The sequence below is a fragment of the Megascapheus bottae genome, chromosome 24 (genome assembly GCF_031878675.1).
Source record: "Megascapheus bottae isolate mThoBot1 chromosome 24, mThoBot2.hap1, whole genome shotgun sequence".
NCBI classification, from domain to species: domain Eukaryota; kingdom Metazoa; phylum Chordata; class Mammalia; order Rodentia; family Geomyidae; genus Megascapheus; species Megascapheus bottae.
The window spans coordinates 2013552-2280276 of NC_143532.1; the positions used below are offsets into that span (position 1 = coordinate 2013552).

Genomic DNA, 266725 nt, shown 5'->3' on the forward strand with positions numbered 1-266725 from the left:
TCCCAAGGTCAGCCTCATTTGTGAGCCCTGGAACAAGGCTCCTGTCAGTAAACGGGGCTCTGGCACTCTGTGCAGCTCTGCAGGGCCTGGCACAGGCACTCAGTCCCCCAGAGCAGCCACCCCTGCTGTTCCCTAGCTCTTGTTTGAACCCTCCCCCCACAACCGGGCTCTGTAGCCCAGTTTTTGAGCTCCATGAAGGCTTAGGGGTGTTGGCTGCAAGCTTGGGAGCTGATCTAGTTAACTTGAGTGAAGAATGACCCCCAGGGGTGAAAGAGACTGCAGTGTGACTGGGGGGGGGCAGGGGGAATGGACAGCCCTCAGGGTCACCTCTGGTCAAACTGAGTTCTTGTGCCCAACTCCCATTGAAGCTCTAAATCTGACTGATAGCTCTGCCAAGACTGCTTGGTGCCTCTAGAGAGAACGGGGGTGTTGTTTGCAAAGGGGCTCCAGCCACTGTTAACTCCAGGACACCTGGAGGACACCAGGTCCAGCCCGCAGAGGTGTGTGCGCGTGCGCGTGTGCGTGTGTGTTGTGTTGTGTAGGTGGGGTATTCACTGAGTATCTGTGGGCCCTGTGTGGGTTGATCTGGAGCAGACATGGCAGAGGGTTAACCCTGGGGAGTCTTTGCCTCCAGGTGGGCCCTGTGCCTCTGCAGTTCCCAGGGCAGAACTGGACTCAGGGCAGCTTCGTGTTGCTTTTCTCTCGTGATAATGGAGTAGATATGACAAAATCCACCTTACTAACTAAGTAAAGAGCGCTGAGCACATCCACGCGGTGCAGCCACCACGTGCTCTCAGGAAGGACGTGGAGCTGCCCTGTCCCCTCTTCAGTGTGCCTCTGCCTGCTCACTTCTGGGAGCATTGTCAGCTTGTGTCTTTGGGTCAGGACACTTTGACAACGAAGGACCTGGAAGTTGCCCCAGACCCGCCTTCCTCCAGCTCCAGACAACCCCAACCCAATCTTCGGCAGGGTCTCTGATGGGGGTGCCAGCTGGAGGATACACCCCATCTTCCACTCCCCTCGCAGCAGGAGAAAAAGGCCCTGAAGAGTGGAGGGCCCCAGGGGCTGGGGCTTTTAAAAGGCTGCCTTTCGGGCTTGCCTAGCCCTGCTGAGAGCTGGGCACCAGGAAGGAAGCTCATACATTTTTCACTGCCGGCCCTCTGCCCAGCCAGGCCTGGGTGTGACCCAGCACGGCCTGCAGACACTGAGAACCCATCGCTGGACACGTGGCTAAGACAGACCCAGGCTGGCAGCCAAGACATGCCTGGTGATTGCTCTTCGCTGTCCCCTGGCTGTCCTCGGGGGGCCTTCGGCAGTTCAGCCCCCAGAGGCGGAGGAGAGACGCAAAACTCCTTCCTGCCTCTTCTGGGCCCCATGCTCTGCCTGCGTCTCTCCACGTGGCCATCTCCCTAGCGCCACTTGGCCCAGACCTGTCTCAGGTCTCCCCAGGACACACTCACTGGATGTGGAGCCCCGCAAATCCGGCGAGAGCTGGTGATGAGATCTGTAGCTAATTGTGTCTGCAGAGCCCTTACCTCTGAGTCTAGACACCTTCCTTGCCGTGGGGCCCTGGTCAGCCCGCCACGTCCCGCCTTCCCCGAGCCCCTCCTGTCTGCGGCAGACTAGGTCTGCGGTGTGCAGGGGCTGGCTCTGCCATCCGAGGAGAGCAGGGCATGGGGTGCACAGCCGTCTCAGGTCCTCTCCTGGGCCGGGCCATGGTGGGCGGGATCCTGAGCATCTCTGGAGCCTATTCCTCGTGTCCTGGGTCACCTCGAGTCAGACACTGGGCAGAGCACACCCCCCCCCAGCCCAGCCACGCCAGGCAGGCCCAGATGCCACCCTAACATGGCGCCCGCTGAGGCGTCAGCTGTCCATTGCCGGGAGGATAGACTGGGTGGCTTGAGCCTCTGCACTGCCCCCACTCCACAGCAGTGACCCAGCGGCTGTGGGCACCTTGATGTGGGCTCTGCTGACAGGACAGCTGGCAGAGGAGGCAGGAGGGGACGCCTGCGTCATGGCCTCCTTTCTCTACTTCTCCCAGTCCCCTTCCTAGTCGTGCATCCCTGACGCAAGCCGGAGCTTTTCCCTTAATTAAAAAGAGATTTAAAATAACCACAGCCAAGGCTGGGCTGCCTGGAAAAGGTAAAAATGACCAGAGCTGCTCATCCCCCTGTCATAACAATGTCACACTTTCTTTGTCATTGGAATTATAAAAAAAAAAAAGAAAGGGAGGGAGAAAGAGAGAGAGAGAGAGAGAGAGAGGAAGAAAGAGGTTAAATGCATGTGGAACACTTGGAGGCATTTGATTTTTTTTTTTTTAAAGATTTACTCTGTCATCTGTGAGATTAGTGCCAGCTCCAGCCCCAATGTTCATGTTCCTTGTGTTCCTGCCTCAGGGCCTTTGCATATGCTCTGGCTTCCCCAGTGCCCCCCACCCCACAGTCTCTCAGGCTATCACTTTCACCTCTCAAGCCTGCTTCTCGCTGACCCTGGCTCTGCCTCCAGGAAGGCTGGCTCTGTGTCCAGTGCTGTGTGACTGGGGCAGGCCTCTGACCTTCCTGCGCCTGTCTCGAGACCCAGCTCATGGCCTCTGCAGGCCAGGGACTCCCCGCCCCTCATGGTGAAGCTGGAGTGGGGGCGCGGTGGGTCAGGGCCCTGCACAGAAGCCTCTGTGGAGACTATTGTGCTCTCAGCTGTGCTCTGGACCAGGAACGTGCCTGGTACCCAGGCCAGGCTCGGGGCAGAGCAGGGGGACAGCCCAGCGCCATACTCCAGTGGCTGCCCTCCCCTACCTGGCCTACTGCCGTCCTGGCACCTGGCACCTGAGAATGCCCACCTGGTGGGCAGGTGAGGAGGAAGGCAGAGGAGGAAGCAGGCGCCCGGCCCTGGTGTGCTGTAGAGCAAAGTGCTGGCGCCCAAGGACCAGCAGAGGGCGCCCGTGGGCCATGGGCGGCCAGGGCCGGGCCTGTCCAGGCAGGGGCCCCGGGGCCTGTGGCCTCTGCAGCCTGGACGAGGCTCCTTCTGACAGGTGCCTGGGTGTCCAGGGGAGAGCTGCCCCTGCCAACTGGCTCCCCTCAGCCACCCTCCCTCCTGCTTTATGCCACGTGTCATTCCCAACACTGGCCCAGGGGTCTGGTTGGGCAGCCAGGGAAACTGAGGCCCGAGTGAAGTCCCTGTAGCTCAGGGCTCCCAGCCTGGCTATCTGAGCCATCTGGGAGCCTCCAGGGATAGCCTCCCCACACGGGCTCCAGCCTGAGTGAGCCTGGGACCCACGTCCATCCGGGTGCCTGGAGTCCCGGCCGAGCCCTTCCCCTCAAGAGACAGACAGGCCCGTTAGTGAACTTGGAAGTTCTGTCTGGGCAGGATTGGCCTTCCCGGAGCTGGGCATCGACAAATGCCAGCGCCTCACCTGGGCGGCGAGAGCCGGAGACCCAGGCCGGGGCAGAAGGGCCGAGGGCAGTGCGCTCTGCTCAGGAGCACCCCGAGGATTGGTGTGTGTGGGAGCACATGGGTGGCAAAGCCAAGATGAGTGGGAAATGCAGGACAGAAGGCCCCTCCCCTTCCCCTCCCCCCTCCCCTCCCCCCACGCGCCTTGGCTCCGTGTCCTCGTGCTGCAGGAGGGGAGGGAGGTGGCCAGGAGGTCTGTGTGCACACGTGTGCACGTGTGTGTGAGTGAGAGCACAGGTGCGATCTTGCACACGTGAGCGTGTGCGTGTGCGTGTGCGCGCACGTGGCTCGGGTGTGCTCATGCGCGTGCCTGCTGCCTCCACAGGCTTTAAGATGTGTGTCAACACCAGCGGCAGCCATGACGAAGCCCCCGTCCTAAGTGGCAAGAACCTGGCGGTGCCCCACATCATCGTGACGCCGCCCACGCCCACGAGCAGTGTGGTGCTGAGCCGGGACTCGAGGTGGGCAGGTGAGTCTGGGCTGCTGCTCGGGCACAGCTCCAGGTGCCCTGTGCCCTGCCTGCCCCGGGCCCAGCACCCGCTAAGCTGCTCAGAGCTCCGGGGACCGCGTGGGGCCCAGCAGGCTGCGTCTGGTCAGTGCCCTGGCCCGCCGGGCCTGTCTCTGCCAGCCACGGGCATGATGGCAAGGTAGACAGGGCTCCAGCTTGTTGTCTACCGCTTGGCTGGCCGGGGGAGTGCTCCACTGAGGCACAGAGGGGCGCACTGAGCTGCCCTCGGTGACATCCTGCAAGCCCCAGGGACGCGGGTCCCGTGGGCACGGAGCTGGGCCTGGGCTGACTTCCACGTTACAGAGGGGGTAAACTGAGACCTCTCCAAAGGGGGTGGGGGGACCCTCCTGGCCATGTGCATCACCAGGGCCCCTCTCAGCTTCCAGTGACACTCCTGCCCAGATGTTAGGGAGGAGGGATGCCGGCCTGAGGGGAAGCCCTGGGTCGCGGGCGGAGGCCCGGTGTGCCCACCACTGTCTCTCTCCTAGTCTGGCTGGATGAGACGAAGCCTGGCCCAGACGACGGGGAGATGGACCCTGAGGCCTGAGGACTTGGCTCCGGCCAGGACCTACCCGGTGGCTCCCTTGGCGCTGGCGTTGGCATGGCTGCCCAGGCAGCTGGACAGGGACCGCATTCTGGCCCTGGACAAGACAGGTAGCGAGAGGAGGCGACCCGCTGCAGCCCGGCGCGCTGTTGAGTGGACTGGGCCTTCAGCACCTCTGTGCTCGCTGACGTGACCCGGTGGAGGGGAGGGGACCTGTCTGCAGCCATTGTGACCACGGCGGGGCTAACCTGCCCCAGGCCACGGCATGCAGGCCACGCACACCGGCCACGGCACAGGCTCGCTCGAGGACTGGCTCCGTTTTTTACACGTTTTACAGATACTGCAACATTCCCGATGTGATTTATAATTTCCTTTTTGCATTATAAGTAAAGGTTCTCCTTACAGCTGCTTCCCCTGACTCTTGGGGTGGGAGAGGTTGAGCCTGTGAGGGGGCGGTGTGGAAGTCACTGCACTGGAGGTAGAAGCCACACCAGGGGTGGGGCCGCCATACACTGGGGGTGGGGCTGCTACACACACGCTGCACTGGGGTCACTGCCCACAGGAGCCAGTCTGGCCCTCGGTGGCAGCTCTTAGATGCAGGTGTCATTGTGGCTGAGGACACAGGCCTTGTTCTAGTCCAGCTGGGTTCCTCCAGGCAGGGTGCTGGCCGGGGCTGGCAATGACACTATTTCTGGCACCTGTCCCTGAGGACTGATGTGTGACCCACGCACGTGTGTCTGGTCATTTTCTGTGACCTCTCCCAAGTGTCTCCCTGCTGTCCCCAGAAGCAGGGCCTGAGGCAAGAGTGTGGCAGGGACAGTGCTGAGAAGCTAATTCCGGGTACCTGGGGGGCCTGGCCTTACCATGGGGCATCCGGAAGAGCGACAGCTGAGCTCCCGGGTGCCCTGCAGAACAGAGCAGATAGATCCCTAATGCCACCCAGAGCCGTGGCACCACCCCCAACCCTGACACCACCCTGAGCTCATGGCCTAGAGCAGCTCACAGGAGGGGAAGCATGGCCCCTCTGCCCCAGGGTGGAGGCAGCGCTCAGCCTCTCTGGACACTTCACGCCCAGCTTCCTGCTTCCGTGCTCACTCACCTCCTGTGGGTGCCAGTGCAATGGAGCAAACCCCGCGTCTATAACGATTTACCTGCACTGCTTGCAGTCCCTGATGTTGGACAGGGCCAAAGGGAGCTGGCTCACCCCTGCTGCAGAAGACTCGCTGGGAGACCTGGGCGACCTCACTCGGGACCAGAAGATGGAGCTCCAAGGCGGCACCCCACCCACCCTGGGCTCTGGGTGTCTGTGCACGGATCAGCCGTGGCACGGCGTGGGCTCCTCCAGTAGTTCTGTGCTGACTGCAGCCATCTCGCCTCCGGCCACCGCTCCACTCACACACACTCCTGCCCGAGCTGGCTTCACACCTCCATGTGGAGATCTCAGCCTCCTGACGAGCTGGATCACAGGTGTGAGCCACCACACCGGCTCCCGCTTCTCGACCTAGCTTCTCAGACTGTCACACCCTCTTGCAAGCCAGACCTGGCCCTGGCCCTCCTCTGTCCAGGGGGTGATGGCACTGAGGGTTAGAGCTGGGTCCATAGGCTGAGGGCCCTCACCTCTGCGGGCAGTGTCCAGTCCTCTGTGTCCTCTGCCACGTGCTGTGGCTGGGGGCTGACAGTGCCCGGCTGTGTGCTGACAGGACTGCAGGAGGGCCCACCAGGGCTGCACACTGAGGCAGCTGGGAATGGCTGCTCAGGTCCAGCAGCTGCTCCTGTCTCCTGAAGACAGTCCCTGGACCCCAGGTGGTTATATCAGCCCTGCACTTCTATTTGTGCTGGTCCTGGGGCTTGAACTCAGTGTTAAGCACTGCCCCTTGCCTTTCTCCCCCCACCCCCAAAGCTCATCTTCACAGCCAGCTTTTATTTTTTAGTGGCTCACAGGAGATGAGTCTCACTGAAGCCAAGTGCTGGTGGCTCGCACCTGTAACCCTAGCTACTCAGGAGGCTGAGATTTGAAGATTGCAGTTTGAAACCAGCCTGGGCGGGAAAGTCTGTGAGACTCATATCTCTAACCACCAGAAAACCAGAAGTGGAGCTGTTGCTCAAAATGGTAGAGTCTGGCTGAAGAGCTCAGGGACAGTGCCCAGGCCCCAAGTTTAAGCCCCACAACTGACATTTTTTATTTTTATTTTTTTTTGGCCTGTCCTGGGGCTTGGACTGAGGGCCTGAGCACTGTCCTTGGACTTTCTCAAGATTAGAGCTCTACCACTTGAGCCACAGCACCATTTCTGGCTTTTTCTACGTATGTGGTACTGAGGAATTGAACTTGAGGCTTCGTGCATGCTAGGCAAGCACTCTACCACTAGGCCAAACCCCGGGTCTACCTCCTGGCTCTTATTAAGGCTTCTTTGAACACATCCTCAGGGATTGATTAGCCATGCCTATGGTTTGTTTCTCATTTGTTTTGAATGCCAACGCTGAGCACACTGATTAAAACAAGAAGTTGTGACTATGTGAATGGCTCCCACCAAGGCATTCTGGGGTGCACAGAGGCCCGGGTAATGAGCACTGGGGAGGAGAGAGGAGGACAGCTCTGCCACTGACGCCCTAGTGTGTCAAGGGTGGCTGTCAGGGCCCCAGGGACCAGGGAACATTCTGGTCTGGCCTCCTGGGATTTCTGGCGCTTTCCTGCTGGAGGGAGGGGGAGTGTGGAAGCAGATGGGAATGTGATTTTATAATGACAGCAGCAGATGGCAAAAAGACACAAGGGTGTATTCACACCATGCAGGGGCCCGGGAGAGGGCGGCTGCATGAGGGCTGCTACAACGTACCCCACCCCCCCAAGCCAAGAGGCGTGCCAGCTGCAGGGAGGACCGCAGGGGTGGGGCGCACGCTGCCAGGTCGGGAGAGCCACAGGTGGGTGAGGAGAGCTTCCCCTGCGTCAGGCAGGGTGCACACAGGGTCTGCTGTTCCCAGCACTGTCCTCACCACTGCCGCCTCTGCGTGCCTCCTGCTGTTGCTGCCAGGTATGAATCTGACTCTGCACCCCCTGGGATGTCCCCAGAGGGCTGACACACACCTGAGCTAGATGCAAAGGGAGACCAAGCAGGCAGGCAGGCAGGAACTCTGGCCATTTCACTTCCAGTCTTTTGTGATGAGGTGGGCTCTCTAGTGACAGGCTTGGCTAGACATACACACTTAGAGCTTGTGCTACTTTGCTTAAAGCGCACTGTTTTGTGACTGATTTAATTTGGTAGATTGCAATCCTGTGCCTGAGATGATGGACGCAGAGCATTTCTTTTTCTTTTACTTTTTTTTTTTTTGCCAGTCCTGGGCTTGAGCGCAGGGCCTGAGCACTGTCCTTGGACTTTCTCAAGGCTAGAGCTCTACCACCTGAGCCTCAGCACCACTTCCGGCTTTTTTCTATGTATGTGGTACCGAGGAATCAAACCCGGGTCTTCGTGCATGCTAGGCAAGCACTCTACCACTAGGCCAAACTCCTGGCCCGATGCAGAGCATTTCTATGGGCTCTGCTCCTCCAGACCAATTTGGGACATGTAGATGAATAGGATCGGGGAAATCCATTGGTTTCAGGACTGGAAAACCCTAAATGTGAGAATCTGGCCTGGGAGTTGGGCCTAGTGGTAAAGTGCTTGCCTAGCATGCATGAAGACCCGGGTTCAAGTCCTCAGTACCACATACAGAGAAAAAGCCAGAAGTGGTGCTGTGGCTCAACTGGGAGAGCTTTAGCCTTGAGAAAGTCCAAGGACAGTGGTGACCCACCAACCCCTGCAGAGAGCAGGTTCTGGAAAGTAGCTCACAAGGGCAGCTCTGAGAGGGGATGGGGCCCTGGTCTGTCTGCCTTGGTTTCCACCATGGTTCCCAGCGAAGTTCAGCAGGGAAGGCAAGCTGCCTGGGAAGACCTGCCAGGGCTGGGATGACAGGCGTGAGCCACAGCCCGGACCGCTGAAGTCCACGACACCTGTGGCGTTCCCCTCTACCCGTCAACCTGGGCACTGCCCTGGTGCCAAGGGTAAGAGCCAGGACTCACCACGGCATCCATATCCTGAAGGCCACACTTCCTACCAGCTCCAGCCAGAGCCAAGTGACAGTCCTCTGGGCTCCCCAGGGCCCCTGGGCCATGGGACCTGCCCTGGCCTGGATGACCTGGACCCTCTCGGCAGTGCTGGTGGAGCATTCATTCTACTGTGTAGCTCTGGGGTCAGAGTGAAAGTAGGAAGTTTTAGGGAGAAACATCCCAGAGGTGGAGTGGGTCGTGAGGTTTGAACTCAGGACCTCTGAGTTATCCTTGAGCTTTTTTGCTCAAGGCTAGCGCTCTACCACTTTGGGCCACAGCCTAACACGCAGTTGTCTGGTGGTTAATTGGAGACAAGAGTCTTACAAACTTTCCAGAGCTGGGTTCCAATCCTGATCCTCAGAGCTCAGTCACCTGAATAACTAGGATAATATGCGTGAATGCCCAAGTAGTCACTGTTTTAAATTATCTAATTTTCCTGGGATGAGATCTCAGCTGGTGTCAAGCTTGAGATCTCATTACAATGGCTTCTCACTTCCTAAAGAAACCCAGGTTCCATAAACCGTGAAAGGAAGCCGAGGTCCTGGTCTGGCATGGTCTCACGGCACCCCAGCAGTGCTGCGGCTCTGCCCTCTAGTGGACGGAGCCAGGAGTTGCACAGAGAAGCAATCCGGACACGATTTAAAAAACAAAAACCTTTACATACATATTTTTAGATCCAGAAGTCCCAGATTCTTTTGAGTTTCTGAAGAAATTGAAAATGCACTTGAGCCACAGGGCCCCTTCCAGCTCCTTTTGTGTATGTGGTACTGAGGAATTGAACCAAGGGCCTCATGCTTATTAGGCAAGCATTCTGCCAGGAAGCCACTATTTCCAGCCCAGGGTGAATGGATCCTTAACAAATGGGCACGGTGGAATCCTATTCAGCCCTTACAAAGCAGGAAGTCCTGTCCTGTGAAACACTGCAGACACAGTGCCATAAGCTGGGCATAGGAAGACAAACCCTGCATGGTCTCACTGGTAGGAGGGAAGGCACACATGGATCGAAAACACAAAAGCTGTTTGTGTATGTCCACATGTGGCACCCCTCAAGCATCTGAACGAAGCCTGACATGATTTGAATGGGCAGCCTGGCTTTGGGGAAGTTGGGGACAAGCGAGTTCCGGAGCAGTGGACAGGCCCTCACTCCCCCTGCCAGCACCCCAGCTCCATTTTTCTGGTCCCCGTCTTGTTTGAGAGGCTTGTGTGAGAAGGGGCATCCTCTGGCTGCTCAAGGCTGGGGAGTCACTTCCTACGGTTCTCAGGTGCCGCCTGCCTCTCCCGTCAGACCCTTGTAGCCAGAGCTTCGAGTAGAAGGCTAAATAGAAACAGGACCTCAAGTGGCAGAGCACCTGCCCAGCAAGATTGAGAGCCTGAATTCAAACCCAAGCACTAACCTCCAAAATAATAAACCCTCCAGATTTTAAGGAGGAGTAATTCAGTATAACGTTCATCCTCCAGAGCTGTACAGTTCCGCATGTTGAGTGAGTTTCCAGTAGCACAGCCATCGCTGCAGTCAAAGCCTGAACGTTCCCATCATTCGGTGAAAATGACTGACTAGTCTCTCTCCCTTCTCCTCCTGTCTCTAGGCAACCACCAAGTCTTGTCTGTACAGACTTGCCAACTCAGAACTTGCACCCAAACAGACTCATACAATGTGTGGGCTCTGTAGGTGCATGTCTGTGCCAGTGCTGGGCTTGAACTCAGGGCCCGGACATGCTGTCTCTGAACTTCTTCACTCAAGCAGGGCTGGTTCTCCTCCCCCAGCCCCTGCCATGGTTGAGTCACAGCTGAGTCACAGCTCAGCCTAACTCGAGATGAGTCTCTCCGACGTTCCTTCCCCAGATGGCCTGGAATGGCAATCCTCACGTCTCTGCCTCCTGAGTAGGCCGAGATGGCGGTGTCATTCTCCGATCTCAGCTTCCCGAGCAGCTGGGATGGCAGGCGTGAGCCACCCGTGCCGGCGACAGGCTCCTGTGGCTCCGGGCGGCACCCTCCTCCTCTCAGTGTGCTTCCTGGTGCACGTTGGGCCGTGGCTGCCTTTCGGGCGTTTTGAGCCCCTCTGCCTGGACACTGGGACAGAGCCTCGTGTGGTGTGAAGGGAGCGCCGGCGGGGGACGCGGCAGCCGTGGCGCGTCCCCGATCGGGACCCTGGGCGGCGGTGCTCCGTCCAGACCGCGGCGACCGCACTGCAGCCGTGTCCCGGGCGGCGCCTCTGCTCTCCACAGGCCTTGCCGACTCCAGCACAGGTACTGCCAGTCAGGAACCCGTTCCCACCCATCAGACACGCAGACGAGCCGGCAGTGGGCGCAGATTCGACCTCGGCGGGGTCGGGCGGCCGGCGGCGTCGGCTCGGCCCAGCTCGGGGCGCGGAAGGGCCCCGGCGCCGCGCCTCCGCTGGCCCGCCCGGCCTCGGCGCCGGCTGCTCCGCGCGTCCTCGCGAGCCCGGGGTCGGTGGTCGGGGTTCGTGGGGGAGGAGCCACGCAGGCCCACGTGACGGAGCGGGGCGGAAGTCTGGGAAAGAGGCGGGAACCAGACCGCGGGATGGGCGGGGCCGGCGTGCCCTCGCTCTCAGGCTGACCAATCCGAAGACAGGTGACAAGCGCGGCGTCCGCCTCCCGCTCCCAGCAGAGAGCGCTGTGTTCTGATAGGCTGCACGCAGCGGTCTTCCGGCCGGGGGCGGGCCCTACCCGTGGCGGGAAAGCGGCGTCCGTGGCGACGTGTCCTGAGAGACTGAGTTCCCCGCCGGCCTTAGAGGCCGCCATGGACGCGGCCGACGTGGAGTTCCTGGCCGAGAAAGAGTTGGTTACCATCATCCCTAATTTCAGTTTGGACAAGATCTACCTCATTGGGGTGAGGGCGTCAGGCATTCCGGGCGGCGGGCGGGGCGCGGGGTCCGGGCGGCGGGTGGGGCCGGACCGGCGGGCAGGGCCGGGGTCCGGGCGGCGGGCGGGGCGTGGGGTCCGGGCGGCGGGCGGGGCGCGGGGTCCGGGCGGCGGGCGGGGCCGGGGTCCGGGCGGCGGGCGGGGCGCGGGGTCCGGGCGGCGGGCGGGGCCGGGGTCCGGGCGGCGGGTGGGGCCGGACCGGCGGGCAGGGCCGGGGTCCGGGCGGCGGGCGGGGCGTGGGGTCCGGGCGGCGGGCGGGGCGCGGGGTCCGGGCGGCGGGCGGGGCCGGGGTCCGGGCGGCGGGCGGGGCCGGGGTCCGGGCGGCGGGTGGGGCCGGACCGGCGGGCAGGGCCGGGGTCCGGGCGGCGGGCGGGGCGTGGGGTCCGGGCGGCGGGCGGGGCGCGGGGTCCGGGCGGCGGGCGGGGCCGGGGTCCGGGCGGCGGGCGGGGCGCGGGGTCCGGGCGGCGGGCGGGGCCGGGGTCCGGGCGGCGGGTGGGGCCGGACCGGCGGGCAGGGCCGGGGTCCGGGCGGCGGGCGGGGCGTGGGGTCCGGGCGGCGGGCGGGGCGCGGGGTCCGGGCGGCGGGCGGGGCCGGGGTCCGGGCGGCGGGCGGGGCCGGGGTCCGGGCGGCGGGTGGGGCCGGACCGGCGGGCAGGGCCGGGGTCCGGGCGGCGGGCGGGGCGTGGGGTCCGGGCGGCAGGCGGGGCGCGGGGTCCGGGCGGCGGGCGGGGCGTGGGGTCCGGGCGGGGCGCGGGGTCGGTCCGGGAGTTGAGTGACGCCCGGCGCCTTCGCAGGGGGACCTGGGGCCGTTTAACCCCGGCCTTCCCGTGGACGTACCGCTGTGGCTGGCCGTCAGCCTGAAGCAGAGGCAGAAGTGCCGCGTGCTGCCTCCCTCCTGGATGGACGAGGGTGAGTGCGCAGCCCCGGCCGCCGGGGCACCTGAGCCACGCCCCAGCCCCTTCCTCTCAGGTTTTTAACGGTTCTTTTCCCTTGCCAGACCACACCTGGATCCTTCTGTATTTAACTTCTTGCCCATGCTCGGCCTTTTCCGTTCAAATGGGGTCTCCGGAGGATAGCTTTGCTCTGGCTGGCCTGGAACTGAGATCCTCCAGCTTCTCAAACATAGGTGCCCAGGCAGGAAACCTGGGTAAAATGGGGCAGAGAACGTTTTCTTTGCCAGAATTGGCCTCAGATTGTTGTGATTCATCATCTCACCCCCACCCGAATACAGCAAAGATGGCAAAAGCTTACCTGTCTTCCCCAGAGCGTTTCAAGAAGGCATGGGATCATCTAGTCAATGTGAAATTACTCCATAGGGGCCTTTTTTCTTTAATGCATTTGCTAGTTGATAAAATAAGTGAAATTGAGAGGTTTAAAAAAAGGCTTGCCTATAGTGATGGTAAAATTGTCTTCACCGCTTCATTTCAGAGCAGCTGGAGAAGCTGAGGGATCATGAACGAAAGGAGGAAATGTTTACCCCTGTGCCCAGCCCGTACTACATGGAGCTCACCAAACTCCTGTTGAATCAGTGAGTGATTTGCAGGGTCCAGGATACTGGATTCCAGTCCTCTACTCCTGCCCTCCCTTCCTTAGCCCTCGCTCTCCATGATCCTAAGGAGGAACCCCATCTCTACATACACACGGCTGCTGGGCTCCTTGTCTGCCTCTTTGCCTGCATTTTCCAGCCCCTAGCTCCATTTTTCCTTTGTGTTACTCTTGCCTCCACAGTAAGCCCCTTGGTTCTTTCACCCACTTTGGAATGCACTGGGTCCCCACCACGGGCCTCCGATGCATGTCCCTAGAATGGATGGGTGAGAGCCCAGTGATGTGCGTGTATGAGCAATTCCTCCAGGGAGTTGTTTGGAATTTAGATTGCACAATGCCAGGCTTCTGAAGCAATCTGACCATCTTTTGACAGATAAGTTCAAGAGCAGAAGCAAAATTGGGACTATTGTTTAGAGGAACTGAAATAGTCAGGGAACTAAATAGCATGGCTGAAATTAAGGGGGATCTTTTCTTTTTCCTTTGTCACTTGTAGGGCTTAAACTCTGGGCCTGGGTGCTGTCCCTCAGCTCTTTGGCTCAAGGCTACTGCCCTACCCTTTGAACAACGGCACCACTTCTGCTTTTCTAGTGGTTAATTGGAGATAGGAGTCTCACCAACTTCCATGCCCAGGCTGGCTTTGAATCATGATTCTAAGATCTCAGCCTCCTGAGTAGCTAGGATTATAGGCATGAGCCACTATGCCTGGCTTTTATTTTGGCTGGGCTCAGGCACTGTTCTTGTGTTTTTGTTTTTGTTTTTTTTTCTCAAGGCTCTAGAACTTGAGCCACAGCACCACTTCCTGCTTTTTCTACGTATGTGGTACCAAGGAATTGAGCCCTGGTCTTTGTGCATGCTAGGCAAGCACTCTATCACTAGGGATCTTTAAGCATGTCACACGGACTTGCCTTGTGTTGCTAGGAGGCTGCAGCTCAGTTCTTCCTTCGATCAAACATGACAACCAGCAAGGTGCCTGGTGTAGGTCTGGAACTCAGCAGAAAGGAAACTGGTTAAGCTGCAGGACATGCATGCACTCTGGTTATCAGAGCCATAAGGCCTGGTGCTACCAGGGCAGGATCTTGGGGTATGAGAGGGTTGTGAAGGGGGAGGAGCTATGAAAGGTGAAGATGAGGGAGGGGTTTGTGCTTGAGGAAGCACGGTTGAGTGTGCAGAGATTAGGCAGGTATGAGGGGCAAAGGCTGGGTTGGGAAAAAGCCTGGAGGCACAGCCTTTCCATTTTTAGGGCTTGAAGTTCCAGGGTTTTAGTGTGGGTACACTTCTTACCAAAAACTTTGTTCTGTAATTCACTTGGGCTACAGGACCCAATTTCACCTTTGTTGTAGTTCAGTTGACAAGGACCTGGTCCTTTGTGGTTTAATCGGTTTAGAGCACAAGATGTCAGTGTTTGGGCTTGTAGTGCTGTTCACTATATACGTTGCCGTGGATGTGCTTCCTGTCTTCAGCTGCTGGTAGTGTGTGGGGTGAATGAGCACCTTTGGCGGCTGTGCTGAGTGAAGGAGCGCTCATTCTGGTACTTTGCCTTCTTCAAAAAGCTGATTTAGAACCCATTTCATAAAAGAGGGCTGCACTGAATCAACATGCACACTGTTTCAGCTCACCTGTGCTCGCCTGCTTCTGTGTGTCTTTGTTTTAGCTGCATAGCGCAACAGTCCCTCCCTCAGACATGCCAGACACAGGGTGTAGTGTGGCCTGCTAGGTTTCTGTCTCGGTGGTCGTGAACCTGGACTTCTGTAGAGAGGCAACAAGTGCTGCACACAGCAGAAGGCACAGCCTCTGAGCTAGCCTGCATGGAAGCTCCGTAGCAGCCAGCACTCTTCTCTGAGACGTCTGATGAAGCCATTGCCTGCTTCCTCACCCTCCTGGGTGCGTGTTAAGTCCTGTGCCTCAGCTGGCACTTGGTATGGATCAATGCCAAAGGCCTTGGTACAGGCTTATCTGCTCAAGACCCAAATCTGAAGATAAAACATTCTTTGCATCTGGAATAGTTCAGATGTTACATCTGAATTCAGTCAGCAGTTTCAGAGATGATGTTTCTGCCCAGTGTTGTTTCATGTATTCACAGTATTTCACCCCTCCTTTAGTGCTTCAGACAACATCCCCAAAGCAGATGCCATCCGGACCCTCGTCAAGGATCTGTGGGACACGCGCATGGCCAAGCTCCGGGTTTCTGCTGACAGCTTTGTGCAGCAGCAGGAGGCTCATGCCAAGGTAGGTGCATGCCAGCACGGGCATAGCTAGCCCTTCTGCTGCTGCTCACCTGGTGCCGCTGGGCTCTGCCTGTCAGTTTTGATGACTGCAGAGTGTCACACAGCATCCTGTCTGCTCAGGCTGTTACAAACAGAAGTTTCTAGCTGTGCTTTTAAGACAACTCATTGGGCTGGGTACCTACCTACCAGTGGCTCATACCTATAATCCTTGCTACTGAGCAGGCTGAGATCTGATGATAGGATTCAAAGACACAGCATCTGCCTTGTTCCCTTGGGCCTCAGCTGTGTATTCTGTCTGCTATGTCTACAAACAAATCTTGAGACTTATACCTCCCATTAGCCAACCACAAGTTGGATGTAGGAATGGCTCAAGTGGTTCAGTGCCAGCTGTGAGCAAAGAAAGCTGAGCAAGACCACAAGGCCCTAAGTTCAAGCTCCCAATGCTGAAACAAGAACACTACCAAAATAAATAAAAAGATCCCTATTTACTGCATAAGGTCCGTCCCCAGCTGCTTAGCCCACCAAGAACTTACAAGTAGGATGTAACGTGGCTTCCTTGGTCTGCCTTTTCTTTTAGCTGGACAACCTGACCCTGCTGGAGATCAACACGAGCGGGGCCTTCCTCACACAAGCGCTCAACCGCATGTACAAGCTCCGCACAAACCTGCAGCTTCCCGAGAGTGCCCAGTCTCAGGACTTCTAGAAGCCTGGCACCTGCTGGCAGACTGCTGGATGATATACAAGTGCTCTGGACATGGGAGAGGTACCTGGCGCTTCTGGAGTTCTGGAGACTTCTTTTTGTGATGCTAGAGAGCCAGTAGAAATAGCTCTGAATGTGGGAAGAGCATGTAATGGTACAAGGAATGGGTTTTTAATATTGGTTTGTGATTAGTCCTCCAGCTCAGCTCCTGAGTGCTCAGTTCCTAGGTCATTTTGGGGTTCAGGGTTAAGGTCTCCTGGGTGTCATACACACTGAGTTCAGGAGCAAATGCAGCAGGAGTGATGAGCCCCAGAGCCCTTGTCCAGCCTTCTCAGTCTTCATTTGGATGTGCAGGCTGCTTACATAGGATGGCTGGTGGAGCCGCAGGTGACGGCCTGATTCCTGCTTATCTAATAAAAAACTGGCTTATTTGATTGTGTTGTCTGTGACCTGCATAACTCCCAAGGAAAAGGAGTGAGCCTTGTAGTCGGGCTGACCCCAAAACTAAACTGACAGGCGGGGGTCCTGTGCTAGAAGGTGTCAGCCAGGTTCACTCATCTAAAAAGAAGCACTTAAGTGCCGAGCAAGGCCGAAGGCAGCGCCAGGAAGGGTGGGGCTCACAACACTGTTCTTGATATATTCAGTGAAAATGGTTTCTTCCTAAAAAAATTACTTTTGTTATTCCCTGTAGCAGTTTTTAAGGTTGTTTGGTCCCTTAGTCTCAGAGAGGAAGTGGCTGTCTAGTGCCATCCAGAAGATCGTTGGGTTCTGTAACCGGCCTGCTTTTGACTTGGTCCCATGTGTCCAAAGCTGCGTGGAGTCCTGGGAGCAGCTGAGGCTGCCTTTGGGTCACTGGACTTGAGTTCTGTTACCCCGGTCTGCCAAGGTGCTGGTCATTTCCACACCTGAGGGCCAGAAGTTACGGTGCTGTTCAGAGCTGACTTCACATGCTGGGACTCGCCTTTCCGTCTCCACCTTCCCATGAAGCCTCCTCTTAGGGTGAGCCGTCAACCATGGAGCCAGGGCGTCTGCCTGTGTGGCTCAGAGCTCACCTCTAGTACCTGGGCCAGCTGAGTGCCTTCACGTTTGAACTTTTTTGGGGGCATTGGGGTGTGCTCATCATGATATAAAAAAATGTTTCCTCTTAACATGATTTAGGACGATTTTATTTTTTGGATGTTGTCAGAAATTACAGCAATATATTCATAAATACCTAATTACTACATTCAACAAATATTACAATACAGTTAAACAAGTACACTTAGAACAGGTTTCATTTCACAGCATCTAAACTGCCCCCGTGACCGAGGCACCGTTCTCCCTCCTGCCATCTCAGTGCTGAGCACGGGGATGTGAGCACACCACCAGTGGATGGCTTCCTCAGATCAAGGCAGAGGCTAGGAGTGTCATAAAGCACGGGGTCAAAGGCTGGGGACAGGCTACGGCAGGGAGTGAAGTCAAAGCTTGGTTACTTGAGTATAGCTTGCTGCTGAGCGCCTGCGGCTACGGCTACAGCGTGCGCTGGAAAGAGAAGCTGGCTGTGCTGGCTGGCTCCCTTGGTGCTGGGTACCTGCATTTCTATGCTGTCTGGCTCAGAGGGGAAGGGGGCTGTCAGCTTTTAAACTCAGCTCATTGGTTTGAGATTTGGCAGTATTGTAAGCACTTGAGGAAAATACCATTCTGCTACAAACAAGAGCTCCCATGCTTTAGGTTTTTTATTTTCTGGTGAAGATATAGGCTCCTTTCAATAATCTGAATTTTCTTGGGGGTGCAATCCATTATACTGTAATGCCAGTAAAGCTTTATCTCTTTACAGCTAGAATATAGACTGAAATGTTGCAAATCCTGTTTTGGTCACGTGTGAGACAATGGTAAGAAGCATGGAATTTTACCATGTTTAAAACAAAGTGAACAGGAACAGCTGGTTTTAAAGATGATGGAGCTTTGTCACAAGTTGTGACTTCCCTGTCAGAGGACAGGTGGGAGCTCTCTTCCAGGTGGTGTGGGAAGATATGTAGCTGAGAAGGACCAGAAATACTGACACACTTGCACTATCGGTTCTAGAACAAATTTGATGCTCTGCTAAACTTCATCTTTTGAGTTCAACTGGAGGAAGCAGAGCAAAGCTTCAGAGATTGCATGATTGGATTTTGTCCTTCTTTGTTAACAAAACTTAGATGTTCTGTGTTCTTACAGAATCACCGGAAAATAAATGTTTCCAGATTATAAGGGGAATTTGGGGCAGGAAAGCCATTGCTAGGTATTGTGTCTGGCGTTTGCCTGTGCAAGACACCTTACCTTAGTTTCCGCATGCTGCCTCACTGGTCTGTGCTTGCGCTGTCTTACTTCTTGAGCACAAGAGCACTTGGATATCAACAGACTAGGGAGAATGGCAGGGAAAGGGATGGGTGATGGAGGGGTTGCAGTACTCACTGCCCCTGACTCAGCCTCCCCCACCCCAAATAACACCCCCATAAGGACACTTCTCTCAGATGCAGAGAGGGGCTGGGCCTTTCCTTCCACTGGGTTATGAGGTTGATTGACTTTTCCCTTTGCTTTAGTCAGAGCCACCAGGTATCTGACATGTGACTTAAACCTTCACTCTTTAAGTAGCAAGCAGGCCGTAAGTAGACACGTTGAGTGGCATTTTGCCCGAGTGTGGCTCTCAGTCTCTGCAGGGGCAGAGGCCTAGCATACAGTCTTACTTTTTCTAGGCCTCCCAGGTGGAGGGAGGTGCTTGCTGTCTGCCGGCAATACTGGCGGCACTTTTCTGTCTGAGTTTGCTAATAAGTGGAAGGTTTTTGGCAGACATACAAAGCGAACTGTGTGGGGGCAGATAAGCAACACCATGCCAGCTGTCAGCAAGCTGCTCTGCCCAGCAGGGCTGGGACTCGGGGCAGTGCCCCCGAGAACAGCAGCTACTAAGTGCAGCTGTTGGTGGCCGACTAAGGTTGGCATGGGCCCCTCCCCACCCCCAGGCCAGCAAATGGTTCCAGTGGGAGGTGCTGTTCTGATCTGGATCCAGCACTGCAGTGCTGTGCAAGGCTGTGCCAGTGCAGACTGATGGCGGGATCAGCCCGCTTTCCATGCCACCACATGCCTGGCACCTCAGCGGCTTCTCAGTTCCCATCCTGTACCTGCTCTCAGCCACGTTAGGGTTCTACAGCAGAGAAAATGCTCACACACTGCTGAATGGGTCTTTGAGCTGGGTATGTACATGGCTGCTAACCTGCCCCCTCGTGCCACAGCTATGAGCTGTCTGCATGGTCTAGTGTGGAATAACAAATGGCTTTCTGCACTAGGTAGGTCCTGGTGTGGTTCAAAGTAAAAATGAAGTGATCGCATAGGTGCCAGTGGTAAGCTTTTTTTACTTTGCTTCTCCTTTTAATTTTTAAAAACACTTCAATATTTTAATGTCCTGACCAGCAGCAGTACAAACACTAAAAGCAAGGGTTTCCTCCCCCCAAAAAAACAAAAACAAACCCCAAAAAAGGAAAAACAAAAATTCCCCCAAACCACATATTAAAAATGGCAGGCTTTTTATAACAATAATTAAAGTAATAAAAACATACAAAACTTTTTTTTTAATATATATACACAGTACAAGGCTGAAGCACCTTTGACTTTTCTCTCAAAATTTATATGAAACCACCACCCACTCCAGTAACAATTTAGCAGGTGTGGACATCTGTCTACATAGAGCTCTGTACATTCTCCCCCACGAGTTGACAAAAGGTACCTTTACTTTGTGGATTTATCTTCAGGTGAGAGCATTTCCAGAGACTGCTCTGTGCGCCCCTAGGGCCCGTGGCTTTGAAGACAAATAGCTTTTGTTTGTAGGAAAGTGAAGCAAGGCCTTCCCAGCCCATCACCCAGCCTGCTCCGCAGCTGGGGCGAGCCTCCCCTGGTCAGCCCTGTGGCCGAGGAGGCCAACAGGGTACGAGCCCCTCCCATGCACTGGGGGTGATGCATGATGTGTGGTTTTAGTGTTGGGAATGGAGCCTTCATTGTCAGATTAGAACAACAAAAAGACCTAGTGGGGGAAGAAGGAATAAAACTGCGGTGAGAAAAGGAAAACTCTAGGCTTTCTACATTGGTTGCCCACGGGTGAACAAAGGCGATCTGACCGCACTGAGGTTCAAGGTGAATTCATTCGTTTGTTTTTCTGGAGCCTGGAATCCTTTGCTTCATGCATGGCACATTCTCGTTTTTTTAAGCTTCAAACCTCCCAGTGAAAAATATTAAATATTCAAGGTAATAAAATAGATAATATTTCTATACTATAGGTTCAGCCTGTGCAAGGGAAACGGTCACCTGGGGTACCCCTTAAAGTAGCCCCTTGGCCAATGCATTGCAGGCAAGGCAAGGCACTTGCGTAAGTGGTCCAGTTCTGCCTGGAGGCGCTCCCTTTCTGACACTGTCTTCTGCTTCTGACTCCTCAGCTCCTGGGGAAGAGAGGGAGAGTCACGTCAAGGCCACCTCTGCACCTGTGCCCAGACTTGAACACATGGTGTGGTGCCTGAATGGCTGCAGGTTGCACTGGGAATAATGCTGGGAAGGGGTATTGTCAAACCATGCCCTCTGAGCACTGATGTGGGCCCCAAAAGGGGATGCCATGGCACCTCCATCTTCCAGGATCTGGATTGGGCAAGTTCAAGGTCACAAAGAATACACGGACGTTTCCCAAATTTACACAGTTTTTGGTCTTTTTTTTTTTTTTTTTTTTTTTCAAACCAGTCCTGGGCTTGTACTCAGGGCCTGAGCACTGTCCTTGGGCTTTCTCAAGGCTAGAGCTCTACCACTTGAGCCACAGCACCACGTTTGGCTTTTTCTTATGTATGTGGTACTGAGGAATTGAACCCGGGTCTTCATGCATGCTAGGTAAGCACTCCACCACTAGGCCAAACTCCCAAACCCAGTTTTGATCTTTTAGTAAGATTCCCCCATAAACATGCCTGTGGGAGGACCTGAACCCCATGTGTCAACCTGACTCACCGCCACGCTGTGGGAGAGCTGCTCTGCAGTTAGACTGAGGCTGTAGTGCTGGGCCTCCAGCCGCCGGCACTGGGTCTGTAACACCTGCCGCTCCAGGTTTTGTTCTGGAAAGACAAGATGTGGTCATGTCATGGTCTTTTTTTTTTTTTTTTTTTTTTTTTGTGGGTCATGGGGCTTTAACTCTGCCTGGGTCTTGTCCCTGAGCTCTTCAGCTCAAGGCTACTGTCCTACCCTTGAGCCAAGCCCCACTTCCTGTTTTCTTGAGGTTAATTAGGGATAGGAGTGTCAGGTTCTTTTGTGCCCGAGCTGGCTTTGAACCTTGATCTTCAGATCTCAGCCTCCTGAGTAGCTAGGATGACAGGCGTGAGCCACCGCGCACCTGGCATGGGCCACATGTCTTAACCCAATAGTGCCTTGCTCTCTAGTGTAGCCTGCAAAAGGCAGCACAGTCCTGTGGCCAGGTTCCCTGCACTTTGAGTTAGAACAGTAGTGTGTGTACACCGGCAAATGCCTGCTTGCTGGTCCTGGGGCTTAAACTTGGGGCCCTACATGTAATTCCAGAGCTTTCTTGCTCATCGCTGTCACTATTATTTGAGCCATAACTCCACTTTCAGGTTTTTTGATAGTTCACTGAAGTTAAAAGGCTCAGGTGGTTCCCCTCCCTCGGCTGGCTTTGAACCTCAACGCTCAGATCTCAGTTCCTGAGTAACCAGGATTACAGATGAGCCATTGGCTTATACATAAACCCAACCCAATGTGATGCCCAAGGACCTAAAGTTAAAGGCAGTGTAATTAGGAAGGCAAAGGAGGAATCGATGATGTCCCTCACATAATCTGCTTTACCAAAACATACCAGACCTAGTTTTGATGGGAGAGGGACTTCTAACCTTCAAAGACAGGTTTGTCTTTAGGAATATGATAGCAAAACAAATTCAAACCACATGGAGAAAAAAAACAAAAACTGATTCCCAGGAAGCTTCATTTTCAACAAATGCTGCTAAGTTTCAAAGAGTGCCACAAGTGCCTCTTAATTCCACTTTGAGGTCCCAGGAGAATTCCTAGCAGGATGTTTTCTAAAATGCTTGGGAGAAAGCTAGGAGCCAAGAACAGCTGAGCAGTAGCCCAGAACAAGTCAGGGCAAGCTAGAAGTATCCCAGTGACTGGGGCATGGGATTCCCAACAAGGCTGCACAACCCCGGAGGTGGATGCCTTCTGCTCCACTACAGTTTAAAATAAGCCAGGCATGTGCTGGAGGCTTGAAACCCTAGCTATTCAGGAGGCTGAATTCTGGGAGACTCTCTATCTCCATGTAACCATAACTACCAAAAAGCCAGAAATGGAGCTGCCATACTGCCTGCCCAGGAACAAAATCTCAGTCCCAAGTTCAAGACCTAGGACCGGCACGCACACAGACACACAGCATGTAAGGGTGCCTGCAGACAGTACATCCACACCCGAGGGAATGACCAAACCAGACATACAATTGCGGCTGACTTGAGGAAGGTGAGTTTTCACTAGTATTGCCCAGGCTGGCTTTGAGCCCCAACTGTCCCGATCTCCCAGGTGGCTGGGATCACACGTGGGATCCAGTTTTTAGAGTGCGGTAGAATATTACCGTCACACAGTGCAGGAGGCGGTCTGAGATGTGAGCTACCGTGGTCTTGCCAGCTCTTGTCAGAGTGTACACCCAGCACCACCCTATGTAGTGCCGCTGGCTGGCGGGCAGATGGTGGGAAAGGGCTGATGCCCACTGCTTTCCCCAGGGGCTCATGTGGGCATCCTTGGGGAGTGTTAGTGCCAAGCTTGTGATCCAGTGTGGGACCCAAGTGCCTGCGACTTCTCCACGAGAGCCCAAGCTGTGCTCTTGGAACATAATGCCCTGCCTTAGGCTGCAAGTGGCAAGTGTGGCTCAAAGCCTTAGGCAGGGGCTGGTCTCAGGCAGAGTACCAGAAGTGCAGTCCAGAGCAGATGAGCCGAGAGTGGCTGTAGCACACAGGCCAGCCCATGCAGTTTCTGGGTGGATCACATCCCCAAATGTGGTGGCAGAAGAGGCCTTTGAGCCTCCAGAGGTGGCCAGTATAGAAGGCCCCAATTGGGCTGTCCAAGTGGGAGCAGGTATCCACAGCTGGCGGGGGTGTGTGTGCTGGGGGGAGTACTTGACGTAGGTGAAATGAAGAGTGCGGTGTGGTGAGGGCGGCTTGGTGTGGGTGGAGTCAGCCTTGCCCAGGCCCCTGGCCCTCGCGGGACCCGGGTCCTGCCAGGACTGCTTCTGTCTCCCCTCTCCCCGGTACCTTCTATGTGTTCCTGGTAAGCTTCGAAAATGGCCTCAATCCCTTGCCACTTGCGCCTGGGGGTTTCCTCGTCCTCCTCCTCCTCGCTGTCCTCCTCGCCCTCGTCCTCATCCTCTGACTCCCGGTCTGTCTCCTGCAGGAGGGGGCCGAGGCCGCCCACTGCAGGCTCCTGTTGCCCGTTGTGTGGGGCCAGGGGGAGGCGGCTGGAGGACTGCAGCTCGGGAATGTTGTAGTGGACCGATGCGTCGACTTTGTGGTTCTGTTCTGCAGACAACACAGCCACACTCCCTGGGGAAAGGATGGGGGTGTCAGAGGCATGGGGTACCTCCAGTGGAGCCAGGGCCACAGGACCACAGGCCTCCAGGCTGGCCCAAAACTCTTGGGTCATTCCAGCACAGGCAGGCCCCCGTTCCTGTGTGGTGATGTGCAGTCTCAGCCCAGCTCCTTGGAGCTTGCCTTTCTTCATGGGTCTTGTGTGTGCCCCTCCACACGCAAGTCCTCTGGGCTAAAGGACACAGAAATGTTTGTCCCCGTCCTAGCAGGGAGCACAGCTGTGACCTTTACAAATGGAGCGCACCATCTGGTGGCACAGGGCTGGTGGCAGCCACCTCAAGGGTAGGGGTGGCGGGACACACACACCCAGGGGGGACTGTGTCACCCAACTGGCATGGAAGGATGCATCTGAGGCCCTAAGGAAGGCTGAAATGAAGCAGGGCCACACGGGAATGCCTGTGTGAGGCACCAGCTCACTAGGGCCCAGGCTTGTGGCAACGGAAGAGGAGGCCATGCGCATGCCATGTCTCAGACCCTTCTAGACATGCTTTCCTTCTTGTTGGACGCGGGTCTTGAACTCAGGGCCTGGGTGCTGTCCCTGAGCTCTTTTGCTAAGGGCTAGTCCTCTACCACTTTAAGCTAAAGCCCTGCTTCCAGTTTCTAGAGGTTAACTGGGAGTCTCAGGGCCTTTCCTGCCCAGGCTGGCTTTGGACTGTGATCTGCATATCTCAGTCTCTTGAGTAGCCAGGATTATAGCACGAGCTGCTAGTTCCCAAATGCTTTTTTTTTTGGGGGGGGGGGGAGTCCCGTGGGGCTTGAACTCTGGGCTTTTCAGCTCAAGGCTACCGCTCTACCACTCTGAGCGACAGCATCACTCCCGGTTTTCTGGTGGTCCACTGGAGGTGAGTCTCACAGGCTGTCCTGCCCAGGCTGGCTCAGAACTGTGATCCTCGGATCTCACCTCCTGCTGAGTAGCTAGGATGTCAGGTGTGAGCCACGGCACCTGAGGCTTGAACTCTGGGCGTGGGTATTGTCCCTGAGCTTAGTGCTTCACCACTTTAGCCAGAGCACCACCTATGGCCTTTTCTATGTATGGGGTAAGGAGGAATTGAACCCTGGGCCTTGTGCATGCTAGGCAAGCATTCTACCAGTAGGCCCCACTCCTGGCCCCACAACTGACACACTTCTGACCTCAGCGGCTTCTGCCACTGTGGTTGTGGTGGGTCCCATGCACTGGGGACACAAAGGGGCCCTTTCAGGGGACCAGAGACCTCCAGTTTGGTGGTGGTGGGGGGGGGGCACAGCTTTTCTGAGCTCAGATGGCACCACCTGCTCATGTCCTGGAAATGCCACTCCCACACAGGCTCACTAGGGGCGTGGGAGACAGGGAATAGTGCCTAGCAAGTACAGGGCTGAGTCCAAACCCTACTCCTGCTAGAGGTGAACGAATGCAGTGCCCTTGTAGGGAGGGGAGGCAGGGGAGCCCGTGGCCACGCCCAGCGTGCTGGGCAGGTGCTGCAGGACCTGGAGCAGCCCCCGTGGGATGGTGGCTCCATACCTTTGTGCTTCTGCAGGGCCTTCTGCGTGGACTGCAGCACCGACTCGTGGAACTGGTGTGCAAACTCCTCAGCCAGGAAGGGCTCCCAGGGCTTGCTCTTCCCGTTGAGGCTGTGGGACAAGGGCACTGGGGCGGCCTTGGGCGCCGTGCCCCGGATGCAGTGGAGCATGCTCAGGCTCTTCTTGCCACGGGGTGCTTCACTCAGCCTGGCCTTCTCACCCCCAGGGGGCCCTGGCTCCTGGGGCTGGGGCTGCTCCCGCCTCCCCGTCTCCATGCCCTTCGTGACCTCTGACAAGCTGGTAGCAACGCTGACGGGCTTGTCCGTTTCCGGAGAGGCTGGCCGTGTGGCTGGTTCTGTGTGGGAGAGAGGGCGGGAGAGAGAAAGAAACTTAGGGGCTGTGGTCAGCAGGTGGATGTCTACATGTGGACCCTGAGCTCTGAAAGCATACGGTTAACGGACTTAGGAGCAGAGAACCAGGCTCGGGGAGACTGAACTCAGCACTGCGTGTGCGTCTGTCCCTGCCTCAAGTCCATCCGTGACTGTACCCAAGGCCATGGGAGAAGACAGAGTGCGGAAGAAGCAGTCACTGCGGAATGGTGAGAAGCCGAGTGGCAAGGCAGAGCATCAAGGCCTCCCTGTGTCCTTGGCAGGCAGAGGCGGCATCAGACCGAAGACAGAAAGGTGTGAGAGCAGGTGCCGAGCTGAGGAAGAGCCCGAGAGAGAGGCCTAGGAAGGCATGGCAGAGGGCGGAGGAGGATGGATAGATGGACGAGGCCCTGTCCACTGGCCTCCTGCCTTCTAGTGCCTGGTGTCCTGAGGCCTCCCATAGCCTGCAGCAGCAGCAGTAGCAGTGGCGGCGGCGGTGGTGGTGGTGGCGGCGGCGGCAGCCGCACAGGAAGGCAGATGGGAGGGTGGACTGGAGTGTCATCTCCACAGGCCAAGTCTACAGCGGCGACCGTGGGCGGCACTGGTGCCCCTGCAGCCCGCGTGGTAGTGTTGGGTGGGGTGTCCTTCCCTTACCACTGGGGGAGATGGCAGCGCTGTCCTCTGGAGAGCTTGTCGCCGAGTCTGCCGCCGCCGCCGCTGACAGTGCCCTCTGCTTCATGGCACGAAGCATTTCAACAAGTCTCTCTTTGTCTGTGAGAAAAGCAGCCTTGAGTTAACGCCGTGCTTGGTGACTTGGTGCCGGGAGCGGGCGGGGAGGACCCGGGTCCTCGGCTTTGCTGCAGCGCCGCGGTGCCTGGCCCCGGCACAGTGCTGTGAGTGGTGGTGCCTGCCCTCTCTGGAGGCGACTTCTCAGGTGGGGTGTTCTTATCCCCACGACTGCCAGACCCCTGTGTCCTGCAGAGGACACAGGCCCAGCCCGCTGTGACTGCGGCTTCCATGGCACTCTAGCCCCAGTGGAGGACTTCCTTCACTTCCACCAGGCGATGTGATGCCGTGCCAACAGCTGGCCCAGTTCCAGGGTTCGCCTCCACCCTTTGGAGGGGACATCGGGGCCCCGCTGGTTTTGCAGACAGAAACCAAGCTGCATTCCCAGCACACAGACCCACTTAGGCAGAGGCCAGGCATTCTCCAGCCGGGAAGCCACGCTGGAGGCCACAGAAGTCCCAGGAGCCACAGCCACGCTTCCTTCGGCACTCAGGGCTCTCCACAGACCCATCTGGAAGCGTGTTTGCAGACAGGCAGTGCACCCCAGGCCTCCCTGGCAGAGCAGAGCCCCAAGGCCGTGGCAGCCTTCCAGACACACAGCCGAGGCAGGCGGCCCCTCCCTGGCGCCTGGCGCCGCCCCTGGAGGGGAGCACACAGGGCAGGCAGACGGCGCCGGCGCACACGCAGGCTCCACGGCCACCGTGTGCGCGCTGAGGCCTCAGCCTTACCTCTCCGCTTCTCCGCGCTGACGTGGGTCAGGTTGAGGGTGGTCAGGAACCGCCTCTTCTCCTCAAAGTTGGGGCTGCTGTTCATCTGGTCGGGGCTGTAGCGGGTGGACAGGGCCAGCCTGGGCGACGGCGTCCGCCGCTTCCGCTGGGCGCCGGGGGGCGGGGGGCTGCTCTCCCGCAGCATGCGCCGCCGCTTCCTGCGCTTCTGGGCCACCAGCTCCTCTTTCTGCTGTCGGGTGGTCAAGCCAAAAAGTTGCAAAAACTCTAGCTTCTGGATTGGGAGAGAAGACAAATCAGCCAAAACCACTGGCCGTGGCACGTGCGCACTGTCCCCAGGCCCGTCGGGGGTCTCGGATGCCGTGTCACGGTAGGCGGGGGGCAGGGGTACCTCGGAGGACGTGTCCAGTTTGAGGGGCGGCTGCTCAGCCACCCCACGGAGGTGGGCCCTGACCTCTTCCTCGTCGCTCTCGTCGTAGGAGTCGCCGAGGTCATAGTAGTACCCTAAAGGCCGGAATGGGCAGATGTCACCGGGGCCCCAGGCTCTGCTCTGCTCACCCCCTGCACACCCCTGTTCCTGCCAGGAGCCCAGTGTCCTTGGCTGTTGGTGTGTCATGCGCCACCCCCTGGGCACAGAACAGGATAGTCCCTCCCTGCACGCCCTTAGGCTTTGCAATGTAAGCAGAGGAGCCCTGCATAAATCTAGACAGACCAGCAGCAGCCTGGGAAGACTGCCTGTACCGCAGCTTTAGGTAAGGGCTGCGCTCAGAGCCTGGCTCGGCAGTGCACACCTGCAATCCCAGCACCCAACAGGCTGAGACAACAGGACTTGAGTTGGCCAGGCTAGGCTACATAGAGACTCGACTGCAGAAGAAATTACAGAAAGGAGCCAAGTCCACCAGCCAAGTCTGAGTTTCCAGGAGAAATGAAATTTGCACAGAGCTGAAGACACAGCCAGAGCCTTGTAGCCTGCTCCCCCAGACCCTGTGCTAGCTCAAATGCCTCCTGCAGGATCCACAGGATCCAGGATCCTCTGGGCAGTGCCAGCTGCCAGGCCAGGTCTCCCTATCAGTGCTCCCTATCTGGAGCACTTCCTCTACAGACAGCGTGACTCGCCTTCAGGGCACTGTGCACCTCGGCTTCCAACAGGCCTGGGTTCTGCCCCCTGCAGAGGTACCAGTGGTCTGTGAACCTGCTGCCTGGAGCCCACGGAAGCCCTGCAGTGCAGGCAGCTGCCCGAGGGGTCCCTTGTCCCCAGGGGATTGAGGTGGGATTCTCCCCACTCCACACAGACCTTTCTCCTGGGCCTCCCGCCGCCTGCGCTCTTCAAGGTCCAGCTTGCTGACCAGCCTCCGGCGCTGCTGCAGAAGCTCGTCGTAGATGTAGGAGGGATCAGGGCCTCGGGGGGTGGAGGGGCAGTAAGGGGACCCAGGCTTTAAGGGCCCACTGAGCTCCCCAAAGGAGGCCGCCTGGGGGAGGGAGGGCCGCTGCTGGCCCAGAATGGTCTGCGTGGACTTGTCAAGTTCGGCCAGGAAGGGCCCGGGCCCATGTGGGAAGGCTGGAGGCTCCAGGCTGGCCGCCTCCCTCACGGGTGGCTCGCGCTTCCGGGGCTCCTCGGCCTTCTCCGGGCAGTAGACCCGCTCCACCTTCACCAGCGGCACCGCAGCCTGGCGGCTGGGCTCAAATGCAGCCGGGTGGCTGTGCAGGCTGTGGCTCTCGGCCCGCCGTGTCTCCAGGCTGCTGTCCATCAGGGACACGGGGTTCCAGAGGGCGGTGGACACGGTGTGGTGCTGGGGCTTAGGGGAGATGAGAGGCGGAGGCCCTCCAAAGTGCTGCGGGAGGTCTCGGCTGCCGGACTCCTGGCGGTTTGGTCCTGGCCTGGACAGAGTTCAGACGGATTTGTCAGTCAGAGGAGCGGGCCGGCGCCGGGCTGCACCATTTCTGCCTATTTCTAGAAAGTCCCAGCTGCCTCTTTCTGCCGGAGGAGCGGATCTGCCAAGCACTGGGCAGGTAAGAGACAGGCCAGCCCGCGCTCCCCTCCACTTCCCGAGGCTAACCCCACGGGCCCCGCCCCAGGGGGCCTCCCTGCACACACTTTTCCTCCCGCTATGAGAAATGTTTCCACAACGCATCTGAAACTTGAGCCAAGTACAAAAGGCTATTGTGCTTTCTCAACGCTTATCTTTTTGTTATAATGTGGGATTTTGCTGCCCACAGGCCCAGGGCAAGGTCTGCAGAAAGGGCGCAGGCAGGGGCCAGGCTGGCCCACCTCAGCCAGGCAGCCTATGCCGCACCCATCTTGGCCGACTCTGGCTCGCGGCCAGGGCCAGCCCGGAGCAGTGAGGTACAACAAGAGAGCGACCCGCGCCGTGGCACCCTCAGGCGGAATGAATACGCCACACACTGGGGCCAAGCATTAAACAGTTTTCAAGCCGGAGCTCAAGGACTCTGTAAGCCGAGGGGGGCGGGGGGCTTCCAGGAAGCTGCCTGAAGGATGGAAGCACAAGCAGTGCTGGGCACAAGCCTGCCTCCCTCCCTGGTCTGTGGTCAAACGGTCCTGCAGTGAGTGCTGCCCCATCACAGCCAGCAAGCTGGGTGGACCCTCACCGGCTCTGCTCACCGGGAAGCGGGAGGAGGAATGGCAGGTGCTACCATCTGCCCCAGACACCCAGGCTGAGTGTTTCTGGCAGCAGTGAGAGCCGTGAGGTGCGTGGGGATCGTCAAGCCCCTTTCCTCCATGCACGGCGGAAGCCATGCCCCGGGACCAGCTCACAAGGCCAGAGCGGCAGGCAGGCAGGCAGGGTATCGGCAACCAACAGACGACCCAGGACTAGAAATGGATGTCACCTTTGCAAGCCTTGCATTTTCTTAAAGACATAATTGCTTTCTTAACTCTCCCATTCTGCTAAGTGCAGCGGGAAGTGGGCCCAGGATGGGGTAGACAGCAAGGCCCCGCCCTCGAGGTCTCAGCAGAAGGCCAGGGGCTCGGCCCAGCACACGGGGGTGCAGGGCCGCACGGACTCTGTGTATGGAGCGCCCCCTCCCCACACAGGCGCGGGCGAGGTCTTGGGCTGCACCCGGGGCCCACCTGGTGCTGTCGGGCCTGGGTTCCACCTCGGCGGCCACGGGAGGACGGCCCATGTCCAGGTGCTGCTCCAGCACCTGCTGCCGGAATTCAGACACCTGGGACTGCCGGTCCTCCTTCTCCTGGCGCAGGCGTCGCTGCCGGGCCAGCCACTTCTCTTCCTCATTGGTGCGCTGGAGCAGCAGGGCCGTGGCTGCACTGCTGCCCGGCAAGGAGAAGAGGCCGTGGTTGGAGATGAGGCTGGGCACAGCGTGGTGAGAGGCGGGCACCGGGTGCAAGGGCTGTTGCAGGGGCTTCGGGACCTGCAGGCCCGCGTCCTTCAGCTTCTCTGTGGGGAGAAAGGCCGTCACGGACCGCGCCCCGCGGAAGCGCCCCAGAGCCCAGGATCCATCCCCCCTACCCCTCCCCTGCCAGGGCCTCCCATGAGCTGTGCACATGTGTGTGCTTCCCACAGCCCCTGCGGCTCCACGCCAGCCAGCAGCTGGCACGCTACACCCAGGCAGGGCATCACCCCGCTGGCAGAGGCCAGGTACCTGCTCGGGTCGGGGTCAGCTGCTCCGCGGGTTTGACGCGCTCCTCGGGAGCATGGCTGCTGCGGAGACCGTGCAGCTCGGCCACGGGCAGGAAGGCTGCGGGTTCCAGCGTCTTGGCAGCCAGCAGTTCCTTCTCTCGGGCCCGCTGCTCCCGCTGGCGCTCCAGCTCCCGCTCCTTCTCCCGCTCCAACTCCTTCTCCCGTTCCCGCTCCTTCTCTCGTTCACGCTCCCGCTCCCGCTCACGTTCCCTTTCCTTTTCCCGCTCCCGGTCAGCCTCCCGTTCCCGTTCTCTCTCCCTCCGCAGCTCCTCATCCATCTGCAGCCTGTGAAGCAAGCAGAGAGGGCTCAGGAGACAACAGCAGCCATGCTATGTGCACCGCCGCTTTCCTCTCACACACTCCTGCCCCCAAACCCTTCCGCCTGCCACGCTGAGCCCTGCTCAGGGGCTCGACGCATGCCCCAGCTAAGCTAGGAGGTAGGTGGAGAAACTGAGGCAGGTGGCTAAGGAGCCTGCACTACTGCCATGAAACCACAGGGCCGTGCGCGCACAGAGAACGAGGGCTCTCCAACCCAACCCTGGGTCCTGGACAAAGTTTACCTCTCAGCACTGAGTCCCGACATGCGTTCTGGGTGCAGCGCTGCCAGAGACGAGTGGGCAAGCTCGGGTGGGTATCGGACCCCAGAGAGGTGCAGGTGCATGGCTGACGGGTGCAGTGGAGGCAGGGAGCCGGGGGTGGGGATGGGGTAGAAGGGGGACCGCAAGGCTGACAGGCAGTAAGAGTCGTCCATCCTGTGGGAGAGAGGCTTGGCTGGACACCAGCTCTCACCGGAACGTCTCCACTGAAGGCTGAGAGTCCGTCACGTCCGCACCCAGACAGGCCGCCCACCCGAGTATACTCTGTGGCCAGCATCCACTGCCAGAGGCCACCCGTGCTGCCAGGACACTGCCCATCCCGCTTCACGTGCCAGCAGCGGCCCAGGAATCGGTGCCCAGGTCAGGCAACGAGGGACTCTCCCCACCACCACAGGGGATGGGTGTGGCTGGCTGGGGGAGCGTGGGCGTCTCACCTGAAGGCTGGGTGGGGGAAGGGGTGTGGGGCCAGGTAGCTGGAGTGGTAGTAGGCCGCGGCCGTGGCAGGGTCCAGGCCGAGGGGGGGCAGGGAGGCCATGCGCAGGTCCTCGGCAGTGTGGTAGGGCCGGAAGCTCCGTAGGTAGTCCTCGGTCACCGTGCTGGGGGGCACCACATGGTGCACGGGCCGCTGGAGGCTGCAGGCCAGGACAGAGGCCCGCTGAGCAGAGGCCTGGCCTACAGCGCCCCACGGCGGCCCACCCCGCCCCAGACACGGGCCTCGCCTCTGGCTCATGAGGCACCACTGGTGACCCACAACACAGGCGGCCAGCAGGCACAGGCGGGCCACTCTGCCCTGGCTGGCTGTAGACCAGGCCCGGTGGCCTGGGGGACTGGGGTCGGCACCCTTCCTGCCCGGCTGAGCACTTACTTGAGAGGGGGGAAGCGGGAGTCCTGCACGACAGCGCTGGGGGACAGGCCGAAGGGGTAGGGCGTGCTGAGCAGATGAGCGGGGATGGCTGGGCCCCCGGCCTTCTCCTGGGGCAATGGGGGCTCCACAAGGCGCTCCCGGCCACCGCCGCCCCCCCGCGAGCCGGCGTCCTGTGGGAGACAGGCGCAGGGTGAGGTCCCCCATGACCGCTGCCTGTCACGGCCACAGCCCCACGCAGGCTGAGGTTCAGCGTGCGTTCTAGAAACATCCTTCCCATAGCTGTCACCCAGTGTGTGTGGGGAAGGCTGGGGAAGGCCTGGGTGCCAAGGAGCAGCCTATGGGGCTCCTTCTGCCCCGCCCTAGAGGGACCCTGACCCTAGGGAGGCCCCGGGACCTGCCAGGAGAGGCAGCCGCCGGACAGGACCCACTCGGGGACACAGTCACGCTCTCTGGGTCTGGGGATCAGCAGGACCAGGAGAGCTCCCTGGAGGCACGAAGAGAGGTGACAGCCCTGCCTGCACAGTCACCAGGGTCCAGCCCAGAGACCCCGCCTGCCACCGAGAATCCTACCGACAAGGTGGAGTGGCATCATGTCCAGATCCTTGCACGGAGACAGCGGGGTGGCAGGAGCCTGGCTCCAACCCCTGGGCAGGGCTCCTGGGAGCCCACGCGGGGCCGGAGGGCCCGGCCTCCTGGGCACGGCTGAAGCCTGAGCTGGCTGTGACACCCCTCACTGTGGCGCCCGGCGTGGACAGCGCCCTCCACGGCCATCTTTACCTGCAGGAGTTCACTTCTCCCGCTCCCGTCTCCCCACTCTCCCCCAGCAGCCGGCAGTGACTAATGGAAGCAGACAGGCCTCTGATTGGAATTTTTAATGAGCGGCAGCATCTGTTCCCTCCCTGCGCTCAGCTGGGCTCTGCGCTCAGCAGGGTCCTTGTAGGTTCATGACCTCCGGCCTGCCTCCCCAGAAGGGGGGTTCTGCCAGCATCTCAGGGGCGAGAGGCACGTCGCCCCCCCCCAGGCCTCAGGGGACCTGGGGTCTCCGCTGGCGTCAGTGGGAGGGTGGCAGGGTGGCCCTCCGCTCAGCCTCCAGGCAGCCCGGCCAGTTCTGGAGTTCCGTAACTGCCCTGCGACCAGTTCCCTCCTCTTCTGACCGTAGCAGCCGCTCCAGCAGAGAGGAAGGGGTGGCTGTTGTGCCACCCTGCCAGCATGCCCCTCGGAGGTCTGGCTGGGGCAGGCTAAACCAACGCTCTCAAACTGCTGAGCCCGGGGGAGCCCCCTGTCCCCCAGAGAGGAGCCAGGGTCTCGGATGGCACCCTGCCCTTCCCGGAACCCAGGAGGATGGCCTGGGAGGCACCCCCTCCCCTTACCCGGGACAAAGAAGCCCTGCTGGAAGGCAGCATAAGGCAGGCGCCACCTTCCAGGCCTGGCTGAAGACAAGGAAGGAGGGAGGCTGGGAGAGCGGCCAGAGAGCAGGGCGGGGCAAGCCCCCCTCCCCTCCAGCCAGACTCTCCCAGCCTTGGCTTTCATCCGGCTGGAGGCTGGCCAAGCTAGCACCAGGCCCCGAGGAACTAGGTCAGCTGAGCTGGGGTGCCCTGTGGGGGAGGGACGTGGGGGGTGCGTACACCCCAACCTCAAACATGGGGCAAGAGGCTGGGTGGCTACCTGGAGGTGGCCCTCACAGTGGTGGCTGGGGCTGTGGTGGCCCCGGCAGATAGGAGCGCCAGGCAGATGGGCGCACCGTGAGTTGTTGCTGAGCAGGCTGCAGACAGACGCAGCTGCAGCCAGAAAGGCTGGGGGGGGTGAGGGGGGAGAGAGGGGGCCGTCATTCTCTGGTGATTAGAGGCCACCACACTCAGACAGGCAGGACACGCCCTGTTAGCTTCTCATTTCAACTCCTCTACAGCCCCACTGCGTGGGAGCTGTGACCCCAGAGGGGCCTCAGGGAGTCCCTGGTGGCTCAGGCCCCTCCCCTCGCCGCCTGTCCGCCCTCTCACAGAGGATTAAACTCTGAGCCTCCGTGCCCAGCTGAGGTGTGAGCACGGCCAGGCTGGGCCCCACGGGTGCCAGGGGCTCATTAACTGCCAGGGTCTCGGTGCACTGCAGGCGGGAAGCAAGGCCTCTTCCCTGTTTTTCTAAGTGTTTCTCAGGCAGTAGGGACCCCAGGGGAATAGGGACAGGTGCCAGGCATGTCACATGGCAGGACAAGGGCGGGGGTGGGGGCTGAGACAGAAGAGCCAGCCTGGCCCCGGTCAGCTGCCCTCAGGGACCCCTGGTAAGGGGGCCACTCTCATTAACGCCCCCACCCCCCAGACCCGGTCTGACTCATTCTACACTGCACCCTGGGGACCTGAAGCCAAGACAGACTTCTGGGGGTGGTGGGGGGGGGTCTTCTGCAGGCACCAGCCACAGGACCAGACAGCTGCCCCCCCCCCACCTCCGAGGCGGAAGACCAACCTGTCCATCTGACTGGGCAAGGGAGAGCAGCAGGGGCTTGGGGGAGCTGCTACCGCCCCTCCCCTCCCTGGGCCCCTCCCCTCTCCCCATCTTTGTGGTTTAATTAGTGGTTCCAAGTACTGCTGCCCCTCTGGGAACTGGCCAGAAAGCACCAGGGGAAAAACTGCAGCTGGTGATGAGCCCTAATTAGAAAGGCCCTGCAGGCCTGAGCAGCAGGTGTGGGGATCCTGACCCCGGGCAGGGCAGGCACGGTGGGGGAGTCCTCGGTGGGCTCACCTGGCGAGCGTCACTCCTCCACACGCCGTTCACGGTCTTGGTGGGGGCGATGGTCACCACGGGGGGCGTGCTGGGGACGCTGTGGCCGCCCGGCGGGACGATGATGGGGCCCATGGGCCCTCGCTTGGGCGTGCTGGCCGGGGAGCTGTGGTTGGTGGCCGGGGAGGACACGGGGGAGGACTCGCTGCTCAGTGAAGACCCTGCAGGAAAAGACCAGAGGCCTGGCTTAGCGGGAGCCAGGAGCGCCACCAACACCCACAGAGGCCCTGGCCACGTTCTGAGCTCTCGGCACTTCGCGGGGCCAGCCGCCCCATGTGGCTCCCTGCCCATGGGGGGTGTGGGGTGTGCACGCCCCGGGCTGGGCCACATGGGGGACACGGGGGACTTTGTCCCAGGGGCCCATCATGAAGCACCGGCTGCCCGATGCAGTGTGCCTGGCACACAGACCCCCAGCGCTGGCGGGAGAGCGGCGGGCTGTCCCAGGAAGAGGCTCCTTGCCGGGGGGGGGGGGGGGGGGGGCCAGGGAGGTCCAGAAGGGATGGTCCCAACCACGGGTCAGGAGAGCCTCAGCCGCCTGCCCAGGAGTGGAGGCCCATCTCCCAACTGTACTTCTGGAACATTCTCATCCCTGCAGCCCCCCGCCCCCCCAGTCATCCTCCACAGCAAGAGAGCAGCGAAGCCTCAGGGTGTGGTCAGGACAGGACAGGGCCTCCATCCCAGCAAGGCTCCCCAGAAAGGAGGAGGTGAGGCACCGCAGGCCCCACTAAACCCCCTCACCCGCCCCCGCCTGTCATGCATCTCCACAGCAAGGCTGCCCTGGCCGCTTCCTCTTCCTCGGGGTTCCCTGGGCCCCCAACGGCCTCCACTCAGATCTGCCCCTCACCCCTGCAGGCCCTGCAGCCCAGGGCCAGCCAAGCCCTAGTCCACACCTGCTGTAGGGCCAACACGGATGGAGCCCGTGTCCCAAGCTGGCAGCGCGGGCTGAGGCCCCAAGGGGACGTGGCTCTGCTGCCAAGAGGAGAGTGCCACTGACCTTCCTTGCCAGAGGGGGAGAGCCAGGGAGGGGACTACGAGGGCGCAGCAGGCTGGCTCAGCCAGGGACTGACCACAAGGCTCTGGCTGGCCACCAGCCACTCAGGCAAGCCCGAAGGAAGAGAACGTGGGCCTTGAGCCAGGGGAATCTCGGCCCCCTGTGCCCCCCAGTGCCAGGGCGGCGCCCTTGTGCAGCGCTCGCCTGTGCAGAGACAGAAGACCTCCCAGGGTCCACACCTTGACCACCAGTGGCGGAGGACCCAGCCCACATGACTGAGGTCGGCGTGCCCATGGCAGGGCCCCATCCCGCCTCACGTCATCACCCTGAGCGAGCTAATGGGCCTGGCAATCTCCTGTCCCCTCGTCTGAGCGGGCGGGTGGAGGGGAGGCCTTGTGTGAGGGGTTCTCGTCGGGGGTGGACGGAGGGAGGCCAGCAGCAATTAGCAGCCCGATCTCGGGGAGGCGGGAGGCGGCTCTCCACCAGCTCGGGCAGCGCCATCGATCCTTCCCAACGCACTGCCAATTAGCGAGGCCGGCACTGCTCCTGGACCTCCACCCTCACCGCGCTGCGATGGCTGTAATTAGCTGGCGGAATCCAGCCAGGAGTCAGCGACACGGGACTGCGGATGACAGAAGTGGTGGACGTGCCTGGGACCTCTGCTGTCCAACCTCACAGATGAGGGCCGAGTCCCCATGCGTCACCAAGGGCTCAGACCCCAAAGTCAACTCCAGACAACTCAGCTGGCCAGCAGCCGCTAGGCACAGGGCTGTGGGCGCTGGCTGGGTGGCCAAGCGTGGAGGGCAGGCCAGGGACCAGGTGGCTGAGGTGCGCAGCAGGCCCCACCACGGCCGCCCCACACCCCCCGTGACTGAGCCGCCAGCATAGTGCCAACTTCAAAGCGCACCCTGACAGCAGGCCCTGGCTGTGGGTGTGGCCGCGACCCCCGCCTGTGCTGGTGAACCCCCACCAGGTACAGGGCGATGGGATGCGTTGGGGAAACCCTCTGGAATACCACAGGCCCGGGCACGGCGGGCATAGCACGCCATGCTCAGCTCGGTGTGGCGTCTGCCTCACCTGCAGGTTTGGGAGAGCCCGCCAAACACGGAGCCAAGGAGCCACCATATGCTGCTTTGAGACAGAGACTCCCCTCTGCAGGGCACCCCACTGGCACCTTGGCTGAAAGAGGGGATGCTGGGGCTCTATGCCACGGTGCCTGTCATTAAGCCCAAGTCAACAGGGGAAGGGCGTTTGGGGACAGATTTTCTATGGCTGATTATTTGCCAACGTCCCTGGCAGAATGCCAGTCCTTAGCAGAACTGGGCTGGGAGAGTGCCAGCCAGGACAGCCTCGGGGAGAGGCTCCAGGGGTGGGGTCAGGGGCAGGGAGGAAGGAGAGATGGCAGTGGTGGGGAGGCCACGGCAGGCAGCGACAGCCACAGGCTCTTGTGAAAGCCACGCTGTGCCCCTCACCTGCCTATTCTGTCCTTGCTAGTCCCCTTCCCATCCTGCTCTGCAGTAGGGGGTGCTGGGTCCCCCTCGGGCCTTGCTGGTTTTCCCAGCCCCCCCACACATGGGGGAGCCTGGAGTGAACTGGCTCCCCCTCCCCCAGGCCTTGTGGTCTTCTCAGCCCCTGCTCCACCCCTGTTCCGCACATGGGGGAGACTGGGTAAGTTGCTGCCCCCCACCACCACCTTGCTGGCCCCCAGCTGTGGCCGCCCACGTCCACCTGGCCCCCGAGGCCCCAGCCTGGCAAGACAGAGAACATCTTACCACACCCACACCTGTGCAGCAAGACAGATGGGGCTCCAGACACCCGGAGACGCCTCCACGCCCTGCCAGCCGCTGACTGACGCCAGGCGGGCGTGCCCGGAGGCCTGCATCGGGCAGATTTCTAAGGCCAGGCCCATTCCACAGCAGACCGGCTTACAGGAGGGGCCGGATGTTGCTTCCAGGTGGCTCCAAAGACCCCACAGCAAGTCATCAGACTGACCCTCCATTCCAGGTCACCAGACGGAATGATGGCAAGTGGGCTCAGGCCCCATGGCCACACAACAGGGCAGTCACAGCCTCAGGCAAGCACGGGGGGCCAGGTCTGGACCATCTACCTCTGTGCTGTGTTCTGGGACACAGGGCCAGCCTGGATGTCACAGGACGCCAAGGCCACACAGGCCTGGGCACTGCAGCCCTGTGGGAGACAGCAGTGTCCCACAGCCTGGGCCCTGCATCTCACACATGGAGGGGAGGGGGAGAGGGGAGACAAGGCTGTAGCTCCAGGAAGTATTCCCAGAGCCCTCATGGGCTCCCTCAGTCTCTCCTTCAGTCACTCAACAAGCACACAAGGCAGGCCCAGGGCCCTTGAGGGGGTCAGGAAACTGAGGGGTAGAGCCCAGCTGTGGGGGGCGGGGGTGGACGTAGGGACGTAATGCAGTGGGGGGAGGCAGGGTTCCTAGGCTGAGGCTTCAGATGTGGGGTGGGTTGCAGGGAAGACAGGAGGGGTGCCCGTGTGCATTGCTGGGGGGCTGGGGTCTCTCTGCATATGCGGGCCAAGTCCTGGGTGCCTGCACTCAGCTCTTGATTTTTGGGGAGTCCCCTGGGGGGATGGGGGTCCTCACTCCTCCTCTGCCTTTCTTGTGGGGTATTACACAGGAGGTGGCAGGCAGACGGCTTTGTCTGCATTGAAATTCTCAAGTGTAGCCTTGGCAGCCGGTGAGGGAGCAGCGAGAAGGCTGGGCACACACAGGAGGGGCGCCCAGGGGCAGGACAGGGCTGGAGAGGGGGACTGGGGAAGGTAGGCACACATGTCCTGGGGGCTCTGCAAGCTGCCCTCTGTGCCAGCTGGATGCTGTGACTGCCACGGAGTCACAGCTCCAAGGCTGGGGCCAGCAGGACGCGGACAAGGGGAGCGCGGGGCGCTGGGTGGGACAGGCTGAGGACTTCCTGCTGCTCAGGGCCTGGTGTGGATGAGTGGAGGCTCGGGAGTGCCCAGTGCCAGGGGACCGAGCCTCAGTGCGGGGTCACAGGGCCAGGAGGAGACTCGAATGTGCAGCTGGACGCACGGCGGTGGCCGAGTGTGCGTGACATGGGCTGGGAGGGAGTCCAGCCACACCACGGCCCATGTAGACCCCCTGCTCGGTCAGCCACACTGGGGAGAGGCCAGGCTCCTGCCCACGGCCCGAGTGGCGTGAGAACTTGCTCACTGCACAGACCATGGAGGCAGGATGCTAGAACATGCGGCCCCCAGGAAGTGGCCAATGGCTGCCCTGGGGATGGACGCAGGACACGACGTGCTGGCCGCTGCTGGTTGAGGGGACCGGGCTCCTCGGGAGGGAGGCCACAGTGCTCTGAAATTCTGAAGCAGAGCTGGCTGCACACTTGGTGCTAAACAAATCACGGGGCCATGAGCACTTTTGCAGGGTGACTTCTGTGGCGTGTGAGACACAGCTCAGATTTTAAAAGAAGTCTGGCCCTCCCGGCACTGCCGGACCCACATAGGTTCACCCCACGGGTCACTGGCTTGCGGGTGAGGCAGGGTGGGGTCCCGGGGCCCGCCATGGGCTTCTGGAAGCTACAGCCCACGCCCCAGAAGGCAGGTATGGCAGCCAACCAACAGACACTGGCTCATGCCCTACCCACGTGTCACTAGTGGGAGGGGTGCAGTGGCTAAGGGCGGGGGCCCCCATTGGAATGGTGTTGGGACGCCCTGAGCGGCTGCAGGGGCGTGTGGACACCTCCCCGAGGAGTGGCCTGGTCCAGCTCAGGGCGGATGTAGGGGTGACAAGGAGGTCTGGAGCCAGCAGGAAAGGCTGTGGCCGAGAGGATGGGTGAGGAGGGTGCAGACTTGCTGTGGACGCCCACACTGGGGTCAGCAGGCCCGCTTTCCATCTCAACAGCAGAGGCAGTCCAGGCCTTGTTGGCACCAGAGTCTTGGGGTCCCCACACTACTCCACGGGGTGAGAATCAAGCCCTACACCCTGGTCAAGCTGGAGGACAAGTTCCTCCAATGCAGCACTGCCCACCTTCTGTCCTCCCTACTCTGCTACCAAGCCCCTGGGCACGCGAGAGGCAGCCGCACGGCCAGTCCTCCGCTGTCAGCACACAGGGCCCGGCCAAGGAAGAGAGGCCTTCAGCACGGGCCACCCGCTGGCCCATCATCCAGGGGACAGCCTGACTACGGTGCCGAGGACAGCAGAGGACGCCCAGCCCTCGACCCACGCTGGCTGGGACGAGCCACCGCAGACTTTGGCTGCCATCTCTGCCCACATGCAGAGCCTGCAGAGCCACCTCCCACCCCACCACCAAGGCCCACGCTGGACCCCCTGCCCCGTCTAGCATCTACCACAGGGAGTGAGGCGCCCAGGGCGGCCGCATGCACCGCTGGACCCCGCCCAGTGCTAGCGCGTGGAGAAGGGAATGCATAGGGGCTGTGGGGCCTGGAGTCTCTGGGGCAGTATGCCAATGGCTAGGGGTGCCACGGCACTGTGGACTCCGAGAGGACCCCCAAAGCTAGGGCCAGGGGCCCAGAGAGCCTCACTACACACACAGCATTCCCTGAACCTCCCACAGGACCAGCACCCCCAAACCACACACAGAGACAGGACCAACACCTCTGGACCACAGGGCATGTTGCTGGCAGGGTGGCATGAGGGAACTGCCTGGGTGCTCAGGGCTACAGCGGAGGGAGAGCCAGGCTAATTGTCCCCGGGGAGAGATATTGGAGCCCAGCACCCCCAGAACCATCTCCAGCTCCCATGGCCAACGAGCTTGCCTCTGGGCACTGCACAGCCACGGGGTGTCCGGGCGGAGGAGGGGGACAAAGAGCAAAGCAGAGTGCAGACAAGCAGGGGACCTGCAGCCTGGCCCCGGCTGGGATGCACCGGTGGGCGTGTCCACACATGCATGCGTTGCAGGTCACGCGGCCACATCTGTGGAGGGACCAGGCCGGAGGGGACGCCATGGCGCCGGGCAGCGCCTCTTACCTCTGGGCTCCTCCGCCTGTTTGGCGAGCTTGCGCAGAGCGGCGGCAAAGCTGGAGGACGGCGTGGCCTGGGCCGACAGCGCACTGCTGGTGGCCGGGCTGCCGCTGGGCACCAGGGCGCCATTGAGTGGAGAGGGAGTGAGGGGGCTGACGGTAGCGGTGGTCCTGGTGGCCGTGGATAGCATCCCTAGAGAAGGGGACTTGGGCTCATGGCTCATGCCTGAAACAGGAAAAGAAGAACCAAGTCACCCAGAGAGCGGAGCGCCCGAGAGCTGCGGCAGCATGCGGGGGCCTCGAGCGGAGCAGACAGAGCCAGCGCTGTGCAGAGCAGACCCGCACCCCAGAGGCTCCCGGGCCCCACACCCAAGGGTGCCGGTGGAGACTGAGACGGACCCCGTGTTCAGCAGACCACAGCTGTCTGGGCGGAGAGAAGGCAAGAAGCACGGGGGCAGGTGAGCTTCGCGCCGCCAGCTACCTGTGGCTCAACACCTAAGAGGCTGGCACTCGGGCTGACCATTACCAAAAGGGAAAACCAAGGTCCACGGAGCCATCAGTGCCGATCAGGAGGTCTCCTGGCCAGCTGAGGCCCAACACTGAACCCCAATGCCTGGAGTCCACTCAGCACGGAGCCCTCACTGACCACCCCGAGACCCGGACGGCAGCCCACCTCACAAGCACTGAAGGTCCAGGGATGGCTGTCCCCGAGAGGCCAGGAGGACGGGGGACCTCTGGGCAAGTGGTTGCGAGAGAAGAAGGGAGCCCAGGACACAAAGGCCACCTCCACCCAGGGGACAGCTCAGGTGGCCTGCAAGAGGCCTTGGAGGTCACAGAGCCACCACCTCCACGAACAGCGCCTCCCCCTGGTCCCAGCAAGGCTGATGGAGGCACAGATGGGGAATTCCTGGCCAGGGGACATCCCCGCTGAGCAGTCAGCAGCCAGGCCTGTGACATTCCTACCACCCACCACAGCATGGCCCAGCCCAAGGTCTACGGCTGAAACACAACCAGCTCCTGTGGCTCCAAAACACGTTCTCTGGCTGGCAGAGTGGCTTAGTGCCAAAGGGCTTTCCGGGCATGCATGAGCTCAACGGTACCACATCAACAAAAGTAAATTAAAAAAACAGCACGGTCACAAGCTCCCAAGAGGCACAGACAGATGTGGAGGGAGGGGGAGAAGGCCGGGCTGTCATGGGGGGCACTCGGCCACCATGCCAGGAGGAGGCTCAAACAGCCTGCAGCTGCCTCCTGCACCGGCTCACCTAAAACAGCCCGACAAAGCCTCCCTCAGGCCTCTGCCAGAGGCTGAGATAGAGCCCCCTGCACGGTCATCCAGCTCAGGACACGTGACTACAGTGCCAGCTGCCTGGGACAGAGCCCCAGACTACAGAGAACCCCTGCCATTACCACGTCTCCATGGCTGTCCCTCCGACTTTCTGGGGCCACAGGCTGAGCCACCCTGCCCCTTCTGAGAAGGGGGTCCTGGACCCACTTCACGGATGGGAATGGGCAGGCTCGGGCCTGGGCCCGTGCAGACGCAGCCTGTGCTGTCACACCTCTGACACCTGACACCTGCAGTCCACCCATGCAGTGCCACCAATGAGGATACGGACTGTCACAGCCCCTGGCAACCTGTCCCGGCCCCGAGGGACAAGGAGCAGATGACAAATCCCCACCCGTGGCCAGGCCCTTGCATAGTGTACTGGGGTGGACCGGGAGGGGCAGCAGAGGACCACGGCCCGCAGCAGGCTAGATATCATGGCTGACTGAGGAGCCAGGAGTGCCTTGTCCCAAGAGGGGACAATCCCCCACGATTCCCTAACTGGTTTAGAAAAAGAAGATGGTGAATGGACAGCACTGCGCTGGGCACTGCGCGGGAAGGCAGAGGCTGTGGGTACCCATCAGACCTCATCCAAGAGACAGCCGCTTCCAGGTGACTCCGACTCCCCCTCAGCACCTCCACCCCTGGGGGCCCCACAGCCAGCACCCCTGCCAGGGTCTGTGTGCTCAAGGGCCTGGCAAGCTGCTCTGCTGATGTCAGGTCACCTAAAATAGAAATCCAAACCAGCGACTTCATTAAGGGGAGACTAAAATTAGCACGGCTCCTCAGATGTGCATCAGGCAGACGGGGGAGGGGCTGGACAGCCAGGGACACGGGACAGAGGAGTCCGGCCTCACCCCAACACCTTCCATGAGGGCTGTGGCCTGCTATCTCCAGAGAAGACGGGAGACCCCCCACACACACACACAGGTGCTGTCCCAAGAGGCTGGGGTAGGTCAGTGTCACAGCTGGCATGGCAGCGGGATGGGGAGGGAGGCCCTGGGAGGGCCGGGGTGGCCGTGCCCCTGGGTGCCCCTGGCCCTCATTAGAGAGGTATTTATTAACTGCAGAGGCCAGGCCGCGGGTTGAATGCGCCTCTGCTCACTGGGCTCTGTGAACTCATTACCCTAACAGCCTGGGAGAAGCTGAGCGGCTGGAAGGCCTGTGATGGATGGGGCAGGAGGCTCCAGCCCAGCGCAGCTCCTGCGGGGCTCAGCAGAGGTCAGCCAGGCTGTTTCCATCACATGCCCCACTAAGGACCAGGGTCCCCCCCCTCAGCTTCTGCTTCCAGAGCCCAGGGACGAGCCCTGGGCTATCCCCAGGGCAGGAAAAAGGCTGCCCACAAAGTGGCCCAATGCCCACGTCACACACAGCCAAGTCAGGACCTTCTGGGTGGGCCGGCAGGCCTGGCCTGGCCTCCTGACAACTCTTGAGTACGAAGTCTCCAGCAAATCCCCCCCCCCCCGCCCCAGCCCCAGTACAACTGGAACCTAGCCAGTGCACATTGTCCAGATCCCATCTCCATCTCCACCCTGCAGCGTGAGCTGGGGGGCTCTGCTCCTCACCCCTCCTCCACAGTGAAGCAGGGCGGTATCAGCTGGCATTATCCAGCCCTCTCCCCCCATCCCATAATTACCGCTCCCTTTCATGCACCAGGCCTCAGGCCTGCTCCCTCCCTGCGCTGTAATTACAAGCTAATAGCTGAGATCAATTTTCTGCTAGGTCCCAGTTCAAGTACCAATTTGCCCCTCCCAGCAGCCCCTCCCCCTTGAGGCTGCACCCAGAGGGCTCTGCTCTCAGGCCAGGGCACACAGTCTGGACCTAGACTCTAATCACCCCCTCCCAATCATTTTTCAGGTCTGCAGAAGGAAATGTTTACAAACAAGTCAAGGCTACTCCCTGCTCGGGCTCGGTGTCAGCCCCACCCCGTCAGCCCCACCCCCTCCAGCCTCAATACCCCAAAGGGCAATGCTTTCTGCCACACTAACAAGGCTGAGGTCACCCTGCTGCAGGACTGGGTAGCAGCGGCAGCACGGGGCCACGTGATCCCCGAGCTTGAGCGGCTCCAGAATAAATTCATTATTATGTTTGCCGCGGGCCTGTGCTGAGCTCACCCGCAAAGCAGATTTTCCAGGGCGGAGGGCGGAGGGGCGGAGCCTCCCGGCTGGGTAAGTGGAGAGACCTGACACCTCCAGCTGCTCCAGGGCCCGCAGGGCCCCGGGCTCTACTTCCCAGGTGATGCCCTGGGGAGCCAGCAGGGGGAGCCAAGCCCGGCACTGGGGTCAGAGCTCTGGCAGGCAGGGAGCACGTGGCCCCTGGGCTCCTGACCTGGAACCAGAAGAGCCACCAGTGGCAGGCAGGTGGGCAGCAACCTTGGCCATTCTGGGGGTGTCTCCCTGGGAGGGTGCTGCAGCCCCTACTGGAAACGGAGAAGACCAGGCAACAGCAAGGACAGAAAGCAGGGGCCTCCCAACCACACGGGCCCCGCCAGCTCCCAAGCCCACCCGTGGGGCTGTGGGCCCCCACGCAGGCCCCAGGTGTGCTGTCTCCTGCCTGAGGCCAGGCCTTCACGGCTCCCATGGCTCTTGCCAGGAATCCTAGCTGCTTGAGCGGCTGAGATCTGACAGCAAGGGTCGACACCAGCTCAGGCAGACAAATCTGAGACCTCTATCTTCAACTGACCGCCTCGAGTAGGCAAAGCGAGGGAGTGCCAGGCCCTGAGTTCAAGCCCAGTTCTGGGGGGCGGGGGAGTCTGAGCCTTGCAACAAAGACGAGGCACACCACACAGGCAGAGCAGTACAGGCCAGCTAGGCAGGATGTCACAAAGTAGGTCAGAAAGATAGCAGCCACGCTGGACTTGGGCCAGTGCCTGGGGTCAGCTGACACACCCTCCGGGGAGTCACCTCTGGCTGAGGTTCAAGGCCACGGGTGGGAGCCCCTGAGGTTCCTGGGTGGAAGTGAGGGACCGAAGTCAGGCAACAGATGGCAGCAACATTTGACGTAATTATTCTAAGCGGCTGCCGTGCATGAAGAAGCCTGGCGAGGGCAGATGACAGCTACAGGGCATGGAGTGGTGGCTGGTGGGCTGAGGCTGAGAGCTGCCCACAGCCAGATAAAAGTGGAGCAGAAAAGGCTGAGTCCAGGTCAGGGCTGGACTCAAGGGTCCAGGACTGTGACTAAGGGAGCTGGTCCAGCACCACCTTGGCAGAGGGTAAACAGGAGGTGGCACTTAGCTGACCTGTGCCACCAGGCGACCCCTTCACGCTCCTCACAGCAGACCCCACAAAACCCTAAGTCAACAGGCGCCCGAGATGGGCTATCAGCACCAAGCTGGGCGGGGGTGGGGGGGCCTTGCTGTCCACTGCTCCCACGGTGGTCTCACCCAGGCCGCCTCCTGGCACTGGGGTCTGGTGTTCTCTTGCTGCCCATCTGTCCCCACTGGAACAGAGCCACCCCCCTGCCCAGTCCCAGATGCTCACCAAGACGGAGCCTGGAGGGGACCGTGACAGGATACAGAAGGAGGCATGGGGGGAGACAAAGAGGGATAAGGAGCCTTGAAAACGTCTAGATGGGGCAAGGCCTGGCCGGGCCCTCTAGTGGGGGGGGAGTGGCACAGCAACGTGAGTAGAAGCCTTCTTGTTCAGAAGGAACGTGGCGGCCGGCCAGCCTTATGGAGGCTCCAGGGGGACCAGAGGATGGCGGGGCAGGCCCAGGAAGGACCAGGAAAACAAGGGACAACACTGCCATGAGTGAGTGAGGTGGAGGGGGGCCCTTCGGCAGCCGCCAGAGACAGCATGCCAGCCAGGCCACCTGCTGGCCTCACCCGGGCACAAAGGGCCCTTTCAGTGGGTGCTGCTGCCCTCCTGCAGATGTTCCAGGGACAGGCTCTAGGACAAGGCCATGGAGGCCACGGGGGTCAAATCCTGGCCCTTTCATCAGATGAGAGAGGGACGAAGGACACTATGAGGTCTCAGTCCCCGGGGCTCCATGGAGCTGGCGTGGCACTGTCCTGCCCAGACTGGACAGGGCTGAGGCCACAGGTCCTGGCCTCCCGAGCTCCAGGAAGCTGCTATAGAAGCAGAGCTGCAACAAAGAACACAGGCCTTAAGGGCCTTGGTCAGACAGGGAGGGAGGGACAAGGAGCCTTGAAGGGCCAGCATCCTCAGCCGCCAGCTTCAGGCACTGGGGACTTGAAGGACTGGCCAGGACTGCCCTCCAACAGAGAGGCTGTGGCTCAGTGGAGATGGTGACCCCGCGAGCTGAGGACAGCGTGAGGTGCTGGGAGGCTGTGACCAGGTGGCCTTGTCACATCTCCTCCCTGAGTCTTGGCTCCCCAATTGTATGGAGGGGTAGAAAAGACTTGGCAGAAGGCCAGGCCCGGGCTGTGGGCGGCCAGCACTGGGGACCTGTGGATGCCTGGCCCAAGAAGCAAAGCCACAGGCAGTGTTTTAAACCTGGAAGTTTTCAAGTCACAACCATTTTCTATTCCTCCCAAGGTTTCAGAAGCCACAAAACACTGACCAAGCCTATCAGTCCCTCAGCGGGTCCCGCAGTCTCCAGGCAGCTCCAGGGTCCTTGCCACCCCAGTCCCTGCCTTGACGCAGCATGCTAGAGCCACGCGGCATAACCAGCAAGAGGGGGGCACGTGAGGAAGGCCAGGAGGGCCTGGATATGCTGCCCAAAAGGCGGGTCAGGCCTTGATCAGAGCCCGCTGGCTGCAGCCAGGACACACCCCAAATTATACAGTAGACCTCAGCAGTCACAAAAACATCCCTGCTTCTCAGTTCCCGAGTGGCAGCCAGGCCCTCTCTCTAGAAACCCAGGGTGGAACTTTCTCGTTTCCTGAGCTCACGGGCCATGAGTAAAGCTCCTGGGGTCTGAGGGTGGGGACGGGGAGACACCACACACCCGCGTGACGGACCCCGGGAGCAGCCGCTGGCTCCACAGCTCCTGAGGTGGTGTGGACTCCCTCCCTCACAGCGCGTCGGGTGCTCAGCTGGGTTTCTAAGGATAGAAGGACTCACACTGGCCGATCGCACACGGGTGGGAGCGGCTCAGCCCATAGCAGGAACTCCAGGCAGCCAGGCTGCTTCCCAGGCCTCAGCAGGGACAAGAGCCACGGCCGACGGGAAGGGCCAGCTTCTCCCGTGGCTGGATGGACACCGGGCCGGGCAGTCATGTGATCGAGGTGCTGACCGCAGGCTGCAGCCACAGCCTGGCAGAGGAAGCTCCAGGCAGCGCTGCCCCGGGCAAAGATCCAGCTCAAGGTCTCACATTTAATTTCCAGACTGTTCATGGCTTTCAGAAACCCAGGGCCAGCCATGCAACCACCAAGAACCTGAGGATTAGAAGGAAGGTGTGATCCCGGCGGTTCCAGCTGCGGACCTGGAGATAGACTCTGATCACGCAGCAGGAGTAGCACGAGGCACCCAGGGTCAGGTGGTGGTGCAGGAAGGGCTGGCAGTCAGGGGAGGGAGAGGCCTGGGGCCTGCATGTCCGTCTCCTCCCATTTCCCCAGCAAACTCAGCCCAGCATCCCCCCTCCCACACCCCACCAAGTGCAGCACATACGAAGTCCCCAATGAAGTCCCCACTGTCTGGGTGGCACAGACAACCTTCCCCATGAGACGACTGCCAAGAAGGCCATCTCTGCAAAGCACCCACTCACCTGGACATTGACACTGTGCCACGCTGGAAACATGGAAGAAGTGCCACCCACAAGGGTCACAAAAAGCACTCACAGATAAATGCCGGTGGCAACTGAGAAATCCCTGCCTCCCTAAGAATCCCAGCTACTCAGGAGACTGGGGACTGAGAATCAGAGTTCAAAGCCAGTCTGGGCAAGATAACACATGAGACTCTCACTTCCAACGAACCCCTAAAAGGCCAGAAGTAGAGCTGTGGCCGAAGTGGTAGCGCATCAGCTTTAAGTGACAGCATGAGGAAGAGTGCCCGGCATCTGATTTCAAGGCCCAATGTTAGTGCACACAAAGAAGTCAACGTTCAAAAGAAGCCCAGTGGAAACAGAGCCCTCTTCCCACTCCAAGCAGGGCACTGTCCTGAGCTACAAAGGCTCCAGTGGGACAGAACCAAGAGCCTGGTCTATCCCACAGGCCTGTTCCTTCCAGGCTACTGTTCCACAAGTCTCTCCCTGGCTGGTCAGGCCATCGGAGGAGGACCCGTGAGCATGAAAGAAGGCCCAGCTGGGTCTACCCACACAGATGCCTAACGGATGACCACAGAGGCCACCAGAGGCCACGGTAGGCCTTACCAGGGAGACTCCTGTTGAGCCCCTCTCTAGACCTGTGTGGGTGGCATCTGGGAAGACCTCTGCCCCACCATGGTGGTGCCAGGTCAGGCCCAGCACCCAGCCCTTCGGTCCTGGAAGAGGAAAGCCTGAGGAGAAGTCCACTGAGACCCTGGCCTGCCCCCACTGTATGGTGACGTCCTCAAGCCTCACACATGGATTTTCCCCCAGGACGGCTTCACCTGTCCAACAGCAATACGGCTCCAACCAAGCTCCCTGATCAATACCTTTTACGGCTGCCTGCAGCCACAGACGCACGGCTTCAGCACCAGGACTGGGGGAGGGGCAGGCCGCTAAAGCTCATCCCCACTGAGACCCCCAAAAGCAGTCCACAGCCCTCAAGGGAGCCTTGGGGTCTGGACCCTGGGAGCCCCAGGGGAGGCGTGTGGCAGGTGACCCCTGGCGGTAAGGAGGCAGCACAGCCCGCAGGCAGTGTGGCCAGGAATGGGGAACCCCAGATCAAACACCACAGGGCGGAGCCTTGGCTTTGCCTTGAAATTCTTACCGGGCCTGCCAGGAGCTGTGTGAGGACAGGCACCCCCACTCACGCCTGAGGTCCCAGCTACTCAGGATACTGAAACCCGACGCACACGGTTTGAAGCCAGCCCAGGCAGGCACATCCAGGAGATTTCTACGTTCACTTAACCAGAGCAGAGTGAGACGCGGAGCTGTGGCTTAAATGGCAAAGCACAACACCCAGGCCCCGGGTTCAAGCACCCGCATTAGAACAAATCAAAAACCGCAGCCAGCCACGAAGACCACACGCGGGGGCTGAGAGGACAGTCCTGACGGTGACCAGTGGCCAGGCAAGGGCGTTCCTCACAGCCCAGTCCACCACTCAGAGGGCTTGACGCGGCCCCCAGCCCCCACCAGGCAGTCCACAAGCCTTGCCACACAGCCTGCCAGGCACAGTCTGCAGAACTACAGTGCTTGCAGCACACCTGGGCTGAAGTCCCCAGGACGGGGCTGCATCCGTGTCTTACTTCCCCCTCCAATCTGGAAACAACTCCTGGGCCATCTCCCCCACCTTGAGAAGTCGTCTCGGGCCAGGTCCCCAGAGGAAGACACTGCTGAGGGTGGGCCCTAGCCACACCCTGCATCTTGGTGGGGGAGAGGCAGGGCAGATGCCCACCTCCCAGGCCCTCTCACCCAGGAACCTGGACTTCACCAGTCAGAGGCAAGGCCTGGCAGCCCCCCCGCCCTTCTACACTGCCCTCTCCAGCTAGAGTCCCTCCCTGGAAAAACTGGAAGAGAGCAAGGGAAGGGTGACACTGCCAAAAAGAAATGCACTCGTTGCTGGACTTATGTAACTGTAAATCCCCTGTATATCACCTTTATACTAATACAGAAAATCCCAAAAAAAAATCCCCCCCTCTCCAGAAATGCTCAGGCCCAGCTCGCTCTCACCGGCAGTTAGGACAAACCCTGAGGCCTCCTTCAGCTCTGGCTCCTGGCCTCAACCCCCTACCATCAGGCTGGCAATCCTTTCCCCTATCCCTGGAGGTGAGTCCTGTGGTGGGCCTGGAGACAAGAGGTACCAAGAAGGGGAGCACTCCAGGTGAGGGGCGACCCACGGGAGGCCAGGACCTGGCCAGACACAGAGGACAGACTGTAGCTGCGTGCATCGGAGCAGGCTGGAGGGGAGACGAGCTGCAGAAGCGGGGCTGAAAGGCCCCTCAGCATGCATACTGGCAGACATGCAAAGGGCTGCTTTTGGACGCCCTCGTGTTTTATCTGTCTGTGCACCGCCCAGCAGCGAGCGCGCGGCTGGGTTCAGAGGAGGCGCTCAATAAATTCTCATTGACAGGAACACTCAGAAACGTCACCTCCCAGGCTGTGGCCTGGGCCAGGGAGGAAGGCCGGGGGGGGGGGGGGGGGGGGAAGAAGTGGAGCCAACAGCACGAGGCCCAGCCACGGAGATCTGAGACTCCATGGGGGAAGAAAATTAAAGAAAGACGGCAGGGCTGCGGCCCAGGCATCAGGCTGAAATGTCACCTGAAACACGGTTCTCTGCAGGTTAAACACAGCTCTCCGTGTGGGGGGGGGGAGGGAGGCGGGGAGGGAAGCAGGCAGGCGGGGAGGGAGGAGGAGGCCTCACAGAGCCCTGTGGCTTTGGAGGACGCTGCTGTTGCCACAACACAGGTAATTAACATGCTACCCCAAGAGGGCTCCCATCCAGCCTGGCAGGCTTTGGACTTTGAGTAACCCAGACTGGGAATTCCAAGGCTTCCATGGGGCCAAGAAAAACCGGCCTTGCTAGCTGACTTCACAAGCCCCTACGGGTTCCTGGGGGCAAGAAAAAAAAATGGTGGCAGCCAGGTCTTGCTCACCTGTGCTGTCCTAGAAGAGACTGGGCACCACCCTCCACAAGCCTGATCCCCGGCCAGGCTGGAGGGGCAGGCCCAGCGTGGGTGGGCGGTGGTGGTGGTCTCCTCCGGGGTAGCCAGGGCCGGGTCGGCCACTGCTGTGGCAACCTTGCTGTCCTCTCCCTGGACAGAGCCCAGCCAGAGGCACAGCTTCAGCTCCCAAACCACAAAGGCCTCAGGGTCTGCGGCCCTGAACTTCCTCCAAAGACAGGGAAGCTGCTCCTCGCCAGGGGCCTGCCAGAAGGGGCAGCTGTGCCAAGGCCGGGAGGCTTCCAAAGGGGCCAGCCCTTGTGCCAGAGTTCTCCTGAGCGTGGGTCTGGCCCCACCCGGGCAGTGAACCCCACCTAGGAACTTCTGAATTGCCCCAGGCTGGGACCACAAACCCAAAGACGGTAGCTTAATTGGGCTGAGAAAGGTCTGGTTGTCAGCAACTTCAACACACTGCCAGAAGAGGTCTGCAAACCCCTCTCGGCTGACAAGCTGGGATCCCCAACAGGCCAGGGCCTGCGCTGCGGGGGCCGGGCTGCCCTCTGCCTTCCCTGGTTCACAGCCTGGCCCCGGGGACCCAACCTTGCCTGGAGCCCAGGCAGGCTTCCCACCTCCTTCCCAAGGCTGACCCGGCTGCCCCGGGCTCCAGAGGAAAAAAAAAAAAGTCCAAGTGTCAAATCCAGGGCCTCTCCAGCTGCCCTCCCGGCCCCGCTCCCCCGGCCGGGCGGCAGGAAGCCCGGGGCCACTCCGCCCCTGGGGGAGGTGGGATGTCACCTCCCACGAGCGCCGGAAGCGCCGAGACCCCACGTCCAGGGCTCCCCAGACCCCTCCCCTGTGGCCGGGCTGAGTCAGGCGCAGCGCCTGGGGCTGCAGCCCGGGGTGGAGGCGGCAGGGAGAACACGGTGAGCAACGCTGGGCGCCCAGAGCTTAGGGGACGGGGCGCGCGGGGCCGGCTCACCTGGAGACCCCTCCGGGAGCCCCGGCCCCTTTACGGAGAGACCCCCTGCTTACGTGGTGGGCTTGCTGTTTGTGTCCACCCTCCACCCCCCCGTGTGCGGCCCGGCGGGGGAGCGGGGCCGGGTGCGTGCCGAGCGCACTTGGAGACAAAAGGCTGGCTCCGCGCAGCCCGGCGGACCCCACTCGAGTCGCGTCGCCCGGCCGGGGGGCGGCAGGTGCTGCCCGGCCCGGCCCGCGTGGCTCCGGCCGGGGGGGCGGGGGGCGCACGGGCCCGGCGCGGCGGGGGGAGCCGCGGCGCCCCGACCCCCGCCGGCTCGCCGGCTCCCGCCCCGCCCCCGCGGGGGATTTAATTAGCGGCCGGGGAGGGAGGCGGCGGGCGGCGAGGTGTCTCGGGCGCGGCGACATAATTGAATCGGCTCCACTCGGGCGGGCCACTCACCGCCGGCAGCGCGGCCGCCGGCCGGGAGGGAGCAGGGGGGCGGGGAGGCGCATCCAGGCGGAGCAGGAAGGGCCGGGGCCGCGCGGGCGGGGGGCGGCGGATGTGCCCTCGCCACCACCGCCAGCCGGGCAGCCATCTTCCACCGGAGGGGAGGCGGCCGGCCCGGGCGCGCCCTTCCCCGGGACGCCGGCGCGGGGGTCAGAGGCCCGAGAGGCAGCGACCGGCCCCGCCCGCCCGCGGCCTTCCACCGCGCTGGCGGGGGGAGCCCCGAGCAGCGAGATCCCTCGGCACCCGCGCCCCCTCCCGCCGCAAAGTTTGCCCAGCGCCCGGCGCCCCGCCGAGCCCAGGCCGAGCCCCGCGGGCGGGGGAGGGCGGCCCTGGTCGCCTGCCAGCCCTCCCGGCTCTTATCGCCGCGCGCACTCCGGGGGAAGTTGCCCGGGAGCCGTTGGCGGCCGCCCCCGCGGAACCCGCCAACTTGGAGGGGTGGGGACGGGGGGGGGGGGGGCGCGGACCCCGGGCACCGGCCCCGCGACGCGCTCACCTTTCATGCCGGGGCCCCGCTGCTCCGCCTCGCCTGCCACATGCTGAAGCCACCGTCGCCCAGTGTTTGTCTAAACTGCTTATCTCACCCGGGGCTGCGCGGCGGCGGCTCGGGCCGCTGGGGAGGTGGAGCTTCCGGGGCCCCGGCCAAGAAACACCTGCTGCTGTCGCCGCCGCGAGGACACACCCAGGCGCAACGCCGCCCACTCCGGGCCACTGGCTGGCTCCCGGCCCCTGACCTCCGCCAGCGGGAGGTGTCGGGTTTCAGCCGCAAACACCGGCGGGCGCACGCACGGACAGGCGCCGCGGCGCGGCCACGCGCCCTCCCCGGCGGCGGCGGAGCGCCGGGACCCGGCCGCGCGGAGGGGCCGCGGAGGCCAGCGGCCCCCAGACCCCCAGAACAGGGGCGGGGGCCCGCCCAGCGCCCGGGAGACCCTCCCCGACCTTCTCCGGCGCCGAGGACCGGGCCTGGCGCCAAGCCGCCCGCCGGAGAGCGGAGGGACGAGCCGGAGGCCTTGGGGTCCCTCCTTCCCGACTGCCACCCCGCCTGCCCTTGTCATCTCCACGCCAGAGGGCTGGACGCGGAGCTCCGGGCCGCCACGCCTCCGCCCCAAGTGGTCGAGCGCCCCCACCGATCGGTAGAACTTTCGGGCCGGCCCCGCGGGGAGGGGCCCGGGGCCCGGGCGCTCCGCGGCCGCAGCGCCAGGGGGTCATTAAGTAGCTGGGGCTGCGGTCAGAGGCGAGGCCGCCGTCGCCACCGCCTCCAGAAACTGGCACGGCCCGCCGCGCCGCCTCCTCGTTCCTGGCACCCTCCGCACCCTACCTCACCCAGGCACCGGGCTGGGATGACTCAGGGAGCGTCCTGGAATTCCTGGGCACCCACAGGCGGCGCTGACCCGGGCTGCGGGCCCCCGCCCCGCCCCCGGGACTCCCGGAAGCGCGGGGTCAAGGGGCAGGGCAGGCCCAGGGGCGGCCAAGCTCCCGGGGGCGCCTCCGGCCCGGGCTGCACTGCCGGTGCCGAGGCTGCCCGGGGGTGCGGGTGCGCGGCCGGCCCCCCCCCCTCCCTGTCCCTCCCCGGCCGGGGTGGCGGCGGGAGCGAGCGCCCATCTGTCCCCGATGACGCGGGCGGCCCGGCGCGCTCGGGGCCCGCGTCGGCGGGGAGGGGGGGCGCGGCTGCACCCCGCAGGCGTGGCAGCCCCCAGGGTCGTGCCCCGCGCCTGCCGCGTCCCGCGGCTCCCCTCCCCGCCCGCGGCGGAGGTGCCCGGGTTTTCCACTTCAGTGACTGTGGGTGACCACGGACAGGGACCACCTGGCTTTTTAAGGGCGGGCTGCAGCCTCCCCCGGGGCCCGGGCAGTCTTCAGCCGGTGCCAGGCGGCACTGGCACAGGGCTCAAGGTCGCGTGGGGGGCAGGCGAGCCTGCTGGCACCTGGGTCTGTCCCCAGCCCAGCCCCACCGGGAGCGCACGGCCAGGGAGCTCAGGTGGCCGCCGCAGGAGGGCAGCAGCAGGCCGGCTGCGTGGGTCCCGGCCACCAGAGGGGCTGCCAGGGGACCCCCACCCCCAGGAGGTGAGGCCAGGGAGCCAGGCCTCCGGGCTCAAGGAGGTCACGGCTCAGGTCCCTGACTAGAGGCTGGCAGTGAAGCTCCCAGCCCTCAGCACTAACGTGAAGGCTGCCCTCCCTCCCGCTCCCCCTCCTCCCTCTGCACGACAGCTGTGCCCCACCCCCACACAGCCACCAGCCTGCCAGGGCGCAGAGTTCCCTCCCCGCACCTCCGATCCTGCATTCCCATTCGCCTGGAAGCCTAGCCGGGAAACAGCAAGGCCAAGCCTGGCAGGGGGCACCGGCCCCAGGACATTGAACCACAGCTTCCTCCAAGAGTCCGGCTGCCTCTTCACTGAACTCCCAGCAGCTTGCATCGCCCCCCCCCCACCTCCTGCCAAGCTACCGCTGGGCCTCCTAGAGCAGAAAGCCAGCCTGCTCAAAGCAGGGGAATCCCAGCAAACTCTAGCCCCTTCCCCCAAAGCCAGGGGACTAGGAAACCAACAATGGGCTAGGAAAGCCTCCCGCCAGGTGAAATGGAGCCCCAGCTCAAGACCTGCAGAGTGGAGTCCAGGGGATTACCCCAGCCTCGAACCCGGCGGGTGGAAGGCTATCTATCCACTGACCAAACATTTGAGCCCAGAGGCTGTTTCTCAAGATCCCTTGAAGAAATAAAACGGAAAACTCCACACCGTGCCCTCCAGGAGTGGCTAGAAAGGCCGGGGGACCCCACCCCAGCCAGACACCCAAGGCTGTTAAGAGTGTGGGAAAGTGGGGCCATGGGAGGCGGTGAAGGAACAGTGAGATGACCTGTCTGCCACCCGAGCCAGGTGGGGTGCCCAGAGATACTGGCCCCACCTGCAACGGCCACAAGCCACCCTGGCTTGTGGCCTAGGTAGGTCCTGGACACAAAGCACCAGCATCCATTACTCTCTCCTAGAAGGATCAGCTGGAGGAGGGCGGAAGAAAACCCAGCAGGTGCCACCACCCGGCCAGCTGCTCCCAGCACGCCTCTCTCTCCACACCTGGCACCCCGCCGGCACCTGGGGAAGGCCGAGGACGTAACAGCGACCAGGACCTCAGCAGGCGACAGGGAGAGATCCCCTCCATTTACCCTGCACCTAACACGTGTGGGGCTGTCAGCTCCCGCTCGCAGCAGCGGCCTGCACAGCAGGCAGAGACCTCCATTACCCAACAAGTCAGGAGACCTGACAAGGTTAATTAACTCGCCGCAGGCTCAGAAATTCGAACACAAGCCTGCTCCCGACCTCTTGGCTGCATTTCTTGGACACCACCTGCCTGGCTGGCTGTCCCACTCCTCACTACTAAGAAAGACATGTCTGCGGGGAGGGGGCTGCGGGTCTGCCAGCGTCCGTGGCAGAGCTGTCTGGGCTGAGGGGTTTAAAGAACTGAGGGGCAGGGAGATGGGCTTATGGGCCAGCCACCTCGTCCACCCTCAGCTCCAGTCCTGTCGTCTGCCCCACCGCCAGGCTCTGCCTCCTATAAGCTGCCCTAGTCTCTCTTCCTGGCTCTATCACTGGCCCAGAAACCCTCCCTCCTCTTCAAAGCCCAGCTTAAAGCTTATCTTGTTCAACAAGGCCTTTCCATCTGGTCTCTGGAATCCATTCCCCTCTCCAGGCGCCGGGCCTCCCTCTCTGACCATGCAAACAGAGTAGAGACTGACCACTGGTTTCCTAGCCCCTGCCCGTACCTAGTCCAGGTCTCCTGGTGGCTGGTGGGGGTTCAGGCTTCTCTTCCTAGCTGGGCCAAGGTGTTAAAAGAGGGACAAGGGGCTGTGGTCTCAGTGTCCCCGGCCCCCAGGCAGTCTCTGCACTGAGGCCTAACCTAGACCTCACTACAGGGCCCACTGGGGGGGGGTATAGAGAAGGTGGGGCAAGGGGCCCCTCCCAGGCAGGAGCCAGAAGCTCTGGGCCACCTCCTTCCCCTCAGGTGGTTTGACAGTCTCTGGGGCCCAAGGTTACCCAGGCCACAGGAAGGGGTTAAGGCTTGGCAGCCCCCCTTGGCTGTTGCAGGAGCTTTCCTCTTAACCCCACTTCCTGGCCTCGGCTCCCCTCACTCCCGCCCACCCCGCACACAGCTGCACTCCTTTACAATCAGTTAACAGCTGTTTTGCATAGATTTTCAATTCTAATTGCCTTGCTTTGTGAGCGCCACAGAGCCCAGTGAATGGGGCTGCCGTGCGCCCGGCTGGAAGGCAGGCGGGGAGGGGGACGCCAGGGGAGAAGAAGGGAGCAGTGTGCGCCTGGCTGCCGGCTTTTATGTCTCTAAATAGGGGAAGAATACTCCTGCCTCTCAAGACAGCCAGGACATCTGAACTGTGGCCCCCACCCGAGACCTGGCCTCCCCACCCCGCCCCAGCAATCCAGGCAGGGCCTCCAGCTCTGAGTCCTGCCCCCTCCCCAGCTCTCCAGTACCCAGATATGAGAAGCTAATTGGACAATAAAGTTGGGTAGCTAGGAACCTCGCTCTCTGGAGACAGCTGCCATCTATAAAAGAGAAATATTTGCATTTAAAACCTTTAAAGTTTATATGGCAAGGCCGGGCCAGGCAGGGGAAGGGTGGCTGAGGAGGGGAACCTGGACTCTCTAGGGGGATGGTTGTTCTGGGCTTTTCCATCACTGGTGACTCCACCCCCTGCCTCCCGTCCGGATCTTTGGGAGGCAGGCCAGTCACCACCAGCCTGGGCAGTCCTGCCCTGGTCAAGTTCAAAGGTCCAGGTTCCAGAGCAGAGCTAAGTTTTCCAGGCAGCCCCAGCCTGTTCCACTTGTCCACAGCCGCTGCCCAGCGGGGTAGGGAAGGGCCACCAGCAGCAGCCAGGCAGGCACCTGGCTGGTCTTGGCTTGCCAAGTGCCACACATTCCCCAGGGCCCTGTGTCCTGTACAGAGCCACCATGGGTGTGGGTGCCAGGTGTGCGTTTCCCCGCATGCCCACCTCCATTCTAAACAGCAGAGAGGAGCCTGGCCGGCTTTCACCACTGGCCAGCTTGAGGTGGGAATGAGGTGTGAGCCTTACTTTAGAAGGCTCTTATGAACCCCCCCCCCCAGTCCTGGCCACCTGGCAGGCCTGCAGGTCAGGGTGAGCCAGACCAGCGCCCTGGCTTCCAGGGCAGAGCATGGGGCAAGGTGAGCGGGGTTCCAACAATGGGGGCCAACATCGCTGGGCACTTCCACGATGCCAATCACACACAGAGTGCACAGGGGGCAGGGCCTTTGTTCTCAGCTTGTCTGTCTGTCCGTGTGTTCCCAACAAGAAACACTTCATCTCTAGAAATGCAAGGAGGGTCCCCGGAGCCCCAGGAGCCATGCTGTCCCAACAGGGCCTCCTCCTGAGCCACCTGGCAGCTCCTCCATCCTCACTGTGGCCCCCCTGCCCCCCTGCCCCCAGCCTTCACCCTAACAGCACAATTTATATACGTTTTTGGCAATGCTGGGGACAGGACCCGGGGCCCAGCACACGCTAGGCAGTGCTCTGCCAATGAGTTACATCTCTTCCGGAAAGGTTAATTTGGTTTACATCTGTTGGTGGTATTGGGGTTTGAACTCAGAGCCTTGCACTGGCTAGGCAGTGCTCTGCCACTGAGGCCATGGCTCCAGACCTCTCAGCTTTAGTTATTTGTCGATGAAGGTCTCTGGTCTTTTCCTGTCTCTGACCCAGATCTTCCTCCCCACATCTCCACAGGGTCTGAGAGCACACTACCACACCTGTCCTAAAAGGCAAATTTAAAACATGGCTCCCGGCGTTCCCGCCCCCACCCTGCCTGATGGGCAGGGCTGCCAGCGCTGCCGGTGTGGGGCTGCGTGGATCCCTCCCTCGGCGTGCTCCAGCAGCTGGTGGGCATGCCTGGGACCTGACAAGATGAAAACCAGGAAGGGCCTGGGACACAGAATCACTTGGGCTGGGCACCAGGGGAATCCAGACGGAAGGCAGACAGCAAATAAAACTGCAGACTTACGGACGAAGGTGCTTTCCAGCCCCGGTGCCAGACCAGAGGGACAGAGAGGCCAGTCACTCAAGCCCAGGGCATGGGACTTCCTTCTTTTCCCCAGCTCCAAGAGTCAGGCTATCTTGGGGGACAGCCCGGCCTGCCCAGGCTTTAGGCCCTGGTCACCCCCAGACAGGGAATGAGGGGCTGGGGCTGGTCACCCAGTGTCTGGAGTTGGCACCCAGCATCCACCCACCCCACCTGCACATGGGTGGGTGACAGGTCACTGACGCATGCCACCCACGTGACACGAGTCTCAGCTATGAAAGGAATTAGGTCCTAGCTGTGGCACAGGCAGGGTGGGCAGAGAGGAAAGGCGCATGCCCACGGCCACACACAGCAGGCATGGAAATTCCTTGCAGGACCACCAAGGGGGTCCAGAGGAGACACTTGGCAGGGTCAGCCTTGCCATCCCAGCAGCTCTGAGCAGCTGGTCCTGCTAGGACACAGCTGTGTGTCCTCAGGTCGGGACGGCTCCTGCCACCTCAATGCCCAGCTGCAAAGCCGCCAGCTGTGCCCTGCGGGCGTGGGAACCAGCAGAGCACTGCAGGCAGGGTCTGGAGAGCTTTGGGTGGCAGTGGGCTTATTTACCACTCATCAGTACATGGCTGCCTCCTGGGGTCAGGACGCCTTGGGACCCTGGAATCAGTGCGTCCCTTCCACAGCTTTTTTTTTTTTTCTCAAACAGGATCTCACCATATAGTCAAGCTGGCATAGTACTTGAGATTCTCTTCCCTCCTCCACTTTCCAAGTGCGGGGATTACAGGAATGCAGTACCATGCCTGGCATGTGCCTGCTTTGCAGAGACGGCCAGCTGCACCCTCAGGTGAGGGGCTTTCCTTCAGCCTTGGTGTCTCAGCTGGCACAGGACAGACCTGCATGTGACAGGACATCTGCCAACAACTGTAAATTTCCCCTAGAAACCCACATGCCCCACACGTACTCTAAGGGGTCCCCAGAAAACAGCCATGCCTGTATACATCTGGCCCCCAGCTTCCCCTGCCCCCCACCCAGGGCCAACCTCCGGTAACCCTGGTGACAGCTCTGCCTCCTTGGCATGGGCATCTCATGCCCAGAGGTCTTCTTCATCCATCTCCAGCTTCCTGCCATTCCCAGAATGGGCAGAGCACAGAGACCCCTCCAGGCACCAGTGGGGTGGGAATTTGAACCCAATTCTAGAACTGACCAGCTCTCCCCCTCTTCCCACTTCCCCACGCTCCTCTGTTCCCTTCTGACACATCTTAATTCTCTAATGCCTGTCATTAAATCCACAGCCCCCACAGTCCCTCCAGCCCCGGAGAGCCACGCTCATGGCGTCCCTGTCAGCTGCCCTCACCTCACGGGACATAGCCGCAAGCACAGGTCAAGGGCCCGTCCTCGAGGATTTGCTCTGGCCTCGTGTTTCCTTCTAACTCGGAATGGAAAAGGTTCAACCAGAGTCCACCCGTGGGAACTTCCAGCAGTGGCCCCGGGCACAGGGCTGGCCCCGGAGGGCTTGCTACCACCTGCATCCCTGCCTCCATATCCTGCTTGCTCCAGCTCTTTTTTCCTCCTTTCACCAAAGGTCACTGACTGCCAGCCTGGCTTGAGGCTGTCCCCTGACAGTGACACCCAGAGTGACCTTGGGTCACCTCTGCTCGTCCTTGGGCCCCAAATGGACACTGATCTTCCCCTCCTCCCTCCATGCCTCCTCTGGGTCCTCCCTGGGGAGGGGAGCTCTCTGTGGCCCACAGGCACGGCTCCTCAGACTGTCCTACCTTAACACAGTCTCCAGATGGCAGGCCCTGGGGTCCACGCTCCTACTCCCTCACCCACGCGCCCGCCAGTCCCTGCCAGGTGCCTCCTTAGTTCAGTTCAGCAACTCCTACAGTTCAGACATCTTGAAAACTCTGCCTCCTCCAGGGTGGACTCCAGGATGGAGCAGAAGCCTAGCTCCTCATCCTCAGCATTGCACTTCCTGCCTTGTGCCCTGGAGGAGCAGCCGCAGAGAGGAAGAGGCCTTAACACTTCTGGCCACCCTGAAACCCTCCCGGAAACAGCCAACAAACTGATCTGAGCCCTCCAGGAGGACATAAACGTTCATGAGCAACCGCTGCTTGCGTCCCTCCTCCCCCAACCTAGCCAAGAAAAGGAGGCAGGAAGCAGCTCAGGGGAGGCCCCCCCGGCCCCTCCTCCCCAGCGTCCTGGTGCCTCCAGTGCCCCCCCATCCCCAGCACCTGGGAGCTGGGGCTCCTGGGAAAACTGGGCCTGTGGTGTCCCCCAGCTCTCACCCAGGTGATCAGAAAAACAGCTCAGACAGCCTTCAGCTACAAACCCAGCCGGGCTCTCGGCACCAACCCAAGCGGGACCCACACAGGCCCCAGACACAGCCTTGGGCCCGGCTGTCTGTCAGGCAGACACCAGTGTTCAGCCTCTCCAGGCCCCCCCCCCCAGTTCTTCCCTCTTCTCCTCCCCCCTCCCCTTCCCTTCCTCCCTCCCTTCTTTCCCTGGCTCCCTCCCTCCTCTCAGCACAAACCTGCCTGTCTGGCAGTTTGAGCACAGGGTTAGCACAGCCTAGCTCAGGAGTTCTATTCCTAGCCTAGCCAGCAAATTGCTCTGTGACCTTGAGAAAGTCCCCACGCCTCTCTGGGCTGTGGGAGCACCCGTTCATACCTGCGGGTGGACTGCCCTAAGAAAAGGCCGCCCTGAAGCCGGCCTGGCTACAGGAAGGCAGTGAAAAACTGGTATCCGCCTTGGGGACGGCCCTGGAAGGCTTTGTCACAGGACAGCCATGCCCACACCTGGAGTGCCAAACTCCCATCCCCTGGTGAAGAGCAGACAGGATGGGGGAGAGCCGGCCTGTGCCCACATCACCCCCCCCCCACAGCAGGCGGCCAGGGCCCACAGAGCGCCAGGCGGGCTGGGGCAGGTCACCTCCATATCCCTCTGTGGCCAGGACCCCGAGTTCATTAGCAAGAACCTCCTGGCACCTCAAGCTCTGAGGGGGGAATCCTGGCAGAACCCACATTTGCATGGCATCCCAACTCCTCCGAGGGGTACCTGGGTCCCGCCTTCGAGGACCATCCGAAGACATCAAGGACACAGCTCGCTGTCATCTGACTCAGCACGGTCCCCTGAAAAATTAATCTCTAGCTACTTCTTCCTCCCACCCCTCTCCCCAAAAGGAACTGAGGTGGGCGGGGGCCTCAACATGAGATGTGTCTAGTATTGTCCTGATCTCTCCAGGAGGACTGGGCAGCATTACTCACTTAGCCACTTCCATGGTGTCCGGGATGTGAGCAGGGCTGCCCGCGGCATCTCCCACACTTTCTGATTTAATTTGCAACACCTAGGAGAATAATTAAGGAGGAACAAGAAGGAGGGGTGGGGGCGGCGCCCAGAGAGCTGTGGATGACACCGTGGGCAGCGTGGGCAGGTCACGGGCTGCAGGCCCCTGCTCTGGCACAAAGGAGACCCCAGAAGTCGATGAGACACACCTAGACAGAACTTTCAGATGGGGCGACATCCAGCGTCCACACCCACTCGGGGAACACTGACCCCACCTTTGCTGGGACTCCTGTGCCAGAGGGAGTCTGGCACCTGGGCCAGCTGTCCCTACTCAGCTACGTGGAGCCCAGCTTCTTTAAGCAAGCTGTAAACCACACTGGCCATTCCTGAAAGATCAAAGTTGGCTTTAATGTGGGTGGCTGGGAGGCAGGAATACAGACACCAGGCTGCCAGGCAAGCTGGGACCCACAGGCCTGGTGAGGAGGCTCTCAGGGCACCCCCTGGGGGTACCCTTCCATATCCCTCCAGGAGGAAGGCCTGGGGAGAGACAGGAGACAGGCAGGCTGGACGAACTCTTCAGGGAGCTCCCGGTTCCAGCACCCACTGCCTCGGGGTTTGTGGCTTTACAAATCAGCCCCCATGCCTGAGAGGACACCACAAGTCTAGGGGTCTCCCCCCGCCCCCCACATGCAGAGCACCTCCACAGCCTAGAGATGCTAATTAACTGAGCCAATCACTAAGAGCACAGACAAGATGAAACTGAAGGGCGAAACCCAAGTTAGCCCCTCCTCCTCCATCAGAAGAATCGAGAAAGATCTACCTCAGAATAACATTGTCTGCTAGAAAAGTGGCCACAGAGGCCTGGGGGTGTGGCCTAGTGGTTAAAGTGCTTGCCTAGCATGCACAAAGACCCGGGTTCGATTCCTCGGTACCACATACATAGAAAAAAGCCAGAAGTGGTGCTGAGGCTCAAGTGGTAGTGTTCTAGCCTTGAGAAAGTCCAAGGACAGTGCTCAGGCCCTGAGCTCAAGCCCAGGACTGGCAAAAAAAAAAAAAGGAAATAGAAAAGTAGCCACAGGGCCAGGTGTGATGCCATGTGACCACAATCCTAGCACTCAGGAGGCCAAGACAGGAAGGTGGAGAGTTCGAGGCCAGCCTGGGGTTACATAGACAGACCTGGTCTAAAAAAAGACAAAAACTACCACAGCCCCACGTGGCCACTAATTATATGCACTTGAAATGTGGCCAGAGTGACTATTTTTTTTTCATTTTACTTAATCTTAATTAATTTAAAAATTTTTTAAATTAAATTCCCCACAGCTAGTTGTGCCACTTTGGACCGCACAGCATTAGATTGTAAAAATAACCAAGTTCTGCTAGCTACATGTGAGGAGTTTGGCCAGAGAAGCATATGTACATACAAAACACAAGACACGGTGTCTGAAATTGGGGCCTCCCAGAAGAACCCAGGACACAGCTACAGAAAATCCCTCAGGGAGGCTCCAGGACAGCAAAGGCCAAGGCCCTCGAGACCCTGGACGCCCTCCCGAGGAAGGCTTCAAACCAGCACCCTGTCGGCACACCACGCAGCCAAGTCCCACCGAGCAGAGACCTCGCCACTGGACCAAGCGCAGGAGCTGTGGTCCATCGTAGAGATGGACAGAGGGTGACTGGACATGGGCAGATGAGATGGACAGCTGGGTAAACAAGCGATGAGCTGGATGAACAGATGGACAGAGGTGTGAATGGCTGGGTATGTAAGTGATGGATGGACGGGAGGGTGGATAGATGGGCGAATGGATGGGTAAGTGGGCGGATGAATGGACAAGGGGGTGGACAGATGAAAATTCCAATGTAAATTTCCATTTGAAGGGTAGGTAAGTGGTAGATGGATAGGGAGAGGGGCTGGATGGACAGGGGGATGGATGGACACATGGAAGGAAACCAAGAAATAAGGAGTCTGATGGATGGAAGGAGCACGGGAAAGAGGAGTCTGGACAGACATAGCCTAACATTCCCAAGGCCTAGCTGCGTACAACCTGTTCCAGAAGTTTCCTCACAGAACTGGTGGGTTTTCTAAGACTGAGACGTGGAACAGAGGAACTGGGCTTCCCCGTGAGGAAGCACCTTCACTGGCAGTCGGTCTCCCATGGGGAGATGACACTTCCTGGGCACTGCCCTTGACATGGGTCTAGGGGTGCTAGCGCAGCCACAGGGGCTGTGGAGAAGGATGGGCTGGGGGCGGGGCGCCTGCCTTCCTGCCATCTTGCACTCACAGTGAGTCACACCAAGAGTGACCCCACCAGTGGCATGTGTCCAGCCCCAAAGCACAGTGCACGTCCCCCCTCCACAGCCCTCTCTGCCTTCCCTCTGCCCTATCCTCTGACCTCAGGAAGCCCCAGCACAAGGCCTGGGCCACAGAAGCTTCCAGAGCCCCCAAGGGCCTGACAAGGAGGTGTTGAGCCCCTGCAGGTGAACCAGTGAACCAAAGAGGGCTGGGACCAGGCTCAGGATCCAGGCCCCGTATCAGAGCTGCAGGATGGCAGGCTGGCCCCAGGCAGGCAGCAGGCAGGCTGGACGGCCCCACAATTCCCCTGGAGATGGGCCTCCGGCGAAGAGCAGATGGAGGAGCTGACCAGGGTGAGCAGGGAGGTCTGCGCTTCCAACCTCTGTTCACCGCCCCCTGCTAGCTCCCAGGAGCAGGCCCAGGCCCTTCAGTACTGCCTCCTGCCTGCCACTGTACCCCCACCTCCCCGCACAGCCCTGCAGCCCCTTTCCCCTCTGCCTGACCCCCTCCCTTTCTGGCAGAGTCAGATCTGCCCTGCTGATGCATTAACCACGCTGGGTGATGAATGGCGGGCGTGGGGTGTGCCTGCTCGGAGAGAGACCCCAGCAACCGGGCAATTTTCCAGGCTCTGCTTCCGAGGCCCTCCACTCAGCCCCTGCGGCCCCCACGAGGGAGAGGCGCTCGCTCTGTCATCAGAACGGCATTGTTCTGGCCAGAAGAAAAACCAGGCCCAGCAGATGGCAGGTGTAACAAAAGCAGCTTGCTGTGGCCAAACCAATTATTTATCTAATTATGATTTACCACTTAACCACATGATCTTTCTGCCGAGTTGTAGGCAATTAAAACCAGGGTGACCATGTGGATTATGCAAATGGGCTAGAGCCCAGCGAATAAAATTGGAGATTAGACATTCTCACAGGCTGTGCTGGCACAGGGCAGGGCCTGGGGGGGGGGGGGGAGGGCTAGTTGGGCCAGGGAGGGAAGGGTGTGAGAGGCTGGGGAGGGCCAGGGTCAGGGGGACAGGGGATGAGGAGGGGCAGTGACAAAAATCCCATCTCCCTTACCCTGGCCTCCAGGCAGCCCTCAGCGAGGGTGTCAGGCCCCTGGGAGGGAAATCGAGGCAGCTGAGCTGAGGAGCACTGCAGAACGGGGCCTGCTCTTCACCCCTGGAACCGTCCATGCAATCCAACTGGCAAGGCCAAAGGCAGCCCCTTCCCGCCCATCCTGGCTGGGCAGCTCACAGGAAAGGGGTCTTCTAGGTCTGCCACGCTGGCCGCCGAGCCCAAGGTTGGCTGAACTGTGGGTGCTGGTCCAGGCACACGTGTGTTCTCACTCCCATGTAGCATTGTAAATGAAGGCTCGGGGATGTGGCTGCCCACTCAGGTGGGCTACCTCTGCACCTGTGCTGAGCCCGTCACGCCGCCCCAGAGGGAACAGCCCTGTTCAAGCACTCGGCAAGGACGGGTTTGCTCAGGCAGGTGACAGTATCCCACAGAGAGGCAGTGGTCCCAGCCCTGGCTGGACATGCTGTGTGACTCCAGCCAGCCTACTTGTGACCTCTGGGCTGTTTCCAAGGAGTCTAAGGTGACCCAGATATCCCAGTGCCATCGGGGTCCCTGGGGATGAAGAGCAGGGGGTCAAGGGGTCTGGAGAGAGGTGGCTGGTGAGGATGTCTGGGAGACCCCTGCAGCACCTGGCTTCCTCTAATTCCAACACATGCAGAAGCTTCCAGAATACAGGCTCTGTGCCTGATGCATGTCTATGCCAGGCAGGCCTCCCAGCCAACCTGACCAGAGATGGTCTGCGACCTGCCCGGGGCACACAGCTCCTGTAGAGCAGAGCTGGGCACGCGCACGCACACACACACACACACACACACACACACACACATACACACTTTCAAGGAACTCCTGCAGAGCCTGCCCGGGGCACACAGCTCCTGTAGAGCAGAGCTGGGCACGCGCGCACGCGCACACACTTTCAAGGAACTCCTGCAGAGCCAGCTCTGGGCAGAGGCTGAACATGAAAAGCAGCTGAGGGTGGCCCTCGTACCTGGGGGTCTTCTCTAAGCAGAGGGAGCTGGGCAGACCTTCCAGGCATGGCGGGGTGGGGGCTGGAAAGCCACAGGAACTGCCCCCCTGGGGTCTCCCTGTGAGTGGCGGGCAGGCCCACCCCAAGTGAAAAGCAGTGGTCCCGGGTGCGAGGGGCTGCCTCTGCCACTCGTGATGGCAGACCCGTGTCCACTGCACGTGAGGTGGCTCTTCATGACCCCCCCCCCCCCGGGCAGCACTCACCAGCCCCAGGTCTGGCCTGCTCTTTTGCGGGCAGCTCTCTGGAGAGCTGGCCAGGTTGCATGTCGACTGAATTACAGATGCAGCGTTAATTGACCAGATGCAGGGGCTCTCAGCCATCTTTAAGCTGTCCCCACACTGGCAATTAGCAGCCTGGCATCCCAGGCAGGGGCCGGGGCCCTGAAGCATGCATGGGCAGGGGAGGGGTCGGCCACTGGGGAGAGTGTGCTGGGTCTACAGGGGGGCTGGCTTGATGGAAGCTGAGCAGGAGCAGCAAAGAGCCAGAGGAGGCAGCACTGAAAAGCGGGGGGGGGGGGGGTCAGGGGGGAGGCTATATTGCCAGGAAGATCACAGCAGTTACCAGCAGACCAAGGTCATAGCCAAGGCCAGCAAGGCCCAGGCCTGCAAGGGGCCAGGGGAGAAGCTAGGAGGCTTGGAGGGGGCTCTGTGGACTCAGCAGTCTCCCCAGTCCTACAGAGCAGACTCCCTGGGGCACACTCCACAGCCCCCCTCTGGGCTCCACATACCCTGCAAGCCATGCACTGCCCCAGAACCAGGAGCAGGTCCCTCTGCCCCACTCCCCGGGGCCCGAGGCACAGGGCGGCTTCCCCTTCCAGTCTGCTGTAATGTATTTTATGAACACGCAGATGGTATAGCCCAGGCCAGAGGGAAGGCTGTACCTTGTGAGGAGAAATTAACACTGGCGAATAGCAAATTGACTGCGTGTATTTTCATTTTCCTAATACCAGCACCATCTGCTAGCAATCCGGGCTCCACAGCACCACCCTCCCCTCCCTTCCTCCATCCGCTTTTTTTTTATTTATTCATTTATTTATTTGTCTTTAATTTCCTGCAACCTCACAGATACTGCTGGAGGTGGTACTGCCACTCAGCAACTCAGCAGATCAACCAAGGGCTGGTGGTTTGAGCCTAGAACCCCCAGCTCAGGAGGCTGAGATGTGAGGATCACAGGCTCAAAGCCAGCCCAGGCTCTTCTGTGAGAAGAGCTGTGGCTCAAGTGGTAGAGTCCTTGAGCCACAAGGCTAAGGGACAGCACCTAGGCCCTGAGTTCAAGCCCAATACTGGCACACCTACAATCAAAATAAACACACACACATGTAATCCTATCTACTCTAAAGGCTGAGATATGAAGATCACAGTTCAAAGCTAGCCTGGGCAGGAAAGTCCATGAGACTCATATCTGCAATGATCTACCATAAAACCAGAAGCAGAGCTGTGACTTGAGTGGTAGAGTTCAACCTTCAGGACACACTCACACACACACACACACACACCAGATCAGAGCAGGACACACTCATACACACACACACACACACACACTCTCACACACACACACACCAGATCAGAGCAGGACACACTCATACACACACACACACACACTCTCACACACACACACACACCAGATCAGAGCAGGACACACACACACACACACACACCAGATCAGAGCAGGACACACTCATACACACACACACACACTCTCACACACACACACACACACCAGATCAGAGCAGGACACACACACACACACACACACACACACACACACACACACACACACACACACACACACACACACACACACACACACACACACACACACACACACACACACCAGATCAGAGCATCCAGGCTGTGACAGCCACCCCTGCCAGGGGCTAAGAGCCACCCTGTCTCTGCCCATTCCAGGCTGGGGTGACAGCTGGGACACAGGCACACACCCCTGCAGCTGCAGGCACTTCACCTTTGCTGTTCCTGGAATTACTTAAAACCAGAAGTGTTTTATGGAGCCTCCTGCCTGTGTTCACCAAGGCAGGAGGAGGGGGGGAACGGGGGGAGGGCAGGAGGAGGGGGGGAACGGGGGGGGCAGGAGGGGGGGAACGGGGGGGTGAGGGGGGCAGGAGGAAGTGGGGAACTGGGGGGTTGAGGGTGGGCAGGAGGAGGTGGGGAACCAGGAGTGAGGGGTGGCAGGAGGAGGCAGGCTGGGGCCCAGCTCTCCCAGGCACCCAAGGCCCTGATGTGTGGATGGGGCTGTGTGCAGCTAGGAAAGGGACATGTTCCACACACCAAGGCCCAAGGAGAGAGAGGGACAGGGAAGGGCGTGCTGACACTGGCGAGGGCCCAGCAGGCCTGGCCCACGGCTGCCATCCAGGTAGCCGAGGTGGAGTACAGCTGGCCACCCTTTCCCCACACACCTGCTCTGAACCCCAGCACGCCCAGGCGTCTCATCTGGGGACACCGCATCAGTGTCGCCTCTCCCCGTCGCCAGTGGGGGAGGGTCCCCGGCATAGCCCAGGTCAGCCTCAAACTCCAGACTGCGACCTTGGCCTCCCGAGGGGGGCCCCTGGGGTCAGCCTGACCACACACAGCTAGAAACATCCCCGAGGGCCACAGACACCACGTCTGTCCCCACTTTACAAGCCAGAAGAGTTATGGAGAGGGTGAGGCCTGCTTAGAGCTCGGGGGTGCAGGATCTGCGCCCTGAGAGGCAGAGTCTGGAGGGCCCTGGCCAGCAACAAGACCAGAGCCTGGCCTGGAAGCTCTCAGGGAAGGGCCAGGCTGGGCACTGCCAGGCCGGGCAGGTTTTCTCCAGGGTGAGTCCGCGGGCGCTGCTGTCCTCGTCTCCGCATGGGCCCCCTGAAAGCCTTAGGCACCACACAGGGTGCCAACTAGGGAGGGTGCAGAGCAGACCAGGCTGGGGCTGGCCTTGGGAGTCCGAGCTCCCGGCAGTGTACAGCACGGCCATGGGGATTCAACTGGACCGGGCCAGCCAGGTCATTCCAGAGGCCCCATGCACACTGCACTCGGAAGGCCATCGTGCCCTTCTAAAAATGTGGGCGCAGCAGGGTTTGAACCGAGGTCCTCACGCCTGCTAGGCAGGCGCTGTACTGCGAGGCACGCTTCCAGCCCCCTGTGCTGGCTATTTCTGAGACAGTGTCCCAGTTTCCGCCTGGGACTCCAGCTGGACCACAGTCCTCCCGTTTTCCCCTTGCCACCGCAGCTGGGGGAGCAGGTACCTGCCACTGCGCCAGCTTCTTTCGATTGAGACAGGCACTCAGACTCCTTGCACAACTACCTTGAGCGGTGACCCTCCTGACCTCAGCCGAGGCCCACAGGCAAGAGCCACAGTCACCTGGCTTTATGGCACCCTTTAAACAAGGTGCTAGAAACTTCTCTTCCCCATTAGCCAAAGGGTAGTCTGCGTGGCACTCTTCACCTGGATACTCCTCCCCTGCCACCCCTGCAGAACCCCAGCCACAGCATGAGACTGGAGGACCACGTCTCATCTGTATGCATTTACTCACTCAGCCAATGACGGCTTTAAATAATGGCACAAAACGGGTGGGGTGGGGTGGCTGAGGGCCAGCCTTGGGGCCTCTGGCCAAGCATGTGGCCCTCTGAGGAGGAGCTGAGCTAAGCTTGGGAGCGAGGGCGGCTGAGAGGGGGCTCTGGGCACTGGCTCCTCCAAACCATTCAAGACAGGTAACATATACATTATGGATGGCCCCGCACCCAGAGAGTGGAAATTACTGAAACAAACACGGTCTAATGAGGGCATTAGAGGCAGTGTGGAGAGAAGGCCGGGTGTGCAACTTGGCTGGGCCTCGTCGGTGCAGGTGCTTGCACGGTGCAGCCAGCAGCCAACCTGCTTACCATATGCACACCCGGGCCAGCCAGTCTCCACTGGGAAGCAGCTGCCGCCAGGTCCAGGAGAGGACCCAGCAGAGATGGGGACCAGCAGAGGGGGAGGAGAGCAAGTTCTGGAAGGCACAGGGTAGGCACACTGGTGCCCGTGCACATGCCCACATGCACACAAAGCCCCAGGCTGCTGGCCTCCAGGCTGGGCCACGCAGCTGCGAGCCTGTGTCTGTCCCTGTCCCCATGCATGCCCTCAGGATTTCATGACAAGAATGAAACTAATCAGGCAGCCTCCAGCTCCGTAATTAGGGCCAATTGAAGGAGACAAAGAAATCTATGGAGATCACACTGGGACAGTGGTGCGGTGAACGTGAACATGGCTGTGACAGTAGTGGTGGTGACAAACCTGGCTTTGACACAACAGCCCCCTCCCCCCACTGTCCTGACACAAAAGCTGCTGCCCATTCCCTGCACAGGCTGGCAGGGAGGGTCATGACCCCTCTGCTGACTCCTTTCCTGCCTCAGGCCTCCTCTGGGCAGCAGGGCAGGGGAAGAAGGGGGCAGGGGCTCCTGACATCTGCGTTTTGTGTTTAGGGTGCCAGGCACAGACAAAATGCAGGCAGGGAAGGCCCTGGAGCAGGAACTACGCCTCTCATGCCTCCCCCACCACAAGGTGGATGGCTTATCATTCATCATCTTGTCTAGAACAATGCCTGCAAGTGTGTGCCTGGGTGACGCACGCGCGCGCGCGCGTGTGTGCGTGTGCATGCATGTGTGCGCCTGGGGTGTGAGCATGCAGAGTCCATGTGTGTATGGCCCCATCCTGGACTTGACAGTCACAGCTGTATTGCATTCCCCCTTCTTGTCTGAGCTTGTAGAAAGTGATGACAACCAAGCACCAAGGCCTGCAGCTCACTCCTGCAGCCCCAGCTTCTCAGGGGGCTGAGACCTGAGGATTGGGGCTCCTTGGAAGCCAGCCAGGGCAGATTAGGCTGTGAGAATCTTATCTGCCATTAACCACCAAAAAGCCAGAACTGGAGCTGTGGTCCAATCGGGAGTGAAATGGCTTAAGGACCACGCTGGGGCCCTGGGTTCAAGCTCCAGTACTGGCACTAAACAAAGAAGGCAGCTATGACCAACAAACCAGCCCCCTCTTTGAGGCGGGCTGGACCTGGGGACAGTAAGATGGGAAAGGCACACTGGGGACAGGGTGGCCTGGAGGGACCTCCAGCCCGGAACCACCGCCAATTCTGCGGCACAGGAAATACCAGTGGGGGCTCTAGGCCTGCACCTGGCGGGGGGAGAGCCAGGGGCCGGGGCAGAGGCTGGGAGGCACCTGGGGGGAGGCAGGGCCTGGCTGGCATCCAGGAGGCTGTGCCAACCTGCTCATATGTGCGTGTGTGGCTCTCTCCTCGTGCCCACAGTAATCCTCTGACTTTACAGCAAATTATTGGAACTCACTTATATTTAATCTGCCTTCTGGAATTAATTGAATTTTTATGCTCGGCAAATGCCACCATTTGCCTTCCGATCGCTGGCTGGGAACGGCTAAGTGACAGGCGGCCGGCCGCGCAGGCCTGGCAGTGGGGTGGGGGCGGAGGGCGGCCCCGGTGGAGCTGCCGTGTGTGTGTGCGTGTGTGTGTGCGTGTGTGTGTGCGTGTGCGTGTGCGCGCGCTCTTGACCTGACACACGTGAGTGCAACCTCTCCACACAAACGGTAAGGGGCATCGTGGGGGCTGCGTGCCCACCCGGATGCCCTGAGCCATGGCACCATGTCTACACAGCACCCAGGAGTCCCATCTCCCGTTGGGAATGCGGGCTTCCTGACCCCTGACCAAGGCGGCGGTGGCGACAGCGTGCCGCCCGGGGGGAGGCAGTGAAGGTCACACTGCGTGGGCCTTCTCCCCGGGTGCCGAGGGCGGGGCTGTGTTTCCCAAGTCTGCTCGAGTGCTAAGTGTGTCACCAGTCCGTGCCAGGCCCCCCAACGAGGTGAGATGACACCAGGGCTCCCGGGCCTGGCAGTGCCAGCCTGGCTCAGAGCCCCCAAAGCTGACAGCACCACCCCTAAGCCCCACCACCCACACCACTGCGTCCACCCCTCAAACTATGCACTTGCACTCAGGCCAGGCCTGGGGGAGGCTCAGGCCTGACCTCCCTGAGACTCCAGGGGCCGCGGCCCGACATGCTGCACGTGTGACCCACGAGAGCCGGGCCAACCAGCCAGGCAGCACTGGACACGGGGCCAGGGCAGTCAAGAGGGCAGGAAGGTCCCCCTTCTCCCCACCCCAGCAGGCAGAGGGAGAGGGCGGGAGGCGGGCACACGTATACACATGCACACACGCGCACACACCCACTCCAGCTCCTACGTGTCCATCCCAGCACAGGAGCCGGCCAGGTGTCACACATCGCCCATCCCCGTGGGTGGAGACTGAGGCCAGGGGATGGCACATCGCAGGCCGGTCTAGGCCCACAGTACAGGACTGCACAGGGCAGCTGCCCCCTCCCCAGGCTCCAGCCCCGCTGGTAGCCCTGGCCCTGACCTGTCTGGGGCGCAGCTCCTGACTGGGCCAGTTCAGTAGCCCTCAGCACCTGGCCTGGGGCACCCTGTACCCCAGCACCCTCCCCCAAGCCCGGCATGGAGGGTGGCTGCCTGTTCAGGGCACAGAACCCTGCCGGGCTGGGGGCGGCTGGGAGCCCATGCTGTCAATCATTAAAACCATCTCCAAGTCAGGCCTGGGCCTGGCACTGCTCTAAAGCCAAGCCCACCTCCTCTCACTTCCTGAAAGAAGCAGAGAGCCCTGCTCAGGCTTGGGCAGCGTGATTCCAGGTGGGCACTCTCTCACAAACTGATCTTTCTTAAGTACTTCCTGAAGGCCCACCCTGGAGGCCAGCGCCTCCCGGCAGGAGACTGGCCCACGACGGGCCCTGACAGGTGTCCCTCACTTCTGCAGACCCCAGCAGAGGCCTCAGCTTCTTTGGGCATGGCCGGCTTTGTGCTAACTGTACGCAAAGGCCCTGTAGCTAGAGGTTGAGTAAGTTCTACTGAAGGCCAAGGGCAGAAAAAAGATGAAGCAGATTGGCCGGTAGAGGCGGGGTCAGGTGGAGCGCTGCCTTCCTGGTGTTCAGAGCGGCCGCTCTTCCCACAGACCCCACACCCTCGCTCTGTGTCATCACCAGCATCCTTCTTCTATTTTCCCCACGGCCACAGAAGCTCAATAAATACTCACAGTGGACCTGGCAGCTGGGTCCAGGAGGCAAGTTCCAGCCACAGGGTCTTTGCACCGGCCATAGGGCGATCCTGCCAGCGTTTCCTCGGGAAGCATGTGCTCTAATCAACATCCCTGAGAACCCCACGCACCCCTTCTGGCCACACCTCCGTGTGGCCCCTCACATCTACCTTGCTCTGCCCTCTCTTGCCTCCCTCTTCAGTGGTTGGGGTAGGGGGAGAGCTCAGAGACTCCGTATAGTTCAGTCAGCCCAGCCTGGAGGAGCCGCCAGGCACCAGTGACCTGTGGCCTTTGGCTCTTTCTGGGGGCTCTGTGGAGGGCCGGGCCTTGGGAGATGGGCAGGCATCACAGTTGGGCAGCCCACCCCAGGGTTTCTCCCAAGTCCAGTGCCCCGACACCCACCCCCAGGCTCCATCCCCATGTGGCCGTGCAGATCCCAAGCACAGGTGGGCCCAAGCAGTCCAGCAAGAGGGCTGGGTGGCCACCAGACACCATGGTGCCATTACTGGGGGTAACTCAGCACCGAGCACCCCCACACACACGCTGACTGCGAGTTCTAGGACCCCATGCCGGCTGTGTTCAGGAACAGGCCCTGGCCCCGGCTGGAGTGCAGACCACAGCGGTCACCCAGCATGCCGTGTGTGTCTGGCGTCCAGCCTCCGACTCCCCCGTGGCATGGCTGGCCTGGAGGCCCGGGCACCTCTGCTCTGCACAGGGGCAGGCGAGTGCTGCACAGCGGTTGGGGGGGGGGGCGTGAACCTCGAAAACACGCCCCACCTGCCAGCTGGGCTCCCATCGCTGCCAGGCCAAGTCAGGAAGCAGCAACTCCCAAGTCCCAGGGAGTCTTCAGGAGGTGGGGCGGCTGACCTGCGGTGCCCCGGCTCAGGACGACGGAGGCGGGACCTGCGCAGCAGATGTCACTCGTCACGCCGCCCTGGCGCCCCTCTAGGCAGCATCGTCCCTGTGTCCGCCCCTTCAGCCTCATCAAGGGCGGAGCCTAGGTTTCCAGTTCCTGGGGCTCCACCCCCACCACAGAGAAGCTGGGGACCGTGGGGTGCCCCACCCCCTGCCCTCGGCTTCCTGTGCGAGGGGAGCAGCACTCAAGGCCTGGGGTCGGGGACATCAGGGATGTACAGCTGCACCATAGCAGCTGGGTGACACCGTGGGGTGACACCCAGCTCCGGGGGGCTGGCCGGCTGCCAAGGAGACCCTGGGCCTCCAGCAGACTCTGAGGCGGGGCAGAGGCCCAGGGACCAGGCTTCTCCCCGATGGGGTGGTGAGGGGCTGAGGCCCCTCTTGTGAGCCTGGCTTGCACTGGCTTTCCTGCAAGCGTATTTCCCAGCTCCCTTGAAAGCCCAGACCTTCCCCAGCCGGCCTCCCTGGAGCCCGGGGCCCGGGGAACCCTGGGAGAGCCGTGGTGAAGGACACACCATAAAAATAAGCGGCACTATAAACAGGCTCCCCCGCTCCCTGCAACCTTCATTACAGGCCTAAACGCCTAATTCCCTGTTACCCAGGGGAGGTCAGATAAATCAGAGGGCCCTGGGCTCCAGCCCCTTGCCCACCCCTGAGGGCCTCTGGCTCTACGCAGGGGATCGGGCAGCGTCTCTGGCAGGTAGCTGAGTCGTACGCAGTGCCCCCAGGACAGCTGGCACACATTAACAACCAGGGGGAGGAAAAAAAACAGGCCTAAACCCAGGCACTGCACCAAATACCAAAATAGAAGGAAAATTCAAACAGCTACAACAAATAAAACCATAAAAAGACTAGAATCCTAGAAAAGCGAACTCTACAATTAAGCAGTTTTCTGCTATATGGCGATAATCACCTAATTATACTATTAATGACGGTTCAACCTGTTTTGAAATAAAAGGACATTCTTCCATAACAGGATACCAGCTGTTACGTACAGATGTCAAACATCTTTAAAGCGTTATTATTAAGGAGGAGAATGACAACAACAAAAAAAACCCTATAAAATGAACCTACCCGTGTTCCCTCCCCCTTAGAAAAATCACAATTAGCTGTGTGCTTTCACAGCTCCCCAGTGAGAAAATAAAAAATAAAACAAAAAGGCCCAGACAGCAGACAAGGCCAAGGCCCTGGGTTCCCGAGTGCTACATGGGAGCAGAGCAGGGGCACTGGGGATTGTGGTGACTTCTCTTTTCCTTTCCTTCTTTCCTTTATCTGTGCCTGTCCTGAGGCTTGAACTCAGGACCTGGGCATCGTCCCTCATCATTTTATGCTTAAGGGCGGCACCCTACCACTTGAGCCACAGTCCCACTTCTGGGGGAGTTTGGGGGTGGCTAATTAGACATTAGAGTCTCCCGGACTTGCCAGCTCTTGCTGGCTTTGAACCATAATCCTTTGATCTCAGCTTCCTGAGGAACCAGGATTACAGGTGTGAGCCACCAGTGCCTGGTTGCAATGTCATTTTTAATTTCCCCCAATAAAACAACCTCAGTTGGTCTGGGACGGCAGACCTTCTGCTGTGACAGACCCTGGCCAGGGTGACACAACAAGCCTGCATGGCAGTGGCTGGGCCCACAGACATGTGTTCCCTCTCCTTCCCTGCCTATGTCTTCTGACTGTGTGGGTCTGGCACTCGGCAGTGCCAAGGTGTCCTAACACCAGGTTCAGCCCCTGACAATGTGCTGTGTGTCAATCAACCAGGAAAGAAGGGCTGGGGTCCAGGGGCTCGGAGCCAGCAACTGAGGGGTCACTCCCGTAAACCAGGGCAGGCAGGCCAACGAGTGTGAGAGTACTGGGGAGGAGGAGGCAGAGGCATGAAGGGGTCTGAAGCACAGCCACACCCCCAAAATACCCAGGCAGGGCTGCAGGATGGCAGCTGCCATGAGCCTGTTTGGAAAGATACTTGCCACTGTCCAAAAGTCCTCAGCTCATCTTGGCATTGTGCCAGGTGCCCTTTGGAGGCAGGCTGGGGGGTGCCTGGAAATGGGGGTTACTCCATCCACCCTCCTAGGGCCTCTTGAGCCTGGGGCCTTGTGTAGAGAGAGAAGCAAGTCTCTGTGGGGTTCCTGCAGGCTCAGGCCCCAGGGCTTCATGTGGCGTGGACTCAAGTATCACGGGCAGGGGTCCAGAGAGCTCTCTCCAGGTCCCCGCTAGGCCTCCAAATCCTCTGGGACCCGTGGGTTTTCTTCCTTGTTCTCTTTCTGTGCCAGGACCACTTAATCTTGGGGCCTGGGCGCCGTCCCTTAGATTTTTTCTTCTAGGCCGGTGGCTCTATCACTTAAGCCACAGCTCTGTTTCTGGCTTTTTGCTTGTTCACAAGAGAATCTCATAGACTTTCCTATCCTAGTTGGCTTTGAACCCCAGTCCTCAGATCTCAGCCTCCAGAGTAGCTGGGGCGACAGGCATGGCCACCACTGCCCTCTGCAAATTGCTTTCTCACCTCCCTCGGGGTTTGCTCAGCAAAGGGCACAGTGGGCATTGGGCTTTCCCCCACTGGCTTGTCTGCAGGACTCAGTTTACAACACTCACGTCTCCCCCCAGGATGGTGACAGGCCACGTGCCGCCCTTCCCAGTCCTGGGTTCTCATCTGTGGAATTCTGCTTTGAGAAGTTTCTACTGGACACCCAGGGAGCTCCCCGGAAAGACACAGAGCACATGCACTCCCGAGTCCAGCTGGGACCCCAGGGCAGGGCCAGGGGCCACCGTGGCTCTGAATGGCAACAAAATCATCACAGCACCCGGCGTTCCTACTTGATGCACAGCTGCAGATGGGGGACACAGAGGCCCAGAGACAGCGTGGCCGCCTGGTACACACAGATGACCCAACACACTGGCCACTGCAAGCAGACTCACGCTCCCGAGAATCGAACCAGAGTCCACGCAGAAGCTGCTCCCGTGCCACGGCCACGGCATCAGGAGAAGGGCACGGCAGAAAGGCCGCCTGCACCATGGAACTGGACACAGCTGTGAAGAGGAGCCATACCCCCTCTCGCCTGGCCACTTCCTCCCTTCTGTGACCAGGCACTACCACTGCGGCCAGCACGGGCACTGCCCGCCTGCCCACCACAGGGGCTCTGACTCACCTGCCTCTCTTGTTCCCTCCGCCCTGACCCCCCCACCCCGCTCAGTCTCCCCTGCGTTTGTCAGCCGCGGGTCAAGCCGTGCCCCCGGATCCTGAGTGCCTCCCTGAGGAGTTGGCGGCTGTCCAGGGCCCAGACTGCCAGTGCCAGCGTGTGCCAGGGGTCAAGACCGGGGAAATTCCAACATGGCAGCTGCCAGACCCAGGCAGAGCCTTGAAATGGAGCCAGAGGGAGCCAGGACCAAAGGCCCTGACTTGGGTTAACATGGTATGTGTTCTAACAGCTACCCCGGAGCTGCGGGGTCCCGCATGAGACTCCCCTACAAAACTCCTCCCCAAGTCCTGGCAGCTGCAGGAGTTCCTCCTGGACTGCCGGGCCAGAGAAGGGCTCTGAGTCCTGACGTGCCCTGGGGACCTCAGTCCCCTCCTGGTGGGGGCCTCTGCGGCCTCCCAGGGGCCTGGGGACCACCGTGACTTCCTTTTCACTCTCCCCGCCCCCACCCCCACCCCAGCCTGGCACAGACAGGTGAGGTGCTCCAGGTGTGACAAGCCAACTCTCTTTCCAAATCCGAGCTGGCAGAACAAAGCCAGGGGCAGGCTCTTTGCTTACTTCCTCTGTGTGGCTGGCCCCACCGGTCTGACCCGCTGGCCTGGCCACCTCTCGGCTGCCTGAGCTCCCACAGGTGACATAGCCGTGAGTCAATGGCTTTAAACACAGGTGACAAGCTGGCAGGCGGGGCACCTGGTTTCAGTCGACCAAACCAAACCTCGTGCGCAGGGCTGGGCAGGTACTGAAGGACCCTGGGTCCGTGGCAGAGGCTGGTAGAAGGGCCCATCACAGTGCCCTGGGCCTGGCACCCCCCTCCCCAGGCCAATAAGTCCTATAAGGCAAAGACAGACCTGGGGTCAGAGCCCCGGCGAGGAGCCCCGCCCCCTGGGATGTTCCGACTCACCGGTGCCCGTCTGCCTCCCCGCCCGTCTGCCTCCCCAGAGGCCAGCTCAGCCTGGGGACCGGGGCCACCGCACCCGGCCTGCCTCTAACCCGGAAGCCACCAGAAACCTCCCCTTGCTCTGCCCCTCCCCCAGCTCAGGCAGGAAGTGGCCCAGGCTCCCCACACCCAGCGCCAGTGTCACCACGGCTGGGTAGCTCCTAGGGTGACCACGCCAGGGCGGCCCACGGCGTGGCATCCACGGCCTGGCACGCCACCTTGGAGGCGAGACTTGTCAGTCTTGAGGAGCAGGAAGAGGATGAGGCCACAACAGCCTCTGGGCTGGGACCACTGGAGCAGAGGCCCGCAGCTCCTGTCCCCGCCCCAGGCCGGAGGACGGTCACGCAAAGGACTCCAACGAAGTCCTGTCACCTTCAAACTGCTGCCCTCCGTGTCCTACCCCTGGGCCCACAGAGGCTCGGGGAGGTCTCTCTCCAGGCCCTCTCGGTGGGACGTGACAGAGCTCAGCACAAACCACAGCTCCCAAACACCCATGCTGGCTGGGAGACGCAGGGCCACAGGTGGGCGCTCACACCTGTTGTCCTAGCTACCAGGAAGCTGAGATGGGAGGATCGTGGTTCAAAGCCAGCCTGGGGAGGAAAGTCCAGGAGACTCTTATCTCCGGGGAACCACCAAAAACCGAAAGTGGAGCTGTGGCTCCAGTGGTATGGCACAGGCCTTGAGCAAAAGAACTTAGGAACACCACTCAGGCCCTGAGTTCAAGAAAAAATAGGTGACCGTGGCGCATGTGTTCCTGTCACCTGTGCCGTGAACATGGGACGTCGGGGTCCTGCCCCAGCCGGCTCGGGGTGGCCAGGTCACCTCGTGAGCGGGGGTGGCCAGCACCAGTGGCTGTGTGAGAAGCTGGGGACGGAGCGGCCAGCGTGTATCTGGGTCACGGTGCCGGCTGCTGCTCCAGCCACCGCCAACCCCGGCTCGTGGCACTGAATATTCATGAGCCTATCTGGTTCCACTTTCATTTCTGGCCCAAATTAATAATTTACCAGGAAGGCTCATAAAAATCAGACGTGGCTCGTTAGGAGCTCCCGGAAAGGCATTCCCTCATCCCGCAGCTCCTGGAGCTGGTGGGACCCTGGTGTGGGGGTACAGCCCAGGGGGACCCCCGGTCTCCCTGCCCGGATCCCATAGCACACACGTCCAGAAACCTCCCAGACCCTTGCAGAGGATGGAGCCTATGCCCCCCAGAGGAAAAGACACCCCCCGTCCCCCGAAGGCACTCTCCACAGGAGAGGGGTGGCAAGGCCCACACCTCCCACCCCACAGGCTCCTCTAGAACGTTCTGTGACTCCAGCCGAGCCAGCCACCCTCCCTCTGGATCACCAGGACGCTATAGACAGCCGTGAGCCCCCCGGCCAGGCCGAGGGGCTGACTTCCTGGGAGCCAGGCCTGAGGCCACCAAGTATGGGGAAGCCCAGGCCCCCAGATGGCCTCACCTATGCCTCAAGCCCACCCTCCAGGAGCCCACGGTGGCCTGGACACAGAGCAGCCCACCCTGGTGCCCTCCCAGTCACGGGAATGCACTCAGTCCAGGGGACCACGTCCAGCCTGCCGGGCACAGGAGGGGAGCCAGGAGGAGGAGGAAATGGGGAGGAGCCGCGCCTCACCCCATGCCCCAGGACCTTTGATGAGGGTTTGGGTCCTCACCCAGGCTCCCCGATGGGAGGAAGTGGTGGTGGCATCCACGTTCCATGCAGGCCCTGTCCAGCTCTGACCCCCTCTCCCCCGCCAGTCCTTCTGCAGGGAGCCTCATTAAGCCCCAGGCTGTCTCCCTCCCCTCCCCTCCTCCGGTGTCCTGCCACCCCCTCCTGTCAGATAATCACAGCCGCTCTCAGGAAGGTTGACACAGTTACCAAGACAACAGGAGTTAGGCCAGGCCTGGGAGCTAACCCTAAATGAATTACAGGGCCACGCAGAGAGGCCGGCTGGTTCAGAGGAGACCTGGGCCTGACAAGGGAGCCGCACACCAGGTCACAGCGGGGACGCCGAGGCAGCCAGGCGCCTGAGGCTCAGAAGACTGAGATCTGAGGGCTGTGGTTCAAAGCTAGCTGGGGCAGGAGACTCTCTCCCCTTAACTACAAAAAACTATAGAGGTGGAGCTGTGGTTCAAGTGGTAGAGTGCCAGCCTTGAGAGAAAAAGCTCAAGGTCAACGCCCAGGCCTAGTTCAAGTACAGTGTGTACACACACACACACACACGCACAGACACGCGCGCGCGCAAAGTTCTCCACTGAAGAAAGCCCCCCACCGTGCCTGGAGGGTCTGAGGTCACCAGCCCAGCCGACCTGGGTGAAGGGGGCTTGGGGAGTGGGCCAGGAGCAATGCCCCCCCAGGAGGACCTGACCTGCTTCCACAACAGTGAATGGAGCTCACGTTACAGGGAGCCTGCCACCCACCGCGATCCCACGCAACGTTTCCCACGTCTCACTCACAAAGCTCAGATAACCCTGGAAAGCCGGCTCTACCTAATACACAAGGAAACTGAGGCCCGCAGCGGGCACAAGGCCACGGAGACACTGAGGCAGGCTGCAGGGGCGTGCAGAAGCCTGGCCCTCCACCACCTCCACCTTGAAGTCATCTTGCATTTCCTCTTCCGGCAGGATCCCAGCCTTTCCAGAGCACTTCACCTTTGCTCCTCTCACTCCTGGCAGGAGAACTTAAAGGCGGGCACAGGCCGTGCTGCCCCTGCACACACTGGCCAGGCAGGCCTGATGGTCAGCCGGAGGACCCGACCTCTCCCGGTGTCCTGGGCACAACCAGGTCAAACACCTGTGCCCAGCTCTGTAGCAAGCATCCACCCTGAGGGAGAGGGCAGAGTGGGCAGGCCCATGCCAGGCCTGTACCAGTTGCCCAGAAGGTAACCCCAAGAGACTGCCAAGAGACCCCAGGAAGGGCAGTGAAGGCCTCGCCAAGCCCACCATTCCAGGGCCTCTCTACTCAGCAGACCATAAACCACGTGGCCGAGCGCCCACTGGGCGGCGGTCCAGGCACAGGCAGAGGGCACTTTCTGGCTGCTGTGGGGGAGGAGAGTGGGGAGGGGAGGGGCTCGGTGTGTCCGGCCTGGCATCTGCGGGGAGAAGTCAGGGAAATGCATTCCCCCCAAAGACTTATAAAAAAAATTCTCCCTGACTCCTTCCCTTTTACCCCCAGCTTCCATGGCTCTAAATATGCCACACTTGGTAATTTTACGAGCCAGCCAGGCTATACATCACACAGTTTTATGCTCCTAAATTAACAAAGGAGACTTTAAATCTACGTGGAGCTCTTAAAAGAGAAAAGAAAAAGAACACCACGTCTATTTTTATTCCCCAATTCCCTCTCCCCGTCCAAAGACCCCTGCCCAGGGTTCCACCTTTCTGTGGTCAGGCAGGTCAGACCACAGGGGAGACAAATCCACTGCGCTGAGGCCCCTGTGGGGGAGGGGGGTGGCCTCCACTGTCCCCCCAGAAAGGAAGTTCCCTGGCTGGTGCCAGTCTACTTGAGGGGCTGGGCATGGTAGGGCAGGTTTGTAAAGCCAGCTACCTGGAAGGCAGAGATCAGGAGCTGGTACAGACAAAAAGTTGGTCAAACTCCTCCCATCTCAACCAACAGGCCAGGTGCAGTGGCATTCACCTATCGCCCATCACGGGTCTCCAGCAAAAAATGTGGGAGGAAAGGGAGTGAGAAAAACAACATAAAGCCAAAAAGTCCTTGTGAGTGTAACTCAAAGAGCAGAGCACCTGTCTAGCAAGTATAAGGCCCTGAAGTCAAATCGTGCGGCTGGTCCCAGCCGTTTATAAAAAAAAGAAAGCTGGGCCGGGAGTGTGGCCTAATGGTAGAGTGGTTGCCTTGCATGCATGAAGCTCTGAGTTCAATTCCTCTACAAACACAGAAAAAGCCGGAAGTGGCGCTGTGGCTCAAGTGGTAGCTGTTAGTCTTGAGCAAGAAGTGTCCAAGGACAGTGCCCAGGTCCCGAGTTCAAGCCCCAGGATGGGGAAAGAAAAAAAGAAAAAGTCACATCCCAAGCCAGGCAAGATGGCTCACACCTGTAATCCCAGCCACGTAAAAGGTGAGGTTCAGGAGAATCTGTTCCTGGCCTGAACAACTTACCTCAATCAACTGGGCATGGTGGCGGGCACCGTCCACCCAGCTACACAAGGGAGGCTGTAGGTTTGAGGATCGAGATCTGCCACTAGCTCAGAGCCCCTCAAGCCAAAACAGTCACAGGAGTATGGCTTGAATGGAAGAGCACTTGCCCCACAAGCAGGAAACCATAATTCAAACTCCTCTGTCAACACACACACACACACACACACACACACACACACACACACACACGCACACTCAGACACCTGGCGGCCCTGGCAGGCTGTTTCTGCAAGCTGGGTGTCAGGGTGTCTGCAACTGAGCCCTCCTCAAAGCAGGGTGGGCGTGGCACCTGAAGGCCCCTTTCCTCTAACGGCTGGCACACAAAGCCGCTTCTGCCTGCAGAGCAGGGAGATAAGGGGCTGGAGCCGCCGGGGCTATCACATTCCCACAGAACCGCTGGGGGCCAGCAAGGAGCCCTTAATGAGAACCACGCTGGCCAGCCCTGGGGTCAGCAGGCCCCTCTGAGGAGGGCTGGCTTCCTCGGGACAAAAGGGCTGCTGACAGATGGAAACGGGGCAGCCCCTCCCCATTTCTCAGGGGTATCCAAGATTAATTAGTGACTGCCGACAAAGTGCTGGCCGAGGCCCACATGCTCATCCCTGCTGAGCGGGAGCTGTAAATAATCCGCTTTCTCCATCACAGCCCCAACAGGGGCCAGGGCCCACACAGGGTCCCCACTGTCCCAGGCTACTCCCCCAGCCTGGGCTCCCCAGCCCCACTCTGACTCCGCCCCTCACGGGGTGGGGGGCAGGCAAGGCCACACCCAAAAAGGAGAGGAGAGCAGTGCCAGGGTGACCTAAGTTAGAAGGTGGCCCTTCCAGGAAGTGTACTGCTGCTGGTCAGTGGTGACAGGGCCCCAGGTGCCTCTCCAGGGTCAGGGGCTGGGGAATACTGAAGGGAGGATGGGTCACCAAGAGTTCAGTGTGGAGCCAGAGCAGGGCCTCCCCCCAGGGACGCCGGGAACAAGATAAGAGGCCAGGAGGGCGCCTGCCGGTACCCACAACCGGCTCCTCCCTCACCACTCAACAAATATTTATCAAGGAGAGCTTGGAGCCAGACGGCCCCGGAGCAGGGAGGGGGGGCGGTGTCAAGGCCCCGGCTGAACCATTTACTGCTTGTGGGGTCTCAACTGCCCTGTGCCTCAGTTTCCTTGGGCTATCAAGTGGGGTAAGTGTGGCTGACACCCCGAGTTGTCTGGAGGGTGAAACTGTTAGCACCGTGCCAGGCACAGAGCAGGCACACAAGTGGCCGAGGCCTTTTCCTTTTCTTTCCTCTTTTGCTTTTACGACTGTCGGGAGCTGGCCGGAAGCCCAGAGAACGGAGACGCAGGGCCCTCGCCTGCGTGGAGCTCAAAGTCTGGTGGAGTTCAGGAAAGGGGGTAACCGGGCGTGAGCAGGCAGGATCCCTGCAGGGAATGGAGGGTACACTCCCCCATCTGTGCACGGAACCCCACTCTCCTTTCATAGAGGGCAGCGCCCTTCCCCTCTGCCACTGCCTGGCCCAGGATGCCTCACTATGGACGTGGGGCTGGGAAGCCCCGTCAACACAGTTCAAGACCCCGCTCAGCAGTTAAGCAGCTCTGTGACTCTGACAGAAGTGCGCTGAGCAGTGTGACAGTGGCGTTAACAACGTTAACTGAGCGGTGCTCCCAGGGAGGGCTGGGCCCTTCCAACACTTCCTGCTCGTCCTTCTTCCCTGCACCATGCCCACGGGCACCTGCCAAGCCTCACTGGAAACCAGAGACGGGTTAAAGCGCCAGGCCTGGCAGCCTAGCTAGCTACCCTGCCACTGTAGGTAGAAAGCCACCAGCCACGGATGTCCACAAAAGCCTGGGCATAGCTGGATACCAATAAAGCTTTATTTGCAACCAGCCCAGACTGACACTGACAGAGAACGCATTTCAGATCCATTCCACCCTCGGGAAGACTGAGGCTTGACAACAGGCTTTCCTGGAGCTGTGGCTGTGTGGGAGGCCAGGACGGGGAGGAGGCAGTGCCAGGCCTCAGGCCATGCACAAGGCTAAGTTCTCTGACAGGCCAGGCTGGAGAGGCCAGAGTGAGGTGCCAAGGGGGCTGTGAGCAGACCCTGGGCCCTGCGGACTGGAAGGCAGGATGGGACCCGACCTGGGGCAGAACAGAGGGCATGGCCCCCACCCTGTCCGGTGTCGGGCTGGTGTCCACGCCCCAGACAGGAGCTCACACTGCTTATCTGTGAGGTGGGCAGTCTCAGAGGGTGAGTGGGCCTGCAGGGAGGGCTCCCCCAAACCACTGGGCAGCTGGCCGGCTCTAGCAGGTAAATGGTCTACCCTGAAGAGCCTAGAAACACGACTGGCTGTCAGACTCCATCAGGAACCTTCAAGAAACAAACAGAATGGGGAGAAAGATCTTTATCACGGCCATGCCCTCATCTCCCCAGGGGGTCAAACCCTCATCTCCGGAGGTCAGGGGTCACCCTGCCTGCCCACCCACCGCCAGCTGGGCTTTATCCCTGCCAAGCCGGGACTTCCCTTAATTGCTTTACATTTCCTAGCCTGACACTGTCTCCTCTCCCCGGCTCCCTGGGTAAATACAGAATCAGTCACCTGATGAATAGATATGAGCCTGCAGCTTTGGTGGCAGGTGAGGGGCGGTGTGTGTTACTAACACCTGTGCTTTTCCCTCTGCTCGCCACAAGCTGGCAGGGCCGCTGCGGGGCCTGGGGGGGTGCCAGCCAGTCCCCCACCCGGGAGGAAAGAAGAGCCCTTCCAGGCGGCCGAGGCAGCCCGGCTCCCAGGGGCTGGCCCGGGAAGCTGGAAACCCTCTCGGAAGTTGGGGATTCCCGGCTCTAATTTTGGTTGGATCCGTGGAGGGAAGCGCGCCGGGTGGGGAGGGGAAGAGCGGGTGGAGTGGACGACTTCCATCCCGGGCAGGGGGGCAAGGAGGACGGAGGGGGGGCGGCCGGGCACGCCGGCGGGACCCAACCACAAAGCCACTCCGCACACAGCCCTTTCCCGAGTCCGATCCCCCCCGGCTGGGCTTCCAGGTGACCCGGTGAACGCGGCGCGGTCCTCCCGGGCCTGGCGCGGGCGTGGGGTGCGGGACCCCAGCGGCGTAGTCGCTGACACGGAGGCGAAGCCCGGCCCGGCCACGTGCGCCTTCCCCAGCAAAACAATCCCGGGGTCCGCCTGCAGGGCGCGTCCCCGCCGGAGGGCCCGGCCCGCGGCGCCCCGAGGCCCGCAGCCCCGCGGGAGGGGCGTCCACGGCGGGGTCGCGGACCCCGGGGCCCCCGGCGCCCCAGGAGCCCACGCTCAAGTACGAGAGGTTTCCGGGTCCACCCCGGGGGCTCCCCGACCCCACGCGCAAAGTTCGGGGTGGGCCGGCGGCTGTCAGCGCGCAGGACAGGGGCGGAAAGGGGAGGCCGCGGGGCCCTGACCCCCGGACGAAACCTCGGGGAGCCCCCGCGGGAGGCCGGGGTGGGGGGGCGCGGGGGCCCCGAAGGGCGGCCCCGGAAAGTAACTTCGCACCGGAGCCCCGTCCGCCCCGCGGGGCGCAGGCGGCGCCCGCCCCCGCCGCGCCGCCGGCTGCGGGCAGACAAAAGGAGCGAGCCGCGCACCGGCGGGGCCGGGGGCGCCCCGTGCGCGGCCGGCGCGGGGCCCGGGGGCGCCCGGGGGAGGGCGGGGGCGGCGGCGCGGCTCGCTTACCTGGTAAGTAATACAGCGGCGGCTTCAGTCCGAACATGGTTCAGGTTAGGAGTCCATAGTGGCCGAGGGACCGAGGAGAAACCGGAGACGCCGGGCCGCCCGCCGGGAGACGCGAGCCCCGCGCGCTCCACGTCCAGCGTCCAACACAATAAGACCGCCGAGGGCGGTCCGTCCCGCGCCCCCCTCGACGCCCCGCACGGCGACCGAAAGGGCCGGCCGGGGCCCGGGCAGCTCCGCCACCTCGGCCCGGCGGCGCGCAGCGAGGTGGCCGCCCGGTGTCTCCGCCGCCGCCGCCGCCGCCGCGTGTGTATTTTCTGCCTTTTGGACTTGAGATGCAAATAAAAAAAGGAGGGGGAGCGGGCGGGGGAGCGGAGGGGAGCGGGAGAAAATAGAGGGGGAGGTGAGGGTGGTGAAATTGGGGGGTGAAGATCCTCAGGGATTACTCACTGGAGAGGGGGAGAGGGGAGCGCGAGGGGAGCGCGCGGAGGCAGGGCGGCCCCCCCGCGGCGGCGCCCCCTCCCTCCAGCCATTTGCGCGTCAAGGGCGAGGGTCAGGAGACCTGTTTCCAACAGGGCTGCGCGTTCAGAACCAGAGGGGGAGGAGGGGGGCGGCGGGAGGGGGCATCGCCGGTTGCCAAGGAGAAATCGGCTTTGTTTTCGTTTCCCCTTAGCTACTGGGTGAGGAGGGGCGGGGTGGGGAGGGGCGGCGGGGCGCGCGGGGCGGGGGAGGAGAAAATTAATACCCGAGCAGCCAGAAGTACCGAGGGGCGGCTCCGCCCCGCCAGCGAGCGGCGGCGGCCGGCGGGTCCCGGCCGCGGACCCCGCAGCCCGCGCGGGTTACCTCCGCGCCCGCGCGCCCGAGCGTCCCGGCCCTGACTCAGAGGCGGCGGGGGCGGGAGCGGGGCCGGGGGGCTCGGCCCGGCGGGCGGGGGGCGCGCGGCGGAGCCCCTCCATCCATTTCCATGCGAGGATCATTATCGGTAAATTGGGACGCTGGCGGCCTGACAGCAGATTTGTCTCCCGTAATGAAAGCGGGAGGCGGGGGCGCGGGCGCTCCTCGTGCCCGCCCGCGCCCGGCTTCGGGGGCGGCGATCCGCAGTTTCACCCGCCGCTTCCCCGCGCGCGCGCGCGGCCGCCGGGGCCGGGGCCGGGGCCGGGACCGGGGGCGGGGCGGCGCGCGGAGGGCCGGGCCTGGGCCTGGGCCGCGCGCTCCGCCGCCGGGTGCTCCCCTCTGCCCCGGAGCCCGCCGGTGCAGACCGCGGGCCGGCTGCCCAGCTCGGCGCCCGGCCCGCCCGCCGCCCTCGCGACGGCTGCGCCAACTGAGACCCGGGCGCCCCCGGCCCCGGCCCCTGGCGGAGCTCCCGCCACCACGAGCCGGCGGCGCCGCCGGGGCTCCTAGGGCGGGCGGAGGGCTCCCTCTCCCCCCGGAGCCCCCGCAGCCCGGGTAACCAGGTGCGGCCTGCTCAGCGCCGACGCCACCCCCTGCGGACCTAACCGGTGCCGGCACGGAGCGGCGCCGGCGCAGCCCGAGGCCCGGCCACAGGGGAGGCGAGATCGGGGTGCGCGCCCCTCCCCGCCCGGCGCGGCCCGGCCCCGGGCCCGGGGAAGATTCCTCAAATCGAAGGGGGAAAACCGGGCGCCAAACCACATCCTGTGCGCTCATTGTCCGGCCCAACGGCCTTAAAGAGACAGGAGCCATTTGCCCGCCGCGCTCCACTCCCCGCGGCGAGGCAGACCCCAGGGTGACCGTTTATGGGGGGGTCTTCCTCTCCCACGGGGCCCCCGGCTGGCCCCCCCGGCCGGGCTCGGGACTCGGTGGCCCTGGGTCAGCTTTGACCCCAGGTAGCGCCGCGGCTGGAACCCACCGAGCCCGCGGGAACACACACGGGGCGCCGCGGCCACGCCAGGCTGGGGTCCCCGGCGGCGGCTTCCGAGGGCAAAGGGCGCCCTGGAGGAGGCGGTGCCCGGGCCCAGCGCGCCCGCCCTGGGCCCGGCCAGCAGCCGCCAGGGGGCGGGGCGCTGCTCCGGGGCCGCCTCCTCCCCGCGCCGCCTCCTCCGGGCCCGGCGCCCCCGCCGCGCGCGGCCTGGGGCCGGGCGCCCCGCGCTGCCCCCGGAGGTCGTGCCCGGCCCTCGAGGGGCGCCGGGGCCGGGTCTGGACGGCGGCCCCGCGCGCCCCCCGCAATCTGTCGGCCAGGGCGCGGGGCAGGAAGCGCGGCAGACGGTGGGGAGCCGCCCGCCGCCCGCCCCAGCGCCGCGCAGCGCTCGGAGCATCTCCGGCTCTACTTGGGGAAGAAAAATAAAACTATTTTTAAAAGACCCTAAACTATCCGTTTCTGTTGTCATTCTTTTTTTATTGGTTTTTAATTCTCCGGGATTACACGAACAACAGTAGTAATTAATACTAAACCTTCCTCCACTGTATATGCTAATGGCAGGAGCCATAAAAATTAATTTGCAAACATGTCATTACACAATAGCTGTACGGGCAATAAACCTGTAATTATGGGCCAATCGTGGCAGGGTACGGAGGGAGGGTTGTCCCCCCACCCCAACCCACGGCGGGACCCCTCCCACGCCAGCCTGGGGACAGACGCCCACCCAGAGGGGGGTTTCCTTCTGGGCCACCTCCCAGGAGAGGAAGGGTCGCCCCCAGTTCCAATGGGCCTGGCTTCCCGAGGAGCCACACTGCGGGAGGAGGGCAGGGGGAGCCTCGGAGAGGACGGGCTCACTCCAGAGGAGGGATTCTCCCCTGCAGGCTTCCAGGGCCGGAGGCCGCTTCCCTCTCCAAGGCGAACTCTCCTCTAATAAGAATTTGAATGCCTGCATTGAATTATCGCTAAGTGCTGGCTGGGGCCAAGCCCTAATTGCTTAGGGCCACACCCTAGGGAGGGTGGGAGCTGTTAAGTCCCAAGTGATGGCCCTGGGCCTTTGGCCTGGAGTCTGATCTCCGAGTAGGTTCAGTGGCTCTTCCTGGGGCCGAGTTGCTTCTCTAGGGAGGGAAACCCGGGAGCTGCGGGTCTGGAGAGGGTGGTGGCCCTGTCACAGCTGACCGGTGCCAGCACAGCAGACGACACAAAGGCTGCCCCCTGCCAAGCAGCCAGCTTTGCCTGGGCTCAGGCTCAATGGCTCGGTTGTTGGCCTGATGTGGCTGAACGGGGTAGCGTGTGGATTTCTCCCTTTCCCACTGGCCCCTGTGGCTTGGCCCTGGCTGCTGAAAGCCATCACTGAAGCCATTCATCTAGGGTGGGGGAGCCTCTGCGGGAGCTGGGTGCCCAGGGCTGGCCTGGCAGCCACAGGGGCCCTGGAGGGAGAGGCCCCAGGCCCAGCCAGGCTTCGGGTGCCTGGGTGGGAAGGATATGGCCTCGATCTCACGAGGTGGGGGGGGATGCCCTGGGAAACGGCGTTTCTGGACTCTCCCCAGAGCTGCAAGAGGCACCCCATCTGTCCTCTCCCCTCCCTGCAGGGAGGATCCGGAAGAAAAGTAGGTAAGAGACCCACAAAGGACCATCCAGCCTCAGCCCTCTCCCCCACCCAAGCACTGCAGGTCATTATAGCCCCTCCCCCACTGAGGAAGTAGGTCCCTGGGGAGAGAGGTCAAAGTCTCAGGGCCAAGTTCTGGGGTGCATAAAGGAGCAACTGGGGAGGATGGGCTGCTCTGGATCTACAGGGGAAAACCCCAGTCCCCCGCTAGGTGTGGGGGAGGGGTCGCCCCATCCCCCACCTTGAAAGGAAGAGCCCTGAGAGTCCCCAGGGCAGAGCACACGCAGAGACAGAGCCCTTCCCAGATGGCTGGGCAGCCGGGCCGGCACTGCCAGCCGCTGTGGGGCTCCATGTGGAGCTGGAGAGCCCTCAGGCCAGGTGGGCTCTGCAGCCCAGCACGGGGTAAGCCAGGCCGCAGGGCTGGTCCACCCCTCAACAGGCCAGGCAGGAGAAGCCAAGGAGTCCCCCAAGCACCTACCCCAGCCCACACAGCCAGTAGCGGCAGACCCAAGGGTTGAGCCCCAGGATTCCAGACTGTTCGGGACTTCCAGAGAGACCTAGAATCAGACCGAACTTGAAATTCTGGCCTTTCCCACCTTCCTGGAAACTTCTCTACTCCACACATGACACAGACATTGCTGTGGTTGTACTCAGGGCACTGAGGCCCAGAAAAATGAAGTTACTGTCTCCAGGGCACCAGGGACAGGCACATGGGGTTCCCCTCTGGGCAGCGATGGAAGAGGCCCTGGAGGCTGGGCCAGGCAGTGTTCTGGTGGACAGCGGGTGGTCACAGCAAGGCCTCCGTCTACCCTGACCACCGATGTCCACAAGGTGTGGGGGGGTCTCCCCATCCCCCACCAGGGCACCTTGAAAGGAAACAGGGAGGGGTTGCCCAGCTTCTGGCATCGGCATGTGGCAGCACAACAAAACCACCTGTCTCATTATCATGCCTCCCTTTCTCAGAAGGAGAAACTGAGGCCAGAAGAGAGGCTTAACTTTCCCAGTCACACAGAGCCAATAGCTGGAAGCCAAATGGTGAGATGACGCGGGCTGAGATGGGGTCTTACAAGCACCCCATCCCTTCCAGCGTTCAGGTGGTTCACTGGAGGTAAGAGTCTCACCGAGTGTCCCCCAGGCTGGAACCTCCACCCTCAGATCTCAGCTTCCTGAGACGCATGGGCACCCAGCTCATAAACCTCTTCTGCTCAGTCTGGCCCACTCCAATACCCACTCCAAGTAGCTAAGAGGACAGGCAGGAGCTCAGGTGGTCAGCCTAGCTTCCCTAACAAAGCTCCTGCCCTGGGGCCACCTCCTCTTCTCCACAACGGGAACCAGCAAAGAGACTTTCCCTAGAAACCTTCTTAATTAAGACGGAAGTAAACAAACACAGGAAGGGCAGGCTGCATCCTTCTGTCTATGTGGAGCGAGCCAGTGTCTGACCTCCAGCCCAGGCCTGCCCTGCAGCAGGCTGTGGCAAGCTCCATGCTGGGAACTCTCTAGAATACCGGTTCTACAACACAGAGGCCGGATGCGGCAAAGCGCTCTCAGCATGTGGCTTCAGGCCTGTGGAAGGGTCGCCGACGACCTGGCTTGATAGGCTGACAGGGCCCCAGCCTGACCCCGAGGCTTTGGGTGTCCCCGGGCCACTTGTGGAGGTCAGCAGTTCTGGCCAAGGCCAGCGCTGGGCCTCCCTCCGTGCTCCACTCTGAAAGCAGCAGAGCTGGCAGACAGCCAGAGAATTCTGCCAGCTAAGCCAGGCCCCAGGTCCTCCACTGGCCCCTGCTCTGTGACGCCAGGGCCAACTGAGGCAGCTTCCTCCTAGGCTGGAGGCACTGCCTCCAGGCCAAGTTCAGCCAAGGGAGGGATGCCCTACCACCAAGCACCCTCACGCGCCACTGCACAGGGTCACACAGCCATTCCACGGCTCCCTTGCGCACACGCCGACCCTGTCCGTGTTGGCTGGCCAGAGGGAGCTTGCACAGGGTAGCTTCCTGCCAGTCTCCCTCCTCTTCCGCCCGCTCTCCCTGCCAGCCAGAGTCTGCGCTGCTCTCTGCGGACCTGGGTGGGTCAGGCCTGAGCTGGACAGGACCGCATGCTCGAGTGGTCAGTGCTCAGCCACGTCCCTCCCGGGCTGCTGGGTCCAGGACAACAGCCCCGTGCCCTCCACCTTGCACTGGGAGGCCAGGGCCCAAGTGTAGCGCTGCCTGCCTGGCAAGGGCTGCAGGGCCTTGGCCTTCTCTGGCCTTCAGGCTCCTCTCCTGCCGGCCAGATGCCTGGACGGGATGATCCCACAGGCCTCCCGGCCCTCGGGCCCATGATTAATAAAGCACGCACCATCTGTTCCTCTGACATTTAGAAGCGGAACAGGTTTCCAGAGGGAAGGCTGCCCCATAGTACAGCCTGCTTCTCTTCCCTCGCTTGCGGCCCCCACGCCAACCACAAATCCCCCACTGCTGGCTCCCAGTCACACTCAAACCCCTTCCCCACTCCTTCCCTAGCCCCCGAGGGCAGAAGCTGGCCAGCTGATGGTGGAGACCTACGGAGCCCAGACTCTAATGCATCCGGGATTACAGACAGGGACCTCTGCGCTCTGCCTCCTTGCTTGTTGGAAGGGGTCTTGCTAAGTTTGCTCATGGCTGCTCTCAGACCTCACCCCTGCACTCCCTGAATGGCTGGGATTACAGGGATGAGCTGCCATCCCTGGCTTTCAGAGGCCCATGTTGGGGTAAGAACTTCACAGCTCTCTTGGCGCCGTTCCAGCACTGTGGGGTCTGGGTCAGTGGCCCCTTGTGCAGCTGGGAAGCAATCTGGAAAGCTGAAGTTCAGGCTAAGGTCAGCAGGTGGACAGCAGCGTAAGGGATGTGCCTGGCCTCCACACAAGGGTGAGGGCCACACCGCCCGGGGCCAGTCCCCTCAGGGGATCTGGCGCAGGCCATCCCCGCCACCCCGTGCCCCTCCCCCATGCCCTCTGCTGCCCACCCTGGCCCCACCTCCAACAATAAGCAAGGGCTTTGCAGTCCACACCCCACTCAGGACACGTCTCTGTGGTGTGGACAGATAGTTCTGCTGGCCATTCACAGTGAAGACAGAAGGGCCCTGTGGGCCAGGAAGGGTCAGGAGGGGAGGGCAGGGGTCTCAGGGAAGTCTGGCCTGGTCTGGATCTCATTGGACATGTGTGTCACAGCGCATTCCCCTCCCCCAGGCGCGGCAGGTTCACAGGTGGACACAGGACCCCAGGCTTGTGAAGGCACCGTGGAGCTGATCCAACTCTGAGGGCCACCAGGCCGGAAGGAGACGCTGACCCTAATGGACACCGTGCAGGCCCTGCAGATTCAAGGCAATCAGAGCTGCCATTTCCGTGGCCTCGAGGATCAAGAGAGGCAGAAAGCAAAGCACAGGCTGGAGGCTCCCACAATTGGCCAGGACTCCAAAGACTCCCAACAAGAGGGGCCTGATAGCTGAGGTTGAGTCTCCAGCACTGCCAGTGCTCGGTGAGCCTTGGACTGGACTGACTCAAAGCAGCCATGTTTACAGAGTCTGGGAGAAACAGACCCCAGGCCCTTGAGCACAGCCCCTGCCAGCACCCCTGAGGCCCAGGCAGGCGGTGGGGCACCAAAGACAAGCAAGGCTATGTGCAAGTCCATCTCCAAACGGAACAGGAAGGCGCCTGGGCTGTGAACCCTGCCTGCAAGTTCAAACACAAGTAGCTCCAGGACACTGACAGGCACACAGCCAAAACGAACCAGGCAGGTGACTCTGTCCCGGGCGCCACAGCAGCTGCAGAAGCCGGAATGCCAGGATCCCAGAGGTGGCATGGCAGAGCCTGGCAGAGCTCGCTGGACAGGTCAAGACCACAGCTCACAAACCCAGAGGCCCCCTCAAAGCTGCATCCCCAGAACCTGAGCCCCCGGGTGGGCTCTGCACACACAGCGCCTGGGGCTCACAGCAAGGTACAGAATGGGCAGAGCCGGCACCTCTGCATCGTGGTGCCAACAGCAAGCCCAACAGGCCCAGCTGCAGAATGGCTTCCATGGCGGAGGAAATCCAGGCAGCGGTGCCGTGAGCATGGCCAGAAGCTGGTCCTCGAGGCCCAGCCCTCCCTCCCCCGCCCTCCCCGCCCTCCCCGCCCAGCCGCACTGCTGTCATTCCAGCTCAGAGGCGCTATTAGGCCTCATGGCCTCGCTCTCAGCCTCTGCCAGGCCTCTTTCTGTGGGGACAATTTCCGTGCCTGCAATTAGCTGAGCAGGCATCTTTGTCCCCGCCACGGCGCTCAATTGCAGGTGTAATTAGGTTCCCTCACCCCGGAAATCTGCAGAGAGCGCCCGCCTTGAATAACTGCACCCACAATTAAGTGCTTGCGGGTACAGGGTTGGAACCGGCCAGCGTGCACACAGCTTCTGGCGGGGACACGGAGGCCCTTTGCAAAAACAGACACTGCCTCGCAGAAACCCAGCCTCTTTTGCATTTGTTGTTCACACTGCTCTGTCCAGCTGGGAATAATGAAGAAAGACAAACGGGCCAATTAGGCTGCTCTGCACATAAATAAACCGCACAGCAACTTCATTAGGCAACTTCCAGGAGTGGCCCAGGCTGAGGGGAGATGGGGTGCCCAACTCCCCCCACCAGGGCTATGTCCAGAGCACCCCAGTGGATGCACTGCCCAAGATGGCTAGAGGTGGCGGTGGGGGGGCAGTTGTGGTCCTCTAGGGAGGACACGGGGGGGGGGAGGGCTGCAGGGTGACTGGGAGAGGTGACTCCCACAGGGCAGGAGAGGAGAAGACGGGACAGTGTCTTTGAACCTGTGTCCAGGAATAGCAGAAAGATCCGCCCCTGCCTCCCGACCCCCTCCCTGGGCTGGCAGAGCCTAGCCTGCCGTCTCCCTGGGCACAGCACCTGCTTTCCTCTCTGACACCTCCTCCCCCAGGGCCTCTGAAGGCGGCCAAGTCTGAAACCTAGCCACCTGCCCGCTCCCAGAGCTGCTGAGGCCGGCTCTGGCCAGGGCCCCTAAGCTGCCAAGAGGTCTGGGAGGGAGGGAGGGTGGGAAGGAGGACAGCAGCCGGAGATGAGGCCAGCAGAGGAGGGGGAAGCGGCTGGGAGGACTGTGGGTAGCTCCTGTCTGCCCCTCTTCTAGACTTCCACCATGCTGCTGCATCATTTCTGAACAATAAAAGCAGGCAGATTACAGGCCCTGCAATCAGACACTGGAGAAAAGCTCCCTTCCTCTCCAGCAGAGCCTCCGAGACCCACTGCAGAGTGCGCAGCTCAGCCGCCCTCACCAGCCAAGAGCACAGACGAAGTTAGATCATTAAAGACCCACTGGGCTGTCAGGGTGGGCCAGCAGCAATGAGATGACCAGCTGGCTTTCTGTTCCCTCTCTCTTCCCCTCTGGCCTGGTCACCTGGTCCCACCCACAGCTGCAGACAAGAGGCTGCAGAACCAGGTGGGTGGTCAGCGGGAAACACTGCCCGTCTGGCAACATGCTGGCTTCCAGGCTGTGATTCTGACTCTCAGAAAGGCCTGACCTTGGCCACCTCTTTGCTCTCCTCTGCTCTGGCCGCTTCCTGTCTCAGGACCTTTGCACTGGCTGTGCCTGTTGCCAGACCTCTGGGCCCAGCTGTCCACACAGCTGCTTCCTGCACTCAGGTCTGGCACCTTCTTACCACTCACTCGCCCACGTGTTTTGAGACAACATTCAATCTAGGTGATGCAGGGCGTTTTCTGCCACCTGGTCTACCTCCCTCAGTAGCTGTCATTGAGTGAATAAGGGGTGAAAGGTGTGCCGTTTTGAGGTGCAGTTAGCCAGGGTCCACAGCCTCTACAAGCCCTGTGGCTCTGGGAGCTTCTCGGGGTGGTGGCTGAGCCCAGAAGGTGCCCTAGGCTGGTGGGCAGGCCAGCAGGCCACGCCCTCCCGACTCTGAAGCCCCAGGCCTAGAGGAGGCCACCAGCCCCCTACCTCCTCCTGGTGTATGCATGCACTTACGTGCCGGCACTGGGGCTTGAACTCAGGGCCTGAGCCGTGTGTCGTTGCACTTTTTTTGTTCCACACTGCTGCCCTGTCACTTGAGCCGCCACTCCACTTCCTGACTGGTGGCATTTAGCTATACATGAACGCCCCATAGGCTTTCCGGCCTGGGCAGGATCCAAGATCTCAGCCACCTGAGCAGCTAGGATGGCAGCGTGAACACTGGCGCCAGCAGTTTTTGAAGACTGTTCGCGGGAGCGCTGCCTTGCTCCTCCTGCGACCCCCACAGCCCTGAAAAGCCCAACTCCAGGCCGGCTCCTCTTCCCAGGGCCGGCCCAGTGACTGCTGTGGTGACAGTAGAGGCGCCAGCTCTAGGTCCTGCCGCTCCGGGACACAGCTTGTCATGAGCTGCAGACAGCAGCCCAGATTCCCTGTCCTTTACCTCGGTTTTCTGCTTCCATCAGCTCTGCTGGGACCATTCCAGGACCCGGTGCTGGCGGCAAAGCCTAACTGGTCCCCTGAGACGGGTCCTTAGCCACGTCCCTGGAGACACGCACCAGGGAGCCCCATGGGAGACTCTGGCTGGGAGCTGCTCCTATGGAGAGGTCGCCTGCCTTCCTTTCTGGGGAGGGGTCCCTCGGATCCCCTCAGGGCCCGTCCTGCCCTACTCTGGACACCCACCCAGCTGGCAGAGCCTGTCCCTTGTCTTTCTATCTGAAGCCCAGGCAGACAGTGGGCATTGCGTGCATGCCCAGGTGCTCAGTGGATGCCCCTGGGGAGATCCACAAGTTGGGTCAGAAGCAGGGCTGCCCTGCTAGGCCTCCTGCTAGGCCTGGAGGCAGACCTGAGAGACTTGGGTGGCTGACAGCAGGGCGGGGCTCAAGTGCAGGGATTAGCCGACTGCTGCCTGCCAGGCCCCACCCGCCTCTCCTTTCACTGCGCTCTCCCAGCTGCCTCCCTTATCAGGCACACTCACACCACAGAGGCCGCAGTGACAGTGGCTGTGTTCTCTTATCCTTCTCCCTGGAGGCCCCTGATAAAGCAGCCAACCTTTACCCTCTGCTGAGGATGGGGCTGGGCTTCCAGATCTTTCTGCTGACTCGGGGCCCAGGCCCACAGGGTAAGGAAGGGAGAGGCTGCTGGGCCCTGAGCCCTGTGTGGCTAGGAGGCCCGAGGCCTGGCCTCCCACACCGCCAGCTGTGGTCCTACCTTGCTGGTGACGCAGGGTCAGGGAGGCCAGGCTCTAACACCCGCTCACACCCTGCCCACTGCCCTGCAACGTCCCCATCCTGCGGGCCCTGCTCCTGGGACAGCCCCGCCCTGCTCAGCCGCCTGCCTGTCCAGAGCAGGGGAGGGGCGGCCACTGGCTGGGCGTCCAGGGGGCGCCAATCGGCGTTGGACAGGACCCAGCGCGGGTGCAGGGCACTGCCTGGAATAAGTGGCGAGGGCCTGTCCACCACGGCACCCCCAGGCTCCTGGCTGCTCAGGGTCCTTGTGTGGTATGGCACCGAGTGCCTCAGCACAAGGAGCATCTCCTGGGGGCGGGGACCGGCTTGAAGGCCCAGGATCTGGACACACAGGGTGACAGACACACCATGGACAGTCACTGTATTCCTGAGGACAGAGCAGAGGGGGCTGAGGGGCAGGGCGGGCCATGGCTCGGAGTGGACACAGCTTCATTTTACAAGACAAGAAGGGTTCTGGCCACAGCTGGACGCTGCTGGATGAGAGCATGTTCTCAGTGTTTCTAAAGTGTACCCCACTCCTGCCGTATTAGCAAAGTCAAAGAAGCAGATGGGAGGGGGGATGGGGAAGAGACAGCAAGGAACTTTATGTAGCCCAGGCTGGCCTCAAACTGGGCTTGAGATCCTTCTGCCTCAGTGTCCCCAGTGCTGGGGTAACAGGTGTGAGCGCCCGGCTTTCGTCTGAGTGTTTGTTAGGGTTCTTTTCTGTCCACACAGGAGCAGTGTCTGTGGTACCCTTGGGCAGAGCAAGGGCTTTAAAGATTAGCTAGGTGGGATTCCAGGCTATGAGGAGGGCCTTCTGGGGCCACGCCTGTGCCCGCAGCCAGCTCTAGACCACCTGGGGGGCCACGCTGGACGTATCCTGCGAGGGTCTCAGCCTCCATGGCCTGAGGACTCTTAAACCTGAGGCCATGGACATGGAACTTGCAAGAAACCCCCTGCAGCCAGGCGTCCCCAGGGAACAGAAGTGAAGCTCACATACCCGACCCAGGACAGGTGGGCCACGCAGGGCAGAGGCAGAGGCACTGGACTGTAAAACCCACATTCACACCCCAGCTACCACAAAACGGACGCAGATCAGAGGCCCGGGGTTCTCTTCCTGGCACCCAAACAAACAATGCCACCTAGCCTCCCCCACATGCCAGCAGCCTGGTCACCAATGCCTCTGGGCCTCAGTTTCCCACAAAGAAAAGGTGAGGGCATCCCCAGCTTATCCAAGCAAGGAGCCAGACATGGAAGCATCCCCAAAGCTTGCAGGGCACTGCTGGACACTGGCTGCTGTTGGGGCTCCCCCTGCCCTCCCCCCCCCCCCCCCCGCCATCCTCATCTCCTGCGGGAGAGTGGGGGAGACACCCACACGGGGCCAGGAGAGACCCAGCCAACCAGAGCCTCCCGCTCGTGTTTATCCTGAAGTCATCCTCTTCCTGTCCTGGGCAGCACCTGGCCCCTCCTCAGCCCCATTGTCTCAGGACGCAGGCCATCCGGTCTGTCCTGGGGGACAACAGGGATCCCCACCCCCATTTCCTCAGAGGCCAAGTCCCTGAGCCAAACAAACAGAACCACATGAAAGGCATGGAGGCCGGGCTAGGATCGGGCAGGGAAGCAGTGTGTGAGGCCAGGTCTCATGCGTGGGTCTAAGGTGCAGCTGCCTCCACAGCCCACACCCACAGCGGGGCCAGCTCCCCAGGGCCTGTCCTGCACCCCAGGGCCTGGGTGGGGGTGGGGCCTCGTGAGGGGGTGGGGCCCGTGGGGGCGGGGTCAGAAGCTCTTCAAGCTGGGCACCAGGGCAATGCCACCAACCATGAGCCTAGCTGCAGCCTGGAAGTGGGGGGGGCGGACGGATGGCTGCAGCCCCGAGCCTCCCCGGGGAAGCACCAAGCACAGCCTGGCGGCCACTGAGCCTGAGCTGCGGGTTCTGGCAGCCGCAGATGTGGAGGGAGCCTCCAGGCCGCCACCCCAGCAGACACTCTCTCACTGCCTCGCTCCTGCGGCCTCAGGCCAACATAATTCCTTTCTGATCTTTCCCAGGGCACGCAGACAGGCTGGGGGGCAGTGGATAATCCATTTTAGAGCTTGATCAATATCGTTAGGAGCCTTTTAAACGGCTGCCCAGGCTTCAAGGAGCCAGGGCAGATGGCTGAGCTGGAAATCCAGGGGCCAGAGGTGAGCAGAGAGCAGGCGCCACCTCGGGGATTCCTGACAGTTCTCCCCTTCCCAGCGTTGAGAGGTGAGTCCAGCCGGGAAGGGAGCGCAGGCGTCCACGGCAGGCTGAAGATCTAGCTGACCCTCTATTTCCCCCCTTCTCGGCCAGGAAAATAGGGGATGGCCGGTCAGTGCTGGTCTGGCGGACGCTGGCCTTCCTGGACACCTTACCTGACCTCCAGCCCTAGATCCTAACCCCTCGCAGAGCAAGCCACACATGTGCACCGTGCTTGCGTCAGGACGTCCAGATCTCAGCTCAAGGCGTCAGGGCCTAGAGGCCAAGAGGCAGGCCGAGGCCAGCCACCCTGCCTGTGAGGCAGGGGCCACCGGACCACGGCGGTCACACGGGCCGGTCGACCGGAGCTCCTGAGAAGCGGGAGCCTGAGCTTCCTCTTAACTGTACTATTTGGTCTTCTTACTTGGTCCCACGGATGGAACCTGGGACGCTGCACCTGCCCCATCCCAGCCCCAGAGTCAGGTATTGGAACACCGCCTCAGTGAGCCGCGGTCAGGGCCATGACCGGGGTCTCCCACCTGCCCCAGAAGGGGCTCGGGGGGGGGGGGGGGAGGGGCGCTCCCCACTGCCCCCTTGTGGCCATCCGGCTGCTCCACCAGGCCTTCTGCACCCCAGCAGCATGACAGAGTCACCAAACTTTACCTCCCCGGCTCCCGGGCACCCTTGAGAAGGCAGTGCAGCCAAACACAGGCTGGTGCCCCCTGCAGAACCCCCACAGCGCCCACCTTCTGAGGAGAAGCCACACCACAGGGAGGCTTAGTCCCTGAGGTCCTGTCCTGCCCCCAGCGGCACCCTCCTGGCTCCTACCCCAGGACCTTTGCACTCTCTCCTCGGGAGCATCCCCAGCACAGGGCTCAGGGTTTATCCCGTGGGAAAGGTGAATATCTGCTGGGAGGAACCACAAGGCCAGGGGGACCGTGGCACTGGCCTCTGTCTCCGTGATCATAGGTGGCGGCAGACCCCCCCCCCGCCCACCCCTGAAGGAACTGCAGCCCCCCTCCCCCACAGTTACCACTCCGCCACCAAACCTGCTTGTTTATCTGTGGCACCTAGCTCTGTGCTCCGAAGCCCCTGCACTCATGGCCATCCTCGGTGACCAGCCATCCACTTAGCTGCCCACTCAAAGTCCCTCAACGCTCCTGCACTTCTTCCTGTGCCACGACCTGCCTGCCACATGCTGGCCCCAGGTACACTTGGGCTCTTCCCTGCTCCCTGCCTATCAGACAAACTCCTATTCACCCTTTAAAACCCTGTTAAGAAATCCCCAACTGACCCTGATCCCAGTCCGAAGCTGCCCTCACTGTCACAATCCCTCCCCGGGCAGCTGGGTGTGGGGTATCTGCAGGACATTTTTGGAACCCCAGCATAAGCCTCCTCTGCGGCCAGGACAAGGCCTGGATTCCGGCCGAGCTCTGGGAAGAGAAGTCCCTCCAGTCTTCCTTCAGTCTGCCCTTACGGTGGTGGCAGTCCCCTTAACCCATACAGGTGTGGGCCGAGGGGCTGGGGGCCAGCCACGGAGCAGGGACCCTCCTGGGCCTCCAGCTTGAGGCCACGCTGCCTTCCCAGAGGCCGGGAGGGTCCACCCCCAAGTGCCTGCCCCGAGGACAGGGTCTTCGGAAGGCTGTTTTGGCAGGCCTGCTGGGAACTTCATTTCATATCCATATTGCTGGTTCTTAATTAAATAGACTCATTTTACATTTGCAAGTCTTAATTCACCCCGAACAAAATCGGCCATGTTTAGCTCTTTCTTCCCAGGCAGCTCCCTGGAACACGCAGCGGGGACGGGTCGACGGCTCTCTGCGGGCTCCAGTCTCCTGGCAGCGTGAGGGCCCGAGGGTGGGTGTCTGCCCGCCCTGGGGGCCACCTGAGGGTCGTGAGCTCCATGGCCTTCCTCCCGAGGCTGGCAGGACCAGCCTGGCACACCAGAGCACCATTGTCCCCTCCCAAGGTGTGTCCTCCTCGGTGGCCCAGGGCCCTGGGGGTCCAGCCATCTTGGCAGCCACACACTAATGACTCAGGTCCAGAGGTGGCGTGGTCACTGCACTCTGCACCAGGGCCCGTAGTCAGCCAGCGACCCAGGAGGGCAGGCAGAGGCTGGAGGCCCGTGACTCCTGCCACATCAGCCAGGACGAGCCACAGCCACAGGGCAAAGGCCACGCCACCCTGCCAGGCAGCTCTGGCTGTACTGGCCCACACTCAATTAGGGCTGGCAGCGGCCTCCTTCCACAGGCGGCGGCTGAGCTCAGACGGGGTCAGGAGCTTGTCTGCCACTGTCCGGCCTCAGACAGTTCAAGAGAAGACACTGCAGTGTGCCCACAACCTGGCTGTCCTGGAAGGGACAGCGCAGCCCCCTTCCCACTGAAGCCTCTGTCGTCTGTCCCCCAGTCTCACTGGTGGCCAGGATGGGGCCCAAAGGCAGGAAGCCAGGCTCCTGCTGGACGGCTCCTCTGGCTCAGGCACACAGGGCTCGCTCTGTGGTGAGGACCCACTGCCTCAGTTTCCCTGGAGTGGACGGCCTGGTCTCACCTCCCGAATAGGCAGGATGTCACGGGTGGCTGGCTAGCTGCACCCTGCCCTGCGCTGGCCCTGGGCTCCCGGCCCAGGAATGTGGACAGGTCGAAGCAGCAGGCTTCCTGGCAGCGGCCCTGGGCTCGCTGCAGCACGCAGGGCCTGAGGCAGCGCCCACGCGGGCCTCCCACGCAGCTGTGAGGGGTCTCAGGAAGGCACGGAGCCCGTGCACGGAAGGCGGGGCCCAACATAACTGGACCCTCCTGGGCCCGGCCAGGACCTGGGGCCCAGCGGCACTCACACACAGCCGTGCCCGGGTGGCTCCAGTAGCCTTGCTTCCCGACCAGCAACTCGCCCAGCGAGGCCCAGTTCTCCTCAGAGCCACACAGCGCACAGCCTGGACAGACCCAGGACCGTGGGGTCTCAAGGCACAGCTTGCCATGGACTTAGCCACGGCCCCCTTTCCTGCACGTGCACCCGCGAGCACACGCACACGCACGACGTTCAGCGGAGGCCGGCGGGCCAGGCTCTGCCCCACGCCTCCCTGGGGAGTTGCACCACGCCCCATTCCTCAGGGGCCAGGTGAGGACAGTCTCCTGGGCCTGGTCCCCAGTCCTGCCTCACGGGCTTTCCTGGCTCCCCATAGGGTCCCACGGGACCCTAGTGCAGGCCTGACCTGGGCTCTGTCGAGGGGCCCGTGCTGCCTGTCTGCACAACGACCCCACCCACACACCCGGACTCGCGCCCCTGCCTGCGCCCACCACGCCTCAGTCCACCCTGCACAGCGCCGCCCCTGATGGCTCCTCTCCCCTCAGCCAACTCCCCTGCTGGACTGTAACACCCCCCCCCACTTTGAGCCACAAGCTGTAATCAGGTGACACACGGCAGGTGGCCAGCACAGGGCCTGCCAGAACCAGCACCCTGAACCTACTACCTCCTACACACCCGGAACTAGGCCATGCGAGGGCAGAAGCCCCACTCAGGGTCCTGCAGGTGGGGGCAGGGCCTGTGGACTGCAGGGAAGAAAAGAGGTACAAACGGGGGTGCTGCAGGGTGTGGTGTAGTGCCAGGCCTGGCTGTCCTGACCAGAGCCCTAAGACATGGGCAAAGGGCAGGGAGCAGAGGCAAAGCCCAGGGCTACCTGCGTAGGGGAGAGGCAAGCAGAGGATTCTGCATGGGGCGGGGGACTCTGAGACAATGCAAGTGGCCCTGTTGCCCTGGAGAAACTGAGGCTCAGAGCGATCAGAGATGGGGCATGACAGCTTCTGACACCGCTCCCATGGCATTTCAGGGAATTTTAGGAGACCGTGGAAAGGCTCTGGCAGGCAGATGGGCAGAGCCAGTCCTACCACTTCTGCTGGCCATGAGATGCCAGGGGATATGTGCAAGGGCCAATCTCCTGGCACACTCAGCCCTGCCTGGCCTCATTAGCAGAAGATTTGAAAGGGCAACGTGGAAGCCCTCATGGTCCCTTGGACCCAGTGCCAGGAGACTGGGCATTTTATAAGGTGAGAAAAGACGCAGGGACGCCAGTGTCTCGGGCAGGTGCTCCTGCCAGACAGAGCCCTGGCCCAGGCCTGGTTCCCATCCCTGCCGAGGGCTGGAACCCTCCCTGCCCGCCTGCCACATGACAGGCCCTCCAGTGCCACTGGGAGACAGCCGAGCACGAAAGGTCTCTGGGAGCCACTGGACAGCACAAAGGGAGGACAAGCCAGCGGTGGGTGATCGTGCGGATAACCCTAGCTACTCAGGAGGCTGAGGTCTGAGGATCACCGTTCAAAGCCAGCCTGGGTAGAGGAGCACCTGAGACTCCTGTCCAACCAAAACAGCCAGACGTGGAGCTGTGGCTCAAGCGGTAGAGTACCAGCCTTGAGTGAAAAGCCACGTAAGATCATAAGGCTCTGAGCTTGAGCCCCAGTCCCGGCTCAACGAAAACCAAGAGAGAGCGAGCCAGGGCGGGTGAGCAACACAGGAGCTGGGCATGGATCCGGGCTCCTGATGCAATGGCCCAACCTGGACAGGAGGCAGTCCCGGGAGCCTGGGAGGCTGGGCCAGCCTCCCTACCCTGGCCACGCCTCCACCCAGATCCAGCTCCTCACCCTGGGTGCAGGAAAGGGCTTCAAGTCTAAGGCTCCAAGCTTAGGCAGAAACCAGAACCCGGCCCCAGTGCCCTCTGCCCTTTGGCCCTGTCCCAAGGCCACAGTGAGTGTCTAGGGCTGTGATCTGTGGCCAGGGCCCTGCTGGATCAAGATGACCAAAGAGATCTCGAGGTCCTCCTGAAGGTCCCAAATTGGGATCCAAAGTGCTCCCGCTCTGTGGCTCCCAGCCTGGTCTAGGCCAGGGCTTTCCAGACACAAGCAAAGACCTGCTCTGCGGGTCTCTGCCAGGTGCCTCTGGAAGCTGCTTAGCAGTCCAAGGCCTGCATAGCCAGCTTCTGCTCCAAGCCAGGGCTTTGGCAGACAGGAAGCCACGCCTCTTCTCCTTGCCCAGAGGAGGCCCCCACAGGCGCCCAGCAGCCTTTTCCGCAGAATGACAATAGTGGCCTGGGATTAAAGATTCACAGGTGCATGTACTGGCCCCAAGGCGCTGGGAGGAGGGGCCTCCCGGAGGTGGGAGGCCGTGGGGGCGGGGCCTCGGGGCAGTGGGGCGGAGCCTCTGTGTGGGTGCAGCTAATGAGTGAGGTTCAGAGGGCTGCCCGCTGTGTCAGCGTGGTAAGGGGGGCAGGTAGGGTGGGCAAAAAGGCCGGTGCCATCAGGGCCAGGTGTTTCCACCACACACACACACACACACACACACACACACACACACACACGGTTCCTTCCACTGGCATCTGTGTGCCAGCAGCAGGTCCCTGGCCTGTGGAGTGAGGTGAGACAAGCTGCACCCTCAACACCTCAAGGGCCTCATGGGCCCTACCCTTGTTCTCAGTGCTCTGTCACGACATTCCTTCTCTTACTGCAGGGGAAACTGAGTCAGATGGGGTCTCAGGGGGTCTAGGGCAGAGCTGGGGCTGGAGGCCGAGGGGTGCACTGTCAGCTGGGGCTGTGTGCCTCTGGCCAACTCACTTCCCCTCCCTGTGCCTTCGTCCTCAGTATAAAACAGTCTCAGGCAGGACAGCTTTGGCCACTTTCCCTGGCTCCCTCTGAGGCCTGTCCTACCACAGTCGGCAGCTTATCACCCTGAGAGCCCGCAGATGCTCAGCCTCGGAGGAAAGACCCCTCACCAGTCACCAGCCCAGCGCCCCCTATGGCATGGCCCTGCCGGGCAGAGCTAACCCAGCTGGCATGGCCCACGGTGCCCAGCTCCAGGCGAGGAGCCTGTCAGGGCTTTCAGGCCCAGGACGGTGGCGGGGCGTGGCGGGAGGCAGCGCCCCGACAGAGAGCGTGTCCTCTGCGGGTGGTGATAAGCGGTGGCGGGGCATGTAGCACATGCTGGCGGGCCTGGGGCACCATTTGTCGCGGCTATTCACGGAGCAGCGCGTTTATCTCCCGCACATTATGGGAGGCCATGAGGCAGGCACTCCCCCGGCCGCACGGCTCCCTCAGAAAATATTAATATGTAAATGTCACTCTCCGAAGACCAGAAATGAAATGAAATGACCGACTGCACGCTGCTCTGCTGGCGAGATAAAGAGAGAAAGAGCAGCAGCGCGGCACCAGGGCTAGGGAGGGCTCTGGAGCCCTGGGTGCGGGGCTGCGGGAGGGGCTCTGCCATTTGTAATGGCTTCAGCTGGATCAGAGCATCTCACCCCAGTCTTCCAGAAGCTCCCAGCTTCTGTGCTCTTCAGCTCCAGCCAGCCTGGCTGCTTAGCTCCCAGCAGGGTCTGTGGCTCAGGAGGCAAAGCCAGGATGCCTAGGGCTCTCCGTCTCCTCACACCCAGACCACAAGAGGCCAGAGGGGCGGACCTTCTGAGGGGTTGCGGGGAGGCTGTGATGCTAGGCAGGGCTGGCTGGGGGATGGGGGGCCCTGGTTGGAAGCCCCCCACCTGTGGCCACCACTCTGGCTGGCAGCCTTCCCCAGTCCTGCAGTGTGCAAATGGCCAGGGGTGGTGGGAAGGGCACCCCCTGCTGCCCCTGCGGGTTTCCCTAGGTTCAGGCTCAGCAGAGCCAGGCCTGTGCCTGCTCCTCCTGCCCCAGCTCCCCCAGAAGCTCTAGGGGATTAGGGGGCATCCTGGGGTCCAGTCCAGGGAGAGATGGGTGGCTGTTTGGGATGAGTTCTTGGCCCAAAGAGGCGGCCTGGCCCAGGACCACCCAATGTGCCCACAACTCTCGGCCCCCAGGCCACTTCGTCCTGCGTGCTCTGCAGGTCTGTGTGGGCCTGGGTGCTCGTGGTGCCCCATCCTCTGGGCCCCGCTCCCAGGCCCGGAGAACACTGATTTCAGAATGGACTCTAACGTGCTTGGTGGAGGACCTTAATTTCTTACGTGCCATCACTGATGTTGGGGTAAAGCAGTTCTTACAGCTACTCAGAAGGAGGCGAAAGCCACCAATCAGCCATTTGCCTCCAGAGAGAGGGAGGCTAGCGCTACAGACACCACGCCAGCCTAAGGCAGGCCCAGGGGGAGAGGGGGGCTGGGTGGACTTGTGGAAGCTTGGGGTTCCCGGCAGACAAGACTGTCAGGATGTGAGGCCCAGACCACCAGCCTGGGGTCTCCGGGAGCAGGCCAGCCCTCAGTGCTGGACGTGGCTTGTGGCCCACCATCCTCCCTTGACCAGAGGCCTGGTCACCCACTCTGATTACTTCAGGCCCACCCTGGGGGGGTTATGGTGAGCTGCAGACCGCTGGCCCCTGGCTGCCCCTGCCCCGGGGCTGGGCTCGCAGATCCCAGAGAAGCTGGTTCCCTGCTCCCTGCCTGGGCTCAGACTCTGCTCCGTCCTTCGGAAGGAGCATGTATCCCCTCCACACACCACTCCCACAGGCCAGCGAAAAGCCCGAGCCCCCTGCAGTCTGGGAGGCTGGGCTTCCACCGGTGGGGTGTGTGTGGGGAGGGGATCTGTGCCCACCCCAGCTGCACTCAGAAAGAAGGGACAGGTCCTGGAGGCTGCAGGACAAACAGCCATAAGCAGTTAGAAATAAGGGTCACTGGGTTGAAATCCGAGTCCTGGAGAAGCCCCTTCTCCTCTGGGCCTGGGTCTCTTTTGTGCCCAGGTCCCCCCTGGGCCCGGTCTCCCCGTCACTCTTCTCAGGTGCCCGCCACTACACTTGGGGTCACCTCTAAGTCCTCAGTTGCTCACATTCCCACTCTACTTCTTTGTATCCAGCACAGGTGACCCAGGAAGCTGGGCACATGTTCAGCCCCTCCCCCACACCGCGCACGCCGTCTCGTGGTGCCAGGCCAGCTCTGGGTATGGAGTGTAACAGCAGAGAACACGGAGCAAGCGCCATCACCACGGAGCTTGTGGGTGGCCATTGTTAGAATGCCAGGGGAAAGCCAGGCCTTAGAATGTGACCAGGCGATCTGTGGGCAGCACACACAAGAGGCCAAAACCAGGCCGGGGCAAGGGCAGGGGAAAGGCCCTGGGGCCTTCATACCAAGAAGCTGGAGTGTGTGTGGCAGAGAGGGGACAGAAGGGGCACGGGCTTTGGGGACTCTGTAGTTCTGGGGGTGACTAACTTTTACTCCGTATGGGCTAGGAACCCTGAGGTGGTTTCTAGTACAAAGTCAAGGCCATGGCCCTCAGCTGCCCAAGCTACACCCTGCCTTTCTCAGCAAGACCAGCCGCCAGGACTTTCTTCTAGCAGCCTGTGTCCTCACAAGTGGCCTGACCCCTGCTGAGGGCACAGTTGTTGCAGACACAAAGCAAGGCCGCCAGCTGGAATGTGTAACCGGGAGGGGTGTATGTGTATCTGTGTGTAGCCACACACGCACGCATGCACACACACACACACGCACGCACACACTCAGGAAATCTCTGGCCCCAGGCTGCTGGGACTGGGGTTGGAGGCTTGGCTGACAGCCTCCATTCAGAGTGTGTTAGCCCAGGAGGAAGACTCCAGCTCTGGGCCTCCCACCGTGGGGTCCCTGCGGCAGCAAAACCTTGCTTCTGGGAATAAAATGGAAATTCTGCCCCAGAGTGTCCTGAGGAGCCCTCGCCCAGGCTCCTCCTCTGCCGAGGCCCTGGCCCAGGGGGCTTGTAGAGCTGGGGCGGGGGGAGCAGTGGTGGAGGCCTGGGGCTGGGAGCTGGCGCGGGATGGCACCCGTGGGAGCCCCCCCCCGCCCCCAGCCCACCTGCTCAGCGCCGCCCGGCCTAATAAACCCTTTCTCCTCAGAGTCACATCTGATGCGGCCCCGACAGGGAGCCACACCGCACCAAATCCAGCAAAAATTTGTGCTAAATTGAATCAATCCATCTTGGAAATGGCTGTTGTCAGCTTCTGTCACAGGAGCTGTCTGCAGGGACGGAGGGATCAGGAGGGGTGATGAGGGGGTGCAGAGGGCTCTTGCTTCCAGACACCCCCAGGGCTGCAGGAGCCGGGGCAGTGGGCACACACACACACGGGGCACACACGTTAGACACATGCACCCCCCCCCCGTGGCTCTCCCCCAGGGCTGGTGTGGTGGAGGTACACTCCTGACACTCCTGGGTGACACTTGATGGTGGCCAGGCAGCCAGGAATGCAGGCCGGGGGTTCAGGTCTCGCAGGAGTGCCTGGGGAACAGTGCAGTGTCCTGGTGTCCTCTGGCGAGGCCCCGAGGGCCCTGTTGGCCTGGCAGCTGAGTGAGACCACTTCCTGCCTAGCATCCACCCTGGGCTCTGGGCTTAGCCCAGCAGCAGCCTGGATGCCACCTCCCAGTGTCCTGGAAGAATGAGGGCTGGCTCAGCAGCCCGCCCAGGCCCAGCCCCACCCTCCAGGCAGGCCGTCTACCCTGTCCACCCTCACCAGACGCGTGCAGCGGGCAGGCTTCCCTACAGGGCTATGCTGGGTGCTGCAAAGGGCTCTGCAAAGGGGCAAAGCAGCCTGGCCAGGCCACAGGCCTCCTTCCTCCATCTGTGCTGCTAAGAGGAAGCCAGACAAGGCAGGAAAGGGCCAGGAGGCCAGGGGAGCTTCCGGCTGCTATCAGCCAGGTTCTGGTCACACGGTGAGCTAGGTGTGTGCCACATGCCTTCTGGCGGGTCATTATACTTCAACAACTGAAAACAGAAAAAGGACAAGGCCAGGCCGTGGCAGGTGGCTCAGGTCTGTCATCTTAGCTACAGAAGAGGCTGAGATCTGAGAACTGAGGCTGCAAGCCACGCTCAGGTGGCAGATCCCAGAGACTCATCTCCATGGAACCAGCAAAGAGCCGGAAGTGGAGCTAAGGTTCAACTGGTGGAGCATTAGCTTTGGATGAAAAAGCCAAAAGAGGATGTGAGGCCATGAGTTCAAGCCCCAGTATGGGCACAAAAGTAAAACAAATGAAAACCCAGACAGCGACTGTGGGCAAAGTCTAGACCCTGTCCAGATGCACAGGTTGAATCCTAGCCCAGCACAGTGCCTCCAGTGAGACTGTGTGGAGGCACCAGCCAGGAAAGGCCTTCGATGCCCAGAGACGGCTGACCAGGACAGGCCCAGTCCACCCCTCCCCAGACTTGCACCTGGGCCTCCAGGACTGGGACAAAACAGGTGTCTGGGCCTGTGTGGAGTCAGACCCCACAGCGGCTGCCTGCTCCCTGGGTCCTCAAAGCCTGCCTGGAAGGGGGGGCGGGGAGGACCACGGCTTGTGTCTCACAGGCCTGGGCACCTTGGATTTGCACGCCCACCTTGGGCTCCAAACCAGACACCCAGCAGGCAGAATGCCGAGGAGAGAGACCCGCCGACGAGGATGTATTAGCCAGCAGAGGAAGACAAAAGCAATCTCGCCTGACACAAATATAGATGAATTCACGTGGAGGAAACCCACAGACTGGCAAATTAAAACGTGGTTTGGGCTGGCAAGCACTGAGGACGCCAGCTGATGAATCTTCCTAGCCAGACAGCCAAGCCAACCAAATACGTCATCTACCAGGCTGGAGAGCCACAGCACCCAGGGGTGGGGAGGGCCAGGGGCTGCAGGTCACGCTCCAGCACCGGCCAAGGAGCAGCCACTGGCCGGGGAAAATGTCAGGGTGCTGGGATGTCAGGAAAGAGAACAGGGGCTGGGCAGACAGACACCAGGCAGCCTGGACTCCTCTGCCATCAGCTAAGGCTCGGGGCAGCCAAGTTTCTGTATGAATGTGGAGCCATCATTACTGAGCAGCTGACAAACAGATGGACAGACGTAAGGACAAAAGAAAGCGTGGGTGGAAGGGAGGGAGGGAGGGAGGGAGGGAGGAAGGAAATGAATGGAAAAGCAAGGAGGGGAGAAGGAGGGAGGAAGGAAGATGGAAGGATGGATGCAAGGGAAATGGTTGAATGGCGGATGGATGGATGGATGGATGATGGATGGATGGATGGATGGATGGATGGATGATGGATGATGGATGGATGATGGACGGATAATGGATGGTTGGATGGTGGCTGAATAGATGGATGGATGATGGATGATGATGGATGGATGGATAGTAAATAGATGATTACATGATGGATGGATGGACAGATGATGGATGATGGATGGATAGATGGGTGGATGGATGGAAGGAGGATGAATGGATAGATGGATGATAGATGGGTGGATGGATAAATGGATGGATAGATGGGTGGATGGATGGATAATGGACGGATGATGGATGGATAGATGGGTGGATGGATGGAAGGAGGATGGATGGATAGATGGATGATAGATGGATGGATGGATAATGGACGGATGATGGATGGATGGAAGGAGGGACAGATGAATGAAAAGCACGGGGATAGCATCCAGGCCCTGAGTTCAAGCCTCCTCGGAACCTGAACAGCAACAACACAAAGGGCGGGAGGTATGGCTCAAGTGGTAGAGTGCCAACTTAGCAAGTGCCCGGCCCTGAGTTCAAACCCTAGTATGGACCAAAAGGGAAAGCACTGTAAGATAGTAACAGTAACTATTAACAGCGTGGATTAGTTCTAACTCCCCAGGAACGACACCAGCTTAAAGCTGGTGGGTTGGTGAGTTGGACTTTCCACCCGTGTTGATGAACCTGGCACAGAGACTGCTGTGATGGGGGGGCCACGCGCTTGCCCACATGGCTCTGCAAGCTCTCCGGGTGTCCCCTGCCCTGTCTGCCACAGCCACCCCAGGAAGGGGTGAGACTCCCCAGAGCCCCAGGTCCAGTGTTAAACACGGGCCAGCAGGAAGATGGCACCACAGGAGGGAGGGCATGGAGCGGGCGAGGGGGGTGACCCGCTTTTCACCGTGTCAGCAGCCCGTGCCCCCGCCACTCCTAACAGAGGAAGGCAGCAGGGCCACCATCCATCTCTCCCGCCACGGCGCTAATTAAGCGCTGAGAATCCCCCAAGCTGGCTGCCTTCCGTCCTGGCATAATAAGTTATTTACCTGTAGCTAATAGGTTGGCGGGTAATGATAGTCTTGTATCAAATGACGCCGTTTGGCTTGTGACAGTTTTAAAGACCAGTCTTGGGGACACTACGGTTTCTAATTACAGGGTCTGTCATCGGCGAGGTTCAGTTCCACGCCACCTCCTTCTCCCGCGGGTGACACTTCTGTCCAGACAGGAAATTTAAACTCAGCCCCGACAGTTAAGGTTAAAAATACTGCTCGGTACGAGGCAGCGAATCATAATTTGGGTCGCTGCCGTGTTTAATTAATTGGGCTGCGGCAATGAGCACTCGGTGGGCCGTAATTACAGGCAGGGCCAGAGGCCCGCTCTCCGTGCCGTGCCTTACAGCTGTAATTTCGAGCGGGCCCTGACCTGGCTCCGGGCACGGCCCCCAGCTCTCCCCAGCCAGCCACCGGCCACTTCATTAGGTGGCTGTGATTTGTGAGGCGGAGAAGGGGCCACACAGGGAAGGTGGAGACTGCGTGGGTGGAGCTGCAGCTGCCTGTGCCCTCCCCACCACGGGCTGCCCTCCCCACCACAGCTGCCCTCCCCACCACGGGCTGCCCTCCCCACCACTGCCTGGAAGGCTACCCTGCCAGAGGGAGAGTGTGGAAAGGAAAGAATGGAAGTCTGGGTGGCAGAGGCCCCAGGGACAGGGATCCCAGCTCGAGAAGCAGGTGCACGTCCAGGCAGCCGTTCTCCCCACTGTGGCCTCCTCTGTGTTGTGCACGGGCTGGACAAACTCAGACCACAGGGCCCTGGCATCTGCAGCGCCCTCCACAGGGCCCATCCCGGCGCACAGTTCCCATGGAGCCTGGGGCCAGGAGTGGGGGACAGGCTCGGGTCATTGGGAGTCAAAGGCCAAAGCCGCTTTTGAAGCGAGTGATTTATTTCAACCAATTACTGTGTCTCTCCTCCCCAGGACTGCACGTGATTGATCGAAACCTATTGAAAACAAATTAACGGCGCCGGGATGCAGGTCTGCTCCGCCCTCCTCCAGAGGCCTGCAGGGCCTGTGAGCTGCCCAGCAGGGCCACCCAGGGGACCCACAGCCACAGACCCCATGTAGGACCTGAGCTCAGGATACACCCCAGGCTCCCTGTTCCCTGCTCCCTGCCTTTCCAGAACCCTCTTCCAGTGTGTCTACTGCCGGGTGCCAGGCCCTGTGCACGTCCCCCACCCCCAGACCTCACTTCCCGTGCAGGGCTGGCTGAAGATATGAGCAGCTAGGCACGGTAGTATACGCCTGTAACCCCAACACCAGCAAAGCTCCAGTGACCCCAGGAGCTCAAGGCCAGTCTGCACAATGTAAAATAGGAGATACGCGTGAGGTTTACTATCATAGTGATTCCCATATCCTCTCAGGTCTGGGGGTTCAGGCCGGCGGTCAGAGGTACACCGCTCTGCCCCAGGGACCTGCCACCCACAAGCTGAGCCAGACTGTCCCGGCAGGCACGGCCAAGCCAGGCGGCCCAGCTGCAAGACTGCCAGGCCAAAGGCCAATGCCCGGGCCCCACGGCCACCTGCGGGGCTGCATGCGTGCACCTGCAAGTGTGATGTGCATCTGAGTGTGTGTACGTGGGTATCCCCACACATGCCACCCTGCATCGTGTATGTGTGTGCTATGTGTCTGTACACATGTGGTGTGCCACACACGCAGGTGTGATGGCCGAATGGTGTGTGTGCGTGTGTTTGTGTATCTGAGAGGCATCCCCAGCTCTCAGTCCCCCCACCTACAGGAGTGGCCAGAGTGCCACCTCCTTAGAGGCCATGGGCCTGGCACTACGCTACTCATGTGGATGTGGCTGGAGAGTGGCACCATGGCTCCGTGGTGTGGATCTGAATGGAGTGCTGGGGGCGGGTTGATCTTTACTGAGCCGTGATCAGAGCTGGACTTAAGATGCCCCCCTACCCGGCAAGGACAGGGGTCACATACCAGCCCGCTGCCCGAGCTCTGGGTGATTCTGGGAATCACCAGGGTGAGGACACTGGCAAGAAGGAAGGGAAGGCCAGAGTCCCAGGGGCCTGAGCAGCTCAGCAGGCCCACACAGCCGGGCCTGGACCAGCAGGGGCGCCTCCCCACTGGGCCCCAACTCTACTGCTGCCCTGGGTCTCAGGCAGTGTCTGTACTTACAAAGGCAGGGTAATGCAATGTGACAAGTCAGAGCTGGGGGTTCCCTGGTGGGGAAGGGGGCAAAGGGCCCCTAAGTGCCACGTGATCTGAGGAGAAGGCATACACCAGAGCTATGAAAAGGGAGGCCCGCTGAGCCGCACGGCCGTAAGCCAGGGGCCATCAAAACATGGTGCCCCCCTCAAACACACACAGGCCAAGCTGACCATGCTGTCCCTCAGAAGGTGCACTGCAGGCCTCCAGGGGGTTCACGGCCTCCCTGCTTCTGCCTTGTTGTCCCCCGTCACAGACAGGCCAGGTCCCCGTCACATCCCCAGCTCAGGTCCATCCCATTCCAGGCGCATGTGTGGTTCAGAGCCCTCGTCCCAGGCATTCCGGGAGCTCAGGTCAGCCTCACCCCTCAGGATTCCTCCTCTGGGAGGCAGGCACAGGACCTCTCTGGTCTAAGTCTCAGCTGTGTGCCATCAGGCAAGTGGCTGAACCTCTCTGGGCCCCATTCTCAGTGGGGTGTGGTCACAGGAGGTGGCTGTGGGCCCCTGCAAAGCGTTGTGTCAGCAGGCTCTAGGCACACCCCTGATGTTCTCACTGCTGGAAATTTCCAGAAAGTCCAGTTATAGCATAACAAGGGGAGATAGGGTTCAAATTAGGAGGGGGCCTGGGGTGGGGCCTGCTGAGCTGGGGATGGGCCCCCGGAGACTCCCACAGTCTACCAGGTAGTCCGGCTCCAGTGTATTTATAGATCAAACACACCTGCCCTGAGGCCCCATCCCAGCCAGAGCAGTTCTGACCAGCCGGAAAAGCAGGTCACCATCGGGCTCTGCCAGGTCCGCCTGGCACGGGTGCCTGCCTGGGTGTGGCCAGCTCTTCTGGCCCAGGGCTTCTCCCCTGACCGCGTGGCACAAGCAGGCAAATGCACAGCCCCCCTGGTGCACTCAGAGCCAGCCAAGACCCACCGAGGACAGGACAGGTGTCTCAGAACAGGTGCCATGAAGCCCGCACAGTCCCCAGCCCACGGCCCACCTGCTCATCGAGCTCCCCCCACTTCATGGCGGCCCCTCCCAGCCCGGCCTGCCCTCCCCTGAGGCCAGAGGCAGACGGGGGCCTGGATGAAGCCCAGTGCTGTGTGAACGAGGCCTCAGCCCATCACGGTCCTTAGAGGGTCCCCACACGGACAGCATAGGGATCAGGGGGTACAGGGGTGGGGCAGGGATGTTCCTGGGCTGTGGCTTCCCTGGCTAAGGGGCTCGGGCAGCTGGAAGGCTTCCTGGCAGAGGTGTGGAACCTGGCCACACCCAGCATATTCAGCGTTCCTGGGAGGAGGCCCGAGGGAGGAGAGGGCTTGCGGGGGGGGGGGGGGGGGGGGGGGAATACGGGCGAGGGCTGGTGGCTGATGGCTGCCCCGTCCCCCTTCCCTCTCCCCCCGCAGGCTGGGCGGCATTAATCTGACCATATACCCACGCTAATCAGCTGTAACTGTGGCACCCAGCTCAATTCACATTGATTTACGGAGCCTGGAAATGGATACAAATGTGATTAAGGGCCTTTTATTTTACATAGGTTCTCTATAAAATGATTTAAATCAATTGCCCGGCAGGCCCCGCGCTATTACCGCCCAGTGCTCGGCTTTTGCTGCTGGACCCCTGCTGCCGCCAGGACCGCCGGCAAGGTGGCCATGTGTCTACGGTCACCTTCACGAGCTGGCAGGAGCCCACCGGCCATGGAAGGGGCCAGCTGGGGCACCTGGAGTCACCATGGTGACAGCATCCCATGCCACCCTCCGGTCCAGCCCCAGGCACCTGGCTTCCAGCACCAACTGCCAGGAGCCTGCTTCAGCTGTTTGACCTGCTCCGTATGGCTGCAGGTGGCACAACACAGGGGCAGAATGGCGAGTGGCATGGGAACAGCCCTCTGTGAGAGCCCCCCTCTCTCCTCACCCCATCCCCACAGCACTATGGCCTCCCTCCTCCCTCCTCCAGGCAGGGGTCCAGGCAGAGAGCAGCCGTACCAGGCTCACTGACACCACCCGTTGTTTTATACCCCCCCAAGAGGGTGGGTGAGGAGGCCAGGGGCCCAGGCAGGCGGCACCTCCTCCTCGATCGAGCATCCGGGCATGGCAGGAGCCCCCCCACCATGTGGGACCCCTGGAGACCATGTGCATGCCCCCTGCCCCAGGGATGCCCACATCCAACAAACAGAATGACTCTGGGCCATACCATATCATGCGTGGGCACACCCATGTGTGTGTGTGTGTGTGTGTGAGTGTGTATGCATGACAAGTATATACACAGGGGCTTCTAACATGTGTGTGTGTTGACATGCATGGGTGTGCAAGTGTAAGACAAAGAAGAAAAATGTGTGGGTGATAGTGGCTGTGAATGTGTGTGCATTTCTGTGTGTGTGTGTGTGTGTGTATGAGGTGTGGGGTGTGGGGTGCGGGGTGGCTGGGCTTGCGGGGAGCAGGGCGGCCTGATTACAGGAACAATTACAGGCACACTGGTGCCCAGTGGGCGCCGGCGCCCACCTGGCGAGTGACAAGCCGGCCTGCAGGCCGCGGCGTGGTCCCGAGAAGGCTCTCGTGGTAATGGCGCTTGCAGCCTCATTAGCTGCAATCCATCTGTCCCTAATGCGGTGCAGCGCGGCGTGGGCACGGCAGCCCTCGCAGGAATGCGGTGGGCGGCTCCGCTGCGGGCTTCCTGTGGACCCTCCAGTCCCCCTTGGGGCCACACAGCCCAGGGTGGAGATGAAGGGGGCCGCGCCCACCCGTCTGGGGAAGTGATGGAGTGAAGGTCGCCGGAATGTTCAGATGGCTCTCTGACCACATCACCCTGCCTTTCTCTGTCACACCATGTGGACAGGGGCGGCAGGGTGTGTCTCGGGGCTGTCCTGGGGCAGTGTGTGGGGGTGGGCTCAGGCCTTGCTCACAGACAGGGCCCCACACAGCCCTGGGTGTCAGGAGGGGCCTGGCAGCCATGGGCATCAGGAAAGGGGGTCCCACGTAGCCCTGGGCGTCAGGAGGGGGGCCCTGGCAGCCATGGGCATCTCCTAGACTTTCCTGCCCAGGCTACCTTTGAGCCTCGATCCTCAGATCTCAGCCTCCTGAGCAGCTCGGCTGACAGGTGTGAGGCACCTCCTCCAGCTTTCCCCAAGCAGCCCAGGATGACCTCAAGCCACCATCATCCTCACTCCTGCCTCCCCAGCAGCTGACATTCTCGATATGGGCCACCACACCCGTCTTTTTTCAATTAACCCAGAATGGTAGAGAACTGGCCTCCCCCGCTCAGGGGCTGGGTCTCATCCCTAGCATGGGATAAAAAATCGAAATAAGTAAATACAACCAACTTTCGCCTAAAAGGATCTCTCAGGTCACGCACAGAGACAGAACCCAGAGCCCCGTGCCCAGCGCTGGGCTGCGGAGTCAGGAGCCAGCACGGCGCATCTCGTCCAGCCAGCTCACTCAGCTCCAGTCTCCACCCAGCTCACCTAGGCCGCCAGCTCCGCCTGGAGTGCCCTAAAGGAGTGGCCTTTTCTCCACTCCCCTGGGGGGCTGCTGTGAGGTGCCGCCCCTCCCCAGGAGGGCCCGAAGCCTGCTGATGGGCCAGGAGGCTGCTACACCGGGCCGGGCCGTCCCGACAGACGCGCTTCAATTATTCAACACTAATCGTGCCCTTATTTAAAGTCTAGTCTTGCATCCGCAGCCTGCTGGTGGGTTTACACGGGACGGCTCCCTCTTGCAAAGCCAATTAATTAAGCAAACACTTCTGCCAGCGAGTTCTCAGGTGTGCAGCTAGAAGGGGGGTGGGGGGCTGCGGTCTCAGCTCACTGCCTGGGAGACACTCGATCCCCTGGGCCTGCTGGTCGGGTGGCGGCAGTGGCTGGGGCCCTGGAGTCTACTGTGGAACAGAAGAGGCCAGAAGCCCCTGCTTGTGAGGGCTGGGCCACAGGCACAGAATCAGCCCCTCAACACCTCAGTCGACAGGTAGGGAAACTGAGGCACCATGCAGCATTGGATCCTGGAGGGTGCATTCAGCCCGCCTCCCACGGCCTCCAGGCAGCTCAAAGCAGAGGTTGCAGTGTGAAGTCCCTTAGATTCACTCTGTCCTTTTTATACACCCTTCAAAACCCTGCTCAAACATCCCACACCTCTGCCCCATCCAGAGTTAGTCACTCCATGTGTCCCGTCAAGTGACACAAGCCTTTCCCATCGTAACAACCGCTGACTAAGCAAGTGCACTTGGTGTTTGGGTGGTACTGGAGTTTGAACTCAAAACTAGGCAGATGCTCTACCACTGGGTCCAAGCCCTTCGGCTTCTGCATGGGTGTGTGGGGAAGGAGGGGTCTAGTGGTTGGGAGGAGCTGGTGTCAGCTGGCTAGAAACAGGAAAGACGCTGAAACCTGAGGCAGGAGGCCAGTGGCCAGGAAGGTGAAAACCAAACCAAACCGAAGAAAGAGCCGGGCGCCGTGGCTCACGCCTGTCGTCCTAGCTACTCAGGAGGCTGAGATCTCAGGATCGTGGTTTAAAGTCAGCAGGGCAGGAAAGTCCATGAGATTCTTGCCATCAGGAAACACGAAGTGTTGTGGCTCAAGTGTGTAGAGCACTGGCCTTGAGCGGAAGAGATCAGGGACAGTGCCAAGCCCAGAGTTCAAGCCCCAAGACCCACAAAAACAACTCCCTACCCCCACCACTGCCCCAAGCAGAGTCGGCTCTGCTGTCGGTCTCCCTGGGTTTCTGGGGGTGGCCAGGCTCAGTGAACAGGGCCCTGCTGTCAGGGAAGCTGTGTTTCTTCTGGAGCGGGAGGGCGGGGGATCTAGGGGTCAAGCAGAGAAATCAGATTGGGGGCCCCGGGGCCCTCTGGTGCCTTGCCCCTGGCCTTGGCTGCCCGTCACACCAGCTGCAAGATGAGACCCCACCTCGTCTCTGCTCTCCTGGGACAGCCACTGGACACCAAGCCAAGATGCAGCAAGGTGTGCTGGCCCGCTGGAGCTCAGGGCGCTGCGCACTCCTGGGCCTCCCCGACTGTGTGGGCATGGTGGCAGGGGCTGAGTGGGCTCAGGAGGGGCCCAGGGCCTTCCAGGGATAGAAGCCAGGGTTCCAGCCTGCCAGCCTGCTCCAGATGATAAGGCCTCCCCTTCCCATCCAGTGCTCCTCCAGCCCGGCTCTCATACTCAAGTTCCCCACTGACCTGGCCAGTGTCCATCTGTAAAATGGGAGATGAGCTGAGTTCAGTGGTTCAGCCCTGTAATCCTCACTTCTCAAAGCTGAGGTCCTGAGGAAGGGGGCTCAAAGCCAGCCAGGTAGCAATGGCTAGAAGACTGCCTCTAATTAAGCTGTCCATGGGACTCTTTCTCCAATCACCCAGCAAAACGGCAGGGCCACACCGAGCTGTGGTGATGTGGGCTCAGGAGGCTGAGAAGGCCCCGGTCCATGAGCCCGGGTCAGCCCCAAAACACACCCCACCCCACCATCTAGGCTCAGACAAACGACGAAAACACGCCTGTGCTCTCCACCCAGGCATGCTGGGACCACCAAGCTCCTGAGCACTGGGCAAGGAGCCTCGTGGAGCTTTGGCTCCTCCACAACAGTGTGTGGCTGGTCCTGGGCCACTCTGGGGGCCATCACGCATGCACGCACTGCAAGCTTCTGTGTGTGGCCTTCTGACACCCGTGCTTGCTCATGGTACCATTAACTGCACTGGCACCGGGAAAGGACCCGGGGCGTGCCCACAGAGGGGTGGGGAAGGCTGGGGTGTGTCCTCTCCACAGAACATAAACAGGAAGAGCTCCAAGACGCGCGGAGACGGCCCTGCGGGAGCTTGTATGGCCTGTGCTTCTCCTCTCAGCTACAACAGGAGGCCAAAAGCAGGGGGACCAAAATCCACATTGATGCTTAGGAGAAGTGGACCCTGGATGTGGTGGCTCATGCCTCCATCACACCTGCAACCCTAGCCACTCCAGAGGCCCACGTCTGACGGACTGTGTTTAGAAACCAGCCCAGGTAGAAAAGTTCACTGGATTCCATTGCCAAAATGGCTAGCAAAAAGCAGGACTGGGGGCATGGCTCAAGTGGTAGAGTACCAATCTAGCAAGTGCAAGGCCCCAAGTTCAAACCTCAATACCATCATAAAACAAACAAAAAAATCCAGATTGCTGGACTGCTGAGCACAGACCCTGCTGAAGGGGAGGCCTTGAAGACTAGGGAGAGGGGCTGGACTGCTGAGGGACGCAGCACGGTCAGCTGGGGAGGGTGGACATTGCTAGAAGTCACAATGTCAGCCCTGAATGCCAGTAATGGCCTGTGGGCAGGAGGGCATGGCAGCCAGGCACTGACCCAGAGACTCAGGAGAAGGGGAGGAGGCCCTCCCATGGCTGCAGCCCACGCCACCCACGCCCCGAATGTCCCATCAGGGCTGTGCACACAAAGACGTGAGGCTCTGTGCTCCCCCACGAGGAGAGGAAGAGGCAAGAGAGGAGGGACAAAAGGGCCGAGGCCCCACTGCCAGGGACAGGCCTGCCACCCCAGCTTGGATTCTGGGGAGAAGGATGAGGCCTGACTCCTGCCCAACCTGGCACTGCTCCTGTGTCCCCCCCACCACCCAGGTTCCCTGCTGCCCTCACTGCCAGCTGCTCCACTCTGGCTCTGTGCATGGAGAAATAGCAGCTGCCAACATGGCGGGAGGGGGAGGGAAAAGGAGGAGGGGGGAGGAAAAGAGGGGAAGCAAGAGGTGGAGAAAGGAGGAGGGAGGGGGAGAGAGGAGGACGATGGGAGAGGAGAGGAGAGAGGGGAAGAGCGTGAGGAGGAGAAGGGAGTGGAGGAAGGGGAGGCAGGAGGGAAGGAGGAGGGTAGGCAGCTGTGAGGGGAGAGACCAGACCAGCAGCCCATTCCATGCCCTCTCTGGACAGCACCTCCCTCCTCTGCAGCTCCTCTACGGAGCCCCGGCACCTGTGCCTAGACTGTTCTGTCCCCCCCGCCCCCTCCTCTCCAGGCAGGGGGAAGGCCTTGGCCCTCTTCCAAGCAGAAAGGCCTCCTGCGCTCTGTGTATCCTGGTCAGGCAGGTGCCCGTGCCACCTCAGATGTGGTCCTCATGGCAGCCCCATGAGCCCCATAAAGCTGAGCTTGGTCACAGTGTGAGAGCTTCCCCCCCCGGGCAGAGCCCCCCCTCCCCGCAGCCTCATCTGAGTCACCAACAAGCCCTAAGTCCACGGCAGGCATCCTTACACAGAGGGACAACGCAGAGCCGAGAGCTGCGGCCACAGCCAGGGACGTGGGCAGCCATGGACCCAGACCTGCCGCCCCCAGCAGCCCAACAGCCCCCACTTCCCATCCAACGTGGCTCCCTCCACCCCTGGCACCTCTTCCCGCTCTGAGTGCCAGCCGACGGGGAAGTCACCATCTTCCTTCGCTACCCAAGCTCCGGGGTTTCAGGCACGAGCCTCCATGCCTGGCAGCTCTTGGCATCTGCAGCGTGGCACCGAGGAACCAGCCTTTCCCCTTGGGCCTCAGCCCCTGAGCTCAGCACCACTGCGGGAACCGGAGACCCACTTGGCGTCTTCCCACCTCCCTTAGATTCTCTGGGAGCCCCAAGGGGGCCAGGGCCACTCAGCAGCCGACCGCCTGAGGAGCTGGCAGAGCGTGGCAGCTCACCCAGCCATTCCCTGGCACACACTCCAGGGGAGACACTGCATGCCCTGCTGCAGTGGAGACCCGAGGGCGGCAACCGGCACCCTTGGAGGGCCTCTGTCTGCATTACCTGCCAAGGTTGGCGCCATGCAAAAGAAATAAATAATAAATGAAAAGACGCTAAAGGCAAACCCGGTAGCTTATATCTAATCCCGGGTGTAGATCTCGGCAGGTCATAGTTCCAGGGACAAAAATGTTAGACACTCTGCTCTATCCTGATCAGTAGCTAGATATCCAGACACGCCAGCTACATGGAAGAGTGGACAGGGGCCGGAGGCCCAGGCGTACATGGGAGACCCTAGCCCCAATTCAGCACCCAAACAGCTGGAGACATGGCTCAAACGGTAATGCATCCGACTAACACTGAGGCGCTGAGTTCAAACATGACTTCCCACAAACCAGCAAACCACCTGTGGCTGGCGGAGGACTGGAGGCCCCCCAGCCTCCCCCCGGACGCCGGCTGGGCAGAGGCCTTGGCTCTGCAGGGACTGCGACCCCAAGGTCATCAAGACCCTGCCCCCTTGCATAGGCTGGCTGGGGCTGGGGGTCACAGGGTGCGGGTTGGTGTAACGAGGGGCCTGGCAGAGGGCTGCAGAGGGCGCCCTCACAGCACCTTGGACTGAGCCCCCATTCCTGGGAGAGTGGCATCCGCCCTCTTCAAGGGACCCAGCCTGCCCTCTCCCTGGGCCTCAGGGATCTAATCTCCAGGGGCCACGGGGTGGGTAGCCCAAGGTGCTGAATTCTTCCCTGCTCCCGGGGGTCTGGAAGCATGGGGTCCTGGTGTCCAAGCGCCCTGGAACTCGGCCCTGGGTCGGCCATCCTGAGGACCTCGACCAGACCTGGAAGGGACTGGCAGAGGGCAAGTCCCGACATGGTGCCCGTGGCTCATGGCCCTGACCCTTCCTGGGGCTGGGGCACCTGAGAGGCCAGGAACACCTCCGGTCACTGAGAGCACCAGCAGACAGGTCATGGCACTGCCCTGTGCCCGTGTGGAGCAGCTCCGGTTGGCCTGGGCACAGAGGGACCCCATTTTTCTGGAGATGCAGAGAGAGTGCCCAGCAGCCAGGGACAGCTGTCTGGGGGTGACAGAAGGGTGGACTGCTGGAGTGACAAGGGGGCAGAATGCCTGGCTTCTCCACCCCACTCTCCTTTGTCTCCTCCCTGTCTGCCTCAGTTTCTTCACCAGCACAGCTGGTGCCCGAGATTGCCCTTGGACTCTTGGGTAAAATATGCCCAACTGGTGTCCAAAACAGTCCTTGCCAGCCCCTGCAGTCAGTGACCCCACGCAGGCGTCTCAGAGCCTGCTGCTCCCCATGCTGGTCCCTGGCTGCATACCTGGACAGAGGACTGGGGGAGGGGGGCACACAGCCAGCCAGGTACCCGGTCTGCCTGAAGGGTGGGTGCCTGTACCTGAGAGCCACCTGAGCAGCACCCCGTCCTCCCTGGGGAAACCGAGGCCCTGACACACCACAAGACCCGGCAATGGTCACACAGCAGGTGAGGAGAGGTCCAGTGAAGTCAAGGCCTCTCCGAGAGGGACTGGCAGAGGCAGGCAGAGGGAGGCGGTGATAAACACAGACTCCAGGGCACTGTAGGTTCATCTGCTCAAGGGGAAGAGGGTCCCCTTTTCTCTCTGCCCCTGCCCGGGCCCCGCCCTGGCTCAGGCTGGAACCTGTCCAAGCTGACATCTGATGCCAGGGATTTGCCTTAGGCTCCCTCCACTGTGGACTCTAATCATCTACTGCGCGCAGCCTCTCCACACACTCCCCCCCCCTCGGCTTTCAAAAGGCAAAACGCTCTGAAAGCTGCACTTCAAACAGGCAGAGGCAGGGCGAGGCGGGCAGGGCAGCCGGCGGGCGGCCTTGGCCCCTCCCCACTCTGCCCTGCCTGGAAGACCAGCAGGTGGGGGCATGGAGGCCACGGTGCCCAGCTCTCCACACAGGGAGCTGCCCTGTGGCCACCGCGGTCTCCATCCATCCTGTGGCTCACCACAGCCGCCAGAAGGTATCTCAGCAACGTGTCCCCTGGCTGAGGGCCTCAGCAGACCCTGCCCCGCCACCCTCACGCATCCCCTCATCTCCTCTGCACCATCCCCCAGGCCACTGAGCCCTGTGAGCCCAGTGAGGGTCCTGCAGTGCCACCCATCACAGCAGGACCCGTGGCCCCACCTCCCCTCTCCCGTGAGCATGGGGTCGGTGGGAGCCCCTGGGGAGCTGGGAGGAGACGGGGGTCACGTGGGCCTCCCATGATCACGCCAAGAGCATCCACTGCCCTGCAGGATGGGTGGGAGCCACACTGCACCCCTACACACCTGGTCTCCAGCCCCCGCCCCCCTGGCTGAGGGTGGCTTCCAGTGCTCGCCCTGCCCGGCCACATAGGACATTGGTGGGTATGGATGGGGCATGGTCTCTGATCCTGGGACGCAACTTCAGGTCCGGCCTAGCCCCTGCTCCCAGGCCAAGGCCGAGCCACCACCAGGCCAGGCTGTGAGACCCACAGGCTTGGGGAGGAGCCCAGACTGCCTGTCCCTTCCTGGGTCGGGGCTGCTGCAGGCCTGGGGTTCATGGCCACTGCACACAGACCACTGGAGGCCCTGTGCCCTGCCATCCCTGCCCAGGGCGCTGGCCTTCCTGATAAGTACCCTCTGGTCAGATCCCAGCAGCCCCCGGGCAAACCACCCACCTCTCTCTAGGGCCAGAGTGTAGAGGCAGCGGGGGGGGCTCTGCCACCCTCATGAGACCCCATGTACCACGGCCTCTCCAGCCCCTCTGGCAGGACCTGGGCGAGAGCCCCAAGTGCTGGCTCAGCTTTCCTTCTGGGAGTCTTGTGACTCACGGCCTGTCCTGCTGGAAGCTGCCCTGTCTCTCCAGGCCCCCTTGCCTGGCAGTGGCGGGGTCCCCCAGGGGTCTCATGGCAAGCCACTGCTTTAAACCCATTTTAGCCTTTGTAGAAGCCCCCCGCCCCAGGCAGGAAGACCACCCCTCCCAGCCTCAGGGTGCTGGGGACCCATGCTGCAGTCCTGCTGGTAGCGCCGTGGCTGCAGTGGTGTTGGGCCCCCTCGGAGCCACATAAACCCTCCTTCCAGTCCTGTGGCTGGGTTCCTCACTGCCCTGGCACAGGACACCGTGGATGGCTGACTCCCCAGGGGCCAACGCAGCAATGGACGGACACGCCCAACACCATCCTCTGCCGCGGCGACCCTGGTCTGCCCCCGCCAGGCCTGACCTGCAGACACGGCCGCTGGCGAGCGGAGAGGAGAGGGAAGCTGGTACCGAGTCTAGGTACCAGCCCTAGATCACAGGTCACAGCCCTGTGATGTGGCCCCTGTCTCCTCATCTATAAAATGGGGTCACTACAAGTTCCCTCTCCCATGCTCAGGTAGGTGCGTGGAGCAAGGACGGAGCTGTGGCCCCTGGGAAGGGTGGGACACCTGGAGGACTCTGGTCTTGCCCAGCCCAGGGTGACAGTGAGGGGCCGGTGTGGAGGTCACCGCGTTCCTGGCTGCCCTGCTCTGCCCCCCACGCAGGAGTTCTCCTCCACCTCGAGCCATGGGGGGGGGCCTGCAGGCAGCTGGTACCCCAGATTGTCATCTGGGCGCAGTAGGGCCCCCAGCAGGCAGCAACCACGTAACCACACCCCTCATGTCTCCTGGCAGCCACCCAGAACCAGTGTGACTGGAGTGCCAGCCAGCCAGGGTGTGTGCCTCTGGGGACCCACTGACTTCTGAGACTGCTTCTTCCTGGGCTGTAGGGTGCCCAGCCGCATCCTGGGACAGCCATGTCCTACAAAGAGCCTCTAGCTGTAGACTGGGGTGGAACAGTGTACCCCAAAAGACAGGGCCCCCTCGGCCCCAGACACCAAGCATGCGACCATGTTTAGAATGTAGACCTGGAGGGGCCGGGAGTGTGGCCTAGTGGTTAAAGTGCTTGCCCAGCATGCACGAATACCCGGGTTCGATTCCTTGGCACCACATACATAGAAAAAAGCCGGAAGTGGTGCTGAGGCTCAAGTGGTAGAGCTCCAGCCTTGAGAAAGTCCAAGGACAGTGCTCAGGCCCTGAGCTCAAGCCCAGGACTGGCAAAAAAAAAAAGAATGTAGACCTGGAGGCTGTGAGTCCGGCACGTATAGACCAGAGTCCTGGGGTGGAGCGGGGTCAGCCGACAGGGGCTCAGCGGATGGGCTGGGGGAGTCCTGGGCCTTCACTCAGTCAGAAGCCCATGGAGGGGCCCAGGGTCAGGATGGGGGGCAGGCCTCCAGTGGATGAGGGGAACGAAGTGCCATGAGGGGAGGGGTACTGACGGGGGAGAGGGGTCCCTCCTCCTCAGCCCCGTGGTCTTCAGAACCCCATTACAGGACTGGACACAAGCCAAGCCCTCCGTAGCTGAGAGCCAAGAGCCAGGACCTCAGGACCACAGGACTACCACCCCAGACCGGTCCTGCATCTCACTACCACTGGCCAACCTCGCTGCTGAGCAGACAACCTCACCAGACAGACCATGGCCAGCCTGCAAGGCCACCCGTCTCCCTCCACCCCACGCAGAGCCACCCAGAGGACCCCAAGACACACGGACTCCTGGGGAAGGGGCCCAGGGCTCCTGCCACGAAGATGAGGGTGGGGCACGGACCCTCCGGGCCTGCCAACGGCTCTGCCATCCGCACCTAGAACACTCCTCCAACAGAGACAGAGAGGAGAGCTTTGCAGCCCCCCTTGCCCCGTTCCCGGAGGGAGACCCCAGCCCAAGAGGATCCTGGCCATTTGTCCATGAGGGCTGGGCATTCCACCCACAAAGACCCACACACCCCAGGGTGGGGGGCATGGATCACCCCAATCTCTGGGCTAGGACCCCAGCCTGCCGGAAGGGGGTCCAGCAGGGGCTGGGACGGAAGTGAGACCCACAAAGTCTAAATGGGCATCACCCACCCCTACCCCGCACATCCCTGCTTGTGAAATCTGGGTAAATAAATAAATCACCCTGCTGGCAGAGCCACCGAGCTCCATCAAATTAGGGACGGCACAATCAGACAGCTTGACTCTCAAAACAGAATCGGTTGAACTGTAGGGCCTGGGTACCGATCAGGACTCCCACCCTCCCAATCCTGTATTAAAATCCAATTACTTGCCACGGCCATGGGTATCCTGGGGAGGATGAGGATGTACCCGTGGCATAGGCCCACCCACCCTCACGCGGACCGGAGGGTGTCGGGGGGCCTGTCCTGCTCAGGTGCATGGGTGGGGTCTCTGTGGGAACCAGAGCAGGCCGAAAGGTCCTGGGGCAGTCCACTGCAGGAGCCCAGCATGGACACGGGGCCTCGTGTCTCCTCAGAACACCCTTGGTGGCTCCAAGCCAGTCTGCAAGACAAAAGGGCTTCACCCCAAAAGGTTCCATCTGGACAGGTCCCCATTCAGGTAAAAACCCAGGGGCGGGGCCGGGAGTTTGGCCTAGTGGTAGAGTGCTTGCCTAGCATGCATGAAGATCCCGGTTCGATTCCTCGGTACCACATACATAGCAAAAAAACCAGAAGTGGTGCTGTGGCTCAGGTGGTAGGCTCAGGTAGCCTTGAGAAAATCCAGGGACAGTGCTCAGGCCCTGAGCCCAAGCCCCTGGGACTGGCAAAACAACAAAACAAAACACCCCAGGGGCACAAAGCAGGCAGAGACCTGCAGGGCTGGTATGACAAGGAGGGGGTGCGGAGGGGCGTCCGGGGAGGTGGGTCCGGAGGGGGTGTTGTTGCCATCTTGGCCGTCACGGTGGGTGGCTTCTGAGAACTTCCACACCCCTGCCAACAAGTCAGATCTTGTAAGCTGTTTTTTTGTTTTTTGTTTTTAAAACATGTAAGTTGGCATGGGGGGGGGGGGCGTTGGGCGCTCTGGTTACCCATCGGCTAGTGGCATTATAGCCCTCAGAATCCAGGTCCTGTGGGAGAACAGCTCCTGACAAGATCCGAGTCAAGCCATGTCTCTGCGGTCACACACCAGCCATCCAAACCCCCAGCCATGGCTTACATTTCCAGTCAACCCTTCCCCCCAGCAAACTCCCGACAGACCCTGGTAGTGTGCATGACCCATGGGGCCAAAGGGCACAGCAGGCTGGTGACCACAGCCCAGTCTGGAAGCCAGGCTCCTCCCTGCCCCCACGCCACCTCGCTGCCCACAATCCGCCACCCTAGGGAGGCCCCAGCGGTTTCCCAGCTGCCCCTGGCTTTGTTTATCTGGGCCCTTCCAGGCCAGGAACCATCCGGAAAAGGCAGTTAGGCCAGGAACAGCTGCCTGGCGCCTCTTGAATGGTTCAGATGTGGTACTGGGTGGGGGCCCAGCCAGCACCTCCGCAGCTAGGTGAATCGGCCGTCATTAGAGTTGCTAAGAGCAATTACAACCAGAGGAAAAACAGCCTCAGTCCTCTGGGGCAGCTCTGGGGCCAGCTGCTCCCAGCCCCCAGCTCGAGAGGCAGGGCAGGGGCCGGGCGAGGCAGGGCAGGGGCCGGGCGGGCAGCACTCAGCCGGGCTCCTCCACCGCTCCCTGCCACCTGCCCTACACTGAGTCAATATTGACGCCCTGAGGCTGGCTCTGGCGGGAGGGGCGGAGGCACACGGCCCGGATTTCCACTCAATCGCTGCGTGGAGAGATGAGAAATTGCCTTCCTGACCCAAAACCCGAGTTCACAGCTGCTCTTCATTACGGCTGCTCTAGGCAGGCCGGGAGGCGAGCAGGGCTCACCTGTTAGCGGCAGCTGCTGCTGTGGTTTCCTGCCTGGGCTGAGGGGTGGCAGGGGCAGTGGGCAGCCAGCCTGGCCCCGAACCCTCCACCACACCACCAGTTTGCATTCACCAGGGCTAGAGGGAGAAGGAGCAGCCGGATGAGTGGGAGGAGGGAGAGGAAGGCCCATAGGTCTGGAAAGGGGAGGGCACATGGCCGCCGCCTCCTCAGGGACCCGTCTCAGCCCTGGGGGGTCCCTGGGGCTCACAGGAGCCCCGTCAGGCGCTGGCACGCACACAGCTGGCGCTCCGTGCGCGGCTCTGCTCCCCAGCAGCTGGCCCTCTGCCTCTTGATGGTTATGTCTGCAGCAGCACAGCAGGGCGCAGCAGGGGAAAGCACAGAAGGCTTCCCAGGGTCAGGCGCCAGCACATGCCTCTGGGGGCGGAGGGGCATGGAGGGCTGGGACAGACAGTAGGGTCATGGCCCACGCTGGGCAGTGAGCTCTGAGACTAGTCAGGGAGTGCTGGGATCCCACTGGCACACTCTGACCTCCACTATGTCATCACCCCTACTACCACTAAGATCCACACTAGTGTCCCAACAGAGCCAGGGCACTGACACACCAGGAAAGTCACACCAGAGGGCTGTGAGAAGCTGTGCGGCCCTGAACGGGTCATCTGAGCCCTCTGGGGACCAGAGTCGGCCCTGATGCTGGTCCTGCCAACACCCAGGACACTTCACACCCAACATGCTGCGCAGGAGGTTGACACCTGGGGATCAGAGTTCAAAGCCAGCCTCAGCTCCAAAGTCTGAGACCCTTGTCTCCAATGAACCACCGAAAAGTCAAAAGTGGAGCTGTGGCTCAAGCGATAGGGCAGCAGCCATGCCTGAGCATACACAAAATAAAAGCCGAAGGGACAACACCCAGGCCCTGAGTTCAAACCCCAGCACAGGCACAAAAGAAGACTAAGGTAAGAAGGGGGAAGGGGCTCAGTGAGGCCAAGCATGGTGGTGTATGCCCCTGCAGGTGCCTGGCCACCCCTCCCCACCCTGGGACCTCAGAGCACACCTGCTCAGCCTTCCCATGGGAGAAAGCCAAGGTCAGGAGCAGTGGAGCCCGAGGCTGAATGCTGAGCATAGGGTTTGAACCCTGCACGTGGACTCCTGCAGCCTGCTACATAAGCCTGGCACCTTGGCCTTTCCGGGTCCTTCTCGGGGCCCAGGGTCTGATAGTGGCCAGGAGAATCTGCGGGGAGCTGGGCTCTACTCCCAAAAGGTTTAGAGGGTCCTGTGCCCCTCTTCCAGAGGCAGAGGGAGGAGGCCCACAGAGGGAGGTCACTCAGTGCCCTGCCTGCACATAGAGGTCAGCTCAGGACACACAGCCCACAGGGCAGCTGTCCAGGCGGGGGGAGCCAGGCGCAGCAGGGGTGAAGGAAGAGGGAAAAGGAGGCAGGGAACGAGGGTGCGGTGAGGCCCTGAGGACGCGTGGACAGACTGTGCCCGCAGTGGGGGCAGCACCACCTGCTCAGAAGGCGCCCGCCGCATCCACACAACTGCTGAGGGAGGAGAGCCGCCCGGGGCCCCTCACTCGGTTCTCTTTCCAAAAGAAGAGCCTTGAAGTCTCCTCCCCAGAACCGACACCAGGTCTCACCGTGCAGCCGAGGCTGGCCTCGAGCTGGAATCCCCCTGCCTCCACTTCCCAGGCATGGGGATTACAGGTGAGGCCCCTGGGACTCCTGGCCCAGCCCTGTTCTCACCATGGCACTCGGGGCTGACCCCCGGCCGCGATGGGCTCCAGCAGAGGAGGAAGAGATGGCAAAGGCAGGAGCCCAGCGCCTTCCCATGCCGGTGCCAGTCAAGAGCCTAAGCACACTCTCTCCTCTGAGCCTCTCCCAGCGCTGCCACAGGGGAAACTGAGGCACCGTCCACCTCTCACTGTGGGTCTGGAGGAAGCCAGGAGGAAAGAGCTTCACCTCAGCCTCTTTCTGGCCTAGGCTCCTGGAGGCGAGAGGGCCTCAGAGATGGGTTCCCTCCCTGCTGGGATAGCAAAGTGGCAGCTGGTGGGGTGGCAGCCGGGCAGGGCTGTGGCAGCCGTGGCCCCGTGGTGGGGAGGAGGACAGAGCTAGCTGTTAGCACCACAGCTAATGTTTACATCACGCTCACCGCATGCGTGCCCGGCCCTGCTCCAAGTGCCGTCCCCCAGGCCTGCCAGGGGGGCACAGCTGTTTGTCTGTTTCAAGGATGGTGCCAGGGGCCACAGGGGTCCAGAGGCTAATGAAGGGCACATGGCAGTTCAGTGTTGCCGCTGGACTGACAGCATTGGCCTGACCACACTGCCCTGTGAGAGCCCCAGAGGTGTCAAAGGCCTCGGGTGCAGGCGGCAGGAGCTGGGGGTGGGGGAGTGGGAGGGGTGGGGAGGGGAAGGGAGAGGAGGGCAGGGAGGGCCTCTCCCTCCTGCCTGCGAGGTGCTGCGGCTGGCGCGCGTTCCCTGCGAGGCCAGGCCTGCAAGAGAGGCAGAAATCTGTCGTTAACACCGCGCCAAACCCGAAGTGGCTGCTCCCAAGCTGCAATCCAATAAAGCGCGCGTGTCTATTTATCATCCTCAGGGCTTTTTATCACTGTGCAGATGGTCGCTACCTTCGCGGAGCCCTGCTGCCGGCTGCCAGCCGCCGCCACGCACAGCTCAGCGCGACAGGATCTGGGCTCGCACCTGCCAGGGGCCTGGGGACAGCCGCCCCGGGCGGTGAGGGCGGTGGGGGGGGGCTGCAGGGGGCTGCACCGTCCTCGCCTGCCCCACCCCGCCCCTTGGGCTGCACCAGCAGCCAGGCCACTGCTGCCCTGGGTGCAGAGGACACAGCAAGGAGCCCCCCGGGAGCTGGCACCCCCAGACACCCGTGCCAGCGGCTCCAGCACAGGCCCTTGGGCCCTGCCAGCGATTCATGAAGGGCAGTGTGTGGAAAGGCAGTGGCTGGCAGGAGGCATGGCTGATGTGCCTGCTGGCAGGGAGGCCTCACGCGGGCAAGGCAGGGGTCCCGATCCCCGGCTCTATTCCCAGCCCAAAGCGTCCACTTGGAAGTTGGGGCCCAGGGGACACAGGACGGGTGCAGCAGGTCCCTTGGTCCCCTAGGGTCAGGCCTCTGGCTCTGGGCTGGCCAGTGTCACCCTTCCAGCCCTCCTCCCATCACAGCCCCAGTGGCAGCGTGTCCAGGCGCACAGGCATGGGTGTGCACGCACGTGTGTGCATGTGGGGCAGTGAAGGATCTGCCCTGGCCCCTAACCTATGAGGTTCTTGGCCAGCCATGACCTTTGTCCCCGGGACTGTGGCCCAGAAGGCCAAATACCAGAAGCGCCTCCCTGGAGCAACCAACTGGGCAGCTATGAAGAAAACTGCCTGGCCAGCCTGCAGCAAGCCATGTCCACCTCAGGGCCTTTGCCTGTGCTCCGGGCCCAGGCCTTTCTAGAGCCTCATGCTACTGAGGGTGCTTGAGCACGGTGAGGCCCACGATGGCACTGAGGCCGCAGCCAGCACGGCTGCCACAGCCCCCACGGCTGCCACAGCCCCCACGTCTTAGTAATATTTGGATTTCTGCCTCTAATAGCGATGTCCAACTGCCGTGCACGCGGTGCCATGGGCCAGGCTGCCGGCAACACTGGCGCTCTGGCCACTGAGCCTGAGTCCTGTCCTGTCTGAGTTGTGCGAGGATGCCGCGTGTGACACGACAGTGTGACACAGGACACTGACAAAGGAGGGGCCAGGCCGAGCCATGCATGGAGTCAGACCGGGACTTCCGCACGAGGGTTGTCTTCCTGCAGCCCCTCTGTGCCTCTACTCCTGGTACACAAAAGCAACCCCTTCATGTCTGCCTCACAACCATTCCTGGGTCAGTCACTGGGGTCGCCTCAGTTTACCCCCAAGCTGACTCCATTTCCTGCTAAGGTGTCCTGCCTTTATCATCCCAATCTCAGCCAACACCTACCCCAGGGCAGGGAGGGGCAGGGAGGACTGGTCAGGAAGGCTATACCCCCAGCCAGGGCCATCCGTGCCCTGCCAGCACTGTCTTCTTGCCTGTGGGCCTCCACAGCTCAGGCCCCCCCATCCCACCTGAGGCTGCTGCTCTCCAGACACTGCCCAGCTTCCCCCTCGCGTGGGGACCCCAGGAGGACCCTGCTCCAGGCTCTCTACACCTGAGGTCCCCGGCCCTGTCCTGGCCCTCCCTGCCCCCCCCCCCCCGTCTGATTTCAGCACCCAGGGAACCTCTGACCTCATGTCATCTTAAACATCTTGCAGCCACAGAGAAGGAGACACAGCCAGACTAGCCACGCCAGTGACCCTTGACCTCAGACAGGAAGCCAACATGGCCACGGTGATGCTGACCCCAAGCCCCCAGAACAGGCCCAGCCCCAGGCCCTCACTCAGAGGCGGCTGCCAGAGAGATGCTGGGCTCAGGGCGGCGACTCAGGCCAGATGTCGGGAGGTGTGAGAACTCAAGGGAAGGCTTCTCCCTGGAGGGAGCGCACAGCACGGTGTACTGCTGGTGACGGCTGTGCCTGCAGCTCTCCCTCCCGCCCCCGAGGGCTCCCCTCACCCGCGGGCCCAGAGTCGCTCCAATCACACACCACGCATTCCTCACCACCGCTGAGCTCCGGGAACTGGCCAGGAACGGGGTCGTGACGGCGGCAGGTGTCGTGGCCAGCGGAGGAGGACACACACACAACGGCGGAGGACACAACGTCAGGATGTGGTGTTCTGGCTACGGGCGGCCAGGGCGGGGTCCTGCGGCAGGGTCAGCATGCTGGCCTGCAGCCCCCGCACATCCACACGTGCACGCAAGCCCCTGTGTGTGTATGCGCGTGCACGCCGGTCCTGGGTCTCGGGCCTGGACCCTGTGCCTGCACTTCTGTGCTCCAGGGGCACCTGAGCCCCAGCGTAGCTCCCAGCCTTTTGGTGGAGGTCAAGAACCTCAAGACTTCCTGCCTGTGCTGGCTCTGCACCTCCGTTCTCAGGCCTCAGTCTCCTGAGCAGCTGGGATCACAGGCGTGAGTACCACGCGTGTGCGTGGGTTGTCGGGGCCCCGACACTAGGCATCAGAGGGGCTGTGCGTGTTTGTGTGAGAGAGCGCCCGTGGGCCCCACCCCCTGCACACTCTGAACAAAGCACCAGTTCCTCTCCAGCTGCCATCTGTCTCTCTCCACTCGGCCATTTGAGCCGAGTGTGTGCCTGGTGGGGAGGGGACGTGGGGGGGGGGTCACCCAGCCTCCGGGGCGGAGAGAGAGCAGATGGCAGGAATCACAGCCTCATGTCAACCCCAGGAGGCCGGCGCCGGGGGCAGCTGCCCCTCTCCTTGCGGGTCCTTGGCCTGTCCACCCCAGCCCTCCTCAGCCATCTGGGTCACAGGGCAGCCACACCTCACCCCTGGTGCCCCATGGTGCAGCTGACCCCCTCCAGGTTTCCACCTCCAGTGGCCTTTTGCCTCGGCTACATAAATCACCCTGCAGGTCAGCGAGAGGTGAGGGAGCGGGGCGGGCAGGGTGTCCTCGGGGTCTGCAGAGAGCAGCTCCCAAGTGACCCCCGAAGGCCCAACCCAGCCTGCAGGCAGAGGCCTCCCTCACGGTGCCCTGGGCTCGGAAGCAATCTGGGCTCTGCCTGCTCTGATCCCAGTGGGCCAGGAGGTCACACTGGGTGGGTGGCCCTCACCAGCTGGCCATGCTGGCGGGGTTCAGTTCTCATCTGGGCAGTGTCCAGGAGCTGCATCACAGTAGCCCCTGCAGATGAGGTAGGGCTCAGCGCACCAGCCCTGCCAGCAACCACAGGGCCTTTGAGTCTCCATTCCATCCCTGTGCACACACGGTCCTGACACCGTGCAGTCACTCCACAAACCCGCAGAGGCCAGTCGGGACATATGCGTCTGGGCCTCAGTTTCCCCACCCACGAGGACACATCAGATGTCCTGGGAGTTAAGAGTCAAGGTGCAGGCAGCCCTCCCTGGGGTCTTGGCCAGGAGACAGGGTGCAGGCGCTGCTTCTCAGGAGGCCCTGGAGGGCTGGGACTGGGCCCTGTGCCATTCCTGGACTGGCAGAGCCTAATGCCCTGCCCCCCATGCATTCATCCACTCTCCCAGGTACCCTTAAGGCCATGGCAGGAAGACAGGCCAGGCCCCAGGAGCTGGGAACCAGCCTCCACTTGCCCAGCAAGCCTGCCATTCCGCTGGTGCACAATCCCTGAAGAAGCCTGCAGGCTCAGAGAGGCTGGGCTGCTTGTCTAAGGACACACAGCAGGCACCAGGGGCTTTGAGCTCCACCTTATGGGGGGAGCGAGGGGGCTTGTGTGGACCTAGCAGGACAGAGGACAGGGCTCAGTGACCTCTGCAGGGCCCTGTGGGCAGGGCACCCCTCCCTCCCTCACAAGAACCCCACCCAGTCCCAGGCGAAATGCACCTCTGACGTGAACAGGCATCCTCCGGCCCCTGACCTCCCTGGGGGCAGAGGCCTTCTGTGACCCCCAATCCTCCACTGCAAGCCCCAGGAGGGAGGTCGGCCCATCCCTCACCTTGCTAAAAGGGAAGTTTTCAAGGGTGCGTTACCCGCCCAGCTTAGCTGCTGGAGGACAAAAGTCCAGAGGGGAGGGGCAGTGACAGGAGAGGCTTTACACCTTTTCAAGTTGTACTGTGAAGTATTTGTCCTCACTTTTAAAGTGACCTGCAGTGACCCAGCTGCTCTCCTCTGGGCCTGAGCCCCCCACCCCCAGCCCCAGGCTGACCCCCGCCTCAGGTGGAGACTGGCAGCCGTCCACTAGGGTCTGGGCTGTGCCTGGCAGGCAGGTCCGGGATGACCATCTCTCTGGGGACCACAGCGGGTGCCTCCCCTTCCCCACCCCATCCTGATTCACTGACCCCCTCTCCCCGCCCAGGACGACAAAACCACAGCTGCGAGCTGGAGGCCTAGCAGAGGCCTGGCTGCTTCTGGGGTGGCCGGGGGCCAGTGCCAGGAGCTCCCTGGGCTGTTTCTCTGCCTGCCAACGGAGCGCACGAGGTGCTCCTCCCGGCACAGCTTGTGCTGGACGAGTGAGGCCAGGGTGCACCCTGGGACAGAGCCTCGGCCCCTCAGGGAGGACCTGTCCTCCTACACCTGGCCAGCCTTTCCCCCGGGGCACGCGGGACACTCTGCCCTGCAGGTCACGGTCCCTTCCTCCCATAGCCACCCAGGGCATCTGTCTGAGCTGCCCCACCACCCACTCACCCAACGTCCAGTCCCCGTCCATCACCGGCCCGTGTAACCCTGCCTACGATTCATCACCCACCCATCCACCACCCGACCCGTCCAACCAGTTTCCGCCTATCAGCCATCCATTTATCCAATGATCAGTCTACTCACTACCACCGCATCCACACTGCTCAGAGCGCCCTCCTACACAACGCCGAAACCATCCATCCACCCGTCCATCCATCCACCAACCACCACCATCTCCACCTCTCCCTCCCTCATCTGTCCATCCGCCAGCCATCCTTCCCTCCATCCATCCCTCATCCCTCCCCCTCCCTCCCTTCCTCGCTCCTCTCATCCACCATCTGCACAGGCTTCATCTGGTCATGCACAAACTTGAGTACCAAGCAGATGGCCCCAGAGCCTGTCAGGCAACTGCAGAGCCATGGTGGCTCTAGGTGGCAGTGGTCTGGGTCAGTGGCTGCCCTCTGCTCTCTCTGGCTGGCAGAGGACTAAGCAGGGATTCGCAAAAGGACAAGAATAAGAAAGAGGGAAGGGTTAGGGCCTTTGCTGGCTGGTGACATGGACAGGCGGCCCAGCTCTGTTCCATGTCTTTGCCTGAACCCTGGATGCAAGAGCTGCTTCTTTAAGGACAGCGAAGACTGAACAGGTAGAAAGTCACAAAAGACGTGGAAAACCGTGCACAGGACAAGCGTGGGAGGGGGCCACTTACCTCCAGCCACGCACGCCGCCCTCTGCAGCACCTGCAGAGAATCGCGCTTTCCTGCGGACTTGACTCTGACTTGGGGCTTTTCGAGCTGCACCCCAGCCTGTTTTGCTTCAGCTCATTTTGTGAGCGGGGTCTTGTTTCTGTGCTCAGGCGCGCTGGACTGTGATCCTACCTGTGCCTTCCACACAGCTGGGATTACAGGCCTGAGCCCCTCCCCCTGGCTGAGCCTGACCGTCCCGGTTCCTGAGGCTCCCTGTGGGAGGGTCCCGCTGCCCACGTCAGCACACAGCAGGTGCCTGTCCTCCCCTTACAACGGGAACAGGACAGCCAAGGGCTTCATGAATCGCCCATTAGTGGGTGAGAGGAATCACCCGGAGGAAGCCGATGGGGAGGAGGGCGGAGGGGAGTCGGTGCAGGGAGGGGGGGTGGGGGGTGTTCCCGGCACCTGCCCGGGCCCCTGCTGTGTGCCGGCCCCTCCCTGACACCCCACCACTCATTAATCTTGATGAGCTTTCTGCTGAGTGTTCTTCCAAACGCTGGCTAATTGCAATTAATCACTTACTGAAACAGATGTCAGGCACAATGGGATGGGGGCTGATGAAGGCATGCGGGGGAGGGGGTGCGTGGGCAGCAGGGCCAGGGGGCAGGGCCCAGGGTGCCTGCTTCAGCCCAGGTGGCACAGGCCCTCAGGCTGGCAAGGGGCTCCAGTCAAGGTCAAGGGTCAGAGGCGGAGGACTCCGTACAGATCCCTGGAGGCCAGTGTCCAGCTCTGAGCCCCAGGGCGGGCGGTGTACTGCTGGTCGGCAGTAGCCTAGGAATTGTATTTTCACGGGAGGTGCCCGCATCTAGAACTCAGATTTAAGCCCCGGGAAGGGTGAGCAAGAGGGTCACAAGTTCAAGGCCAGCCTGAGCTACACAGCTAGGTCTGTCTCAAAACAAATTAATGAGTAAAATTGAACCAGGCATTAGTGGTGCCCGCCTGCAATCTCAGCTACTCAGGAGGCCGAGCTCTCGGGATCATAGTTCAAAGCCAGCCTGCGCACGGAAGTCTGTGAATTAATCACCAAAAAGCCAGAAGTAGAGCTGTGGCTTAAGTAGTAGGACCTTGAGATAGGGAGCGAAGAAGAGATAGCACTCAGGCCCGAGTGTTCAAGCCCTAGGACCGGCACAAAAATAAATAAGTAAATATGTAAGTAAATAAATAAAAATCAGTGTTGACGGGGAAATCTGGACTTGCGGTTGGTTCTCAGGAAATGCCACAGCCTTGCTCCCTGCTGTCTGCCGGCTACCTTGGCCCTGGTGACGCTCAGAGCCCCAGCCAGGCCCCAGGGCTTCCCTGCTTGGGCCCTGCTCAGCATGGGACCCTTGCCGCCAGCTGCATCCATGACACCCAGACACAGGTCCAGAGAGACCAGCCTTTCCACTCCACGCACTGCTGTGCTGTGTGGCGAGGACTCACACGAATGAGTGAGGCCTGCAGCCCAGGCCCCCCCACACACCCCAGGCCAAGGGACAGACTGGCAGGTGGACAGCGTCCCTGACAGCCAGTAGCACACACCTGCCACACGCTGGGCCCTGCGGATCGGCCCCAGGTGGGACCAGTCCTGGCTCCCGGGGCCAAGATCAGGCAGGGAGACAGTGAGTAAACACTCACCCATGCATGTCACCTGTGACTCAAAGCTCTAGGGAAAGGAGCAGAGAACACAATAGGGAGCCCCAAGGGAGGAGGAAAACCTAGTCACATGAATACGTGCAGTGGGACACGTCCCAGTGGAAAAAGCAAGCACAAAGGCCCCGGGGCAGGTCCAAGCAGGGAGGGGACCAGTGAGGCTGGAGCAGGGTGAGCAGGAGAAATACAAACTGGGAGATAAGGGGGGGCACTGGCCCCCTCCAGGAGGAGGCGGCGGCTGTGGGATGGTGCCTCCACAGCACGTTTGTGGCATGGAGCTCCCGCCTCCTGCACCAGAGGGGCAGGGCCCTTGTTTTCAATCATGTTTCTGGACGGCTACTGAGCCCCTGGCTGGACCTCACCCGCCCCACTCCACCCCCCCTCCCTCCATTTGCAGAGTGGGGCTTCGAGGGGGGCATCTGAGCACAGCTGTCAGAGACCCAACCCTGGTCCTGAGCAACTGAGCTACCACAGGCAAGCGGCCTCACTGCCCCTTGCCTCAGTTTCTCCACCTACAGCAAGGAGTTGATGTGAGCATGAGGCCTCAGGTTAAGGGATTCCGATTCCATGGGCAGGAAGGGATGCTCTCCTGGCCACCTAGGGGTGGGCGACCACGGCAGAGGACAGCAGGGGTACCTGGTCCCTGCAGGGATGCACCCACGGGCGGCTCCGCCACGGGGTCCTCGCCCATCCTGACTGTCGCCACTGGCTCTGACAGTCCCCTCGAGGCCGAGCCCTGAGCGCCGTCTTGGGGTGTATCCACGTCCTGCAGGTACTTCCTGTATGGCGCCTCCTGCCACATCAGGTTCCCCAAACACAGCTGGCCGGTGCCGAGTTTCACCCCACTCTATGTGGGTCCCCAGCCTCTGGCTTCGTGAACAGAGCTGTAGCTGCCAGACAGCTGCAGTCCCCAGGGAGCAGCAGGGACCCCCCCCCTCCCAGCCAGAGCGGTTCTAGCCGGCCTGGCAGGCTCCGGGGCCTGCCCGCGCCCGGAGGGGCCCCACGCATGTCCAAATAAGCACTGTGCCCACGAGCCACTCCCCCACGGGTGGCTGCAAGTGAGAGCTAGGCAGGCACAGCGGGAATGGGCAGCGCTGCGAGCATCTGGCGGCTGGGGTGCGGGGCTCAGCGGGCTCACCAGTGATTCTGGGGAGGCTGGCGCAGGTGTTCCGGCAGCCTGCGTGCAATCATTACCGTCCGATTGTTCTAAAGTATCCGAGCAAGGTCCTGGCGGGGTGGAGGGAAGGGGGAGGCTGGGGCGGGCCGGCCTCGGGCGTCTGTGGGGTGAATCCACTCACGCCCAGGCTTGTGGGCGCCTGTCCTCCACCCCAGCCACCATTGCCCATCCCAGACACGACCACCCTGCAGCTCCCAGACCCTGCCCGCCAGGTGCTGCCACAGGCCTGGCCCTAGTCTGGAGGCTGGGGCCCTGGGGGTCGCAGGCAGGGCAGGGCCACGGGCACATGCGCTCCCCGTGCCAGCTGCTGACATCTCAGCCACGCACCCTGCCGAGGCCGTGGGGCGCACTCTGCTCCCTGGGGTCTGAGGACACAGATGCCCCGTCCCCAAGGATGCCCAGTAGAAGAGTGGGCCTGCCCTGCCAGACCACCTCCAGGAGGTCCGGGGGCCTCCCGGGTGCAGCCCAGATGGCGGCCAGAGCAGGCCTCACGGCTCCTGGAAATACGGCTGGCTGGCCTCAGAGACGGGCCAGGGCTGACCTCCCCACCAGAGGTCAGCAGGCTGTGGGGCCCTGGGCGCTGGTGGAGGCAGGCACCCGGTAAGGAACAGTCCACGTGGAGACCGCAACAACAACCATAGGAAGCCAGGCACTGTAGCTCACACCTGTAATCCCAGCTACTCAGGAGGCTGAGGTCTGAGGATCGAGGCTCAAAGACAGCCCACACAGAGAAGTCCACAAGTCGCTAACCTCCAATTAGCTAACAGTGGAGCTGAGGCTCAAGAGGTGGAGAACCAGGCTTGAGGGGAAAAGCTCAGTGTCCAGGCCCTGAGTTCAAGTCCCAGTACCTGCATACACTTACACAACGGCGAGCAGTTGTGCTGATGGGCAGGTAGCAGACAACAGGGGCCCTCTTCTTGGCCAGCGCCTCTGCCCCCACCGTCCCTGGCTCTGCAGCCCCCGTCCACGGTCCCCTCAGTCCTCTGTGGGGAGCAGGGGGAGCCCACACACCCAGAGCTGTATTGGGGGCGGCGCCTCGGGCAGTGATGGACAAGGCTGCGTGGACCCAGGGATAACCCAGGGCCTGACCCATGGCACCTGGAAGGGCTCAGCTTTGATGCCCAGGTGCCAGCCTGCATGGCTCTCTGCTGCCCTACACAGGCTGGGTGCCTCTAGCTGGACCCTTCTGTGCCAGGGCCAGGGTGCCAGGGCCAGGGTACCAGGGCTTCGGCTCCCACGGGCTGTGGTACTGCATCATGGCGCCTGGGCCAGCCTCCTCCCCCCCGCCCCGCCCCACATGCCCTTGAGGACAGAGGACAGCAGGCAGCGAGCTGGGAGCAGGGGTGTAATGGCACCCAAGTCCAATATTAGCCCTGGGCTTTGGGTAATGGTTGCCAAGACAAAGCATCCAGGCAGGTGAGCCGGGGTGCTGTGTCCCAGTGCAGCCAGGGCTCTGAGGCCCCGCCCCTCTGCGGCCCCTGAGAAGCTGAATGGTCCTTCTCCCACTGGGCAAAGCTGTCCCACACTCTGGGTGCCCTCCACAGCAGCCCCTCCACCTCTCCCACTCCCCAGATCCAGACCCCCCCAGCCTGCACGACCTCAATGCCTTAGCACCGCAGCCCCTGTGTGCTCGCCTCACTCTCACTTCCCGGGTCACACTAGGTCCCTGAGCTCAGGGACAGAGCCAGGCCAGGAATGGCTGCTGATAAACCCCAGTCAGCTCCGCTCCCCAGCTCACTGCCCCGCCTTCGGGCTGCCCCCCCCACCCGCTCACCTCCCTGCCCCTGGGCTGCCCCCATCACCTGTCCCCTCAGGAATCAACATCCCTCATTTAGTGGCTTGAGGTGTCCCCAGCTCCGTCCCCACGGAGCTCTTACTGTCAGTCTCTCCCAGGGCCGCCTGCACAGAGCCCTGTCAGCCAGGGGCCAGGCTCATCTTTTATTCATGCCGATAATGTCAACGGATGTGTCTGCAGCAAAGTCACTTAACCCATTAGAAGGAGCCGAGCGGCGGCACTGCCACAGAGAGCTAAAGGGCGGGCAAGGCCTGGCACGGGCGTATCAGGCAGCTGGGCATGGGGTCTTCTTCCCAATGGAGGCTGGCGTCCTCCCCACGTGGGGCGGTGCAGCAGGGAGCCCAGCGCCCTGGGCACTGTGGGGACTGGAAGGGATCCAAGCCCTGCTGTCACCCCCAGGGTCCTGCAGGAAGTCCCTGTTCTGGGGCTAACTCCCTCATCTCCCCCGCCCCCGTCAGACCCCCATGAGGGTCCTTGGAGGAAGCCACAGAGTGCAGAAACAGCAAGCCCCCTCCCTGCACCACACCAGCAGCAAGCAGGATCAAAAGAATCCATCCCTTGGGGCCTGGAGTTTGGCCTAGTGGTGGAGTGCTTGCCTAGCATGCATCAAGACCCGGGTTTGATTCCTCACTATCACATACATAGAAAAAAGCCAGAAGTGGTGCTGTGGCTCAAGTGGTAGAGCTCTAGCCTTGAGAAAAACCCAAGGACAGTGCTCAGGCCCTGAGTCTAAGCCCAGGAATGGCAGCAAAAAAAAAAAAAAAAAAAAAAAGAATCCACGACTGCGCCGATGGCTCATGCGATAACCCCAGCTGCTCAGGAGGCTGAGATCTGAGGACCACTGGTCAAAACCAGTCTGGGCAGGACTCTTACCTCCAGTTAACCGAAAAGCCAGAAGTAGAGCTGTGTGACCCAGCCGACAGCCATAAAAGCTCAGAGACAGCACACAGGCCCTGAGTTCAAGCCCCAGGACCCATACACACGCTCAGGCTCAGGACGGGAGAGCGCCTCCACTGCTAGAGACGCTGACATCCCACATATTATTCTGATCTCACAGAGGAAGGAATGCAGGCTCAGAGGGCCACAGGCACAGGCCACAGTGGGGTTGGCAGGTGAGAGAGGGGTGCCCCCTGCAGGACAGGTGGGCCCCGCACAGCGGCCCCTGGAGGACTGGGGGCTGGGCTTCAGTGGACACCACGCCCTCCCAGAACATGCTGGGGGCTTCTAACACTGCTGACCACAGCCCACCCTCCACGGCTGGCCATGGCCTGCCTGTCCCAGCGTCACTCAAGGCTCAGGGCCCAAAGTGCCATGGACCCTCAGACTTCTGACGTCCCACCTGCCCTGCCCCCATCTGCCACTTGCTCCCCCAAAGCCACAAAGCAGAATTACGTGTTCATCCTTGAGAATTTCAGCAGTCCCTCTAGGCCGGCCGCCCCGGCCGCCCCCACCCCGGTCACCCCCCGCCCCTCCCCAGCTTGCTAGGAGCCCCGGTTCCAAGAGCGGTTCATATTTAATAATGCAATTTATATTCCACTCTCAACATAAACTATTGTAAAGGCGCTCTAATGTAAAAATACATCTGGCTTGTCAATAGTTTATCTTCTGAATCCGCATCTAAATCCCTGAGCCTTTTTGACTTATGGCTGCGCACTGTCTAATGAATAAAAAGGTGGGAATTATAGGCCTGGTTTTAATGCTTATCATAAAATTAGACGGTAGTTGCAAAAGCTGCATTCTCCTGCCCACAGTGCAGCGCTGGCCAGCCATAAATAAAGTGTATTTAATGTATCCCAGGGCTGCTCGGCCCGGGAACCAGTGTGTTATTGCCGGCCTTCCACCAGTCCACCACAAGTTCAATGAAGTGATAACGGATCCATCATGTGAATTTATGGGAACTGTCTCCTCCAGAGCGGTGGCCTCCACACTGTAAATAGCCCGCCATCCTTCCAGCAGGCCTGCCTGCCTGCCTGCCAGTAAAACTGTCACTGCCCAGCTGGCAGGGGGACAGCCGCGCTGTTCCAGAGGCCGGCCGGCCGGGACGTGCTTCCCCACCCCTGCCACGCAGGGCCATTCAATGACTCTTCCTCCACCCAGGACCATCCCAGTTCCCCGACAGCAACAGCAGCCAGCTGCAGGGGAAGGGAGAGGGGGCTGGGGGATGTGGCCCCACATCTGAGGAGCCGATGTGGGGGACGTCGCTGTAATCCTATTCCTCTCCAGAGGGCCCCATATGCCTGCAGCATGGGCAGTGGGTGGTGGGTGGGGGCTCTGAGGCCTCCTCACTCTGTACTAGCACTGTGGGGATGGCAGTCCCTGGCACGAGAAGAGATATGGAGCCTAAGGGCAGCAGGACCTCCCTCCAGTAGCAGCATGGAAGCTTCTAGAAGCCAGGCCTGCCTGCCATAAAAGAACCTAGCTTTTTTTTTTTCTTTTTTTGCCAGTCTTAGGGCTTGAACTCAGGGCCTGGGCACCGTTCTTGGGCTTCTTCTGCACAAGGCTCGCACTCTACCACTTGAGTCACAGCACCACTTCTGGCTTTTTTAACTAATGTGATACTGGAATCGAACTCAGGGCTTCATGCATGCTAGGAAAGCACTCTACTACTAGGCCATGCTCCCGGCCTACACCCCAGAATTCTTAGCTGCAGACCAGAGGTTCAGCTCTGTAGCACATACTGCCTCGGACTGGGCTGGGTTTGTGGACACGTGGCTGTTGGGGACACACAGGGCCTGGCCAGCCCTGCCTCGAGTTCTGAGCTCTGCTGTGTGGGGGGCCACACTCTTCTCCTCTGTTCTATCGCAGGGGACTGAGCAGACCCCGTGCAGTCACGGCTCTGTGATCCCACCTCGAAGCGCTGATCTGGCCTCTGAGTGTGAGTCTCCCAGTCTGTCCCCCAGACTGGGGCACAAGGGCTGGAAGCCCCAGCAGGGTGGGGGGCTGGCCTCCCATGGGGTGGGGTCCCTTGGGATAGAGGTCCCTATCTCCTGGGCTGCTTCAGGGCCCCCTGGCCATCTCTAGGGCAGGCCGAGGGGACCGGATGGGGTAGAGGTCAGCCTCCCATCCTGCCACCGCTGTCCAGCAGAGAGACCCCACCTGAGAGTGGGGAGGGCTGGCGAGGACCCTGGGCCCTGGGGAGGCCCAGGACGGGCGGAGGCCACATCTGCAGCAGGGACACCAGGAAGTGTCCAGCGCTGGGCAGCAGCCTCAGGTAACCACGCATGCTCAGGCTGGTCCCTTGGGGACTGGCTTCCTCATGCCCTGGGTCTGGGTCTGCACACAGGTTGCCATCAACAACAGGGGCCACTGCTCCTGGGGAGGGGGGTGGAGCGGAGATGGGGGATGACAGAGGTGGGGACAGCAAAGTAGAAGGGTACAGCAGTGGCATTTGGGTTTCGTCAGGCCCCTGTGTACTAACACCCAAAATATCCAGTGCCTTAATCTCCTCCTGGGAAGCCAGAAGTCCCCAAACTTCACTCAGGGCTCCGAGCTTACTAACAGCTCCCTAAATCTTCCTTGACTTCAGGACAGACTGCTGTGGAACAGTCCTTTGAGACTGTCTCAGGAATGGTCACCGCACAACCGGTGAGGTCGGCCTGGCGTGTCCCCTCTGCTCTCGAGTCCCAGAGGGCCCGGGTAACTTGGACAGGCGCTGAGCTGGGTGACAAAGACCTGGCTGTGTGTTGTGAGCCTGCTCCAGTCTATCTGGCCTGGCTGACAGTGCAAATGTCTGTGTTGTAAGCAGCCACATGGCAGGGCCACGAGGAAGGAATGGAGCATAGCTTTCAGCCCACATCCAGCAGCCCCGAGGGACCACGTCACACCACAGCTCCAGGGCAGGTTGGCAAGTGGTGCTTGCCCGCTAGCCCCCCGGGCCCACATCCCTGCCTGATCACAGCTTTGAGGACGCTGCCATGAGAAGACCCCACTACACACAGTCCTGGCCCACGGAGGCCACAAGTGAGAAATGCTGTCTGGCGCTGGCGACTCGGACATGGCAGGTGGTAGGGTGCCAGGCTAGATGGCCAGTGGCACTCTACAAGCAACACGCCCTGGGGCCACTGGCCACGGCTGAAGACTGTGGAAGCCTCACCTGCTGGCTCACAAGCACCTCAGCGGAGACCCCAGCCACGGGCTCCCGGCCCGCCTCACCTCCACACACTGCCGCTTGCCTGCTTGCGCCAGCCTTCAGTGGGAATTGTCCCCAAGTCCCTCGGCATCTTCGAGGTGTTTGGGAAAGGGGGTCGGCCTGCCTCTCAGCCAGGCAGCAAGGCGCCAGGCCCCACGAGGCAGTCAGAGGAGGAGGCTACGGACTCCTGACTCGAGCTCCTCACCCGGAGAGTGGAGGGGTGCGGGTACGTGGGCCCTGATGTCCCCGGCTCCAGTTTTGAGAGCCATGAGCAGCGCCAACTGTCCTGTAGGGTGGGCTGGCACATGCCAGCAGAGCAGGATGCAGGCCCTGGGCCCCGGGTAGGCGGGATTTCGGGATATGGACATCTACAAGCTGGGACACAGCCTCCAGGCATTCGGCCGGCCGCACACACTCTGTTTCCTTTGGGGAAACAGAGGAACTCAGCTTGAGAAATGTGGCTCCTGTCCTCCTATGCTGCCCCCTCCCAGCCTGCTAGGCCTCAGTACTGGCCACACCTCAGCCACTCACCAGATGGCTGCCCTGTCTCAGCCAGATCCCGGTACCTGTGGGGATTTGGCCAGCAGGCCCGGCCCTGCGTCCCTCTGCCTGACCAGAGCCACTCCGGAAGCCTGGGGTGAGCAAGCCAGACTGGAGTCCCTGGAGGGTCCCACGCAGGACGACAGCCTCACCCCACCTTGTCAGAGCCTACCTAATAATGGCACCTCTGAATCCTCCCGGCCCGTTCAGCTCCATTTCTATAAATAATGTAGAATCTTTTTATTTACTGACAGGTTGTAAAAGTATCGGGGAGAATAATGGCAAATCAGGAGTTTCTGAATAATGTGTGCTAGCTCCCCCTCCCTGCCCGTAGGGACCCCATACCCCACAGATAGGGGCTGCAGGGGGCAGGGGCTCTGCTTTGTGACGTTTAACCTCTTCCACACCCTGCTTGCATGTTCAAAGCCGGGTCTTTGCGGCCCCCCTCCCAGGCACAAACACACACACACACATACGCAACAATACCAGACAATCATCACACACTCATAATAGACAACCACTGGCACACACACAGTCACACAACCACACATAGTCATGCAACCATACAGAGATGCAATGACATCAATCACACACACACAAACACATATAGGTAACCACAGACACACAGAGTCAACGCCCCCCACAGTCACATACAGACATACAACCATACACAGACATAACGATACAATTACACCCACAGAGATATACACACACCCCACACAGACACACAATTGCAGATGGTTGTTGTCCCCTGTCTGTAAGGCCGTCTGAGCCTCAGCAGGAGGGGAAGGCTGGCTGGCCCCTCCTGCAGGAGGCCTGTGCATGGCCAGGCCTGCTTGGAGCTGTTGGCCATGGCTGGGGTGGGGTGGGGTTTAATGACCAGGAGGGGCCATAGCCACAGGGAGTAGGAAGGTGACATTTACGGAGTTGGTAGCAGGGACCCTGAGCCCATGCCCCACCTGCCAGGGGCCGGCTTGGGAGCTGAGCACATTGTCTTCCGTCCTGCCTGGCTGCCTGCTGACCCCAGGTTCAGGGCTGTGGCAGGTACAAGCAGGGGCTTGAGTCTGGCTCAGCTTGGGGATCTACGCTCCCACTCCACAGCTAAGAAAACTGAGGTCTAGAGTGTAGGAGACTGGCAAGGGTTACCTGGGTCAGAAGGACTTTGAAATGGCCCCAGGGCGCTGGGGCAGTGGCTCAGTGCAGAACGATACCTAGCACCCATGGGGCCCTAGATCCCATCTCAAGCACCACAGAGAGAAAAAGAGAAGACAGCCAGGCATGGTGGTACACGCCTGCAATCCCAGACACATGAGACATTTCATGAAAGAAGGGTCTCAAGGGAATCCTGAGCAGGGCACCAGGAAGGTCCCTTTTAAACCTGGTCAGGTCAGTTCCAAGCCCCAAGGCCACAGAGAGAAACACGTGGTTGGCCCAGGTGTGAGGTTCATGGTGTCCTTAAGAAAAGCCAGATGGCACCTGCTTCATGAGCTGCCAGCAGCTCTGGGAAGGCTCAGGGCTGAGTCAGAAGCCCAGGGCCTCCTGTCCAGAAGGTCACCTTGACACGGCAGCCATGGAAGCCCTGCCAGGGGGCTGTGTCCCTCTGTGGGGCAGATTCCTTGATCAGCCTGGCCGCCGGTGGCCCCGTGCTCAGAGCAAGGACAGCCAGTGACACTAGCGTAAGTGTGCTGGGCTTGGGGACACAGTATTTGGGGCATCGGAGGACAGCAAGGTACAGCAGGGAGGAACAGCTGCAGCCTGGCTGCATGGCCCTGGGGCCTTCACTCCGCCTCTCTGAGCCACCATTAACTTTTCCAGGTAGGAGAATGGCTTTGGGGGGGGGGAGGCCAGAAGCACCACCGCCCCCCTATGCTCCCTTCCCTCTGCCCGCCCGAGGCATCTCCCACTCCACTCCATTGCTCTACCTCCAAACTTACCCCCTCCCTTCTGTGCTCCTCCCCCTTCTGATCTCTGTTCCTCTCTGTGGTTCCCAGTCCCTTTGAGGTCTCCCCCCCCCCAACATCCTACGCATGTGCAGATGAGACAGAAACCTTCATGCTGGAAGCAGGAGCCCCTGACACCCCCTTAACCCACACACTGGTTACTCATCCTGACACCCACGTGAGAGGACCCGGGAAGAGCCCGGACATGCTGAACTCCTGAACCCAGCACGGCCCTTGCTCCAGCAAGAGGGAGGAGGAAGCCTCTGGGCACCGAGCCAACCAATGGCCTGGGCCAGTGCCAGCTCCAGGCATGGAAGGGCCGGGAAGGTCACACATCTGCTGACCCAGCGCCTGGGGGGGTGAGCGGCGCCTCCTTCCAGCAGGGGGCATTAGGGGGTGAACCACAGTGTGAGGGGCTGTGGTGGGGTGCAAGCCAGGCCCTGTCCACGTGAGCTGTGTCTCCCACTCACTCCCCAGCCCCCCTCCATGCCTTCTGGAGCCATGAGAGGAGGCTGCACCGCACTCCAGACCGTGAGCTGGGTGGACACCCCACTTCCCTATTTGTATGTGAGAGAATATTCTAGAAGCAGAAGACCCAGGGGAAGCAGAAGGCCTGGGGTCAGGAAGGAGGAAAACCACAGAGCATCTGGAAGCTACCTGGACTCATAAGCCAGGGGTAGGCCAGGTGCCCGGGCCGCCGGCCCTGACCTGGGGTCCACTCAGGGCGGGCAGAAGGGGTCCTAGCAGCCTCCATGGCCCAGCACAGGCCGCTCTCTGTTCTGCATGGGTCATCCCGGGCAGGCACTGCTCCAGGACGGCTGGGAGAGGGGCCGGGGCCTGCACCAGGCGTGCGTCTTCGGAACTGCTCTGGGCAGGCCCTAGACAGCCTGGACAGGGGAGGGCAGGGGAGACAGATGGAGGAACGTTTATTAGGAGTGAGTCAGAATGCAAAGGGTTTCCTCCGGAGACCTGATGGGAAGGGAGGCTGGACAAGGCGCCTGGCTGCCGAGCCAACGCGGCAAGCAGCAGAGCTGGGCGCTAGCCACTGCGGGGTGTCTCTGGTGAGTGGGTATGCCAGCCTCGGGCCAGGCTGTGGGCTGAGATGCCTGCCGCCCACCCAAGGGCAGCTCCAGGCCCACTGAGGCTCACTCAGCACGCCCACCTGGGCAGTATGGACACCCTGGTCTCTTTCCCTGGGAGCGGGGCCCGGAGACAGGCCCACAGGAGGGGCAGAGCATCTCAGCTGGCCCTCTACTGCCTTGCTGGCATGTTCTACAGTCATGATGGGCCTGAAGCCCCAGCAGCCTGGGACTTGGGTTTTTCTAGGCATGGATGATTTAGCTGTCTGCTTCTTAGACCAGGTCGTGTCCAAACCCTGACCCTGCTTGCCCTAGCCCTCCTTCAGGCTCATGCCCCCAACCCTGGCCTGGGCTGGTGCAGGAGGCTCTCAGGAGGGACAGGGTCCTGAGGGCCAGTCAAGACAACCCCCGCGGCCTTCAAGGGCAAGACCACGGGGGTCCTGCAGGGCCTGGAGCGACCTGGGGACAGGAAGGGAGGGAGGAGCCAATATCCATCTGACAACCCCACCAGCGGCTAGGGCGCCCAGAGCCTTGGCTTTATGACAGAGCTTCCATCCCTGTGGCTGCCTTCCCATTAGGGCAGCCCCTGTGAGCCCCCAGCCCCAGGATTATCTGAGAGTTCTCCCTCTACACCCATCAAATTAGAGCGGCGTCCATGCCGCCAGCGCTGGCAGGTATTAAACTTTAATGAGCGCTAATGGCTTTGCCCTACTTTGTGAGCGCTGGGCCTACATTTATGAACATTTAATTTCTCGGGCCCTGACCTCTCTCCCTCCCACCTGGCTGCCCCCAGCTGCCTTTCACAGATGTGTCTGACACCCCGCAGCCTAAGTACCGGCCTGGGGGGGGGGGGCGCTGCCCACAGCCCATGGCCAGCGTGAACCACACCGCCGTGGTACAGGAAATGGCGGCATTTCACTCACTCTATGCAGTAATCACGGCCTTCCACACATCAGATGTGGCCCCACGGAATGAGCTCTACCACAGTTTCAGGTCCCATCTTAGCAGGCTCAGGGCCCCCCCAACCCCACTCCTGCCCCCAGCGGACCTGCCTGGATGGCAAACAGGACCCTGCTGCCCCCTGGTGGCAGGGAGGCCCACCAGCAGGGGTGAGGGGCGTTACTGCTGCAGCTGACCTTCCCCTCAGGTGGCGTCCTTGTGGGGGGCAGGGCCTCCCTCAATGCCAGCACACCGAGCCCTCAGCAGGGTTCCAGGGCATGGGGCCACTGCTGCCCACGGGGTCCTTCCAGCCAGAGACCTGAGGACCTAGAGAGGCCACCTCAGGCCACGAGGGAGCCTGGCGCCTCATCCTGTCGGCTCGGAGGCGCCGTGGCAGGGCGGGAAGGCGCGGTAATAAAACAGATGCTATCAATCCCCGAGGCCCAGCCCCGAGCCCGGCCGGCCAGGAGCCTGTCACTCTGCCAGCCTCCCACAGCGCCAGCGCACAGACACCGAGTGAAATGTCACAACACTCACAGCCCAGTAACCTTCGCTTCCCCAAGCAGAGCGGCAGGGCGGGCAGCTGGCCAGGCTCCCGGGCAGGCGGGCCCCGGGAGAGGCTCCCCACATCACGCCTCTCCCACCTGAAACACCCACACTGCGAATCCAGAGCGAGAGGGGGGTGGGCAAGGGGAAACGCCAGCAGATCGGAAGCCAGATGCCTGTACTCTTCCAAGCTGCCTCCACACGCGGGGGGCCTCCTCTCTTGTCACCCTGCTACACGCGGGTGCGAGGCAGCTCCCGATCCAGACTTCCAAGGGGGCGCTTGCCTCCCCGCTCTGGCACAGGTGCCCTAACAGAAGCCTTGCCTCTGGCCTGGCTGCCAGAGAGCAAAGGGCCTCTGGGCCTCCTTTGCTGGCCAAAGGGAGGACAACTCCTCTGACAGAGCTCTGACTGGCCTCACAGAGTCACACACAAGAAGTCGTGATGAGGTACCCCTGGTTCTGGGGACTCCAAAATACGGGCAAGAACCACACTCTGCCAGCTCGAGCTACACTTCAACTTCTGGCTTTCTGCTGGTTCATTAGAGACAAGAGTCTCACAGGTGTGTCTGCCCAGTCTGGATTTGAACCTTGGCCTTCAGATCTCAGCCTCCTGAGTAACTGGGATTACAGGCCATGACTACCCAAGCTGCCCCAATGCTTCTGGCTTTGGTTATTTCTGGTAGTGTTTCTTGCCTTCCCAGTGGCTGGCCTACGTGTGCCCCTCCTGCTTAGGATTCTGGGGTTCTCATTGGACTCCTGCTGGAATTGCAGTACACACCACAACCGCTAGTTCTCTTTGTTGAGATGAGGGCTCACTGACTTCTTGCCTGGGCTGGCCTCAAACCTCTGTCCTGCTCTCCATCTCTCCGAGCAGCTGGGATTCCAGGCACAAGCCCATGTACCCTACAGGCTCACACTTCCTTCTCCCTGCCCAGTCACAGTCTGTGGCAGAGCCTCAGTTCCTCCCAGGGCAGAGCAGGGCAAAGGACTCATTCCAGGAGGCCTCTGTGAGCACCTGGGCAGATAGCACCCAGCCAGGCTGCATCACTCTCATGGTTGACACACACAGTGGGCCTCTGTGGGCCTCAGTTTCCCTACAGAATGCCATCACAGCTTCTGCACAGCTGGCCTGACTCTTATTTCTGTGAGGAGAGGGTTGGGGGTCTTCTGTGGGAAAGCAGGAGACCCCGCCCCAGGTGTGCACCCCATCACAACATCGTGAAACCTGCTCCGAGCCTGCCCCCCGGCCCTGCCCCCGTCACATCTCGAGGGGTCTGCAGCTGAGGGGGGAGAGCTGCCTGGCACACAGGAGTTCCTGCTGCACACAGGAACTCCAAATATCTGCTGGCGTGCTGAGCGTGACACAGCCGGGCAGTGTTGAATGGCGGGGAGGGGGACCCCCAAGTAGCACCCCCCCTTGAGCTGTCACAAGGGCCTTGGCCACAGGGGGTGACAGGCTCAGGCCCCTGTGCCCCTCCTGGGCGGAGCTGGGCCCCAGCCCCCTCACCCAAGTTCAGGGCTGGGCCCGGCCGGAGCTGGAGCTGGAGCCGCCCTGGCGAGGGCACCTGCGGTCATTGTTAATGGCTCCCCTCCCAGGCTGGTGTCTCCGTGGGGAGTGATCTATGACCCCATTACAGCCGCGGCCTCTGAAGGCTCCATGATGGATCACCGGCTGCCCGGCGAGGGCCGGGAGGCACAAATGTGTGTGGGTGACGGATGACCCTCATCAGAGCCCGGGGCTCATTTCCATCCGTCAGCGCCGGCTGCAGCACCTGCGGGTGCGGGGGGTCGGGGATCCTCCACTGCTCCCAACAGCAGGGACCACGGGTCCACCCAGGAGCCCCGGGCCCGGTACTGAGTGGGGGTCCAGCCGGCCCCTGGGCTCGGGCACCATTGGCACACCTGTCCCCTGCCCCGGGACAAGCCACCACATGCCAGAGTCACTAGCGCTGAGCACTGGGCCTGGAGTGGCACATAGGGCTTCTGTGGCCAGCACAGGCTTGTCCCCGGACTGGCAGAGCAACTGAGGGCCCCAGGCAGGTGACTGAGAGCCGGCGCCTGGAGAATAGAAAGTGGGTGTCTGGGCCTTGGGGGATGGGGGAGGAAGCCTGTTCTCACCAAAACCACGTGCGGAGCAGTGCACGAGGCCCACGCGGCTGGCCTGGAGAGCAGGGGAAGCGAGCCCAGAGGGGAAGGGAGCACTTGCAGTCACCCAGCGAGACCGCAGCGGCACGCAGTGAGACCACCCTGTCCGTGTGGGAGAGGCCACATGCAGCCTGCCACTGCTGCACAGGGCTGTGTCCCTGCCCCTCTGGAGGGTCCTGCAGCATCCCCGTCCCTGTACGCCGTCCCCCTCCAGCGACAGGTGACCCCGCAGCTTCTGGGGAGGCAGGGGCTCCTTGTGCGGCGCTCGTCCTTGAGAGGCACAGCTGGCTCTGCACACAGAGGGCCCCAGAAGACCAAGGCCAGAGCCGCTGCACAGTGACGTCCCACGGGCTGTTCAAGGGGCCCGGGGAGCTGGCACTGATGGCCCAGGCCCCAGGGGTGCACTCTGACCTGACTCTGCTGGGAAAAGGAGTGAGGACCCCCACCCCAGCTGCACCGCTTCCCGTCCTCTGTGACCCAGCAGGGGCCTCCAGCTTCCCCTTCCCCAGCCTTGCAGGGAGACAGGCGCCCACAGCGGCCACCTGAGGAAACGCGGGGTCAGCCAGGCTGGCCAGGGGACAGTCAGGTGACAGAGCAGGCAGTTAAAGGCACAGCGAGGAAGCGTCTGCAAGGCGAGTACTGACCACGTGTCACATGTCAGCAGGGAGGACTGTGCACATGGCTGGGACTGTGTATCTGTGCTCCTGGGTCGGGTGCGCTGTTCGTGTGACGACGAACCTGGGTGACACATGCGTGGTGTCTGCCGTGCGTTGCAATGCGTGCGCATCTGCTGCATGTGTGTGTGTGTGTGTGTGTGTGTGTGTGTGTGTGTGTGTGTGTGTGTGTGGTGTAAAGGCGTCTGCCATGTGTCAGCGTGTCTGTTCATCTGCTGTGTGTCTGGGGTCTGCGTTGGCAGGTGTGCGCTGGGGATCACAGCGCAGGCTGTGTGGGGGTCTGGGTGCCCAGAGGCCGAGGAGCCCACCAGAGCCCCCAGTCTGCCCTGGCACCCTGCGGGAGGGACAGTGGGGAAGGCGGAGTCCCTGGTGGAGGAGGAGCCTCGTCCTGGCACAGACAGGGCCGGCCATGGCTGTCCCTCCACATCACACAGCCCCACCCAGCACCCGCTCCTGCTCCACACAGGCAGGCGACCTGCCCAGCTCCAGAGCGGGGAGAAGCGCCCCGGAGCCTTCCTCTCCAGGCTCCCAGGCCCGAGACCCTCTCAGCAAGGCCAGCGCGACGCTCAGTGGGGACGGCGCAGACCTGAGCCTGGGCAGCACACGGCAACTCTGCACGAGATACAGAGCCGCCCCACTGCTCTGGGAAGCAGGCGCAGCTCCCCGCACCCAGACCCTCACCACCCAGGCCGGCCCAGCCTCCCTGTCGTCCCCACACTGCCGCCTGGCATTCCAGGCTCATGGCCAAAGGTGAGTGGAGCCCCAGAGTCCACGTGAAGACGTGCTGGGGGCAGGTGGACCCTGCCCTTCGCTCCCTCCAAGCCGGTGAGGTGTACAGAGGTCTGCCCGGCTCCCTGGGCCCGGCCCTCCCGGCTCTCCCCCCTCCTCCACAGGACCTCTGCTCACACCCAGGCCAGGGCACCTGCAGCTTGGCAGGGCTGGTGCCAGGGGCCCCCCTCCCTGCACTTCTGGGCCGGCCTCCAGCTCCCAGCCTGCCACGGCGGTGACAGCGCCTCCCACGGCTCCGAGAACAGAGCCAGGGCTGTGTTCCCGCGTCCCCAGCCAGGACCACACGCCTGGCGGGCAGGAGGGGAGCAGAGCCATTGCCCAACAGTGCCCCACACCCCAACCACAGGCTGTCTGTACCCAAACCTACCATTAGAAAGACGCAAGGAAGCCAGCGCGGGGCGGGCCGCCAGCCGCCAGCGCCAATGGCCCCAGCCAGTCTCTGGGTGCATGCTAGGGAGAGCACCACGTGGCCTCTGGTCTACCACATGGGGCTCCCAGGCAGCAGCTGCCTCAGGCTCCTCACTGTGCACCAGGAAGTCCCAAGCTTGTTTCTGGGAGCAGGGGCAGCACTGCTCTGCAATCAATCACACACAAGCCGTCACAAGACCCCTTCTCAGAGCTTCAGTTTCCCTATCTATAAAAGAGTACTGAATGCCAAATACAGTGGTTCACGCCTGCAATCCTAATATTTATAAGACAGAGACAGGATCAAGGCCAACTTAGGGAAAAAAGTTAGCAGATCCATTATCTCAATCAAAACAGCTGGCTGCTGGGCACTGGTGGCTCACACTTTGTAACCCCAGCTCCTCAGGAGGCTGAGATCTGAGGATCCCAGTTCAAAGCCAGCCCAGGCAGGAAAGGCTGTGAGAAAACTGGAAGTGGTACTATAGCTCAAAGTGATAGAGCGCTAGCCTTGAGTTGAAGAGCTCAGGGACAGTGCCCAGGCCCAGAGTTCAAGCCCCATCACCGACAAAAAAGAAACAAAAGGCATGCACACAGGTGGGGGATCGCACTGGAGACAGGACAGCTGACCCAGGCCACACAGTGTGAAGTGGTAGCACCAGGATTTGAACCTAAGACCTGTGAACCTGGAGATCCACTTTCCACATGGCTCCCAGGAGGACACAGGGGCTCTCGGCCATATTGAGGGCGCTCTGGTGCCTCATGCCCAGGGAGAGGGACCAGACTCATGCCTGCCTGGGCCTCAGCTGGTGTGGGGAGGCAGAGCAGGCTGTGCAGTCCTGGAAGCCGCCTGGGGACACACTTCCCCCAGCCCCTGTCACCAGCCGCTGTGCCACGTCTACCCTTCCCTGGGACACGGGGCTTGCCAAAGCCACTGTCTCCACACGGGTCCCCTGGGACATGAGGACCACGGGCGCTGCGCCAACTGAGTCTGCCGGGGGCAAGGGGTACTCTCCCACAGACAGACAGACAGACACACACACATGCACGTACACACACACACACACACACACACACACACACACACGCACGAGCACGCATGCACACACACACCCCTGCACCTGGAGCTGAGGGTCAGGACCACAGGACGCTCCCAGGCTGGAGCCCCCAGTCCATCACCACCTGGCCTGCGAAGCTGGGCCACAGTGATGAAGGGCAGAGCCTGCACCCCCACTCTGGCACAGGCTGGGAGCACTAGGGCCTTGGCTGCTCCCAGACCCCAGGCCCCCAACCCAGACCCTGCCGCCACCCTGGGTCTGCGTGGCTGCCCTCCCCTTTGTCCCTGAGTCCAGAGCAGCAGGCCGTTTAAGGAGTGCGCTCCCGGGCTTCCGACCCACTCAGCCCACCGTGCAGGGCGGCCTCAGTCTCCCTGCCCAGAGGTGGGGCTCGGCCTGGGGACGTGGGGCAGCACGGCTGGCAGGCCGCGGGGCTCCCGGGCCAGCGCTCCACCCCGCGAACCCCAAGCCAGCACAGTATCCCTTCACCCCCCCTTCCCCCTCGTCTGCCTGGACTCACGGGGGGACGCGCTGTCACCAGCTCCTCTGCTGGGGTAGGCGGCGTGGAGGCCCCTCCTCTATGTCCCTGGCGCCCCTTGCACGCTGCCTCCAGCCTCCCTCGCGCACCGCATACATGTGTTTGCGCACAGGAGCCAGGCCCTGCTGGGCGGCGATGGGATGGCAGCCACGGCGGCCACTTCCTGCCTGGCCTGTCCAGGCTGCTGCTTGGCTCCATGTAAAGCCCACGGCCAAGGTGCGGCCTGCACGCCACCCAGGGGCCACCCAGGGAGGCCCCACCTGGTCACCCTCACAAATGACCACCCAGCAGCAGAACTGCCCTAGCAGCTCTGGACCTGCGCAGCAACGCCAGCTGCTTGCACCCGGGGGTACCTCACATGCTCCAGGCAGGAGCCGGGGTCAGTGGTCAGCACAACGGTCAACAGTGGGAAGGACAAGGGCAGGGCAGGAGGGGTGGTCAAGCTTCCAGCCTGAGTGGGGGGACTCTGGCCTCCACAGGGGCTGCGCACACGTGCAAGTGTGTGTGTGCGCGCGCGTGCGCACATGGGCGCCTGGGTGGCTGAGGACACCTTAGATGAGGAGAGGCAGGCATGCGGACTGCGGGCAACACTCCCTGCTCACCCCATGTTCCACAGAGACAGGAGTGACAGGGAGCAAAGGAGAAGCCTCCACCACCGTCCAGGACCCCAGGGGCCTCCTTCTGCCCCCTGGGACCGGTGCCACCTCTTCCTAAAGCCCTCCAGAATACACTGTGTCCCATCTACCTTGCTCAGGGTTGGGGGTCCATCTCAGTGCATTGGAGACAGGCAGGCCCAGCAGGCTGGAGGTGGGGCCCACACTGACTGTTCTTGGATACTGGATGCGTCCTGGGAGCGGTGGCAAGGGCCTGAGGGTGCTGGGCTGTTTCCCAAGGGCCTGAAGGTGCTAGACTAGGTTCCTGGGCCAAGGCCCTGGGCAGGGCCTGGTGCCCCGCTATCTCCTGGGGAAATGGTGGACAGCGTGCAGGGCCGGGGATGGGCAGAATCCAGTCCTCTCCGACCCTGTCCCTGGCCATGCCAGGCCATCCTGGCAGTAGCCGCAGACAGTCCCAGTGCCCCACACTGCCGGGAGGGGAGGGCTGACAGGTGGAGGAGTTGAGGCTGCTGCTCAGCTCAGGCCTCAGGTGCAGACTGCCGTTCCCAGTGGCAGTCCCATGGCAGTGGGGACCCCTTTCCCCAGGCGGGACCCCACGGCACCTGAGCTGCGGCTCGTCCTGTGACCCAGTCATCATCTCAGTCCTCCAAATTAGCCAGGTCACAGGGTCCTGCGGAAGCCTCTAGAAGCTGGGACAGGAGGGCAGTGGGCCCAGGGCCTCTGGCTGGAGCCCCAGGCCAGCCTCCGACCTTGGAATGCTGGGGAGGAGATGTGTGGCTCCAGTGACTCACCACAGTTGCCACAGAGCCAACAGGAAGAGCCCTGCTCCAGCACACCAGGTACTGCACATAGCAGTTGCTCAATTAACATCCTCCAAAGTGCTCACCCAGTGTGTCCCTGGCAGGCCCTCAGCCCCCTCCAGCCCCCGAGGCTCAGACCCATGAGCCATGGTCATAACCCATGGCTCAGGTGACCCTGCAGTCCCTAGGACCTGGCTCTGCTCACGGCACAAGCCTCAGGGAGAGCGGGGCCTGTGGCTGCTGGCTTATCATTGCAGCCAGTGCCTCACGACCTCCTGTGTCAGGCCATCTCAGATGCGACTTCCATGTGACCTAAAACCTGCCAGAACAGAACTGCCCTGCCTAGCTCGAGGCCCTGTGGGGAGCAGCTGGCAGATAGGGCTGGGCCCCGTCCTGCTGACCCTGCCTCCCGGGGCTCTGTGGTGAGGGAGGATGGGGACCCCTGCCCCCCGTGGCTCCACCCCCACGGCAGCTGTGACCTCTGTCCCCGGAGACCATCCAGGGACCAGGAGTGACATGCTCCTGTCCCTGGTCTCCAAGCAGAGCTCCTCTCTGCACACTTCCACCGGGAGACATTTCCCATCAGAGAAGCCAGCCATCCTGAGCCGAGGCTGAGCTCAGGGATTCGCACCCAGCCCAGCTTGGGTGAGGGGCAGCCTGCGGGACCTCTTTGAGCCCGGATGTGAAATGCCCGGACTGCAGACATAAGCAGGCGGCCCAGCTGGAGTCTGACCTGAGGGTGGCTGTCCCCCAGGAAAATCCTCGCTCCTTCTAGGCCCAGTCAAGGGCAAGCTCGCATGTGCCCCCATCACGGCGCAGACACAAAGGCAACATTCAAGCCCTCTGGGCCTCTGATCCCCATGACACTGCTAAGAATCGTGGAGAACTGGGGTGGGAGCCCACAGACACGACAAAAGATGGAGGCCACAGGGGACCTGGCAGCAGGGCTTTCCCAGGAAGAAGAGGAGTCTGCATGAACCGCTGGGCCTTACCTGTGCCTGTGGGCTCCATGCTGTCGCCATGCTGGCTGCTCTGCAGGTGCGAGGGGGGCTGTGACTCCAGGCTGGTCCCAGGGCCCCTGAGCAGGCTCTCGGCAGGCCCGGGAGGGGGCAGCTCGGGCTCCTGGGCTGGAGGGTGGATGGCTGACGATGCCTCCAGAGAAGCAGTGCTGACCTGCAAAGAGAAGGGTGCACATGGTGAGTCTGGCTGCCCCTGACTCCCAGGAAGGGGGCTGCTGACCACCCCCCGTGCCATTGCTTCCTGCCATGCCTGGCCTTGCTGGTGAGGGCTGCAGCTCAGCTGGCTCAGGGCAACAGAGGAACCAGGATGACACCTGAAGAGGCTAAGACCTGAGGATCACAGTTTGAAGTCAGCGCAAGCAGAAAAGTCCCATTAACCGGCAAATAGCTGTAGATGGAGGAGTGGCTCGAGTGGTAGAGAGCCAGCCCAAGTTCCAGGCCCGAGCTCAAGCCCCAGCATTGACCATGCACACACACACACAGCTCTGACATGAGGGGGTTCTTTGGCACCCCTCTTTTTCCTAGGCTGTAAAGATGGCTCAGGAAGGGGTCACAGGGCCTCCTGAGGTCACGGGCAGGGCCAGCACAGGCCTAGTGCTGGAGGGTCTCCAGCCCTTTCGGCCACGAAGGTGGCGTCTGGGGTGCAGCCAGGCTCCTGGGACAGAGACTGCATGGCTGGTGCAAAGCAGTTTTATGTCAATTTTTTTTTTTTTTTTTGGATTTGTGCCATAAAACCAAAGTGCCTAAGTGAGATGGATGGCCCGGGATTCTTCGGGCGAGTGCAGACCCCGCTGGTCCCTAGACGAGCGATGGATAGATTTACGGGGCACTTCCTGGAATGCTCTAATTTATAGTATCCATATGGTGACACTGCCTGGACCACAGGCCACAAATGTCCACGCACTGGCGGCTCCGGCTGGAGAGGGCTGGAGAGGGCTGGAGAAGGTTGCTCACTCACACTCCCCTGGGGCCCACACGGGCCAAGTGCTGACCCCGGGCCCCGTGGAGACACGGGTCTCACCCTGCAGGGCCTCGGAGATGCCGCAACCTCTCCCTGAGTCACACTGGAACTGTCCACTCAGCCCGGCTCCACTCCGTGCTGGGCCCAGCAGAGAACAAAGGAGAAGAGTCCCTGTGCTGAGCACCTACTGTGCACCCAGCACGGCCCCAGGCTTTATACAGTGCAGCTCCTCCTTCCCGCTGCCCGCCTGCGCCCGAGACCCAGGCCCGCCTGGGCTTGCCCAGTAATTGGCAGCAGAGGGCTTTGAACTCAAGCAGCTGCCTGTGATGTCAGCTGGATTAGGAATCACCAGGGAATGCGGTGTTTAAAGAGCAAGTGGCAGCCGACCCCAGGGGAGACAGGTGCAGGTGACAGGCTGCATGAGGGTGAGGATGGGAAGGCCCCAGGCAGGGAAATCCAGGCGGGCTTCCTGAACAAGGACTGCAGGAAGTGAGGCTTGGCAGGGAGGGGCGGGAGTAGCACCCCGGCTGCAGGACAGTCTGAGTTGAGTAAGACGAGAGGGAGGGAAGCACACACGTGGAGTCCACGACTCGGCAGCCTCCAACGGCCCCAGCTCTTCCTCGGATGGAAGCTGAACTCCGGAGCAGAGCTGCGGACTGGGCGGTGGGGGCTGCAGGAACCGAATCTCACAGGGGCCCCCAGGCAGAACCCTGCCCCGTCCTCTGCCAGGCCACACAGGACAGGGGGAAGGAAGCCTTGCTCTGGCTGCTTCTCCAGCAGTGGCCCTGCTGCCCACGGCTGAAGCAGCTCAGCTTTCCGTGGCCATGGTGGCTCAGGACCTGGGAGCTGCTGACATCTGTGGTTGGGTGTGCAGGCCGCATGCCTGGCCTTGGGGTACGCGGTCCTTCCTGCTGAGCAGTCGGTGGGCTGTGCACAGGAAATCCTGCCAGGGACGGACAACAAGCTGCCCTCCTCACCCTCTGGTGGTTGAGCAGGCCTGAACCAGCACCCGCCTGTGCCTTCTCCCTGCCAGTGGGCACATGGGGAGGCCGGCGGGGGTCTGCTACCCTTGAAAACACTGTAAGGTGATGCCCGAGCCTGCTTGGGACACACATGTGGCCAATCCCGAGGGGCCCTAAACAATCACAGCATCTCAGTGCCCCCCAGGTCCACACAGCACTCAGCGGAAGGCTGGACAAACACCATGGCCCCTGGTTTCCCTGGACAGCAGCCTAGAGGGGGCATCCTCAGGGCTCCCTAATAAACACGCCAATGAGCAGACACATAGCCAGACCAGCACAGACAATGCCAAGACAGCCCATGGCCTCTGAAAATGGAGCCCAGCTAAACTCAGGGAAGGGTGGGTGGGGGTCGACAGTGCACCCCTGTGTGTGTGTGCACAGTATGTGCAGGCTTGGCCAGGCCCGCTGTTATTAACCACGGATGCTCTGGTCTGTGGCTTTTTGTTTTGTTTTGGTTTGTTTTTTCCAGTCCTGGGCTTGAGCTCAGGGCCTGAGCACTGTCCTTGGACTTTCTCAAGACTAGAGCTCTACCACTTGAGCCTCAGCACCACTTCCGGCTTTTTTCTATGTATGTGGTACCGAGGAATTGAACCCGGGTCTTCGTGCATGTTAGGCAAGCACTTTAACCACTAGGCCAAACTCCCGGCCCCTGGTCTGTGGCTTTTGAAGGTCCATTGAGGCGTAACCCCAGGCTGCACCCTCCATCCTCTGTTACAGCTCGTGTTTTCCCCAGTGCCGAGGACGGATCCAGGGCCGGCGAGTCCCTGTGAGCCGAGTGACTCAATGGCTTCCAGTGTGGCAGCGGAGTCACACGACTGTCACCATTTCTGTTCATGGGAGAGAGCAGCGTCCACACAGCCCTCAGTCCCGGCCCCCACTCCCTGCCCTGCACATCTGCCCACTCCGTGACCTTACAGCTGCCACCACTCACAAAACCAGGGCCGCGTGATACAGGACGTGTGCTGGACTTTTCGGTCAGCGTGTTGTGGCAGATACAGTGCCCCATGCTTCAGGTGGAGACCAGGGCCACGGGTGGAAACGGAGGCCAAGGGTGGAGATGGAGGCCACAGTCCCATGGATTGATGCAGAGGTCACAGGTGCCACAGGTGGAGACACGGGGGTATCTTCCCCCAGAGCCCCCAGACCAGGGACCTGCAGGCCGGCGGCAGTCTGCTCCTTCCCTGACCTCTGTGAGCACTGCCTGTTCCATGCCCACTGTGTGTCTGGCACCAGCAACGCCCTTATCCCATCACCCCAAACCCCTCTACAGAGAAGGATGCCAAGGCACAGAGAAGCGAAGCCAGCTGCCCAAGTTCATGGGGTCAAGGTCACTGAGTCCTAGCCATCAGAGTGGAGAATCCAGGCGGGTGTCCTCTGCTAGGCTGGGCCAGCGCTGGGCTCACAGCAGATGCCCACCCCATGCTGGCAGAGGCCGAGGCCACTGCCCATGTATGTGATGACCCCGCGAGTGAGCCCGGGCACAACACGGGCTTTCTCACGTGGAAGGGCAGAGTGGGGAGCAGTGCTGGCGCAGCTAACTTTCCTTCAGAAGGCCGAGGAGACCAGAAGAAGGACATGAGGTGTGTGTGTGGGGGGGGGGGGCCAGGACAATGCCAGCACCACCAGCACAAAGCAGCAGTACCCCAGAAACCTGCACAGGCAAGAGGCCAGGCATGGGGAGAGGAGTCACCTCCTTACTAACCAGTGCTGGCCAGCCAGCGCCTCTGCCCTGGGGGGACATGCTGGCGGTGTCAGTGAGGGAGGGATGTGCACACCTACCTGCCAGGGGAGCTGGCAGCGCCCCCAAGGCCATAAGCACCAGTGGGCCTTGTTCTGCTCTGTGAGGTGGCACGATCAGGCCCAGCGGGCCACCTGCCCCGGCGGCCTTAATTCCCTGTCACGGTCCCTGACAACCACAGACTCCAGATGCCACAATAAAGGCCTGGGTCAGCTGCTCAGGCCTCACGCAGTGGTGGAGACTGGAGTCGCCCGCCACCGGGCCCCCGCAGGCAAACAACTGAAGGGCTGTTACGTGTGCACGGAGACCAGGCGTAATTGGAAAGTTATTAGATGTGGAATACACACAGCACCCAGCAAATGAGTAATCAGAGACTAATTAAGCGCACGGCACATGGCGATCACGCGGAGAATGGTGGCTGGGACAGCTGTGATGGGGACCAAGCCGCCCTGCACAGAGTCACCGCTGGGGGCCTGGTGAGAGGGGGCATTGAGGCCACCAAGAAGACAGCAGAAACCTGGGTGGACAAGGGGCCCGGTCTGCCCTGAGAAAACCTCAGAGACTGCACCAAGCAGCCAGCCAGGAGAGCAGGCAGCGTTGGGCCTGGGCCTGCTGTCTGCCCGTGTGGGGCAGCAGTGTGGGGCTGGGAGCCCAGCTTAGGCCTCTGCCCCTGCCCTGCACCCGGCCTCCTCTTGGAGAGGAGCTGGGCTCTGCCCCTCCGCACCCCCCCAAGCAGCAGATGCTACCCTACCTCTCTCACATCCCACTTCCCGTCTTCAGGGGTTACAGGCCTGCACTGCAGACCGCCCTCGCCCCTGAGCCTGTGCCCTGAGCCCCGCACAGTACCCACGATGCAGCACATGGAGGAGACGCGTCTGGGCTGAGGGAGATGCTATGTGCAGACGGGGCTGTGGACAGGAGTTCAAAGGCCCGAGGCAGCGCCTGGCTGTTTCTGAGCCGTAGCAAGATCCCTGACCCCGGGGAGGGCTCCAGTTCCTTCCGAGGCAAGCCAGGGCCCTTGGGGTCCCCGAGCCCAGGCTGCAGCCAGGTTTGGGGTCTGCCTTTTTAAACTTTTGCCACTGAGACACAAACGAGAGAGTGCTGTTACAAGCAGTCACACCGTCCTGGGGCCTGAAGTCAGTTCCCAGGTGATGTCACAGCCCACAGCCAGGTCACACGATGTTACCGGGATCAGTCACGCTCAGACTTCCTAGCATGCCTGTCCTTGTGTGTGCGTGACCATGTACTTGACATGTTTGCATCTGTGCCTGCATGTGCTTTTTTATGTATATGTAAGCTGTCCACGTGCATCCATGCACGCATGGCACGTGTGTATGTGTAGCTGAGGCACCATGTGTCCTGTGCTCAGTCTGGGACTTCCTTCCCTACACCTGTCCTCACACACATGCCCGTCCTCACGGCCCACGGCCCTCGTGGCACTGAATAGACGCCATGTGCACAGGGCTCCGCCCCCCTGCCTCCCCCTCAACTTCCCAGCTGGGGATCCTTAGGGTCTGTGGCTCAGAGACAGGTAGCACTGGTAAACACCACACAGCCCACGGACGGACGGACAGCTGTCCTGTGGCCTTCTGCAGGCTGACTTTTTGTCACCTGAGCCCACCAGGAGGCCACCCATCAGGTCCTGGGAAAGGACCTGCCAGCAGGGGCAGGGGGGCGGCCAGCCCTGGGGGCTCAGCTCGACCCCGGGCAGGCGATGTGACATAATTACGGTGGAAGGCACCCAGCGTCACCCAGGGCAGCCAGTTTATCAAGTGCTGACAGCGCATTAGCTAAGTGATCACTAGACTATTAATTTTTCTCCCAGCCCTTGCCGGGGTGTAACGGTGAAAAATGGCAGCTGAGCCACAGGGACATTCTTCAGGGTGACAAAAAGTAAAAATAGCTCTAATTGAAGTTGATAGAAATTACACCCTTTAAAAACACACGTCGGGATGCAGTGGTGGTGAGGGGGATGGAGGCCAGGGGGCGGCTCCCGTCACCGGCAGACGCGCGGTGACAGCCTGGGTAAACAGCCTCCTGGGCACCTTCACGCAGCTCGGTGGCCATGCGGTGGCCCCCAGGTGACAGGCGGTGGCTGGCCTGGGGCCTACACAGGCATCTGGTCTGTTGGTGGGCAGCTTCAGGGGACATGAGTGGAGGCACCCCATACCCTCAGGAGGCTGAAGCTGTGTCCTGGGCCTGAGCAGCATGGGCCACCAAATCAGGCAGCCACATCGGTGACCAGCTGCCACCTCCAGACACCCTCCTGAGGCAGACACTGGACCCTCTGAACAAGGATCTGGAGAGGTGTGAGGTGGGGACCCCTTCTCCCCTCCCCCAACATGCCAGTGCTCTGCCCACACCAGGGCCTTCAGGCTGCAGCCTGGCGTGCAGAGGGATAATAAGTACAATGGTAATAAAACCGTAATCAAGGCAGATGCCAGTCTGCACCCTGACCGCTCTCCCTGCACTTGAGTTCACCTCCTCTTCCCTGTGGCCTAGCGGTGGATGAGCTCGCAGGGGACAGCCCAGGCCGGGGACCCTGTGACCTGGGGTGGTGGCAGACACAGCCCATTGGCAGCCATGAATGGTCCCCTTGCTCACCCGGCAACTAGAACAGAAACAGACACTGCCCAGGCCTCCTGGTGCCTTGTGCTGGGGTCTGGGCTGCATCAGGTGGGGTGCAGAGCTCAGGATGTACTGAGTCCGAGGGGATTGAGCAGTGGGCACCCCTGGCAACACAGGAGCGAGGAAGGTAGACGGAAAGACAGACGAGGGCACCTGCTGTGCTGGTGCATGGACAAGAGGGAAGGCGTGCACGACAAGAGTGTGCCCGTGGACTCAGGCCGCTGTCATCTCCAGGCAGGGCCAGAACTGCAGCTGAGAACAGTGGGCACTCTGCAGCCCCAGCTTGCAGGAGACTGAGGCGGGGGCGGCAAGCTCCCAGCCAGCCCAGGCTACAAAGCCAGACGCTGTCCAAAACAAAACAAACAAAGCTGGCATCTAAGGGCTTTTTCTTTCTTTTTTTTTTTTTAAAAAAAAACATTTCTTACGGTATAGAGAAGAGAGGGTCTCGTGTGCCCTACCGCTGAGCGAGGGCCTTGGAAAGGAGAGGCTGGGCACACCGTTCCCCCACCCAGGGGTGCCACCCACTGTAGGAGGGCACCAGATGGCACCTTCATCCCTACTCTTGGCCCTGAACGGGGAAGGGACCTGGCAGGAGCCAGCAGTCTCAGGAGAGTGCAAGTGTGGGGGGGGGCATCACTGTCCAGGTGCAGGGCTAGCCTCGGCCCACCATCCTGTCCCCTCAGTGGGTGGGTCATCACTCCCTGGGCTGCCATATCCACACCCCACGAGGCCCTGCCCTGCCCCCTTGCCAGGCAGCCCTCCAGTTACTGTTTTAATGAGTTCCTGGCCCTCTAATTAGCAGGTGAGGCTTTGAAAGGAAGCGCCTGGTGTTTACCTTGCTTGGAGCCTTTAATAACCGAGCCCAGGCGGGGCGGGCTGGCTCCCTCCTAATCCCCCCTGAGCAGGGCTTAATGAGCCTTGGCACAGAGAGCCTCGCCTGCCCTCCCCGGGCCCCAAATGTCCCCGCCCCCCAGCACCCACAGCCTGGGGTGCAGGCCCCTCTGCGGGCCTCAGGACCCCGCCAGCACAGAGCGGGCACAGAGGGGGGCATCCCCCCCTCCATTCACTCATGGACTGGCCCAGAGAGGGAGCCAGAGGTCACAGGTCAGCCCAGTGATGGACAGGCGGCCTGCAGCCATGGCCACACAGGGCTCACCCTCTGGCGGGCACCAGTCCAAGGTCTGAAGCTCTGGCAACCTCTGCCCAGGAGGCTACATGGTGGAGGGAGGGCTGGGTGGTCTCTGTCCCTGTCCCTACCCGGGGCTCTGAAGCTGCAGGAGGCCTGCCCATCCCCCCCAGGCCCCCCCTCCCCGCAGCGCCTCGCAGGCCCCGTGGTGGGCAGAGCTGGGGCAGAGCAGGCTCAGCGGGCTCGGGAGGGAATATTCCACCTCGTCCTTTTCTTTTAAGTAAATGGATCTGCCCGGGGCTGTCGAGGAAGCGAGGCCCCTCCCACCCATTTGCAGCAGCTGAACAGCCTCCCACCGGCTTGAAAGGGCTGAGTGGAGGAGAGGGAGGAGGAGCGGAGGAAGCCCAGGGCCTCCGGCGTTCTCAGTGGGAAGCAGCCTCCCCCGCCCCACTGGGCCTTTATCTGGCTCAGCTGGCTCTTCCTGCAGCAGGGACGCCCTCCGCCCCTGGGCAGCCCACCCTCCACCGCCAGCCCCTTCACCCCTCCCGGGCTGGAGCTGGGCTGGCCTGCAGCATCCTCCTCACAGTCCAGTGCCCCCTGGCTGTCTAGCCGCTGGCCATCCTCCCTTGACCCCGGGGTGTGCACCTATTGAGCTCCTGCTGCATGCAGGGCCACGAGGTCAACAGGAAAGAGGAGGCCCTCTCTGGACCTGACCTGACAGGTCACAGCCAGGTTGTGCAGGGCAAGGCAAGTGTGGGAGGAGCCCCTGGGCACAAGGCTGTGAGGCCCCTCCCCACCCCCGCCTCTGTCCACCACTCAGCTGGCCACCCCAGGTATAGGCACAGCCAAAAGGCAGATACTCTGAGCACTTTGAACTTGGCAGATTCCTGCCAGCTCCTCTGGAGAGGCCCCTCACCAGGCCCCGTCCATACATCTCCCTCCTGCACCCACCATGACTGAGGCTGAGGAAAGGGGAGAAGGGTGCCCTCAACTCCAACCCGGCAGAAGCCTGTCCCTGCAGGCCGCCCCCTCAGCCCACAGAGCCACCGGTCCCCTGAAGCTCCACTTCCTCACATGTGCAGTGCAAACGAAGATGCTTTTGTAGCCGAGGCATGGAATGAGGTCCTAGAGGCCACACGAGCTGCCGTGCCTGGCCACTGGCCTCAGTGGAAGAAATGCAGCCCTCTCTGGGCATCAGGAGGCACCGGCTGACTGGGCAATGCATCTGGCTTTCTCTGCAGCAGGGTCTGGAAGTGCAGGCGGGTGGCTGGTGACCAGGGAGCCCTGGCAATCCAGGGGGTTGCCCCCTCCTCCGGTGGGCCAGCAGACCCTGTCAGACCCACCAGGGGTGGCAACTGAGGCTCCTGTCATGTGACACAGTGGCTGTGGCTCCGAAGGTCCACCCAGGCCTCACTCCTGTGGCCTGCAAGCGGCCAGGTGCAAAGCCCAGAACTCCAGACATCTGGCCAGCCAGAACTGCAAGGTGGCCCAATGGGGAAAGCCACAAAGGCCCAGTGGTCAGGACTGGATTCTGCCAGGCTCTGTCCCTAGCATAGGAGGGTGGTCTGAACCAGGCCCTGCTCCCCACCCCTGCCGCTGTCCTGTGACCCTGGATTCCCAGGGGACAGATCCCATGTCTCTTCACGGGGTGGTCGGGAGTCCCAATGGCTCCATGTGCCTCAGGCTCACTGGACATTTCTGAAGCTCTCCCCCACCCCCCAGCTCATTTCCTGGTTCAGGGTCTATGCTGGGGCAACCCTGGCCCGTCGCCTCCCCCTGCTGGCCATGAGCATACTTCACACCTGACCCCATTCTTTCTGAGCCAGGCTGGCCTTGGCTGTCAACAGCTGCTCAGGACTCCTGGAGAATTCCTACCCACCACTACCCATCCAGCCTGTCCTGAAGGCCTGCCAGACTGCCTCACCTCAGCGCCCACAATGGTCCAGGTCCTCCCTGCTCTGCTGCCCTGCCTGATGCCCTCTGCTCCCAGCCGGCAGGACCTCTCACCACCGGGGGGGGGGGGGGGCAAGATTATCCTGCATGGCTTCCTCAGGCCACATGAAAGCTGCCTGTTGCCCAGAGGGAGCAGGCCGGGTGGCCCGGCCCCAACCCAGCGGGCAGCCCAGGACGTCCACCAGGGTGGTCTCTGCAGCAGCCGCCCTCCCGAAACACAGGATCAGAGCAACATGGATGGGGAGGGCTCTGCCAGTTCTGAGGTGCGGACGGGGCTCAGGGGGCTGAGCAGCCCACGTCCCCAGACGCGGTCATCAGCATCAGGGCCACGGGCCTTGGGCCGGGCAGGCAGGGCTGGTATAAGAACCCATGAACCACAGGCTTCTCTGGCTCCATGATGTCCAGCTGTGACTGCAACCTCAAGGGACCCCAAGAGGCTGGCTTCACCTCTCTCCAGATGCTGTGTGCACACAAGCTAACTGCTTTTGGCAGGCACGGCCACCACCATTTTAGGGCAATGGAGAAGGGCTGTGGTTGCCCTTGCCTAAGGGGGAGGCACTGGAGGGTTGAGGCGGGCACTGAGCCGGACCCCCTGCCTGTGTCACACGCTCCACAGCAGGCTGCCCAGCTCTGACCATCCGCTGCCCTCCTGGACGGGGTGAAGCAGAGGGGGTGGGCTGCTGAGGACCCAGGCCAGAGTGGGCCCATGCTGCAACCCCACTGAGCCCCAGACTGGGCACACAGCCCATTCCAGATGGCACAGACCTCCCTGGCACCTCACACGAGAGCCTTGGCACCCTAAGCTGGGCAGGACCCCCTCAGCCTAGCATGGCTAGTGCATGACTCCCAGGTGCCTGGGATGGAGACAGAGGGAGAAAGGCAGGGCAGAGGGCAGGACAAGGGGTGCCTGCCACTGGGAAAGGGCAGGCGGTGACATGACAGCGGGCGGGGGGGGGGCAGCCGGAGCAGCCACGCCCACAGCCCACAGCTGGCAGATCTCACGCCCACGCCGTCCAGAAGACTGTGACCTACGCCCCATCTTTCGGGGGACCCCTCCTCGGTGCTGCAGGCGGGTGGGTGTGGGTGCGGTGGCGGTGGGAGCAGCTGCGGGGGCGGCTGGCGGGAGGCCAAGCCGGTGCCCGGCCGCTGAGCTGGGATGGGGTGGCAGTGGGTCAGGGTGAGGCCGAGCTAAGTGGCTTATGCTGGCGGGGAGGCCGGCTGACAGGCGGCGAGATTAACAAAGACGCGCTCTGTTCCCCGCAGGTCATGTGGAAAGCTCGGCCGCGACCCCTGTCTCTTCTCCTTTTTTATTTTTTGTAAGAAGAGATGTTTGTTCCTGAGCTGGGGGGAAGGAGGGGGGGAGGCTGCCACTTCGCCAGCTGTAACCACATCAGCTGCTGCAGGCACAATCAATGCTCCGTATTCTGTGCACCCATCCTGAGCTCTGGCTGCCCCCCCCCAAGGCCAGCCCCCCCCCAGTGCCCCCCCAGGCCTCACCACGGGTGCCCTGCACTGGGCCGGCCCCCCCATCAGGGATGCCCTCCCCACAAACCAGCCCCCACCCCAAGGTTGATCTGTAGCAGTTTTCTGGCTGCCAGCTCTCAATAGTGTCTGTAGTAGAGACCTGGCCAGGCCTGGCAGCCAGCTAGCAAGGGAGCCACCTGGTGCCATGATGCCAGTTTGGAAAAAGAAGGTTAAAAGGAATATGTATATGCACACACATGTTCGAATTCTCAGTAGTCTTTTTCAATTTTTACAGCTATTATAAAGGTGACGTACAGAGGAGTTACGGTTTCCTATGTCAGGTAATAAGTACATTTCTTTTTAGAATGTCATCCCTTCAAAAGGAATATGGTTTTGAGGCACTGAGGGTTTGAACTCAGAGCCTCATTCTGGCTAGGCAGGAGCTCTAAGACCCGCCAGCCCCAGCCTTTCTTGCCTTCTTTTTCCAGATCAGCTCTTGCATTTGCCGCTATGCTTCCCAGTAGCTGGGATCACCCGCATAAACAAACCCAACTTACTGACATCGGGCCTCACTGACATCTTGCCCAGGCCGACCGTGAACAGTTACCCTCTGCCTTCGGAGTAGCCAGGATTACAGGCTTCCGTCACCCCACTTGGCTCTTAAATGGAATACATTCTTAAGGTAAATATCACTATATACATATATTTTTTCTGGTCAGTTGTGGAGCTTGAGCCCTGGGCCTGGGCACTCTTATCTCCAGTTAGCCACCAGAAAACCAGAAGCGGGGCTGTGGCTAAAGTGATAAAGTGAGCTGGTGGCTAACTGGAGATGAGGGTCAGGCTTTTTTAGTGCCTACGCTGGCTTTGAACCACGATCCTCAGATCTCAGCTTTCTCAGTAGCTAGGATTCCAGGCGTGAGTCACAAGTGTACAGCAACTGGGTTCTTTGAAACTTGTAAACGTAGTTATATGTAATAGAATGGTTGATGGGGCACATTTGCACACGTGTGGAAACGTCTCAGTGAGCTCCCACCTATTGTTCAACTCAAGCATAGCTGGCTTTGGGGTCACATGCTATTGAAACGGAGCCAGGCCTCCTGCACACGGAGGCCTGGAGAACCCGAGTCACCTAAAACGCCTGCCTCGTCCCCTGGTCATTCTTCCCCATACCCAACAGAGCACTTGGGATTGGTGCAAAGACAGCCCTCCATTGCATCAATGTCTGCACGGTTGGTGTAAACACCCTTCCCACACCCCCTCGGGCTACACAAGCAGGCTGTCTGGCTCAACTCTTTACATCAGCCAGAGACACCCTCGCAATGTTGCCCCTCAGAGACTTCTCTGGAATGAGCTGCTGACAGGGAGGGTGTAAGCGGCAGAGGCAGCAGCACAGCCAAGCGGGAGCAGCAGAGCGGGCAGCAGGGCAGAGATGATGGGGAGCGGAGGTGTCAGGGACAAGGGCAGCAGAAGAAGCCACAGAGGGGGGAGCCGGTGTGATTGGCCTCCAAACTCAGTGCCCAGAGCCACGAGTCAAGGCCTTACGGTGTAGCCCAGGCTGACCCTAAACTTGCCACCCTGAGTGCTGAGATTATAAGCCTGCATCACTGCACCTGACCACCATAAGGCTTCTGGGGATTGAATCCAGGGCCTGGTTCTTACCAGGCCATGAAGACCATGCCCCCATTCCCCTCTGCAACACATCATGGTGCTTCCCCTGGCATGGAAGGCTCAAGCCCTGCAGAGCTGGCTCCTGGCGGTGGCCTAGCCCACCTGGCACAGCTGACACCCCAAATCTACACACACCACACCCAGCCTTGCCCAAGTGCCAACCATGAGCAGGAAGACAGAATGACACAAAGTCCGCCCCCAGACACTAGCAGGCCCACACCACGCTCTGCCCCCAACAATGGAACTTCTTCCTGGGACTCAGTTTTCCACCAGGGCCTGGAGCTATCTGCCTCCAGGGCCCTTTGAGGCAGGGCTGTCTGTAGCAAGAAGGTCACGAAGGAGTTCCATGTCCCTGGGGTGTCAGGAGCCAGGAAGCCACAGGGCTCTGTCCCGTGGCTGCATCTGGAACCTTCTCCTGTCTCTCTAGTGCCACGTCGGTCCTGCTCTCCCTGTGTGCGTCCTTGTTTTCCCCGGAGTGCTGTGCCCACACTGGCTGGGCGCCCTCCATGCCAGCACCTCCCACTAGCGCGCAGCCAGCCCGTGGCACATGCCATTCTCCTCGTGCTGATCCACGAGGAACCCCAGGCAGGGCCAGGTCAGAACCACTTTCCCGGGTGCCCGGGTGCAGAAGGGCACAAGGGTACAAAGGAACTCTATACCCATGGGTGTTGGACTGGACTGTGAGTGTGTGGCCTTGGGCAGATTCTTCATCCAGTGTCCCAGGCTGTAAAATGGGAGCCACAGCGCCACAGCCCCCAGTGCACTGGTGTGGGAGCCAAGGAACGAGTCCAGGTTAACCCCTGATACGCAGCAAGCAGCCAACAGGTGTCAGCCACCCCGGTGCCACAGTGCCCACGGCGGGCTGGTGTCCCAGCGCCCTCTGGTGGCAGAGAGGGCTTCTGACAGGGCCACAGCCTCGATGGGCTGGCAAGGAGTGACCACCACTCAGATGGAAGCCACCGCAGGACTGGCTTCCATTTGGAAGTACGTGGGGACATTCGGCAGTTAAGAGTGGACCCGAAGACCAGGCTGTTCAGAGATGGGCTCAGCCAGGGGCCAGAAACAGAGCGTAGGGTGTTTGGCCCTCAGTACTTGACCACTCAGCCACCTGTCCTGATACCAGGCTGTGCTGGGTACCCTGTGAGGCCTGGGGGTAGGATATAGGCTGCTACATGCCCCCCCAAATCCCTTCTCCCTCTGGACACACAGCCAAGCAGCACTCCTCACCCCGGGCCTCCACTGAGGACCCCAAGACAGACCTGGACTGTGAGGTGGTTGGTGGTGGGGGCCCTGGCAGCGAGCTGTCACTGCACAGCATCTTACGTGCATGGTTTACCCGTGGATCTAGCAGCGCCAGGCCCCTGAGCCATTGCAGAGCAGCGGCCGCAAGCTCTCTTTTTGGTTGGGGCAGGGCCTCCTCTGTAGCTCAGGCTGGCCTCGAGCACATGGCCTCCGGCTTCTGCCCTTGAGAATGCAGTGGCAGATCCCCATGTGGGGGGCACAGTCGCTTCATTAAGCCACCGATGACGCGGGACAGGCAGAACTGGCGCTGGCACTGCCTGCCCGCCTGCCCCCAGCAGGCTAGGAATCCACGCTGGGAGCTCCTGGCACTCGGGCGAGGAGCCCCTCTGTTTCAATTACCAGGGGTGCTTACAATAATGCCTTACACGCATTGCTTAGGTCAGGAGACCACGCCTATAAGTCGGGTTCTAAGCCAGCCCCATCGCAGGCTGCTGCTGCAGAGAGGGAGGCCTCATCCCATACCCAGCCAGGCCAGGGGCCGGGGGCCGGGCTCTGCGTCCTCTGCGGCGGCCCAGTAAACCACGCAGCCAGGAGATCGGCGGAGGCCTTGCTTAGCACAGTGACAACCCGCTGAATTGTGATGAGGTCGGCCCTGAGCAGGTGGGATAAATCGTGGCTGGCCTCTGTCAGGACGCGGCTGAGTCAGAGCAGATTAAATTAATAATGATTAATTGGGACTCTTGAAAGCTGAACTGCTGGGCGAAGATTAGAGCGTGCATTCGAGTGCTCTCTCTCTTTCTCTCTCTTGTTTCCTCCCTTCCTTCCTGGCTGTGCCTCCTCCCCCCAGGTGGCATTCGAGGACGGGAAATTGCAAGTGTATGATGTGCGCTCTGGGGCAGCCCTAAGCATTCACTCTGAGAGCTGCCTGGCAGCTCGGCTGGGCATGGCGGGGAGGACAGCGCGCTCCAGGGACGTGGGCAGAGCCGTCTCGGGCTGGCCCCCACAGGACTTGCCTCACAAAGCCTGTGGCCAGCACAAGTGGGCAGGAGCAAGGTCCCGGGCCTCCAGACCCAACAGCAGGGTGTGCCAGCCCAGCTTCCTCCACCCCAGACCCCGGGCTGCCCTGGGGGAGAGGTGGCCGCACCTGGCACCCAAGACACAGAGGAGACACGGACATCCACAGAGACGCGTGTGCAGCAGCTGGAGTCAGCGTGGTCCCCATCGAGCCACCACCAGGACAGAAGCCCCTGCTTGTGCCATGGCTTTCCTGAGCTGGCCCCGCCCAGCCCGCTCCTGCCAGGAGCCCTGCTTTCCCGACACTGTCCTTCACCCCAGCCTGGCTCTCCAGGGACGCCCCAGCCCCCATAAGCTCCCCAATGCTCCAGGAGCCCCAGGGCGAGGCAGCCTCCAGGATTCTGAGCACGTGACAGCTTGGCTCTCTGGGCTGCTTTACTCGGCCCACACGGCTCATAAAATGCAAGTGGGTCTCGACCTGGGAGGTTTAACCATAAACATCTCTGCTGGGCCTGGCAGCCACCCTAAAGCCCAGCGCCAAGGCGCCATGTGAAGGGAAGGGGAAGGCCTCCACCTGGCCCTGGGGGTTCAGGAAGGTTCTGGGCCTCTCCAGAGCCCAGGGCTGGTGCGGGCAGCCAGGCAAAGGGCCCTCGAACCCTTAGACCCGCTGTCCTGGTCCCATTCGGGGGCCACGTGTGGGGCCTGGGTCAGAGCCCGCTGTCTGGCTATGCTACTGCCTGTCTATCCCATCTCCAGCCCACTGCACAGTGTCCGGATGACGCCATTTTCTTTGTGTTGAGACAAGGTCCTGCTTTGGTGCCCAGACTTGCCGCGAGCTCAGGCACCCGCCTTCCTGAGCAAACCCCACACTGGCCTACAGGTGTGCCCTGCTACCCCAGGCTTAGAACAGGTAAGTTCTTCGAGATAGAAGAGTCTACGCGCTGGGGGAGGGCTTGGGGAGCCAGGATGCTATAAAGGTAGTGCAACCCACTGAGCGGCACACTTCACACTGCCGGTGCAGTGACGCATGCCTGGAATCCAGGTACTCCACAGGCCAGGCAGGAGGATGGAAAGTTCTAGGCTAGCCTGGGCTATATACCATATTTCAAATAACAAACAAGAAATCAAGCCCCCAAAGAAAAAGACAACCAAGAACAGAGAAGGAAGGTTACAATGTTCCATTTTATGGTATACTTGTATCCATATTCACATTGTAAACCCTGTTGAAACTGTTTCATTTCTGCAGGGATGAGGGAGGTTACAAGTCACACTGGGGTCCCAAAGTAAGAGTGAGCTTTCTGGGGCTCAGAAGCTGAGGCCTTGGGGCCCAGTCCGCTGTCTTCCCACCTGTAAAGCAGAGGTGGGCAAAGAGGTGGCCGGGAAAAATGGTCAAAGACAGCCTAGAGCCGGGAGGCAGGGATCTGCCCTGCTCTTGCCACCACCCAACTTTCTGTCCAGTCCCAGGGTCCGGTATCAGACCCAGTCCCTGCCATTCGGGACCCACTTACCACCCAAGGTCTGGCTGGGCAGCGAGACTCGCGGCCTGCCACAATAATCCACAAGCATGGAAGCCAGGGAGACGCACATGGCTGCCACGTCACCCATCTCTCATCAACCTCCTATCACGTACTCACCCCACAAATCTGTGGGGAGGCCAGGCCTCAAGGTCCCATGGTGCTAGGACATGAGCCGCAGACAGCAGGGGCCCTGCCCCCAGTGGTGCCTGCCAGCCAGCGGTGCTCTGCGCCCACAGTGCAGGTGAGTGGGTGGGTGGCTGCGTGACCAGTGCCAGTGCTCTGCCCTCCTTCCCACAGGCCTCTGCTCTGGGGGGTTCCGGAACAGCAGGAACCCTCCCCACCCCAGCGCTCATGGGGAGTGGGGGTCCTCACCTGCCGTCAGAGCGCTGTACAGTGGCCATCCCTGCCCTATGCTGTCACCTGGGGATTCTACCACCTCCCGTGGCACCCAGGGCTGCAGGGAGGCCTCAGCCACGGCCATGATACCACGAGTGCTACGCTCTCTCACCAGCAGGGCGCTGGCGGTTCTTGGCTCTCCTCGCAGCGATCAGGGTACTGGGTAGGTGGCTGGGCCTGGCCAGCGAACTTCCACCTGGTGCTGAGACGGAGACCATGCTTGTCCCCCCTGCCAGGCCACAGCTTGTCACCGAACACCCAGATGCCAGGGCGGGCCAGACGGGCATGAGCCGGGAGAGCACAAGGGCACGCTTCTGCCAAGGAGTCCGCTGCCCTGGGACAGAGGGCCATCACCCGCCCTGAGCCTCCACCCGTCCCAAACACTTCACTGGGCATCTGTCACAGAGGGAGGCTCCTCAGGGTGGGGGGCCCAGAATGGGCCCAAGCTGGATCCTTCCTGCGAGGTGCCCCTGGGACAGGGAGAGAGGCTCTGATCATGTATGTGGGCATCACATACACGTGTGTCCTACCTGCACACGTGCCTCACGTGCATGCCTTAGAGAAAGCCACAGGGACGAAGACCTGGCAAGATCAGTTCTGACTGATCTACCTAAGGAACTCAAGTCCAACAGCTGGGGTATCGGGGAGGAGACGAGGCCACAGGCATGGGGCCCTGGAGGCCCCGAGTCGCGTCAGGACAAGAGTGTCATTAACTTCTGAGGCTTTCCAAGAAGTCCATAATCCTCTGGGGTGGGTGGTTCAGGGCCAGGCAGGCAGCGGGCGGTCCCCCCAAGGCCAGGCCACTGAGTCGCGCCAAGCGTGGCATGTGTTGCACGATTTCCGGGAGCCAAGGCTGACACGGCCATCTGTCTCCAACAGACCTGGAGCTCCCTCCAGCTGGCCCCTCACAGGCTGCCAGCTCGGTCCCCGAACCCCAGGACACAAGCAGGGGAGAGACAAGCAGCCGAGTCCAGGCCCAGTGCAGAGGGCCTAAGCCAGCCTCCGGCCCCAAGAGTGGAGCACGTCCTCCTGAGCTGACCCCAGCCAGGCAGCAGGGACTCCTTCTCCTGTCCACTTCTCCCAGTCCCCCTCAGGGGTTCCAGCAGAAACACCGACCCTGCCTCTATACCTCCAGATGACAGCACAGCCCCAAAGCTCCCATTCCCCCACCCCCCCAAAAAGCAACCAGCTTGACCCAAGGCTGCCGAGCAGGGGCGGAGAGGGCCGCAGCCTCGTGCTCGTGCTGATGACCAGAGCTCACAGCCCGGTCCGGGATTATGCCCTGGGCCCAGCCGCTCGGAAAGGAAGGACAAGCAGCCAAGACCTCCTCAGGCCTGAGCTCGGCACAGCCATCTTAGATGACCATGTGCCAGCTGGGCCCTTGGGGGACACCCTCTATTTTCCACAGCTGACTTCCCCGGGGCTAAACGTCACGTTTCGAGGCAGCCCTGGAGAAGATACAGCACGCCAAGGCCTGTGTGGGACCCGCACACAGCCTGGGGCTGGGGCCCCAGCACGGTCCCTCCATGACCAATTTCACCCACACACCGTGTCGTTAGCCTGGGGACCTGTGGGTGCTCTGCCCTCTACCCCGTGGTTCCTGAGTCCGGGAGCTGCACAGGCTCTCCCCACACTCAGCCTCGCGTCGGGGGGCTAGTCAACTCCACCCCGGCAATGGCGGCTTCAATTCCGGAGTTTCCGGCATCTAATGGGTCTCAAGTGACCATTTCCCCCAGGATTGCTTAGTGGTGGCACCAGGAATGGAACCCAGGGTCGCACATACACCAAATGACCCACGTGAGCTACACCGCCATCACCTTCGAAATTAAGTATCAGGGCTGCACGCAGCAGGCATGCGTAGAGTCCCGGCAGCCTGCGAGACAGAAACTGGCTCACCTAGGCCAACATGTTAGCCACATTCCATCTCAAGTAAGGATCTGTCATGGCATCTCACTTCTGTCATCCCAGCCACTCAGGAGGCCGGAGGTAGGAGGATCACAGTCTGAGACCAGCCCAGGACAAAAACAGGAGACCTTATCCGAAAACACACAAGAGGCTTGAGGGCGAGGTTCAAGGGGTAGAGTGCTTGCTTAGCAAGCTAGCACGAGGCCAGAGCTCCAATCCCAGTGCCACCAAAAACTAAACCGGTCCCGAAATGAGGACGGCGCTTCGTTCCTCAGTGTGGAGAGGTGTCTGGGCATGACGCCATCGGGCCTCTGCCAGGCTTCAGTGCTCATGATCCTTCTCGCCTAAAACAATTACCAGGCTGTTTGCGCGGAGAGGTTTTCTATTTCCTGCTTGTCAACTGTTCATTCCAAATTCTGGCTGTTTGTGCAAACCTGCCCCGGCACTAAAGAAAAGCCGCAGCCTCAGCTGAGCCCTGGGCCTGCTGCTGTGTCCCCAAGCAGTGCCCAGCGGGCCTCATCTGTGGGCAGCTGGGCCAGAGCCAGTCCTGCCCGGGCCGGCCAGTTTCCTTCATTGTCCAGAGCCAGCACTTTCCTCCACCCTCCCCCCCCCCCCCGCCCAGTCTCAGCCATGGCACCCCACTGGGGGCTGCGACTCCGCCGCTCTCTGGCAGCCCGGCTGAGTATCTAGTTAGCGGCTTCTCCACTCACCACAGCAAGCAGCGGCAGCCCTACAAAGCCCTTAATTGTTGGACATGAAAAGCCGGGCTTTGTGCTGGAGCTCAGGTGTCAGGCGAGGCGGCAGCTTCCACCTGGCACGTGCCATGCTCTGCTGAGCAGATGTGAGTGGAGGCCGGCCGGCCCCCGCCCGCCGAGCTCGCCCGCGGTGCCCTCGCCCGCGCTGCCCTCGCCCGCCTTCTCTCTGTCGGATCTTTCTGTGCTGTCATGTTCTTTGTCTCCGCGCTGCATGCTGTGATTACACACCAAGAGACATCCTGCGGCGACAGCGCACACCCCACCGCGCAGGCGGGCAGGCGCACGCCCAGTTCTCCCGCCTGTGACCCTGGCAGGCACCTGGAAGGTGGCACAGCTGACCTCTGCGGCCACAGCCCTGGCACACACTCCAGTACTGACACAGGAGCAGCTCCCCCTCCTCCCCGTCCCAGGGCAAAGACCACCCCCCCCAGTCCCCAGGCAGGGGTACACTCAGCATGGTGGGGAGGAGAGATCATCAGGGCCTCTGGACCCAGCCCAAGCTGCCCAGAAATCGCCATCTTCCTGCCTCTGCCTCCCAGGGCTGGGGTTACAGGAGTGTGCTGCCATGGCCAGCTCCCCCGCCCCTCCCTGGCAGACTATGAAGAAGGAGCCCAGGATGAGGTGAGGCACGAGGGAGGAGGACATGGGGAGGACACGAGGTGTGCCATCATGGGGAGCCTGTGGAAGAGCTGCAGCCCGCTCCACGGGGGCCCACCCAAGGCCACATTTAGGCAGGGTCCTGGAGCCCTCTGCCCTGGGTCAGGATGCCTGGGTGGTGAGGCTGCGTCTTCTGGGCATCCGTAGCTCTTGGGCTGCTGCCCTGGCCATGGGCGGCTAGGTCCACCAGCGGGCCCCCAGCAGTCAGGGGCTCAGGAGGCCGGAGCCCACTCCTGCTGGCGCCAGGACGCCCCCTCGTGGCTGCAGGCAGAATGCAGCCCTCCCCAACCCCCTCTGCCAAGCATGGAGAACTGGTTTTTAGGGCCAACCCACAGACAGGGAAGGAGCCAAGGATAACTGTGTTTCCTCCACTCCGTCTGGGGGTAATTAGAAATGCACCATTAAACCATTAATACAGCATTGAATTGTGGCACGGAATCCAGGAAACAGACTCCACAGAAAACAGAATTACTTTGGCTTTTGGCAGAACTCACATTTGAACCCAAGCCCCACACTTCCTAGTCAGGTGATCTACCACTTGAGCCACAGCCGCTTTTTTGCTCTAGTTCTCCTTCAGATAGGGGCTCACATCTTTGACAGGGCTAGCCTCAGACTGTGATCCTCCTCATTCCGCCATGTAGCTGGGAATACAGGTACAGGCTACCACTCACGGCTAGGGTCTGGCTCGCTTTTTCCCCTGGACTGGCATTAAACCATAACCCTCCTAAGACTGCAGGCATGAGCCACTGCGCTCAGCTGAGAATTATGAATCTTGACTTAAACTCTGGTACAGGAAAAATGGGTTATCATGAGAAAGAGATGGAAAATCATGATAAAAACTCTCCAAGGGAAATCCAGGGGCCTCTGCGCAGCCCCTGACTGGCAACCAAGTGTGTTGCACAGCCCATTTCCTCCAGGGGTGTGTGTGGGGGGGTGTCCTCATGTGCAAGTGATGTGGCTGGCCTTGACAAAGCTGGGTGGCTTGGACATGTGTGCCCATGCAGGTCCCCAGAACACACAGAATGGGAGCCATGCTTTCGGCAGGAAACAGATTTCACAAGCCAGGAAGGAGAAAAGCTCTGACCCCAGTGAAAGACTGAAATGCAGTGGACAGCTGGACAGCCAGTGGGCAGCCATCTGTCCATCCTGTCCACTCCAAGCCCGGGGACCTGTGGGAGCAAACGCCCTGTGAGAGGGCAGCAAGCCTGGGCTGCCACAGGGCTGTGCCCCTCAGAGAGAGAGGAGAGGGGACAGGAGTGTCCCCACCCACACCCCTCTGCAGCCTTGGCTCACAGCCTATGGCAGTGGACTCAGGACCAGGACAGCCAGGACCTCTGCTCCGGTTCCCACCTAACAGCTCCACAAGACAAGCTCACCAGGACTCTGAACCCTGCGTCACCCCTGGGGGTCATCTTTTGGGGACACAAGAATGAGGGGGGCAAGGCAGGCTAGCCTGAGCCAGACACCACCGCCGCGCCCAGCATGCACCACCTCCTAGGCCGGCTTCATGGCGTAGCCCCCCGTGGAGGGGATCTGAGTCATAATTATCTCCTCTGGAGAGGTGCTGGGAGGGTTAATTAACCAGGCGGGACACTGTGAGCTGCCAGGCAGGCGGGATGTGGGCTCAGAAGAGCCAGTGGGCACCGGGCTGGTCATCGGCTCCCACAACTGGGCTCAGGACCCATGGGGCCGAGAGGCGGGGCCTTCTTGCTCCTTGTGGACGGAGGGCGGGCACCTTCCTAGAGAGACACAGTGGGGAGGGGTAGCCGCCCCTCTTCCCACCTGCTCACCCTTGGGGAAGCGCTGTCCAGGCCCTAACACTGAGCAGACTCCTCCCCCAGGGCCTCGGGGCTGAGGTGGGACCTGCTGCTCCTGGCAGCAAGAAGCCCAAGGTGGAAGCCCAGAGAAGGCCCAGCAGCCAAGGTCTTGGGGTGGCCTGCAGCTTCCACAGGGAGGGATCAAGGGGCAGGGGGCAGGAAGGGCAGCTTGGAGAGACCAGAGAGCCACTGGATGGGAGGTGTGCAGAGGCCAGCCCCAGCCTGCCTCGCCCCTGCCTCCAGCCCAACCCTTCCCTCCTCAGGTGACAGAGCCTCACCTCCCTCCTGCCTCTCCTCCCCATGAGAGATGGCACCCAGAGCGGATGGGCAAGTGGCCAGCATACAAGGCATCCTTCCCAGGGGCACCCTGCCTCAGTTTCCCTGCCTCAGTCGTGCCAGTCCTGGAGATTAGGCAAGCAACGAGGTGGATGGCCACTAACAGAGAAAGGCATCTGAAGTGGAATGCTGTGTTCTCCCAGCTGTGACCTTTGCCATTTGACCTTTCTGGGCTTTGGTGCCCCTCTCTGCAAAGTGGAACCTAACAGGACTCCAGGACCTGGGTCTCTGGCCTGGCTGTACATGGACTGGGGGCGGGGGTGGGGGGAGGCCCAGTGCTGACATGACCAGGACTGGACTGGACACCCAAGGCCCAGGGAGGGAGAGTGTGCCTTCTGGCTGTGCCCAGGGCCCACCATGCCCATGCAGAAATAAACCAGGGCAGATAGCACAGCCACAGGCTGGGCTGTGGGGCCTGGGGAGGGGCACAGGCAGGCACAGGGTGCCACCTGCTGGGGACACCGGGCTCTGCACCCACTTCACCCTTGCCCATTTCCTCTCTGGGCCTGGGGTCTGGGGTCTGGGGTCTGGGCAGGCCCTTCACCTGACTGGTTCCCCTCTTCCACAAACCACCTGGCCTCAGAAGCTGCACTGGGGACAACGGGTGACTCACGCGCTCTGGGACACCAGCATGGAGTGGATACTCACAAGCATCCAGATGGCTGGGTCCAGACACAGAGCAGAAAATAAGGCCTCTCCTCCGCCGCCCTCCATGTCCCCAGTGAGCCAAGCCCCGTGCACGGTGTCCACCCCAGGACATGGGCCCTCTACTTGACTCTCAGCGCACCTCCTTCTGGCCTAAGGAAGGAGCCGGCGTCATGGTGGGCTGTCCTGCCACCTAGGTGTGTGAGGCTGTGATTGAGAGCAGGGCAGGGTCCCCCCTTTGCCTGAGGGCAGAGCCCATGAGAAGCCGGTGGCATCCCTGTGGCTTCGGCCTCTCATGCCTGACAACTTCCCAGCAGGCACACCACAGTGCCTGGAGGCTACCCATGGGAAACTACAGAAAATGCCCTGCGCCCCCCTCCAAGATGGAAGCAGCAGGGCCAGGCCCAGGGCCCTCAGGGGACAGAGGACTGGAAGGCAGAGGGACACAGCGTGGCTGAGCCCTTGGGCTCCATTAGCAGGGGAGACAGCTTGCTGCCCATCCACATAGGAGGCTGGAAACCGGGGCATGCAGGCTCTGCTGCCGGGGGTGGCCTGGCCACCTGGCAGGGAGAGGTGCTGGGTACTGAGCTGTGGCCACAAAGCCCCCTGAGCCCAGGCTTAGAGGCTCCAGCAGAAACTTGGATCTCGCAGGCTCTCCTCCTCTGTGACAGCCCCTGGCCACTCTCTTCCGCCGCTGTCTCTGCCAGCCACGGCCTAGCCTGACCGCCCATTATCAGTGGAGTCATACAGCACTATGTTTTGTGCTTGGTATGCATCCCTCACCATGCCTTTGGGACCGGCTGGCTGGCAGTCAGTACCTCTCCTCTTCCCCGAAGCTAAGCAGGGCCCTCTGCGGGGCACCCCATTTCATGGCCAGTCACCCACCTCTGACCACCATGACCAATGCTGCTGTGGTCACTCGAAGTGAACGAAGCCTTGGGGCTATGCCCTCCAGAGAGCTGCTCTCCATGGGTGGACACTGGGCTGGCCTTCGATAGCCTGACATGTCCCCTTCCAAGTTTGGTCCCCTTCCCTCCCAAGATGAGAACACAGGGGTCCAGACAGGCCATGAAGTTGGCCTGAGGTCCAGCTCTGAGCAGGAAGCTGGCCTGGGCAGGCCTGGGGCCCCTGGCACCACGACCCTCATCCACCTGTGGCCTCGACTCCCGGCCAGTGCCCACAGTGGCTGTAGTTTGAGAAACAGTAGGGCTCCATGATCAGAACAGCCTAGTGCCAGATCCCCTCCTGCCCTCGGCCCAGTGCCACCAGGAGGCCATCTGTGCCCAGCTCATGCTTGACAGGCTGGTTGGGAGAGTGGCTCCTCCCGGCCAGGGGTGGCCAGGGCACAGCAGGTCCCCTGTACAAGCCTGATGTGAAAGAGCTGGAGATGGGAAGGGTGGAGGAGCTCAGCAGAGCCAGACAGCTCTCAGGAAAAGGAAGCTGCAAAAGGATTCACCCCCGAATGGCTGGGCACAGCAAGTCAGCTTGGAAGGCCGGCTGCTCCATGCCCTCGCTGCACGGCTCAGCAACACCAAGCCAGGAGCCTCCCCTCTGGGCCGGCAGAGAGGACAAGACTTTGCCATGGCTGAGTGCCTCATCCCCCACTGCGGGCAAGCTTCAAGGACGCCCTCTGTTCACTCTCCAGGGCTCCCAGGGCCCTGGGCAAATTCTGTATGTGGACCTACATGTGCCCCGGGAGCTGGCCTATCAGCCTGGCAAGCAGAGGTATCAGGAACCCAGGGAGCAGGGCCAAGAGCAGAGGAGAGGTCCCTGCAGAATCTGGACAGGCGCTGGGGGCTCTGGGGACAAGGCAGTGGGGGTGGGGCTGTACACACTGGCTCCCACCCATGCGGAGAGGGGTGCTCGCGCTGCAGTGCTCAACTCCTGGTCCTGCCTTCCCTTCCTCAGCCAGCCCAGGCAGAGCCCTGGGCCCACAGACAGCCTGGGAAGAGATCTTTTCAGCATAGCCCAACTCTTGCCCCCACCCCCACTGGCAGTGGCCTGAGACAGGATCAGCCGCTCCGCCCCCCTCCCTGGCCACAAGTCCCAGACAGGATCAACACCATTAAGAAACCTCTGCCCAAGCCAGGGCCTCTGCAGCCAAGCCGCCCAGCCAGGATGGATGGATGGATGGCTGTCGTGGAGGTTTAGTAGCCAGTCTTCCCAGGGTGCCTGGCACGATCTGCAGTCCTCTCCCATTCCTACCCCTACCCAGAAACACCCAGGGCGGCACTGCGGGGCGCTGGCAGCTCAGGCTGGGGGGAGGGACCTGCTTGGACCCCCGAGGACCACTGGTTCCCCCACAAAGCAGTTGGATCTGGCTCCGTCCACACAGCAAGTCCAATACCCCTGCCCCTGGCCACTGAACCCCGGCTGGGGCTGCTTTCATTGTTTCCAGACTCGAGGGCCACTGGGAAGGGGCTGCGCTGGGAAGGGGCTGCACTGGGAAGGGGCCTGGGCTGGGAAGGGGCTGCACTGGGAAGGGGCTGGGCTGGGAAGGGGCTGCGCTGGGAAGGGGCTGTGCTGGGAAGGGGCCTGAGCTGGGAAGGGGCTGCGCTGGGAAGGGGCCTGCGCTGGGAAGGGGCTGCGCTGGGAAGGGGCTTGTGCTGGGAAGGGGCTTCGCTGGGAAGGGGCTGCACTGAGAAGACGCTCCACAGGCCCGGCCGCCATCACTCGTCAGAAGGCAGAGCTGTTCGAGTCAGGACTGGGAATGCGGCTCAAGTGGTACAATGCCAGCTGGCAAGCAAGACCCTGGCTTCAACACCCCCCTCACCCCCCAAATAACATGATGTCCAAAACAAAGGCAGGGTCACCAGAGAGCGCTCTCTGTACTCACTGACACCGCGGAGTTCTGGTCTCTGGGGCCGCTAGCCACAACATGGGGATATGTGCTGGAGCAGGGGCACCCCTGTGGGCCCCAGAGACCATGAGGTCCTGCTACAACAGAAGGTGGAGCCCAAGGCTGTCTGTCACCTGCCATCAGGCCATGGCAGGCGCTGGGCCTGAGTTCGAATCCCTCCAGCACATCATTTGTCTTCACAGGATCAGTATTCTGGCCACAATATGCACTCTCAAACCCTCACAAGTGCCCATAGGCCAATGGCAGCTCTGCCTATCCTTGCTGACCTCCGGAGGCTGAGGCAGGAGAACCACAAGCTTCATAGCAAGACACTATCTTAGAAAACAAAACAGGGAACACAGACACTGGTGCCACTCAGCTGGCACCTCCTGATGTGGCTTGGGCCACCAGGGGAGCCCTACCCCAGGAGTGCTACGGTGGGAGGCCATGGGGCAGGCAAGGGTCTTCGCCTGACACCTGCAGGGCAGGGGCTGGGACAGGAAGCTTAGGGCAGGGACAGGAGGCAAACCCTGTTCCGGGGATCCCCGGGGCACTGGACACATCTACAAGATTACCTGTTTAGGGTTTCTTTGCGGGGGCTGGGGGGGGTCAGGGCAGTACTGGGTTTGAAGTCAGGACTTTGCCCTTCCTAGCAAGCGTTCTGCCATTTGAGCCACACCCCACCAAGAGTTCTTATTTTGGTAGTGTGGTGTCACAGATCACACACAGACACACGTGAACAGACACAGGCGTGCGCCTCTCACCGTGGCTGACAGCCTGCCGAGGTCTCAACGTTACGAGTTAATTACCTGGCCTCCTGCCCATCCTTGCGGCCCTGGAAAGGTCACCGCCACAACCCCAGGGCGAGGAGGAAGGACGGGGCACTCCACAGGGAGGCATCTGTGCCCCTGCCAGGCTGACACCCATCTGTCAAAGGAGGGGGCCTCACACCGCTGTGGTGCGGTGTGTGCCGCTAGACTGGAGGTCCCTGGAGACTCGCAGGAACAGGCAGAGGGAGTGACGGTGGCCATCCCCTCCCTGGGCAGGGGGGACGGCGTGAACAGGGCACTCGTGTCTCGGGGGAGGCCTGTGGGGCAGCCAGTATGGCTGCTCCGATAACCTTCAGCCCGACCTCATTTCCCACGGAGGCTTCTGCAATTTCTTCAGATTTTCCACATAATTAGCCGAGCAGGAGATGTCGCCTCTGAGGCAGGAAGGAAGCAGCTGCTCAGAGCTCGGGGTCTGGGGGGGGAGGGGGTGGAGTGACCCCTGCAGGGTCACCAACATACCAAGTCCAGTCACTTGGGGACAGGAGAGGCAGGAAGGAAGGAGGTGCAGAAGGAGGAATTGGAAGTTCCACTCTCGAGGCCAGGGGGTCGAGGTCTGTCCTCCCAGTGATGAGGACAGAAGCCTCATTCAGACCTTGGATGGAGGCATGGAGGACGGAGGCATGGCCAGTGGGGACATGGCGCAGGGCACGGAGTGTGCCGGGCCCATCAGGGCGTCTGTGCCCTCCACTCCCTGCTCCAGTGTGCCATGCTGAACACTGCAGAGCCATCTGCCACTCCAACAGCAGGAAGACAGGGGCTCGGCACCCCACTGGGAGAGTGCCCCATCCCTAAAGCCCTGTGTGGAGAAGCTGTGTGCGCCAATGATCCAACAGGATCAACTCCATCTCCTTATAAGCAGACCACAGGACCAGGAGGTGGAGACAGGAGGGCAGGCGTGGGGATGGGGTCAGACTCACCACACACAGGAAACTGATCGGACAGCTGCGTGTGGGGACTGGTACCCCCTTCCTTTCTTCTGTCTCCCTCCTTTCTTTTGAACTCTTGCTGGCAGGTGCTCTACCATCTGAGCCATGCCTCCAGCCCTTAGTTTGCATTAGTTTGGGTCTTCAGATAGCATCACGCTAACTTTGTCCAGGCTGATCTTGAACCACAACCTGCCTGCCTCCACCGCTTGAGTAGCTGGGATTATGGTGTGAATCAGCACACCAGGCCCCCTCCACCATTGCTCCTGAGGCTGCCGCCTGCTTCCTGGTATACAGGAGGTGTCTAGTAAATGGTGAAGTGAGGCTGGCTTGTCCAGCTCTGCAGCAGCCTGTCTGCTCTCCAGAACCTGGAGGCTACAGCCAACGGTACCTGCATGCCTGACCGCGGGTCGAGCTCCAGGGAGCGAGGGGCTCATGAAGGAGGGCAGAGCCCCAGGCCCCAGCTCTGGGCTGGGAGCTGACACACACCCACTATTCCCATATTGACCGATCTGGGTGACAGAAGCCAGGCCCTCTTGTCATGTCTTGTCTCTGGCCAACTAGAGCCTGTGACATGGCTAACATGAATGGTGAAGGCCAGGGGCTCAGGGTGGGAGGGGGGAGGCCGGGGTAGGGGGAAGGGGGGGTGCTGCCGTGGGCTTCCTCTGAGGCCTGGCACGCAGCTCAGGGGCCCGCTGTGTCTGCCACATCAGACACCAGGGCAAAGACACACACTAATTAGCTGTCACAAGTGAGCTGCGCTCCAGCTCGGCTCCCTCCCCGCCAATCTCCCTCGGAATCGGCCTCCGCTGCTGCGTGTCACCGCGTGATAAAAGGAAATATGTTCAAAGAGGTCCACTAACAAGAGTCAGGCGCTCTCAGAGGCAGAGGGAGGCAGATTGCCTCTGACACTCGCCCAGGAAAGGCGGATAAATTAAAACCATTAGAAAAATCATTTGTCACGGTGGGCTTTCAGGAAGAAGGTTGTGGGGGAGCGAGCTTCTCCCCCAACCCTCAGGCCTTGGGGTGCCTTCTGGGAGAGGCCAGAACACGGCTTCAGGGGCCTGGGCTTTGCCATGGCTGAGCACAAGTCCCTCTGCCTGCACCCCCTGGAGTGGCTGTGTTGTAAAGCGGGCCCCACGGTGAGGAGGGCCTGTGGGGGGAGCCCACATCCCCCGCCATGCCACGGTCTCTCGCCCGGGGAGGCCCAGGCAGGCCTTCCCAGTGCTCACTGGTTCTCTCTGCAGATGTGCCCAGGCCCAGCCAAGTCCGGCAGCCTCTCTGCAGGAACAGGGTCCACAGGTGGCGGGCCGTGACCCAGCCACGCACACTGGGGAAACAGGTGGCGGCAGGCAGGGTGAAGAGGGGAAGGGCAGCCCCAGCGGCGTCTCCCTGCACCACAGCCATGGCTGACCCTCCATCTCGTCTGGGTGCTCGCGCACCAAGATCCGGCTCACCACTGTGCAGCCCCGTGCCAGCCACTGGTCCCCTCTGGGCCACACGGGACAGCTGTGACGCCTGTGCCTGGCTGCTGGTACGTCTGTGGCTTCCTGGTGCCTCGACTCACGGTGGGCGAGCCTCTGGGCACAGGGGAATGGCACACAGTGGGGTGACACAAAGACAGGCAGGGAGGGACCTCTGGAGAAGCAGGTGTGTGTTCTCTCTGCCTCCCTCACCCCAGTTTCTGGCCTGAGCTGACCCACCCTCCCTCCCTCGCCCCTCCCTCCCTCCCTCCCTCCCTTCCTCCCTCCTTCCCTCATCAAGTGTCTAGACGCCCCAGGCCTCCGCATGCTGAGACCCTTCTGCCCATAGCCCTGAGGCTCTGGAAGTGGCTCTGCCCTGAGATAAAGAGCGGAGGGATTCCATGACAACCACACAGCGGCCAGCTGGCAGGAGGGCACAGCCACAGGCACAGGCTCCCTGGGAGAGGCAGAAGGGGGGCTGGTGGGCTGTTTTGTGGAGAGGCTCCATTCCTGGCCCTCACGGGGACTGGGGAGGGGGGGCTCTTCCTGAAGAATGTGTGGTGACTGCTGCTGGTCAGGCCTCAGGGGGCCAGGGCTGTGGTCAGGCTCCTCCCTGGCTCTGAGGGCACAGCCCATGTTCCCCAACTGCAGGCTAGGGGTCGGCTGGCACCTAACACACATTCTGCCAGGGCAGAGGCTGGGCAGGGCTGGGTTTGCCGCATTCTGCCCGTCCTGCACAACGGTGACGAGGCTGGCCTGCGGCCTCATGAGCCATGCGGGTGGCGCTACCCACGGAGCCATCTTCTGATGTGGGGCCTCCAGGCCCCCTGCCCCTCCCCCTCCAGCACCCTTCTGCCCTGCAGCCCCAGAACACAGCAAGGCAGGGCAGATATCATTCTTCCCCTTCCAAGGCTGGGCGGTGAGGCAGGGAGAGGTCAAGGCACTTGCCCAAGGTCACACAGCCTTGATGGGGAGCACTGACGGGGACACGGAGGCGGAGGCCTTGGCTCTGGGGACCCTGGCTCTCCAGGGTCTCCTGGGCAGGGCATGGGGGCCGACGCCTCTGGCAAGGCGGAGGCTGCGTGGGCTGGGGCTGGCTGGCAGGAGGCGCCGACAGCCGGCTGGGCTGCTGCCACGCGTTCTCTCCCTGCTCCTCACGCGCCACCGCCGCGGGAAGCAGGAGCTGGCAGCGCCAACTGGTGTGCTGCCTCCCACTCCCTGCCCATCTGCTACTGATGGCAGACGCAGGTCCCTGCTGGGAAGCGCCTGCTGCCACAGGGTGGGGCCGACCCCCCCCACCTCAGCCAACAGAGGACACAGGACGAGGCGCACAGCACGGTGGGCGGACGGTCACCATCCCGGGTCTCAGGGAGCTCCAGGGACACGGCTGGGATTCTGTGCTAACCTCCATCCCCTAGGCCCCGCACCAGCCCTGCTCTCTGCCCGCAGTGCTGGCACCCAGGATCCACCTACTTCATTTTTCCCCATCCTACTGGCATCATTATCTCATCACCCAGAGCGTGGCTGACTTGTAGGGGAGGCAGCCACGTGGGAGCACATTCAGATGTGTGACCTTGAGCCATCCAGAGCCCAGGGCACAGAGCCCCCTGGGCCGTGCGGACAAAGTGGCCCCGGGAACCCAAGCATTACCATGCCCTCACAGCTGACACAGCGGCCTGAGCTGAGGCCCAGGCAGGCCCCAGACTCCTGAGGGCTGAGGAGGGTCTCTGGGCATCCAGGATGCCCTCCTGTTGTCCTTGCCACCATAAAAGGCTGGAGAACAGCTCTGCGGCTGTGGGAGTCACCGGGCCTCTACCTGCTGCAGATACGCCAAGGGTGAGACCTGTGCCCTCTTCTGGGGCAATTCCCAGGGAGGAGATGAGTTAAAGCTGGCCAGTGACATGTCCTCTAGGTGGCCAGCAGCCCAGGGTCCAGCCCTCTGAGGTGTAGTGCACAGTTTTTGGTCCAGGTCTGCCCCCTGCAGCCTCAGCTCCCTCTGCAGCTCTGCTGAACCTGAAGACTCCTTCTTGAACCCAACTTCTAGGAGTGACGAGGGAGGCACCTAGTTTCCCAGGGGTGACAGAGGATGACCCAGCTCTCCAGGGGGGACGGGGGGTGGCCCAGCTCTCCAGGGCGGAGAGCCCAGCTGCCCTTTCTGTGCACACAGCCCAGTACCCATGCTCTGTGGTCATCTGCTTCAGCACCCTGAGCCTCGAGGATGCAGCCCCATCCCTCTGCACACACATGGCACCCCAGAAACACAGGCGGGGAGGCCAAGGGGTTGGGTGGAGGCAGTGGAGAATATGGGAGACCCCCCAGTCTAGAACTCAGAGCTCTGCCCAGTCTGCAGGGGGCAGTGGGTGCATCCAGCGCTGAGGCCCCAGTGGGTAAAGGCCTGGCCGCCTGAGGAGGGCGGGGGGCGGGGAGCAGCCCAGGATGGGGCGCAGGGCCTGACTCCTCTCCCACTCTTCCGTGGGTTCTGGGCAGCCCACTCCGTGGCAGATGTCTGCCACATACTTGCCCATCGCAGCAGTGCGGTACTGGAGAAGCCTGCTGGTGGGAAGCTGGCCTCTGCACAGGAAACAGAGAGGGGGGCTTCGAGCCCCTTCCCTGGCTTTAGTGTCTTTCCCAGGGGGCCTGGGGACTCTCGAGGAGCACCACAGGTACGGGCAGCCACACCAGGCACCTGTGGAGGACTTGGGGTCTGCCTCGGGGTGCAGGGAAAGAGGAGCGGGACAGATGAGGTGTCCTCAGTGAGGGGGGGGACACGCCAGTGGTTCACACCACGACCCTGGGAGCCCAGGCATGAAGGCACACTTGGGAAGGGCTCCAGTGTTAGACGGCCGCTCCTCGTTTGAGCAAGCTCGGTAATGCGGAACCCCAGTGTCTGCCACTCGCTGGCCCACCCACCAGTGCCAGGCCCCGACACCTCACCCCACACCCCTGCAAGGGGCTACGAGGCACCATTGGGCCCTGTTTCCTGAGCACCTACTCATGCTGCCATTGGCTTGGGCCAGGAAAAAAGACAGGGAAGAGCCAAGTGTGGCCCTCAGGACCACCTGTGACACGATCCAAACCAGACCTAGGCAGGCCCCGGAGTGGCTACACGAGGCTGCTACAGAGTGCCAACAACGGGTCCAGAGGCCAGGAGAGACCGTTCCTGACACACGCCCAAGGGAACAAGAGCACACATCCATTCAGAAAAGGCTGCAGGCACACAGCTCGCTGGGGTGGGCAGACACAAACTGCACAGGCCACACCACTGAGACGGATACCACACAGGTGTGAAAAGAAACACGGTGCCAAGGTGGCTACAACACAATGCTTCGTGACCAGCGAGCAGGATGGCCACATGCCGTGAGCCCAGCACGCGACGCTCCAGAGCCTAGAGACAAGTGCAATGCAGCTGCTGGGGCTGTGGAGGGAGGGATAGGAAGAAGCAGATGGGGGGGGAGGTTTCCTTTTGGGGGGAGATGAAAATGTTACCTAGAATTAGACCGCGGCGATGACTGCACAATTCTGCCAAGTCTCAAAACTAGGGACCTCCATGCCCGAAGCGGGTCCATGACTTCTCCCTCCACCAGGCGGTTGCTTATAAAATCCCCACTCACACAGCGCCTGCGGAACGCCAATTAGAAAACCAACACACGCCGTTTCATGACCCCAGTCACCAGAAAGGTGCTGGGGGCCCAGGCGCCATGCTCCAGGGCTGCCCATCCCTGAGGGGGAGGGGGAGGCCGACTGGGGGAGAGAGGCAAGAAGGAAAGGCTGCACATCTCTCCGCAAGGGGAGTTTCTTCCCGACACAGCAAGAGCTCACCCCGCCCCAGGGCACCCACTGCAGCTCACAGGGTGAGGGCCTTTCTACAGGGGCACAGCTGGGCACCCTGCAGTGTCAGTCTGGCCTGGCCCTGTGGCTCCAGCAGAGCAGCACCAGATTACGGCTGACAGCTGTGGGGAGGTGAGATGGGACCTGCAGGCTGCCCGGCTCCTCATCACAGCACAGTCTGAGGTCTGTGCATCCTGGCGCAGGGCTGCAAGGAACTCCTCCCCCTCCCCCTTGGCCATCAGAGGAGCCTCTGCCCGCCCCCACTCCCATCCCTGTGCACAGCTGGACAGCAGGCTGGGATGGACACACACCTGTGCCTGGCTCTGAAAACAAGAGCTCTTCCCTCCAGAGTCTTCTCCAAAACCAGAGCCAGGGGAAGAAGGCTCTGCCTCAGGCGGTTAAGCAAGGCCTTGCTGACTCAGCAAGAGCATCTGGGCAGAAGGGCCTCAGGCATGGCTGGACCCCGAAGCTCAGACCCAGAGCCTGCAGCCGCTCCTGGCCGGACCTGTCTCTCCCCCCCAGGCTCTTCAGCACCCTTGAGGGCTCTCCATCCATGAGTGGACTTTAACTGGAAGCAACCGCACCTCCCACTAGGACCCCCAGACCATCTGATCAACCACTCTAGCAGTGAGGGCCCAAAGGGAAAACGGTCTCCTTAACTAAAGACCTTCCAAGCAAAGCAAAGCGAGTGATGGGTAGGTGGCGCCTGCCAGTTCGGTTCCCAGTTTGGTTCCAGCCAAGACAAGGTTCCCAGAGGACGGGTGCTGGTGTGTAAATATTAGATGCTTCTGTCTCCTGCGAGACCAATTACACGGATCAGGCAGCTCCCCGAGGACACTGCCTTCCGCTCACCGTGTCATCATTAACAGTCTATTAGTACCAGCTGCTCCAAGAGCAAGCGAGCGAGCGAGAGAAAAAGCAGAGGGGAGGAGAACAGAAAGAAGAGAGAAGGGAGAGAAGCTAGGAACAGGGTAGAGGGGAAAGAGATGAGTGGAGGCACAGGGAGACCGAGGGAGTCTAGGCAGAGACACAGCAGGAAGAGAGTTTGAGATGAGCAGGAGCAATGAGGGAGGAAGGACGGGCGGCTCAGCCATGGGGGGGCGCTCTAGGCTCTGAGGGCTCCAGGGCCCCAACACAGAAAGGAGCACCCACCTCCATCCTCCAGGCTCTGCCAGCGGCTGTAATCACCTCCAGGGTCCTCAGCTCTGTAAGCAGATGGGCCAAGCTGGCATCAGGCAGCCCCACAAAAACCTGGCTATGGCTGGGTTCACGGCAGCCTTCCGTACCCAAAAGACCTGAAACTGAGCAAAGTGCCACGGCTCCTCCACCTCCTCCTGCCGTGGGGGCCGGCAGAGGCCTCTTGGTACCCATGGGACCTGGCATCTCTACCAGCAATGACAGGGCAGCAATGACACACAACTCCCGCTCCCCGCCACCCCTGAATCCCAAGTTCTTGCACAAGTCCTGGCTAGGGTGTGGCCCAAATACACACAGGAAAGGAGCCTGCAGAGTGCAAGGCCACCCAGCGGGGCGCCTTTAGTGCTGCTGCTGGAGACCAGTGATGGCCAGGGCCCCTGTTCCTGACCTTCGGGACATCTGAGCCCTTGCTGGACACGGGGGAGAGGCAGTCCTGGAGAGGGCGGGGCAGAGCCCTGAGATGGTCTGGAAGAGGAGGAGGCAGGAGAAGCCTGGTGCACACACCAAGATGGGCCTCCAGCCTGCAGGCCTCACCCCACTCACTCTCAGGCAGCCCAGGCACAAGGCTTAGGGGTTTCTTCTAAGAACGCTGGGAGCTGCCTGGGGTGGACAGAGCCCCATTCTCATGGGTCCCCCAAGCTCTCAAGGGCTGAGTGGTCAGAGGCCGCATCTCCTCCTGGGCTGGGCTGAGCTGGGCCAGGTCTCTGGTCCCACTGGCTCTACCAGAGCCAGGACACCCAGGAGAGCTTACACCAGCTGTGCTCCCCAGCAGGCTGGCCTCACAGGACCCTTGGCTGCTCCCCAGCTCCTCTCCCGGCTCCCAGGGTGGGGGCGGGGCCGTCTGGCGCCGGAGCCCCCAGAGCCTTCGGCGGGATCTCAGGCTCCCAGGCTCCAGCCCCTGCAAAGCACTTGTGTTTCCCCTTCTCCACGGCTGGGAATAATTAGGTGACCAGGGACATAAATCACACTTGCTCTGGCGCATCTGCTAATCACATCTCCTGCAGACCAGAGTGCCTGTGTGTGTGCCTGCATGTGTGTGTGTGCCTGCATGTCTGTGTGCCCACCCAGGGTCCCTGCAGCTGCAGTGTCTTCCCAGAGAGCACAGGTTGTCCCTGTAACTCACACACATGCTGGATAGACACAGATGCATGATTGCACACAAATGCCCCGCACATGGCACCCCCACCCCCTCCCATGCCTTTGAAGAATAGGCAAATGCAAATGCAGGTTTGGTTTTGGTGCCACCTACAGCCCATGTGAAGAACTGCAGTGTAGAGGAGGCTCCCAGGCAGCTTTGCGGGCACCCCAGCCCCCAGGGCCCCAGCAGGGGGTGGCTGCCCTTCCCGGCTGAGGGCCTAACCCAAGGCCTAACCTCAGTCTCCACACAGAACACCGCCAAGTGGCGGTGTGGGACTGTTTTAAGTGTTAAAAAGATTAAAGGAGCAGCATTAAAGTCAAGGTCAGGCATGTAAATACATTCCCGAGAAATCCAACAAAAGGGCAACTCCCAGCGAGTTAGGGGGGGCCTCAGACACCCCAGAGGGAGCACAGGCAGGGGGTGATGGGGAGGGTACATAGCCAGGGGCCGCCAGGCCCAGTCCTGCAACAAAGGGGCCTCTGGAAGGAACCCTGGCCACCCTGTGTTCCAGCCACATGTGGACTCAAGGTCAGAGCCATAGTAGTGATAGAATCCTGGCGGGGGCAGGGGTGGCCCTGGGAGGCCAGGTCCCCAGCTCCGCAAAGAACTGCAAGCTCAATCTGAGGCTGAGTCTGAGGCCGCCCCTCTCCCAGGCGCTTCACCAGGGGATCTAAGTGCGCTGGACTCAGCTTCCCCTCACCACCAAGACCCTTGACCTTCATCTGGGCTCCATGGCTCAGCTGTGCCCAGGCTAGGGCAGGACCCAGTCTAATGGGCAGCCCAAGTCCATGAATCGTGAACCTGTGCCCCTCTGGTTGATGACAGGGGAGACCACAGCAGAGGCAGTGGCCTTGCGGCCACCTCGTTCCTGCCTGACAGTGAGCAGTAAAGGCACCACCAGGCCCACACATTGCCTTTTAGACAAGAAGACTTTTACACATGATAACTGGCGAGCTGCACGTCTTACAGATAGCCAAGCGGTATGAAATATCCCACAGGCAAAACCAGAGGCCTAGCCGGGGGCAGTGGCTAGAATTACTGGTGTGGGCCACTGCCCCGGGCTAGGCCTCTGGCAAAAAAAAACTTGAAGTTCAAGGATGGCCGGCAAAAGTTCTCAAGACTCCATCTCAATCCACGGCTGGGCACAGGGGTGTGCATCTGTCACCCCAGTCCAGGAAGGTCTAGGATAAAGTGAGACACTATCTCAAAAAAGAAGGGGGAAAAAGCCATATAAAAAGGGCTGTGGGAGAAGCTGAAGTGGTAGAGTACCTGCCTAGCAAGTGAAAGCCCGAAGTTCAAAATGTCCCCCAAAAGTGAGATTCTCTGGGACGCCCAGCAATAATCAGGGTGGACTCCAGGGCATCTTTCCCAGCCCTGACACATGTCTGCTGATCACCACCCTTCGCTGGCCCTCGCCTTTTACACTCCCCCCCTCCCTGGCTTTCCTTCCTTGGAGGTTTTCCCCGCCTCTGGCAGAGCGAGGGCCCAGCCCGCGGCTGCCAGGTGCCCCCACCTCCAGAACCACAGACACCTGGGACTTGACCCCACAGCCCCAGGAAGCTGGGCGTTCAAGTCACCAGTTATACAATACCCAGGCCTGTCTTGGTCCCCACCCAGACACCAGAGCCCCGGGAGCACTGCAGCTGGCCTCAGTTCTCCAAGGAGCAGGCGGGCTGAGACCCCTGGTCTCCCATCCAGCAGCCTTCCATCTTCTCAGCCTCAATGTCTCATGTGTGAAGCTTGGGAGGGGGGCAGACACCCTCATTTAAAATGTGGGGAGAACATATTCAGACAGCAGCTGTTCCACGAGGGCAGGGACAGACGGAAGGATACACGCACACAGGGGTTCGCTGGTGAACCTGACTAGGCAAGGTACCTCATTCTCTCCCGCCCCAGCAGGGTGATGTGAGCAGGCCAGCCCCAGGGGAGTCCTCCCAGGTCACCCTCCTCCTGGCCTGCATATAGGCCACACCCCCTCTGTCCCTTCAGACACGGACAGATGCTGGCTGCCCAGAGGTGTCGGGCAGGGGAATCTGGTTGCTGCAAGGAGGGGCAGGAGGGCAGGTAACCAGTCCCCAGTGAGCCGTGGTGACTCACGAGCTTTGCCAAAGCATCACTGTGGGCATTGGCAGTGCGGTGGGCAGCTGGCTCTCCCAGGCACAACTTCAGGGGTCTCTGCTCATCCAAGCCCCCCACACTGAGTGCATGAGTCCTACTCTCCCTCCTGCCCCTGGCTGTACCTGTTCCCTATGGCCCACAGCCCAGGCTACAGCCCCCAAACTGAGCCACAGCCCCCAACGCCTGTCCCAGGGCGACGTCACAGCAGAGCTGAGGTCCTGGTGGGGAGGGGTAGGGATCAGCCACCAGGCAGAGCCCAGGGCTGGTGGTCTGGAGCCTCCCCTGGCTGGGCACTGTCCCAAACCCCGCCTGGCTCCTCCAAGGGGGAGCAGGGGCAGCCCCAGGGCAGAGCTTGCAGCCAAGAGAGTCACACATCGCACCCCCTCTCGGCATTCCACTCACGCACAGCACTAGGGCTGATGACAGCCTTCCCCCAGGGCCAGGCCTGCGTGGCTGTCTCTGATCACCTCCCCTTGGACCGCTGCCTGGGTGGGAGGTGATGGCTCTGGAGGAACACAAGCACGGCTGGGACTGGGGAGGAGGGGCTGCGGCAGATGTTGGCTGGCCTCCGGGGCCCCAAGGCGCCCCGCCAGGGTTGGCCCCCAGGCTGTTTCAGCCAGGCCTGGCAAGGAACTTGGGCAAGAACATGTCCTGGGCCAAGTGCCACCTTCTGAGGTCCTCCTGCACCACCCACCCCCACTCCCTGCCAGGCCTCCCAGCTCCCTGAGCCAGGACCCCACCCTGGCTCCTTAGGGGCAGTTCTGCACCCCGGGCCCTGCCCAGAGGCTCATTCCACCCACAGAACCTTCAGAGGCACCCATTTCCTCAGCCCTGCTGCCGGCACTGCCTTGAGACCCTCACTCATTCACTTTCTGGGGCTCCCAGTACCCTGAGCAAAGCCCCCCACCCCAACCAGGCAGCCTACACAGCCCACTCGCCCCGGCCAGGGTCCCAAAAGGCTAAGCTAGTGGCTTGCTAGGGCTCCACAGCCCAGGGTCACTGGTCCTCCAGACAGGACATACCAGCGAGGGGCTAGCCAGCCCACACAGGGGGAGCTGTGGCAAGCCAGAGGGAAGGCGCAGGGGCTGAGGAAGGAGGCGAGCAGGCTGGGGGTGCAGGGCAGCCAGTGTCCCTTCACTGTCCCCAGCTGGCTGGGCCTCCCCACCAGCTCTTCCAGGGCGTCTGACAGGTCTCACAGCCGGGGAGAGGGGGGCAGGGCTTGGAAGCAGAGGCTCCCGTGTCCCCCATACAAGCATCTGCTGTACCTCCCCAGGGACCAGCAGGGGGGGACCTACCACCTCCCGGCATTTCATCAGATGCCCATCTTCCTTTCTCTGTACATGAACTCCACACAAGGACAGGCCACTCCTGGCCTCGGTTTCCCCTCTCTGCAGTGGGGGCTGGGCTGGCCACGGCCGGGCCGGGCCTTGCCCAGGCTCAGTCGAGGTGGGGCAGGCAGGGAGGAGCCGGGAAATCCGGAGGCCGCCCAGCCACCACCACAGCCCGGGCCCGGCGCCGGAGGGGGCGCCGGCCGCCCCAGGAGCGGCCCCAGCTGCCTGCGCTGCCAACATTCCTGGAAGGTAACGCCAGGCCGGGCCGCCAGATGTGCAGCCAGCAGCTGCCCTGCGCTAATAAGGTCAGCGCCTGGCTCCAGTGAGCCGCGCACCGGCGGCGCCTCGCCTGCCTGGCACCGCGCTGGGATTGAGAGGAGGGGAGGGGAGAGGCTGGCCCACCCCAGGCGGAAGGGGCCCCACCCAGCCAGGAGGGACACCCCTGCAGGGGAGGCTCAGGGCCCCCACAGGCCCTGCAGTGAGGCCACGCCCCTTGCAGTGAGAAGTGGGAGGGGCCTGGGGATGGGAGCCCCTCTTGCCTGTCTAGGACTCCCAGTCCATCCCTAGCTCCCCTGACTTCCAGTTCCAGGGGTGTGATCACTGCCTCTGGAGGCCACAGGGTACAGGGACCCAGAGGGAGAAGGCCCAGACCATCCAGATCCCGACAGACCCCCGGACAGCTACCCCACTTCTCCCCCAAGTAAAGGCCTTTGTTTCTCTTGGTGTAAACCAAGCCAGATGCTGCTAATCCCCCAGCTGAGCCGATTTGCTAGGCTCTGCCTCCCCACCCTCACCTCCAGCCTGAGGCCCGCTCTGTCCTGGCCCTCTCTGACAGCTGTTGGGGTGGGAGGGCCCGTACCCCAGCCTTTCCTCAGGGTTTGAGAGGGCCAGAGGGGGCTCCTGAGCCCAGGGTCTTCTGTCTATAGGAGTTGACTGTTCTCTGCATCACAGGAGGCACGGGGACTCCACCACGCCTCCCAGACGGCACAGGGACCCACACACCTCACCTTCAAATTCAGACAGCCCAGACAGAAGAAAACAGCCCACAGCCACACCTCTCGCATCTCCAGGGAGACTGGGCCTGGCAGTTACCCTACTGTACAAAGCCCAGAGAGTTTTCTTAGCCAGCAAGAGACAGGATTATTCTTTTAGAATAGGGAGCAGCCCAGAGAAGGGACTTGTATGAGATCAATAGCAAATGAAAGCGAGGCCAGGTGGAGCGCGGGGGGGGGGGGGATCTGAGCAGAGGCAGGTACCTTCTTCTAGCACCAGGTGGGTTAAGAAGCCCCTAAACCAGACCCTGTGCAGGCGTTTAAGAGCCAGGCTCTGGGGCCCTAGACGGTTCCTATTAAGCCAGAGTCCCCCAAAGGTGCCCTGGAATCTTCATTTAGTATGAACGGGGAGCTGGTTGTAGGGTATGTTCAAGTTTCAGGAGTGCCTGCTCATGGGGTCCTGGCCAGACATGCACGAGAGGGAATGAGAGCTGGAGGGTCCTCAGAGCCCCCGCTCCTGGCCTGGGCAGGACACAGGTGGGTACCAAGGGCAGAGCTTGCCAAGAATGTTCACTGAGTGAGGGAGTCCATCCCCAAATCCCTCCCGTCTGACAGTCCCCACCACCTCCCCTCAGCACACAACCTCAGGGCCCACGCGTGGGTATGTACACAGCAGACAGGCACAACACACTTGTGCACAGCACACACATGCACGGGCGCAGCAGAGAAGAGACAGACCCCACTGTGAGTTCTCAGCACACCACCTGACCTCCCGCCCAGATATCTCAGGCCACCACCCAACTCCCCGCTTTGGGAGATGAGGTCAGCCCAGTGGCTGCAGATGGTGGGGGAAGGGGGAAGGGGTTCACCTCTGTGGAAAGTACTAGCTGATGTGTGGAGCCATTTGATTCATAAAAGGAAAGAGAAGGGTGCAGTGGTTCACACCTGTAATCCTAGCTACTCGGTAGGATGAGATCTGAGGATCCTGGTTCAAAGCCAGCCCGGAACTCAAGTCCCTGAGACTCTTATCTCCAATTAACCACCAGAAAACCAGAAGTGGAGCTGTGCTCAAGGGGTAGGGCAATAGCCTTGAGCTGAAGAGCACAGGGATGGTGCGCGGGCCCAGAGTTCAAGCCCCATGACCCACAAAAACAAACAAACAAACAAACAAACAAACCAGCTGGGAGTAGCCCCTGCCTATAAACCTAGGTACATGGGAGGAGAGGTCAGGACGATCCACTGGTCCAGGACAAAAATGAGCAAGACACCATCTCAAAAGAAAAGGCTGGCAAACGCCATCAACCTGGCTCTGTCAGAAAAGCCACTATCTAGGCTGCTGGGACAAGAAGGAAGACCCGGTGTCAAGAACCAGAGCAAGAAGGCGTGGGCCAAGTGGTGGGATCCAGGCAAGACTGCGCTCAAACTCGGAATCGTCAAAAGCCCCCAAGCAAAACAAAAGCAAGGAAAGGAGATGGGCTGAGGGGCAGCTGGTACAGGATGCTTGGTGCCAGGCCCCTGGCCCGCGGCTGACAGGGGACATGCATTTGGGATGGTGGGAACCGAAGATAATGCAGATGAAGATGGGTGGGTGGGGCTATGCGGAGAGACCCCAGCCATGCTCGAGGCCAGCCCACCCTGCCTGCCCCTGGCCACCCACCTGAACGCTCAGGTTGACCTGCCCAGGCTGTGTGCTTTAGCCACCTCTCTCACTGGCACCTTCACCTTCAAAGGAACAAGCATAGGGTGGAGATCCTGGGGCAGGGGAGCTTCCGGAAGAGCGGGAAGTTAGGGAGACCACCCCCCACGTGACGTGCCGCCAAGCTGGCACAAGAACCCATGCTACAAGCCAGGACCTCCACTTGCCAAGCCCAGGTGGACACAGAGACCAAGTCGGGGGCACCTGCTCTGGCCCTGCCTGCTCCCCAGAAGCCACTCCCCGAGTCTCCCGAGACTGGGGAGCAGGGCAGTGGGATGGGCAGGCCCTAACCGGCTCCTGCCAGGACAGCGGTGCTGGTCTGGTCTGAGAACACTGGGTCAATTGCCGCCGGGGGCTGCAGAACTGGGCTTCCGGGAGCCCTGTGTCCCAGTCCTTCCTTGGGTCAGGCTGAGACCAAGGGGTGAGTGCTGGCACTCAGATGCCTCTAGGTGGGCTTGAAGAGGCTCAGTGCAGAGGCCAGCACATGGAGGCCAGCACTTCTCTCTGGGCACTCGGGAGGCTTGGGAGGCAGCTGGGAAGGAGGAGTCGCTGCCACAGCAAGCAGGCTCTCTAAGGCCCACGTTCCTCCAGTGGAGGAGCTGGTGCCACCTAGACGGTGCCAGTGTGTGAGGCCTTGATTGGGCACATGGTGCAGGGAGTGCTCTGGGTCCCCCGGCAGCCACAGAGGGACACCAGGCAGCCCCCCAGCCCATCTCCGCTTCCTAAGGGGAGCAGCATCGTGCTGTGCTAGACAGCAGCAGGTGAGACCTGAGAGTCCCTTGTGGGGGGGAGACACAGAGTCATGTGATGTAGAGAAGGGACCTGGGGGCTAGCGGGCTCGGCACTGTGGCAGCGGTGGGCAGAGGGGAGACAATACGGTCACCTCACTGCTACTCTGGGAAGCCAGGCCCCAAAGGAAGCCGGGGGCAGTCCCTGTACACCATCCATGCAGCCAGCCGTCAGTCCATGTGTCCATCCACCCATCCAAACACCCATCTGTCCTTTTCCGCCCTGTGTGTCATTCCCCCTCGAACTGTCTGTGCATGAGAAGTTTTCCGTCTTGTGCCTCTCGGGCCATCAGCAACACGCCTCTTTCCCCGGCTGTCTGGACAGAATGAGGGGTGTCTGATGGAGCATGCATGAGGGAGCAGGAGACTGGGGATAGCCCACTAGCTGGGGCTCCACAGCCCAGCCAGGAACAGGGTCCCCTTTGCCAGCCGGCAGGGGACCCACTGAGCCAATTTGCATTCCTTGTAAACAATAAGGAAAAGGGAAACACAGCCCTCGCCATACAGTACAGGGTGGCGGCTTAGAACCTTCTAGTAGCTCAGCTCTGGGCCAGACACAGACACATAAAAGATAAATAAGACCTTTCTTGCTTGCCAGAGTTGGGAGTGGGGGAGGGGGTAAGTGGTCAACCACAAGGAAGTTACAAGGCAGCTGCCCAGACCTGCCATGCCAGAGCGGGGGCAGAGGCCAGGCTAGACCCAGAATCCAAGCCCACTTCCCTGTCTGTCACTCTGGGCACGCCACACATGCACCCTGGTGGCTGCAGAGGGGAGGGGGCAGCTCTCGGGCTCCCTTCCACCCAGGAGCTCCACCACACACCCTCTCAGAACACCTGGGCTCAGCCTTGGACTGAGAGAAGTCTGCTAGAACCTTCTAGAATGTATTTTCTTCCCTAGGATAGAAAGGTGCAAGAGAGCTCTTGGCCCTTTCCCATCCTGCTGTGGGATGCAATCATGTGCGAATGTAGTGCTTGGACTCTGGCAGCAATCTTGGAACCATGAGAAAAGGGCCAGGAGAATCACACTGGGTTTAGTTTCAGTAGGAAAGGGCCATTTGCTGCCTATTTATCTGGGGCAGCAGACTGAACTTCATACTCACCGAGTATTGGTTTGGGAGATGGTCCTACAGTACAGTGAAGAGCAGGCTCTGCTGCCTGGGTTCAAATCCTAGCTCGACCACCTTCTGGCTGTGATGACCTCAGGCAAGGTACTTAACTGTTCTGTGCCTTGGTTTATTTCCCTACACAATAGGAATACTATTTAGAGTGTTAAATAATTGAGTGCACATGAAAACACTTAGCACAGTGCTTGGCACACAAGACACACCACACCAGCCAACGTGGGGGTGGGAGGGGGGCTGGGTCAGGCACAGCGCCCAGGGCCCAATGCAGGAGCTGAACAGGAGCCGCAAGCCTGCTCCCGGCCTTGGCACCACAAGGATCGGGCTGACTCCCAGAGCTCCGTGGGGCCCTGCCAAGGCCGGCACTGGCTCCGGCCTGCTGCTGGCTCCTGGGAGGGTGCTGTGGGGCAGCCAGCAGCCCCACTGGGAGCCAGATGGGCAGGCTGGGGTGGGCAGCCCTGCCAGGCCGCACGTCCTGCCTCCCGGCTCCCCCTGGGGTGGGGAGTGAGGCCTGTCTGCTCTCCCCCATGCACTCGGAAGCTATTCCAGCTGGCGGCATCCCCAGTCAAGCTCAGTCGTTATGCAGCATAGGGGTGGCCCAGGCCTTGCAGGGAAGGATTGGGGAGGCTTAGCTCCTTTCAGGGGTTCCTTCTGCACATCCCTCAGGAGCCCATCCAAGCACAGCTCCCCCTGTGGGGCAGAAGTGGCCACACACCCTTAGCTGCCCCCGTGCCCTGGGTCACCTGAACACACCGACCGTCGGGATGAGGAAGGGATGGCTGTCCTGGGCACACAACAGCAGGACTTGTGGATGACAGGATGGACAGGGGACTGGGGAGTCTGTGTATGGATGGACATACCGACGCATTCATGTGCTGACTAAGAGCTGCTGGGCAGAAGAGCAAATAGGTGGACGGAGGATGAATGCGTGGTGATTGGATGGAATGGACCGCGGAGTGAATGGATGATGGTGTCCGGATGGAGTGAACTGGTCAACCAAGGATGATGGATGGATGATGCCGGCTGTTGCATAGACAGGAAAGATAGATGGGTAGATGGACAAAGGATGGATGGATAGACGATGGCAGATTGGTGAGTGGATCATGGATGATGGCAGCTGGCTGGACAAAGAGACAAGAAGATGGATGGAGAAGTGGCGGGCAGGCAAGCACCCAGGTACGGCTGACCGCTATCTGGGTTTTTCCCTTCAGGGAAGGCACCAGCTTCTTGGCCACATGAAGATGCCTGCTGACCCACCGCCGCCACCCCACTTCCTGAATGCCTCCCATACACTACCACCTGTTAGAGCGGGGAGGTGACAGTACAGCAAGCAGGGGTACTCACATGCGGGCAACACTGTGTCCTGAGTACTTCTCCCTCCAAACCTGACAACAGTCCCAGGCCACGGCCGTGATGCTGTATCACCAGGGTAAACTGAGGCCCCAAGGAAAGAGATCCCTGTGCCGTGACGCAGATGCAGAACAAAGACCAGGGCCTGCACCCAGAGCCTGGCCGTTTGGGGGCTCCACCGCTCTTCGCTGCCAGCCAGGCTCTGCCTTCTCCCCTGGGTGCAGGCACCAGCTGACTGCACTCACTGTCTCTTGGACTTCTTAGTTATTCCTAAGTCGGCTCCCTTTCCAGACACGAATAAATGAAAATGAGCACACAGCCCTGAGCAAATGTCAGGCAACATGAAGATGGCAGCCCCTCCATGCATGCTGTGGAAGCAAGTGATGCTCCTGCCAGAGGCCTCTTCCCCCTCCCCACCCCTGGAGACCCAGTGGCAGGTGCCAGCCTGCAGGCCTCCTAGCACACAGAGGCCTCAGGCCCAGGCCAGGCACCAGAGCGTGACCACATGTGACTCATGGGCCCATCAGAGCACGGTACCCTCCCTTTCTTCTTGGCATGCTTGTGCAGGAACCACCAGGTACCAGGACACAAGGTGACTTCGCCATGGACGTCCACGGCAAAGGCAGAGCCCTCCCGACTCTAGCCAGCAGCCATGAAGGAACCACTCAGCTGGCCCAGTTTCAGGAGACTCCAGGCTGATGTGCGGGCCACATAGAGACCCCATGCCAGAGCTCCCCAACCCGTGCCCTAAACTCCCAGCCCAGGGATACCATGGTCACCAACATACAAAGAAGCCGCTGCCACAACCACCACTGGTTACACAGCAGATGACTCCCACGGAAGGTGGAAATCTCAGAGGTGCTTGGGAAGAAAGCAGAAGTTCTGAGAGGCCGAAAGAGACGGAACGCCCCCCTCAAGGGCTGGAGTCGTCCAGGCTAGCCTGGGTCGGAGGTGTCGCTCCATGGCAGAGAGCGTGCCTATTTTTAAAACACAGTGCTGTCCCCATCTGGCACAAGCAAACCCCAGAGTGTAAGGAAGTCCTGGTCATAGAACTATGGGGAAAGAAGTAAGTGCCCTGGGTGCCTGCCCACCTGCCAGGACCTCCCAGCTATCTTTTGCATGATACCCGGGAAACACAAAAGTTAGTAAGCGGCATTTTGTGTAGAAAGTAACATTTTGAACATGTTTCACACATGCTTTTGGGACATTCAGAACAGTTTATTTTTTTGGTCCTTTGTGCACACAAGATTTAAATGGGAAGAAGACGGAAGCGGAAGGGGGCTGGGGCGCTGCAGCCAGGGAGCCTAATCCAGGGGAGGCCCTGAGAAGAAAGGCCACTATGGGGCAGACAGGCAACCAGTGAGACAGAAAATAAACACACAGACCTGGCCTCTCAGTGCATCTGCGGCGAAGACCTCTTCCCTTGCGCGGCCCCACAGCAAGCTGGGTGGGCCACATTGAATTGGGCCCCACTGACCACAAACTGGACCTCACTTGTACCCACAGAGGTATAAAAAAAAAAAAAAACTACAGTTCCCAAACAGCAGGATTCTCCCAACGGAAGCCATCGTGGCGCATCTCCTGGCTGTGTCCCCAAGGGCTCCACACCTGCCATGCCTGTGGGATCAATGGATGACAGCCCAGAGGGGCTGCACTGGAAGGATGCTCCCTCCATGGGTCTCAAGGCCCAGCCTGGCACCCCTGGGCACCATAAGGCCCTGGCACTGTACAGCTCTCTCTCAGACCTCAGGGCCCAACCTGAGTATGTGAGGTCATCTACCCTTCTACCCATCGGGACTCGGGGACACTAAGGGACAGCAGGACAAAGCCAAGCCCCTGGCATCAGGGATGTGGCCCAGGGGCATGTGGTGAGACCACATCCCTTCCTCTCCACAGGCCTGGGGCTTTATGTGCTCTGCTCCCAGCAGTCCCAAGGCCGCCTGAGCCAAGCTGGCTTAGGCCCCACCCAGACTCCTCCAGGCCAGCCCAGCTGGTCCTGGGTGAGCCTGGGGTGGGCCAGGAGGGTGGCTGAGTCAGTTCCAGCAGATGAGCCACAGCTGGCCCCTCCCCACAAAGAGGTGAAGACACCCTGGTTCCCAGCAGGCCTGGCAGGGGCTTGCCGTGGGAGCCCTGCATGTGCGGGGGGTGGCTAGAGCCCACACCCTGCCGCGTCCCAGAGGACCGTCCCTCTCTAGGCAGTGAGAACTGCACAGCTGGATGCCTTCTAAAAGCCCTGGCTTAGGGGTAAAAGGGAGTGGCAGGCACAGCCGGCCCTGTTGGGGACCTAGGTGAAGGCAACACTGGCTGGAGACTGAGCTGGTGGCCTCTGGACTTGTAAGTCTGCTGCCACTGGAACAGGAGATCTGGCTCAGCCTGTTCACAGCTCTGCATGCATGTATGCGGAGGGCGTGCACATGTATGTGACACGTCTGTGTGTACACATGTCCGTGCAGGAGGAGCTAAGGATGGGAGCAGCTGGCGTCCCCAGCACAGGCCTCCCTGCCCACCAGCAGGGAGGACAGCTGCAGAGGGTGGCCCTGGGAGCAGGAGGCCACCCTGGCCTCTGCCTCTGTGCGGGCGGGGGCGGGGGACACTTGACCTGGAGGCCTGGCCTGCTCCAGGGTTTTATGGTTGGGGGCCTGGCTTTCCCAGAGAGGGTATGGCTAAGGACTCCAAGTGCCACAAAGGCTTGGCTGTTCTCCCATGTGCCTCACTGGGGAGCGGGGGGGAGGGGGGAGGGCACAGGGAAGCTGGAGGAAACAGGGAGTGGGGGCTGAAGGTTCCTGAGACAGAGGAGTGGAGAGGAAGTGAGTGGGAGGGTTGACACAGAGGCTCACAGAGATGCCAAAGCAGTCAGGGGGAGGGGAGAGGGGCACAGAGACTGGCAAAAGAGATGGAGAGTGAGGAGGAGACAAAGAGGGAGAGGGCAGGGGAAAGAGGGAAGAGAGAGAGAGAGACAGGAACGGGGAGAGAGAAAGAAAAGAGGGGGGGGAAGAAGACAGGGAGAGAGACAGAGACAGGGAGAGACAGAGACGGGGAGAGGGAGAGCCGGAGAGAGAGAGAGAGAACCCCTGCAGCACAGGAGACAAAGGGAAGCAGCCCGGAGGAGACTGGGGCGCGGAGGCCTCCGTGTGTGGTGAGGCTCAAGTTCAAAGGGGAGGGGAAGAGGTGGTTTGACGACCAAAGTCATTGAAAAATTTTTGGCGCAGCTGCCCGAGGCTCCTGGCCGCGGGCCCGGCTCCGAGCTGAACTTAAACAAACCCTGCCGCAGCCATCTGCTTGATTTTAAAATAAATCAAACAGTCTGCTGAGCTGGGGCGATCGAGTTTCCATCTGCGCGCCGCCCGCTCGCCGGCTCGGAGCCGCGCTTGCCTGTCCCAGCCAAGGCTCCTGGCAACATGTGGTCCAGTAATTCCTCCAGGAGTGGGGGGACCAGGCCCCACCGCCAGCCAGCCCTCCTGCCTGCCCATCCATCCGCCAAGTGGTGCTTTACAACCACCCACCGCATGGGGCCAGAGCAGGCTCCTGGTATCCATGCACCCAGCTGTGTGCGGCGGCTTCCGGCCCAGGGTGGGGAGGCCCTGCCTACCCTGGAGGGGTACAAGGTTTCTCCCCCCACCCCCCATAGGAGGGGAATGCACAGACCCCAGGTCTGAGCAGCTGCAGCTTGCTGGGGTGGGGGCAGGGCAGCCGGGCCCACCTGGTACAGCTGCAAGCACCCCCCAACCCGCCTCCAGGCCCGGGTCACCCAAGACTATCCACCTGTCCCAAAGACAGTGGGGGCTGGGACACCAGGGGAGCCAGGCCAGAAACAGAAGCTCCGGCTGGCTGGAGCCTCTGGGGAGGTGCCACCTGTACCATAGACTTGAGGACAGAGGACAGAGATCACAGGGCTGTGGCTGGCACAAGATTCTAGAAAGTACTGGAAATAACGGGAGATGGATGGGCCGCAGGGAGCGGCTCATGCCACAGCAGGGAGGGCTCTGAACTGCAGTACGGGGTGTCCTGGGCCAGCAGCCATGGCCGAAGCCATCTAACCACAGCCAGCAACCCGACTCTGCCGTCAGATCTGCCCACAGCCCCCAATCTACCTAACCAGCTCCAAGGTCGTTCCCCACCTCCCCAGACCTACGAAATCCACACAGGCCTTCCAGACACAGGAGACAGCTGACAGTGACTGAGAAACACATCCGGGGTACAGGGCCCAGGAGGTGGCAGATGGGAGTCCCAGGACTCTCCACTGGGAAGAAGGCACCCACGGCAGGGTGGCCCCTAGAGATGGGCGGCTGTGTGGAGCCGACGCCCACCATGCACAGCCATGGTGACCCTGTGCCCGCACTTCACCAGCCTCAATCCCTAAAGCCGTGCCTGGTGCTCTGCATGGCAGGGCTTGAGCTTGCAAAGGGCTTCAGGGCCTCTCACCCAGGCTCCTCCCAGGAGCAAGGGCCGGAGTGGCCCATTTTCAGAAGAGTCGAGAGGGCCATCTGGGGGCTGGAGGGCAGCTGGGAGGAGGAAGCAGGGTGTACAGTCTGGAGAGGGAGTCCACAGGAGATGTGTGGGCCCACGTGAGCCCCACAGCACAGGACAGTGCTTTCTGTGGCAGGGCCCCTGGCGCAGCCTTCTGTGGTCTCACTGTGACAGCAGGCCCTACTCCCTTTGAACAAGGAAGAGGCTCACTCAGCGGGGACAGCCCTGGACCTTGGTGGCCATGGGCACACAGCTGACCTGCCCTGACATGGACTGCACAGAGCCACTCCTGCTGCATCCTGCCAGCCCCCCTCCCACCCCAGGCAAGATAACCCAGAGCCAGGGGACTAGGAAATGGATGCCCTGGTGGACGTGGCATCGCTCGTGGCTCACTCCCCAAGAGCCTGGAACAGGCTCTGAGCACTCTCCACAAAGCAGGTGCCACGAGTGTTTGCTGAGTGAATAAGTGACTGCTCAATGACACTGAAAGGTCAAGGGTTTTTCTATGTCCTCATTTTACAGGTGAGAAGATGATTCAAGAAGATGTGAAACCAAGCAACCCAAGCGTTCAGCCCAGGGGAACAAGAGCAAGGGCCTGGCCCCAGAGCTCTGGAATTGAAGCAACCCATAACCATGTGCCTTGCCCACAGCCAAGCCCCAGCTGTGTGGCCCGGAAAAGGGCTCAGGCTACTTCCAGCCCTGCCGCCCCACCTGCCAGTCATGTACATGGGCTCTTCACTCCCCTGAACTGCTGCTGGCCTATACCTCTTCCCCGCCCCCAGGAGGAGGGGAGGGCTGGGAGGGCAGAACTGGCTGCTGAGCCCTGTCCTGTCCACTCAAGGAAGCTCTGCTCCAGCTGGCTGTGGCCTGTGTGGCCCCGAGGGCTTGTGTCCCCACCTGACCCTCTCTACATGACACCAGATCATGGACAGCCCCAGACCTCAGCCTGGCTCCTCCTAGCCTAATGACGGGCGGGGTTTCCTGGAGTGAAGCGGTTCTCACACCAGCACCTGCTACCTGGCCCAGAACCTGGACTACGCCTGGGTTCTCGTGCCCCCCGGGCTCCATCCAGCCTGGCCCCCCAGGGGCAGGAAGGCAGCAGCACCGGGCTCAGAGCAGAGCTGCACCTGGCGCCCCCACAATGGGGCCTCCACGGGAACTCCAATGCCCCTGAGAGTGGGCTGCGCTCCTGGGGCTTCTCCTGGGGCCATGGGTGCCACAACCACGCCAGACCACACCGTCATGGAATTTCTCTCTGGTGGTACGGGAGGATAGAGCCTGAGACGGCACAGGACCAGGCCGGGTCCTCCCACGGCCTCGGCCTCTGTGACCCAGCCTGAGTGGTGCAGGCCAACCTCAGGACTTCATTTTCCCTTGCCCATCTCTGAAGGCCTCGTGCCCACAGAGCCAGGATCTGAAGCCCTGGGCCAGGACGGTGATCAGGCACTAAGAAGACATTTGCCATCGCAGGTCCTCCTCCAGGTAGAAATGAGGTAGGGGACAGGCGACAAGGTCGCACGAAGCTTTCGCCTGCTCAGCCTTGAGACCTATAGGTTTCAGGCCAGCATGACCATGGGAAGTCTGGCACGTATCACTCTACCCAGGGCAGCACTGCAGGAGCCCAAGGACTGTGCAGAGCACAGGCTGCAGACCCAACCTCAAAGGCCCACAGAATCAAGTTGTAGAGGCCCTGTGGCCAGCTCTGGGGGAGGGAGCCCTCTGCCTGGAGCAGGGGGACCCCCACAGGCTGTCAGCTCCAAGCCTGCCTACAGGTGAGAAGGGCAGTGGGGACAGGGCGCTTTACCACTCCTCTGTCCCCTTGGGGGTGAAGCCAGTGCACCCCGCCGGTCCTCTCCCTGGGACCCTCGAGCCTGCCAAGAGCCAAGGGGCCAGCGGAGTCACAGCACCAGGAACCTCGGGGCCATAAACAAGTCTTCCCCACGTGGGGCTGGAGAGGAAGGGCGGCCAACGGGCCCTGGAGAGGCACGGAGGTGGCTGGCTGGCGGGGGGCCAGCCCTGGACCTGGCAGTCTACAGCCACACCCCCTGAGGAAGCATCCGGAGACCCGGCACGGGTGTGGGGAGAGCCCTGGGACCCAGCCAGGTGGGGGCATGGATGAGAAGGCCAGGGCCACGCGGGCCAGACTCTGCCCGTCTCATCCCCGTCCCCCGGGCCTCCAGATGCATCCAGCAGAGCCTGGGGACCTTGGTGAGGCTGCCAGCAGGGCACTGAAGCCCTGCTCAGCCATGGAGGAAAAGTGCACACCAGGTGCAGATGGCGACCTGCCACAGGCCCCGATCAAGGCTGAAGCTCTGTCCAGTCGTGGAGAAAAGGCCCGTACTGGAAGGGGAGCGTTCTCTTCACAAAGGCCCTGGCTGTCTCTGGTCCAAATCAAGACAGAATGCTCTGGCTCTCTTCAGAACAAGGCGGCAGCAGCCACTGTCACCACAGAAGGGCAATTGTCCTTCATGTCCAGGTGGCTTTCAGGTCCTTCATGGCCCCCTCCACTTCTAGCTCCCCACTACACCTGCTCACCTGCCTCCCCACCCCTCACCCAGGCACACAGCTGGGAGCTCTTTCCTCCTGTCCCGGCTTGTTCACACTGTCCCATCATCATTTAGCCCTGGGTCCACAGTCATTGCTGCAGGAAGCTCCTTGGTGATGTCACAGGCTATTTCCTGTGTTCCTTTTGCTTGTGTTTCCTCCCAGCCTTTACCCAGTGGCAGGCTTGCACCATGTGGCCCTGCCTCTGGCATCTGTCCATCCCTCCCAGGGCTGGAGCTCCGGGAGCAAGGCCAGGTCTGGTTTTGCTCAGCCCGTTCCTGCGCTGCGGCTCTGTGCTGGCATTAAGGACAAGCAGGGCTCAGCGAGGTCATCTAGGCTCAGTTCCCATCTCCTCCCAGGCTTCACACCCCCCATTCCCCAGGGCTCCCCACCACTGGAAGCCCAGGGGGTCATCGAGGAAGAGGAAGAGGAAGGCTGTGGAGATGACAGCCTGAGCACAGCCACCCCTGGCCTTCTGCAAGGGGAAGTCCTGCCTGAGCTGTGCAGTCCAGGCCAGGGGCCCAGCCTTTCCGGAATCCAGTCCTCGCATCTGTCCTGTGAGCAGGTGAGGAAAGCTCTCGTCTCTTCAGGGACCCAGGGAGACCCTACACCTGCACTGGTCAGCCAAGCCACCCCCCGACACAGTCTGGGGGGCTCCAAGTCGTCTCCCCAGAATGCTCTGGGGCCAGGAACTTCAACTCGAAGCCAACATTCGCCAGGTCTTGGCCACACCCAGCCCCCAGGCTGTCTGGGGTAGGCACCGCAGGGTCTCGGGGCCCTCCCCGAGCTCAGCCTCCTGTGGGTTCCAGCCATGAGCCCGGCAGCTGCTGTGACAAGAGGAGGAACAGAGGAGGGAAGAAGTTGAGGAGAAATAAGAGAGGAGGAGAAGGATAGAGGAGGGAAGAGAAAAGGAGAGAGGGAGAGGAGGGAGTGGAGGGATGGAGAGGAGGAGGAGGATCTGAGGAGGAAGAAGAGGAAGGAGGGGGAAGAGCCCAGGCAGAGCTGAAGTGTGGTCTGACAGCTGTGGCCTATTACCAGGGCAGTGTCAGGAAGAGTCTGACCCAAGCTCCTGTCAGCCAGGCCTGGCTCTGCTCTGGTAGGGATGGAATGATCGGGGCAGTACAGACCAGAGTGTCTTCCAGACTCCTCCCACAGCCTCTGCTGGGGACAGTAGAGATGTCTGGCTACACACACACACACACACACACACACACACACACCCTCCGCAGGAGAGGCTTGGCACGCAGAGAGGCCATCTCCATCTGCAGAGCTCTCCTGGGGACGAATGTCCAAGTGCTAGGCCTTGTCACTGAAGTTCCTAAAATGACGCCTGCCCCTGTCCACCCACAGCTGTCCGGGAGCCTTGTGTTGTCCAGAGCTGGCTGGATGGCTAACCTACTTCTGCCAGCCAGGGCCATGTGCCATGCCCCTCCCTGGAGCCAGCCGGAGGGCCCAGGCCATCTGAGGCCCAGGGGAAGCCACACGGGGCCTCAGGGAGGAGGGAGCCTGCCAGCTGCCCCCCTCTCCAACCATGGCAGGCCCAGAACCATCCTGGGGATCCAGCTCCTTTCTGCAGGTGGCAGGATCTGAGTGTCCTCACACCCCGCATGGGGGCTAGATTGAGGGGCCCCCTAGGCCTGGGTGGGAGAGGCCCCTCATCTCCACCAGATCTGTATTTACCTGACATTTTCTTTGTAGGGGGTGGGGGAAGAGCTGCTTCAGGTTTTTTGCTGTTGTTTTTGGACAGGGCCTTGCAGTTCTCCCCAGGGCCAACCTCAGACAGAGAACTTCAAGTTCAAGACCTCCAGCCAAGGAGGTCTTGCTTCTACAATCGCAGCTAGTGAGGGTTGCCGTAGAGACTGCTCTGCTCAACCCGTGGAAGCAGCAGCACCTCCTCCCGGGGAGGCAGGTCTGCAGAGGCTTCTGCTGGAAGGCTGCTGTCCCCAGGGGAACCGTGGCTCTGATGGGGAGGTTCCTGGTATAGGAAGACCACAGGCTCTGCACACAGAAAAGCAGCCCCCCGCCCACAAAAAAAACTGCCCCAGTGATGACCACCAGTCAGTTTACATGGATCCATTTTAGCCCCAATTAGACTGATACGAAGCGGGGCTGGGTGCAGGTCCTGCCCACACAAACCGTGTGTGGCGTGATGGTCGGCAGGAAGTCCCTCGGGCACCAGACGGGGGGAGCAAAGCCCACTGGAAGGCACCCACAAATAAAGGGCACGGCCCCCACCCTGGGCTGGGTGCCGGCACCAGAGTGGGCTGCTAGAGGGGTCTCTGGGGGATAAGGCGAGCACCCCAGGGTTCTCCTGTGAGCTCCCTCCCCTGAGGAGCAAGCGCCCCGGGGAGGACGAAACTGGACACATGCTGCAGCTGTCATTGCTACCTGGGGGAGACGAGCATGGGAGCAAGTACATCTGAAGGTGGAAAGAGGGAGGAGCCGGCGCCAGCGCAGGAGTGGAGGAGGGTGACGGGAGACGCCGAGGGCAGGTGACAGCCCAGCTATTCTTATTTAGGGCGCAGGAGAAAAGGTAAAGTCAGGCAAGGCAGGTGATGACACCCTCCAGCCCTGAGGGGCCTCCTCCTCCCCACCCCGGCCAGGCCCTGGCCGCTGGAATGGGTAGGAGACTCCTCCGAGCGCTGTGGCTGTGCCTCCCACCGTCCCGAGCCTCTCCGGGGATCTGCGGGGACACTGGGGGCCCAGAGGACAAGGGAGCCCTCTGAACACCATTCCTTGAGTACCGTTTGGCACCTGAGCTCCCTGACTTAGCTTTGAGAGAGAGACAGGGGCAGAGGCGCGAGTTCCCATCCAAGCAGTGACAGACGTGGTCACATGGGGAGAAACGTACTCGCCAATGCTCGCAGCTCCACCAATTTGCCAGGGATAAAATAAACCCGGCAGGCTCGCTCTGTATCCCTGGAGAGTGTTTATACCTCAGAGTCAACACGCCTCCCGCCCGCCCGCCCCTTCTGGTGAAGGCCTGGGTGTCCATGCTGTCCACACAGGCCATGCATGGACAGAAACAGAAGCGCCATCCCACCAAGCAGGGAGGCCGGCAGGAGGGGGGCTGGACCTGGGCCAGGGCTGAGAGATCCTCAGAAACAAGCTGGACATTGCTGACTCAGCACAGCGCGCTGGGCATTGGCTTGGGCACCGTGAGAATCAATCTCAGCATCTCCTGCACCACAGGGGCATGGGGGGGTCTCCCCAGTCTCAGGCTCAGCCGGCAGAATCAGGCCACCTGCCCACTCATGCCCTACGGTCTACCCCCGAGCCAGGTCACCATGTCCTCCCTATCCCCCTCCACACCAGCCCAGCCTGGGTGGCACACACTCATGTCTGTGATCCGCAGCCCAGCACTACCTGTCCCCTGATGGAGCTGTGCACCTGGCCCACAGGGGACGGCCCTGCTAGCCCCCTCCCCCACCCGACAGCCAGCAGAGGACCCTGTCCCCCAGGAGAGCCAGGAACGCAGGGGAATATCCTGTTTGATGGCAAGAGCCACAGTGGCCTGTCCTGTGTCCCATGGATCCCCACAGGAGACAGATGTGGCCATGATGGGAAAAGCCCAGTTCCTGGCCACCTCTCCCTTCTCCCACCTATGAGAGGGCCAAGGCCAGGCTGGAGAGGCCAACTCGGAGGGGAGGTTCATGCAGGGTGGCAGTGCTGGCCAGGAAGCGAGACTGGCCTCCCTCTGAGAAAGGCTTCTCAGCATGGCTCGAGTCCCATGGTTGTCCTGCGCCCTAAATGCACTCATGAATCCAACTGACCCACAGTAGCCCCCATCCCAGTCATTTCCTGCTAGCGAGCCCTCTTCCTTGGCCTCAGGTTCACAGCCTCCTCCAGGAGCCTGGCTCAGTCATCTAGAGTGCCCACGGCACCTCACCCTCCACCAGGAGCCCAGCTCGGTCATCTAGAGTGCCACTGCACCTCAGCTTCCTCAAGGATCCCGGCTCAGTAATCCAGAGTGCCCACTGCACCTCACCCTCCTCCAGGAGCCTGGCTCAGTCATCCAGAGTGCCCACGGCACCTCAGCCTCCTCCAGGAGCCTGGCTCAGTCATCCAGAGTGCTCACGGCACCTCAACCTCCTCAAGGAGCCTGGCTGAGTCATCCAGAGTGCCCATTGCACCTCACCCTCCTCCAGGAGCCTGGCTCAGTCATCTAGAGTGCCCACTGTACCTCAGCATCTTCCAGGATCCCGGCTCAGTCATCTAGAGTGCCCACGGTACCTCAGCATCTTCCAGGAGCCCAGGTCAGTCATCCTGAGTGCCCACTACACCTCAGCCCCCTCCAGGAGCCTGGCTCAGTCATCTAGAGTGCCCACGGCACCTCAGCCTTCACCAAGAGCCCAGATCAGGCATCTAGAGTGCCCACTGCACATCAGCCTCCACCAGGAGCCTGGCTCAGTCATCTAGAGTGCCCACAGCACCTCAGCCTCCACCAGGAGCCCAGCTCGGTCATCTAGAGTGCCCACGGCACCTCAGCCTTCACCAGGAGCCCAGCTCGGTCATCTAGAGTGTCCACTGCATCTCAGCCCCCTCCAACAGCCTGGCTCAGTCATCTAGAGTGCCCACTGCACATCAGCCTCCTCCAGGAGCCTGGCTCAGTCATCCAGAGTGCCCACTGCACCTCAGCCTCCTCCAGGAGCCCAGCTCAGTCATCCAGAGTGCCCACTGCACCTCAGCCTCCCCCAAGAGCCGGGATCAGTCATCTAGAGTGCCCACTGCACCTCAGCCTTCACCAGGAGCCCAGCTCGGTCATCTAGAGTGCCCACTGCACCTCAGCATCTTCCAGGAGCCCAGGTCAGTCATCCACAGTGCCCATGGCACCTCAGCCTCTTCCAGAGCCCAGGTCAGTCATCCTGAGTGCCCACTGCACCTCAGCCTCCTCCAGGATCCTGGCTCAGTCATCCAGAGTGCCCACTGCACCTCAGCCTCCTCCAGGTTCCTGGCTCAGTCATCTAGAGTGCCCACTGCACCTCAGCCTCCACCGGGAGCCCAGCTCGGTCATCTAGAGTGCCCACTGTACCTCAAACTCCTCCAGGAGCCTGGCTCAGTCATCCAGAGTGCCCACTGTACCTCAGCCTCCTCCAAGAGACTGGCTCAGTCATCCAGAGTGCCCACTATACCTCAGCCTCCTCCAGGAGCCTGGCTCGGTCATCTCGAGTGCCCACTGCACCTCAGCCTCCTCCAGGAGCCCGGCTCGGTCATCTAGAGTGCCTACTGCACCTCAGCCTCCTCCAGGAGCCCGGGTCGGTCATCTAGAGTGCCCACTGCACCTCAGCATCTACCAGGAGCCCGGGTCGGTCATCTAGAGTGCCCACTGCACCTCAGCATCTACCAGGAGCCCAGCTTGGTCATCTAGAGTGCCCACTGCACCTCAGCCTCCTCCAAGAGCCTGGCTCAGTCATCCAGAGTGCCCACTGCACCTCAGCCTCCTCCAGGAGCCTGGCTCAGTCATCTAGAGTGCCCACTGCACCTCAGCCTCCTCCAGGAGCCCGGCTGAGTCATCCTGAGGGCCCACTGCACCTCAGCATCCTCCAGGAGCCCGGCTCAGTCATCCAGAGTGCCCACTGCACCTCAGCCTCCTCCAGGAGCCCGGCTCAGTCATCCAGAGTGCCCACTGCACCTCAGCCTCCCCCAAGAGCCGGGATCAGTCATCTAGAGTGCCCACTGCACCTCAGCCTCCTCCAGGAGCCCGGCTGAGTCATCCAGAGTGCCCACTGCACCTCAGCCTCCCCCAAGAGCCGGGATCAGTCATCTAGAGTGCCCACTGCACCTCAGCCTCCTCCAGGAGCCCGGCTGAGTCATCCAGAGTGCCCACTGCACCTCAGCCTCCCCCAAGTGCGGGGATCAGACATCTAGAGTGCCCACTGCACCTCAGCCTTCACCAGGAGCCCAGCTCGGTCATCTAGAGTGCCCACTGCACCTCAGCATCTTCCAGGAGCCCAGGTCAGTCATCCACAGTGCCCATGGCACCTCAGCCTCTTCCAGAGCCCAGGTCAGTCATCCTGAGTGCCCACTGCACCTCAGCCTCCTCCAGGATCCTGGCTCAGTCATCCAGAGTGCCCACTGCACCTCAGCTTGCTCCAGGATCCCGGCTCAGTCATCTAGAGTGCCCACTGCACCTCAGCCTCCACCGGGAGCCCAGCTCGGTCATCTAGAGTGCCCACTTCACCTCAGCCTCTTCCAGAGCCCAGGTCAGTCATCCTGAGTGCCCACTGCACCTCAGCCTCCTCCAGGAGCCTGGCTCAGTCATCCAGAGTGCCCACTACACCTCAGCCTCCTCCAGGAGCCTGGCTCAGTCATCCAGAGTGCCCACTGCACCTCAGCCTCCTCTAGGACCCTGGCTCAGTCATCTAGAGTGCCCACTGTACCTCAGCCTCCTCCAAGAGCCTGGCTCAGTCATCCAGAGTGCCCACTACACCTCAGCCTCCTCCAGGAGCCTGGCTCAGTCATCCAGAGTGTCCACTGCACCTCAGCCTCCTCCAGGACCCTGGCTCAGTCATCTAGAGTGCCCACTGTACCTCAGCCTCCTCCAAGAGCCCGGCTCAGTCATCCAGAGTGCCCACTATACCTTAGCCTCCTCCAGGAGCCCGGCTCGGTCATCTCGAGTACCTACTGCACCTCAGCCTCCTCCAGGAGCCTTGCTCGGTCATCTCGAGTGCCCACTGCACCTCAGCCTGCTCCAGGATCCCGACTCAGTCATCTAGAGTGCCCACTGCACCTCAGCCTTCACCAGGAGCCCAGCTCAGTCATCTAGAGTGCCCACTGCACCTCAGCCTGCTCCAGGATCCCGGCTCAGTCATCTAGAGTGCCCACTGCACCTCAGCCTCCTCCAGGAGCCCAGCTCGGTCATCTAGAGTGCCCACTGCACCTCAGCCTCCTCCAGAAGCCCAGCTCAGTCATCTAGAGTGCCCACTGCACCTCAGCCTCCACCGGGAGCCCAGCTCGGTCATCTAGAGTGCCCACTGCACCTCAGCCTCCTCCAGGATCCCGGCTCAGTCATCCAGAGTGCCCACTGCACCTCAGCCTTCTCCAGGAGCCCGGCTGAGTCATCCTGAGTGCCCACTGCACCTCAGCCTCCTCCAGGAGTCTGGCTCGGTCATCTCGAGTGCCCACTGCACCTCAGCCTCCACCAGGAGCCCAGCTCAGTCATCTAGAGTGCCCACTGCACCTCAGCCTCCTCCAGGATCCTGGCTGAGTCATCCTGAGTGCCCACTGCACCTCAGCCTCCCCCAAGAGCCGGGATCAGGAATCCAGAGTGCCCACTGCACTTCAGCCTCCTCCAGGAGCCCAGCTCAGTCATCTAGAGTGCCCACTGCACCTCAGCCTCCTCCAGGATCCCAGCTCAGTCATCCAGAGTGCCCACGGCCCCTGAGCCTCCTCCAGGAGCCTGGCTCAGTCATCTAGAGTGCCCACTGCACCTCAGCCTCCTCCAGGATCCCAGCTCAGTCATCCAGAGTGCCCACTGTACCTCAGCCTCATCCAGGAGCCAGCTCAGTCATCCAGAGTGCCCACTGCACCTCAACCTCCTCCAGGAGTCTGGCTCAGTCATCCAGAGTGCCCACTGCACCCCAGCCTCCCCCAGGATCCCGGCTCAGTCATCTAGAGTGCCCACTGCACCCCAGCCTCCTCCAGGAGCCCGGCTGAGTCATCCTGAGTGCCCACTGTACCTCAGCCTCCTCCAGGATCCTGGCTCAGTCATCCCGAGTGCCCACTGCACCTCAGCCTCCCCCAAGAGCCGGGATCAGGAATCCAGAGTGCCCACAGTACCTCAGCCTCCTCCAGGATCCTGGCTCATTCAACCTGAGCATCTCAGAGAAGCCCAGGCAAGGGTGACCTACAAATCCAGTTAAAAATGGATTCTACTGATCTTAATAAAAGGTCCATTTAGCTTCTGAATGAGGGATGGCAATTCCCATAGCCCTGCCCATCTGAACACTGCCAACTGTGGTCTCCAGACACCCTGAGGGTGGGGGCGCCAGTACAAGATAATCACACCCATCACTGATCCAGTTACATAACCACTGGAAGGCCTGGCAGGCCTGGACACCAGCTGCCAGGGAAGGGCAGGGCCTCATTCTACCTATCAGGGAACCAGACTCATAATCTAGAAGCTTCTCCAGGCCCTATCACTCACCCCCCCCACAGAAACAAAAGGAGGGTGGGTGGCACCAGGCACCCAGTTGCTGGTGGAGGACATCTCCTTTCTCATCATGTCACAGGTTTCTGTAGCAAGTCCAGTGTAGGTGCCAACTCAGGAGTGTAGGCCTGGCTGAGGAGGAATGCTGGTTCTGGGCCCTGACTGGGGAGTGCAGGCCCTGGCTGAGGAGAGGAGTGCCAGCTCTGGGCCCTGACTCCATAGTGGCCTCTCTGGGCTCTTACTCCAGTGGGGACTCCAGAGGCCACTGGTCAGTATCCCTCTCCATCCTGTTCTCTGTGGCCGTCAATATTTGCTAACACATGCAGGCATCTCCCCAAGTTCCTCCAGATCCAAACCCAGAAATCTGCAGGGCAGAGGGCAGAGGCCTCTGTCCCCAGCCCTCTCCATACTGGCCAGCATAGCATGGATCCAGCCTCATCCTTCACCCACAAGTGAAACCCAACCCTGCTCTCTACACTCGGTGACAGGACGTGCCGGGCCTGGACGCGACACAGAGCCTGCGGTCCACTAAGATGCCGTGTCCGTACAGCACTGGGGTTTGAAGTCTGAATCCAAAATGGATCCAGCCCCAGAGGTCCCCCATGCCAGCGGACAAGAACGGTAGCGAGTTTCTCATGTGGTCAGTGGCAGCTCAGATCCCCTGTGCCCCCTGGGGCCCACCTCCACAGAGCACCAGCTCCTCCCATGCTCACTTGGTGTGTGTCTCAGGCTGGAGATAACACAGGCAGATGGGGATGGATCAGAATTGCGTGCCCCAGACAGCAGTCTCCCTAACCCTGGCTGTGTGATCCTGACAGATCACCTGACCTCTCTGGGCTCAGAATGAAGGGAAACCAGGTGTCCTACAGCTTCTCTTCTCCCCTACCACACCCTGTACCCCAGTCCTGACAGCTTCCTTCCCTCTTGCCAGCTGCCTGCCTGCCTCTGAAAAAGACAGTATCTCTAAAACAGCAACTACTTATTGCCCCAGTGAATGAAGATCAAATTCCTCCCTGTGTCTTAAAAAATACCTTACATTAGGGCCTGGAGTGTGGCTCGTGGTAGAGCACTTGCCTAGCATGCATGAAGACCTGGGTTCAATTCCTTGGGACCACATACATAAAGAAAAGCCGGAAGTGGTGCTGAGGCTCAAGTGGCAGAGTGCTAGCTTTCAGGAAAAAGCCCAAGGACAGTGCTCAGGCCCTGAGTTCAAGCCCCAGGACTGGCAAAAAAAAAAAAAAAAAACACCTTACATTAGAATAAGAAAAGTCTAAATCTGGCTCAAGTGCCTGTGTGCTCTGCTAGCAAACACAAGGCCCTGAGTAAAACCCCAGTACTGCCAATAACAACAGGTCATCTGAAAGCCCACCAGCTCACAGGGCGGCTATGCCTGCCCATCCTGGCAGCAGGCTGGCTGCTCACCACCTCGGTGCACCCAGGACCAGGCCGGAGGCATCATGTTGCCCACTGGCCCCAGAATACCCACCCAGATCTTCTCACAAGGCCACAGACCCGACTGCAGGCTCCCCTCGAGACAAGCTAGACCCTGCTCTGCTGTCTGGTCCACTGTTTTCCCAACATTTCTGAGTGAGGAAGTTAAAGCCATGCCAGCGTTGAACCCTGCATGCTCACTGGCACACATAGGCAAGGTCCAAGGGCGCCTTCCACATTTCCAGAGTTACCTCCTGCTTAAAGCCTTCCAGAAACCCCCACGGTCTCTCTGGTGCCATTCTGGACCCTGAGCCTAGCACTCCTGCCGGCAGTGTCCTGTGTTCCTTCACCTCTTAGAAAAGCAGCAACCGTGGTGGCCGCCATGTGCTGACCTACAGACACAGCCCCTGGCCAGGCTCAGCAATGGAGAGACATGAAGCAGTCCCATCATAGGACTCGAGGCTGTCAGCAACACGCTGCCACAGGCCCAGGGTGACGGGTTCCTGAGGAGTCTACGGCTGGGCTGGGGGTAGGGGACCCAAGACCGGCCCACGGACATGAGATCCAGAGGATCCCCCCATCCAGTGGAAAGGATACATGCGCACACCCACCACACCACACGTGCTCACAGTATAAACACCACATGCACGCGCACACACCCCCCCCACACCACCACACAATAGCCCCAGGACAGCCTAGACCAATTTGCAAGCTCCCCTTGTCAAGTTCCAGTGTGTGAAGTGGTGTGCAGTGTGCCATGGGCTGGGCTGTGCTGTGCACTGTGGGCGGGTGTAGCCATCCCACGTCACACGGGAGAGGGAGCACTGCAGTCCCAGGTGGCAGGGGAGTCCTACAGACCCCATCTATACCAGGGCAGTGGATGTCTGTGATCTCTGCTGCAAGGTGACACCAAAAGCAGGGATCTGAGGCTCAGACACACTCACCAGGCAGGAAATGTGACCCAGAACTCTTAACAGACTTTTTTTTAGAGCACCAGCCATGAGTGAAAAAGGAAGAGCAAGAGGCCCTGTGTTCAAGCCCCAGGACTGGCACACAAAGAAACAGATGGACTAATTTAAACAGATCCAATCTTTTTGAGAAAGAGGTTGACAGAAATCGATGACCCTGTAGCTGTACCGAGGAGGAAGTGAGAGACGGTCACGGTCACTCACCAGGGCTGGGAGTGGAGAGGAGCCACCACCACGGAACCCACAGCAGATGCCTGGGGGGGGCGAAGAACCCACGCCACATCACTCCACCACCTTGGTGAAGCGGCCAAGCCCTGGGCAGCTGACTGGAGAAGCAGTGAACCCCTTGGGCGGCCTCCAGAACGTGACTCAGGGAAGGTGGTGAGGTCTGTAAACCAGGGCAGTGCTGTGAGTTTTGGCAGCCGTGTCTCCCCAAGCGTTTATTTGCTGTGGTTTAAAGACACACACTTAGGCCATTCTTATTGTTTTTTTCCCTCACCTTCCCTTTTCTCCGAGACTTTGATCTTGCCAACGGCAGCTGTGCCAACTGTAGTGCTTTTCAAGAACGCCCCTCCCACGCTGGCAAGCAGCTCAGCACACACGTGCAAACCGAGACCCAGCACAGGGACCGCCGACCACCTCTACTCCTTACACTGCATAGCTGGCACACCTCGTACCTGCCAGTCCCCAGACGGCATGACGGACTGCCACCCACCATGCTATTAGTAGGCACGAGTCAGCCACGGACCTGCCAGAGCAAGACAACAGGAAGACACAGAGAAGCAAGAGCAGGTGTCGGATGAGGGGCAGACAAGTGCAAAGAATGGTGAGCCCCACTCCTGAGTGCCAGGTGTGAGCGCTGTGCAGGGACCGGTGTACATCTCGAGGTTCTTATGCCCCCTGTGGTAACAGCATGGAACCACGAGGAGGACGGGATATGTAAGAGCAGACAGGTCACTGGGACAGCTCCCATGTTTTTTTTAATCAGTTGTGGGGCTTGAACTCAGGGCCTGTGCTCTTTTTGCTGAAGGCTAGCACTCTCCCACTCTGAGCCATCGTGCCACTTGCAGTTTTCTGATGGATCGCTGGAGTTGAGAGTCTCACAGACCTTCTTGCCCAGGCTGGCTTCATACCCAACCCTCAGATCTCAGCCTCCTGAGCAGCTGGGATGACGGGCGTGGCCACCAGCGCCCAGGGTCCTAACGCGTGGTTCTGAGGATCCCTTTTTCCCACCGCTACACTCAAAAGATGGGCCTCTGACAGGATCGAGACTGAGGTGTGCGTGACAAGTCCGGGGCAAAGGGAGCCAGAGGGATGATGGGAAACAGCAGAAATGAGGGGCCAGTCCCTCCTGAGCATGTTTTCCATGCCACATCCACGTCAGACTGGGATCCCCAGGCAGGTGAGCAAACGGCCACAGATGGAAGGACAGATGGACGTACAGAGACAGCGCATGCACGTTTCTCTGCCACCCAAAGCCACCACATGGGGCTTTCTTCAGGCCTACACACCCGAGCTCCTCTTGTCACTCAGATGGACACTGAAGTCCAGGCACAGACAGTGGAGGCTCAGGTCCCAGGCTAGAGGCATCCCCTAGTCGCTATGCCCTAGTGAACACAGCCATGTGATTTTAATTGGGAGGCTGGGGGCAGAAGCCTTTGTGCTGCTAGCTGGGCCTTCTTCCACTGACCTGGTTTTGAGTCTAGACCACTCGGCCACTCCCTTAGCCACTTTTCCTGGCAGTGCCCGTGTGTGGATGAGGAGCCTCAGACCAGAGACCTGCTGAGGCCACCAGGTAGGAGGTGAGGCAGTAACATCACAGCGGCCCCGTCAAACCTCTGCCCATCCAGCAGCACAGATGCTCCTGGGGCCTCCACTTCCCCACCCACACCCCAAGTCTGGGGTGCTCATATCACTTCGAGTAGACAGGCGGCAAGAGGCAGGAGACATGAAGCCTGGCAGAGCTCTGAAAAGGGAAAATGTCTTCCATTGCCAGAGAGAAGGGTCCCCAGCCCAGCAAGGCCCACCCCGGAGCCTCCAGGATCCCTGGGTCCACCCTGAGGCCGCCCCTGCCTCTCCCACTGGCCAGCATGCTGCTGCTGCCTGCCTTTCGGTAGCTTGATTGCAGCCAGCCGATCACTGCTGGCCAGGGCCCGGAGGTGACAGAGGCAGGGGCATCTCGGGGAAGGCTGCTCCCCAAAGGCACGGTCCTTGGCAAAAGGCCCGGTCTAGCTCAGTGAGTTGACCTTGTCCAGTCACCTCAAGGTCACCCAGGAGACAGCAGGAACACGGGAAGCCACCCTTCCCGCATGTTGGCCAGGAGCCTCATTCACGAGCCTCTCTTGTCAGCACCTAGTGTGCGGCAGCTGTCCTCACTGTTCCGCAGGACTGTCACCACTGTCACATGACCGTCTTCACTGAAGAGCAGGCTGCCCCACGTCTCTAAGGTAAGCGGGGATAAGCAGTATAGGGGTGGGGCGGCAAGCAGATGGCGCTCTGCTTCCGCCTGCATTCCCACCCTTCTCCCTCACATGGTGGCATCCAGCACACAGTAGGACCTCTGTAATGAGCACCCCACCCTGAGGCAGCCCTCCATACACACAGGTTCTCTGGAGGGGACAAAAAGGTGACCCAAAGCCAGACCCTCTAGAGGGGGGAGAGGGCACAGGGGGCGGGCACTCAAAGGGACCATGAAACTGGCATGAGCTGGCATCATGGTCCACGTCACAGAGCGTGTACAGGAATTTCTCGGGCATCAGGTCCAGGAGCCCCATGTCCTGGCCTTGCTGTCTACAGGTGACCGCTATGCCTTCCCTGGAAGTCCTGCATAAGCCAAGGTCCTATCTGGGTGGAAGCAGGGCAGGGCAGGGCCTGCAGGAGCCGGCATCAAGCCCTCTTGGGCTGGTTCTGTCTGCAGGCGGTGGACGGCCTCGAGGTACCCCGAGGTGACACCTAACCCCAGGGCACAGGCATTTGCCCATCCCCTCAGCAGCCCACACCACGACGCACACTGTGAGCAGGTCCCTGAGCTGGGCAGATATAAGACATGGCCCCACATACCCCTGCAGCAGCCACCTCTGCAAAGATACCCTCTGGACAAACTAGAACCTGAGGGGGCTGGAGCAGGGCACTGCCAGCCTTTCAAGACGCACTCAGCTGGTTCCCTCAAGCAACGTGGCCTGGGGTCCTGGGCCAGGGGCCAGGGTCATTCTGAGCTGATCAAGTCACTCTCCACGGACAGTCTCATGGTATTTGGGGACTGACACGGCACAGGAAATTTCAAGCTAAACCCCAAGAAAGCTTTGCTCTCCCCACCCCCAGCCTATACCAGTAAATGGCAAGCCTTGGAGTCTGGGAATCGCTCTCAGCCCAGGGCTACCCAGCAGACGTCCCCGAGGACTCAAACCACTGCAGCCCTGACCACCACCTGACGGATGAGGAAACGGAGCAGAGGTCCCACGGTGACCTCACTGAGTGACAAGTGCTAAAGCCTGTTTCCTGGAAGAAGGGCAAAGGTCTTGCCCTCCACTGTTCTTACCACAGCCAGGGCCCGAGGGCATCGATCCTATCAACGGGCTCTGCCCCCGCTAGACACAGCTCCTCACGGCGGCAATCGAGTACAGGGTGGGAGCCCAGAGACCTAGCAGAGGGAAGCTGGGGGCTCAGCAGACTGACCAGCCTCCTCCCGCAGGCCTTCCAGGGGAGCCACCTTCACTTCCGCTTTCTGCATCTAGAAAGCTTGTTCCTCCCAGCACTCCTAGCACACGGCTCCTCTCCCAGGTAGCCAGGCACAGCGTGGGACTCCCCCTTGGAAGAGGCAGTGTGCGCTTGAGCGATGCCCAAAGACCACGCTGTCTAGCCGCTGCCTAGGGCAGAGTGCCAACTCCAGCCTGGCACCTTCCAATGGGCTCTGCCATCCAATGGGGCCTCACCAGGTGTCCCAGGGGCCTGGGGCCAGGCAGAGGAGTAACCAGGCCTCCGGTGATGAGCGGGGAACCCGTGGGTACAGAGCTCCAGGAGGCCAGAGAGCAGATGTGTAGCTGCCTGACAGGCAAGCAGTGGCAGACACGGTGAGGGGAAGAGGGGCCAGGCAGCGTCATGGACTCCGGGTCACAGTGCACAGGCTGCAGCCCTCCCTGCACTCCCGGGCCCTTCCCAACCCACACAGTATGCAGGGACCAAGGGCCTGCAGGGCCCAGCAATCCGGGGGCCGGGAGGCAGCCTATGGGTAGCTGCCACAGCAGCAGGCAGAGGACGCTAGCCCACACCCCTTCCTTCCTTTCCCTTCTCTCCTTTTTAAACATTTCCTTTTGTAGGTCTGAAAGCTGATTCACTAATGAGCAAGCACTTAGCAGCGAGCGGCTCGGAGCCCTAGGAGACCGAGGCACAGGCCGTGTCCTGGCTAAGTGGTTCCCTGTGGCTCCCTCCCACGGAGTTCTCCAACCGCACACGGAGGAAGCAGAACATGAATGTGGAAGCCAGGCTGGGGACGGCCCCTGGCTGAGCGCCCAACCCCCCCAACCTCTGTGGCGCCCATCCACACATTCTTGTGGACTTGCTGTGCCTGTCCCTCCCCCAAAACACCACTGGGCAGGCCTGCCCAGCTCCCGGGATCTGGAACCCCGCGTGGTACAGAGGAGGCGCTCCACAAACACTGCTGGATGAAATGGGGAAGAGAAAGGGAGCAGGGACGGGAAAGAGGGAAGAAGGGCATTAGGGAGGGAGGCCAGAAGGCCCCACCTCTGGGTCCTGTTGAGGCGGCCTGGAAGCAGAGCCACGCCTCCTTCCCGCCCATTCAGGAGACCTGTACACTGCCGTCACCACCACCACAGGCCTGGCCCAGCCTCACCACCGGCGGGACTGAGGCGGCCACCAGCACTCCCACATATTTGAAAAGTCTTCTTTCCCTTGGCACCTGGCAGGCACCTCTGCCCACAGGATGCTCCCCGACGCCACGCCCTTTACCAACAAAGCCCTCTTGTCTCCCAAGGCCAGACTTCTGCACGCCCCAGAGGGGAGCAGAGCCAGGGCCCCACAGATCCCCAGGCTACACAAGGCACCAAGGCTAAGGGCTTCTGAGAGCTAAAGGAGAGCGTCCGTGGGAAGGCCCATGGGGTAGGTGGGCCACCTGCTTTAGAAACCATGCAGAAGTTGGGTGACGTTAAGCCGACCCCTCAGAGTGGACAGCCTGCTCTCTGCCCCACCACACTGACCAAGAGACCTCGGCTTCTAACGGGCAGGGTTTGAACTCAGGAGTCTCATGCTTGCTAGAAGCCCCATCATCAGCGTCGTTTCTTCAGCTTCCTGGGGTTGCAATCAGCCACGAGTTCAGACGTTCAGCAGAAGACCCCAGGGCGCATGGACCAGCAGTGGGCAGCACCTCCAAGTCCAGAATGGGCGCCAGCCAGGCTCAGCCTCTCAGGAAGAGAGGCTTCTGGCCTCCTCCAGACCCGCTCCCCTTGCACCTTAGGCCCCAAGTGCTTGATCTGGGGGCGTTTACCTCCCAGGTCATGCCAACCCCATGGCGTCCACTCAGGCCAGGCGCTGTGTTTGCATCCCAGCCAAAGATGCCAACCGAGCTGCCAGAACAACAAACCGCTGGCAGGCAGTTTAGCTACAGGAGATGGGCAGGAAGAGAACCAGGACCTGTCCTGCTCCAAGCCCAGGCTCCTCCCCCCAGGGGCCAGACAACGTGCCCTGGGGGTAGAAACTTCCCACTTCACCCCAGACCAAAGCCCCAAAGACCAATTGAGGCCTAAAGCCAATGCTGGCAGGGAAAGAATCCTGGGCAGCCGGTGGGAGGGGCACCAACATGGGCAGACACCACTTAGGAGATGTTGGTGGCGTGCCTATGTCCCCAAGCACCCCACACCCCAGATCACACAGGACAACAGCCATTCATTCACTCAACAGGCCACCGCCCCGGGCCCAAGTAGACCCCTGCGGGCCGCTGACTGTCCCAGGCCTGGCTGTTTGGTAGAAATTTGGATCCCGGGCTCAGGGGCCAGGGCAGCAACCCCGCTCACAGGCATCCTGTCGTCATCAGCCCTTGAAAAGCCTGATCAAAGTTCTCAGAAGCAGCACAGAGGCGGTCACCCCAGGGGAAGCGGTCTCCCCTGGAACAGGGAACCCCACAACCTCGGCCCTGCTCCACACAGCCGGCTTGGAGAGAAGAAAGGACCTCTCCCACCAGGAGAAGTCTGTCTAGGCTACTGTTGCCACATTCCACAAGTGAAAATCGGTTTGGTAGCTGAGAGTCACACGTGAAAAGCATGAACTTCTGTGGAAAACTCTGGACAAAGTGAAGCGGCTGGGAGCCAGAGCAGAACAAGTTCCCGCCAATGTGTGTGGACCCAGCTGAGTGCGGAGACGTCATCTCTGTGGTAGCAGGGCTGCCCTAGTTGCTGGCGTTACCACGTGGACCACAGGCTTACCCCAACTTCCTCCGATTGACAGATCCCCCTGCAGACACACCAGCTCCAGCCTAGGCATGCTGGGGCCCAGCTTCTCTCTCCTCCTGCCTTCGCGAAGTCCCCAAGGGCAGTGGAACAGTGACCCATGGAGGGCACCTGCTGCTGGAACATGCCCCACAGACCTAATAAAACATCACTCCCTTCCCTGCACACCGGTCAGAGAAAGGCGCGAAAATGAGAAAAAGCTGCTGCTTACCTTTGTTGCTGTGGCCACCGGGGAGCTCCAGCCCACGGGTCCCTGGCGAGTGGTCCCTTGGCCTGCACACACCAGGGTCCCACATTCCACACAGGCGCCAATGGTCAGCTGCCGCCCGTCGTCCACCAGCAGGCTGTGGCTGGCTCGCAGGGTGTAGAGGAACAGGGGCAGCCTGGCCACCCGCACAGACTTCAGCCCCAGACACCGCTTCTTCTCGCGCTGGCAGAAGAAGCAGACAAAGGTCTCCACCTGGTACTGCCTCGACCAGGCGCTGAGGCTGTGGTGGGCGCCCCGGGCCTCATGCCGTAGCCACTGGCCGAGCAGGTCGTGGTAGCAGAGCAGGCAGGCCGCCACCAGGCCCGTGGAGTCGGCGGGCCTGGCCCGGGGGGCTGGAGGGTACACAGTCAGAAAGGGGAAGAAGGGTTCCTTCTCGCCCAGGCGGTTGGCGGGGTTCACATTGAGCTGGAACTCCTTCCCCGGGCCCAGCTCGGCCCCGCAGATGTAGCAGACGGACGCCAGGCCTCCGCGGGCCGAGGCGGGCAGCTCGCAGAGGGCCGGGTCGGAGGCGGAGAAGGCCTGGTGGTACCGGCCCAGGAAGCCCTGCACGGAGCTGATGAGCTCCTGGTCCTGGCAGGCGCGGTACAGGGCCCAGATGTCCTCCAGCACGCTGAAGCACTTGGGGCAGCTGCGCACCTCGGAGCGCTTGTTGGGGGCCCTGGCGTTGGGCGGGCAGGGCAGGAGGCTGAGAAACGGGAAGTGCATGGAGCTCCTGGCGTTCCCGTTGAGGACGCGAGAGGGCACGGCCCTGGCGTCCCGGGTGCAGTCCTCCCCGCAGAGGTAGCAGGCCTCGGGCAGGGCGCCGGCCGGCGTGCCCTCCTCCCTGGGGAGCCGCCTGCCCTGGGAGGCCATGCCGGGGGCGTGGCTGGTCAGGGGAACCACGTAGAGCCGCTGCAGGACGGGCACGTTGGCCAACTCGAAGCTGTGCCACTGCTGCATGAGCGAGGAGAAGCAGCAGGCGCACACCAGGGTGCTGCCCGCCTCGCTGATGGGCTGGGCGCCGGGCGGGGGGCTGTGTAGCCACAGGAAGGGGAAGAAGGGGGCCTGGGCCGGCTTCTCCTGCTTCTGCACGTGGATCTGGTGCAGGGAGGCCGGGGACAGCGCCGAGCCGCAGATGTAGCAGCAGAGGCCCTCTGGTGGCCCGGCCTGGCTCTCCAGGAGAGCCTGGGGGACGCGGCCGCCGCCGCCGCCAACGCCGTTGTCCTTCTCCTCCCGGGGGCCCGGGAAAGGCGGCTGCGGCTCCCGCGGGGCCTCCTCCTCGCTGGTGATGTGGACCTCGCTCTCCGCGGACGCGCAGCGGTCCCCCGGCTCCCTGGGCGGCCTGCTCTCGGGGGTCGCGGCCGCCTCGCCCGAGGGGGCGCCTGGACAGCCATCTGGAGGCGCCGCCTGGAGCGGAGGGCCGGGCCAGGGGTCCCGAATGCCCCGGAGGACGCTGGCGCGGGGCTCGGGGGCCCAGGGCCTCCCCGCCGGCTTCCTCCGACGCCTGGCTGCGGCCTGGGGCTCCATGTCGGCGGGGGCCTCGCCGGGGCCGCCGTCCTCCTCCCGGCCGCGGGCCTCGCGCGGCCCCGGGGCTCCCGGCGCGTCGCGGCGGGGGCTGGGGGCGTCGCGCGCGGCCGGGTCGGGCTCGGACGGGGGGTCGGTGTCGGACAGCTCCGACAGCTCCGAGTCCGGGGGGTCCTCGGCGGCGCCGCGGGGCCCGTCCGGGGCGTCGTCGGGGTCGCCGGCGCCGCCCGGCGCGTAGGCCGCGTTCCACTCGCGCGGGGCCCCGGCCGCCCCGCGGCGCCCGCCCGCGCCCGCGCCCGCCGCCGCCGCCGCGCCGCACTGGTGCGGGCGCTTGAGCCAGTACATGCGCTTGTCCACGGGCGTGCGGGCGCGCTCGAAGGCCGCCCACTGCTCGCCCAGGAAGCAGCGGCACACGGCGCACACCAGCACGCAGCCGTCGGCCGCCGAGAGCCCGCGCGCGCCGGGCGCCGGCTCCTGCTGCTGCAGGAACGGGAAGAAGGGCTGCGCCGGCCCCGCGCCCGCCGCGCCCGCCGCGCCCGCCGGCCGCTTCACCTGCAGCTTCAGCTCCTTGCCGCGCCCGATGCCGCCGCCGCAGATGAAGCAGGAGAGCGCCGCGCCCGCCGCGCCCGCCGCCGCCGCCGCCGCCGCCGCCGCCGCCCGCTCGCCCGCGGCTGCCATGAGCCGCTGCTTGCGGGAGACCGGCGCCGGCTGCCCGCTCATGGCCGCTCAGCGCCCGCCCGCGCCGCGCCCGGCTCGGACCATGCGTGCCCGCCGCAAACTTTGCCGGGCCCGGGCCCAGGCGCACGGCCGCCCGCGGCGCCGCCCCCCGGGGCCTGCGCCGCCCCCCGGGCCCGCGGAGCCCCCCAGCGGCGCCGGCGAGCGCGCCCGGAACGCGGCGGCGGCGGCTGGAGCGGCGGCCGCATGTGCGAGCTCCGGCGCCTGCCAAAGCGTGGGGTCATTTAATTGGGGAGGAGGCGGGGCGGGGCGGGAGCGCGGCCGCGGGGAATCCCTCCCCCGGCCGGCCCCCTCCCCCTCCCCCCTCCGCCTTCCCCCTCCCTGCGCTGCGCCTCTCCCCTCCCCCTCCCTCCCCGGAGTCCCAAACTGCGCACAATGGCTCCCCCGCTCCTCTATCTATTTTGTGTCCAGTCCGGCAGCGCAATGATTCATCGGCCCAATTAGGGGCGCCCTTTCTCTCCCTCCCTCCCTCCCTCCCTCTCTCTCCCTCCCTCTCTCTCCCTCCCTCCCTCTCCCTCCCTCTCTCCCTCCTCCCTTCTCCCCCCTCCCCACCGTGCAGCCTGGACTGGGCCCTCGGGGACCCACCAGAGCCCAGCCTAGACTGAGGCTGCTCTTTAAAGGTCAAACAGGACGCCCAGTAGCCAGGTAAGCACACAGAGAGGGCCAGGAGACGCCTCTCTGAAAGGGCATCGCTGCCCAGGAGCTGGGGTGGCCACCCCCTCCCATCTAAAGAGAGGACCTCCAGGGCAGCCCTGGGCTGGGAACACCTCAGGACCCAGTGCCCTAAATTTGGAGCAAGGGAAGAGCTGTGCCCTGGGTGTCCCCGAGTGACAGGAGACTGCCCACCCTCAGCTTGCCCAGACCCTCCCCTCCACAGGCTCCCCTACAGAAATATAACCGCACTGTGCACTCCAGGCTCTGGCCTCAACCTCTCTGGGCTCCTTCCCCTCTTGGTAAGAGCTGCGGCAGGGTTGTTTCCATACTTCATGCATCCCAGTGTAGGTGGCAGTGCCCACTTAGCATATCTGGGTTAGAAGTACTTAACACAGACTGCCAGGTACTGCTCTAAGGACTTCTTGCACTTCTCATGGCTTCCCCCACCAACTGTGCCATTGCCCCATTTTACAGACAGTGGGAAAGGGGTGATCAAGAGCTGTCACTCTTCCGGAAAGGCTGAGCAGGATTGAGCCCCCCGCAGCAAGGCTGCAGGCCCCTGCGGTCTGCCCCAGGAGTGCTGCTTTCTGAGAAAGACATCTGGTTCTTGTTGCCCTGTCACCCTTCTGCTGATGGAGACTGTCTACTACTGTGCACACACAGGCCTGATGCCCAGGCCTAAGCTGGAAAGCCCAGAGCAAATCCATTCCCCTCTAGACCCCGTCTCATCCCACCTTTCCAACTTCAGGATTCCATGAGTCTGATTTCCTTTCAGGACAGCTGACCTGCGCAGCTGCAGTGAGATTCGGCTGGGGACAAAGGTGTGCGGTGGGCCTTTCCCTTCCCAGTCCTGACATGTAAATGAAAGCAGGCTTCCTCTTGGCACTGGCCTTCTAAACACGTGGAAGGAGAGAAGGGGCTTCCTGGGAATTCCCGAGATCCGATCTTTCAGGGCTCACATACAGGGACTAACCCAGAAAGCACAGGGGACAGGGAAGGGGCCTGTGGGCCTCCCAGCTCAGAGAAAAGCTAGATCAGCTAACTATGCTGTTGAACCCTGGGGGAGGGAGCTATGGCGTTCTGGCTCCTGGCATTTTTTAATACCTGGTGAGAAGAGAGAAGGTGATTAGAGAAACTTGGGAAGTCTGCTAATTGTCTCCTCCCACTGAAAGGAGCCTAGAGGTCCCCCTCCAGCAGAAGTGGGCAAGCCCTCAGAGCTGGATACAGGCTGTCCCACTGCCCCCAAGCCCTGCCGTGCCCCCTCAGCTGCAGCATTCAGTGCAAGAGATGGTCATTCTGTTTATCTTCCTCGCCTGACCTCCCATTCCTCCCAAGTGTTCCCTCCTGAGGCTGCCTTGCTCACTCCAGTCCAGGGCTGACGTGTTGCCTGGGGCCCAATCCTGGTCTGTCCCTTGTCAGCTTTGTGAGCCTGAGGCAGACAGCTTAGCTCAACCCTTCCTCTGTTTCCTGCTTTGGGCAATGAAGGGGCTCTAGCTCCTGACCTTGGAATCAAACAGGGCAGAGAAGGGTGCCCTGAGCCACAATCCAGTGACTGTAGGTGGCTATGCATACGAGAGCCCCTCCCCAGTCTCCCCAGGGTGTCAGGAGGCTCTCCTGATCCCACCTGCATCCCAGCATCAGGGCCACTGTCAGGCAAAGAGCCTGTGGTGGGCCAAGGTCACAGGGACAAACTGGGGTGGGGGTGGGTGATGTTCCTGGCAGAGCTTCCTGTGTCACATGTATGCATGTCAGTGTACCCATGCAGATCACAGTGTGTGTGTGTGTACACGTGTGTGTCCCTGCATGGGTGTACATGTTCTTGTGTGTACATGTGTGTTGCTGCACCTGACAGCAGGAGCACATGTGTGTGCCTGCACGGGCAGGGGTGGGGGGTGGCGGGGAATGAGCCCTGTATGTGAGATGTGTCCAGCTGGGTGTTTGTGTTTCTTTCTAGGCACCAGTGGAAGAAGGAAGGAGGTGGGAGGCACTGCTCAGTCACTGGTGGGTGGGCCTGGGGGCGGGGCCTCCAGCACAGCTAGACACAGCAGACGCCTGCAATCACAGCCCTTCCATGACTACTGTGTGGCCTCGGCCCACTACTTGACCTCTCTGAGCCTCAGAGAGGCTGGAAAATAGGGCTGAGTGAACAGCACACCCTGGAGGATGGGGGGCGGGGTGCCCTCTTGCAGGGCACCCTCACCAAGCTGCCTGATGTCACAGATCATAGCTGAGACTACAGCTCAGAGAAGGGAAGACAATGACCCAGACACATAGCACATGGCAGAGCCGCTCTGTGAGCTGTCAGCTGGTGAGCAGCCAGAGAGTTTTCTCCTTCTTCTCTCTTGGGCCCCGAGCTGCACTGTTAAATCCAGGCCCTAACAGAGGGCTGGACACGGACATGAATTTATACCAACTTCACATACCCACTTCAAGTGCATGAAGACCCAGTTGGATTGAAACCCTGGCCCTATCCAGAGCTACCAAGCCTTGTCCCCAGCAGAGCCCTCGCCCTGCGGCCCAGGCTTCCTCTAGGGAGGGCCCTGTCTCTCTCCACACTGTGTGTGTGGCTCTGGCTCCTCCATGCTGGGACTGGAAAGTTCCAGCTCATGCAGCCCTGGCACTGGCGCAGGGCAGACCCCGCCCACTTGTTCCCCAGGAGACGGAGGCGGAGGGCACGGAGCATCTGGACACATCTCCAGTTCGCAGCTGCTGCAGGGGTGGCTCAGCCCAGACACCACCGGCCCTGCCCTGGGCCTGCCGCAGCCGTCACTGGATTCTGTGACTCTGTCTGGCCCCCTCTCCTGTGGAGCAGAGCCTGGCACAGGCCTGATGATTGGAGCCAATCAGTGCTAGGACCAGGGACACACAAGAACGCTGGGACAAGGAGACACAGCAGCTCTACGAGCCTCAGCTTCATCATCCATCCCTGCTCCCCGCAGCCAGCCAGCCCAGCCTAACTCCCACCTGCCCCCACGGCCTCCCCCTCCCCCCAGTGGTGCCCACGCCTCCACTTCCCTTCCAGGTCCCAGTCACCCTTCCCACGCCCGTGCATCCTGCCTCTTTACAGACAGCCTGTGCTGTGTCTGGCCTCCTGCTTGCTGGAGACAAGAAGAAGGAGAAAAAAACACACACACACACATTTATCATCTGCCTGTCCTATTTTTTTTTTCTTTTTGCCTAAGAATGAAGCAAGCCCTTTTCTACTATAACCATAAAGAGCTTGAAACCTGGCAGGCCACTGGCAAAAATATATTCTCCTTCTCAGAGGGAAGGAATGTTACTGTTAACAATAAATTTATAAAAAAAAAAAAAGAAAGAAAAGAAAAACTGGGATTTATGGAAACCTCGGGCCTACAAACCACTTCACATCCATTAGCCACTGATCTTGGAGGCCTGATGGGAAGAGTTCTGTCTGTTTTAGAAGTGGGGAAACTGAGGTTCCAAGGAGCAGGGCCTGCTCAGGGGCATGGTTTCCTGGAAACAGGACAAGCTGCTCATCGCCGGAGCTGATCAAATCCCCTAGCACTGCCCTGTCTCCATGGCTTCCACCCATTCCCCACAAGCCGGGAACATCTAATGGTCTCTGGCACCCTGCCCTGAGAGGCATTGCTGGAGCCCGTAGAGGGTTGGAGGTAGATGGACCCCTCTCCTTCTCTGGGGCCTGAGACAACTTAGGCAGGAACATTTTGTAAGCTGTAGAGGGCCTTGTTACGTTAAAATAATAATAAAAGTAAAAAATAAACCCACAGCGGCTGCGTTAGAGCCAGCATGCAGCGTGCAGATCCCGATTGCACAGGGGTGTTCCTGACAGAGTTCAGGAAAGGATAGCCCATGCCCCCTCCAGAGATGCCATGCCCCCCCCCCCCCCCCGCAGCCAGCCCTCCCCCATCTGGGAACCGAGGAGATTGCTGTGAGCTCCGGAGCCTCGTAAAACTCCTCTGAGAAATGATCGCCAGGGGATGACTGGACAAATACCACACATAAATCTTGAGTGTGCTTGCAGGCTCCCTGGCGGCGGCTTCTCCGCGGCCAGTCCCCGGCAGGCCTCAGCGTGGCTGCCCTTCTAACCTCCAAGCCACAGAGGGTCCGGGGCCAGGTCGAGCTCCAGGGTGAGAGGGAGCAAAACCCGACCTCCAGCTGCACTCCCTGTCCTTGGCATGCAGTCAGCACTTAATAGGAACCAGTGTGCGCCTTGCAGGCCACAGTGACACTAGCTAGCAACTACTGGATGCCTACTAAAGGGACAAAGTCACCGCACTGGAAAAAACAGGGTGGGGGCACTGCTCTCACAGAGCTGGGAGGTGTAGGGGCTGGGTTTGAACCCAGAACCTTGCTCTAGCGCTCCTGGCTGCAGGCTTCCACAGGGGCATCCTGTCCCTGACTGGGTCCTACCTGTGATTGCTCCCTGGCTCCCTGTGTCCTGCCTCTGCCCCACCAGTGCCACACTGACAGCCAGGGACCCTGAGTTCTTAAACACTGCAGCGCCTTGTTGGAAGGCGGCCGGCCCCCGGCATTGGCTTACAGGAGGCCCGGGGACTGAACAGCCACACATTCTGTCTAGAATTTCTGTGACCACTGAAATAAATATATCCCAGCCCTCAGCCGCCTGCCCCAGCCACCATCTGCCTGCCAGCTCCCTGTAGCTGCTGGACGCATGGGCTCGTAGGAACATGCAGCAGGCCTGAAGCCCGTGTCTTACGCTAAGCTGGGATGCTATGTTTTTCAAGGCCTGTACAGAACAGTGTACAGCTGGCTGAAATTCCACGAACAACCGCATGGCTGTGTGGCCAGCACCCAGCACAGCTGCTGTCACCCTCCCAGAAGCCCCTGTGTCCCTTCTAGTCAAGACCTGGATAACTCACAACCAGGACCCCAGGCATCCTGAGTCAGCTCTGACTTCTGTATCTGCAGCGGCTTCCATGGGACAAGATTCGTAAGCCACAGAATCCACCCGCTGAGGTTGTGGGCTTCCTTGGCTCTGAGTCAGCACGGACACTTCTGTAGCCATGGCTGCAATCAGCTTCAGAAAAGAACCCCCCACCCTCAAAAAAGAGCCCCCCACCTCCAAGCCCTGGCACCATACACCCACTTTCTGCTGCCGGTTTTGACTTTGCATAGGATCCATGGTTTCTGTGTCTGGCTCCTTTCACTGGCCACAATGTTCTCAAGGCCAAAGCACGTCCCAGTGTGTGTAGCCCAGACTATTTTGTACTTAATATGGGGGGGTGGGATGTTGTCATGTGGACTCTTGGTCGGGCTTCATTTTCCTTTTTGGGGGGTAGGGGTCCTACGGGTTGAACTCGGGGCCTCAGCAGATGTTCTACTTCTTGAGCCATGCCTGTAACCTCTTTTGCTCTTGGTTATTTTCAAGGTAGGTCTCACTTTATCCCTCTGCCAACCTGAACTGCCATCACCCTCATGTCAGTGAGAATGACATCACCCAGCCATTGGTTGTGATGAAGTCTCACAAACTTTTGTATACAGGCTGGTCTCAAACCATGATTCCCTGATCTCTCCCTCCTCTGTAGCTAGGATTACAGGCTTGCGTTGCCTGGCCAAGTTTGTGGTAGCTATTATTGGGATGGGGGGTCTCACTTCCTGCCCAGGTTCCTGTCTAGACCATATAGCTTCTGCTTCCCAATAACTGGCGTGGCAGAGCCTCTCAATCTCAGCTTCCCAAAGAGCTGGGGTGACAGATGTGAGCCACTGGAAGTTGATTTTGGCTTTATTTATTTATTTTTAATTCATTCATTTAGAATGTTAAAATGTAACAGTGAAATCCCCCTCCAGATAACTAACATATGCTAATATTCTTTTCACTGTGACAATTCCTGACATGTATCCACTGTACTCTGTTCAAACTCACATCCTCTCTTAGTTTCTGTTATTCTTGCTTGCCCCGGTGTCTAGCTTTTGCTTCATATTATGCCTGTGAAATTCTTCCCTGTGTGTGTGTGCGTGCGTGTGTGTGTGTGTGTGTTGCTGGGGATTGAACTCAGAGCCTCCTGTACATTAAATTTACGTCGTAGCCCTGTATTGTACCAGCCCCTCCCTGCCTTCCCACGGAGTGGCACATTTTCCTTTCTCCTTCAGCATGGCAGTCCGATGGAGAGCAGGCTGTCCTTCACCCATCAGAGGGCGTGAGAACTTTCCATCCGTTCTTCTGAACATTCTGGCCCAGCGTCTGTGGGTAGCACTTGGGAGGAACGGAGCTGTTACTTCCGGTTTGCTGTGTATTGCCTTCAATATATTCAGATGTCTTAAATCCCATCCATGGTGGCCGCTGGGTTTGCCAAGGCTCAGTGGCTCCCAGACTTGGCTTTCCTGACTCCTCTCCTCGGCTCCCGCGCACCAGCTGCCCATGTGGGCAGCCTCCCTGCTCCCCACCAGCTGAGCGGGCCGAGGAAGCCCATTCCAGCCCATTCCATTCCAGCTTGGAGATCCAGGCTCCATGGCCATGTTTGCATTGGGTCGAGGAAGCACATGTGGTTTTTCCTCCTGGGCTCTGAGACTGTGCGCCTTTCACAGGCCAGAAATACTCCGGCATGGCTTGCTCTAAAAGGAGAAACACATTTTTAAATTCCAATCTGCCTGGGTCTTAGCGTGATTTAGAACATTCCAGCTGTCTGAAGGGCAGCCCTCTCCAGAGACAGGAGCTTCCAGCCCCTGGCTCACTCTGGGCCGCCACCCCTCCTGAGGGCCGCAGTAGACTGGCAGCGCCCAGGCTTCTGACAGAGGCAGGGTAGCAGTACGTGTAGGCTTCAGAGGAGGCCTCAATTTTGTAATGGTCTCAAACTCTCAGTAGGGGCAAGACATGGGGCTCATGCCTGTAATCCCAGCTACTCAGGAGATAGAGATTCAGAGGACAGAAGTTCAAGGCTAGACTTGGGCAAAAAGCTAATAAGACAACTACTCAACCTTTAGGTTAGGCGTGGTGGTGCATATTCCTGGCATAGATAAAAAGGAAGATAGATCACAGTTCAGGCAAAAACGTAAGCCTCTACCCTCAAAAAGCTTAAAGGGCTCTGCATGTAGCTCAGAAAGAAGAGCACCTGCCTTCTAAGCACCAGGTCTTGAGTTCAAGCCCCATTGACACCAAAATAAAACCCTAAAACCTCAGTAGGCCTGTTTCGGGCCTGTAGGTATCATCCCCTTTCATCTGTTTAGTGTATACTTTCAGGTGTGCTTAGGACCGCATGGAAAAGGGAGCTGAAGCATAGAAATGCCAAGCTGTTGCCCAAGGTCACAAAGCATCTAGTGACAGACCTAAGATTCTACCTGGGCCTATACACAAACAGAATTAGCGAAACTTAAGTCCTACATTGCTTTGCCTCTGGACTTCAAAATCCACCGGGAGATGTAGCTCTGCTACCTAGTGTCTGCCTGGCTCAGGGAAAGTGGCTCCCCTTCTGAGCTGCATTGCTTTAGTCCCTGCTGGCCCGGCTCAGCCTCTTACCATAGCACAATCCAGTGCAAGAGAGCCCTTGTTCACAGAGGGCAGGCCTCAGCCTGGCCTCCTTCTATGTGTGGCTGAATGCAAGCAGGGGAAGCCCCCTCCCCCACTTGCCTAAGGTCACACAAAGTCAAGACTAGAATTTGACTTTCCTGAGCCCCCTGCCAAAGCTCTAGGACCTCTGGGAAATGATACCGATGATGGATGGATATAAGGCCGAAGCACTCACACCCAGCCACCCTTCCCCCCCACCCCCTGCTTTCTCCTGACTTTATTGCTTCCTGGTGAGTTGAGTTTTAGCTCAAGGAGAACCAGCTCTGGTCCCAGGAGAGTAGCCGAGTCTGTGTGTGTGTTGTTTCTGGAGTCCTGGGTGTCCCCTGGTGGCTCCAGCCCAGCCCTCTGACATGCCTTCCAGAAAGACTATCCCTCAGTGGGCCTCCACCCCGCACGCCTATTAATATTGATCACACTTGAAAGCCGAGCCGCCAGAGAAGAAAACAGCCGTGGACAGGTGCTGTGGGTCTGGTGCTGTGGCCCAGGCTTGGGCAGCTGGGGCCGGGGCAGGGGGGAGGGAGTAAGGGGTGGGCAGAAGCCTCCGGGTGGAAGCAAAGCCAGGCACTCAGTAAGCCCAGGGCTGAGTCGCCCGATGCCGCTGTGCTGTTCCCACAGCAGTGGCTGTGCTCCGCCCACACGGTGGGGACAGCTGGGGCTCTCTGAGCTAGAGCACAGGCTGGGGACTGGGCTGGGCACAAGCTCCCGCCTGCTCCCCTGTGGGGGCCCTGACATTCATTTCCACCCAGCAGCCAGCGCCTGGTCTCTCTTGCTTCAAATCCTGCTCAAGTTTCATAGCTCTCAGGTTAAAGATCAGACTCCATGTTTGTTGGGCTTTGCTCTTGTCTCTAGGAGACCCAGGACTCTTGGACCCTTGCACTTCCCCTGTGTCCTGGCCCTGCCAAGAGGCACCCGGAGTGAGTGCCATGCCGCGCTGTCTTTGCACACACCTCTCCATTGCCAGGGACCCAGGGCCAGCCTTGTCCCAATCCTCCCTTCTGAGCTGCAGGCTGACTCTGTGAACTACATTTCCCAGGATCCCTCTGCCTCCGACTTCTCACTGGAGACAGCCAATAGGAGGGATCAGAGGCTGAGGGGCAGGCAATAGGAGAGACCAGACGTAGAGGAGGGAGAAACCCAGGCCTATTGATGGCTCAGTTTCTCTCTCTCTCTCTCTCTCTCTCTCTCTCTCTCTCTCTCTCTCTCTCTCTCTCTCTCTCTCTCTCTCTCTCCCTCTCTCTCCTCCTCCTCCTCCTCTCCCCCCTTTGCTCTTTCCCTCCCACACCTCTCCCCTTCCCCCCTCTCCCTCTTCCTCCCCACCCCTCCCCACCCCTCCTTCCTTTTCCCCCTCCCCCTTCCCCCTCTCTTCTCCTTTCTCCCTCCCCCTCTTTCCCCCCTCCCCCCTTCCACCCTCTCCTCCCCTTCTCTCCCTCTCCCCCTTCTCCTATTCCTCCTTTCCCCCTCCCCTCTCCCTCCTCTTCCCTCCTCCCAGGGAAGTCTACTGAGCAGCAGATTTCCTCTTCTTCCTCTGCCCCTCCTGCCCCAGCCCAGGTGACAGCAGCTTCCTGTCTTCTTCATCAGCCACACTCTTCCCCTTCGTACCTGGAGCTGTGTTACCAACTATCTAGCCAATTCCCCATCACTGGTCTCTTTCCCACCTGGCTTAGGTACCCTTTCCAGGCCAGTGCTTGCCTGTTTCTTGGTCCCTGAGAGTGTGTGGTGCAAGGCCTGGCTCGGGATGCTGTGTGACAGGCCGTTCTCTGGGACCGGCCGGGGGTTTTCTTCCTCCTGCGTCTACTGCTGTTTGTAATTATGATTTCATGAGTGTGGTTACTTGGTTAACATCTGTCTCCCCAAACTCGCAAATTCCATGCGGGTGAGCGCCCAGCATCTGGTTTTGCTCAGCTCTGTGTGTTCAACACTAGAGGCTGGGAGGACTCCTGCCACGTTGAGAAGAGAATAAACACTGGCTTGTAATGAGCGAGCATGTGAATGAGAAGAGCTGGGGCCAGTTAGCTCAGCCAGCCCTCTGCCTCTAGGTGAACCCTTTTCCCTCCTTCATCAAGCTACTAAGTGGATTGCTTGGAGAAAACCATCTTTGCACTAAGGTTTATGGAGTACCTGTTTTATGGCCACCCGGGGTGAGTGAGGTGGCTAGACGATGGGCAGTAGTGGACAGGTGAGGGGTGGAAGGATGGTTTGGTGGTTGGGTGGGTGGATGGCTGGATTGGTGGATGGGGGAATGGATGGGTAGATGGATGGGTGGTGAGAGGTGGGTAGATAACGGGTGGATGCATGGCTGGGTGGGTACTGGACGGGTGGGTGGGTGTGGATGGATGGTTTGGTGCGTGGCGAATGTACACATGGCTACACTGGGTGGGTGGATGAGTAGTGGATGCACGGTTAGATGGGTGGATTGTCAGGTGGTTGGTGGGTGGACAGGTGGATGGATGGATAGGAGGAAGGAAAGTTGGGTTTTTTGTTTTTTGGGGTTTTTTTGGATAGAAAGCAAAGCAGAGAAAGGATGGGCAGGCTGGGTTAGGATAAAACCTCCAAGTGTTCTGAGGAGAAACAGAATGGAGCTGCCAGGCCTTGCTGGGAACATTGTGCTGTGTTCCACGAACTCCACCAGAAGCTCAGGTTCTGAGAGGGGGCGGGGCAGGCACTGAGTGTGCTCCCTGTGCTAACCGAGACCACAGACTGCTTCGGAAGCCCGTTCCCAGGCGGGCTGAGGGCGCCGGGAGCACTGGCTAGCCCCGTGCCTTTCCAGGGCACAGACTCCCCAGGTGGCTGTGAGGGTTGACATGTACCCAGGGACCAAAGGCAGAACATGAGACCCTGGAGCCAGCACAAATCCAGCCCCAGAACCTCCCTCTGCTCAAGTCCCGTCATCCCCGCTTCCTCCTCGAGACCCAGGTCAGGAAACCAGAGCAGAGCCTGGAAGATCACGAGGTTTTCATAGTCAGCCATGGGGCTCTGGGCAGGCAGGCCACATGCCACAATGTGTAAAACCCGAACAGTGGGCACTTCTCCGACTGCATCAGGCAGGAGTCGGGAGGAGCAGCAGACCTGACAGCTGGCACCTGGGCATCATTCATGGGCATCACTGTCTAAGAGGCAGAATCGCCTCTCTCCGTGTTGACACCCGTATTAAGTGGCAAACCCTAGCTGAGAGCTCGGCAGACGACAGCCCCAAATGCATCCATCTGGGCAGGTAACAATCAAGTTCCCTTCATCACCTCAGGGAGGCTCAGCGCTTGGGATTGCAGATGTTAGCCCCCCAAACCATGCCACCTGTGCACGTGGTACCTGACACCCAGCCAGGGCAGGGACGGTGCTTAACCAAACACAGCGAGGTTTCCACAGCAAAGAAATGAATCCCGGTGCTGAGTGGGAAGAACAGAGGCTATCACTAGTCTCGTGACCATTCAAGGCAGGGTTTTGTGGCCGATTGTGTGGCACAAAAAGGTCTTCTGAGTTTGTTTTCTCTTTCAGCTTTCTCAGTTTTGAAGTTACAGATAAGGGCACGAGTGGCCCGTGACATGGAGAGACAGCGCATGCGCAGGCTGTCAGGGCTGGCCAGGGATGACCCGGGAGTGAATCCACACTTCCCAGCCCAGGAGGCCAGACTATAATCATCCGGAGAAAAGACCGAAGCCTGACAGGGGAGGGCGGCTGCCAGGAAGAGCAGAGATTTCCTTTACATATGGGTATGTTCGAAGGTTTCTACCTGGCCCTGAACTAATGTTCCTCACTGGAGATTGGTTGTTTCTGTGTAGCAATAACAGGCATTTACAAATGCCCAGAGACCATGAATGAGCCCCGGGGAATGTGCTGGGATAGCATACCAGGCTCCTCCTGTGGCCCCACCTGGCACCTCTCAGGTGAGCGACACAGCTCCTGCTCAGTCTCTGCCCCACTGCCACCTGTACTTTGAGAACCAGATTCCAGAGGTTGCCTGCAGCAGCCTGGGTGTGTCCCCGTCTCTATGGCCCAGCCTCTGCTGGCCTCTTTGGGGAGAGCCTCCAGGCCAGAGTACTGCTCTGCACCCCTGAGAAGAGACCCCTGAGAAGAGAGAGTGGGCGCCAGGCAGGCAGAGGGGATTGGACAGCGGAGGTACCAGAGAGCGGGTGGCTGATTCCCAGCCATCCCTTCAACAGGTGGCCTGCCATCTGCTCAGGCTCCCTGCCCCAGCCACGTGTCCAGTCCTCTTGAGTTTAGCTTGGCCTGTGCATGCGGCCTGAGTTCATCTAGCCAGAAAAAGAACATGGTGAAAGCTGTGGGGAGAGGACAGAGGGCAGGTCACTTGTCCCCGGGGAGGGAGTCTAAAAATGGCCGGGGACCTTGGAAATTCCCTCTGCTCAGCTCTGACCTGTCACTTTGCTGTGTCCCTGGAATTGGCTTGAAAGGCTTTTTAGTTCCCACACCCTTTATCAGATAGAGAACAGCCCAGAGAGGTGAAGGACCCACCTGGGGTCACACAGGACGGACATCCATTGATTCACCTGTGGGCCCTGAATGTTTATGGAGGCAGCTTCTGCCACCCATGGAAATGGGGCCTCTGGAGCCTCTAAACCAAAGGGGAATAAGCAAAGCAATATACAGAGCAAGCGTCACAGCTTCAGACACCGCTGAGCTGAGCCGAGCCGAGCTGGCAGAGTGCTCCAGGCTTTCCAGCCTGAGTTTCCATGCTCAGAGCTGGTGAGCAAGACCGTGGCTCACGGATGACTGCTTCTGTTCAGCTTCGGCTGTCCCTGCTTTTTATTGTCCCAACAACCCTGCACAGTCATTGTCAGCGTCTTCTAGATGAGAGCCCGGATGACTGTCATTTTCCCCACCCCCGAGGCAAGCCCAAGCTTCAGCTGGGGTCAGTCTGACCACCAGCTGGCCTCCCCCTCCCTCCTGAAATCTGCCACACCCTAGAAGGGACGTGTTGGAGCCTGTCCCCTGGGGCAGGCCCAGCTGTCCCCCTTGCAGCTGCCAGGACCTTAGCATGCCACACCTGGTACCAGGCAGAGGCTGAGGCTGGGGGATACAGATTTGAGCCCTCCGGGCAGGGAGTACTCTGGGTCTCAGGCCCCAGATGCAAAGTGCCTGGTTAGGGGCTCTGGGGTTTGTCTGAATATTTATCAGGCTCAGAACCCTGCCTGACCCTGTACCAGCACCAGTTCAGGAGGACTGGCCAGTGCGCCCATTATGATCTGCTCAGGCCCCGGGGCAAAACCCTGGCAAAGAAAATTAGAAATGAGCACGTGTGCAGAGCTACTCTGACCTTCACGATCTCTATTGTCAAGAAATTTTCAAAACAAGCCCACCAGATGGGAATTTTAAAGAACATATTACCATTAGTCTCCTCATGTTTACAGAGAAGGAGGCAGGCAGAGGGTAAGGTCAGCCAAGGTCAGCCAAGGTCAGCCACAGCCGATCTGGAGCATTGAAGCCAGGTGAGTGGTGGCTGCCTGGTGCCTTAGCCCAGCTCAGACCCTGAGTTGCAGGGGCCCCGCCCTGCGCCAGCTGCCCAGCAAAGGCCTCTGACCACTCTCGGCCTGGAATTTGTGGCAGGGCTGAGCCAGGGACAAGAGGCCTGCCTGACTCCAAATGGGGGGTAGGAAGTAGCCTGATGGGATTCAGGGAGCAGGAAGAAGCCCCCCAGGGAGGCCAGACTGCAGAGGGGAAAGGAGGTAAGAAGAATGCAGGAAGGGAGGCCCGGGAATCCTACCTCCAACTGCGAGGGCCAGCCTCTCCTGAGGTCCAGGCCATTGGCCTCCTGTCTACAACCCTCAGGGGCCATGGGAATTCTGGGAATTCTCCCAAAGTTCCATCGTGGCTGCCTCTTAGGCCTGCTGACCCCACCCCACCCAGGCCATCCTGCCACTTCCGGCCTGGATGGAGAGGGGGAGCTGGCAGGAGGCCACACATCTCCCTAGAGGATGCCCCTTCCCTTCTCACCCATCTCCCAGCAGCTTTTCAAGAGCGAGTCAAACGTACTGTGGTTCCCTTGTAACCCCCAGAAAGGTACTTTAAACACTGCTGGGACATCTGGGTTCAAAGCTTGCCTCAACCACTTTCAAGCCAAGTAGTGGTAGATACGGCATTTGTTGGGCTGTCCCTAAACCTGCCTGTCTATATGGTAGGGTAGCAACTGAGTCACTGGCACAGTCACAAGTGGACACATGCCAAGTGTTCAGCAGAGGGCAGCGCGGAGCATGGCATCTCCAAGCCTGGACCTGGGTCTGAGCCTGTCACCGCAGTGTCAAGACTCCCAAGTCAAGCCACTTTTCAATTCCAGCTCCCCAACCATGTCCCAGTCCAGTCCCTCCGTGGGCCTCCACCAGTGTCCCTCCCACAGGAAGGCAACAACAGCTTCTGCCCAGCACTGGGGCTGTCCCTTCACAAGCTCCCCCTGGGTACAGGCCCCCAGCCTGTGGGTCCTGTGGCCAAGTCTGGTCACTCGACACATTCAATACCACCTCCCATCTTGGCTCTATCAGACATTTCTCCAGATCCTCTTCTTGGCTTGTGCTTTACTTCCTGGCTTGGAAAGTGGGGGGGGGGCTGGGATAGCTCATGCCTTGATCTCCCCCAGAGCCTTATGGGACCACTGTGCCCCTGTTGGTGGTCACCACAGAATTCCTGCTATGTGCCAGATATAGTACTGTACATTAATGCAATTATGAATTTCATCAACTAATACCCAAGTCCCTCACAGGACAGAGCCTCTCATGCTCCACCCTTTACCTGCAAGAACTGCCAGGCAGGCAGGCAGGCAGGCAGACAGGCAGGGAAGCAGGCAGGTAGGGAGGCAGGGAAGCAGGCAGGGAAGCAGGCAGGGAGGCAGGCAGGGAGGCAGGCAGGGAGGCAGGGAAGCAGGCAGGCAGGGAAGCAGGGAAGCAGGCAGGCAGGCAGGCAGGCAGGCAGGCAGGCAGGCAGGCAGGGAGGGAGGGAGGCAGGCAGGCAGGCAGGCAGGCAGGGAAGCAGGCAGGCAGGGAAGCAGGGAAGCAGGCAGGCAGGCAGGCAGGCAGGCAGGCAGGCAGGCACACAGGCACACAGCTAGGCACACAGCTGATCAGAAGCCAAACCAGGACTTACTTCTCACTTCACACTCTGGGCTTGGGCCATTCCTTCTCACCTCATTACTGAATTGACTGTGGTAACAGATAATGGTGTGCTGCTGTTTCCTGGGGCTTCTAGTCCCGCCCCCATGGTCCCCAGAACCTGGGCTTCCCCTAGGACCCCAAGTTCAAGTACTGGGACTTGAACTCAGGGCCTCTTGCTTGCGTGGCTTGGCTTGCTTGCTTAGCTGGTGCTCTATCTCTTGAGTCACGCCTTCCCCCCTCCCCCGAGTGTCTTGTAGATCATGGCAAACTTTTCTGTCCTGGCTTACTTCAAACCTGGATCCTCCAGCTCTCAGCTTCCTCAGTAGTCAGGATTCTAGGTGTGAGTTGCCCGTGTCCGTCTCTGTGCTGGTCTCCTGGCCTCAGGAGCCGTGGTGGACTCTGGGGTGTTTCAATCTCTAGGCTGTGGACATTTGTCTCTACAGCGGCCAGGAGTTCTCGTGGGGCAGAAGCAAGGCTCTGCCCCCTACCTGCCCCACCCCCAGGCTGGCTTAGGACACCAGCCTCAGCCCCAGGACTCAGGAGGTGTACTGCTGTCTCCGGTCCTCCAGCCTGTGGGCCTTCTCCATCACCTGCAGGCCCTGCCTGGCCTTGGCTAAGCTCTTCCTCTTGGTCCTGGGATTCCCATCCCCCTCCCCTCTCACCCCCATGGGAGTGGGGACATGTCTGAGCCTCAGCCATGTGCTCATCCAGGTTGGGCAGAGCTGGCCCTGGTTTGCTGTTTCCCTGGCATCAGCGGGAATGCCACTGTTCTCAAGGGAGGGGTACTCTCTGACTACCTTCCCCAGCCCCCCATGTACACACACCCGAAATCTTATCTTTTCTAGACCCTCTCACGTTGTTCCTCTGTCAAAAGGAGGTTTGTCCTCCTTTAATAGGGAAAGGGGCCCAGCTGTGTGTCCTCAGCTCAGGGCTAAAGCCACTTAGCAATGTTGGGGGATCCTCATGACAGCCACCCAGTGAGATCTGCTCTACGTGGTTACCCTGTGGCCCCCTGGAGGAGAACAGGACCCAGGGCAAGTGGCTGAGCCCCCATCCCCTCCTGTAGCTGTCAGACGGGGCGTGCCTGTGCCTACCACAGGGAGCACCCCCACTCTGAGGCAGAGCTCAGTCCTTAACTTATGATGTAGCCCACCCTCTCCCTTCCACGCCTCCTGCCCCCCCATCATCCAGGTTCTTACATGGAATCATTTTGATGTGGGCCACACAGAACATGTATCAGCATCGGAAGTTTGGTGACAGGAAATGCTGTTCGGCCTTGGCTGGCTTCGGAGGTTACAGCCTTGGCGGGGCAGGCCAGGCCCTGGGGGATTGAGCCTCTGAGCACTTCAGGAGGTGGGAGGTGGAGAGGAGGTATGGGGAGCCTTCATTCCCATGGGTGGGGCGGCCCCACTTCCCTGGCCACCCCACACCCTTCCCAGAGCCCCTTTGTTGGCAGGAGCTGGGTGGATGTTGTTGGTATAAATGAAATTCCATTTTGGCTTATGAGTGTCCCTGCCTCCACCCAAAGTCTGGAAGTCACACAGAGCAGACCCTGGCGGGAGGGGGGCCAGGGAGCAGGGCTACCTCTTGCATCTCCCATGCAATCTCCTTAGTGAAGGGTGGTGCCTGAGACCTTCAGAGGGAGCAAAGGCCCTGACCACGGTGTGGGGACAGCCAGATGACAGCCCTCCAGCCCGCCGCATTCTGGCTTTGCCTCTGGCTACACTAGCATTGTCTCTTCTGTAAGAACCATGACCAGAGACCAGGTGCCAGGAGAGGGTGGTGCACCTCCCAGAAAGAGCCTCGACCAACACCTGCTACACAGGGCATGCTGGGAGATGGTTAAGCCCCAGGGGATGCTGGGAGTAACCAAGTCCTTAGTACACGTGACAGCCAGTGCCTGGAGACCAGCAGAAAAGGCCCCAGAGACCCCCAGTCAGCAGATAGCACCACATCCTGTGTGACTCTCCAAGAGGGTGTGGGGAAGAGTGGGTTGCTGACCCCTACTTCTGGTTCACTGTTTATCCTGAGCGCGCCTTCTCTGTCTCTGCCTTGTTCTGCCAGCCAGGGACCTGAGCCTCTGAAAACCGGAGCATAGCCACAAGTCTAAGCCCGGATGCTTCTCCTCCTGGCCCCACTGGAAGGGCATAGGCCAGGCCAGAAGTCACACCCTTGGTTGTGCCTGGCAGGAGGGAGTCCTAGCCAGGGAGTCCCGCACTGTGTTCCGAGGGCCTCACTGCATCCACCACTAGCACAGTCCAGCGGGAAAGGAAGCCCGCCAGGAGCAGCGCCTCCAACATCAGAACACAGCGAACCACTTGAGAGCCATGTTCAAATGCAGACTCTCAGGACTGCAGGAACCTCTCCAAGACTAACAACGTGTGTTTCCAATAAACGCATTGTAATGAAACAGAGGCAAAGAGAAACAGAAAGCAGTCAGGGTGGGAGACGGAAAGAAAGCCAGAGACTGGAGAGAGGAAGAGAGCAATGAGATGCGATGGCAGGCATGCATCCCAAAAGCTTTATCCTTCATGGAATAACTGTGCAGGTCAGATGCGTGACAGACAACCCCTTCTCAATGATCCTGGTGGATCAAGAAGTTGACAGAGTTGCCAGTGCTCCTTTATAAAGTTTTTCCTGCCGAGTAGGGGAAGGACAGAGGTTGAGACCTAGGTCTTGGGTGGGGGTGGAGTGGCTTTGAACAGGTGACTTAGACACACAGACAGACAGACAGACAGACGGACAGACAGACAGATGACACACAAATGAACAAATGACACCCAGATGGACAGATGACACACAAATAGACAGAGGGCCCACACCCAGCTAGCCAGGCTGGAGGGTGAGGCAATAACTGGAAAGTTCCCGGGGTCCCCAGCTGAGATCAACACAGCGGAGGCCAGGAGACCCCAGCCCCCTCCTCATGTCCTCCTCCCGTTCCCATCAGGGATCGACTTCAGAAGTGACCACGAGAAGCCCCGCCCCAGGAGAGCTGGGTGTAGCTGGGTGTGCAGGGGGTGGGGGTGTTTCTCCTTCCCCACCAAGGGTGTGACTTGGTGGGAACTGGGTCAATTCATAGCTACTCCCCAACTCTGTCATCAAAAGCAGAGATGGAGCCTTTGTAAACCAAGTCATCCGGTCAAGCGCCTGCCTCCTGCCTGGCTAATGGAGGTTCTCAGGATGGGCACCCCAAGAAGGCAAGAGAAAAATTCATGATGAGAGGCCAGGAGAGAAAAGAAAGAAGGAAAGGAAGTGGGGGAGAAGGAGAAAAGAAACAGGGTTGGGGAAAGAAAGAAGGAGGCAAGGAGAAGGAAGGGGAGGGGAAAGGAGGCTGGCAAAGGATTAGTCATTAATCATTAGGCTAATTAATCATTAATTACACCCTGCCCCGTTCCCTCTCCTCAGGATACCCCAGGCCCCACAGCTGGACTGGAAGACCGTCCATGGGCCTCGGCCTGGACAAGGCTGGTCACGCGGGGCTCTGTGGTGGCTGCTGTCCAGCATTGGTGTGCCCCATGGGCAGCGGGAGGGGAGGTACTCCCCAGACTCCCCGCTCCTTGCCATCAGCTTGGGTGGGAATCAGGCCCACAGCCCGGCTGGGCCCGAGGCTTTCCATATGCTGCCTGGTTCCCGTCAGTGGCCGGGAACTCAGGGAGGGAACCCCGGCAGCCAGACCAGCTGTGCACGTGTCTGGAGGTGGTCAGGGGAGGCCGGGCGCTGGGGTGGCCACTGAGGGCTGCATACAGGGTTTACACAGCCGTGGGGTTGAGGTGCCCTCAGGGGAGACCTCCCCTCTCGGCCTCATCCTCCCTCCATCTCAGACTGGCCTGAGGACAGCCCGGAAGTTCAGGTTCACCTGGGCCTTGCTCCCTGCCCATGTGATAGGGGAACCCTCGCTCCTTGGTCAAGAAGGGAGGCACGTGACCTAGCCTCAGCCAATCCCAAGTCTCTGTTCTTCTAGCCACCAATCGGTGCAGACATGGGCTGGGGCCCCGCAGAACCAGCCAGGTCCTTCCCTGAGAGCTTTCCAGGTGGACAGTGACGCCATGAGCGTCCATGCTGAAGGCCACTGCTGACCACCTGGACTGTGGGGTCCAGTGAGGCCCAGACCTACGGTGGCAGTGTGCGCTCAGTGGGGGAGGAGACAGGCCAGGCTGCTGGCCCAGCTGATGACAGAGGAGGGCCCGGCACAGGGTGACCCTGCGCCCAGAGCCTGGGGGCCCTGTGAAATCAGAGCAGCTGCCGGGGAGGTCAGGCAGCTGGAGCAGCAGACAAGAGAAAGAGCTGTTCCCACCGGTCACCGCCCGCCCCGGGAGCAGCCTGGGGCCCATCCAACTGGCCCAGCCCAGCAGGCCTGGGTGGCAGTGAGGGGCCAGGGAAAGGGCTGCCTGGCTGGCCAGTTCAAACAGGAAGTGGGGCCAGGCTGAGGCCAGGCTGGGAGGAAACGGAACATGTCTTCCCTCCACCAACCTTTCCTCATGCTCAACTTTCTCCTCTTTCCTCCACAGTGGGGGGAAACTATAGCATCCGCTGTGTGAAGGGGGAAACTGAGGGTCCGAGTAGCCCCCAGACTTTCTGAAGTGTATCTGCTAATGACAGAGAGGGCTGAGATCAGGCTCAGGTGACCCCCCCCATCCTTACCTCAGAGACTCCAATTGGCAGGCCTGGCTGGGAGGCCCAGGGGACAGCAGACATGCTTTTCTCCTCCTCTATCTAAGATACCTGAGCTCCAGGGAGACGCGGTCCCCAGGCATCGATAGCCACACGGGGCCACACACGGCAGGGTCTGTCTTGCCAAAACTGCAGCTCAGGTGCCATCCTGGTCCCTGCCCTCTAGTGACCACTCTGGGCAGCCATCCATCTGACCTCTGTTTCCCTCACATCTCCTGGACGTTCAGAGCCAGCTGTCCAGCAGTACCCCAGCCCGCCTCTCCTCCAGGACAAATCCAGCGTGTGGGTGTACACACTCCCATGGAGACATCAGCCCCAAGCCACGTCATAGCCTCTAGCCTCAGTTTCCCCATCTATATTGCCGTGGGCAGGGACTTGCTGTCAGCGCAGCCGAGCAAAGCCGTGGCCTGCCTGTGGGGAAACCAGCCCTGGCTACCCCCCTCCATTTCTCCTGCCCCTGAGGGAACAGACGTGGAAGAGGCAGAGGCCAGCAGAGGCCAGAGCCCCGGGGCTGCAGGGTGGGAGGGAGACTGACTAGAGGGACGGCCACAGGAAAGGTGTGGCCGGAAGCCCGGAGCCGAGCCACAGCTGGAAGGAAAGAGTCACCAGGTGTGGCCCTCACCCTCGGCAGGCAGAGCCCAGGCAGGGGGCCAGGCCACTAGGCAGGACCTGCCAGCCTCCTGAGACCCCGGGGTGTCCTTCAGGACCCAGAGCCAAGCATTGTCCCCGGTTCCAAGAGGCTCTGGCTGTGGCTTTCACACGGGGCATTGTGTGTGGGGCCTGTGGGAACTGGCCGCTGGTCCTTGGCTTGGTGGCCTTTCAGAGCCTTGCGGGGAGGGGGTCCACTTCCTTTCCACATCCTGCAGTCCTGGATGACAAGTGTCGTCCACTCGGCCTGGGAAGAGCCATGGGAACTATGTGATTCCTGTCCCCAGAGCCCTTGGTGGCCGAGATGCAGGCTGGTACCCATGGGGTGACAAGCTACTATCTGTCACCTGGTGTAGAGCCAGTTTTTTCAGGAGCCCTCAGAGAACACATGACCTGCACAGACAGGTAGAAAAGTTCACCGTGGAGGAGGCTTGATGATGATGATGATGATGATGATGACGATGATGATGACGATGATGATGATGATGATGATGATGATGTGTGCCTGTGTGTGTTCAAACAATGCTGGGACTTAGACTCAAGGATGCCGGAGCCCATTGGCCAAGGCCAGTGCTCTACCATCTGAGCCACAGCTCCAGTTCCAGCTTTTCGGGGATCAGAGTCTCATGGACTTTCCTACCCTGGCTGGCTTTGACTGTGATGCTGAGCTCTCAGCTTACTGAGTAGCTGGGATTACAGGTGTGACGCTGGTGTTTTCATGAACAGATTTGGAGATTGGGATGACTGGTTTTGAGAATGCCAGTGATATTAGTTTCCTCTTTTCTCTGTTGTTCCTCTCCTTTGTAGCTATGGCTGTGACCTAGTGGGGAGCCCAGAGGACCCTGGGAGGAGTGTGTGAAGTCTGCTTCAACAGGTAGAAGCTTGGCAGGTAGAACCCGAGCTATTGACCTCTGCAGTACAGCTCTGTGACATTCACTCTGCAAACCTGGTGAGGGGGGAACAAAGCAGAGGGGACCCTCCCCCAAGACGTCCGGGGGAGGCAACATCATCAGAGCCCTGCGCTTCCCTGGCCTAAGCACCTCCAAATTTGGTGATGCCTGGAGACCGGACCTCATTTCCTGTCCATCCCTACCCCCACCTCCTCCTCACCCTCTACCCTGGCAGCCAAGAGGAGCCACCGCTGAGGGGGGCCCCCAGAGACCCCAGAAGCTGCCCAAAGAGGAAATCCTCTTCCTCCTCTTACAGGCTGGAAGCTACAGAATGTTTCTTTTGGAATTTCTTGGCCTCCACTGTGTAGAATGTTCTGGGCCCTGCAGCCTCAGGCCCCACCCTCTTGCCTTGGGGTGTGTAGCCAGGGAAGGGTTTGGCTTCTGCCTCTTTCTGTGCCAAGGAGCAGAGCTGGCAGGCTGCCCTGAACCTCGCTGGGCTCACCCTGAACTCAGGATACCCCCAGAGAGCAAGGAAGGACAGCTCACCCGCTGTGTGGGGCGGGGGGGGGGGGGCGGTGAAAGGGAGCAGTACAGGGATCCTTGGGGGTACCCAGACCTTGCTGAAGGCCTGGAGAGGAAAAACTCAGCTCTTTATGCACCTACCACCCCTTTGACCACAGAATAATTAAATGTTCATGCCTTTCCCCTGCTCCTAAGAAGGCGATAAGTCAGATTTCTGCACACACGTAGAGAAAGTGCCTGGGGAATGGGGGCTGGAGCCAAATTTCATTGCAAACAAAGCCTGCACTTGAATCCCAAAGAAAGCGGCCTTCACCTTGGCCCTTGCTTTACTAGACGCAGGTCAGAGCGGCTAGAGCTGTGGGGCTCCAGACCCAATTAGGGCTGTTTGTGCCTGTGTCCTCCCTGCAAGATTTATGACACAGACAGATGCCACGGGGAGAAGCACGGGGAGCACAGCCTGCCTGGGCTCAACACCTCAGTGACCTGCCATGCCATGGCCACACCAAGATGGGGGGCAAGGACACGTCTGAGTGCCTACTGTGTGCCAACGTGAGCCTCCGTGTCAGTTCACACAGCACCCCCGAGTGACACGCGCTCCTGCTGCTGAGGAAACTGAGGCTGTAGTAGTGAAGCCACCCTCACCCAGTGAGGACAGAGTGTGAATCTAGCTCTGTCCCTCCTCCTCCGCTCCCACTCACTGCTGGGAACCCGGGGATGAGGGAGGTCCTGACGTGTGTGACAGAGGCCTGCCCGCCAGCAAACACTTGTTGCTCCAGCCCTAGAGGGTAGGCCGTGTGAGTACAGCGTGCCCCGGCTGGCCTCCTGTTCTGGGCACTGCATGGGTCCTCTGGACCTCTGGGTCTGTGTGGGGGATGCAGGCTCTTACAAGTCCTGCTGCACATTTCTGTCTGCCTGCCTGCTGTATTTATGAGCTGCAGATCGCCTGCGGGCTCGGGCTGTGGCCGTTCACACCTATTACCCTAACTACTCAGGAGGCTGGGATCGAAAGGATCAAAATTCAAAGCTAGCCTGCACAGAAAAGCCCTTGAGACTCTGTCTCTAAAATAACCACCAAAATTCTGGGCTGGAGGCATGCTTCAAGCGGCAGGGCACCAGCCTAGCAAACAAGCTGAGCGAGTGAATATGACGTCCTGAGTTCAAACCCCAATGCCACTGGAAGATAAGGAGGAGGAGGAGGAGGAGGAGGAGGAGGAGGAGGAGGAGGAGGAGAGGGAGGAGGAGGAGGAGGAGGAGCAGCAGGACTGGCCACCTTGAGCAGGCAGCACTCAGGCTAGGGGACTTGGCCTGTTGGGTAGAATCAGAGGCACTTGTGGAATAAAGAGCCTGCCCAACAGAGCAGAGGGGAGAGGGCAGCTGTTAGTTAGGGTCCCGCTGTGCACCTCTGGGCCTCCCTGGAGCTGCAGTGGCCGGGCCCAGCATGTGGGAGCACTCCCTAGCTGGCCAGGGTGGGGTCCCCAGGGAGGAGCGGCACCCCACAGGCCTTCTGAGCCCCCCTCACCTCTTTCTGGCTGGCGTGTGTAAATGCAAAGTAGCCTGAGAATGGGGGTGCTGGGAGGCTGCAGAGGCAGGACACCCCTGAGTGAAAGGTGTGCTGCCTGGTCAGTGGACCCTAGAGACCGGGGCAGGCCCGGGCACCAGCATGCCCGGGCTGGGAGAGGCGCCCTGCTTCATGACCCCATGGCCATGTGTTTGAGCTGCCTGACACCAAAGTCAGGTCAGTCCACCCAGGCAGACTCTGACCTTGGCCCAGTGGGGCACCAGGGCTGTGACCTCTCGGGGAGGGAGACCTGGTGACCTCCCGCACCAGATTAAAACATCTCCACTTGCTAGACGGAGTGGTCACACTCATGCAATTTGTTCAGAAATTGTTTAGCTCATACCTACTATGTGCCAGGCACTCAGTGGGCTCTGGCCACCGCTGGGATGGCTGAGCACCTGCATGTGTGGGGCCCAACTCTGCAGGGCCCAGAGCCCAGCGTGCGCTGCTGTCACTCTAGGGGGAACCGTTGACAGACAAGGACGATGGACACGAGTGACCGGACGGCTCACAGGGCGCACAGCCAGCAAGGGTGAGCGTGAACGCAGACGGTTCCCGGCAGGTCAGGGGCTTGGTGTCATGTAGATGTTCAAATACCTCCTGTTACACAGCGAGCAGCCTGCCCCTCAGTCCCTGTTGGGACGCTTCCTCCTCCAGAGGGTCCAGGAAGGGCAGAGGGGTTTGTGTGGCACCGAGGTCTGCGGCTGCTCCCCATCTCCCTGCTGTCTGACCACCTGGGTGTCTGGCAGGTGCCTGGAGCTTCTAGGGAGCCCAAAGCACCCGTTGGGTCCAGCAGCAGAACCCTAAAGAAAAGGAAGACAATTCAGAATCAAGGCCTGCAAAGGTTAGGATAAATGAACTTGCACGTGGTCCCTTGGCTATGGGGCGGGGCCAACTCCCTCATTTGCATCAAGGAGGATCTGCGTAGACCCAATGCACGTCTGTCCTGTCTTTGAAGCCATTCCTGGACTGCTTATCCCACCCCAGAAGCTCTAAAGGCGGTGCTCATTTTGCACAGGGAAGTCAGGGGTGGCATGGGAGGATGGAAGGCTGTAGCTTCCCTGCATTGGTGCCCTGGCAGACCTGAGTTCCCTGAGGTCTGTCCTCCAGCAGGCAAAACCTTGGGTCACCTCAGTACTGCATGGAATTTGCTGTCTCCTGATCGCTTGTCCCTTCAGGCCCTGCCAGTGCCCCCCTGGGAGGGACTTGGTCCTGAGGTGGGAGTAGAGACAATCCGATGGCCCCCAGGCTGCAGAGTTTCTTCCGGGGGCAGGCTGGCTGCCCCCCCCCCCGAGGAGGGGTCACGTGGCCCAGTGGGGTAATGGCTCCTGGAGGGCTCGCCAAGCCACCAGAGCTCAGCGCGATTGCTGAAAGGGCACAGTGGTGTGTGAAGCCCAGGACAGAGCTCTGTCCTTGTGGGCCCAGGCTGTGCAGACGTCACCCTTTGTTCCCTCTGGCAAACGCAGCTTGGACGGCGGCCAGGGGCTTTGGCAGAACCCTGAATCAGCGGATTGGTCTTGGCATCTTCCTGCCCCCCGCCCCCCCCCCCCGCCCTGGTCAGCCAGGTTCTCCCTCCAGCTTGGCGGGGGCAGGGGCGAGGGGCACAAAGTTAAATAAAGATGGCCACTGTGCAGGACTCGGAGCCCAGGCCGCTGGCCCGCCAGATCATCGCTCTTTCTCCACTAGGGAAGAGGTTTGAACTAGTCCCTTGTCAGGTAGAGAAACTGAGGGCTGAGTCAGTGGCTTAGTGGCTGAGCTGGGATTTGAGCCCAGGTTGCCAGCAGGCCACCTCAGAGGGCAGGGTAAGGCTGCTGAGGGCCTGGGCCGCTGTGTGTTCCTTTCCCTGCCCCATCGTCACTGTCTGCAGATGACAATGTTCTTTCTCTGAATGAAATGGTTTGTTTTGTTTGGCTGCCCCGGGGTCGGGACTCAGGGCCTCACGCTGCCTGCACAGGCGCTTCGGGGTCTGAGCCGTCAAATGATGCCCGTGAGCCATCAAATCACTTTACCTGTCCTGCCATCAAATGCCAGCTTGGTGACTGGGCCTTAGTCATGGAGGGAAAAGATCCGGGTGTGTAGACGCTCTCTCTTCTCTTTCTGTGGGCTGGAAGCGTTCTTCACGGGGATGTGGACAGGGCAGGGCAAGCCTTGGAGGGCTGTCGGACACAGGTGATGTAAAAGGATGAGGATGGGACAGGGAGGGAAGGTCCTGGGTCACCTGCAGACGACACACACGGTCGGTCTCCATTTTCCTTTCCTGCCTGCTACTTGTGTGTCTGGATATTTTTAATAATTAGAGAAAAGCTTTACAAGAAAAGCCTCTGAAGGCTGGCATCCCGCAGCCCTCCTGGAGAGCTGCTAATTGCTCTAGAATTGTCTTTTCTCGGTCCTGGAGAGCAGCAGGTTTCTCCTTGAGTTTGGGAGCCTTGGTGACAACCCCTCCACCTCCAGAGCAGCTCCCAGGGGAGCCTGGGCCGTGATGGCAATGCAGAAGCCACAGGACCACAGGCTGCTGTGGATGAGCGGGGGCCAGGGGCCAGAGCCGGGAGACACCAGGGGCCTGGGGTCATCCCCTCTGGTCGTACAGGTGAGACCATGAAGTTCAGAGAGGGCAGACACAGCACACCAGAGCCAGCCAGGACGTGGCCTTGGCATTCCTCAGCCGCCCCGGTTTCTGCTCACCTTGTTCCAGGGCTTCCCCAAAGCCCCCAGGTTTCTCTCTGTGTTGAGACCCAGCAGATAGCCACCGGTCTTCCGCTCCTGGTCCCAAGCACCAGCAGGCTTTGAATCACCACTGGCTCTTCCAAGAGAAACACGTTGGGGTTTTCTTTGCCTTTTTTGTGTGTGTGCGCTCTCTGGAAGAAATTCCAGACCCCCACCCTTCCAGATTGTTCCATGATGATGGCAGACACACAGTGAGCTCCCCAGAAACACAACCAGGTCCTTGGGAGCCTGACGGGACACCAGACCTGCCCTTTGCAGGGGCCCCGGGTCTGGAGGAAACCTGGCCTGTGTGTCCACTCATCAAGGCCCTGTGTGATGGCCTGGCCACAGAGAGCACTGGCCGCCAGCACAAGGCCTGGCTTGTTTCTGAGCTTGGACTTGGTAGGATCGGAGGCCACCAGAGATGGAGGTCAGACCCTCACATGGGTTGACTGAGCTGGAGAGGTACAAGCAAATAGGCACGGGCAGAGGTGACAGAGCCAGCATGTCCATGGCCTCCACCCAATGTCTCTGTGCTGGCAGCCTGTGGGTCACTCTCATTATTCCAAATTTCCAGAGTTTCCAGCCCCCTGGCCTCTCTCCTGGCTCTCCCCGCAGGGTGGCTGAGTGCAGCCCCTTTGGCTGAGGCCTGCAGCCTGAGATGAGGTCTCTGCTGCCCTCGTGTGGTCGCCCGCTGCAGCACAGGCTCGAGTTTGTCATTTTCCTGGGAGAGTTGGGGTCTCCAGAGAACAAAACCAAGGCCTCAGCTCCTGTGACACAGAGAAGAGCCACAGGGCTGGTGTGGACGGGGTCCTCTAACCACTGGTTGCCCAGACACGAAGACTAGGTCTTGTATTGCTTAGGCAGATGGGAAAAATACCCCCACCATGGTGATAGGGCTGGGAGCACTGGAGGTGGCGGTGAAGAGGCAGGTGCCCTGTGAGCACCCAGCAGGCAGATCTGGGGTGCTCGGGACCCACAGAGGGCCCCGTGTCTGCTGCCCAGTACCATCCTCCTAGCTCTGGGTCTGGGACAGACATGACAGTCTCTGCCACCCTCAGTGCCCTCTTCCCTCCTCTCAGCTGCTGGGGGCCCCACCCCTTCGTTCTCCAAGGACAGGGCCTTTCCCTGGGGGTCTTTGTCCCTCTACTTAGAGGCCCTACACCAAGCCTGCCCTAAGTCCAGGGGCAAAGACTCTTTCCAAGACGCAGGCCATGCTGTGAGTTTGGGGGAGGGCAGGCCTGCTGGAGTGCCATTGTGAAGTCCACCATAGTCCCCAGGGGTGATGAGAACGAAGAAGGGGAGAGGGATGGTGGGGCAGGGAGGCCACACCAGGCAGAGCAGAATACAGGGTCCCAGCCCCTGCAGTGGAAAGGAAAAACACGCCTACCAGTTGAATTCGGGGTCTGTGTGGAGCCCCCAAGCGATATCAGGGCAGTGGCTGCCTCAGACAGAGTGAGGTGTGGCCAGGGCCTGGTGAGGTGCGGGCAACAGAAGACAGAGCAGAATACAGAGCACACCTGGGGAGGAGCAGAATACAGAGCACACCTGGGGAGGAGCAGAATACAGAGCACACCTGGGGAGGAGCAGAATACAGAGCCGACCTGGGGAGGAGCAGAATACAGAGCAGAGCTGGGGAGGAGCAGAATACAGAGCACACCTGGGGAGGAGCAGAATACAGAGCACACCTGGGGAGGAGCAGAATACAGAGCACACCTGGGGAGGAGCAGAATACAGAGCAGAGCTGGGGAGGACTCCTGCGGCGGCAGACCTCGCACCTGGAGACAACCCTTTCATGGCACAACAGGGCTGCAGTCATCCTCATTAGGGCCTTGGAAACATCACTGAAGCCCAGAGAGGGCAGGTGACTGACTGCCCGCAGCCACAGTAGACCCAGGTGTGGAATCTGAGCTCCTGTGTCTTTACCTTCCTTCACCATTGAGCAAATCCCCAGGAGATCTGGAAGCTCTGGACACAGTGCTCCTATCCCAGGGGCCTCCAGAAATACACTGTAACACCCGTCTAAGACACACTGTAACACCCGTCTAAGATACATTGTAACCACCACTCAAGATTCACTGTAACTCAGCAGCAAGGCAAACCTTCCGCTCTCCTCCCCCTTCAAGCTCTTGGTCCCATTAGTCCTTCCTTCCTTCCTTCCTTCCTTCCTTCCTCCCTCCCTCCCCCCTCTCCCTCTTTCAATCCCCTCTCTCCCTCCCCTCCTCCTCCCCCTTCTGTCACTGGGGTTTGAACTCAAGGCCTGCTCTGCTCTGCCACTTGAGCCAGCCATACCCTCCTCCCCCCTTTTTTGGGGGGCATTTGTGGGTAACATTTTTGTCCAGGGCCAGCCTCAGACCATGATCCTCCTCCCATACCCAGAACAGCCGGGATTGCAGTGTGACCCACTGTGTCACCATCAGTCTCTAACTTTGTAGCAATCTGCAGAAACTGCCTTGGCGGGAGCCCCCAGGCAGTGAGACACAGAGGCACCAGGCTTTGCTCAGCTGGGTTTTCTCACTTCCTGCGCTCCCTGGACAGGCCTCAGGCTCCGAATTCATCCTGCGCTTCTTAGCCACAGCGCTCCTGACTCCCCAGGTCTCCCAGGGCAGCGAAAGCACAAACCCTGCAGAGCTTGCCCTGCCCCAGGCCAGCGGCCCTGAGCCCAGCTGCTGTGAATCTGGGGACCTGTGGGGCTGCTCTGGGTCTCCCAGCTGAACAGCATGAAGCCCCCACCCCTGCACCCCTCTTGGCCAGCACCAGGCTGGCGGAGGGCCCCCACACCCCACTAGAGAGACTGCCCCCTCCCCCCAGGCAGGGCCGCAGCCCCAGCGGCCGCTCCTCCCAGGGCTGGCATGGGAGGCATGTCACCTGGCAACCAGGTAGCAGCGTCCCCTAAGCCCAAACCACACACACCTGTGCCCAGCCCGGTTGGGTTTCTCTGAGGCCCGGGGCATCCCTAGAGCCTGGGCAACTCCCTGAGACTGCGAGCGCGGTGCCTCCGTCACAATGAGCGCTGTCCTCTCCAGGTGAGCAGCCCTGCGCTGGGGTCTGGGGGTCCTGGCGCACCAAGAAAGCCTGGGGTGGGGGTGCAGGGGGCAGAAGGTTGAGGGAAGATGGGCTTCAGACCTCGGAGCCTCCCCACTGGTATGTGGGCAGACAACGTCCCTGGGGCCATTCCCTGACTCCCATCCTCACCCTCAGAAGTCCATCTGCCCTATGCCCCGGGCTCACCCTTCTGTGGAGCCCTCCCCTCTGCTCTGCCCCCACCCCCAGGCTCTGGCCTCCGTGTCTAGCCACACTGCAGAGAGATTGCAGGAACACATCTGATCTCATCCTTCGAAACGGGCTGTTGGCAGGCACTGGTGGCTCACACCTGTAAAACTAGCTACTCAAGGGCTGAAATCGGAGAATGGTGGTTCAAAGCCAGCTTGGGACCAAAAGCCTGTGAGAATCTTATCTCTAGAAACCACCAAAAAGGTCACAAGTGGATCTTTGGCTCACATGGTAGAGAGCCAGGATTGAGCAGAAAGCTACAGAATAGAAGGCAGCAGCGGGGTTGAGCAGAGGGAGAGCATGGGGGTGTGTGTGGCATGTGGGGGCTCAGAAGGTGGAGTCCGGGACTGGAAATGGAGGGAAATGGAGTCCTTCGCTGGGCCTGCAGGGAGGCGGGGCTTCAGAGCAAAGCTCCTGTCCACGCAGGCCTGGGCGAGCCTCCCTGCCCTGCCTCTGTGGGTCCCAGGTGGCCACTGTGCTGCCCAATGTCACCGCTGGCCCTTGGCTCAGGCCCTGGCCTCCGTGGACAGCCAGGTGTCTGTGGCCAGCCCTGCACTCAGGCCCTGGCCTCGGCAGGGACAGCCAGGTGAGGAGCATGGAAAACACAGTGGCCAATGCTGAGAAGCACTTCGGCCCGTTCTGCGCGCTGCTGGCCTCGTACACGCGCAAGACGGCCCGGCTGCGGGACAAGGCTGACCAGCTGGTCAAGCAGCTGATAGACTTTGCCAACACCGAGAGCCCCACGCTGCGGACCGCCGTGAGGGACCTGGCCGAGGACCTGGCCAAAGTGCAGGATTACCGGCAGGCCGAGGTGTGTGGGGTTGGCCCAGGCCAGCCGGGGACTGCAGGCATCCAGCCCATGGCCTCTCCCAAGGCAGCCCCGAGGACCCACGGCATCAACAGGGCCGAGGATAGAGTGAGGCTTCCCTGAGCCAGGCCAGGGGATCCAGGAAGCCAGCCAGGGCTCAGGGGAGGGCGGGGGGGGGGCAGGGAATCCATCAAACCTCACACGGGGTCTTTATCCAGAAGAAGGCAGAGGCTTCCTGTCTGTGCCGAGCAGGCAGGCAGTACACAGAGGGAGGCCCCGAACTCAGGCTGCACCTGCTCTCCAGGGTTTGGCCCTGTGCTCCTCTGGGTGTGGGGTCTGGGGCCCTGGTGACCCTCAGAGAGGCTGACCACTCTGGACTTTGGCTGGCTGCTGTGTGTGCTTGGCAGGTTGAGCGGCTGGAAGCCAAGGTTGTCAGCCCCCTGAAGCTCTATGGAGCCCAGATAAAGCGGACGCGGGTGAGCTGGGCGCCTGTGGGGGGTGGGGGGTTCTGCCTCGGCATGACCCCCCCCCCGCAAATATCAGCCTCCTCTTTCCTTTAGGCTGAGATCAAGAAATGTAAACGTGTCCAAAAGAATGAGATCAAACAGCTGCAGAAGCTGGAGAAACTGAGACAGAGGTCACCCTCCGACCGGCAAATGATTGTATCCTTCTTGGCAGCTGGTGCAGGGCGGCTGGGGCGGGCGAGCCTGCCACGTGCGCTCCTGTCTTCAGTGCCTCAGGTCCCTGGGTGAGGGGCCGCCCAGTAGGCCACAGGGGGTCACCTGGCTCCTTAACAGCCTTTCCCAGTCTCAGGTGAGAGCCATGGATTGGTCGTGGGCAGCAGTGTCCAGGTGGGTGAGGAGATGCGATCTGCTCTGCCTGGCAGAGAGGCCCGGGTGGGCAGGGTCCAGGCTCTGCATGGCAGGGCTGACAGGCCAAGATGGTCACAAGAGTCTGGAGAGTTGTGTGTCCAGCGAGCCGTGCATGGGCTTTGGTTCTTGTCAAGGTCACCCGGACCCCAGGAGGAGCCAGCTCAGAGGCTCGGGATGGGAGCCTGGGGCCCACCGGCTAGAGGAAGGGGGCTGGGGAGTCACCTCTGCCCTTACGTTGCCGTGTGAGTGACCTTGCCCAGAGGCCCTGCCCTGCGTCTGCATGGCCTAAGCCGCATCCTGCCTGAGCCACATTGGCCTCTGAGGTCTGGGGTGAGAGGCTGGGAGGAGCCTCTGGCCCGCGTTAGGTCGAGGGCCACGCAACCTTAGCTAACAACACAAGCATGGTCAGAAGCCTACTGCCAGTGCCTCCCAGCTGCACCCTGAGCCGGGCTGCACTCTTTGGGGGCCCCAGGGATCCCCAAGAAACTCCACCACCAGAGCCACTTGCAGAGCCACTAACAATCATGTCTCCAGCCTGTCTTCCACAGCCTGCAGAGCCAGAAGCACCAGGAGGTGCTGGGTCTAGGTCAGCTGCACCCCTGCCTGCCTGCCAGACTCCCAACCTCCCAACCTCCCACACTTAATCCTAAAGGTTGGGAAACTGAGGTCCAGAAGCACAACTTGCTCAAGGCACTTCTGCCAGGCCCAGTCTGTTGGTGTCTGTGCCTGGCATAGCTGCCAATCAGTGGTGGGATGGGGCCCTCCCTGGGGCTCAGGGTCATCTTCCTGAAGAGACTGCATCTCCACACTGCCTGCTGAGCAGCTGGAACAACCCTGGGGAGCAGATGGCCTTGCTGTCACTTGTTTATAGTCAAGAAAATCAGGGCTCAGAGAGGGCGAATGGCCGGCTGAAGTCACATAGCTCATGAGCTGTCCAACTAGAGAGAGTAGTCCAGATGCCACCGGGGTCACTTTCTCCCTCTCACGTCCCTGGGGCCAGGCGGAGAGCCACGCTCAGAGGGCATCAGTGGATACCAGTCGCACTACCCACCAGCTGGAGGAGACGGTGGATGCCTTCCAGGAGCAGAAGCTGAGGGACCTCCAGGTAGGGTGTTACACACATGTGTGTAGATGTCTGTGTGTGTCCAGTAGAACCCCGAGCCCCCGCTCTCAGGACAGCCCTTCCTGGCCACAGGGTCAGGGTCTTGGCACTGGCTGTGCCCTCTGTTGGAAGTTGGCTTGCCCTTCCTGGAGTTAACCCCCATCTCTCTGTGCCTCTCTGTTTCCTCAAGAAACCTTTAACCCCAGGCCCTGGGGTCTTAGTGGTTTTATTGATTCATTAATTGATCAAAAGCTGCTATATGTCAGGAACTGTGCCTGGTGCCAGGACACCCTACCCAACCAGCCAAGTCTGGCAGAGCAGGGCTGGTGCTCTGAGCAGAGCCCAGGAACAATGGCTCCAGCACTCCATGGCAGGCAGCTGGGACCTGAGCCGCCAGCAGTCCCAAGGAGAGGGTCTCAGGCCATGTGGCTCAGGCCAGAAAGCAGACTTAAATTGGCAAGAGACTAATCCAAGCCACCCCAGAAAGCCCTCCACATTTTAAATGAGGGAGATAAAATCAAGAGCATGAACAAATTCATTTTCACTGCAACATTGGGTTTTAGGGTCTTTTAGCAACAGCCATGTCCTCCAGACAGCCTTTCGCTGGGGGCAGTTGCAGAAGTGCGCTGCGGGCCTCTTACCTGCTTTCTCAGCTGCTCAGCAAATCCTCCTGGAGGCTCATCCTTCTCCCAGGCTGCCGAGTCCCTGCCTGGGAGGCACCGCCAGCGAGCTCTGCCCGCCGCTCCCCACAGGCTCTGTGGGCTGCAGAACAGGCAGGAGCAGGGCCTTCCCGGGCCGGGAGCCAGAAACAGCAACTGAACCCCTGAGCCTGTTTCTGCCCTGTCAGTAGGAGGTGGCGGGTGGAAGGCTGGTGCTCCCACCCCAGCTGGCCCTCCTCTCCCCTGCCCTCCCCTCTCCTGTCCTCCCCTCCTCCACAGGACTGAAAAGCCCACAAAATGGGCTGGGACTTTCCTGCGTGAACTCCTGGATGGAGCTTAAATGGGAGGGGTCAGGGCAGGGTGACCAGGGAGAGAAAGAGAATGGGGTACATCCAAGGAGATAGTGACGGCAGGCAGAAACTTCTGGAAGGTTTGATCTGCAGGACGTAGAGCGGGCGTGGCACTGGATCATCTGCCTCAAGCACAACCCTTCGCAACTGGCTTAGCAAACCTTCCCCATAGGGCCTGGCACCCTCCCCAGCCCCCACCGTCGGGCTCTGGGGATGAAGTGTGTTCCTGCAGCGTGTGACTCAGTTTCCCCCACAGAGGATTTTCTTGGACTTCGTGAGCATCGAGATGGTCTTCCATGCCAAGGCGGTGGAGGTTTACTCCCATGCCTTCCAGACCCTGGAGCGCTACGACGTGGAGGGAGACCTGCAGGTGGGTCGGGCCCTGCTTCTACTCTGTCTGTATGGAGCGGGGAGAGTGGGGGCTCAATTTTGGGTCTCCCTGGGGCTTGGTCCCATGGCCTCAGCATGCCAGGCACGCTTGCTACCACGGGAGCCATGCCACCAGCCCTGTCTTTTGGCAACTCTCTAACTAAAACCTTGTTCTGAGGGCTTCCAGGGGTCGGCTGGGAGGTGGACAGGGCTCTGCCAGGGTCCTGGATGCTTGGCATGCTCGTCCTGTCCGGGTGCCCAGGGTCAGAGACAAATGATAGCGGCCGTCTACCCCTCCACTCCCGAGGGCAGGTGCGCCCAAGACTTACAGCGGCTTCACGCCTCCACCATGTGCCAGTGAACCCCCAGAAGCTCCCGCAACACCCAGCGCCCACTTCTGTGGTAGCCTGGTTTTCCTCCTCTCCCTTCCTTCTCCTTCCTTTCTATCTCATCTCATCCCTCGTGTCACCTCATCTCAGTGTAACCGGTCGAAGGCCGCCCCGCCTGTGGCATCCCGTTGGGATGCGGGTGATTTTCCTGTGTGCCGATGGACGTTATCTGCCCTCTCTGAGCCTCAGGTTTTCCACGTTACGATGGAACAGCCACGTTCGCTCTCAGAGCTGCTGTGGATTCCACACGGCAGCCAATAGAAGCCGCTCCTGTGCCTCCTGACTTGATCAGCCTGCCCCGGTCTCTCCCTGGCAGGATTTTAGGGACAAGCTGCATGGCGTATGTGGACAGGGCAAGACCCAGCCGCTCAACAAGACCGGTGGCTCTCTGTCTGCCCCCTGGGCTCTCGTCAACCAGGTGAGTGCTTGGGTGTGAGTGGCACCCAAAGTGGGGAGACCAGCAGGGGGGCAGCAAGGGTGGCCAAGGCCTGGAGGTCAGGTAGAGAGAGGCTATGCGGGGAGGGCATTGTGGGGCAGGAAGGGGGCTGTGGGGTCCGGAGAGGCTTGGCCTTGAAGTAGAACCAACACAGCTCATCACAGCCCACGTCCACCAGGCAGGCACAGGGACCCAGGAAGCAGTGATAGGGAGCCAGTCATGACTGGGGGAGGAGCAGTGACCCAGGAGGAGCAGTGATGGGGGCGGGGTTCTCTCCCTCACAGGACGGTTCTCTGTAGAGACAGCAGAGGAGGTTTGGACCAGGTCAGGCTGTTTTGGTTTCTGCTATGTGATCTTGGGAAACCCTGTGGTCTCTCTTGGACTTGGAATCCCACCGGTAGAAGTAGCTGGTGCCCAGGGCACCCCCCTTCTGCACGCGGGTGGTTATGGGGCTCTGTGGACCCCGTAGGACTGGGCCCCGGGAGCCAGAGGTTTGTGGCTGCCATTCCAGTTACAGATGCCACTGCTGTCGTTTTCTTGGCTGTCATTATTTAGAGCGTGCAGAGCCCATTGCAGAGCCAGAGAAAAGAAGAGGCGGCAAGCAAGTCTGACCCGGCCGAGGATGACCCTCTGGAGGACCTCGGGGGACAGGGGCAGGGGCATCAGAACTAGGAAGAGCATCCTGGCAAAAGGCAGGCCTGACCAGGCTCTCACCCCTGGGACCTTGGCATGCTGGGCCTCGGTTTCTTCATCTGTACAGAATGCTGTCGGGATCACCATGCCTGGCCCGCTGCCTGAGCTGGAGCAGGGCACTCGCTCCTGCCTCGTGTGGAAAGCACCATGCTTTCTGGGCAGACCAGGAACGCAGTCTATGACTGGCAGGGAGGAGCCATCTGTCCTGGACCTCTGTCCAGCTACTGGATGGTGTGTGGCTGTCCTCGTCCTTGTCTTGCAGATATATTGTCCCCCTTCTGCCTTGCTAGGGTTTTCCTACCAGAAACCGGAGACACACAGTCTCCCTGTGGGGTCACTGTAGGACCAGCGTCATCCCTAGCCTCACGTCACCTCCTCCAGAAAGCCTCCCCTGACTGCAACCAGGCAGACATAATGAAACGATCCAAATGGTCCATAGAACACAGGGGACAGGAAACAACGTTACCCTTTGCGTCATGCTTCAGATCATCTGCACTTTTGTATTGCATGTGCGTGCACACATTTCATGTTACATATATGAGCTTTCAAAAACGTGTGCTGTGTCTCCACTGCTGGGCCTTTTTCTGAGGAAAAGGACCCATGGTAGGTGATCTTGGAGAGGAAACTGACTGAGTGCAGGGCCCTGCTCCCCCCCCCCCCCCAACGCCCATCCCAGTGTACCTCAGAGGCTGAGTGTCCTAGGAACAGTTAGACAGGCGGTGGCCCAGAGCTCTGTCGGGGTCTCCCTGGTGGCCTGTAGAGAAGTGGCAGCTGAGTTCAGGCTCTTCTCTTTCCAGCCCATGGGTGGGAGGGAAGATGTAGAGGCTGTATCCTGTGTCCTGCTTTTCTCTGCCTCTTCTGAGGGCTTTGTCTGAGAAAACAAAGCTGCCAGTATTGCTTCCTGTGACGTCAGAGACTCCACAGTGCCTTGTCCAGCACTGACCCAAGCGAGGAGCTCACTAGGGCCAGGATCCCAGGGGAGACACCAGGCAGAGCCTCAGGTCACAGGGCCTCCAGGATATGGGCCCCGGGGTGCAGGGGGCCCTCAGCCTTCCCTAGGTCAGGAGCATGAAGATCGTAAAGAAACACTGCTTGGACACTGTTTCTCTTACATTTCATTGGGTGACTTTTGAATGACATGTTTTCAGTTCCTTCTTGTTTAAAAGACTTAAAAGCTTATTGCACATTCTTTCCACGGGAAACAGACGGTGCCTGCCACCGTGGCTAAGTGTCAGGATTCGGTGGGGGGTGACAGACTGCGGTGGTCAGTGTCAGGTACTGCTAGACCTCATTCTCAGGGGAAAGTCCACAGGCTGAGCCCCCGCCAGCCCAGCCACCCTCCATGCATGGTTGTGTGGGCACTGGGGAGCCAGCCTGCCACCCGAGTGTGAGACCATTCTCTTGTTCTCAGGTGGGGACAGGCCCTGGAGACAGACCCCTTCCTCAGAGACGCTGGGTCTGGGGCCATTGACCAGCTTGGGGGAAGCAGACAACTTGTCTCATGCTCCCCAGAATTGTCGGCATCAGCTGGAGTGTGATGAGGACCCACGTTCCTCCCCTGAGACCCCAGGGAGAGAGCAGGAAGGGACCCCCAGCGCAGGGGCCAGGCTGCCTGGTCTAGTCCTTCGTCTGACAGGGGCCCAGGACTGCTGGTTTCTCTGCCTCCAGTGGGAGCCACCGGCAGAGCCGAGAAGCTGTGGAGAACACGCGCAGACCAGCCTCTTTTAAAAAGATCATTTATTCTGGGTCCCCTTCTGGCAACCTAAGGTGACATGGACACTCATACTTTTTCTCTGCAGGAGACAGGTTGAGTGCCAGCCCCGCTCTGAGGTCATCCACACTGATGTTTTCTAACCTTGAAAAATAACTTTAGTACGTGACTTAGCCAGACACAAAGTTAAACAACGTGACTCCCAACGGTCACTTGTTGATGACAAGGAAGGGCAGAAGGGGACCGAGTGCGGGGGGGGGGGGGCATGCAGCCCCGTCACCGGGTGACCCAGTGTGGAACTGGGCTGCAGACCCCTGGGTCCTACCTTCACAATTCCCTGGGGGCCAAAGGTCTAGCTCATCCATTCCGAGGTGTCGCCCTGGCCACTGGGAGTGACAGCCCCAGACACGGCCCTGCGTTCCTCCCACAGCAGAACCTAAGTAACTAAGCCATGGCACCATTTCTCTCCCAATCAAGTGCCTCAGCTCCCGGCGTCCACCTTGACCCTAGAGCCCTGCCCTCACAGGCAAGGGTGCAAGGGCGAAGTGGGGAGAGGCCCAGGCAGGCGGGATCTGCCTAGTAAAGTGCAGTACACCTGAGGGGTGGGGAACTGGCGGGCCCCACTACTTGGCCACATTTCTGACCTTGTGGGGAGGGCTGTCCAGAGGACAGCTGCACATTGGTCCCTAGGACTCCCAGGTCCCTGCAGGTCAGACAGGAGAATCTCAACGTGTTCCCGAGGGCAGCTCCTGGCTCTGGGTGTACGTCTGCCGGAACTGGCATCTCACCTTGGATTGCTCTCTGCCCAAGTCCCTGCTTCCCAAGCTCAGCCAGTAGCCACAGAAACCCAAGTGCACCCCCTAGGAGCCCCCACCGATTTGCTGGGGCCTGGAGGAGACATGTAGGGGGAGGAGGCACACTGCAGGGGCAGGCTGGCAGCCTTCCTCCACACTGGGGGCGGGCACACACGAAACAAAACAATCACCGAAAAGGATGAGGCGACCTCCAGAGCACTGGCAGCTTGGCTGGCACGCAGGGTGGGGGAAGAGTCTCTTGGGGAGGCCTGCTGGGCCCCAGGCAGCAGGGGTGGCTGAGCACAGCAGGCCTCACCTGTAGAGGGCACACTTACCCCTCCCAAGGAGCTAGATATGTGCAAATAGGAGGGGGGAAGAGACAGAAGCAAGCCACTCTCCATGGGGTTTAGAGGGGTCTGTGTGGACTGGGACAGCCAGGAGAGGTCAAAGCTGCTCCTTTCCCTAGAGGCCCAAAGTTAGGGGCCAGCACGGACCCTGCTGCTGCTTCACGGGGGCCTTCTGCCCCCCCCCCCCAGCCGGCACACTCTTCCACACATAAATACCAAGGCTGGGGTGAGAGGCCTCCAGGCACCGAGCCCCCAGGGCAGGTGATACAGCGGTCAGGAGCGGCCCCTCATCAGAGGTGGTATAGGCAGCAGCCTCGACGAGCCCCACTCTCCCCCTGCCCCACCTGTCACTTCCTCCGCCCTGGCACCCAGGCGAGGCCCAACGCCCATCCTCCAGAAGCAGCCCAGCCCTGCTCTGGAATCTTCTGGGCACTGCCCTCAGGGAATCCTCCAGCACAGAAAATGGTTATCTGACCATCAGAATTGTTTTCTCTCAGTCTATGACTGAATGGAGTGAGGGAGGAGGTGCCATGAAGGACAAAAAGAGGCATTCAAGGTCAGTGGTGAGAACCAGGGCAGAGGTAGCGCAGGGAGTGAGAGCACGGGGCACAGGCCCCCCGGCCAGCATGCCAGAGACTGGGTCACCCTTCAGCTCACAGGCCATGACAGGCCAGTTCTGACCAACGGGGTGGGGACGGGAGGGAGAGGACAGAGACCTGGACCAGGGAGGGTAGAGGTGCC

General features: G+C 60.9%; 4 protein-coding genes across 5 annotated transcripts in view; 3 read left to right on the forward strand and 1 right to left on the reverse strand.

The window, feature by feature from the left end:
• Window positions 1-4903, forward strand: part of Clmb (calcimembrin) — a 9853-nt gene extending 4950 nt beyond the window's left edge. For both annotated transcript variants that reach the window (XM_090357184.1, XM_090357183.1), the window contains exons 3-4: window positions 3773-3916; window positions 4444-4903. In XM_090357184.1, the coding sequence (XP_090213310.1) occupies window positions 3773-3916; window positions 4444-4502 (203 nt within the window). In that variant the 3' untranslated portion in view covers window positions 4503-4903. The remainder of the gene's footprint in view (window positions 1-3772; window positions 3917-4443) is intronic.
• A 6358-nt stretch (window positions 4904-11261) lies between these two features.
• Window positions 11262-16362, forward strand: Gins2 (GINS complex subunit 2). Its single transcript, XM_090357185.1, has 5 exons — window positions 11262-11427; window positions 12253-12367; window positions 12887-12986; window positions 15103-15229; window positions 15806-16362. Exons 1-5 carry the CDS (start codon window positions 11338-11340, stop codon window positions 15929-15931), a joined length of 558 nt encoding a protein of 185 aa, XP_090213311.1. The 5' UTR covers window positions 11262-11337; the 3' UTR covers window positions 15932-16362.
• Window positions 16363-17076: 714 nt separating this feature from the next.
• Window positions 17077-227202, reverse strand: Gse1 (Gse1 coiled-coil protein). Its single transcript, XM_090357186.1, has 17 exons — window positions 225640-227202; window positions 156928-157108; window positions 40782-41000; window positions 34774-34973; window positions 32041-32210; window positions 31610-31807; window positions 31140-31331; window positions 30542-30864; window positions 30012-30336; window positions 28218-28801; window positions 27315-27427; window positions 26927-27197; window positions 26067-26183; window positions 25046-25399; window positions 23215-23502; window positions 20924-21027; window positions 17077-20373 (listed from the first exon to the last, which is right to left on the reverse strand). Exons 1-17 carry the CDS (start codon window positions 227200-227202, stop codon window positions 20239-20241), a joined length of 5337 nt encoding a protein of 1778 aa, XP_090213312.1. The 3' UTR covers window positions 17077-20238.
• Window positions 227203-257089: 29887 nt separating this feature from the next.
• Cibar2 (CBY1 interacting BAR domain containing 2) lies at window positions 257090-263386 on the forward strand. Its single transcript, XM_090356985.1, has 9 exons — window positions 257090-257207; window positions 258031-258265; window positions 258670-258738; window positions 258823-258924; window positions 259070-259075; window positions 260135-260239; window positions 261502-261615; window positions 262320-262421; window positions 262995-263386. Exons 1-9 carry the CDS (start codon window positions 257188-257190, stop codon window positions 263109-263111), a joined length of 870 nt encoding a protein of 289 aa, XP_090213111.1. The 5' UTR covers window positions 257090-257187; the 3' UTR covers window positions 263112-263386.
• The last annotated feature ends 3339 nt before the right edge of the window (window positions 263387-266725 follow it).

Bases quoted from the DNA above. Each gene is read 5' to 3' on its own strand.
- Gse1 (XM_090357186.1), bottom strand. From the start codon at position 227,202: ATGGAGCCCCAGGCCGCAGCCAGGCGTCGGAGGAAGCCGGCGGGGAGG. The intron at 30,337-30,541 runs GTACCTGGCCTC...TTCTCCCCACAG, and splicing joins GCTGACCCCGACCCGAGCAG to AGAAGCTGAAGGACGCGGGC. The intron at 20,374-20,923 runs GTGAGTCAGGTT...TCTCTTCCCCAG, and splicing joins AGCTCTCCCACAGCGTGGCG to GAGCTGAGGAGTCAGAAGCA.
- Gins2 (XM_090357185.1), top strand. From the start codon at position 11,338: ATGGACGCGGCCGACGTGGAGTTCCTGGCCGAGAAAGAGTTGGTTACC. The intron at 11,428-12,252 runs GTGAGGGCGTCA...GCGCCTTCGCAG, and splicing joins ACAAGATCTACCTCATTGGG to GGGGACCTGGGGCCGTTTAA. The intron at 12,368-12,886 runs GTGAGTGCGCAG...GCTTCATTTCAG, and splicing joins TCCCTCCTGGATGGACGAGG to AGCAGCTGGAGAAGCTGAGG.
- Cibar2 (XM_090356985.1), top strand. From the start codon at position 257,188: ATGAGCGCTGTCCTCTCCAG. The intron at 258,266-258,669 runs GTGTGTGGGGTT...TGTGCTTGGCAG, and splicing joins AGGATTACCGGCAGGCCGAG to GTTGAGCGGCTGGAAGCCAA. The intron at 258,739-258,822 runs GTGAGCTGGGCG...TCTTTCCTTTAG, and splicing joins CCCAGATAAAGCGGACGCGG to GCTGAGATCAAGAAATGTAA.